Source organism: Pristis pectinata, chromosome 29 (genome assembly GCF_009764475.1).
Source record: "Pristis pectinata isolate sPriPec2 chromosome 29, sPriPec2.1.pri, whole genome shotgun sequence".
Classification (NCBI taxonomy): Eukaryota; Metazoa; Chordata; class Chondrichthyes; order Rhinopristiformes; family Pristidae; genus Pristis; species Pristis pectinata.
In genome coordinates, this window is record NC_067433.1 from 17325911 (window position 1) to 17614268 (window position 288358).

The 288358-nt window shown below is 44.8% G+C and overlaps 2 protein-coding genes across 2 annotated transcripts; one reads left to right on the plus strand and one right to left on the minus strand.

Moving 5' to 3' along the window:
- The first annotated feature begins 32246 nt into the window (after positions 1 to 32246).
- On the plus strand, positions 32247 to 208068 carry LOC127584172 (zinc finger matrin-type protein 4-like). The gene is made up of 8 exons (XM_052040752.1): positions 32247 to 32379; positions 52519 to 52623; positions 75447 to 75536; positions 121499 to 121652; positions 156630 to 156842; positions 177554 to 177650; positions 206857 to 206923; positions 207865 to 208068. Exons 1-8 carry the CDS (start codon positions 32293 to 32295, stop codon positions 208066 to 208068), a joined length of 1017 nt encoding a protein of 338 aa, XP_051896712.1. The 5' UTR covers positions 32247 to 32292.
- A 71047-nt stretch (positions 208069 to 279115) lies between these two features.
- Positions 279116 to 280146, minus strand: LOC127584339 (transcriptional and immune response regulator-like). Its single transcript, XM_052041050.1, has one exon. It carries the CDS (start codon positions 279835 to 279837, stop codon positions 279529 to 279531), a length of 309 nt encoding a protein of 102 aa, XP_051897010.1. The 5' UTR covers positions 279838 to 280146; the 3' UTR covers positions 279116 to 279528.
- Positions 280147 to 288358: the final 8212 nt, after the last annotated feature.

Sequence of the window (288358 nt, forward strand, 5' to 3'; positions counted from 1 at the left end):
TGCGTGTGCGTGTGTGTGTGTTTGTGTGTGTGTGTGTGTGCATGTGTGTGCGTGTGTGCATGTGTGTGTGCATGTGTGTGCGTGTGCGTGTGTGTGTATGTGTGTGTGCATGTGTGTGCGCGTGTGTGTGCGTGTGTGTGCGCGTGTGTGTGCGTGTGTGTGTGTTTGCGTGTGTGTGCATGTGTGTGCGTGTGTGCGTGTGTGTGTGTGCATGTGTGTGCGTGTGCGTGTGTGTGTGCGTGTGTGCGTGTGTGTGCGCGTGTGTGTGCGTGTGTGTGTGTGTGTGTGTGTGTGTGTGTGTGTGTGTGTGTGTGTGTGTGTGTGTGTGTGTGTGCCTGTCATGTAGTTGATAGTCACTGGAGGAACTAGCTGTAATCCTCCTTCCCCATCTCCCTTAGTGATTTTTCCCTCACTATGGAGGACTCTCCACAATCTCCATATCCTTTGCCAGACTCACTTTTAAGAGTGAGCTCCACAACACTTCTGCTCATTATCCAACCTTCTTTGGGAAAAGAAAACATCCAGAAATGCCTTGAGATTGTACTCTGAATGTGCTGCTGAAACCTCAACAGATGGGGAATTACAGAAAACATACCACCACTGCTCCGCAGTGTGTTGGGTTCCTGCTGTGGGACATCAAGCATTTGGTGTCTTATCACACTGATGTTAGTCGATCATTAACAGCTTTCATTTGTGCTGGTTAAAAAATAGTCTTAGAAGCTTCGTCTGAATGCTGCTGTGCACATGAGGTGGTTTGTGCAAGTCTCCACATTTCTCCTTGCAGCATTCTACCTCAGATCCCATCTGTTCTAGAGTGATGTTGTATAAAGCAGAGCTGAAGTCTCCGTCCTTGAAATTCAAAGGGGATGATTACTGCTTGGAAAACCATCTTTGCTTTTCCCTCAGCTTGACAGTATTTCAAATAAAGTGGAATTAGGCTGTTAATCTTGTAAGGAGCCACAGATCCACAGTTTAGCCTTGTTGTTAAAGGAAAATATTCTCCATTTTCTTCTGACAAATGGTTCAAAATCCACTATTCAAATTTTCTGGCAAATCTATTATACTTGAAAAAGTGTAAAGAGAAAGATATTGAATGGACGGTGAGCTGTATTATATTGTTTGCTTTTACAATAGTTGCCTCTTAGAAACAACTCTTCTGAACTATGATTATTGCAACAATACTTGGAAAAATTTTGAAAAATATGCTACGATTCTTCGTCCACCAAAGTTATGATGTGTGGATATCGATTTATGATTTATGCACACTGGATAAGGGTAAGTTTAAAGTTAGTGTGGCCTCTATTAACTTTAGAAGACTTGCCATGTGGTTAACCTGGTGACATGGTACGTACCATGCCTCAATTCAGTTTAGAGGAAATATTGCCACAAACAGGATATGGTCCAAGTGCAAGTCCTACTGCAGTCTAACCACAAGAGGAACTCAATACACTACACCACTGATTAGGAGAGACTCTTCATGTCTAGAGTGTGACTGATGAGTTTGTGACTTAACGAAAGGACTGTAGAACAGAAGGGTGAATCCCTCGATACTGAAGTAAGAAGCTGTAAATGGAAAGATATCAGAAATTTGGTAAATCTGGCACAGCACAGAGTGGATTCAGCACTTACCCTGAATGTTGGATTTGTTGGTCAAAGTCAATAACATTGTAGAAGTTACAGGTGAACATTTTGAAGAAAAAGATAGAGTGTTTGGTGAGCAAAAGAAAACCATCCCATTGGTAGAAGTGGGCTTGAACACCAACACCATCTGAAATGGTGACATCACTCAGATGGAAAGGGGCAAAGAATTTTGCCAGGACTCAAAGGCTTGCGTTTTCAGGAGAGGTTGGGCAGGCTAGGACTTTATTCCTTGGAATATAGGAGACAGAGTGGCAACATTGTAGAGGTGCATAAAATCATGAGGGGCATAGATAGAGTGAATGCTTTTCCCAGGGAAAGAGAACCAAAATCTAGAGAGCATAGGTTTATGGTGAGGGGGAAAGATTTGAAAGGGACCTGAGGGGCAACTTCTTCACACATGGAATGAGCTACCAGAGAAAGTAGTTGAGGCAGGTGCAATAACAACATTTAGAAGACAATTGGATAAGTACATGGATAGAAAAGTTTCAGAGGGATATGGGCCAAATGTGGGCCAATGCGACTAGCTTAAGTGGGCACCATGGTCAGCATGGACGAGTTGGGCCGAAGGGCCTGTTTCCATGCTGTATGACTCTATGAAATATTTCAGAGCTGCAAATTCAGTTAAATGTAATCAGGTGCCAGAGAAGGTGATAGATGATCACATGGTGAAATCTGAGAGACTTTGTGAGATATTGCACTTTGAGAATGTTCTTGGATGGAGTATTGAAGGGCAGATTAATGTGAAAACTAGTTGAAGTGTAAATAAAAGCCAGATCCTGCATTTCAAAGGGCAAGTACCATTGGCAGTGCAATGGACATGGCACTGATAATGTGAGAGTTTTCTGGTCAGCTCAAGATTCAGGTTGAAGGGCAATATTACAGGGGCAGTAAACACTGTCCCTTCCAAATATACTGCAAGGATAAGCAAACCAATATCAGTGTCCTCTGCCAGGCCAACATGCCCAGCATTCATGCTCTAGTTACATTGGGCAGGCCACTTGGTGATGGTAGTATCGTGGTGAGCATAGCTGCCTTCCAAGCCGTTGACCTGGGTTCAATTCCCAGCCATCGCTGGTCATAGAGTTTAGGGCAGCCATAGTAGTGTAGCGGTTAGCATAACACGATTACAGTGCCAGAGACCCGGGTTCAATTCTGGCCACTTGTCTGCAAGGAGTCTGTACATTCTCCGTGTCTGCGTGAGTTTCCTCCGGGTGCTCCGGTTTCCTCCCACATTGCAAAGATGTACGGGTTAGGAAGTTGTGGGCATGCTATGTTGGCGCCGGAAGTGTGGCGACACTTGTGGGCTGCCCCCAGAATACTGTGCGTTTCGATGTACATGTGACTAATGAAGATGTCATAAAACACTGTTTATTTGCCCAACATCAGATTGCCAAACAGACCTTCTATTCTGAGCTCTGTTGTGGGAAGAGGTTATCAGGTGGACAGTGGAAGAGATTCAAGGATGTGCTCCAATTCTCCTTGAAGGAATACAACATCCCCACAACTCTCTGGCCCATGAGAAGAGACGGAACATTCGGGATGATATTGAGAACTTCGAGTCCCTGCGTAACTGGCAGAAGGATTTCACTCCCTCACAAAGTACCCCATCACTCACCCTATCTGTGGAAGAGTCTGGATTTCCCACATTAGTCTCACTAGTCACCTCAGAACCCACAAAACCAGAGTGAAGTAAATCATGCTTGATCCCACGGGCCTGTTGAAGAAAGGTGGCCATATTGCCAGCACTTTAACTAGGACCTGGTCATGCGACAGCCAAGGTTGTTTTCAGAAGGAAAGGTAACAAGCCACATTGACCCAGAAGATGAGAAGCCCATGGGTCACATGATCGCAAAAGGCAGGAGACTCTCCTATTGATGCCAGGAAAATCACATGACCTGGGTTTATCCATCCACCCCAGCCTGCTGTTGCAACCTATCTCCAATAGATAGGATAGTTTGCACAACCTCACAGAAACAGGCTGAATGTAGCAAATACTGGCTTGAGGGGACAAGAGATCACAGATACTGGAATCCACAACAACAGAAAAAGTGCTGGACGAACTTGTATAGGCAGCATCTATGAAGGAAAGTGGACAGTCCATCTCCCTCCAATGGATGCTGCCTAACCAGTGGAGAGGCTTGCAGTGAATTTAGAACTAAAATTAACATAACTTGTAATGCAAATGGTAATGCAAATGAAAACTTATAATGCAACTCCTGCAGATCATTCAGTGAAGGGGCAAAACCTCCTCAGGTACAACTTTATCCAAGTCCTGCTACCTAACAACACTGACCTACTCTGCTGATAGCACAGGGAGGGATGAGGTGCACTGTTGCCTAGCATGATGGGGAAATCAAGCTGCCGATAACTCTGGTACACTGCCCACAGAACCCAATCGTGTTAGACAGGCAGCATGTTCTGCTTCATCTCTGTGCTGGGGTGGGGGAAGGTGGGACCAAGTGGCCATCTCTCCTCCGCTGATGATTCAGTGAGGTGGAGGGAGGGAGACAGGTACCCAGGCAAACCAAGTGAGGATGGAAAGGGCTTTTTGTTTATTCATTCATGGGATGAGGCCATCACCAGCGATGGCAGCAACTGTTGCCCATCTGCAATTGCCCCTGATCAGCCAGATCAGGTAATGACAGTAGATTTGCTTCCCCAAAGGACGTCAGTGAACCAGATAGGATTTTTCACCAATGCAATAGTTTCATGCTAATTGGTTTATTATTGCCACATGTACTGAGATACAGCAAAAAACTTTATTTTGCATGCCATCCAGACAGATCATTCCAAACATTGAGGTAGAAAAAAGGGAAAAGCAATAAAAGAATGCAGAATAAAGTGTTACAGTTACAGAGAAAGCGCAGCGCAGGCAGACAATAAGGTGCAAGGGCCACAATGATAGATTGAGAGATGGTCCACATGGATGGGACCATCCACAGCCTCACTGGTCTGGTCCATTCAGGTCCAGGAGCTGAGATGGTAGATCAGTCACTCCAACAGTTCAGAAGATTGCCAGATCTGTAAGCAGATTTAAAAGAACATTGTCAGTAATTCTTAAAGTCATAGAATTTAGCTTCAAAATAGTAGAACGATTATAATGTAATAAATCAATCTGCTGAGAGCGGCTTGCAGAGTCGCCATGCTCTGGCTCCATCTTGGAAGCCAATCTCCTTTGAATTTCCAGATTTATTTAAACTTAAAGTAACAGGAATCCAATACCCTACAATAATATTCATCTCCTTTCACCTGCTTTGCCTTTCCTTTCTCAAACTCTGATGCTCACTGTGTGCACCACTCAAATTCACAGACTTTGGGATATAATGAACAAAATTGGGGATATATATCTTCCTGTCTGTGCAAAGGCTTTCAAAAACATCTTAGCTGAGAGTAGTTTCTAATAAGAACTCAGTAAAATAATTCTATCATTACACATCAGCCACAGGAAATGCACGACACGTGAATTTATTATTGAAGAAAGGTGTCATAATAGTTTTGTTCTTTGTAAATGTTTCTCACCAGCCAGGAACAGGGAAGTAATTAAAGATTCACTGGACAAGTTGAATGCTTTCTTCCTGCTTGCCAATGTTTTCATGACCTATGCTCCTCAAAGCTGTTGAATCCTTACAGGGCTATGGTTTTATGGGTTCCCATCCATCATACTGACAAGCCGACAACCATCAGGAACATTGGCTAATATTCTCTTCTTGAATCTGAGGTGTTAAATCCCATTACAGTCTCCCAACTACCAAGTGAATTCAGCTATTATTTTATATTCATTCAAGGGATGTGCGCTTTGCAGGCTGAGCCAGCATTTAATCACCCATCCCTAATTGCCCTTGAGAAGGTGGTGGTGAGCTGCTTTCTTGAACCGCTGCAGTCCTTGAGGTGTGGGTATAATGCTGTTAGGGAGGGAGTTCCAGGATCTTGACCCAGCGACAGTAAAGGAATAGGGATATATTTCCAAGTCAGGATTGGGTGTGGCTTGCAAGGAAACTTCCCAGTGGTGGTGGTCCCTGTGCTTTTGCTGCCTTGTCCTTCTAGCTAGTAGACGTGGTGAGTTTGGAAGGTGTTGTCTAAGGAGTCTTGGTAAGTTGTCACAGTGTATCCTCCAGATGGTACAAACTGCTGCTTCTCTGAGTCAGTGGTGGAGAGAGTGATGGGTTGTGAATGGGGTGCCTATCAGGCGGGCTGCTATGTCCTGTGTGACCTTGAGTTTCTTGAGCAACTACATATCCACAGAAAGTGACGTCTAACCTGGGCCTTCCACACCCCAGCCTCTCAGATTTCAGTGTATGAACCTCCAGGAAAATGAAGACCAGCCCTAGATCCATTTATACCTCCACACGTGAGAATCTTCCACTTTATTCATGCACAAACTGTGGGTGCTGCTGGAAAGGCCAGCATTTCTTGCCCTTGAGAAGGTGGTGGTGTGCTTCCTTCTTGAACTGCTGCAGTCCATCTGATGGTGGTTCTCCCACAGTGCTGTTGAGGAAGGGAATTCCAGGACTTCGACCGAGCAGGGTTGAAGGAACAGCAATGTTCTTCAAGGCCAGGCTGACGTTGCAGAGGAACCTGGAGCTGATCACGTTCCCAATGCATCTGCTACTTTCTTCTGGCTGGTGTAGGTTATAGGATCAGGAAGTGCTGTTGAAAGGTAGTTAGTTCCTACATCTCATGGATTGTACAGAGCGCCAATGTGTCGCTGATGGAGTGAATGAGCATTTCAGATAGTGGACGGGTTGTCAGTAAAATGAGTTGCTTTGTTTTGGATGGTGTTGCGCTTCCTAAGTGTTGTTGGAACTGCACTTATTCAGGCAAGTGGAGAGCATGCCATTACACTCCAGACTTGTGTGTTGTAGATGGTGAGGGAGATAATCAGGAGGGAGGTCACTCACACCGGGTGTCCAACTTCAGATCTGCAACATTACTTTGTGTCTGGTCCTATTCAGTTCTTGGTCAACAGTGACCCCAGGGGATGGTAATCCAATGGAAAGTCAAAGGTAGGTGGTTGGACTCTATCTTGTTGGAATTAAACATTGCATAATCATTTCCACTGCTGACCACTTCTTGGAGGGAACATCACCGATGAAGTAGCTGAGGTTGTTTGGGCTTAGGATACTACCCAGAGCAACTATTGCAGTTCCATTCTGAGACTGAGATAATAGACCTCCCACATCCACAACATCATCTTCCTCTGGGCAAGATCGGGCCAGCTAATGAAGATGCCATGGCCAAGAAAGTGCGCTAGCGCCTCAGGAAGCTAAAGAAATTTGACATGTCACCTTTGACCCTCACAAATTTTTATAGATGCATCACAGAAAGCGTCCTATCTGGATGCATCACGGCTTGGTACGGCAACTGCTCTGCCCGTGACCACAAGAAACTGCAGAATTGTGGACACAGCCCAGCACATCACCGAAACCAGCCTCCCCTCCATGGACTCTGTCTATACTTCTCACTGCCTCGGTAAAGCAGCCAGCGTAATCAAAGACCCCACCCACCCTGGACATCCTCTCTTCTCCCCCCTCCCATCAGGCAGATGATACAAATGCCTGAAAGCACGTACCACCAGGCTCAAGGACGGCTTCTATCCAGCTGTTATAAGACTATTGAATGGTCCCCTAACATGAAAAGATGGACTCTTGACCTCACAGTCTACCTTGTTGTAGCCTTGCATGAAATTATCATGAAAACCTGGTTAACTTGATACCCTTCAGGAAAGGAAAGCTGTCACTATTACTCGGGCTGACTGAATGTGACTCCAGGCTCACAAACAGGGTGGATTAGGGATAGACAATAAATGAGGGCATTGCTGTGGATGTCAACATCCAATGAACAAATAAATAAAAACAAAAGCCTGACACATTCTCTATAAAGCTGACTACAGCACTCACAGAGAGGAGGAATAAATGCCTCCTTTTTTAGGTTGGCAGGCTGTTACTCATGGCATGCTCTAAGGAGAATCCCTGTTTATAATCTGTTATTACAAGCTGTTTCTAATTTATTCAAATGACTTAGATAAAGTATTGTGAATCCAAGTTTACCATCATTACAAAGCCCGTAGGGAAAGTGAGCTCAGAGGAGGACACTGTCTCCAAAGAATATAATCCAAGATTTCTGCTGGTAGGGAGAAAAAAGTTATCCTTCTGGTGTGTTGAGGAATCTTGAAGCTCTTGAAACTCAGAAAGTTAACAACCAGGTATGGCAGATGATCAGAAGACAAAAGAGCACCAAGAGACCGTGGTATGTCACGAAGTCTTGCTGCCAGAAGGCTTTAGTGAGTCCACACCTGGACACATGTCCAGTTTTGGGCTCCACTCCTAAAAAAGAGCAACCTGCTTTGAAAGTGTGGATTTTCCATAGTTGGCAGAGGGGGGTGTCCTCAGAAAAGAGCTGAAGAATGGCCTGTACTCACTGAGGTGGTTTCATCAGTATACATAAGCTTCTGAGAAGAACTGACAGAATAAAGCACTGGAGGGCTTTTGTATCTAGCTACAGAGTCTAGAACAAGAAAGGAGAGTCTCAGAGGAAGACTTTGGAGTGGAGAATTTTATCTGAAATTCTCTATATCAGAGGAGCATGGGTGCTCAATTATTGTGCTTTTTGAAGGCTGAGACCAATAGGTTTGTTGAATGCTCAGAAAATCAAGGGATTATACGATGGGATGGACTCTGATCTCACGTTCTACCTTGTGACCTTGCACCTTATTGTCTACCTGCACTGCACTTCCTCTGTAGCTGTGACACTTTACTCTATACTGTTATTGTTTTTACCTGTACTACCTCAACGCACTCTGCACTAACTCAATGTAACTGCACTGTGTAATGAATTGACCTGTATGATTGGTATGCAAGATAAGTTTTTCAGTGTACCTCGGTACAAGTGACAATAATAAACCAATACCAATATATTAATTGGACAGGAAAGATGACAAACTGAATCAGCCATTGTTGAATAGAAACACAAGAGAGTGCAGATGCTGGGATCTAAAACACAAAGTGCTGGAGGAACTCAGCGGTCAGGCAGCATCTGTGGAGGGAAATGGACAGTCGACATGAAGGGGTGAGATGAAGGGTCTCGACCTGAAATGTCAACTATCCATTTCCCTCCATAGATGCTGCCTAACCTGCTGAGTTTCTCCAGCACTTTGTGTTTTGCAGCCGTCGTTGAATGGTGGAGAAAGCTCAAAGTGTCACCTGACTGACCAACTCCTATTTCTTGTTTTTATGTGATGTTGTCCACAGTTGTGGTCCATGGGCATGAGAAAGAAAGAACAGGGAGGAAAATAAAGAGATTCAATGTATTTTTAAAAAATACAGCGAAATAAATGGTTCGCCTAATGCGTTCTCTGAATGATGGATCATGGTGAAATGTGCAGCCATTTTCCACCTGCACAACTGGTCAAGCACGTTAAAGGTTACATTGTTCAATGCCTTCAGAAGCTAAAGAGAGATGGGCAAACAATTCAGAATAAGTGCAATTTATCATTTTCCAAACTAACTTTTCTTACCACAAAGAACACATTTTATCATTATATAAATATTTCCTTGTATTTCTTCTCCACAGGCCTTGGAAATCTCAGATGCTGTATAGAAGTGTGCCGTCACGTTCTGGGAAAAAATGTCATTTATAAAACTAAAGAGTATGAAATGTGAAAACAAAACCTGACACTATATTTCATCAAGTGGTAATAGAAAACTGAGGGGAATAAATTGCAGAGTAAATAACATACACGGCTAGAAATTAACTGGCCAATTTAATTTAGATTTAATGGAAATATCGCATCATCTAATTTACAGGCTATTAGTTTCTCTTGACCATGATGGGTTGAGCATAACATTTTAAAACTGTGCATTCTCCTCTGTGCATGCATTTCATCCTTGTTTGCCCACTCTGTTTATCCTGTCCTATAACTGCTGCATTAAATTCCAATCTGACACATCTCTGGATGTGCTGATGTGGTGTTAAAGGAATGTGAGAGAACAGCAAAACATCTTCCAAAGCATCAAGTTGGGTAATCACAGTGAAGTATTGTTGATAATCACATGTCCCAAACTGAACTAAGGAACTATGGAGCACAGTCAACAAACAACCCAGGTCAAATACAGAACAAGACCTCTGCATAATGAAACCACACAGATATTGTCCTGCTCTGGTATATCCAATATATGATCTGATAGTCATTCAAATTAGTTTCAAGGTGCTCACTTGCTATAAAATAGAAAGCATCCAGCCTGTGTCCTGCTTATTTGTGGAATTTGGCACTTTTTGATAGATAATTTTAAAGTTTTTTTTGGATGATATGTTCTGAACAACAAGGAAAATAACATCAGACTTGAGGGACATAGAGAGTCTCCTGAAATGGGAACATGCATGGTGGATTACATTCAGTGGGGAGAAGGTTGGAATGATTTGGTTTGGTAGGAGGGATGAGGGGAGATAACCAATGCAACTTGAAAGGAGTGCAGGGACAGAGAAAGAGAGTAACAAATCTTGAAGGTGACAGGTAAGTTGAGAAGGCTGCTGAAAATGAGACAGGTTTCTTGCCATAACGTGCAGGAAGTAATGCTAAATAATGACTGAATACTGGTTTGGTTCAGCTGGGGTACTGGCCCAGATTGTGCTTGGTCCATCCTACTGCCTGCAATTGTCCCAGTGGCTGGACTTAACTTGGCTCTATGAGTCCAGTCTACTGTGGCCATCCCACTGCGGCAACTGGTCCTGAGGCACAGGATTCTGAGACACCTCTCTCGGAGTGTCCAGATGGTCATTTGACAGTTCGCTGAAGAAGGCCTTTGAACTGCTTTAAAAGATTCAATAAATCTTTGAAAAAACAGTTCAAAAAAATTTAGGTAAATTTTTTAAAAACTTAAGAACACATTTAACTGATTGAAATTAATTAAAAACATGAAGTAAAATAAAAGAAAAATAAAACAAACTCCTTCCCAGCACTTATCTGTTCTACCAAGATCAGTGACTCATTAAGAATCAGAATCAGGTTTATTATCACTGACATTATGTCGTGAAATTTGTTGTTTTGTGGCAGCAGTACAGTGCAAGACATAAAGACATAAAATTACTATAAGTTACAAAAATAAATAAATAGTGCAAAAGAGGAATAACGAGGTAGTGTTCATGGACTGTTTAGAAATCTGATGGCGGAGGGGAAGAAGCTGTTCCTGAAATGTTGAGTGTGGGTCTTCAGGTTCCTGTACCTCCTCCCCAATGGTAGTAAAGTGAAGAGGGCATGTCCCAGGTGATGAGGGTGCTCAATGATGAATGCTGCCTTCTCGAAGCACCGCCTATTGAAGATGTCCTCGATGGTGGGTAGGGTTGTGCCCGTGATGGAGCTGGCTGAGTCTACAACCCTCTGCAGCCTCTTTCGATCCTGCACATTGGAGCCTCCTTACCAGGTGGTATGAATCAAATGTGTGGGGTTGCACAACAAATGCCAGTGATCCCTGATGAGGGGCTGGCTGTGAAGTGCATCTAAGTCACACAGCTCCTGATTTTTGTGCTCTCCGCTGAGTCTGACCACAGTGGTGCAATGCACAGGTGCAGAAGTCAGGGAAAAGCTGACGCTTGCACTGCAGTTGGCAGATAGTGTGATCCAACCCACTTTCTCCGTTCTACAGAAAGTGCAGGGGAGATTTACCAGTCTGGCGGTGGTTCTGCAGAAACTGGGTTCCTTCACCTTCCAGCCTGAAAGTTTAAGTGGAGATTTCACAGTGTTCAAAATCAAAATGAGTTATGGCAGCGTAAGTATAAAGTGGTAGAAATTTCTATCATCAGTGAACACAGATGTAACTGGAAAAAATAGAGATGATATTAAAATTGGGTGGGATTATGAATGATGAGGAGGCTCAACAATGCTTCATGGTGACTTAGTGGACGTGGCTTAAGCAGTGTGACATGGATAAATGTGAAGTTATCCACGTAACAAAAATGTGGCATGTTATTTAAATAGTGTTTAATTGGGAAGTGTTGATGTGCAGAGAGACTTGGGTGCCCTTGTACGCCAGGCACTGAAACCAAACATTCAGGTGCACCAAGCAGTTCAAAGGGGAAAGGGTATGCAGGCCTTCAGAACAAGAGGATTTGCTTCTTGGTACATTATACAGGGCCTTGGTGAGATCACAAGTGGAGGATTGTGTGATGTTTTGGTTCTCCGCACCTAAGAAAGGAGAGAGGGAGTGCAGCAAAGGTTTTGGTGTGATGGAACTACCAGATGAGGAGAGATGATCCCAATTTGGTTTGTATTCACTAGAGATGAGAAGAATCTGGGGTTCTAACTGAAACTTGCAAAATTCTGACAGGATGACAGACTAGATGTGGGGAAGATGTTTCCCATGGCTGGTGTGTCCAGAGCGAAGTGGGAGGGAGGTCACAGTGTCAGGAGATGGGGTAAGACATCTAGGACTGAGATGAGGAGAAATTTCTTCATTCAGATGGTGGTGAACCTGTAGAATTCGCTACCATGGAGAGCTGTCGAAGCCAAGTCACTGAATATAGTTGAAGATAGATACAGTTCTAGATGCAAAAGGCACCAAGGGATACGGGGAGAGACTGGGAATATGGTATTGAGATAGAGGGTCAGCATGATAGTATTGAATGTCGGAGCAGGTTTGAAGGGCTGAATCATCTACGCCTGCTCTTATTTTCTGTGTTTCTAGGATGTGAAGTGTATTTTGCCACCAGTATAACCTTATTTCTGGTATGTGGGTGTCATGGAAGAGATCACCTCAAGAATTCAGCTCTTTCACCCATGTATGGATTGAAGCATAATGCAGATTGAGTGATCCTGGCAAAATTCAGACTGAGTATTGGTGAGTAAATGCCATTTGATTGCACTGTTCACAATAACTTTGACCACTTCGCTGTCAACAGAGAGGAGGCTGAAGGGGTAGTAATGAGTGGAACTGAATGTGTCCTACTTTTAGTGAATAAGACATACTTGGGCAATCTTCTACATTATTAGGAATTTGCCAGTGTTGCCACTGTACTGGAACAACTTGGAACACTTCTATTACATTTTGTACCCTTGCTGTTGTCAGTGCTTTTGCCAAAGGCTACTAAGCATGGAAGAGCACTGATTCATCAGCTGAGGGAGGACAGGAGATGGTAATCAGGAGGAGGTTTCCTCGCCTGTGTTTGACCTTATGTTAGGGATTCCCACTGCAATCCTTCTTACCTTATCCCTTTATGTAAGCATCTCTGGTGGATAATGGTTATGGGGAAGAGGCAGGAGAATGGGGTTGAAAAAAAATCAGCCCTAATTGAATGGTGGAGCAGATTCAATGGGTCAAATGGCCTAATTCTGCTCATTTTATGGTCTTATGGTCTTATGGACATAACTTTCAGCTTGACCATTTTGGTTTTGCTTTGTTCCACTCGTTTACACACATCTGTTGAAGGGCGCCCAAAATTTCACTACAAGCAGATGAAAACGTTGCCAATGAGACAGGATGCGCCTATGAACAATGATGGAGGATCATGGAATATCAGCAGTAAAGTCTCATTATGTCAGACTTCTTCTTGGTTATTCTGTTGGGACAACTCCCCCAACTCAGGCACAATCCCCAGGTCTTCACAAAGAGACCTTTGCAAAGTTGACTGGACAGGGAGCCTCTCAGCATCCAGTTCTGAGGTCAGTGCCAGGTGATCCATCTAGTTTTATGCTTGTGCTTCAAGACATCAGTTTTGCTTCCAATGTGTGGTTTACTGGCTATTTCAGAGAATTGTTAAAAGTCACCCACATTGCCCTGAGTCTGGAACCTGGAGTCACAGAAAGGCCAACTGTGTAACAACAGCAGATCTCTCCCCTTGAAGGACATAAGTGACCAGATGGGCTTTTACAACAATTTCATGGTCCATTACTGATACTAGTTTTTGTCTTAGAAAGCATCTGGATTGCTCATCCAGGGAGTTAACCAATGCACCATTGATTCCATTGCAAGTAGAGAAGCATTGCATTAACGCTTAAAGTGAAAACATCTTCGGGGCTTTCAGGGACCAACAGGAGAATGGAACTCTCCATTGATAACCCTTTCAGAGAGATAGCACGGAAAAATAGTTCAAATGGCCTCCGTCTTCACTGTATAATTGTATTCTGATTTTTATTGTCTAATTATATTTGTATTCACAAATTCTGAACAGAGTCTATGAGAGGAACTTACTAATTGTTGTTCTTTGAAGAGTCCATGTTCATAAAGTTATTGGAGGTTTATGTTGGGTGACCTGATGATACGTTCCAAGTTGCCGAAACAATTGACACTCCAATGCAACTGGTGGAAGGTAATTTCAATTGGAGTCTAGCTGGAAATAGTCCTCATGAAGAAAATGTAAAAAAAAGTTATAGTTTGGATCACGGTGAAATACTACATGTAAGATAAGATCTCTTTATTAGTCACATGTGCATTGAAACACACAGTGAAATGCACCTTTTACATTGAGTGTTCTGGGGGCAGCCCGCAAGTGTCGCCACGCTTCAGGCACCATCATAGCACGCCCACAACTTCCTAACCTGTATGTCTTTGGAATGCGGGAGGAAACCAGGCACCCGGAGGAAGGCAACACAGACACAGGGAGAACATATAACTTCCTGAGAGACAGTGGCGGGAATTGTACCCGGGTTGCTGGCGCTGTAATAACGTTACACTAACCGCTACCATGAACTGTGATCATCCTGGGTGATAGATTCTGGGGGCCCGGTTTGTATTTGTGTGGTGCTATCTATTGATATATCTACATTTTCCCAACTATGGTCAACTTCATCGATTGTTGTTTTTCTTTTGAAGGTGGCAGCTCATTCTTTGGTAGTTTTGTTGACAGATAAATACTCCATGTTTTTGTTCAAACATTCATTTCCCATCCATTACATTGGACAGTGAATGTCAGTTGATTTTTCAAAAGGCAGTATTTATGTAGCATTTCCAATGTAATGAAAAATCCCAGGGGACCTTCAGTGGAGGAAGTTTGTGGGAGAGAGCTTCAAGCTGACTCTAAATTTGTCCATGTGTCCGCCTTTCCAAGAGGACTCACTGATTAATAACTTGGACTAGTTACCTCGAAGAACTGACTCCCTCGGAGTTTGAGGCTGACTTTAGAATGATATGCAACACCAGCTCAGACCAGTCACTCAACAGAGACCAGGGACAGAATTTGAGATCTTTAGTGGTTTGTGAAGCTCTCAATTATACTCCTCAGTCTATTGGTCCGTCTGACTTAATCTCATGGTTGTTTCAAGAGGAACGGAAATCAAAGTGGAGGAGGCAAGGAATTTTGTTCAGAGTGCTATAGAAGAAGATAAAACATGACAGAAATGGGGAAATAAGCAGCCCACACAAGCGGTGTGATTTCCTATCATCTTGTATGAAACTCCTCCACTTTAGCTTTTTGAAAGGGCTCATAAGTGCCAACAAAAATCTTACTGAGGGACTTCCACAAACCTTGTTGTCAGCACTGGTAATTTTAATCACAATTGATCAACCTTGCATGACAACCAGGGTGAAAGTAACTTTAATTTTGTACTGGGATCACTGTATCTCTAACATTGACAACTTAACTTACTTACATTGATTACATTTACTACTTCTGTAACAATGCTCTGTACCAGTCTGTCAACAACAGATCATTCAAGCAAATTACCTTGGGAATGGGATAACTGTGAAGTTAACGGAACCAAATCTCAGGAACATAGTTCAACATTACTATTACACACACACACACACAACAGAGGAGGAATTTTGGCCTCAGGAAATTTCCCCAAGGCAATCCTTCCACTCAACTATGATTACACTTGCAACAACATGTGAGTTGTACACCATGACCGCCAGTACTAATTATGTGATGCAATTGATGATATTGGTGGCCAAATAACACACACATGATATCCTATTGTTGTTCTGAGAACATAGAACGTAGACATTAGAACAGTACAGCACAGGAACAGGCCCATCAGCCTACTGCGCCTGTGCCAACCATGATGCCAATTTAAATTGCACATCTGCCTGCACATGATCCGGGTGCAGGTAGATGGGACAAAGCAGAAGACTAGGCTAGCATGGACTAGATGGGCCAAAAGGCCTATTTCTGTGCTGTAGTGCTGTATGACTCTATGGTCTATATCCCTCTATTCCCCTGTCTGTTAATGTGTCTGTCTAAATGCCTCTCAAATGTTGCTGTTGTATCTGCTTCCACCACTTCCCCAGCAGTGCATTTCAGGCACCTACCACACTCTTTGTTAAATTCTTGCCTCATAAATCTCCTTTAAACTTTCCCCCTCATGTTAAAACTATGCCCTCTAGTATTTGAGATTTCCACTCTGAGAAAAAGACCCTGATTATCTACCCTGTGTATGCCTCACAATTTTATATACTTCTATCAGGCACCAGCCTGATAGAAGTATCAGGAGGCCTCAGCCTCCAGCGCTCCAGAGAAAACAATCCAAGTCTGTCCAACCTCTCCTTATAGCTGATACTCTCTAATCCAGACAGCATCCTGGTGAACCTTTTCTGCACCTTTTCCAAAGCCTCCATATCCTTCCTGTAATGGGGCAACCAGAACTGCACACAATACTCCAAATGCAGCCTTACCAAAGGTTCACACAGCTGCAGGGTGACTTCCTGACTTTTATACTCAGTTCATGGAATGATGAAGGCAAGTATATGCCTTCTTTACCATCCTATCTACTTGTGATGCCATTTTCAGAGAGATTTGGACTGGCATCCCAAGATTCTTCTGTACATCAATGCTCCTAAGGGTCCTGCCATTTGCTGTAGACGTTTCTCTTATACTTGACCTCCAAAGTGCAACAGCGGATTAAATTCCATCTGCTATTTCTCTGCTCATATTTCAAACTGGTCTATAACTTCCTAGATTCTTTGACAGCCTGACAGCCTTCTTCACTATCCACAACTCTGCCAATTTTCATGTCATTACTGATCAGTCCACCTACATTTTTGTCTAATATATATACACTCTATATACACACACACATCACAAACGACAGAGGTCCCAGCATAAATCCTTGAGGAACACCAATGGTCAAAGATCTTCAGTCAGAATAACACCCCTCCACCACAAACCACTACCCTCAGTCCTCAATAGCCAAGTCATCAGGTCCACAAAAGCATGTTTTAAGGTTAACACTGGATGGAAGAATCTCAAATGAATGCATGGGGCCATCCAACTAAAATCACCAATTGCCCTTTCCATCGTAAATTGCTTCCACATCTATCTTTGCAGAATTTTATTTCCTTCCTGGCTGGCCAAGTTCTTTACTAAGATGTTTTGACTGTAAATGAGATTGTTGTGATTTTGCCATTTTCCTTCAGAGTGAAATGTTAATAAATATAAATGGTCTGGGTACATTGGCTGCTGAACTCCACTAGACCAGCTGTCACCAACAACAAAGGACCAGCAACTGAATAGAATAGCCTCCATCGGTTCTGTATTATTAAAAAAAAATGATAGGTTGAAATTAGTTTAGAATTACAGAACAAACAACACCGAAACTGTTATTTTTTTTGTCTTCGTAGGAGACTGGCTCAGAGATGAGATTCTATCTTGACATAGCTCCCAGTTTTTCAACATTCAATTCCAATAAACAGCTCGCATGATCCAAAAATACCAGCTAATGCATTATGCTGAGCTGGGTGGCATAGCAGTTAATGCTGCTGCCTCACAGCTACAGGGTCCTGGGTTTGATCCTAACCTCTGGTGCTGTCTGTGTGGAGTTTGCACGTTCTTCATGTGACCCCATTGGTTTCTTCTGGGCGCTCCGGTTTCCTCCCACCTCCCTGAGACACTCCGTTGCTAGTTACCTCTTAGCATAGGTTAGTGGCAAAATGCATCAAAGGGGTGTTGACGCACATGTATGCGAGGGGTAGGTGGCAAGGGTACAGGGAAGTAAGTACAGGGGAATAAGACTAATGGTGTTGTTCCCTGGGAAACCAGCATGGATCTGATGGGCTGGATGGCTTCCCTCTGTAGAACATAGAGCAGTGCAGCAAAGAAACAGGCTCTTCAGCCCACAATGTTGTGTCAAACTAATTAAAAGCTGATGACATTGAATTAAACTAATCCCTTCTACGTGCACATGGTCCCTATCCCTCCAATCTCTGCATGTTCATGTGTCTATCTAAGAGCCTCCTAAACACCTCTATTGTATCTGCCTCCACTACACCCCTGGCAGCTCATTCCAAGGACCCACCACTCTCTGTGTAAAAAAACTTGCCCCGCACATCTCCTTTGAACTTTCCCCCTCTCACCTTAAATGCATGCCCTCTGGTATTAGACATTTTGGCCCTGGGAAAATGATACTGTCTATCTACTCTATCTATGCCTTTCATAACTTTATAAACTTCCATCAGGTCTCCCCTCAGCTTCTGCCACTCCAGAGAAAACAACCCAAGTTTGTCCAACCTCTCCTCATAGCACATGCCCTCTAATCCAAGCAGCATCCTGGTAAACCTCTTCTGCACTCCCTCCAAAGCCTCCACATTCTTCTTTCAATGGGGTGTTGTTACAAGTATCATAAAAGTCCATGAAGTTATATCATCATGTAGAATTTTAAACACTGCTTGCTTAAAGTGCAGCTGCTAATCCTAAACTCAAATTGGTTAGTTTAGGGGTGCAGGGGAGGACTCTTGCTAACTGTGTCAGAAGGGTGAAGAGATTTAGAGGGGATATTAGGGAGACCTTTTTCACCCAGGGAGTGGTAAGTATCTGGAATGCACTGTCTGAGAGCAAGGTTGAAGCTGGGTCATTGACAGCTTTTAAGAAGTGTTCAGATGAGCCCTTGAATCGCTTGGGCATAGAGGCCATGGACCAAATGCGGGATGATGGGATTAATATAGAAGGTGCCCACTGGTCGGCATGGACAAGTTGGGCTGTATGGCCTGTTTCCATGTTGTACAATTCCATGATTCTCAGGTTGTGAGTTCAAATCTTAATCTGGAGAGATGGATCAAGAAGTCAAACCCGGAGGGTTGAAGGAGGCTGCACTGTTGGGTAGAGTTTGGACAAGAGATAAACAACCCCATTACACTGCCCTGAACAAAAATCATCCTCAGCCCTCCACGAAATGATGCTGAGTAGCACAGAACTTGTTTAATGCTGGACTTCAGTGAAGTTTCTCAGTGCAATAGTTCATCAGTGGCACCCATCTTCCTATTAATGTGCCTGGTGGCATTAAAGAAATAAAGTCGGGAAACCCTCATGCCTTCAACAACATTATTACTTGAAACATCTTAACTGGTGAATTATTGCATTTTAAGTGGAGTGTGGACTGAACAGCCGTGATGAATACCTTCGAGAGTTGTCATAGTCAGAGACTCACAGAAAAGGTACAGCATGGCCCACGAAGTCCTCAACGACCATCTACCACCCCTTTACCCATCCCAACATTTATCCCATATTTTTATTCTCCCCAGATTATCCCACTCACCTACACACAAGGGATATTTTACCGTGGCCAATGAACCTGCAACCCACCCCTCCGTCTTTGTGATGTGGGAAACCGGAGCCCCTGAGGAATCTCATGCTATTGCAGGGATTATGTGCAAACTCCGCACAGAGAGCACCAGAGGTCAGGATTGAACCCAAGTCACTGGTAAGGCAGCAGTTCTACTCGCTGTGCCACAGTGATGCTCGCATTAATCTAATTGTGAAGCATTTTGTGGACAAAAGAAAAAGTTTTGCAAGGGAGATGGGGAGTGAAAATAAATGAATGAGTGATTCATCCCCATTCAAGCTTTCTGTGAGATATACACAGATCCATTATTATCCATAAACGTAACAACACAAGAAATATGAGCAGGAGTAGCCATCATGTCTCCATTAGCCTTGCACCCCATACCCCTCGATCTCCTTGTAGCTAAACTCCAATGGCACACAGCTGTGATGCAGTGGAAAACCCTCCTGTAACTAAGACAGAGTTTTCTCGGGGTTTAAGTCCTGTTCCAGAGCCTTGCCCTCAAATGTCATGGCTGGGAGTGCAGGACTGCTGTGTTCCTCTGACTGAGGTTGCATGATCCCATCACACTATTAAGAAGCAACAAACAATCTGCTGGAGGAACTCAGCGGGTCTAGCAGCATCTGTGGGAGGAAAGGGATTGTCCATGTTTCAGGTCAAAACGCTGCATCAGGACTCTGACCTGAAGCATTGACAATTCCTTTCCTCCCACAGATGCTGCTCGACCCGCTGAGTTCCTCCAGCAGATTGTTTGTTGCTCCAGATTCCAGCATCTGCAGTCTCTTGTGTCTGCACTATTAAGAAGATCAGGGGAAACATGCACATTATCTGGGCCAATATTTATCCAATATCACCAGTTTTGTGATGTTGAATGGAATAGAGGGGGATTGATGGATCACAAGAACACCCTCGATATCAGTGAATGATGAAGCACCCTCTTGTTTCCTATGTTGCATAAGCACACAGATAATCTGATCACTATTGTGTTGCGTCTTGCAAAATTTGGCTGTGATAATATTGTCTGTTGCATTAGAGTCATAGATACACCACAGAAACCGATCCTTCAGTCCGCCAAGTCTGTGCCGAACATCAGCCATCCCGTTAAAGGAATCCTACATTAATCCCATGTTTTATCCTTCCCACGTTCTCACTCCCAGATTCTACCTCTCACCAACGCTCCGGGGCAATTTACAGTGGCAAATTAACCTACCAATCCACGTGACTTTGAGATATGAGAGGAAACCGAAGCATTTGGAAGAAACCCATTTGATCACAGGAAGAACGTGCAAACTCCACTTGTACAGCACCTAAGGTTGGGATTGAACCTGGGTCTCTGGCACTGTGAGGGAGCAGCTCTGTTAGCTGTGCCACTGTGCTGCCCATGACCTGCACTACAAAAGCCAAAGGTGCTTATTTGATGAAATCATTTGTGTTATGTACATCAACCTCGATGTACTTCTGCAGACATTTAACACTGTATCCAATGGCAAAGAAATCTTTAGCAAACTGTGTAAAATAGGAACTTTTGTGTGGTTTTATGTTTATCAGTTTGAAGGCAAAGGGTCCAATACAAATCTTCCTGCTGTTTTCAGTCTCAGGGTGAAATACTGAGCAGAAAAGCTGGGACAATCTGTTCTCTTCCAAACAACTATCTATGTTGGATGCAATGTCATAAATGGCATGGTTATGGAGCATAGGTTTAATTGGACTCAAATCGGAGGCTGACATTTTCTGCTTAGCCAATAACAGCGAACTACTACCACCTGTGAATTAGAAGCAGTAACATTGGTTACACGGTAAATGGCATTGAAATAGAATTTTTAACTGTTTTCACTACGCACTGTAGGTAAGACAAAAGCAATTATCTTCAAAGGAAGGAGCAGAGGAAAGATTGTTCTGAAATATGCATACAAATTGGAGCCAATATTATAACAAGGAAGAAAAGCTGACAATTCCAGCTGTAAGCAGCAGGTCAGACAGCCTCTGTAATAGGATTGGCATTTCAGAATTCAAGCAGAAATGGTGACTGAAAGATAAACCGACTGGAGAAAAAGGGGTTTGGAGAGAATCAACAGATATTCCAGTCACAGAGAGAGAGAGTGAATAGATTGAACGATCCTGGCAGCTGTTCAATAGAATGTTGTCAGGTGACATGAATAGTGAGTTCATACAGACACAAAATAGTATGCAAAACAGTGAAGACTGAAAAGGCTCAGGACAGGCAACCGCAGACAGAAGATTAGTGAAATATGGATATGGAATAATGGTAAGCTGAAAATTTGGAATGCTGCTCCCTGCTGTACCCCACCCTCAATCTTCAAGGATGTACTTCCCTGTCAGGTCTCCAAACTAGAATTAGGGCTAAACCCCAGCTTTGACTGTACAGAGAACTGTTTTCCTTGGAGCTGTTTGATTATCTTCATGTGTTTAGACACAGAACTAATAATCAAGGAAAGAACTCAATAGCAGAAGTGCATCCCAAAAGCTCTGATTTGTATGTCATGAGACTGACCAGCATAAATTATTTGATCTTTGATTCCAACAGCCTGCATTTGAAGTGGAATTGGAGAAATTGACAAAAATCATGTTTAATCCTTGTGGTTCTTGGAATATGCAAGAGCCTTTAGATCTCCTCGTATGCATATATTATAGATTAATCCTGAAATTCAGCTGCAGTCTTCAATTGACACTAATGGTTTGCAGAGCTTAATGACAAGTGTGACAGTCCTGAGAGGTTTATTTCTCATCCTGCTGTAATAGCTTTCTCTTTGAACAGTACTATTCAAGGAGGGATGTGTTGCTGTTGAGGCTAAAAGCTCTTCACGCAAGAAAGCAGATGCCTCTTCCCCTTCCCTCCCCATCCCACAAGCTTTCTATGTACACCGAGACATTGAAACACTTGCTCCAAGGTGAATTGACTCTGCACTGGTGATTTTGTGTGGTGCTAAAGGCAACAGCCTCATGTGGTTTGCACTACTCTGATTATTAGTTGTACTTTGACCTTTACACTTTTTGCAGAAGGTCAGCCAGTTTTTGCTTGTAAGTGCGCTATCAAATTAAGTTGCAGTGACAATGACAGTGGAACAAAAGAGCCAAAGCTACCAATACAGCAGATTTATGAACTTCAATATTTGTGCAGAGACCTGAGGACAGCTATCTGGTGCAGATTAGCGACAGTAATAATCTTCCCCTTTTACTCTGTGTATATTAGTACAATTATTTCTCTCCATGCTTTGTACTCTTTCTGACCAACAGTCAGTGGATGTTCGTTCCCCACTGTTAATAGTACTGCTTTTTCAAAACAACACCACTATCAGCTGTGGAACAGACCGTTCAACAACCCCAGATTTAATTTCAATGCAATTACCATGTCATTATTACGTGTTTCTCTCGACTTACTGAGCCAACGGCACTGTGGTTGGCCAGCAAGCCTGTGTCATTTTCAGAATCCAACACCGGCTGCAGCAAATTTACTAAAGTGATTTGAGAATTCTGCAGAGACAGGTGGCAAAGGTTTGGTTCATCAAAGCAGAGGGATGAAAGCCCTTTCCAATCCAATTTTTATTAGCAGAGTGAGGGATAATTAATTTTGGAATTGATTGCAAAATTGTAATCTTTTTGGATTTTTTGTATAGTTGTGACATGAATGTGTGTGTGTGTGTGTGTGTGTGTGTGTGTGTGTGTGTGTGTGTGTGTGTGTGTGTGTGTGTGTGTGTGTGTGTGTGTGTGTGTGTGAAGAATGGAAAATAACTTTCAAATTTCAAACACTGGGTTCAGTGCATTTACTGCTAAAACAAGCGTGAATTGACCATCCTGCAATTTCACAGAGATGTTCAGACAATTATCTTAAAGCTCAGGGGAACAGGATAAATGTTTTTTTTAATAATGTCAAATTCTTGAAATTGTATTCGATTGAGTTCAGAGACACTCAATCGTTTCTTGTACGTAATATATGCCGCAGAACTTGTTTACTTTCATTTATGTAAGAAGATGCTTGGTGTGGTATTTAAGAAGCATCAGCAAATTTTTATTTGCACAGTTTTTCCCATTCTGAGACTGCATTCTGTAATACGAGTCGCTTCCAAATTATAAACAGGCAGTGGTTTTCATATATAACGGGATGTTTTATGATGAAGGATCTGGTACGAACGTTGGTTGATGTGCACCTGAGTGACTAAATCTGTTTCATAATCATTCTGCTGATTCATTGCAATCAGAAGGTTAGACAGTCCTGCAACGTGTGACCTGCAGCAGCTGAGTTTAGAAGTCAGACATCAATATCCTCTCCCTCTGCCTACTGACCTGCCAGTAGTTTATAATCTATCTGTTACAGCTTACAGAGTGATCCCACACCACAACGATTCATCATTGCCTTCATAGTGTTTACACTTGATGAAGAATCACAGCCTCGAGATGTGCAGTTTTCAATTTCTAACGGTACATCTGAAAGAGTAATAAAATATTAAACAAAGACTTTAAGGATTTTGGTATCTTGAGAGAAGTGGTCGCTCTCCAAAGCATCCAGTAAATGGCAAAGCCAACTAAATTATCCTACAGCCCACTAAACAAGAGAGGGATTAGAATGTACTGGGGGATGGATTGCTGAAACCATCGTCACAGTGTGAGACAGGAGTAAAGAGAGCAAGTAGGATGTTGGGTTGCACATCCAAAGGATTAGAATGCAAGTCTCAGAGCGGTGCTGAGTTTGCACAGAGTGCTTGCTTAGTTCCAGCCCCTGCACAATTCTAGTCTTCATATTGTATGAAACGAAAGGAAGCAACAGACAAAGTGCAGTTGTTTCAGCAGTCTTCTTCTTCATGCTTTGGACAGGGGCAGCATCTATCACCCTGAACCTATGGGCTTGTGAGGTTATTTGAAAGCCAACCATATTGATGTGGGTCTGGAGTCATATATAGGCCAGACCTCTGAACCAATGAACCAGAGGGATATTTTTACAGCAATCCAGTCGTTCTGTGGTCACCATCATTAATTAGACTAATCATTGTTTTTAAAGGTTCCTAATCTGAATTTAAATTCCTCAGTAGGATTTGAAGACAAGTCTCTTGCTTGTCAGTCCAGGTCTCTGGATTATTAAACCAATAACTGCACCACCACCACATCCATTGCCAACTTGCCTACCAAGGGTCAGTAATCTATTCATTCTGCTCACAAAATGTTCCCCACACTATGGCAGAGTTATGAACTGTTTGTAGTCAAGACCCTAAAGAATATGAGGACCAACATCAGTTGTCACAGGTTCTACAGTAGCAAGCCTTAGCTTCAGGGTAAGGGGAGAGAGGGTGAGAGAAGTGTTTAGCTTTAAAGGCTTTACACAGATAGAATGACACGTGGAATGGACAGCCCAGGGGAAAAGGAAGGCCACACTACGTCAGCAAGTTAGAGAGTTGGGTAAACACCTTGAGAAACTAATGACCAATACCACTACAGGTATTGTGGGGGATGTGACACAGGCTCTGGAAGCTACAGTGGCTTTTTCTAGCTTGCTGTGTTCATACACTGTGATTATCTGAGCAGCCGGAGCACTGCATCGAAAGTAGAGGAGGAAAATTTTGCTGCAGTGGAACTGCCTCCCCACCAGAGATACAAGGGGGTTCTGCAGGAACAAATCGGTGCTGAGGGCGAGTTAGAGTCCTGCTAAAAAGTTAAGGGATCGAATGTCGGGATGGGTGGTAAAACAGCCTGAAACACCTGCAAGGGTGCATTTCCCCAAGTTAAACCATTTCCAACATCACAGCATTGCTTTTTGTTTGAAGTTGTGCAGACAGTTTTTTTTATGGCTTGTTACACCTCCATCTTTTGTCACATGTTCCATTTCTTACCGGGGTTCCCTTTCTCCTTTGTGGCTGTCATCTGGTGTCAGGGAACGGGACGTCCTAGTGGCCCAGAGCTGGGGACTGAGCAGCTAGTCTCGGTCAGCGGAGAATACACATGTTCTTAACCCACTTAACGGCGCTCACTGCATGGTGACACCAAACTACACAGACAGAATGTAGGCAGACCACAGAGAGGTGTAAGAGGAATAGGGCTATAGTGTAGGAGATTTCAGCTTCTCCAATAGTAACTGGGACTGCCTAAGTGTGAAAGGATTAGATGGGGTGAAAACTTTAAGGGGGATCTGGAAGAACCTTTTGTGCCAGTACAACAATGACAGAAGATAGTCCATCAAGGGATGGCACAGTACTGGACCTCATCTTAGGGAAACAAGGTATATAAAATAGCACCTCATTTTCCATCTTGGACCCTTGCAGCCTGAATATTGAATTCTCCCACGTTAGGTAATCCCCACACCCTCCCATTCCCCACAATCACCCCCACCTCACCGCGCTTCTTCTCTTCCTCCCTTTCCCAGCCTCTTTTTTTCCCACTTTTTTTGCCTTTCTCTCCTTACCTTTGACCCATCCCCCGGCGGATCTGCTCTCCCCTCCTCCCCCGCACCTGACCATCACTATCTCTTACCTGCATCTACCTGTCACCACCCTGTGCTCACCCCGCCTCCCCTCTTTTGTCTACCTATCACTGATCTGCTTTTCCCTCCTATATATTGGGCTTCCCCTTTTCCTATCTTCAGTCCTGAAGAAGGGTCCTGACCCGAAACGTTGACCGCCTGCTTTTCTCCACGGATGCTGCCTGGCCTGCTGAGTTCCTCCGGCATCATCGTGTTTTTCATCTGGATTCCAGCATCTGCAGTCCTTTGTTTCTCCTATATACCTGCCATGGGGGGCAGAGATAAGGTGAATGGTCACAGTCTTTTCCCCAGGGAACAGGAGTCTAAAATCAAAGGACATAGACTTAAGATGAGAGGGAAAAGACTTAAAGAGGACCTGAGAGGAAACTTCCCAGAGGGAAAACACGATGATGCTGGAGGAACTCAGCAGGCCAGGCAGCATCCGTGGAGAAAAGCAGGTGGTCAACGTTTCAGGTCAGGAGCCTTCTTCAGGACTGAAGATAGGAAAAGGGGAAGCCCAATATATAGGTGGGTACAGAACAAGTTGCTGGAGGAAGCTGTAGAGATGGGTACGATTACAATGTTCAGAAGACATTTAGACAGATATATAGATAGAAACGATTGAGATGGATATGGACCAAGTGCAGGCAAATGACACTAACTCAGATAGACATCTTGGTTGGCATGGACGAGCCAGGCTGAAGGGCCTGTTTCAGTGCTGTTTAGCTCTATGACTCTATGAAGACAGGTGTATGAAGAGTCAGTGGGTGAGCTCTTTGGAGATAATGGACATAAGTTGGCAGGTTTCAAAGTAGTTATGGAAAGGGATACAAATAGTCCAGAAATTAATTGTCTGAATAGGAGAAGGCTGACTTCTTTATCGTTAGGTGGGAACTGGCAAACGTAGACAGGGAGAAGCCACTTGCAGGTGAATCTTCGCCCGGGAAATGGGAGTCTTTTAAAAGTGAAATAGTGAGAGTTCAGGGTCAATGCGTCGCTGAAAAGGTGAAAAGTAAGGAAGGCACATCCTGGGAACTCTGGATGTCAAGGGATGTCGAGGGTTTGGTGAGGGAAGGAAAGGAGGCATATGGTAGATAGGAAGCATTGAAAATGGGAGGGAGACCCTGGGGGAGTTTAGAATTTAACAGGGCAAAGAGTATCATTGGCAGACAAGATTAGGGACAATCCTGAGGCAGCTTATACAAATATTAAGAGCAAAAGGGTAACCAGAGAAAGAGTAGGAGAGACCAAAGGGGCGATCTGTGCATGGAGTGAGAGGATGAGGGGGAGGTCTTTCAGTTGGGACAGTGAAAATCTCGAGCACGCTAAGATTAAAATGAAGGAGGTATTAGATGTCTTGGCAAGCATAAGAGTGGATAAGTCCCCAGGGCCTAATGAGATGTGTCCCAGGCTGCTGTAGAAGTCAAGGGAGGAGGTTATTGAGGCCCTGACAGAATTATTTAAATCTCTGCTGGCCACAAGTAAGGTGGCAGATGACTGGAAGACAGCCAATGTGCTACCTTTATTCAAGGAGGGCAGCAGGGATAAACCAGGTAATTATAGTCTGTCAATGGAAGGGAAATTATTGGAATAATTCCTAAAGGACAGGATTAATTTACATTTGGATAGGAAGGAATTGATCAGGAATAGTGAGCATGGATTTGTTGGTGAGAGATCCTGTCTAATTAATTTAATTCAGTTTTGTTAAGAGTTAACTAAATGCATTAATTAGGGCAGTGTGGCTGACGCAGTTAACATGCATTTCAGTGAGGCCTATGATGAGGTCCCACATTGAAGACTGATCGAAAAGGGAAGGCCCATGGGATCCAGGGCAAGTGGATCCAAAATTGGCTTCGTATTAGGAGATAGAAAGCGATTGTGGAGAGTCGCTTTTGTGTTTGGAAGCCAGGTTGTACCACAGGGATTGGTGCTGGGATCCCTACAGTTTGTTATGTACATTAATGACTGAGTGGTGAATGTAGGAGATACGATTATTAAGTTGGCAATTGTCACGAAAATTGGTGATGTTGTTGAGAGTGAGCAGGATGATCTTGGGCTACAGAATGACACTGATCAGCTGATAAATTGGGCAGAGCAATGGCAGATGGAATTTAATCCTGACAAGTGAGGTGATGCATTTTGGGGTTCTATGAAGGGGAGGACGGACCATGAATGGTAGGGCCTTAGGGGATAGTGAGGAGCAAAGGAACCTTGGTGCATGTCCAAAAATCCCAGAAGGCACCAGTACAGGTAGATAGGATGGTGAAGAAGGCGCACAGAATGCTTGCCTTTGTTTGCTGGGGCACAAGTTAGAAGTGCAGGGAGGTGTTGGTTCAACTTTATAAAACATTGATTAGGCCACATCTGGAATATAGCATGCAGTTTCTGGTCACCAAACTGTAGGAAGGCCGTGATTGTACGAGAGAGGTTGCAGAGAAAACTCACCAAGGTGTTGCTTGGGATGGAGTGTCTCAGTTATGAGGAGACACTGGCCAGATGGGAGTTTGTTTTCCTTCGGCTGAGGGGGGAGGGTCCTGATAGAGGTGTGCAAAATTAAGAAAGGCATAGATAGGGTAGATAGTAAGAAATTTTTCCCCATGGCAGAGGTCCCTAACATCTAAGGACATAGGTTTAAGGTGAGGAGTAAAAGGTTTAGGAAGGATCTGAGGAAGAATTTTTTTTACTGAGAAAGTGGTTGGAATCTGGAAGGCACCACCTGAGGGGGTGGTGGAGGCAGAGACTCTCACAACATTGAAGAAGTAACCAGATGAACGCTTGCATCATCAAGGCAGAGAAGGCGAAGGACCAAGTGCTGGTAAATGGGATTAGTGTAGATAAGTATTTGATGGTCAGCAGAGACATAGTGGGCCAAAGGGCCTGTTTCTGTGCTTTTTGACTCTTTGACTCCTTGAGAACCTGAATATTTATCCATCAGAACTTAAATATAAACTAAATGCATAATGCCCAGTTTGAGCAGAAGGTTTGCACATATTCATTCAGTATCTGTTAGAGGAATGTTTGGATAATGTTTCTCATCTATAAGTTTACCTTCATTATTTCCTTCAACTGCCATCAATCCTGATGTAAAATGCACAGTAGTGTAGCAGTTAGCTATTACAGCACCAGCGACCTGGGTTCAATTCTGGCTGCTGGCTGTAAGGAGTTTGTACGTTCTCCCCATGTCTGCATGGGTTTCCTCCGGGTGCTCTGGTTTCCTCCCACATTCCAAAGATGTACAGGTTAGGAAGTTGTGGGCATGCTATGTTGGCGCCGGAAGTGTGGCAACACTTGTGGGCTGCCCCCAGAACACTCTACGCAAAAGATGCATTTAACTGTGTGTTTCAATGTACACGTGACTAATAAAGAAATCTTATCTTAGTTGCACTTTTTATTCATTTTTCTATGTTCTATGTTCTCAAGTTTATGTACATAATTTGTACTCCAACCACTGCTCCTGAAGTTACTCTGTTTATTATAGAGGTGGTTGTTTGATGAGATTGGTAAAGTGCTTTGGTGTGTGATGAAAGTCTGTGAAAGATGCTAGAGGAGTGGAAGCCTGCCCTTCCTTCTGGCTGGGGTGTGCACAGTTCTCCAGTATCCAAGCAGCCATACTTCACCAGTGGGTTAGGGAGCATGGTCTCACACATGCATACATGCCTTCACACATAAATATATGTGTGCGCACACACACACACACACACACATGCACGCACACATACACACACACATGCACGCACACAAACACACACGCACACAAACACACATGCACACAAACACACACATACACATGAACACGCACGCACACAAACACACACAAACACGCACACACACACACGAACACGCACACACATACAAAAGCACACACACAAACACATACACACACACACAAACACACACACACAAACATACACAAACACACACACGCACACACAAGCACACATGCAAACACACACACATACAAACACATACAAACATGCATGCACACACAAACACACACACACACGTAAAAACACACACACAAATACATACACACACACAATTTTACACTTCACTTGCTACAGGATGCTGAACCAAATGAAAGAGTCCTACCCTTTCCCTCCTCTTAGTTCTGCTAATTGCACTAATTGCATAGTCAGTAAGTTTCTGTGTTTCTGTGCTGGTTGTCCAGGGACCTAGGCTACTGATCCAGAGAGAGGAGTTCAAACCCTAAAATGGCAGCTGGTCTGGCCTGTACATAATTCCAGCCCGTCACATTGTGATTCACCCTTAACTGCTCTCTGAAATGCCCAGTGAACCATTCAATTCAAGGGAAATTATGAGCACAGGCACCTCACACACTGAATGAATAAACTGAAAAAAATCAGCAGCGCTGTTAGTACAAAGGGAACGTGCAGGAACTAGTTCTTGAAAAGGTCAGATGAAGAGATATCAGCCTGAAGCATTGACTGTGTTCCTCTCTGCACAGATGCTGCCTGACTGCCTGAGAACATACAGCAGTGTCTGATTTCAGTTGCAGAAAATGCCAAAGCCACAATACTTCAGACTTTTAATTAACCTCCCACTGCAAAGCCAGGGTCCTGATCTGCAGCCTGAACTGTAATTAAACTTGGAATTAACACAGCTTGTGTTTAGTTATCATTTGATAGATAACTGTATTTGAGTGGCATTTAAATTGGAGCGTGGGAGGGGAATTGTTACCCATAGTGAGTGGAGTGGTGAAGAGTTAATACCCTATGCCAGCATCACAGGGAGAAGATAGATAATCTCACTAACACATGCAGCACAGGTCATTTAGTATAATTCAGACCCTGATGCAGTATATTGGACAACTGGGTGGCTGCTCACCTTGGGGAAGGAAAGAATCTTCCTCTGTGGGTTTCTGAGCAGTTGGATTTCTCCTTTTGGATCCCACGAGAGAGGTGAGAAGTGGGCCTCTCCTCCCCCAGATGAATATCTTCTTCCTATCCTTCAGGATTCCATCCTTGGGCCCTGAGATTGGTGCCTGCCAAAAGACAGCTAGTGGCCCCACCAGGCAGTCCTGGCTGGAGAGCAGATGGTTAGAGGATCCAGGGTTAAAGAAAAGCAGCACTCATAAACATCATCGAATCTCACAGCAAACAATTGGGCCCACCTCATCCATGCTGTCCATGATGCTGATCTCCGCTGGTCCCATTTGCCTGCATTTGGCCCATATCTCTCTACACCTTTCCTATCCATGTACCTGTCCACATGCCTTTTTAACATTGCAATTACATCTGCCTCCACCACCTCCTCTGGCAGCTCGTTCCACCACCCTCTGTGTAGAAAATCTTACCACTCAGATCTCTTTTAAATTTCGCCCCTCTCATCTTAAACCTGTGTCCTCTAGTTCTAGACCCCCATCCCATGGGAAAAGGATTCTGACTAGTTATACTATCTATGCCCCTCATAGTCTTATAAACCTCTGTAAGGTCACCCCTCAGCCTCCTACGTTGCAGTGAGAACAAACCGAGCCTGTCCAATCTCTCCTTATAACTCCAGCCCTCCTTTCCAGACAGCATCCTGGTGAATCTCTTCTGCACTTTCTCCACTGCTACCACATCCTTCCTGCAGTGTAACGGCCAGAACTATACACAATACTCGAAGTTCGGTGTAAACCACGTTTTGTACAGCTGCAACGTGACGTCCCACCTCTTAAACTTAGTGCCTTGGCCTATGAAAGCAAACGCACCAAATGCCTTCTTCACCACCCTGTCCACTTGCGTCGAAATTTTCAGGGAGCTCAAACTGAAAGGTTTGAAGTTCAGTCAGTATCCCAACCCACCTGAAGCACATTCCCAGTTAACATCCACCCCACCACGTTTTCTCTGTAAGGGTGTTGTCTGGCCCTAAATCTGACTTAATTTTAGGACCAGAACAAGAAATTTCATTGCTCAAGCAAAACCACCTTGGTTTCCTTTGAAGTCCTTGAAGAGCAGCTAAGACTGATATTTAGGTTGCTTCTCTTTTTTTAACTATGATGCCCTACTTTTGTTTTAATTTCTCAAGAGGTTTCACGGCACAACAAAGTTTGGATTCCAGTGTCCAAAATAACTCCTAACCAGCCAACAGCTACAATCAACATGTGACTTTCCAAATGGAAAGGCGATGAGGTTTAATGATGCAAGGAGGCAAAATCAGTTCTGGGCAAAGCCACATGAACACTCCTCTGGGTAAGAAAAAGATCTTTGGCTTCAGGGACAACGGATGCCAAGGACATCCTTTGAAAAGTACAATTCAGAGAATCTTGCCTAAGTCCTAAAGTGAAAGAAAATTGCAAATTATTTCCATTTCCCCTCTGAATCGAGTGCATGGAAAAAGAAAAACACCTGCATTTTAAAATAAACTTGCATTAAATGGGATGGATCCTTCGATTGCATTTAATCCCACTTTAAAGGTCTACCCCCTCATCTCCCCACTCTGTCTCCTGGAGACCAGCTCAAGCCTCGCTGCTCGGTTGCTAGGGAGGCAGGCATCAATGACAGACAGCATCAAGATCCAATAGGAGGCGAGGTCTTGTGGTTATCAGCCAATGAGAAAGCCGAAAAATGCAACGGGCGGGTGTAAGGCGGGCTTCCATGTATTCAGTGTAGCTTTTTTTCAGCATCACATTGTTACAGGGGGAATAAAGGATACGGTGATGGTTTCTGCATCCTCCCTTCTATCATCCTGCGAAGCTTTATGGTGAATGGCTTACAGCGTCTCTGTCAAACTGCAGCACAATTTCTGTGTGGTGCCTTCTGGATATTACCGAGAAGCAAGCTTGCAGTTACAGGTAATGTGCGAGAGGGTTCTTTTAAATGCCACGCACTGCAACTTTCTGATATATCCTGTGTATTTGCAAGGTTTTAAGATGCAATAAGCTGGAAACAGCAGTGCACTTTTTAAAGAGCAAAAGTTGTCCCTTTTTTTGGCATAAGTTTCTGTATTTTAAAACGTGGAACGGTTGCATTGCCATGTCATAGGTGTTTACTCATTGTGCCATATTTTAATACATTGCAGATCTTTGGTTAGGATTTTGTGGGAGACGCTTGAGATAAGGTGGTGGTGGTGTTTAAGCGGGAGAAGTATCATTTTGTCCCAATAAACAGCATGAAGAACTCACCTTTGTTCAAATAATCTAATGCCAATTCTTGGCTTAACAGGTCAATGCGACGTGTTTGTGGAGAAAGGGAGCTCGTGGCAGAATTTAGTGGCGCAAATTTAGCATTGTGATACTTTTGTTCTTATCTCGATTCATCCAGACAGTGTCAAATCCAGGATTGACAACGAACGGTGAAACGCCTCCAGTATAGATAACCACATTTCCAAAACAGTGGTATGGCTTGTGATTTCAAACAAAATGACTATTCAGATTCTGTAAAGTGACACGAGAGGGAACTGCTGGGGCATTGAGCTATTACAGAGGCAGTCAGTCAGCATTAGTCTGCTGTGCCATATGCTGCCACACATTTAAAATTTATGATCTTCTCAAATACAGAAAAAAACTTACTGTTCAAGATAATCTCGGTGATGACACGGGTGATTTTCTTGGCAGAAAGAACAATAAGTGAACAAATGTTGAACTTAATGATTGATCATAATTTCTTTTTCGAAATATAGAGGTCATAAGCAAGATATTATACAACACTATATTGGTTACTGAAAGGACATTCTGGTAATTTTATTACTACTCAAGCAAGTGTGATAAATGTAAGTTAATATTTAACAGCTGGTTTGAATTGACCAAATACAGATGATCTCTTTACAGAACTAACTAGAAATATTTATTATTGCCCCTGGCTTGGTCTTCCTTTCACACTGGATTTGTTATTCATGGAGAAAGAGGGAATACAGTGTGTCTTTCTAATGCATCAGCATTGCAAAGTATCAGGCAAAGTAAACTGCTTGCGAAGCCAGGGAATGAGAATATGGTGCTTGTAGAAGAATAGCCTGTTTCTGGAGACTTCTGCGGGTTTGAAGTCACAATTTGCTTTGCAACAGAAGCCACTTGGTGCTAGATGTGTTAACTGACAGAGCAGTGTGACACTGGATCAGACTCACTCCCATTCTTGGCTGGGTTGTTGGTTGGTAGTCCCTCAAGGGAGAATTTGTACTACAGGTTGCCTGTACAGAGTTCTTAGCATTGGATTAGCGGCACCAGATGTGTCCAGTCCATTGGGAATGGTACAAAATGTGCAACTTAAAAAACAGATTGAAAATTGGGAAAATAAAAATTGACCCGCAGAGCATAAAGTGGGAACAAAGGTCTTTATTGAAAAGAACCAATAAGAATGACTGCTTTGCAATCAAAGAAAATGGGTAAAATAATTTACAAGCACGGGGTTTGCCACAGCATCATTGTTGATCAAAAACTGTGCAAAACAGTGCTACAACTTGCTTCATTGTCTGAGGAAAGAGCATTGGTTGTTGTTTCCCAGCTAAACGTATCCACGCTCTCTGCTAAAATAAATACCAGTCTGACATAACTTTCCCTGAATCTGAAAGTGTGTTTAATTTCTTAGCTTCCTCTTTCATTCTCTTGCCACCAAGAGGATTTTGAAATGAGATCTTGGTGCTTCTAAATCATCAGCTTTATGTTAGTGCTGATTTGTGGAGTGTTTCTCATCATGTAAAAACAGAAAGCACTGGTACAAAAATGCTGTGTGTTTTGCCTGATTAGGGTGATCTGAAATACACTGAGTTAAATAGTCATTCAAGTACCCAGGATTATGGCATTCAACTCTGCAGACAGTGAAAAGCTCCCAAGAAATCATCACTCTCAAATTAATAAGCTTCCAATTGATTATTTTGTTCTTGATCTTTTTTCTCTCAAGGCACTTAACACATCATTTCCAAAGACCAGTACAATAGACGCTGTTCTAGGATTTCTGCAAATGGGGTTCTGGAAATAAAGGCTTCACTTCTGATCGTCCATAGATCCCCATGTTTCTCCATCACCCGTCTCTGGCTGGTAACTGACCATTGCAGAATCATGGAGGGAGGTCAGATCTGTAGCATCAATGGATTGAGCTCTTGGGTCTGGCAATGTGAGCAGGCTGAAAATGACTAGAATATATTTGGCAATGTCGGAACTAATTAAAACAGCAGAAGGAAAGATTTTCAATGAAAATGGCATTATCAAGTTCTGGGGGGAATTTTGAAGCAGACTTGGTTCTTGCAATTGCTTGAGGAACTGGTTGTGCCATTGTGCTGTGTTCAACTCTCTTTGGTGAGTTGATGCAGCATAAAATTACTATATTTAGCACACACTTTTGTTGGCCTTGAAATTAGGCCATGGGTTGGTTGCATATGAACACATTACCTTCCTTCGCTACTTTCAGGGAAATATTAACCTGTTCTGTACCCCGTGCTCGTTAAATTTTCACACACTACTATTTCAGCATTTTAGTTCTTTACCTGTCCCTGTGTCAACTAGGGAGACACAAGAGACTGCAGATGCTGGAATCTGGAGCAACAAACAATCTGCTGGAGGAACTCAGTGGGTCGAGCAGCATCTGTGGGGGGAAAGAAGTTGTCGATGTTACGGGTTAAAACCCTGCAGGTTTTTAACTGGAAGCGTCGACAATTCCTTTCCCCCCACAGATGCTGCTCGACCCGCTGAGTTCCTCCAGCAGATTGTTTGTTGCTCCTATGTTGACTAGTTAGCGAAAGGATGTCTCAGGATGGCACGAGCCCATAAAGACTCAGGTGTGATTTCTGTTTTAATTAGTTAATCTCATTTCACTACCGCAATTGAATTGATATAATTGGAGTTTCATTCCAAAAAAAAATTCATTTGCAAGACTTGGTCATAATGGCAATACTAGCATTTATTGTCCATCCAAATTATTTGACTATTGTAAAGTTAACCACATTGACACTGATGTGGAGTCACACAGACTCCAAGCTTGGAAAGTACATCAGTGGATTTCCTTTCTGATGTGATATTAGCAAACCAGATGACTTTTTTCTCATGAATCTGTTGTAATACTGGATTTTTAATTCCGTATTTACTCTGCTAACTGTTCAGTGACCCAACAGCAATGGTGGGATTCAAACCCATGCTTCTGGATTATTGAGACACAAGATTGTTAAAACATGCAGATGCTGGAATCCAGAGCAAAAAACAAGCTGCTGGAGGAACTCATCGGGTCAGGCAGCATCTGTAGAGGGAAATGGACAGGGTTGACGATCTGGTCAACTGTCCATTTCCCTTTACAGGTGCTGCCTGACCCACTGAGTTCTTCCAGCAGTTCATTATTTGGCTTCTGGGTCATTAGCCTAGGATTCCAGAAGTCTTATCCAGTTACAGTGCCACACCCCCTGGGCGGAGGGTGTCGCTGACTTCCTGCCTGCCTTCCCGGTGGGAATTATTTGTGCCCACAGTTCTGCTAACACCACTGCTTGTGCTACCAGAGGATGAATGTTTTCCCGGCATGTGGACGATGAGGAGAAGGATCCACGGAGAGTCAGGCTGCAAGGCGGCAGAGGAATGGTGAAAATAAAAAAAAGCTGCAGATGTTGGAAACCTGAGGTAAAAACAGAAGATGCTGGAAGCACTTAGCAGGGCAGGCAGCATCTATAGACAGAGAAACAGAGTTAACGTTTCAAGTTGGAGACTGTTTATCAAGGCAGTCTTCAGCCTGAAACATTAAACCTGCTTCTCTTTTCACAGATGCTGCCTGACCTGCTGAGTGTTTCCAGCATTTTTTCTTTTTATTGTAGACACATAGTAGTGAAAAATTACGGGTTGGGATGGGAGAGGGAGGTGGAGGTGGAAGTGTGAATATTTTGTAGGTGCTTAATATCGGCAGCAGAGCTGTGAATGTTGGAGCTTTGCTATTTTGCCTTCTGGGTTAGAGTTGAAGAAAGCAAAGCTTGTAGGAATAAGAGCCTGAATTGGGCTGTAGCAATGTGTGGGTGATAATGCAGATAGCTTCTGCCATGACGTGAGCCTGCAGTGATTGATGAGCATATAGTATTTGGCTCAGGATCAAACAGCATCTGGCCCTAAAGATTGTAGAGTAGCCATTAGGCAAAACATCAGTGACAGTGGAACCATACTGCAAGAGCAGGGATTACTTCAGTAGAGGAAGGCAGTCATATGTGTGTGTGCAGGCAATCACACAAAATGACCTGGATTTCTTTCCATTCGCCGCAAGAGGTTTGAGGACAGAACCCCTGCCTGCCTTTCATGTCCCCGATGGTATTTTCCGTGTGGAGATCAAAGACGGAAGCTGGGCAGTCTCCCTGCGGTCTGGCTGTTTTGAAGAAGCAGTAAAGCTCTGTCAGGGAGGGAGATGCTGTGGCGCTGGAAAGCCCGGCCTTAAAGGAAGGCCGTAGACAGAGATGTGAGCAGAGTGATCCCGTTTGACAAGGATAAGGACATAGATATGAGCAGAGTCTGGAGGGTGGCCCCGTTTGACAAGGATAAGGGAAGGAGACAGTCAGCATCTCCTTCCATGGTTTTCCTGACCCCCTGTACAACAGTGCCTCTGGTCTGGGACTAGCAAGAGTAGAGAAATCCTAGGGCCAGCGTCTTGCAAACGGTTGACAATGTGCCTTACATCCAGGTTGTATCATTGAATCGTAAAACCCAGGAAAAGGGCAGAAGGGAGATCTTTCCAGTGTTGACATGCATGTTGAAATAAAACCAGACATGCTCTTGAATTGATTGGGAAGTTCAAAATTAGGAAGGGTTTAGACAGAGTGGATGAAGAGGGAAGTCAGTCTCCAGCCAGCAGAGACTTAAGGTAACTGGCAGAAGAGATGTTTTGTTTGAAAATCAAAACACTGCAGATGCTGGAAGCCTGAAATAAAAAACATAAAATGCTGGAAACATTCAGCAGGTCAGGCAGTATCTGTGGAGAGATATACAGATAATGTTTCAGGTCTGAGAGTCTTTGTCAGTTCGAGAATTGTTTCTTTGCAGGAATGTACTTGCATCAGGTGTTGGAAATGTGCCACAATAACCATCAGAAAGTGCGTGTTTCTGGGTGTAACTTGCTAAGGGGAGAGTCCATCTGCTGAATGTCATTGTGCATCAACTGTCAGCATCTGGTGGAGATCAGCTGGGTATAACATTGGAGAGTAGCCGGGACCTAACCCGATCACGGTCAGTTCTGCCGTCCTCTCTCTGCATGGCTGCTCTGCACTCTGTCATACACAGACATCATGTGCCTCTCTCTGTGTGCCAGCCAGACTCTAACCCTCCATCTCCCTGTCAGCATCTCTCATTCTCAAACCTGACCTGGACCAGAATGGCCAATGGAGTCATACACCCATGACATGGGTATCCAGGGTCCAGTATCTGGAGAGAGTGTAGAGACCAGCTCCTTCAGGGCATCAGGATGCACGTTTATAAGGATATCACCTCAACTTCTCTTCCCAGTATTCATACAATGATAGTATTGTACAGCATGGAAACTGGCCATTCGGCCCAACTTATCCACACTGAACAGTGGGTGGGCGCCCTTCTGTATTAACCCGTCGCCCAGCACTTGGTCCATAGCTCTCCATGCATAAGTGATTCAAGTGCCCATCTAGACACTTCTTAACTGCTGTCGGTGACCCAGCTTCAGCCACTCTGTCAGGTAGTGCATTCCAGGTACTCACCACTCTCTGAGTGATGAAGGTCCTCCCCATGTCCCCTCTGCACCTCTTCCCCCCCTTACCCTAAACCTATGTCCTCTAGTTTGATCTACCTCTGATGTGGGGAACAGTTTCCTGCAGTCTATGTGACCTATATCCCTCCTTGTTTTATATATATCAGACATGTTCCCACTGAACCTGCTCCACTGCAGGGAGACCAGACCTGGCTTCTCCAGCCTCTCCTCAGAAGTGAGCGGCAAAAGTCAATGGGATGCAATGGGCTGAATTGGATCAAGTTGTGTCATAACGGCTGCATGCAGATTACAGCCAGAATTTAGACACAAAAAATTCTGCAGATGCTGGAATCTGGAGCAATACACAAAAAGTGCTGAAGGAACTCAGCAGGTCAGACAGCATCCATGGAGGGAAATGAACAGTCGACGTTTCAGGCCGAGACCCTTCATCAGGACTGGAAAGGAAGAGGGCAGAAGCCAGAATAAGAAGGTGGGGGGGAGGGGGAGGAGCACACACAGGCAGGTGATGGGTGAGTTCAGATGATCGGCGAGTCCAGGTGAGAGGGGGATGGTAGGTGGGTGGGGGAGGGGGAGGAGCACACACAGGCAGGGGATAGGTGAGTTCAGGTGATAGGTGAGTCCAGGTGAGAGGGGGATGGTAGGTGGGTGGGGAAGGGGGAGGAGCACACACAGGCAGGGGATAGGTGAGTTCAGGTGATAGGTGAGTCCAGGTGAGAGGGGAAAAGTAGGTGGTGGGTAGGTGGACATCTGTTCCCATGATGAGGCTTTCTATTCGAGGACATCCTCCTTTTTCAGTAACCGGGGTTTCACTTCCATCACCGTCAATGCTGCCCTCACCCGTATCTCCTCCACTTCCCACACGTCTGCCCTCACCCCCTCCCCCCGCCGACATAACAGGGACAGTGCTCCCCTTGTCCTCACCTACCACCCAACGAGCCTCCGTATCCAACACATCATTCTCTGCAACTTCCGCCACCTCCAACGGGATCCTACCACCAGGCACATCTTCCCCTCACCCCCTCTCTCCACTTTCTGAAGGGGCGGCTCTCTCCGTGACTCCCTTTCCACTCGTCCCTCCCCACTGATAGCCCCCCGGCACTTATGCCTGCAACCACACCAAGTGCTACACCTGTCCATACACCTCCTCCCCCACCACCATTCAGGGTCCCAGACAATCCTTCCAAGTGAGGCAGCGCTTCACCTGTGAGTCCGAGGGTGTCACTTATTGCATCTGGTGCGGCCTCCTGTACATCGGTGAGACCTGACACAGATTGGGTGACCGCTTCGTCAGGCACCTTTGCTCTGTCTGCCACAACAGCCAGAACCTCCACCGTGACCACCCACTACAATTCCACAGCCCACTCCCATACAGACATGTCTATCCACGACCTCCTCTACTGCCATGTTGAGGCCAGACGCAGGTTGGAGGAGCAACACCTCATATTCCGCCTTGGTAGTCTCCAACCTGACGGCCTCAACATTGATTTCTCCAACTTCCGGTAACCCCTCTCCTTTTTCTTTCCCCCCCCCACTCCTTTGTCTTCCCTTATTCCTGTGGCTTCCTTCCCCCACCTTGACAACCTGCCCATCTCCTCTCCTCCCCTTCCTCTATCCTTTATTCCATGGTCCTCTGCCCACTCCGACCGGATTCCTTCTTCTTCAGCCCTTGGCCTCTTCTACTGATCACCTCTCAGCTTATTACATCTTCTCCCCCTCCCTCACCCACTACCTTCCCCCTCTCACCTGGAGTCGACTATCCCCTGCCTGCGTGTGCTCCTCCCCCTCCCCCCCCATCTTCTTATTCTGGCTTCTGCCCTCTTCCTTTCCAGTCCTGATGAAGGGTCTCGGCCCGAAACGTCGACTGTTTATTTCCCTCCACGGATGCTGCCTGACCTGCTGAGTTCCTCCAGAACATTTTGTGCATTACAGCCAGAATTTGCTCTTGTGCTTCCAGCTATATCTTTTAAACATGTGCAGGAAATCAGAAGAGGTTCAGTCCTAAGGTCAGCTGGTTGTGATGACCCCAGGTATTCAGGAAAAGGTAAACTTGAATTGGCTGAGTGCTCTGCTCCAAATCACTGCACATCCTAAATAGCTGATATTCTGTGTCTGTCATCTCCACAAGGCTACACACTTGTATGAAGCATTTGCAGGTCAATTAATGTTGAACAGGCACCTTTCTGTCAAACATATCTACTTAGAATTAAAAGCTGTACTTATCTTATAAATTACTGAGTGAAATCACTGTGTACACCAGCAAAGAGAAAGCTGCAGATGCTGTAGGATGGGCATGGATACAGGAAACGCCAATAATTCAGGGTCTGATTGTTGGGAAATCTTGATTATTTTGCATCTGTCTCACCGAATGATGTTTCTCGTATTCCCCTTAACTTTAGTGGGGCTCAATGTTCCTTATAAACTCAGTGGCGCCCGCTCCTAGTTCCTTATAAACCAATGGGGTTTATAACTGTTTCCCACACTCCCTTTAAACTCACCAGGGCCCCATACCAACCCTCCTTGTGACCGACCAGGGCCCATTCTCGTGCTCCTTATAAATCCGTGGGGATCCTGTTTCCCACTCTCCCTTTAATCTCCCTGTTTCCTGCTTTCCTTTTAGCCTGGTGCACTGAAAAAATTATTGTTATTCCTGTGCAACATTTTTAAAAAAAGTGAATTAAAAGTGTGTTGGGGTATTAGTGGAAGTAATATCCAACAGTCTGGAAAACCTGCCCAGGTCCAAAGTGTGCCGCATTATTGGAAGTTTACTGTATATACTGGAAAAGGATGAAGATATCCCTTTAAATTCTGATGCACACAATGGATTCCAGTCATGTAGGGGTGATAAGATTCTCAGAGATATTCTCTCCTTATTTCCCTCTCACCCCCATCCCTGCACTCACCCCCATGAGCCTGCTCCCTGAACGTCTAAGCTGTTGGTGGGGTGGATGGATGCTGCGTTACAATCCCTGATCCAAATTGTCCGTTTTGACTGCCAGCCGTCTATAGCATCCCTGAGATGGACTCTGCTGTCCGTACACACTCACGCAGCCAGAAGCAGATCCAATAACTCTCACTACATGCAAGCATTGAACCCAGTTGTAGCATTCCCTGCGTCGTTCCAACACTGATCACCCATCACCACCCATCCATGGGGATCCTCCTACCTGAAGGGCTCAGTGCCACCGGGTAAGCGTTCGAATGAGTTCAGCTTCAGACACGAACCTTGCAACTTAAGAGAGCATTTTTGTCACACCAAAGTATTTTGAGATATTAACTCGCCCCCACCAAAACTGCAGCTGTTACTGATCAGACCTGTTCACTATGCAGAACAGTTCCTGCAGAGTTCAGTGCAGAGATGACCAGCCATATTGACAGAGGATGAAGACCTAGACTTGGGTATACAGGGCACCATTTGAAAGTGTGCTGCTGAGACAACACTCAGAGGTGTAGTTAACAGTGAGGAATGCAGTAACAGGAGGACAGTGATAAACTGGAGACATGGGCAGGCGAAATTCAATGCAGAGAAGTGTGAAGTGATCTATGTTAGATAGGAGAATGCGGAGGGACTACTTAAACTAAATGAAACAATTTCAAAAGGAGCACAGGACCATTGAGTACACACAGTCCTTTGAAAGTGGCAGTGCAATTTGACAAGCCTGTTCAATTGGATTTTTTAACAGGACAAGATTAAGTCATGTTAAAGCTTAACGAAATACTGGTTGGGCCAAGCACTGTGTCCACTTTGGGACCCACATTTTCAGAAGTCCTTTTATCAAGCAGCGGAGATTATTGGAATGGTATAAGGGATGAAACACTTTCGGGTTGGCGAGACTGGGGAATCAGCAGCTGTTCTCCTTTGAGCAGAGAGTTTAAAGAGAGTAAATGTTTCACTGGAACAGGGATCGATAACCAGAAGGAGATTAAAGATAATTGGTGAAAGAATCAAAGGCAACGTGAGGAGAATAATTAATGGGGATAAATGGTCTCAATGAGTGGTAGAAGCAGATTCCTTACTACTGAAGTACCATGGTAGAAAAGGAGGCCATTCAACCCTTTGGGCCTATGCCAACCCCCAGCAGTCTCATTCTCCCTCTGTCTATTTCCCTTTACCCCTGCAACTTACTCTCTTTCACAAGCCCATCAACTCCCCTTTGATTCTCTTGCCATTTCCCTACACTAGGGGCAATTTACAGCGGCCAATTAACCCTCCAGCATGTCTTTGGGATGTAGGGGAAACTGGAACACTGGGGGGGGGGGATCCCACACAGTCACAGGGAGGACGTGCTAACTCCACACAGCCAGCACCAGAGATCAGGATTGAACCCTGGTCTCTGGAGCTGAGAAGGGTGACACTATAATTGTACCATTCTGGCACCCTAAATTGTTTTCAAAGGGATTTGGATAATTAGATACATTGGGAAAATTCGCCATGCTGTGGAGTAAGATTGAGCAATGGGACTGATGAGAGGACTCTTATGGAGGTTGCTTTTGACACATTGGGCGCTTTCAGTCTCCTTCTATGCTGTGGCACAGTGGTACAGTGGGTAGTGCCGCTGCCTCACAGCGTCAGATACCCAAGTTCAATCCCGACCTCTGGTTCTCTCTGTGTGGAGTTTGCACGTCCTCCCTGCGACTGCGTGGGTTTCCCTCGGGTGCTCCAGTTTCCTCCCACATCCCAAAGACGTGCGGCTTGGTAGGTTAATTGGCCGTTGTAAATTGACCCTTGTCTATGGGTGAGAGAGAGAATCTGGGGGAGTCGATGAGAATGTGAGAAGAACAAAAACTGAGATCAATGTAGAATTAATGTAAATGTGTGATTGATAGCAGAGACTCGGTGGGCCGAAGGGCCTGTTTCCATGCTGTATCGCTCTGTGGTTCTGCTTGTGAAGCATGATCTTCCTTTCTGAACTCCATGTTGACTCTGCCCAATTCTGTTATATTTTAATTTCCCTGTTACCAGTTCCTTAACAATAGACACTTGAGGCAATTCACAGTGGCTAATTAACCGACCAACCCACACGTCTTTGGGATGTTGGAGGAAATCAGAGCATCCAGAGGAAAGCCACACAATCACAGAGAACGTGCAAGCTGCACGCTGACAATGCCCGAGGTCAGGATTGAACTCAGGTCTCTGGTGCTGTGAGGCAGCAGCTCTACTTGCTGCAACGCTGTGCTGGTCTTTCAAAGTATGATCAATGCCCTATCAAAATTTTTTGGAATTGTTGCTAACTAGAATTGGTAATTGGCTTATTATTGTCATGTGTGAAAAGCTTTTGCCATCTACACAGATCATTCCATACATAAGTACGTCAAGGTAGCAGAAACAGAGAAAGTGTTACAGTTACAGAGAAAGTGCAGTGCAGGTAGTCAAATCAGGTGCAAGGCTGGTGAGGACGTAAAATGAGAGATCAGGAGTTCTTTATTGTACGAGGGGTCCGCTCAGGAGTCTTATAACAGCGGGATAGAAGCTGTGCTTGAGCCTGGTGGTACATGTTCTCAGGCTTTTGTATCTTCTTCCCCATGGAAGGGGAAGATGAGAGAGTGCCCAGGGTGGGAGGGGTCCTTAATTATGTTGGCTGCTTTCCCGAGGTAGCGGGAAGCATAGACAGAGTCCATGGAGGGGAGGCTGGTTTTTTAGGATCAATAAAGGGGGAAAGTGGTGGATGTGGTCACAGAGTTGTACAGTACATCAATAGGCCTTTGGCCCACTATGTCCATCTATACTATCGCCATTTGCCAGTATCCTGTATTTCAACTTGCAGAAGGCTTTTAATAATTTCCCACGCAAGTGGTCATTAAGCAAAATTAAAGCACGTGGGCTGGGCAGTAGTATATAAATGTGGATTGAGGAGTAGTTAATGGACAGAAAACAGAGTAGAGACATCTTGCTTCAATACAAAGAGCACTGGTGAGACAGCTCCTGGAGTATTGTGAACTGGTGTGTTCTCCCTACCTGAGGAAAGATATATTTGCAATAGAGGGATTGCAAGAAAGGATTGATTCCTGGGATCCAGAGAGTTAGTTGGAGGAGAGGTTGAGCAGACTGGGCCTATACTCTGGAATTTAGAAGAATGAGAGGTAATGTTATTGAAACATGTACATTCTTATTGAGTTTGACAAGATAGTGCGAGGAGGTAGTTGCCCTAGCTGGGGTGTCCAGTACCAGGGTCATAGTCTTGAATTAAAGAGTTGGCTGTTCAGAGTCAGAATCAGATTTATTATCACTGCCTTAAATGACGTGAATTTTTTTTTGTGTGGCAACCGTACAGTGCAAAGACGTAAAACTACTATAAATTACGAAATAAATAAATAGTCCAAAAATAGGAATAATGAGGAAGTGTTCATGGGTTCATGGACCGTTCAGAAATTTGATAGCGGAGGGGAAAAAGCTGTTCCTAAATCATTGAATGTGGGTCTTCAGGCTCCTGTACCTCCTCCCCGATGGTAGTAACATGAACAGGGCATGTCCCGGGTCCTTAGTGATGGATGCGCCGCCTCTTGAAGATGTCCTCGATGGTGGGGAGGGTTGTGTCCGTGATGGAGCTGGCTGAGTCTACAATGGGACTGAGGTGAGAAAAACGTTCTTCACCCAGAAGCATGTGAATCTTTAGAATTCTGCACCGAAGTGGTCATTGATTATATTCAAGACAGAGATCAATAGATTTTAGAAAATTAACATCAAGGGATATGGGGTTACTGCAGGAATGGGAGCTAAGGTATAAGATGAGCTGTGATCTAACTGGGTGTTGGAATAGGCAAAGAGGTTGAATATTCTTCTTCTGCTTCTTATGATCTCCACCCCTGAATAAGATCATTATTTATCTGATCTTGGCTTCAACACACTTCCCCACCTGTTCCCCGTAACCCTTGATTCATATCGTCTAAAAACCTGTCTATCTTGACCTTGTAAACATTCAATGACAGCACCTTCACAGCACTGTGGTGGTAGTTTCTAAAGATTCACAACCTCCCAGAGAAGAAAGTTCTCTTCGTCTCCATTCTAAAGTGTGTCCCTTTATTATGAGAGAATGCCTCCTTACTCTAGATAAAACCCATGAAGGGAAACAATATCTTCCTTGTCAAGCCTGCTCAGAACTGTATGTTTCTTGACTTCCAACCTCTATTGAAGACAGGCCTAACCTACTGAATTCTTCCTCATGAAACAATCACTGTGACCCAGTAATCAACCCAATGAACACTGTCCCCAGTTCAAGTATATCCCTCCTGAAATGTGAACAACTTTGTGGTTGTAAGTGCCCTTCATTTGGGAGTTATTGTATTCTTCTGCGTTCTCTTTCCAACAGTTTGATTCTTGCTGGGGAACCAATCCCTTGACTCCTGCAGCTCTAAATCATGACAGTAATATTTCAGGTCTCACCCAAGAGACAGTTGTAGGGGTTACAACTGAGTCCAGGTCTGTCCTCAAATGTTGTATATCTCATACACTGTTGAGCAAATATAATGAATACTCGTCAAATGCGGGATCCCTGGGCAGTTCTTTTGCATTGATATTATTCTCTGTTGGTGTCACGTGTGGTGAGGTGGCTTAGTTTCATACAAAGCAGGAGTGGAAGCATCTTTGACTCTCAAGATCTCTTTGGCTTACGATGTCCTGTTGGTGCCATTAACTTTTCTATCAAACAAGTAGTCTGAATCAGACTAAATGCTGAGAACTGGAAAGATCAAAGTGCGTATACAAACACTGGTACCGAGAGATCAGTCACACCTGGTGTGTTGCTGCTGTGGGAGCTGACCCGAGACAAAAATTGCACAGTAGACAATGCAGAACAGCCATTGTACTGTTGAACATCTGACAGTGGTGCCATGGAGTTTAACAACCAGCGAGACCACCAGTTGGGCCTTAACTCCTGATTGGTACCAATAATCCAGCATTTCTCACTGCCATGCTGGCACGTTGGTCTGGGTTGTATGCTCAGGATCTATAGCAGGGACTGAAGACGTGGGCTCCTGATGATGATTCCCGAGTCCTGGTAGCAACTGCCTGAGATCAGGTGGACAGACCCAGCCCAGAAATTGTACCACAGAGCACCACACCGTGCCAATCTTCCCCATACACCCTGCAATCTACACACCCACCAATCTACACTGTGCCAACCTCCCCACACAGCCCACTGATCTCCCCACACAACCTGCCAATCTACACACACACCCCGCTGATCTCCTCACACACCCTGCCAATCTACACACACACACCAATCTCTAGATACACTACCTATCTACACACACCCACCAATCTACACACACTGCCAGTCTACATTCACACTGCCGATCTACACACACTCACCAATCTACACACACCCACCAATCTACACACACCCACCAATCTACACACACTCACCAATCTACACACACCCACCAATCTACACACACCCACCAATCTACACACACCCACCAATCTACACTCACACCCACCAATCTATACATACACTGCCTGTCTACACCCACCCACCAATCTACACCCACCCACCAATCTACACAGACACTGCCAATCTACAGAGAGACCCACCAATGTACACACACTGCGCCACTCTCCCCACAAACCCCACCAATCTCCACACACACCCCTCCCCTAAGTTGCTGATCCTCACCCTTTTCCTGAAGGTCAGACTCATTGCCTTTGTCCCTGATTCCCCCACTTCACTGATGCCCTGACCCCCGCTCACCTTCCCCCAGGATCCACTCCCCGAAGAGTGAGCAAAGCTAGGGCTTTCAAACAGCTGCCAGATGACACCTTGGGTTCTGCAGCGACTGAGCCCGGGGGAAGGGATGCATTGTGCAATGCACCACCCATTCACTGTTTCTTTCCACTTTGAAGAATTTCTTCTCTCCTGCATTCAAATCGCATGTTATCTCATCCTTTGGATGTTTTCAGATTGATTCACAGCTAATTAATTGTGTCTGAAGTGGAGTCACTGTTGGCCAATTTGTGTCTATAAAACAATACAAGTGTGATATTCTCGAAAGCTTAAACATGTTTAGGCAATAAGCCTCTGACAGTGTCCAAACCCAGTAAGCATGCAAGGAAGCCATTAACTGTAAATAAATTGACATCAAGGATATTTCAATTCAACGGGTCTCCTGGGGAATATTTTAATGACAGTTGCTTAAGCACAAGTGAAAATACTGTCTTCTCTCATTCTGTTCCCTTCTGCATCCCCTTCTGAAGATAATCAGTGCTCCCTATTGATCCTACAGTGTGTATCTAGCCCACCAAACCACTGGTACTGAAAGCACAGAGATGAAGGCATTAGGTTTAACTTGCTGAGCTGAGGCAGGGCAGAGGTTCATCCTGATGTACCCTCAGCTTGGTCATTGGGGCTCCTAATCTGTAACCCTGAGCCTTGCCAGAAAGGCCAGTAACAGATGGACAAAAATAGCTCCAGGTTTGGATACATTTGAATAGCCTGTCACCGGCTGGCGGGTGTCGGACATCAAGTGCAGCTGGGAGTCAGGGCAACAGAGTAGCTGTCATTGGCAGCACATCACCACGTGAGGCAGTGCTTTGGCAACGGGAGGAGGAGAGGGGCAGGAAAAGTGTCAAATACCATGAAAATTAATTCCCCACACTGGCTTTATAATCATAAGACCATAAGACATAGGAGCAGAATTAGGCCATTCAGCCCATCGAGTCTGCTCTACCATTCAATCCTGGTTGATATTTTTTTTTAACCCATTCCCCCCCCCCCCTTACCAATCAAGAACCTACCAATCTCTGCCTTAACTACACCCAATGACTTGGCCTCCACAGCCCTTTGTGACAATGAATACCACAGATTCACCATCCTCTGGCTGAAGAAATTCCTCATCTCAGATTTAAAGGGACGTCCCTTTATTCTGAGGCTGTGCCCTCGGATCTGAGACTCTCCCACTGATGGAAATGTCCTCTCCACGTCCACTCTATCCAGGCCTTTCTGTATCTCCTAGGTTTCAATGAGATCCTCCCTCACCCTTCTGAACTCGAAGGAAGGGACTGAGAAATTCTGCAGTGCAATGCGAGGTTTGCCACTGTGTAGTGGAAATCTACAGTAACCAAAACCAGGGACAGTAAGTGGGTCTCAACATCCACACTATTCCCTCAGGATCCTCTGAGCATTTTCTGCACTAGTGCATCGAATGCATTGAGCCAGCTACAGGCATGCAGCGGCGACCATCAGCAGGTACCTCACAGGCGGACACCACCTACGTCATTTTCATGTGTGAAAAGCTTCGGGGTGCCGATGCGGGAGCAGCCTGTCACGGCATGTGTGAGACCAGTGACCCGAGCGAGTCCCAGGGAACCTGCCTCCGGTGGAGATTCCGAAAGTTAAAATTCTACCCCTTCGTGAGGGCTTTCCTTCTTGCACCTCAGTCTCACAACCCCTCCTAATTTGATCAGGAGCCCTATCCTCAGTGGGAAGTCTGGTTGCAACGCTGCCCCCGTCCCAAGGAGCTGACTGATCCGCCCCGTGATCCCCAACCCTGGGAGGCAGGCAATCCAGCTCTGAGGTGGGAGGTGTGGCACACACGTTATTGCAGCTGGAGAAACTCTGGAGGCTGTCTCCGCAAGATCCTCCACATTCACTGGAAGGGCAGATGAACGGAGCCAACATTCTCAATGCTGAGGCCCTACCTGGACTCAGTTGGCTGTGGTGGGCAGGCATGACACCTGTCTCCCGAAACAAACACACCATTCTGAGACTACAGGTGGGCAGGGAAAATGATTCAAGGATGTTCTCAACGCCTCCTTGAAGAAACGCAGAATTCTCGCTGAACCCTGGGAGTCTCTGGGCCATGACTGCTCAAAATGGAGAAGGAGCATTCAGGTTCATGGTCAGAGAGAGAAACCGCAGGGAAACAGGCCCTTCAGTCCATTGAGTCCACTCTGACCATCAACCACCTATTTACACTAATCCTACATTAATTATTCTCCCCACATCCCTGTCAATTCCCCCCAGGCTCTTCCACTCACCTACACACCAGGGGCAATTTACAATGGACAATTCACCTTCCAACCCGCATGTCTTTGGGATGTGCGAGGAAACTGGAGCGCCCGAGGGAAATCCACAGGGTCACCCAAACTCCACACAGACTGCACCTGCCAGACTTGAACCGGGGTCACTGGCACCATTTAGAACCTTGAGCCTGTATGTCAGGAGGACAGAGGCCCAGCATAAGCCACAGAAGGAGCACACCACCTCACAAGCTGCTCTGCCAGCGGACACCTCCCGATCTGTGGAACAAAGTGTGTTCCCCACACTGTTCTCATCAGCCAGCTCTGAGCTCACGGAGCAAGACTAGAATCAAGAGTGGAATCTGAGGGACTGCCTCAGAAGAAGGAAACTTCACATAACACACCTCTCAAGATCACCAAGTTATGTGAATTACTAAATAACATTAAAAATTCAATGGAAAAGAAGGAAAATGGAACCTTGCTTTGTTATTCATTCCCAGGATATCCTAATGGCCCATTAGAAGACAGAGCTTAGCGATGGTCCTAAACTGCTCAGAGCAGTGTGCAGGTCTGCTGGGCTGTTTCAGAGTGTTGTTGATGGTCGACACCAGGGGCCGCAGATGCTGGAATCTGGATAAGATAAGATAAGATCTTTTATTAGTCACATATACATCGAAATGCACAGTGAAATACACTTTTGCGTAGTGTTCTGGGGGGCAGCCCGCAAGTGTCGCCACACTTCCGGCACCAACATAGCATGCCCACAACTTCCTAATCTGTACGTCTTTGGAATGTGGGAGGAAACCGGAGCACCCGGAGGAAATCCACGCAGACACGGGGAGAACGTACAAGCTCTTTACAGACAGCAGCGGGAATTGAACCTGGGTCGCTGGCGCTGTAAAGCATTACGCTAACCGCTACACTACCATGCCAAACAAACTGCTGGAGGAACTCAGCGGGTCAGGCAGCACCTATGGGCGTGAAAGGAATTGTCGACATTTTGGATCGAAGCCCTGCGCCAAGACTGGTTAATGGTCACCCAGACTGCTGTGGGTCTGGAGTCACATACAGGCCAGACAGGGCAAGGTGGCAGATTTCTACCTCTGAAGGACATCAGTAGACCAGACGGCTTTCCATCGCAGTCTATTGTTGCCATGTTCACCATCGCCGAGGCAAAACACGATGATGCTGGAGGAACTCAGCAGGCCAGGCAGCATCCGTGGAGAAAAGCAGGCGGTCAATGTTTCGGGTCAGGACCCTTCTTCAGGACTGAAGATAGGAAAAGGAGAAGCCCAATGTGTAGAAGGGAAAAGCAGAGCAGCGATAGGTGGACAAAAGAGGGGAGGGACACAGGGTGGTGATAGGTGGATGCAGGTAAGAGATGGTGATGGGCAGGTGCGGGGGAGGAGGGGAGAGCAGATCCACCGGGGGATGGGCCAGAGGTGAGAAGAGAGAAGAAAAAAAAGTAGAAAGGGAAGAAGAGAAGAAACATGGTGGGGGGAGGAAGGTTTGTGGGGAACAGGGTTGGGGATTACCGAAAGTGGGAGAATTCAGTATTCATGCATATTAACTGAATTTAAATTCCCCAGCTGCCATAGTGGGATTTGAACTTGTCCCTCTGAGTCCAGACCAGTGACCTTCTGGTTCAGTGACATAACCACTGTCCTCTGCAGTTTCACTCACATGAAGCTAGTGCAAGCAGTTCAAGTCTCCATGGTTTTTGGCAAGTCTCGCTATTTTTTTGGTCGATCTCACAGCTCATTAATTTTTTCAGGTCCTGCATTATGAAACGTTCTATTTTTGAGGGTGTACTCAATTTCACTTGTCTTCACAAAGCCCTTGGCAGCAGGTTCAAGTATGCGATCGACTTCTGTACAAATGCTACAAGCATCTATCTCTACAGCACCCCCTGGCCTCATCAGTATGACTTCTGATCCTTTGTCCGGTGCTGGGTTTTGGGAAAGTTTCAAACAGGAGATGATTAGGACCCACATTCAAGTGTAAAGTAAAGGACATCCAATGAACCTTTGGATGAGTAAAAGAATTAAAACTTCCAAAGTGACATACAACTTGCAGCCTCTGCTATTTGATGCGCTTTTGCAAGCAACTGAAGGTGAATTCCGCGCCCATTATCCCTGCAGTTCTGAGATCCCCTCCCATTGAAGCCAGCGTTCTGCCGCTGTGTAATCATAGCGTCATCCAGCATGGCAACGGCCCCTTCAGCCCATGCCGATGAAGATTCCCATCTAAGCTAGCCCCACTTGCCTGTGTTTGGCCCTTATCCCTCTAAACCCTTTCTATCCAAGTAGCTTTTAACTGTTGTTAGTGTACCTGCCTGAATCACTTCCTCTGGCAGCTCGTTCCATATACTGACCACCCTCTCAGATTGATGGAGCAGAAACAGGCCATTTGGCTCATCATTTCCATCCTAGCCACAAATGAGCTGCTTGTATTATTCTTACTTTCCAGTTCTTGATCTGTAGACTTGTAGCCCACTGCTTCAAATGTTCAGTTAGATACGTCCTGAAACGTGATGAGGATTCCTGCCTCCAATAGCCTTTCCGGCATCAAATTCCAGATTGCCACCACTCTCTGAGTAAAAAGGAGACACAAGAGATGGAAGACACTGGGATCTGGAGCAAAACGACTAACTGCTGGAGGAACTCAGTGGGTCAGGCAGCTTCTGTGGAGGTAGGGGGATGGTTGATGTTTCAGGTGCGTCAGGACTGAGAATGTAGAGGGAAGATAGCCAGTAAAAAAGGTGAGAGGGAGGGGTGAGACAGGGGCTGGTAGGTGATAGGTGGAAGCAGGTGAGGTGGGAAATAACGGGCAGATGGAGCCAGGTGGGGAGAGGGTATAGAACCTAGGTAACGGGGGAGTGGAGAGGGAAAAGGTGAACAGAGAGAGAACCTAGGTGGACTGGGAGGAGTGCTGCCTGGACTAACTAGTTTTCTCTCTTTCCGAGTTCTGATGAAGGGTCCCAGATCCAAAACATTAACTGTTTCCCTTTCCCCAGATGCTGCCTGACCTGCTGAGTGTTTCCAGCATTTTGCTGTACTTAAAACTATCGAATCAGTTGCCTGCCACATGGGGTGAATAATGGGCAACTGATCTGCCGTCGTCCTTTATGCTTGGAGCTGGACGTGGTGGAGAGTTCTTGATTGTGGTAGAATTAGGACGGTGAGGATGAATGTATACTGTCGTGTATTTGCAATGTGGGAGGCACAAAAGAAGACAGTTCACCAGGACTTTATCAGTGAATTGCAGCATTGAACGCAATACCAGTGGAAGTGTTGCAGATCTCTTCAGCTGGTCAGCTTCTAATGTTATCCGTCTCTTTTGTTTTTCTGATTAGATGAAGTCTGCTGGCACTGTTGATCAAGATTTGTTCACTGACACCTACTGCAAGGTCTGCAGTGCTCAACTGATCTCCGAGTCTCAGAGAGTTGCCCATTATGAGGTAAGATTCTGACTCAAAATTTGTACACTTCATGTCAGAAAATGCTGGGAACACATAGCAGGCTGGGCAGCACCTGTGGAGAGAGAAGCAGAGTTACTATCTTGGGTATTTCCATGGATAGTGCCTGATTTCCAGCATTTTCTGTTTTCAGATTTTCAGCATCTGCTGTCTTCTGATTTAAATTTCATTTCATTTCACTGATCTGCACTTTACATAACAAAATATATTTTGCCAGCAAGCTTTGGAGGTGGTTGAAAATAATTTTTTTTCATGTTTGAAGATTTCTGCTCAATGCCACAAATGCCATTGCTTCTCCTGTATACCAACCTTGTAGTTCAGGGAAACTTTCAATGCTGAGTTTGTCAGAACAGCTGAACCCATCACCCTCATTCTCATTGCTTTGCAACCAGTAACATAGATGGAAAACATTGCTTGTTCTCCCTTCCTGGGTTTACTGTGCTCATTCACTACCCCAGACCCCCAACAACTGCCCATCACACACTCCACTCGCAAATGCTCCCCATCATCGCTCAGCTGTTGCTTGCAGCTGAACAGGTGTGAGACATTTGTCTGAAGCTCTTTGACACCAGCCACTTGGAATTGCAATTGGAATTAGTTTATTATTGTCGCTTGTACCAAAGTACAGTGAAAAGCTTGTCTTGCGTGCTGTTCATACAGATCAATTCATTACACAGTGCATTGAGGTAGTACAAGGTAAAATAATAACAGAATAACAAGAGGACATGGCTTTAGGGCGAAAGGGGAAAGGTTTAGGGGGAACATTAGAGGGAACTTCTTCACTCAAAGAGTGGTGGGAGTGTGGAATGGGCTGCCATCTGATGTGGTAAATGCGGGCTCGCTCTTAACTTTTAAGAGTAAATTGGATAGATACATGGACGAGAGAGGTCTGGAGGGGTATGGGCTGGGGGCAGGTAAATGGGACTAGCTGAATAATGTTTCGGCACAGACTAGAAGGGCCGAATGGCCTGTTTTCTGTGCTGTAGTTTTTCTATGGTTTCTAAAGTGTCACAGCTACAGTGAAAATGCAGTGCAGGCAGACAATAAGGTGCAAGGTCACAACAAGGTGGATTGTGAGGTCAAGAGTCCATCTTATCATACTAGGGAACCGTTTAATAGTCTTATAACAGCAGGATAGAAGCTGTCCTTGAGCCTGGTGGTACGTGCTTTCTGTTCTTGCAAGACGAAATGATTTTGACTCCTACTGGACCACTCTTATAGTATCCGGGCTCTGTGCCTGCAATGTGACGTGTTGAACACGTTTCAGGAGGTCACAATAAACACAATTGTTCATTCCAGTGGCTCCCTTAGACCCACTCTGGAAGCTTCTACAAACCAGCGTGCTGCTTGTGTGCAGTTTGCATGTTCTCCCTGTGACCACATGGGTTTCCTGCTGGTGCTCTGGTTTCCTCCCACCTTCCAACGACATTCCATAAGTTAAGTTACCCTTGTGTGCAAGTGAATCTGGAATGAATGGGAATGTGGGGAGAATATAATGGGATTAGTCTGGGGTCAGTGGGTGCTTGATGGTTGGTGTGGTATTGGTGTTGGTTTATTATTGTCACTTGTACCGAGGTACAGTGAAAAAATTGTCTTGCACACCGATCGTACAGGTCAATTCATTACACAGTGCAGTTACATTGAATTAATGATTATAGTAAGGGTAATGAGTAGATTTGTAGAGAGTAGCTTGCAACGAGTGCCATCTTTCTTCAAGATTAGTGGGCTGGAGGGGCTTTTCCTGTACATGAAAATTGGTGGAGTCGTAGGTAGTGAAGAAGGTCGTCTAAGGATACAGCAGGACATAGATCAGCTGGAAAGTTGGGGAAGCTGATGGCAGATGGAATTTTATCCAGAGAAGTGTGAGATAATTCTGGAAGGGCATATCGTGTAAATGGCAGGAACCTTAGGAGCATTGATCTACAGAGAGACCTGAGGGTGCAAGTCCATAGCTCCCTGAAAGTGATGACACAGATAGGTAGGGTAGTGAAGAAGGCATTTGATCTGTTTGCCTTTATAGGCTGAGGCATTGGCAGAGTCAGCAGCTTTAAATTCCTGGGCATTAACATATCAGATATCCTGTCCTGGGCCCTGAACATAGATGCACTCACAAGGAAGGTGCGCCACCGTCTTTATCTTCTTAGGAGTTAAGATCTGGGGGGTAAATTTTTCACACAGAGGGTGGCAAATATCTGGAACGAGCTGTCAGAAGAGGAGGTGAAGGCAGGTACAGTTATGAGGTTTAAAAGGCATTAGGACAGATGCTTGGATGGGAAAGGTGCAGAGAGAAAACAGGCCTGATGCAGGAAAATGGGTTAATGTAGATGGACATCATGGTCAGCATGGACAAGGTGGGCTGAAGGGCCCATTTCTGTATGATTCCATAATTCTGTGACACTTTTCTGCCTCACACAGAGAATTGCCTTGTGTACAGCTTTAGCTGTCGCTTCCTCATCACTTCATTCTTGCCAAGAGCTGTCAAAGTGTCGAGAGGTCATTGCCATTCCAAGACACTCCCCATTTCTGTTTCCATGTCTGGACCTCAGGAATGATCCCCTTTCCAATTTTCTGCTCCACGTGCCCTCCTTGCCAATAAATCCCCAGCTGCCCCCATTTGGAACCATAGCAAATGAGTTGCAGGCCAGTAAAATATAACAATAACCGTTTCACTTAAAAGCTGGACCAACCAAGCCTAGGTTTTGCATCGACTATCTGGAATCAATGAAGTCAGGGAGACCTAATGAGGCTGTTTAGTGAATTTTGCATTTACAATGGCTGTGAGTAATTTAACGTCTTCCCAACTTGTGGCTTTTCACAGACTCTGTAACCTCCACAACCTAACAGCAGTGATGATATTAAACCACATAATTATGTGGCAAACAACAGTTGATAACGTTGATTGAGACAGATGAGTATTGTCTCAGATACTCTGTGGAAACAGCTTCCAACATCACAGTGTTAGTTGAGCCATTAAATGTGCTATTACTGTACCAGAAATATCACACAAACTTATAGCTCATCATGGCTGTCTCAAAATGGTGAAGAAAGTACAAAACAAATATTATGTAAAAGCAGGAAGAACCGTTCAGTGCATAACCATCGATAATACAAGCATCTGGCAGTGATCTTAGGCTGCATTTTATTCTCTCAAACCTGCTGATATGCATAAATTTTAATTTCAAATAACAGCTTGATCAAATTCTGCCTCAAGTGTCCACCTATCAGCACATAACAAATACTCTGCAATTCAAAAGATTGTGGCTAATCTTCCCACCTTAGCACCACTTTCTTGTATTTGACCCATATCCCTTGATTCTCTTAGTGCAAATCTCTATCCTGAATATACCCAGTGACTGATCCTCCACAGTCTCTTTGAGTGGAGAATTCCAAGGACTCACTCCCCTATGATTGAAGAAACGTCATCTCAATCCTGACCTGCTGATACCTTATTTTGAGACTATGATCCTTGGTTCTAAACACGCCGGTCAAGGGAAACATTATCTGCTGATGCAAACCTTAGAAAGATTTTATTTTGTTTCACTGAGAACACATCTCAATTTTTTTAATATCAAGAAAGTCGTACACTATTGCATTCTTAAGTGGAAGAAAGAAGTTTAGTTTTGGCTGACAGTCTCAGGAAAAGACTTGCCCATTTCGGACTAAGGTGAGCAGCACAATTGTAAACCTTACCTCAGAGAGCAGTGGAGACTCAGCCACTGAGCATATTCAATATGTACTCAGTGTATTGAGTATACAGAGAGTGGTAGGTGCTTGAAACAGGCTGTCACAGGTAGTAGTGGAAGCAGATATGATAGTGGTGTGTAAGAGGCTTTTAGATAGGCACATGAATATGCAGAAAAGATCAAAGATGATCTAATTGAATGGCAGAGCAAGCATGAGGAACTGCTTGACTTCCTCCTACTTCTATGTCTTATTGTCCAGGATATGCCATGATCTTATTGAATGAGAGATTCGCCTGGGGCCTGTATTCTCTTTGTCCTCTGACTTTTCCAGGATTATTTTATAGAATTGTGGGCTTCACACAGGCGGTCTCTGTCTATGAGGTGAGGGGGGAAGTTAATACTCTGGAAGGCAGAAGCAGTGAGCCCAGAACAAACCTGCAGACTTGTCACACCAATTAGTGTCTCACTCAGTAAGTCTGAAGCTTTCCTTGCTTGCCTTTGCAAAAGATTGCCTGACCTTTTGCAAGAGATTTGTCCAAACAGACCAAAGAGTAAATTGTCCTCATTCTTTCTGTTGTAATTTACCAGAAGTAAAGCCCCTGGGGTTCCTCTCTCTGCGGCAACAGCACTCTGTCAGTGAGGGCATTCAGCGTGGAAGGTGATTTCATCATGAGGCAGTTGACGGGTGTAGTGACAGTGGAAAGGAAAGATAAAGATGGCCAAAAACAGCAGTAACAACATGGTAGATCAGTTCTTCAAACTTTTGGAGAAAATATACTAGTGATTAATGTTTGTCGCTGGTGCAGCAGTTAGTGACAGCTCCAAGGATTTGGGTTCGAACCCAACCTCCAGTGCTGTCTGTGTGGAGTTTGCACGTTCTCCCTGTGTGACTGCGTGGGTTTCCCCCGGGCGCTCCAGTTTCCTCCCACACCCCAAAGACATGGTGCATTCACAGTTAATTGGCTGCTGTAGATTGACCCTCAGGTATAGGGGTGTGTGTAGCTGGAGAATCTGGGAGTGTTGATGGGCTTGGGAGAGAGAATAAGTGGAGGAGTGGGACTGATGGGATTGCCCTGAGGTCATTGAGCTTAATAATGTCAGAAGAAGATATGAATATGAGAATATAAAGTTCAGGAGGTACAGGAGCCTGAAGACCCACACCTCAAGGTTCAACAACAGCTTCTTCCCCACTGCCGTCAGGTTCTTGAACCCACCTGAAAAACCCTAATTCTACCTCGGGCTAGATCTCTTTTGCTCAACATGGACCAATGTTGTGATATTTATTTTGTTGCGTAATTTTTGTAAAAATTTATGTTAATTTATGTTTATGTTAATTTATTTTTGTAATGTACTGGGTTGAGGCTGCAAAAAGCTATATTCATGGCATTTATACCCTGGGTATGTATGCCTATGGCAGTAAACCAAAACTTGAACTTGAAACTTGAACTTTATCTGTTAGCGTATTACTTGAGGAGGAGACGAATAGAAGACAATGAGAGGGACAAATTGAGAAGAATAAAAATAGATTAGTGTTTAACGGAACAGGTAACTCAGAAGCTTTGCCCAGACCCATAAGTAGCAGAAGATAGAGCTGATTAGGGAGCTGAGAAAGTGTTGCTCCTGTGCATTGTGAAGGCAAGCACAAGTAGGAAGGGGTGTTTTGCTTCCGTCTTCTCCAGGGAAGGAGAATACTGCCAGCGCTGTGCTCAAGAAGGCCTTGATGATGATACTGGATAGTTTGTACTCAAAAAGTTGCATCCTCTTTCCTGGAGCATAACAATCCCCACGACTGTCTGAACATTGGTGGCCCTCAACATAGAAACTAGAGTCATAGAGTAATAAGGCACGGAATCAGACCCTTCAGCCCAACTCATCCATGCTGACTAAGATTCCCATCTAAGCTAGTCCCATTTGCCCATGTTTGGCCCACGTCCCTCTAAACCTTTTCTGTCCAAATTTCTTGGATACCTGCCACAACCACTTCCTCTGGCAGCTTGTTCCATATATGTACTACCCTCCGTGAGGAAAAAGTTGCCCCTCATGTTCCTATTAAATCTCACTTTAAACCTATGCCCTCTAGTTCTTGATTCCCCAACCCTGGGAAAAAGGGCATTCACCCTATCTACGCCCCTCATGATTTTATACACCTCTATAAGATCACCCCTCAGTCTCCCATGCTCCAAGGAATAAAGTCCTAGCCTGCCTAACCTCACCCTATAACTCAGTTCCTCAGGTCCTGGCAACATCCTCATAAATCTCCTCTGCACTCTTTCCAGCTCAATCCCAGGTGAGGGAGGGAAGGGCTCAGTCCCAAAGGGTGATTCTGTCACTGCAGAGAAATGCACCTGGATCCAAACATGAGTTGCAGATGGCGACAGTGGGCTCAGTGTGGCCATTAGCTTCCCCCAGGGGGTGGGAGGGGAGCAGAGAAGTGGACCAGGAAAGCTCTGAAGCACCTTGATGTGCCAGTCGGCAGGACATGAGACAGCAGAGGGAAACGTGATGAGTGGTTGACTAGGCGGTACCTCCTGTCTGCCCACTGCCAGAAGTCAGCCCGTGCATCCCTCAGGACCCTGCTGAGGACAGCTCGCGAGTTTACGCCACGGTCATCGACGGAAAGACCTGTGACGTTGGTGAATGGACACGAGAAGGAGAAGAGGATGGAACAAAAAAAAACAAACCACTGGGGGTACTCAACGCGTCGAGTGACTTGTGAAAGGACCAGGGACACCTTGCGTGAACAAAAGACTTGCGTACTGTTACCATCTGGAATCTCCAACCAGAAGCAATGCTGAAAACAGATTTTATAATAAATTTCAAAGGGTAGTTAGATACCTGGCTGAGATGAAAAGAGATTGCTGGCTGTGGTGGGAGAAGAGTCAGAATGTACTAACTCTGACGCACCGCTGGAGTGTGCCCTACTCTCCTGTGGCAACTTGCTGAGAGCACCTTCCAAATGACCATACTTGAGGACGTGTGGGCAGAAATATCCAAAGTTGCTGCCAGTGCAGGCAGTAGTGATGAATTGGGACAGTCGTGTGGTTGTTGGGTGACAACCAGTCATGTGACACAGTGGTGCGGTTGTTGGGCGACACAGTGGTGCGGTTGTCGGGCGACACAGTGGTGCGGTTGTTGGGTGACAACCAGTGGTCGGTTGTCGGATGACACAGTGGTGTGGTTGTCGGATGATGCGGTTGTTGGGAGACACAGTGGTGTGGTTGTTGGGTGACAACCAGTGGTGTGGTTGTTGGGCGACACAATGGTGTGGTTGTTGGGTGACAACCAGTGGTGCGGTTGTTGGGTGACACAGTGGTGCGGTTGTTGGGTGACACAGTGGTGCAGCTAGTGAAGCCACTGCCTCACCGCGCCACTGACCCAGGTCCAGTCCTGACTTTGAGTGCTGTATGTGTGGATTTGCACATACAGTACTCCCCGTGACCAAGCGGTTTATTATTGTTCATTGACCACAGCTCCGCCTTCAACACCATAATTCCAAGCAAACTCAGCATCAAACTCCGGGACCTGGGACTCAACACCTCCCTCTGCAACTGGATCCTTGACTTCCTGACCAACAGACCGCAATCAGTGAGGATAGGCAGCAACACCTCTGGCACGATTATTATCAACACTAGTGCCCCACAAGGCTGCGTCCTCAGCCCTCTACTCCCTATACACTCAAGACTGCGTGGCCAGATTCTGCTCTAACTCCATCTCCAAGTCTGCAGATGATACCACTGTAGTGGGCCGTATCCCAAATAACGATGAGTTGGAAGGAGGTAAGAACTGAGAGACATGTGTCATGACAGCAACCTTTCCCTCAATGTCAGCAAATCAAAAGAGCTGGTTACTAACTTCAGGAAAGGGGACGGTGCACATGCTCCTGTCTACATTAATGGTGCTGAGGTCAAGAAAGTCGAGAGCTTCAAGTTCCTTGGAGTGAACATCAGCAATAGCCTGTCCTGATCCAAAACGCAGACGCCACGGCCAAGAAAGCTCACCAGCGCCTCTACTTCCTCAGGAGGCTAAAAAAATTTGGCATGTCCCCGTCGACCCTCACCAATTTTTATCAATGCACCATAGAAAGCATCCTATCCGGATGCATCATGGCTTGGTGTGGCAACTGCTCCGCCTGTGACCGCAAGAAATTGCAGAGTTGTGGACACAGCTCAGCACATCACGGAAACCAGCCTCTCCTCCATGGACACTGTCTATACTTCTCATTGCCTCAGTAAAGCAGCCAGCATAATCAAAGGCCCCACCCACCTGGGACATTCTCTCTTCTCCCCCCTCCCATTGGGCAGAAGATACAAAAGCCTGAAAGCACGTACCACCAGGCTCAAGGACAGCGTTTATCCCATTGTTATAAGACTATTGAATGGTTTTCTCGTACGATAAGATGGACTCTTGTCCTCAGAATCTACCTCGTTATGACCTTGCACCTTATTGTCTGCCTACACTTTCTCTGTAGCTGTTACACATTATTTTGCATTTGTATTGTTTTACATCGTACTATCTCAATGCACTGTGTAATGAATTGATCTGTATGAATGGTATGGAAGACGAGTTTTTCACTGTATCTCGGTATATGTGACAATACTAAACCAATAAACTGATAATAAACCGGTATTTCCTTTTTCCTCCCATGTCCCCAAGAGTATGGGTTGGTGGGTTAATTGGCTGCTGCAATTGTCCCTAGTGTGTGGATGAGTAGTAGAATTTGGGTGAGTTGATGGGAGTGTGGGGAGAATAAAATACCCTTAATGTATGAGGAGCGTTTGATGTCTCTGGGCCTGTACTTGATGGAATCCAAAAGGATGAGGGGAGATTCATTGAAACCCATCGAATACTGAAAGGCCTGGATAGAGTGGACATGGAGAGGATGTTTCCATCAGTGGGAGAGTCTAGGATCCAAGGGCACAGCTTCAGAATGAAGGGACGTTCCTTTAAAACAGAGATGAAGGGGAATTTCTTCAGCCAGAGGCTGGTGAATTTGTGGAATTCATTGCCACGGAGGGCTGTGGAGGCCAAGTCATTGGGTGTATTTAAAGCAGAGATTGTTAGGTTCTTGATTGGTAAAGTGGTTATGGGTTACAGGGAGAAGAATGGAGATAGGGTTGAAAAAAAATCAACCATGATTGAATGATGGAGCAGATTTGATAGGCTGAATGGCCGAATTCTCCTCCTAAATCCTATTGTCTTATGGTCTAAAATTGGATTCATGTAAATGGGTGCTTGATGGTCGGCATGGATTCAGTGGGCTGAAAGGCCTGTTTCCATCCTGTATGAATCTATGACTCTAAAACTGGAAACATCACTCTTCCACACATGGCACAGAAGCCGGCCTTTTGGTCGACCACATCCACACTGACTGTTGCACCATCTACACTAATCCCATTCAACCATATTAGGTCCTTCTCTGCCTTGGCGTTTCTACTTGTCTGGATGGTTCTTAAATGTTGCAACAGTCTCTGCCTTGCCACCTCTTCAAGCAGTGCCTTCCAGACTGCAACCACCTTTTGTGTGGGGAAAAAACCCTCAGATCCCATCTGAACCTACTTCTTGCCTTAAACCTGTGTCTTAGACACCACCATGGGAAAATGATTCTTACTATCTACCGTATCTATCACTTCCGTAATAGGGGACCGTTCAATAGTAGAACCATAGAACACTACAGCAAAGATAACAGGCCATTCGGCCTTTCTAGTTTGTGCCAAAACGTTATTCCGCTAGTCCCATTTACCTGCACCCAGTCCATAACCCTCCAGACCTCTCCCATCCGTGTATCTATCCAATTTATTCTTACAACTTAAGAGTGAGCCTGCATTTACTACATCAGATGGCAGCCCGTTCCACACTTTCACCACTCTTTGAGTGAAGAAGTTCCCCCTAATGTTCCCCCTAAACCTTTCCCCTTTCACGCTAAAGCCATGTCCTCTCGTACTTATCTCTCCTAATCTAGGTGGAAAGAGCCTACTCGCAATAACTCTGTCTATGCCCCTCATAATTTTGTAAACCTCTGTCAAATCTCCCCTCGTTCTTCTATGCTCCAAGGAATAAAGTCCTGACCTGTTCAATCTTTCCCTGTAACTCAACTCCTGAAGACCCCGCAACATTCTAGTAAATCTCCTCTGCACTCTTATCTATCTTACTGACATCCTTCCTATAGTTAGGTGACCATAACTGCACACAATACTCTAAATTTGGCCTCGCCAATGACTTATACAACCTCACCATAACATCTCAACTCCTATACTCAATACTTTGATTTATGAATGTCAGGATGCCAAAAGCCTTCTTTACAACCCTGTCTACCTGTGATGCCACTTTCAGGGAATTATGTACCTGAACTCCCAGATCCCTTTGTTCCTCCGCACTCCTCAGTGCCCTACCATTTACTGTGTATGTCCTACCTTGATTTGTCCTTCCAAAATGCAACACCTCACATTTGTCTGCATTAAATTCCATCTGCCATTTTCTGGCCCATTTTTCCAGGTGGTTCAGATCCCTCTGCAAGCTTTGAAGGCCTTCCTCGCTGTCCACTATGCCTCCAATGTTAGTGTCATCAGCAAGCTTGCTGATCCAATTTACCACATTATCATCTAGATCATTGATATAGACAACAAACAACAATGACCCCAGCACCGATCCCTGAGGCACACCGCCAGTCACAGGCCTCCAGTCTGAGAAACAATCATTCACTACCACTCTCTGTCTTCTCCCACAGCCAATTTCGAATCCAGTTTACAACCTTTCCATGGATACCTAGTGACTGAACCTTCTGAACTAACCTCCTATGTGGGACCTTGTCAAAGGCTTTACTAAAGTCCATGTAGACAACATCCACAGCCTTTCCTTCATCTACTTTCTTGGTAACCTCCTCAAAAAACTCTACAAGATTCGTTAAACACAATCTACCACACACAAAGCCATGCTGACTATCCTTAATCAGCCCTTAGCTGTCCAAATACTTGTATATCCGATCTCTCAGAACACCTTCCAATAATCTACCTACTACTGATGTCAGGCTCACCGGCCTGTAATTACCTGGTTTACCTTTAGAGCCTTTTTTAAACAATGAGACAACATGAGCTACCCTCCAGTCCTCAGGCACCGCACCCGTGGCTAAGGACATTTTAAATATATCTGCCAGGGCCCCTGCAATTTCTACACTAGTCTCTCTCAAGGTCCGAGGAAATATCTTGTCAGGCCCGGAGGATTTATCTACCTTTATTCGCTGTAAGGCAGCAAGCACCTCCTCCTCTTTAATCACTACTGCTTGTTTCCCTTCCTTCCATATACACTATGCCAGTTTCCTGAGTAAATACTGATGCAAAAAAGCTGTTTAAGATCTCCTCCATCTCCTGAGGTTCCACACATAGACGACCACTCTGATCTTCTAGGGGACCAATTTTGTCCCTTACTATCCTTTTACTCTTCATATACTTGTAGAAACCCTTCGGGTTTACCTTCACATTATCTGCCAAAGCACCCTCATGTCTTCTTTTTGCCTTCCTGATTTCCTTATTTAGTATTTTCTTACATTTTCTATACTCTTCAAGTACCTCATTTGTTCCTAGTTGCCTATACCTGCTATACACCTCTCTCTTTTTCTTAACCAGGCCACCAATATCTTTTGAAAACCAAGGTTCCCTATGCTTGTTAACTTTGCCTTTAATCCTGGCAGGAACATGCAAACTCTGCACTCTCAAAATTTTGCCTTTGAAGGCCTTCCACTTACTGAACACATCCTTGCCAGAAAACACCTTATTCCCAATCCACTCTTCCTTGATCCTTTCTCATTTCCACAGAATTGGCCTTTCTCCAATTTAGAACCTCAGCTCGAGGACCAGACCTATCCTTATCCATAATTAACTTGAAACTAATGACATTATGGTCACTGGACCCAAAATGCTCACCTACGCATACTTCTGTCACCTGACCTGCCTGGTTCCCTAATAGGAGATCAAATATTGCATTCTCTCTTGTTGGTACCTCTATATATTGATTTAGAAAACTTTCCTTAACACATCTGACAAATTCCAAGCCATCCAGCCCTTTCACAGTGTGGGAGTCCCAGTCAATATGTGGAAAGTTAAAATCTCCTGCTATTACAACTTCTGTTTCTTATATCAGTCTGCTATCTCACTACAGATTTGTTCCTCCAATTCTCCCCGACTATTGGGCGATCTATAATACAATCCTATTCCTTTGGTCATACCTTTCCGTTCCTCAGCTCCATCCATATGCCCTCAGTAGACGAGCCCTCCGGGCTGTCCTGTCTACACACAGCTGTGATATTTTCCCTGACTAGTAACGCGACTCCTCCCCCTTTCATCCCTCCCCCTCTGTCACGTCTGAAACAACGGAAGCCCGGAACATTAAGCTGCCAGTCCTGCCCCTCCTGCATCCAAGTCTCACTAATAGCAATAATGTCGTAATCCCACGTGCCAATCCACGCCCTAAGCTCATCTGCCTTACCTACAATACTCCTTGCATTGAAGTAAATGCACCTGAGAACATTTCTATCATGTACAAACCTTTGATTTCTGTCTATACCTGCAGTCCTCGCATGACCATTTTCCTCCTCCACCTCACTATCTGCTCTAACACTCTCCCCCTTTAAATCTAGTTTAAAGCCCCCGGAGCAGCACTAGCAAACCTACCCGCAAGTATGTTAGTCCCCCTCCAGTTCAGGTGTAAACCGTCCCGTTGGAACAGGTCCCACCTTCCCTGGAACAAAGCCCAATTGTCCAGAATCATGAAGCCCTCCCTCCTGCACCATCTCCTTAGCCAGACAATAAGGTGCAAGGTCACAACAAGGTAGATTGTGAGGAAAGAGTCCATCTTATCATACTAGGGAACCGTTCAATAGTCTTATAACAGCAGGATAGAAGCAGTCCTTGAGCCTGGTGGTACGTGCTTTCAGGCTTTTGTGTCTTCTGCCTGATGGGAGAGGGGAGATTACACTGGCTGCTTTACTGAGGCAGCAAGAAGTGTAGACAGAATTCATGGAGGGGAGGCTGGTTTCCACGATGGGCTGAGCTGTGTCGACAACTCTCTGCAGTTTCTTGCGGTCACTGGCAGAGCGATTGCCGTGCCAAGCCGTGATGCATCCGGATAGGATGTTTTCTGTGGTGCATTGATAAAAGTTGGTGAGTTGCAAGGGGGACATGCTAAATTTCTTTAGCCTCCTGAGGAAGTAGAAGCACCGGTGAGCTATTTTTGGCCGTGGCATCTTTGTGGTTGGACCAGGACATTCACTCAAAAGAGTGTGGAAAATAGATGATAGAAACGTGTGTTTCAACCACTTACATGTTCGGTGCTATTGGTTTTCTACATTTTTTAAAATTATGACTATGAAAGAATGTTAGTTATCACCATCCCTTTTATTTCAGTATTAATTTATGTTCAAATTTCACACGAGTAGTTATTTTGAATTGATATTTCTCGAAGATTTAAGCCAAAAACATTTATAGAGTAGAAGTCTGCTGGGCATGCTCTGTGATCCTTCTTTGTCAGGACTCTCAGTCCCAACACCATCACATTTCAAGGATCCTTGCAAGAACACCTGATGAGCCGTAATCTACAGTAGCAAGCCGGGGAGCTAATTAGCTTCAACTACTTTTTAGGCCCATGATGGGCAATGATAAGTCACTCTGTGTGGCAATCTTTGAGGATTCCTTAAAATAACCTTTCTTGACTCAGTAGCACATGTGGTCATGGAATCATAGGTAGTTTACACCATGGAAGGAGACCACTCAGCCCATTGTATCTGTGCTTGTCAAAAAAAGAACTCCACAGTATAATTCCACTATCCACCTCTGGGTCTGTGGCTCTGTAGGTCACAGCTCTTTGAACATCCATCTTCTGTTCAAATGTGATGAGGCTTCCTCCTCATGTTTCCTCCAGACAATCAATTTAATTTATGCCACCATTTAAAGACCCCCCTGGTATAGAAATAGACCCATCCTTCGTACTTTATCCAGCCCCCTCACAATTTTATACGCCTCAGTTAAGTCTCCCTCAGCCTCCTCCATTCCTAGGAAAATAATGCCAGCTTATCCTATCATTCCCTATAGCTGAAATGTTCCAGACCTGGCAACGTTGTCATCAACTTCCCCAACACCCTTTCCAGTGGGACCACATCTTCCCCGTGACATGGTGGTCAGGCAGTGCAAGTAGAAGTGGACACATCATTCGAGGTTACCTTTACCAAAACCCAGCTTCCACACACTGGCCAGGATCTGGACACAGCTCCTCCAATCAAGAGCCCACCGAATGAGGAGGCAGGAAAAAAAATCGCCAAGAAATTTCTCTTGGAGACACAAGAGACGGCAGACACTGGAATCCCGAGCAAAACACAAACTACTGGAGGAACGCAACGGGTCAGGCAGCATCTGTGGAGACAAATGGACACTCGATGTTTTGGGTGGAGACCCTTCATCTGGACTGGAAATTTCTCTTCTCCATTAGTAAATTTCCGGAATACCTTGAGCAGAATAGTTTTGAAAAAAGTCTTTGGCAGCTGGAGGTACAGATGGAGGTCTAATGCAGTGCAGACAGCCTAAATTGTAGCAGTCGGAATCAGTGCTAGAACAGGAATCTCAGCAAATCCCTCGGTGCACGATTATTGGGAAGTGCACCCTTATTTTGTTTGGTTGAAGTTATCTCTTATTTTCCCCTTCGCTCCTAACAAGAGAATTATTTCCCTCAGTTATGCTGAAAAAACAATTTTGCAGTCTCAGCCTCCTTTGCTAAAGCAGTGACTTTGCAGCAAATGCAAAGCACTACAGCCCTGGGATTGCCAGTATTGTACCTGTGCGCGATTCATTCCCCTCCGAGACTCCAGTCATAGCAACCATTGTGGTAGAGTGAAATGCTTTGCTCAGAAACTATCCAACACAGGATCAGGCATGACTGTTCTTGATACAGGCACCAGCCAGCTGATAAATAAACAGCGCTGCCTCTGCAGTGAGAGTATTGTGAACAGACCTCACCTAAGCTGATCTTTTTTGGCAGTGCCCTTTTCCGACTGCAGTGTAGCAAGTCAAGAGTAATTTGTCGGCTACTCAACCATGTGGTCCCTCGGGGAAGCAGAAACAAAGTAAGGAACAACTTCATTCTGTCTTAAATAAACCTCCATAAATCTCTGCAACATTCCTTAAATTGGCACTGTCATTCCACATTCATCAAGTGCCCAGTCAGTTCCCTCCACTATATATTTTGCTGTGTGTCAGGGACGTTATTGGTAACATGCAGTTCATGAAGACGGGAAAGCATGTTGCTCAGATCTGATGGAAAATTCAAGCAGAAGGGATTGACAGTTAAGGAAACAGTCGCTCACTGTCCGCACCAGAGATGGCCGAGAAATTGCATACTCATGATAGTACGTTACAGAGGTCTTTGTGCTGTGGACTTCAGATTGTTGGGGGTGTGCTGTCGCTGCACATTTTAGGGTCAAGAAGGTGCTGGTGTTCTGAAGACTGATTGGGTTTGGGGGATGCTGGGTATAGCTGGCTGGAGTTTGGTGCCTTGGGGTTGGGGAAGGTGGAACCAGGGTGTCGATCGACGAGTTTGGGGAGTTTGGTGGTCAGGCTGTCAGTCGGAGGGGTTGAGGAGTTGAATTTGTGGGTCATTATCTTTAACAATTTGAACTAAAACAATATGTTTTTGCAAAACTTTTGCAGTATAATTTCATGATTGTGGCAGATGGTCAGGGCAACAAATCACTCATTTGAAAGGAAGCATTTGGCAGCCTCCCGATAGTTTGCCATTATAAGTTTTGACTGGGGTAAGTCCTCACTAATTTTAATTTTTGTCAGGAAGCCTTGTAACCTTGTTCTGTGACTGAGAGGACCGAGAATAAACATCTTGGAACATGTATTCCAAATATTCCAACTGAGCTGATACAAGGGAATGCCATTTCAGCCGATGTGGGAGGGCAGAAACATGGTGAAGACCAAATACGAGGCAAGATGTAGGCAGCTGAAATTACAAGAACAGAACTTTCAATCACCACTTAGTCTTACTGCTTACATTTTAACTCCAGTTTGCAAATTAGAGGAGGAAGCTAATTAATTCAGCAATCATTCATTGGCTGATTGATAAATTGATGGTGTATAATGATTGAGGATTGTTTCACTCCTCATTGCCGTGGTTTTGTTGTATCATTCATCAGCAGTATGTTCAATTGGATGTGAAATTGGTCTTCACTGTTGAGTCCACCAGAGGTGACAAGGAAGGCCCGATTTGATTGGAGACAAAGATCAGCTGGCGTGCAGGCAGAGCTGCTCTCTCTTTGCCATAAGGAGCCCCAGGATTTGAGACAGATCATTAAAGACACCAGATTATGTGACTGAGTTTGAAATCTTCCTTGTCCCTCTTAATATTCAATTCCATGTTTCAGACGGGTGCACAAATGAGAATGTGTTACAGCTCTGAAAACTTCAGTACAAATTAAACTCTGATCAGTCATAGGGCAATAACTGCTGGGCCACAGTTATACTGCTGGCTCTGCCTCGTTATTCCAACTAATGGCAAGGCACTTTAACGTTGGCAAAGACTTTGGGTCGCTCCAGCTGTTAGTCAGACAGGGAAATTGAAGTTCAGGAAGTTGCCAAATAGTGTGGCAGGAATATATTGCTTTACACAGGGAGACTGTTTCCTGGAACATGTCCTACATCCCTCAGCTTGGTTTGCTGGGAAGTCAGTTCTATCAACCAGGCTGTCAAATTATGCTGGTGCTTCTGTTTATTTGAACATTAGCCACATCTACAAAAAAAAAGCCACAGTATAACAATAAAGTAAGTCACATTCAACAGCCTGTCATCAATTTTGATTTTCTTAGGGTATGACACAGGGAAAGTCTGTTTGCCACAAAGGTTGTGTGGAACAGTGTCTGTTGGGGGTGACTCATCTGATTTTTGTTTTCTGCTTATGACTCATCCTGCAGCAGCATTGAAGTTTACCAGGAGCACGGTACAGAAAAAAGAGCAAACTGGAGACAAAAGACTGCAAACGCTGGAATCTGGAGCAACACCCAAGATGCTGGAGGAACTCAGCGGGTCAGGCAGCATCTGTGGAGGGAAATGGAGAGTCGACATTTTGGGTCGAGACCCTTCATGTGGTCCAGGTGAAGGGTCTCAACCAGAAACATTGATTGTCCATCTCCCTCCACAGATGCTGCCTGACCCACTGAGTTCCTCCAGCATCTTGTGTGTTGCAATGGCACAGAAGAAGTTACCTTGTAGATTATTTCACACCGACATCTTTAGCCCCTGTTCACAGATGGTGAATAACACACAAGCAGATTTCAATAGCAACTTTCCAAGCCCTGACTTCCAACATGTGCATGGACAAAACAGCAGGTTCTTGTGAAGACCATCCTCTCCAAAAACCACACTGTGATGTACGCCATCCTGACGTGAGCAGATATTACCATTCATTTATTGGTAAAATCCTAAAATGCCCAGCAAACTGCTTTGCAAAGTCCCACTACGGTAGTGTAGCGGTTAGCGCAACGCTATTACAGCGCCAGTGACCTGGGTTCAATTCCTGCTGCTGTCTGTAAGGAGTTTGTACGTTCTCCCCGTGGCTGCGTGGGTTTCCTCTGGGTGCTCCGGTTTCCTCCCACATGTACGGGTTAGGAAGTTGTGGGCATGCTATGTTGGCGCTGGAAGCGTGGTGAAACTTGCGGGCTGCCCCCAGAATATTCTACCCAAAGATGCATTTCACTGTGTGCTTTGATGTACATGTGACTAATAAAGATCTTTAAAAAAAATTGAGACTTTTCAAGAGGGCAACCTCAAGAACAACTGGAGATAGGCAGTATGTTCAGGAGAACATACACCTGAAAAACCCACACCATTTAGAAAAAGGTTATATTGTTTCTTATTCTCAAGAAGGCCTAAATAATCATATTAATGTTGATTTTCTTTCCATTTTAATTCTATAGTTTTAGTTAATGCGAATGCTCATGAATATTTACTACAGGATGACTGACCTTTCTGTCTGCAAATACACAGTTCTATTTCTCATGTTGATGGATCATTACTTTCTATATGTTTAAAAATGGTGTTCTGCTACAATTATTCAGGGCAAGAAACTAATTAGGAATAAGTCCTCCTCCAAGAGAAAGTTTCACTCTGGCTGCTACTTTTTTACTCTTCTGAGGCAGTTCCTTGGGATCAAAGGTGACTTGCTTCTACTCCAGTTCTGTGGGCCCTGAGGTGGTTGAAAAGTTCGATGTGGGATCTGTTGGTGAGGCTTGACTGAGCGGACAGCTGGGTACTTTGGGAGCTGGCATACTTCTCCTGCGTGCTCTCAACAAATGCCACCCTGGAGGCAGTGAGGATTTCTTTTCCAAGGAGTCTCGGACCACAGAAGAATCTACCTTGTGGTTCCTCTGCCTCACAGCACCAGAGACTGTGGTTCAATCCTGATCTTGGGTGCTGTCTATGTGGAGCTTGCACGCTCTCCCTGTGACTGTGTGCATTTTCCCTGGGTGCTCCGGTTTCTTCCCACACCCCAGTGACGTGCAGGTTGGTAGGTTCATTGGCCATTGTAAATTGCCCCTGGTGTGTAGGTGAGGGGTAGAATCTGGGGGGAGAGGATTGGAATATAGGGTTAATGTAGGATGAATGTAAATGGGTGGTTGATGGATTCAGTGGGCTCAAGGGCCTGTTTCTGTGCTGTACCTCTCTGAATCTCTGGCTGTCTTAAAGCACCACCTCTGCCCTCCCTTGTCACCATGGAAGTAGGAATACAGAGCCTTCTTTGGGAGTCTGGCGTGCACCAAGCAACAGTGTGGTTCATCGAAGCTAGCTGTGTTATCGCAGCCTTGATACTGAGGATGTTGGCCAGGGAGCGGTCACACATCCTGGCATGGATTTAGGGAATTTTACAGAGACAGCATTGGCGGCATCTTGTAGTTAAAGGGTGGCTGTGTGTGATTGTAGTAAGCTTTTTGGATGCCCTGGGTTTGGCAAAGGCACTGTGTGTACATTTGGCTCAGAGCACGAATTTCACACAAGTGACTGTCACTTAATCTCAAAGTCTATTCAGCCTGGGCTATGAAAATAAGTAATGCCACTTCTTGTTTTGCAAACAATAACAACTGGAGAAGTGAACAAGATAACTTACGAGGTAAGGATTGGCATAGTTAACTGCATCCTCCATACGGAGCAATGTTATGTGCATTGGCTGTGAAATGAAAGTTGACAAGTCTTCAGTTTGGTTTGAAAGCTTTCTCACTGACCACTGACTGGGAGAAATCACCCCTGTGCTTTATCTGCGAGGTTATTTTCCAGGCAATGAGTGGGTGTCCAAATGGGTTTGGAATTATCAGTGGATTAAATGGTAGCTCCCCCTTCCCCACTGTTCCCATCTGCCCTCCCCACCTCCCTTAATTGGTTCCATGCTCCATTTCCTTTTCCATCAGATCCCACCATCTGCAGCCCTTTGTTGCCTCCACCTATCGCCTCCCAGCCTCTGACACTATCTCCACCCTTCCCTCCCCCATCTGACTCCATCTGCCAATCAATCCCTCCTCACTGGATCCACCAGTGGCTTGCCAGCTCCTGCCCCACCCCCTGGCCTCTTTATACTGGCTATCTCCCCTCTATCTTTCAGTCCAGATGAAGGGTTTTAACCGGAATTGTCGACAGTCCATTCCCCTCCACAGATGCTGCCTGACCCGCTGAGTTCCTCCAGCAGTTTGCTTTTGCCTCCAGATTCCAGCATCTGCAGTCATTTATGTTTCCGGCAGCTTATTGTCATTGACAGCACAGTTCATGTGATAAAGACTGAAGTAAAAGCCAAAAAATCATGAAGATGCTCAACAGGTGAAGCAGCATCTATAGAGGAAGGGACAGAGTTAACATTTCAGGTCAATGACCAAATGAGACTCCATGCTTGTTAATTTTCAGTGACAGGTTGTATGGATTGAAATGAATTAACTTTGTGTGACAAGTTTCCTTCATCTCCACAGACACAGCAAATTCTCATCGTGCATTTACATAGGAAGATAGACAGTGAGATTTCTGCAGAGCTAATGATGCAGTGGCAAATCTCCAACCAAAAGCATTTTAATTTCTGTGCTTAATCTCTCATTTGTTTGTGCTTGAAGTTACCGTGGCAATGAATCCCAGCAAGTGCAATGCATGCTCCTTGATAATTTGACAGAGGATGATGTGCCAAAATAAGTTATCATAATAAATTTATATTAAGATATTTTATAATCTATTCTTGCATTATTCTACAACAGAAGAAGTGCAAACATTTTAAGTTGTCAAATATGAAAGAATATTTGCATTTAATCGGTTATGGTTTCAATTTGCATAATTTGCTTTCATTGTTTCACTGATGTGATTTCTTTCCACATCACTTGAATGAGACTGATTTGTGTTGATAAATCATGCAGAGATTTTTTTGTACAAGATTTAATAAATTTCCATTTATTTCCTTATATTAAGAGGGAACAAAGATGTCAACAATAAAGCAGTACAAAATACCAAAGGAAAATTAGAAACAAGGTGCTTTCTAATCCTTTTTCAGTGATCTTACAAACCAACCAAGATGATTTTCTTGGATTGGGAGGGAGTGGAGACAGTGCTGGTTGATGTGGGAGGGGTGGAGGGAAGGTGTTGGCTTTGAGTATAATTTTATGTGATGTCTGTAAGTGATCTCTTTGTAGAGATGTAATTGCTTTCTACAGTTTATAGCATGCAAACCTTTTTATCGTGATAACGTCTTCTGGCATATTGGCACACTGTTTTACCTAGTCTAGCCCTCAGAACCATAAAAGGCCCAGAAATTTATTTCAGAGCAACCTCTTGAATTCCTGTGTTTGGCACAGAGCAGTGTCGCCGATTGATTGACAAGGTTATTGAGTACACACTGAGTAATTGTGTGAGCCTCAATTTGAAAGACACGTCTTAATGAGAGGATGAAGTCCAGAGAGGTTAAAGGCTCCAGCCATACCAGAGCCAGTGCTCAAAGAAAGGAACCTCTGAATCATCTTCGATGGACCAGAATATTCCATAGTCAAGATAAGACATTGGCGATGGTGTGATCCCAACCATCCCAATGCTTACTCTGTGCAACTGGCTCCACAGCCCTGGTGATTGTTTATTAATCTGAAGCTCCTACACCCATGTCCCATAGCAGCTGGAAGTGGCGTCCCTGACTAAGAGCTCCCTTCATGGTGAGAGTTCACCTGTGTAACTTTGTGCTTCCGGTGCGACATTTGAAATTTCCCGCTTTCCTGATCTTATCAACGGGACAAACTTGAGCAATTTTCCACATTTTCGGGGAGGTGCTAGTGTTGTAAAAACACTGGAGGAGCTTGTCTAGTGGCGTGCCTCGTTCTGGAGCACAGGTTTCAATACCAAGCTGGGACGTTCCCTGCCACGTAGCCTTTGCTGCAGCCAGTGCTGTTGGCTGCTTCTCAATATTACATGGAGTGAATGGACTTGGGTGAAGACTGGTTTCTGTGGTGGTGGGAACTGCAGGAGGAAGCCGAGATGGATCCTCTGTTCCGTACTTCTGGCAGAGCCAGATTGTGAATACTTCAGCCTTGTCTCCAGCGCTCACATGCTGGGCCACACCATTGTTAAGGATGGGGATGTTACATAGAACACTACAGCGCAGTACAGGCCCTTCAGCCCACAATGTTGTGCCGACATTTTATCCTGCTCTAAGATCTATCTAAACCTTCCCTCCCACATAGCCCGCCATTTCTCTATCTTCTTGAAGGATGTTCTTGAAGTCTTCTCCCAATCCCTGTGTGATTGTCCACTCCCATTCATGGCTAGGTGCAGCCAATGGGCAGAGCTGGAAACAGGCCCTTCAGCCCACCAAATCTGTGCTGACCATCAACAACCCATTTACACCAATCCCGTTATTTATTCTCCCCACATTCTCATCAACCCCCACCCCCCCACCCCCCCACCCCCCCCCCCAAATCATTCTACCTCTCAACGACACACGGGGCAATTTCCAGTGGCCCAACCAACCTGCATGTGGTTGGGATGTGGGAGGAAACTGGAGCACCCAGAGGAAGCCCACACAGTCACAGGGAGCAGGTGCAAACTCCACACTGACAGCACCCGAGGTCAGGATTGAACCCGGGTCTCTGGAGCTGTGAGGCAGTGGCTGTACCCGCTGCGCCACTGGGCCACCCATTCCATTGTAACCTGGTCTGCTGGTTGTGAGATCACGTTGCTCTCTCTGTCCATCGCATGCTGCCTTAACTGATTAGCTCACATGTGGCCATGTTGAGCTACACGAGGCTGGCAGCTTATCATATTGAGATATGCCTGACGCTGCTCCAAGCATGTCCTTCTGCATCCCTCATTGACCCGGCAAATTTCTGCTCAGGAAAGATATTCAATTATTGGCTAGTTTGAATGAAGCAGTAAATTTGTGGCAGCAGAGCAATTCCTGTGTAGTCTCAACTGGAATAACAAACAAGAGTACATTCGATCTTAGGATGATATCACAGTACTGTTCACCATGAGGAGTTTAGCACCATCACTACCAATTTAAAAAGCTCAGTCCTTGCCAACGGTTGTAATTAACATTATTGTCCCTCTTTCTGCTTTCTGAAGTTGATGTTGCTAGTCGGGTCCACTGATTTGGAGTGGCTAAACAATTCTTGAAGGACAACCCACAACTAAATGTCTTATAATTGCAGCTGTCATCAAGGTTATGATTTTCACCGAGTCTGTTGTTATCAAAATCTTAAAAGCACTGTGCAAAACAATAAAACGTGAACACCGTGTACAATTAACTCAAATAACAGGAGCAATTTGCATTTCAACTGTACTTTCAGAGCAAAATCTGTCCCATGAGCACCGTGCATTTAAAACTGAGTGCCGGTTCAGTCACCCTTGGGGAATGGATTGAAAGCAATCCATTTTGTGTTGAGATTGTAAGATTTCATTTCTTAAGCAGCCCGCTTTCCAGATATTCTCTCTTTCCAGAGAGAGAAAAGTGTTTTCAGACACAATAATTGATTGGGTTCTTCAACTGAACTGCCCGGAGCTGAAGGAATAGAGCAGAGATGTCAGAGAGGGAGGTTTTTATGTCAGTTCATGCAGTTTATAACTTTCTTTTCTGCAGAGCCGGAAGCACGCGAGTAAGGTCCGCCTGTACTACATGCTTCACCCCATCGACGGAGGATGCCCTGCGAAAAAGCTCCGGTCGGAAAACGTAAGCAGCCTTCCTTTAATCTCCAAGCCGTTGCGAAGGTGCAGCACAGCCACGAGCCATTGGCTCAGTCGGTGAGACATTGGGGAGGAATAAAATGCAAAAAAACAAGCTGCTGGAGGAACTCAGCGGGTTAAGCAGCATCTGTGGAGGCAAAGGGACGGTTGACGTTTCAGGTTGGGACCCTGTATCAGGACTAGGAGTGTAGATGGAAGATAGCCAGGTGAGAGGGAAGGGGCTGGTGGGCCATGGGTGGAACCGGGTGAGGTGGAGAATGATGGATAGATGGAGCCAGGTGAGGGAGAAGGAGGGTGGAGTATTGGGACCAGAGGCTGGTGGACGAAAGGTGGAACCAGTTAAGGAACAAACAGCTGGGCTGATGAAGCCAGGTGGGGAGAGGGGAGGGGGAAGGTAGAGACAGAGGCTGGAATGTGATGTGGAACCAGCTAAGGCAGGTGGAACTGGGTGGGAAGGGAATAGGAAAGGTAAACCAAGGTAGAGAGGAATAAGCTCTGGGAAATGGAACTTGTTGACACATGAAGGAAATTCATCCTTTCCCAGCAATAATCTTCTTGGAAAATTCTGCTCTTTTCTATAAAACTTAAATTATTTCATATTTTGGGGATCAAATATGAATTGAACATATACAGTAAATGGAAGGGTGCTGAGGAACGGTGATGAACAGAGAGTCCAAATCTACAGTCCCCTGAAAGTCACAACACAGGTGGATAGAGTGGTGAAGAAGGCATATGGCAGGCCTACCTTCATAGGCTGGGGCATGTAAGAGTTGGGACGTTATGTTGCGGCTTTACAAAACACTGGTTAGGCTGCACTTGGAGCATTGTGTGCAGTTCTGGTCACCACACTACAGGAAGGATGTGGTTGCTCTGCAGAGAGTACAGAGGAGATTCACCAGGGTGTTGCCTAGATTGGAGGACTTCAGTTATGGGGAGAGATCGGACAGGCTGGGCTTGTGTTCCCTGGGGCGAAGGAGGCCTGATAGAATTATAAAAGGTTATGAGAAGAGTAGGCAGGGTGGATAGTCAAAATCTTTTTCCCATGAAAGAGGTGTCAAAAACAAAAGGACAGACACTTAAGGTTAGAAGAGGTTTTAAAGGGAATCTGAGGGGCAAGACTGGTTGATATCTGGAACATGCTGCCAGAGGAGGTAGTGGAATCAGATTCAATCATGATGTTTAAACAGGCACTTGAATAGGCAAGGGACAGAAGGATATGGTCCTAATGCAGGCAAGCAGGATGGGTGCAGATGGGCCAAAAGGTCAGCATGGACATGGTGGGCTGAAGGGCCTGTTTCTGCACTGTATGACTCTATGATTCTATTCCTAATGCCCCCTGAACTGAGGGCACAGTATTGAGCTGATTACATTGGTGGGTCTGATGTTACATTTAGGCTGTACCAGGTGGGGACAGATTTCCTCCCCAGAAGGACTCACTGAATCACAGGGGATTTTACTAACTTTATGTAAATTCCTGCTTTATTTACTTTCTTGAATTCCCCAGCTGCTGTGGTGAGATTCAAACTGTGATCAGCGGATCTCTTGTTTGGAATTCTGACTGCTGGTCCGGTAACACAACCGTGATGGAACCCTGAAATTTAGAGAGACTATTTTGGTGCAGTGAAACCCGATGATTCAATATCCCATTGTTCAGAAATTGTGATGGCTCGGCAACTGGATCCCAAACTGCAGATTCCTGTTGTCCCTTTAATGTTCCAGGGCCTTGGTTCGTGTGTTCCCAATGACTCACAAAGTCCCTGTTCCTACTCTCCACTTAACGTACTGGGGCCCTATTCCCACCCTCTCTATAACACACCAGAGCCCCAGTTCCCACCCTCTCTATAACACACCAGAGCCCCAGTTCCCACCCTCTCCATATCACACCAGAGCCCCAGTTCCCATCCTCTCTATAACACACCAGAGCCCCAGTTCCCACCCGCTCTATATCACACCAGAGCCCCCGTTCCCACCCTCTCTATAACACACCAGAGCCCCCATTCCCACACTCTTTAAACTCATTGGAACTCCAGTTCCCACATTCACTTTAAGATTACTGGGTTCAATGGAAATTTTATTACAATACTGTGTAGCATTTAAAAATATGAATTAAAAAGTATTGAAGTATTAATTGGAATAATCTCCAATAGTCCCAGAAGATCTGCCAGTCCTGCACTAAGTCTCGAGTGTGTCGAATTATCGGAGATTTACTTTGCACAGACAGCTCCTACAGTTGGAAACCACTGGTTTTTGGTAGAGCCCTGGGCCTCTTGGACCTAGTTGATGCTTTGCCAGCCATAAACAGTAAGCCCCAGAGCAGAGCTCAGTCTGTCTTATCGAACTGTGGGGATCAACTGGGATAGATCTAATTTACTTTCCTCCAAACCATTCATGAAAAGCAGGACTCCTACAGTGCAGACACAAGAGAATGCAGATGCTGGAATCTGGAGTAGAAAATGAACTATGGAGGAATTCAGCACATCGAGCAGCATCTGTCGGGGAAAAGGACTGTCGACATTTCGGCTCAAAGCCCTGCATCAGAACAAAGGAATTCCTTCCCCCCCACAGAATCTGTTCGACCTGCTGAGTTCCTCCAGCAGATTGTTTGTTGCTACAGATTCTAGCATTGCAGTCTCTGGTGTCTGCTGTGTTGCTGGGAACACAGACCCAAAGGCAACCTGTGGTGTCACTACTCCTGGAATATTGCAGCTACAAGTCCGCTTCCTGCAACACTCTTGGGATAGTTGCTTCCAATTCCAGGCTGGAGTTTGCTGCATCCAACCTGCCTCCTTCAATTTCTCCCCACGGCCCCTTCACACTCAGCCCAGACTGATGCCATGGACTGATTGACTGCCCTTCATGCCCTAGAATCAACAACAAGGCCCAGAAACCTATTAGGTCTCAGGCCTTGCAGTGCTGATGCCCCGCCCCCAAATATAATGATAGGCTGTGACAGCTGGCAAAGCTGTCATTGAACTTAAATATCTCTGACACTTGGAGACATCTAAATACTGAAATCTGAAGGAAATAATGTTAAAAATGCAAATTATTGAGGTTATACAAGAAAGCTAGTTAAAAACAAAACATATAGAAATAATTTAAAGAAGGAATGGAAATAAAATAATTATGAGGGGCATAGATAGGGTGGACAAGCAATATCTTTTTCCCATTATTGAACGATCCAATACCAGAGGGCATGCATTTAAGGCAAGAGGGGGTAGGTTCTGAAGAGATGTGAGGGGTAAGTTTTTTACTGAGAGAGTGGTGGATGCCTGGAATGCGTTGCCTGACAGGGGTGCTGGAGGCAAATTCATTGAGGGCTTTTAAGAGGGGCTTAGATGGGCACATGAATGAGAGGAAAATGGAGGGATATTGGGCATTCTGTAGGTAGGGGGGATTAGTTATGTCGGCACATCATTGTGGGCCGAAGGGCCTGTTCTGTACTGTTCTGTGTTCTATGTTTACCTTCACCTTTGGCTCCTAAACCCAGCTCTACAAACCTCACAGAGGTCTGAGCTGGTGTGGGATACAATCAGCAATTCCATGGAATATCCTACCAAGCCCATCAGTTTGCCTTAACTTTGGACTCAAGATTTGTTCCCCTCCCATCCTATGCTCCAAATCCAGCACCTCCCTGGACTCCCAAGCTGTGCGCCTACGTCCAGTATTCTAAGATGTCTTAAAGTAATTTGGCAGAGGGATGGATCACAGTGTAGGTCTACACCGGTCAAGTGTAGGAGACAAACTAGGTTAGTTTGATGGGGATCGTGCTGTGAATGGCCAACCTCTTCCCAGCAAGATTCATCCCAAATTTTAAAAAATACTGCAAGGCCAAATTGTCAGTGATCCAGGACAAAGCAAAATGTTTGCTTGGGACCCCACACACCATTCAAAGCATAAACTCTTTCCTCCACAGTGGCTGCATATGTGCCATCATCTACAAAACGCATTGCACTTGCCCAGACTACTGTGACAGCACCTCCTAAACTTACAGCCCCAAATCTCAAGACAAGGACAGTTATGGACCATCCAACTTGTGCACCATCCAAGTATATCACTGATTTTTCACTGTTGCTTGGTCTAAATCCTGGAACTCTCTCCCCATCAGCAACTTCAACAAACAGGCTGCAGTGGTTCAAGCAGGTGGTTCACCACCACCTTCTCAAGGGCAAGAGGAAAAAGACTATCAGAGTTGTAATAGGGACTCGATTGCCAGGGGAGCAGGCAGCAACAAGTCTCTCAGATGATATGTTCCCTCCTTGGTGCCGAGGAGAGGGATATCTCAGAGCGACTGCAGGGCATTGTGAAGGGAGAGAGTGAACGGCCAGTGGTTGTGGTACACATCGGTACCAATGACATAGAAAGAGAAAGGGTTGAGGTCCTGCAACATGTTTAGGGTGTTAGGTAGCAGATTAAAGGACGTTTAATCTCTGGATTACTTTTGGTGGTATGCTTAGGAGTAGGAAGATAAACCAGATGAACGTGTGGTTGAAGGGATGGTGTAGAAGGAAGGGGTTTAAATTTTTGGATCATTTGGAATATTTCTGGGGTAGCTGGGACTTGTACAAGCTGGATAGGTTGCACCTGAATCAGAAGTGGGCCCAATGTCCTTGCTGGGAGATTTGCCCATGCTGTTGGAGAGATTTTAAACTAATTTGGGTCACAGAACAGGTGTACACTGGGGGTGAGGCTCAGTCAGGTATAGAAGGAGAACTAGTTGAGCCCAGTAGGCAGAGCAGGCATGGGTACGTGGAGGCCGATGGGAGGAGTGGAACGCCAAGTTGCATCTATTTTAATGCAAGGAAGCAGACTGGTAAGACAGGTGAACTTGCTGATCAGCGCGGGGGAATATGTTATTGTTGCAATCACTGAGACATGGTTGAATGAAGGGCAGGACTGGCAACTCAACATCCCAGGGTACAGAATGGGTGGAGAGAGAAAGAGACTGTCTGTGGTCGATTGGGAACTGCATTCCCCCCGACCCTTTCCACCTACTTCCTGCTGAAAATAAAGAAAAACTGCCGATGTTGGAAATCTGAAATAAAAACAGAAAATACTGGAAATGTTGGAAAGACTCAGCAGCTCAGGCAGCACCTGTGGAGAGAGAAACTAATGTTTCAGGTCTGAGACTCGACCTGCTCAACAGAAGAAGAGTCTCAGATCTGAAATGTTAACTCTCTTTTTCCCCCCACAGACACTCTCTGACCTGATGTGCGTTTCCAGCATTTTCTGTTTTAATTATTAGCTTTGTTTCCCTCTCCACAGGTGCTGCCTGATCTGCTGAGTTTTTCTAACATTTCCCATTTATTTCAGGTTTCCAGCATCTGCAGTTTTTTATTGTTTTTTTGATGAACTGGTACAATTGTTCCTCCAATTCCCGAATGCACAGTTCAAAAACATGCTAAAATTTCTCTTCTGCATTTCCTATGCTCGCCAGATTTATATGCTGCTTGCACTATGTAAATTAAGCCACAATCTAAGAGGTATTAATTTTTTTCTCTTAGAATCTGAATATATAAAAGACAATTTCACAGAAAATGTAGGTTTTCTGGCTATCATTGTGCATTGAATGCTTTTTTTTACTGCATATAGCAATTTGTTGTAAATGTCAGAAAACCTGTAAAAAGAAAAAAAAATAAGAAGCATTCACTGGCTTGGCAGTGTAAAATATGCAAACACTGCAACTGCTCTCCAACTGAGCCCGCATTCTGCAAGTTGCTATAATCACCAGGATTTTCTTATTTCACCCATTAATGGGCAAAGACTAAGTTAGCAATTAAGTACCTTGGTCTTACTCCAGTATTACACAGACACAAAGCTACAGAGATCTACCAACTTGCATTCATTTCAAGTATCATTTCAATAATAATTGAAATTCCAAAGGGTATGCTATATTATTAGAAAGTTATGTGCCTCAGAGAATGACAAACTATTATTTTAAGCTATTTTACTATAAAGCAGCCCAAACACTGGAAGGAAATGCTTGTAATAGAGGGAGTGCAGCGGAAGGTTTCAGAATCAGATTATCACTGACATATGGCGTGAAATTTGTTGTTTTCCAGCAGCAGTATAGTGCAAGACATAGAACATAGAACATTACAACACAGTACAGGCCCTTGGCCCACGACGTTGTGCCGACATTTTATCCTGCTCTAAGATCTATCTAACCCTTCCCTCCCACATAGCCCTCCATTTCTCTATCATTCATGTGTCTGTCTAAGAGTCTCTTAAATGTCCCTAATGTATCTGCGTCCACCACCTCTGCAGGTAGTGCGTTCGACGCACCCACCATTCTCTATGTAAAAAACTTACCCCTGACATCCCCCTTATACCTTCTTCCAATCACCTTAAAATTATATCCCCTCATGTTGGCCATTGTTGCCCTGGGAAAAAGTCTCTGACTGTCCACTCGATCTATGCCTCTTATCATAGAAATCTATAAATTACAAAAATAAATAAATAGTGCAAAAAAGAAAGGAATAGTGAGGCAGTGTTCATGGGTTCATGGACTGTTCAGAAATCTGATGACAGAGGGGAAGAAGCTGTTCCTGAATCATTGAGTGTGGGTCTTCAGGCTCCTGTACCTCCTCCCCAGTGGTAGTAACAAGAAGAGGGCATGACCCGGGTGGTGAGTGTCTTTAATGATGGATGCCGCCTTCTTGAGCACCGCCTCTTGAATTTATATATGGGATGGATGGAGATTGAGCAGACTGGGCCCTTACTCTCTGGAGTTTAGGAGAGTGAGAGGTGATCTCATTCAAATGTACAAAATTCTTAGGGGCTTGACAGGACAGCTGCGGGGAGGCTGCATCCCCTGGTGGGGTGTGTAAAATCGGGGATCACAGACTCAGGACTGCGAGGAGGAGCAATTTCTTCATCCAGAGAGAAGTGACTCTTAGGAGCTCTCTATCCAGAAAGATTGTGGAGGTTTAGTCACTGAATGAGGAGGTTTGGGCACGGTGGTGTTGCAGTTAGCGTAACGCTATTACAGCGCCAGCGACCCGGGTTCAATTCCGGCCGCTGTCTGTAAGGAGTTTGTACGTTCTCCCCGTGTCTGCGTGGGTTTCCTCCAGGTGCTTCGGTTTCCTCCCACATTCCAAAGACGTACGGGTTAAGATGTTGTGAACATGCTGTGTTGGCGCCAGAAGTGTGGTGACACTTGCGGCCTGCCCCCAGAACACTCTATGCAAAAGGTGCATTTCACTGTGTGTTTCAATGTACATGTGACTAATAGAGATATCTTATCTTATGTAAGAGACAGAGAGCAGTCGATTTCTGAATATTAAGAGAATCAATGGGTACACATTTAGTGCTGGAAAGTGGTCCTGAATTAAAAGAATGATCTGTGATCTGTGATGTAATCTTTTGGTAGATCAGGAATAAGGGGCCAATGGTTCACTCCTGCTTCAGGTTTTCTTATTCTTATGTTGAGATAATAATAAGACACTGCCAGCATTCGAGGGCTCTGGATATTCAATATTGCATGTACAAATGTTACAGTTTTTTGACTCCAGTCAATGCTGGACTCAGTTGCAGGGTTATAAATATTCCAGCCAATAACCAAAAACAGTTATTACCACAGGTGTAGAGTAAAATGTAGTTCCTGACTGTTAAAGATTGGAACTGTAGTATCTTTTAGAAAGGTTTTTGGATTCTTGGAGCACAACTTCTTCAGAAAGCTAGCCATCTTTTTTAATATCTTGCTTCAAGCAGAGCAGCGGGCAACTTATTCTCCAATTTATATATTTATCAGAGTACAAAGTCTGGAATAAATGCTGACACAACCGCTAGTCTATTGCATAGAACTTCATTCAGCATAGAGCTGTGCAAAGCAAATCAAACAGATAAATAATAATCATTGCATCCATTATCATATCCCTTAGTTACGAGGGAACAAGCTCATCAAATCTAGCTTGATGTTAGGCAGAGATAAGCAGAAAGGGAGTGAGAGATCTTGTGCGGTATTCTTTAGGGGAGAACGAACAAAGCATAATAGAATTCTTCATTAAGGTGGGGAGTGAAGTAGTAGAATCAATAACTAGGGTTCTCAATCTAAACAAAGTATCAGGCATGAATCAGTAATGATGGGGAACTTTACTAAATGCTGGATAGATAAAGAGTAATATTTGAAGAATTCACACCTCCACTGCGACAATTGTTCATTCCTGTCAGCACAGAAATAAATCAGGGCTGAAGCTTGGCTTATGAAGAAATCTATGGATAATATTAAACCCAGTGAGCCAGCATATAACACTGACATAAAAAAAGGCCTGAAGATTAGGAGCAGTTTTGAATTCAGCAAAGGAGGATGACGAGGTTTGTTAAGTGGGGGAGATAGTAAGGGGAGCAGATGGAATGTGAGAGTAAACTAGCAGGGAACATAAAACCTGACGATCGAAGCTTCTGTGAAGATGTGAGAAGAGAAAGGTTAGTGGATCCTCAACAGTCAGAAATGGGAGAACTTAAACTGAGGACAAAGAATTGGCAGAACAGTTGAATATACGAGAATGCAAATCACCTTTTTAGAGAACCAAGTGTCTAGAAAGAGGGAGCACTGAATGAAATCAGTGTTAGCGATGCCAGTGAAATTAATGGGGCTAAAGGCTGACAGATCCCCAGGGCCTGATCTACATCCCAAAGTACATAATGAACTGACCCTGGAAATAGTGGATGCACTGGTGGTCATCATCCAGAATTCTTTAGACTCACGAGCAGTTCTACTTGAACTGTAACATCTTTTAGAAAGTTCATATTTGCCACCCTCTACACATTAGAGGGTGGCAAATATGACCCAACTATTTAGAAAAGGAAGGAGAGAAAAAACAAGGAATTATGGACCAGTGAGAGTCCCAGCAGTGGGGAAAACAATAGAATCTGTCATAAAAGATGCAATAACAGTGTACTCAGAAAACGTTAATGGGATTGGACAAATTCAATATTGGTTGAAACAGAAGTCATGCTTCACAAATCTACTGGAGGTTTTTGAGGGTTTAACAGGTAGAATAGATCAGAGAGGACCAATGGATAAGGTTCCATGAAGGAGGTTAGTGTGCAAATTAAAGTATGGGTGGGTGCTGGGGGTAATACCCTGGCATGGATTGAGGATTGGTTGACAGGCAGGGAATAGACAGGAAGAACTAATGGGTCTTTTCTCAGGGTGGCGGTGGGGGCGGGGGATGGAGGTGGGCTGCAGGGTGCAGTGCTTGGGCCCCAGCTTTCTCCAGTGTATATGAATGATTTGAACGAGGGAATTAAGTGTAACATTTCCAAGTTTGTAGAATACACAAAGTCGGTGGGTGGTTGGGAGGGTGGGGGAAGGGGAGGGGAACGTGACCTGTGAGGAGGATGCAGAGAGGTTCCAATGTGATTTGGACAAGTGGGCAAATGCATGGCAGATGCAGTTTAATGTGGATAAATATGAGGTTATCCACTTTGGTTCACAAACCAGAAAGACATTATGGTGGTAGATTGGGGAAAAGAAACATGCAATAAGACCTGAGTGCCCCTACACATTGATCTCTATGAGTAAACGTTCAGGTGCAGTGGACAATTAAGAAGACAAATGGTATGTTGGCCTTTATTGCAAGAGGATTTGAATGCAGGAGCAAGGGTGTCTTACGGCCATACTTTAGGGCCTTGGTAAGACCACATCTGGAATGTTGCATTTATGCAGTTTTAGTCTCCTTTTCTGAAGCAGGATGTCCTTGTCACAGAAGGAATGCATAAGAGGTTTACTGAACTGATTCCCGGGATAAAAAATGAGGAGAAGTTGGATTGGTTAAGTCTATATTCACTGGAGTTGAGTGGAGATGTTACAGAAACCTATAAACCGTGAATCAGACCAGGCACACCCGCTGTTCCTGATGGCTGGAGAGTCCAAAACGAGGGCTCAGAGCCTCACGATACTGGGCATGTTATTTAGAACCAAGATCAGGCAAAATGCCTTCACCTAGGCGGTGCTGAATCTGTGGAGTTCTCCACCACCAAAGGGAGTGGAGGCCATAAGACCATAAGATATAGAAGCAGAATTAGGCTATTCGGCCTGTCGAGTCTGCCCTGCCATTCAATCATGACTGATTTTTGTTTTCCAACCCCAGTCTCTCAACTTCTCCCTATAAGCCTTAACCCCCTTAACAATCAAGAACCTATCAATCTCTGCCTTAAATGAACCCAATGACTTGGCCTCCACAGCCCTCTGTGGCAACGAATTCCACAGATTCATCACCTTCTGGCTGAAGAAATTCTTCCTCATCTCAGTTTTAAAGGGACGTCCCTTTATTCTGAGGCTGTGCCCTCGGATCCTAGACTCTCCCACTGATGGAAACATCCTCTCCACGTCCACTCTATCCAGGCCTTTCAGTATCCAGTAGCTTTCAATGAGGTCTCCCTTCATCCTTCTGAACTCCATTGATTACAGGTCCATCAGTGTCAAATCCTCTTCATATGTTAAGCCTTTCATTCCTGGTATAATTCTTGTGAACCTCCTCTGGACCCTCTCCGGGGCCAGCACATCCTTCCTTGGATACTGGGCCTAAAATTGCTCACAGTATTCCAAATGCAGTCTGAGCAACGCCTTATAAAGCCTCAGCAGTGCATCCTTGCCTTTATGTTCCAGTCTAAGCCAGGTCATTAAATATATTCGAGAAAAAGCCATGCTTGTGTTGAAGGGTGGAGCAAATGAGCTGCTCCTGCTCCTGTTGTCCATGTTCCGATGGGGAGTTAAGAGAGAGGGAGAAAAATGCAGACAGAGAGGGAAAATTAATGGGGTTGAATGCAAGTGATAGAGGAAGAGAGAGAGAGGGAGAGAGAGAAAAAGAGAAAGTGTGTGAGAGAGAGGGATAGAGAATGAAAGAGAGAGAGAGCTAGTCTAAAACTCTTATATAATGCTGCAGAAAGTGAACTCTAAAGTGCAGAAGGTGCAGGAAACTTCACCGTGCGCTGTTCTGGTCTCCCAGCTATAGAAATGACGTCATTAAGCTGGAAAGAGTACAGAAAAGATTCACGAGGATTTTACCAGGACTGGAGAGCTTGGGAAACTGGAGAGGCTGGGACTTTTTTCCCCTGGAGCTCAGGAGGCTGAGGGGTTTCCTTATAGAGATTTATAAAATTATGTGGGGCATAGATAGGGTGAATAATCACTGTCTTTTTCCCAGGGTAGGGGACTCTGAAACTAGAGGGCACAAGGTTCAGGTGAGAAGGAAAATATTTAAAAGCGACGTGAGGGGCAACTTTTTCCACACTGAAGGTGGTGAGTTTATGGAACGAGCTACCAGAAGACATTTGGACAGGTTTGTGGATAGAAAAGGTTTAGAGAGATATGGGCCAAACACAGGCAAATGGGACTAGCTCAGATAGGCATCTTGGTCGGCATGGACGAGTTGGGCCGAAGGGCCTGTTCTCGTGCTGTATAACTCTATGACTCTTTGAAGAAAGGTAAAGCCAAGCGTCAAGTTGATAGCAGTTTCTTAATATATGTTCTTTACTGGATTTTCTTATTGTTTCTTATCCCAGGGTTCAAATCCTAATTGTGCATTTAAAAAAATTTTCTGACGATTCTCAGCAAAATTAATGTTTAGATCTTGTATCTTCAACCCATTCAAAGCTTAAAAACGTCAACCAAAACTTTATCGTCACCCTCCAAATTCTGCCATCATTTTAAGATATCCAGTGGAAATCTGTGACTTCAGCATCCTTATTTCCTGGTAACTCTGCAGTAGCAAACAATAATTCCGTGGCCAGCTGGAATTCCGGTGAGCATTGCAAACCGTGCAAGTTCATACTGATTTGCTCTTTCGATCATGCTTTATGTAGCTGCAGATTTGGTTTTTCTGTTTGGAGGTTCTTCATTTCCAAACCCAGTCTTGTAAGGACTGAAGACTGAAATGATGCACCAAAATGCCAGCATCTTAAAGCAAACACTGAAAACCACTGTTCCTCGCAATGACGATTCGAAGTGATTTGAAGTCACCATCAACCCTGTGCAACCGACCAATGGAGAGGCTCCCTTATGGTCACTGGAAGTGCTCACTTCTTCAGAGACAAGTCCACCCTCCTTCCTTCTTTTCAGCAGGATATTTGGTCTCAGACCTTTGGTTGCTACAGGCCACCCCCATGTCATGGGGAGGGATGGTTATATTCCTAGAAAACGGGCCTGTAATGAAGCCACGTCACCTGCACATGTCCAGAAACACACGTTGGAAAAAAACATTTTGTGTTGATTTATCTATTTTTTTCATGCAAGTTCCGTGAGAGCGAATTTTATTCTGTTTTGAGTTTTGGGCGGTGACTTGTGAATTCTGTAAGGGCGAATTTCTGTTACCTGAATGGCTGTAATATGGGGGTTGCTTGTATTTTATTCAGAAATTGTGTTTAGATTGTAAAGTAAAAATACTACCTCACAGATTATTGATGTGTCCAAAGAGAACAATTTACAGATGCATTCATTTGTGGAAATTGGTAAATGATATTAACAAGTTTTAATCATGTAACTTTGAGTCATCCAGCGCAGAACAGGCTGTTCAGGGCAAGGGGTCTACGCCTGTGGTTAAAGCTGATGTGAGGCTTCTTCCAATTTAATGAGTGCTCACAACCTGACTCCAAATCCCTTTCCCGCCTTTCTCATACATTTATGTCCTTAATTGATTCAATGCTCAGTGCTTCAGCGATTCAACATCAGGACAAGTTCCACATTCTCACCACACTGTTAAGTTTAAAAGAAATGGAAACAGGAATCAGCCATGTTCTCAGGTTTCCTTGTGACATAGGAGGAGGCAGTTTGGCCCATCAAGTCTATGCTGGCTTCCATCAATCCCATTGCCCAATTTATTTCCCTGTAATCTGTTCCCTTTCCTGCTAATACTCCCACCATCTGCCTACACTAGTGGGAATTTACAGCGGCCAATTAACCTACCAACTCACACATTGTTGGGATGTATTGGTTTATTATTGTCACTTGTACCGAGGTACAGTGAAAAACCTGTCTTGCATACCGATCGTACAGGTCAATTCATTACACAGTGTAGTTACGTTGGGTTAGTACAGAGCGCAATGACGTAGCACAGGTAAAAACAGTAACAGTACATGCCCACACAGTCACGGGGAACTGCGAACTCAAAAACACTGGAGGTCAGAATCGAACCCAGGCCACTAGAGCGTGGAGGCAGCAGCACTACCTGCTGCACCAGACCATTGGCTGGAGCCTGCTCTGCCATTCACTCCGATCATGGCTAATCTAATCTTCACCTTGGCTCCATTTTCCAATGTCTCCCTCAAGGTCCAAAATTCACATCTATCTGGACTTCGGACATTTTCAGTGGCTTCACGTCCACACTTCCCTTGGGCAGGGAATTGCAAAGATTCACAACCCTCAGTGAGGAATTTCCTCCTCTGCTCCATCTTAAGCTGGCGGCCCTTTATTCTGAAGCCCCCTGCCCCCTAGTTTTAGATTCTTGTAGGGATAGAAACATCATCTCCACACCTATACCGTCAGTCCCCCTTAAATCTTACTTTCTTCAGTGGGATCACTTCTTATTCTGCTAAACTCCAATCAATATTGGCCCAGTCTGCTCAATCTCTCCTCACTCGTCAACCCTTCCATCTCCAGAATTACCCAGGTGAACCTTCTTTGCACTGGCTCCAGTGCAAGGATACCTCTCCTTAAATGAGACCCAGATTACACACAGTACTCCATGTGTGGTCTCACCTGTACAGTTTTAGTTAGATATATGCTTTTGTTATTATTTGCTGTAGTTATGATAACCTCCTCTGTTTCATGTATCTGGATCCCAGATGACTCCTTATACACAAGTCATCCCCTCTGTCCCTTTTCTCTCTTCCTGATTACCCTCTTCCACCCTCGCCATCCGCCAATTACCCACATACTCCTCTCACTGGTACTCCTCCTTGACTACTCCCCTCTGCCCTCCCCACCCCTCGGTCCTTTGATTCCACGCTCCACCTTCCTCTCCCATCAGATTTCATCACCTTCAGCCCTTTGTCACTCCTACCTATCACCTCCCGGCTTCTGTTACTATTTCCACATTCCTCTCCCCCATCAGCCTATCACCACCCCCCCCCCCCCCCCCACCCGGATCCACCCTATCACCTGCCGGCTCTTGCTCCACCCCTTCCCTCAACCACTTTTACACTGGCTATCTCCCCTCTATCTTTCAGTCCAGATGAAGGGTCTCGACCCGAAATGCCGACTGTCCATTTCCCTCCGCGGATGCTGCCTGACCTGTTGTGTTCCTCCAGCATTTTGTGTGGTGCTCCAGATTCCAGCATTGACAGCCTCTTGTGTAATCTCCATTCTGTAATCTCCCTCCATTTAAACAATATTCAGCGTTTTTGTTCTTTCTGCCAAAGCAGATAGCCTCACGTTATAAATTCCTCCTGATTTTTTTAATTTGCTCTTGGGGCTATCACACACTTATGACCCCATTCTCTGAGTGCACACAGCTTCTCCTGATCCTTTCTCTCAAAACCCTTCGGGAAACAAAATCAGTTTATATTTCTTGCGACTAACAATGCTATCGTTCTATTTTCAATGATCTACTGATCCGCTTTACGTTTATAGATTTCATTCACCTTCAGTTTTGGCACATTATTGATGTGCCCCATGAGAATAATGTCATGATGTATTCCCCAGTTGAAAATGGAAAATGATATTAATAAGGCAACAATAAATGTGGCCTTTTGTGGCTTTTAATCATGACAACGTCAAGCCATAAAATTTAATTTGGAAGAAATATGGCGCAGAAATGACTATCTGTAACATTACTGTGTGACAACTAATGAATCTAATTCTGATTATACTTTTTAAAAAAAGTCAACAACCTATTTGATATAGGAGGGTTGATGCCTATTTTTGAGGAACTGGTGCTAACAGATCACTATATTGTGTTATGAAAGTACGCAGTGATTTCAAAACTTACTTTAGTGACAGACATACAATAGTTGACAGTACAGGCGATCCTTTCATTACGGGAAGGTTGCGTTCCTAGAAAACGGTCCAAGTCATGATTTTTCCGTAATGCAAAGCTGTGTTGTCTGCACATGCATCAAGAAATGTGAGTTGAAAAAAAATTGTGTTTATTTATATACTTTTCACATAAATTCTGTAGGAGAAAATGTTATTGTGTACCTCAAATTTTAGTGTAGGTCTGAGCTCACCTGCCATGACTAAAAAGCTTTGAGGGAAAATAAAGAGACAGAAAAAGATGAATGAGAATGTATCGTCACCTTACCTTAGTGTTGCTCACCTTCCTCACTGAAGCCCGGTATTCACAGGTTGGTGTTCACTCTCAAAATGGCTGCTCCAAAATGGCCACTGCACTTTTTATTAGCTGCTGATAATTAGCTAATGAGCCAGTCACTTATAAACTAACAATTAAGTGACTTACCTCTTAAATTCCTGCAAGTAAAACTGACAAGCAAGGAGACTCACTTCTTTTCAATTTTCCCGCTCTCACTCCAAGTCGCCAACTCCTTAGCTTCCACCTCTTCTCACCAAAGCCTCAGCTCACCACTCTAACATCGGCCCACCCACACAATGGCCACTTCAAAATGGCCACTCCGCTTGACCTTTACTTCTTCTTATTGGCTGCTGTTAACTGGCCAATGAGCCAATCAACTATTAACAACTTGCAAATGTGCCTCTTTTAGACTCCTGCAAGGTGAAACTCACAAGCACAGAGACTCACCTCTTTTCAAGTCTCCCGCTCCAAATCTCGCTCCAAGTCCCGACTCCTGCAAGCAGAAACTCCCAAGCACAAGCACAGAGGCTCACCTCTTTTCAAATCTCCCGCTCCAAATCGTGAGCCTGAAGACCCACACTCAACGGTTCAGGAACAGCTTCTTCCCCTCCGCCATCAGATTTCTGAGTGGTCCATGAATCCATGAACATTACCTCATTGTTCCTTTCTTTTTTGCACTGTTTATTTATTTTGTAATTTATAGTAATATTATGTCTTTGCACTGTACTGCTGCCGCAAAACAACACATTTCATGTCATAAGACTGATAATAAATCTGATTCTGAATCTGAAGTAATCCCATCTGCCTGCATATGATCCATATCCATTCCCTGCCTGTTCGTGTGTTTGTCTAAACACCTCTCCAACTTTGCTATCGTATCTGCCTCCATGACCTCCCCTGGCAGCACATTCCATGCACCTACCACTCTCTGTATAAAAAACCTACCTTGTAAATCTCCTTTAAACTTTACTTTGAAGCTGTGCTGTCTAGTATTTGACATCTCCACCCTGGGTAAAAGACTGAGTCTCTACCCAATCAAGGCCTCTCATAATTTTATAGACCTATCAGGTCCCCCCTCAGCCTCCTGAGGAAACAATCCAAGTTTGTTTGCCCTCTCCTGATAGCTGCTGCTCTCCAGTTCAGGCAACCTTCAGGTGAACCCCGTCTACACCCTTTCTAAAAGCCTCCACTTCCTTCCTGTAATGGGGCAACCAGAACTGCACACAGTACTCCAGACAAAGGCCTAAACCAAATGGTCGGGAATAGCCCGGCTTTGCAGGAAGCGGGCTGAGTGCAGCACTCTCTCCGGAGTCAGGCTGACTCAAGCAGTTCCAGTTATGAATCCTCCCTGGGATATAATGAAACGGTCTGAGGGCTATATGTGTGGAAGAAGGAAGTGACTGCTGCAACATTGAGACCAGTTGACTAAGACAAATTAATAGGAGTCTGATTTTTTCACAAAGATAATTACTTGTAGTGACGTGGAAGGTAATCAATCATCGTGCAGCTGATTGCTTTTCTGTAAGGAGAACATTAAAACTGAAACCCTCTCTGGCTGTACATAAAAAAACCTGGGTACTAGTGAGATTCTGGTAAGGCTACAATGGCAGAATTAGTTCAATAATTAATTGGTGTATGGGGGCAGAGCAGTCAGAGTTCTGGGCCATTAATCAAGAGACATAAGTTTAAATCCCACTGTGACCGCTGTAGAACTTAAACTGCAGTAATTAAATACATCTGTAGTTAAAGGTAGTCTCACTGATGGTAACCATAAAGCCATTAGATGGTCCTAAAAGCCCATCCAGTTAACCAGTATTGTCCAGGGAAGGAAATCTGCCAGCCTACTCGGTCTACATGTGACTCCAAGTGTACCGATGTGGTTGGCTCTTAACTGACTTGTCAGTTGAGGGGGTACTCAGGGATGGTACTGGTATTGGTTTATTATTGTCACTTGTACCGAGGTACAGTGAAAAACTTGTCTTGCAAATCGATCGTGCAGGTCTATTCATTACACAGTGCAGTTACATTGAGTTAGTACAGAGTGCATTGATGTAGTACAGGTAATAACAATAACCGCACAGAGTAAAGTGTCACAGCTATAGAGAAAGTGCAGTGCAATAAGGTGCAAGGTCACAACAAGGTAGATCGTGAAGTCGTAGTCCATCTCATTGTATAAGGGAACTGTTCAATAGTCTTATCACAGTGGGGTAGAAGCTGTCCTTAAGTCTGGTGGTACGTACCCTCAGGCTCCTGTATCTTCTACCCGATGGAAGAGGAGAGAAGCGAGAATGTCCTGGGTGGGTGGGGTCTTTGATTATGTTGGCTGCTTCACCAAGACAACGAGAGGTAAAGACAGAGTCCAAGGAGCGGAGGCTGGTGTCCGTGATGCGCTGGGCTGTGTCCACAACTCTCTGCAGTTTCTTGCGGTCCTGGGCAGAGCTGCTGCCATACCAAGCTGTGATACATCCAGATAGGATGCTTTCTGTGGTGCATTGGTAAGAGTTGGTGAGAGTCGAAGGGGACAAACCAAATTTCTTTAGCCTCCTGAGGAAGTAGAGGCGCTGGTGAACTTTCTTAGCCGTGGCATCTACGTGATTTGACCAGGACAGGGTGTTGGTGATGTTCACTCCCAGGAACTTGAAGCTGTCAACCCTCTCGACCTCAGCACCGTTGATGTAGATGGGTGCATGTACACTGCCCCCTTCCATGAAGTGATGGGTTATAAATGCTGGTGTTGCCAGTGATGTCCACATCCTGTGTGAATGAATAAAGACGAAATCAAAGACATCATCTCATCAGCTGTCTTTGTATGTCCACGCAGAGTTATTCAGGGTCACTGTCACTTCAGGTGGGAAATCTCATGACTGGTAAAGACTGGTGTGTTCCGGCCCAGTCCTCCACACCATCAGGCAGAATGGGAGCAGAATATCCCGCTTTAGTGAAGCATGATTCTTGAACTTCAAAATCTGCAGGGGCACTAAATCAGAAAAAAGAAACAAAACACTGGAAACACTCAGTGGGTCAGGCAAGATCTGTAGAAAGAGAAATGGAGTTACCTTCGTCAGAGGATTCTTCAACCTGAAATATTAACTCCGTTTCTCTTTCCACAGACGATGCCTAACACACTGAGTGTTTCCAGCATTTTCTGTTTTAATTTTGCTCCTAATAAACGGCTTATTCTCAATTCAGAGAAGGCAACAAGATGTGGAACCTGTAATGACGTAAGTTCTGTGAACTTCCATCTCCAATTACGAAAGAGTGTAATCAAATCAATTACTTCATCCTTCCAGAGAAACTTGATTGAGTAATTGCAGCATCCTTGCCTCCTGATGGGAAAATTACAATTACTGTGCTTGTTGTATTGACAGGTGAGAGTGGCTCTGTGTATGGGTAATCACTGCATCAGGGTGGAGGCTTTAACTCCCCTCCCCTCCCCTCCCCTCCCCTCCCCTCCCCTCCCCTCCCCTCCCCTCCCCTCTCCTCCCCTCCCCAGTCATGTGCACAAACACTGGATTGGGCAGCAAACCTTTTGGTTTGCTCATCAAGGTAAACTAGAAATCTCCAGAGACCCACCTGGGAAATCCTTGGGTGGCTTGGGTTGGAGGTTCCTCTTCCATCATCTCATCCAAAGGAGGTTGAAGGCACGATAAACCAGAAAGGAGAAATGTTGAGAAAATATACACAGACAGAGAAAGGTTTCCTGAAGACACTGTGGTGATGTCGTTTCAGAATACCTCATGTATGTTGGGATGCATGCTGTTTTGCTCCTTAAAATGTAAAAATTAAATCATGGTTTGTTCATGTTGGAAAACATTTTATAAATTTCACTTAGATGTGATTCTTTTTCTCAGTAGCTGTTGTACAGCTTGCAAAAAGCAATAAGTTAAATGTGAGTTATTTGAGGCTGATCATCTTTGAATAAGGTATAAAGCTTCCACGTATAGTTTCATGGTATGATACAGCAGGGAGGAAGGTCATTGTCTGGAGTGTATGCAGCAGCTCCACCAATAGATCCATCCTCTTATTCCCAACGTTGAATTACAGAATTGTACGGGCCGGGAAGGGGCTCTATCAGCCCACTTTGTCCATGCTGACCATGATGTTCGCCTACGTTAATCCCATTTGCCCACCTTATCTGTCTATGCCTCTCCTATCTAACTACCTGAATAAGTGCCTTTTAAACATTGCAATTGTATCTCTCTCCACTATTGGCTGCTTGTTCCAGACAACCACCAATCTCTGTGTGAAAAACTTACCCCTCGGATCTCCAAACTTTCCTCTCATCCTCTTGCTCATTCTCAATGACCCGGCAACTGATTACACATCTGGGATTTTCCCAACTACCTTTGATTAGTTTTCTGTATGCAGCAAAAAGTGATATTAGATAAAGATCAGGGAAACCTGATGGGTTAAAAAATCATCCTGGGTTGTACATACAAAAGATATGATGGTGCATGTGATTTGTCATCTGCCTCTGAGATTAGGACCTGCAAAGTTCATCTGGGAAGAGGGGTGCAATGCAACACCTCCAATTTATTGCAGCCAAGGATAAATGTTCTACCCTAAGGTAACCCATTAGTTGCCACCCATGCATTTCACCTGTGATGTGCAGATGCATCTGTGGTGCCAGGCATTGATGAGGCCGCACTTGGAGTATTGCGTTCAGTGAATGCACATAGTCTTTTTTCCAGGGAAGGGGAACTATAAAATAGAGGGCAGAGGTTTAAGGTGAGAGGTGAAAGCTTTAAAAGGGATCTGAGGAGCAACTTCTTCACACGGAAGGTGGTGTGTATGTGGAATGAGCTGCCAGAGGAAGTGGTTGAGGCAGGTACAATAACAACATTCAGAAGACATTTGGGTAAGTCATGTATAGGAGGGATGTATATGGGCCAAATGCAGGCAAATAGGACCAGCATGGACTAGTTGGGCCGAAGGGCCTGTTTCCATGCTGTATTACTCTTTGAGTCTATCAGCGGTCCCTGTTCAGGAACTGTGATGCAGTCTTCCCAGAATGGACATGGAAAAATACCTTGAGATATCTGGCTGCTCTGTGTGTAGAAGATCGATCACTGTATAATGCACTGCTTCCAAGACTCATTTTTGCCTGCAGAATGAAACCATCTCTGCAAGTACATAATGCTGAACATTATTACACAATCATTTGCAACGTGAAGATATGCATAAGATGCAAACTGAGCCGTTTTAGAATTCCAGTAGCCCTGATTGCAGTCATCACTATGTTTTTATTGAAGCTATTTTTATGTTTGAGTGCTGAAGTCAAGGTTTGATGTCTTTTTCTGTATCAATTATATTGGTTCATCAGATAGAACTTAAACTGCTGTACTAACTCGGGGCTCTCCATGGGTTAATGACAGTATAACTAACCAATACGTCAGCAGAAATTTAGCAGGGGATCAGCAGATGAGTTGCCTCATTTCAAGCACCAATGATCAGCCATGTATCAAAACCAATCTGTTATTTTAAAACCTACTAGCCATTACTTTGCAGATGCCAAACCATGTTGTCTTATATCAACACTGAGTTCCTTGCTAGTCTCTGCTGAACAGTGTGGTTTATTCTTTCTACGAACGTTTAAGGATAGTTCTTCACAAGATCACAAGATAAGGGAGCAGAAGCAGGCCATTCGGCCCATCGAGTCTGCTCCAAGGAAAAGGGAAAAAGAAATGGGGTGGGAAAAAAAGAGAGAGAAAAAAAAACTATTCTAATCCCATTTGCCAGCCTTATCCCCATATCCCTTGATACCCTGACTATTTAGATATCTGTCTATCTCCTCCTTGAATACCCCCACTGATCTGGCCTCCACTGCTGTGCGTGGCAAGGAGTTCCACAATTTCACCACCCTCTGGGTAAAGAAACTTCTCCTCATCTCTGTCTTGAAACTGTACCCTCTAATTCTAAGATTGTGCCCTCTGGTCCTGGACACGCCCACCAAGGGAAACAGCCTAGCCACATCTACTCTATCCTTACCTGTCAACATTTTAAATGTCGCTACGAGGTCCCCTCTCATCCTTCTGTACTCCAGCGAGTACAGTCCAAGAGCCGACAAACGCTCATCATACTTAAGCCCTTTCATTCCTGGAATCATTCTCGTAAATCTCCTCTGAACCCTCTCCAACGTCAGCACATCCTTCCTAAGATGCGGGGCCCAAAACTGCGCACAGTATTCCAAATGAGGCCTCACTAGCGCCCCGTAGAGCCTCATCAACACTTCCTTACTTTTATACACTATACCTCTCGAGATGAATGCCAACATAGCATTCGCTTTCTTAACCACCGATCCAACCTGGTGGTTAACTTTTAAGGTATCTTGTATGAGTACCCCCAAGTCCCTTTGTACTACCGCACTATCAATCTTCTCTCCTTCTAGATAATAATCTACCCGCTTATTTCTACTTCCAAAGTGTACAACTGCACATTTCTCAACATTGAATCTCATCTGCCATTTCCTTGCCCATTCTCCCAAACTGTCTAGGTCCCTCTGCATTCTTTCTATTTCCTCTATGCTCCCTACTCCTCCACTTATCTTGGTGTCATCCGCAAACTTAGCCACACAACCATTTATTCCATCATCCAAATCATTGATGTACAAGGTAAAAAGGAGAGGCCCCAACACCGACCCTTGCGGCACACCACTAGTAACCGGTAACCAACCAGAACGAGATCCTTTTATTTCCACCCTTTGCTTCCTGCCAACCAGCCAATTCTCCACCCATTTTGCTACCCTGCCCATAATTCCATGACCTCTCATCTTATTAATCAGTCTCTTGTGAGGCACCTTATCGAAGGCCTTTTGAAAGTCTAAATACACAACATCTACCGCCTCTCCCTTATCCACCCTACCTGTGATTTCTTCAAAAAACTCCAATAGGTTGGTCAGACAGGACCTCCCCTTCACAAAACCATGTTGACTAGGTCCTATCTTGCCTTGCGCCTCTAGGTATTCGGTAACCTCCTCCTTGAGGATAGACTCCAATAATTTTCCCACCACTGACGTCAGACTAATAGGTCTGTAATTGCCTTTGTGCTGCCTCCCACCTTTCTTATACAACGGAACTACATTCGCTACCCTCCAGTCCTCCGGAACCATGCCAGAATCTATCGATTCCTGAAAAATAATCGCCAACGCCTCCGCTATCTCCACAGCCACCTCCTTCAGAACCCGGGGATGCACCTCATCCGGTCCGGGAGACTTATCAGCCTTAAGCCCCTTTAGTTTTCCAAGCACCTTCTCCCTATTAATCTCAATTGAACTCAGCTCCAATTCGTGAGACTCCTGACTAATGGGCACATTGCTTATGTCCTCCACGGTGAAGACCGATGCAAAATATTCATTCAATTCCCTTGCCATCTCACTATCATCCATTATAATACCTCCTGCACCGTTATATCATTATATAACTGGACAAATATACTGGAGTAGAATATTACAATGTACCTCACTTTTACATCTCTACAGTCGCACAAGATTAACATCTATTCCACCGGCCTCTGTGCAATTCTAACGATTCATTAGATTTAGGATATACTTGCCAGAGGGAGTTCCAGTACTCCAAGGGAGCCTCACAGTGAACAACCACAATCTGTGGACTTAAACGCATCCTAATTCCATGATAAATATTTTGAAACTGCTCAGCATTTCATTAAGCGGCCTGGTGACTGAAAACCTTCTCAGTGAGAAGTAAATCTTCCAGCTGCAGTTTTATTTGTTTATGGGTTGTGGACATCGCTGGCAGTGCTGGTATTTATTGTCCATCCTTTATTGACCTAAAATTGTAAGAGGCCATTTGCCCATCATGTCCATTTTGATTGGAATATAGCTCCCTGCTTCATCCCACCTTCCAGCACTGGGTCTGTAGCCCTGAAGGTGATGGCTTTTCAATCACTTTTCCAATTAGTGTTAAAATGTGTGGAGGGTTTCTGTGAGTTCCAGACCCTGTCACGTTCAAGGTGAAAACAAAAACTTACCTCCTCTCTAATCATTCATTCAATTATTGCAAATCTATGCCCTCTGATTTTTGACCTCTCAGCGAGGGGAAATTTTCTCTACCCTTCATAGTTTTATGCATCTCAAGTAAGTCTCCCCTTAGCCTCTTCTGTTCCAGAGAGAACAACCCCAGCCTATCAAACCTTTCCTCATAAATACAGTTTTCCGGTCTCAACAAGATCTTCATAAATCTGGAGACACAAGAGACTGCAGATGCTGAACAGTCTACTTTTCGGGTCGAGACCCTTCATCTGGGCACGAAACGTTGAAATCCATTTCTCTCCACAGATGTTGCCTGATCCACTGAATTCATCCAGCATTTTGTTTGTTGCTCTTCATAAATCTCCTCAGCACCCATGTCAATGTAATCACATCTTCCCTGTAATGTGGCAACCAGAACCGTACATGAACTTAAAATTGTGCCCTTACTGATGTTGCATACCGAAACAGCATAATCTCTCCTGCTCTTACATTTTGTGCCTTGACGTGTGAAGGAAAGCAGCCATAAGCCTTTATTATCTACCTTATTGATCTTTTGTGCTACCTTTATGGATTTGTGGACAAACACTCCAACCTCTCACTGTTCCTTCTCCCAGTTTGCACCCAATTATTGTATAGTCTCTTGTTGCATTTTCTCCAATGCATTACCTGAGACGTCTCGGGATTAAATGCGGTTTGCCATTTTGGTGCCCAAATATCTTCCTGGTATCTAAAGTTCACTGCTCACTGTGCACAATATCACCATTTTATGTATCATCTGCAGACTTTTTCTCATGTTTACTATATATTACAAAAAGCACTATATGGCAACAGTTTTCCCATCACAAAAACTTCCATCTACTACAAAGCCAATTTTGATTCCAGTTTTTCACTGTTCCTTGAGTCCATGTAGTTTTCATATGGGACCTGGTTAAAAGCCTTGCTAAAACCCATGTAGGCTCAATCTAATGCACCACCCTCATCAACTCTTCATTTTAACTCCTCAAAGAATTCAGCTAAGTTAGTCACACACACCTTCCACATTTATGCTGACTGCCCTTGATTAACCTGTGCTTTTCAAAAGCATTCTAATTTAATTTAACCAGAGATAATGTAGGTTAGTGATCACAGGGATAAAGCATGCAAAATCTTGTTCCTTAGAATGAGTTCCAACACTTTGCCCCTCACCACTTAATCTGACTGGCCGGTGAACACCAGCTTTGTTCCTTCCTCCCCTTTAAAGAACGGTACAACATTAGCAGTCCTTGGATGAACTGGCACTACCCCTGGAGTCAGAGAGAACTGAAAAATTATAGTCCCAGCTTCCACAGTTTCCTCCTTTGCTTCTCTTATTAACTTATTCCATTGAGACCTGGATATATATCCAGTTTTAAATATAGAACATAGAACGTAGAAAACCTACAGCACAATTCAGGCCCTTCGGCCCACAAAGCTGTGCCGAACAAGTCCCTACCTCAGAAATTACAAGGCTTACCTATAGCCCTCTATTTTTCTCAGCTCCATGAACCTATCCAAAAGTTTCTTAAAAGACCCTATCGTTTCCGTTTCCACCACCGTTGCCGGCAGCCCATTCCACGCACTCACCACTCTCTTGAGTAAAAAACTTACCCCTGACATCTCCTCTATACCTACTCCCCAGCACCTTAAACCTGTGTCCTCTTGTGGCCACCATTTCAGCCCTGGGGAAAAGCCTCTGACTATCTACCCGATCAATGCCTCTCATCATCTTATAAACCTCTATCAGGTTCCCCCTCGTCCTCTGTCGCTCCAAGGAGAAAAGGCCTTGATCAGAGGGAAATTAATATTTTAAATTCACTAATAATCAATAGTGACCAACCAAAATGACCAATTGAGTCATATGGAACATTTACAAGAAATATTTGTTCTGAAATTATAATTGGTAATTGTGACTTACATAGAAGGCATGGTGAGTAAAAGCATTACAGCCCCACCAGTTCCTGCTCCTTGCAAGCCTCTTCTCACCATTCCTCTGACCCAACCTGCTGTTTCCAAGTTGGATTTGTCCTTCATCCTATTTTTGAATACGTGAATCAGGGAAACAAGCTTCTGGCATTGGTGCCTTTTGTAAGGTTTTTCCAAACTTGCTGCCAGTGTCTGCACATTAGTCCTATCCAATGTACCTTTCATATTTCATTCCGACACTGACGTAGGCCATTCAGCCTATTGAGTCCATGCTGGTTTACAGAGCAATCCCATCAATCCCATTCTCCCACTAATTTCCTTGAAGTTCATTCCCTCCCATACGCCCACCAATACCTGCTGATTCTCCCAGCCAACCACCTCAGGAATAATTTACAATTAACCTAAAATTTACACATGCTTGGGATGTGGCAGGAAACTGGATGCAGGGAAACCTATCCAGTCACAGGAAGAACTTGCAAACTCCACACAGATAACGGGGTAGATCAGGATCGAACCTGGGTCGCTGGAAGTTAAGGCAGCTGCACTACTTGCAGTGCCACTGTGCCTACTTCTGCCTCGTGATTAACATTTTCCTCACAACTGATTGTACTGCAAGGCATGGCTCCTTGGCCTTCAGACTAGAAACTGCCTAGCATGTAAAATATATATCATTTCCCCAGAATGCTTTGAGCATATCCAAGACCCACAATATTTCTACAACAATATTTCCTTCGTGTTTACCAAGTTCTGTGAACTTCACATTAATATTGATGCTGTGATAGGTTTTAATATTAATGATTTGGATTTTTGATGTTCTGAACAACTTGTGATCTAAATAAAGGAACAAAGCAAATTTTGTTTAATATCCAGGAACATAGCAGCTAAGCTGTAAGCTTTTAGCTTCTTAGATCAGAATGTTCAACAGCCTAAAATGTACAAATTCCACTTTCATGCTCCTACCCATTGTGGATCCAGAGTTATAACAATCCACATCAAGGACAGCAGGTTACTACATTGCTAGGAGTATGTTATTTTCCCCATTTCCCACTAGGTTGAGATACAGTGCCTGTTATAGAGTTATAGAGTTATACAACAAAGAAACAGGCCCTTCAGCCCAACTTGTCCATGCTGACCAAGGTGCCTTCCTGAGTTAGTTCCATTTGCTCACGTTTGGCCCAAATCTCTCTAAACCTTTCCTATCTATGTCCCTGTCCAAATTGCAATTGTACCCACCTCTACCCCTTCCTCTGGCAGCTCATTCCATATATCCACCACCCTCTGTGAAAAACTTGCCTCTCAGATCCCCTTTAAATCTTTCTCACCTTAAACCCGTGCCCTCTAGTTTTAGACTCCCCTACCCTGGGAAAAAGACTGTGGCCATCCACCTTATCCATGCCCCTCATGATTTTACAAACCTCTCAGCCTCCTTCGCTCCAGGGAAAACAGCCCCAGCCTGTCCAGTCTCTCCTTATAAATCAAGTCCTCCAGTCCCAGCAACATCCTTGTGAATTGTAAGGTTCTCATTCGTACAAATGTCTCGCCATTGTACAGTAAACTTTACAAGAAGAGCTGCTCGGGAAATCAATAGTCAACATTTAAAACAGTACTGCACAGGAACAGGCCATTTGGCCCACCATGTCTGTGCCAACCATGATGCCGACCTGAACTAATCCCATCTGCCTGCATATGGCCCATATCCCTCCATTTCCTGCCTGTTCATGCCGCTTAAACATTGCAATCATGTCTGCCTTCACCACTTCCTCTAGCAGCACATTCCAGGCACCCACCACTCTCTGTGTAAAAAAACTTGCCCTGTAAGTATCCTTTAAACCTATGTCCTCTAGAACATAAGACATTACAGCACAGTACAGGCCCTTCAGCCCACGATGTTGTGCTGACCTTTTAAACTACCCTAAGACCAATCTAACCCTTCCCTCCCACAAACCCCTCCATTTTTCTATCATCCATGTGCCTATCTAAGAGTCTCTTAAATGTCCCTAATGTGTCTGCCTCTACCAGCACCCCTGGCAGCGCATTCCACACACCCACCACTCTCTGTGTAAAAAGCTTACCTCTGATATCCCCCCTGTACTTTCCTCCAATCACCTTAAAATTATCCCCCCTTGTGTTAGCCATTTCCACCCTGGGGAAAAGGTGTCTGACTGTCCACTCGATCTATGCCTCTTATCATCTTGTTCACCTCTGTCAGGTCACCTCTCATCCTCCTTCTCTCCAAAGAGAAAAGCCTTAGTTCAGACAACCTACCCTCATAAGGCATGCTCTCCAATCCAGGTAGCATCCTGGTAAATCTCCTCTGCACCCTTTCTAAGGCTTCCACATCCTTCCTATGGTGAGGTGACCAGAACTGAACACAATATTCTAAGTGTGGTCTAACCAGGGTTTTATAGAGCTGCAACATTACTTCGCGGCTCTTGAACTCAATCTCCCAACTAATGAAGGCCAACATGCCATACACCTTCTTAACAACCCTATCAACTTGCATGGCAACTTTGAGGGATCTATAGTCTTGGACCCCAAGATCCCTCTGTTCCTCCACACTGCTAAGAATCCTGCCATAAACCCTGTATTCTGCCTTCAAATTTGACCTTCCAAACTGAATCACCACACACTTTTCCGACTTAAGCTCCATCTGCCACTTCTCAGCCCAGCTTTGCATCCTATCAATGTCCCATTATAACCCTCGACAACCTTCTACACTATCCACAACACCACCAACCTTTGTGTCATCTGCAAACTTACTAACCCACCCCTCCACTTCCTCATTCAAGTCATCTATAAAAATCACAAAGAGCAGGAGCCCCAGAACAGATCCCTGTGGAACACCACTGGTCCCTGACCTCCAGGCAGAATACGCTCCATCAACAACCACCCTCTGTCTTCCATGGGCAAGCCAATTCTGAATCCACACAGCCAAGTTTCCTTGGATCCCATGCCTCCTGACCTTGTGTGTGAGCCTATTATGAGGAGCTCTTATCAAATGCCTTACTAAAGTCCATATACACCACATCCACTGCTCTACCCTCATTAATGTGTTTTGTCACATCCTCAAAGAATTCAGTCAGGTTCGTGAGGCATAATCTGCCCCTCACAAAGCCATGCTGACTGTCCCTAATCATTAGTATTTGGCATTTTCACCCTGAGAAACAGACTCTGACGATCTACTCTATCTAAGCCTCTCATGATTTTATATACTTCCATCAGGTCTTCCCTCAGCCTCATATGCACCAGCAGAAACAATGCAAGTTTATCCAACCTCTCTAATCCAGACAACATCCTGGCGATGATTTTTGAACCATACCGTTTGAATCTGCCCTCTGAGTGGGTGCTGGAGGCAGGTACTCTGATAACACTTAAGGATTTGGACAAGCACATGAATTGCCAACACAAAGGAGACCACGGAGCAGGTGCTGGTAAATGGGATTAGTATAGACGAGTATTTGGTAGTTTGCATGAACATGATGGGCTGGTTGCACAGAGTCATAGGGTCATACAGAACAGAAACAGGCCCTTTGGCCCATCCTGCCCATGCTGACCATTTTGCCCATCTACATCAATCCCTTTTGCCTGCATTCGGACTGTATCCTTCTATACCTTGCCTATTAGTGCCTGTTTAAATGCCTCTTAAATGTAGAGATTGTATCTGATTCCCCCACCTTCTCTGGCAGTGTGTTCCAAATGTCAGCCAGTCTCTGTATAAAAAACTTACCCCTCAGATCCCCTTTAAAACTCAGTCCTCTCACCTTAAACCTCTGCCCACTTGTTTTTGATGCCCCAACCATGGGAAAGAGGTTTTGACTCACCATCCTCTCGTCATCTGTCAGGTCACCCCTCAGCCTCCTTCGCTCCAGGGAAAATCAGCCCTGCCTGTGCAATCTCTTCATGTAACTAAAGACCTCCAATCCAGGCAACATCCTGCTGAATCTCCTGGCTGAGCACTGTACCTTACGTCCCACCAATTTGCTTGATTACAACCCCTCAGCATAGAAATCGAATCATCTGCCTCAAGTATGAGAGAGAGTAGAATCAGTGCTTAGGAGTGCAGAAAGCTGAGACTGTAGAATTGAAATGTATGGGTGGTTAATAAGGGCATTTCAAGGTCGCCATTCAATATTCAACAGCTATCAGTGAAAACGTGAAACAAAAACAGATTCAGTTGCACCATAGATACCAAATTGCAGCAAGTAGAAGTCATAGAGTCATACAGCACAGAAACAACTACCGACCAAGATTCCCATCCAAGTTCATCCCATTTGCCCACATTTGTCCCATATCCTTCTAAACCTTTCCTATCCATGACCTGTCCAAGTTCCTTTTAATAAAAGGCATAGATCGAGTGGACAGTCAGAGACTTTTTCCCAGTGCGACAATAAGGAGACATAATTTTAAGGTGATTGGAGGTAGGTATAGGGGGGATGTCAGGGGTAAGTTTTTTACACAGAGAGTGGAGGGTGCATGGAACACACTGCCTGCAGAGGCTGTGGGGGCAGATACATTAGGGACATTTGAGAGACTCTTAGACACATGAATGATAGAAAAATAGGGGGCTATGTGGGAGGGAAGGGTTAGATAGATCTGAGAGCAGGATAAAATGTCGGGACAACATTGTGGGCTGAAGGGCCTGTACTGTGCTGTAGTGTTCTATGTTCTATAAATGTTGTGAATGTACCTGCCTCAACCACTTCCTCTGGCAACTCATTCCAAATATGGACTACCCCCTGGGTGAAAGAGTTACCTCTCAGATTCCCATTAAATCTCTCCCCTCTCACCCTAAACCTATGGCCTCTAGTTCTTGATTCCCAACCCCGGGAATAAGACTGTGTGCATTCTCCCTAGTTATGCCCCTCATAAATTTATACACCTCTGTAAGATCACCCCTCAGTCTCCTACACTCCATGTCAAACAACGCAGAACCAGGCCCTTTGGCCCACGGAATCTGTGCCAACCATCAGAAGCTCATTTACATTAATCGTACACTAATCCCATTTTGTCTTCCCCACATTCCCATCAACTGCCCCCCCAGACTCTACCACTCACCTACACACTTGGGGCAATTCTCAGCGGCCAATTTTCCTACCAACCCGCACGTCTTTGGGATATAGGAGGAAACCGGAGTACCCAAGGAACCCTTTAAGGAAGAGATGGTTCAGATACAGTTGTGGCATTTTTCCAAGAGGGGAATCGGAAGAACAAGCAAATCCTGAGTTCTCTGGATGACAAAAGAGATACCGAGACAGATAAAGCAAAACAAAAGCCGTATGTGACATATGTCGGGTTGTAAATACCAGCTCAAAGCAGGCTGATTACAACAGAATATAAAGGGAAGAAAAAGTTAAGAGAGGCAGAGAGAATGGATGAGTAAAGATTAGCTGCCGAGATAATAGGAATTCAGAAGTGTTCTGTCAGTGTATAAATAATTAAAAGGTTAGTACATGAAGGAGTGGAGCCCGTTAGGACAAATGGGAAATTCACATGGATGCCGAAAGCAGTGTTAAGGTACTAAATGAGTAGCTTACCAGGGATAAGGGTGCTCCCAAAGTAGTAGTAAAGGAGGAAATAGTTGAGACACATGAAAACTTAAACACTCATAGCATGGGGGTATTCTTAAAGTTGGCTGAACTTCAAATAGATAAGTCACCAGAACCAGATGGGATGTCTCTTAGGATTTTGAGGGAAGTGTAGCATGAAATCCTGGGAGCACTGACCATAACCTTCCAATGCTCCTTAGATTACAGGGCTGGTGCCAGAGGACTGGAGAGCGGCAACTGTTACTCCCATGTTCAAACAAGTCCTGCAACTGCAGGCCAGCCAGCTGAACCTCAGTGGTAGAAAAATCTTCTGGAAACATTGACTTGGGTTGGGGATTAATAGTCACTTGGTAGGAAGCGGATTCATTAAGACAAACCAGCAAGGATTTGTTCGCCAATCTGATAGGGTTTTACGATGAGGGAACAGATGGTGTTGATGAGGGTAATGCAGTTGATGTGGACTTTCAAAAGGCTGTCGATAAGGTGCCACAATAAATTTGAAGCACGTGGCATTACAGAGACATTGATACCATGTAGGCAAAATTGGCTAAATAACAGACAACAGAGGATTGTGGTGAGTAGCTACTGTTAGGAATGTAGGAAGAGTAGTTGTATTTCTCAGCCATTGCTGTTGGGCCCTTTCCTTTCTCTGCGGGTGCAAGTCACAATTTCTAAATTTGAGGGCGACACGAAACTTGGCAGTGTTGTGGTCTGCAAGAAGCATAGTGCTTGATTGCAGCAAGATATCGACACGCTGTTGGAATGGGCAGATCTGTGGCAGATGAAGTTTAAAACAGAGAAATGTGATGTGATTCATTGTAGTAGGAAGAATGACTCTCAGTGTAGAATGGAGGGGACTGTATTAAAGGGGTGCAAGAGCACCTGGGGGATGGGTGCACATCAGTGAAAGTGGCAGGGCAGGTTGGGAAGGCGCTTACTAAGGATACGGGCAGTCCCCGGGTTACGACAGGGTTCTGTTCCCGAGAACTGTCCGTAACCCGAACTGCTTGTAAGTGAACGACAACAGTGTGCGGGAGAGGGTCACAGAAACAGCAGTGACGGGAGAGCGAGCAGGCGCGGGGAGAGCGGCCGCCAGCTGGCCCCACTGACCCAGTGAGCAAGCGAGTGAGTCTGCTCAGTGCTCCCGGCTCTGCTCGGCTCCACCCAGCTGTCGATTGTTGCAGCTCGGATGGGGGTGGGGGGTGTGGTGGTGGGGAGGTGGGGAGAGAAGGCACATAGAAATTGGTATTGGTATTGGTTTATTATTGTCACTTATACCGAGGTACAGTGAAAAAATTGTCTTGCATACCGATCGTACAGGTCAATTCATTACACAGTGCAGTTACATTGGGTTAGTACAGGGTGCATTGAGGTAGTACAGGTAAAAACAATAACAGTACAGAGTAAAGTGTCACAGCTACAGAGAAAGTGCAGTGCAATAAGGTGCAAGGTCACAACAAGGTAGATCGTGAGGTCAAAGTCCATCTCATTGTATAAGGGAACTGTTCAATAGTCTTATCACAGTGGGATAGAAGCTGTCCTTGAGCCTGGTGGTACGTGCCCTCAGGCTCCTGTATCTTCTACCTGATGGAAGAAGAGAGAAGAGAGAATGACCCGGGTGGGTAGGGTCTTTGATTATGCTGGCTGCTTCACCAAGGCAGCGAGAGGTAAAGACAGAGTCCAAGGAGGGGAGGCTGGTTTCCATGACGCGCTGGGCTGTGTCCACAACTCTCTGCAGTTTCTTGCGGTCCTGGGCAGAGCAGTTGCCGTACCAAGCCGTGATATATTCCCACCCGGCAGAAGACGCCTACAGCCCTGAAGCAGCCAACAAATTCATTCCCATCCATCCCGCCAGTCTCCCAAACACTCATTCATGTGTACGGGCATCTGTAAGGCGGGCATTCGCAACCCAAGGAAGATCTGTACACATCTCTGGACTTCATCAATGGAGGCATTGAGTTATGCTGAACCTTTATTAAACTTAGGCGCCAGAGACTGCAGATGCTGGAATCTGGAGCAACAAACAATCTGCTGGAGGACCTCAGCAGGCCGAGCAGCGTCTGTGGGGGGGAAAGAATTGTCGGTTTCATGTCCAAATGCAGGGTTTTGACCCAAAAAATTGAGAGTTCCTTTGGATTCACATATGCTCTGATCTCCTTTGGTTCATCCCCTTTCTGTACATGTATCCCGAAGGCCATTTCTCACAGTGCTGGGCTGAGCAGTGATGAAGGGTGCTCGCTGCTGAGGAATCCTCTGGTTGAAGCAAATGGAGAAGTCAGGAGTGAAACCGCTACTTGCTGCAGTTCGTGAAACTGGAGTAAAAGCAAGAGAACAGAAGAAATAGAAGCAGGAGTAGGCCATTCAGCTCCTCAAGCCTGCTCCACCATTCAGTCATGGTCGATTGCATGCTCCAAATCCTTTATCCATATGCTCTGATTTCCAAAAATCTATCACCCTCAGTCTATTGTACACGCGGTGACTGTCCCTCAATGTAGAGAGTTCCAGTGGGTGGCAAGCTCCTGTACAATGAAATCTTCCTCATCTCAGTGTCCACTCTGGAGACCATGCAGACTTTTCTAAACTCTCCAGCAAGTCAGTCCCTCTCAGCCTCTCTGTTTCTCCACCAGTGGGGGCTTTGGACACCCTGGTGGAAATCCTCAAGCACTGAAGGAAATTCCAGACAAAATACTGCTCCATTGAGTCTGGAGTGAAAGATCGAAGTCCACGGTGTTTGGGAATGAGGGCTGGGGGTTGGTGGAGCACGCACACTAGATGGCTTTTCCAGATGCGGGACAGCTGCAAAAGTCAGATTTATTAACTGGTTGTTTCCTTCAAAGAAAAACTTATTTACTTCCATAATTAAAAAAAACAGAGATCCAGTCACGGAACAAATAAACAGGGAATAAACCTGCAGTCTTTAATAACCATCAACTAATCATGGAACAAAAGGTGAGGGTCACTTCTATCCATCTGTTTGTTTACTTAATTAAAAAAACAGCTACTAACTATGATGATAAATTCTATTTGCCATGAGCAGAATTCGCAAAGTTTCATCTCAGCATTAAGTACAAGATGGGTGCATTTTAGACAAATAAAACAATTAAACATCTGCCTCACTATTCTGCTGTAATTGTGCAATATCGCATTTAATCTAAAGACTTCACTGCCAAAAGAAAATCTGTTTCACATTTCTCAGAGTCTTGTTTTGATGTTTTAAAACTGCTGTTTCTGTTTGCCTGTGGCAGCATGGCAGGTATATAGAGTTCTCCACAGATAGCACCTCGGAATGAAGGGTGACTGCTTTCCACTCAGCGTCTGAGGCTGATACGGCTGAAACAGGTGGACAGGAGTGTCTGAAGAGGCAAGAATGTGCCCCTCCTACAGTTTATGCTGGGGTTCTGTGCAGTCCCAGTAAGGGAACTTGCTCAGTGCCTCTTCCCCATTTTGAGTGGCAGTGGGCTGAGGACTCTCACATGTTGGTGGGATGTTACATTTCGTCACTGTTTGTGTTTGACCTCTACGATGGAGAGCTAAATTGGTAAATTGATTTATTGTTGTCAGTTGTACTGAAGTACAGTGAAAAACATGTCTTGCATATTGTTCACACTGAGCAATTCATTACAACAGTGCATGTAGTAAATTGGTAAATTGGTTTATTATTGTCACTTGTACCGAGGTGCAGTGAAAAACTTGTCTTGCATACCGTTCATACAGATCAATTCATTACAACGGTGCATTGAGGTAGTACAAGGTAAAACAGTGACAAAGTGCAGAATGAAGTGTTACAGTTACAGAGAAAGTGCAGCGCAGGCAGACAATAAGGTGCAAGGTCATAACGAGGTAGATTGTGAGGTCAAAAGTCCATTTTATTGTATGAGGGGGCCGTTCAATAGTCTTGGGTTCTTCATCAGTCTTGAACCGTGGATTCCTTCCTCTTTTCAAGGAGTATTGAGAGCATTCTTGTAATGTTTGCTCTTGGAAATCTCTTGCTTGGAGCAGGGTGCCTGTTTCTGGACTCTGACATTGGACATGCAGATGACGTGGCCTGCCCAACAGAACTGGTTCAGCCAGACCAGAGCTGGGCATGCTGGCCAGGGAGAGAGTTACCCATTCCACCATTGGGAGGATTTAACAGAGGCAGTGTTAGTGCTACAGAGTTAATCGAAAGGCTTCAATGCCAAAATAAGTTCCACGTTTTTCAGTATCTTCTTTTAGGGTTTAAATTTTTATCCAGGTAAGACAACATGATAGGTTTATCATCAAACTAGTACTGAACACCACTGCTGAAGTTCAGAACTGAAGGCAACCAAAGTTTTGAAGCTGAGTTTAATGCAGACACACAAGAGACCGCAGATGCTGCAATCTGGAGCAACAAACAATCTGCTGGAGGAAGTCAAGCAGCATCTGTGGGAGGAAAGGAATTGTCGAAACCCTGAATCAGAACCGCTGAGTTCCTCCGGCGGATTGTTTGCTGCTCTGAGATTAATATGCATGTATTACCGTGCTTAGTACAGACAACAGGGATCGAATTTTTTCCACTGTGCTAATGATCCAGTGTGCCTGAGTTCAGATTAGGTGTGGCTGAGTGAGGTTCTGAAATCGGTTTAAAATATCTGGTTTTAGTAAAAATTAAGCTGTGAAGTTGTTGTAAAACCTCTTTAATGGAGTCCTTGGTGGCCTGAAGCGGAGTTTAGATTAATCCCATTTCCGAGCTCTGGGTCCGTAGAACTCCAGGTTACAGCTCTTTGAATGCACAACCATGTACTTTGTAAACCTGGGGGTGGGGGGGGGGGGGTGGTTCTGCTTTCACCACACTTAGAGGCAGGAAGTTCTAGACCCATGCCACTTGAGTAAATTTTTCTCATCCCCTCTACTTCTTCTGCCAATTAATGTAAATCTACAGCTCCTAGTTACTGACCTCGCTTTTGGGGGAAATAGAACTGAACTGGTCCCCCCATCAAAGAACAAAGGAATAAAGAGCAGGTGTAGGCTATTCAGCCTTTGAAGCTGCTCCTCCATTTGTGAAGGTCATGGCTGATTTTTTACCTCAGTGCCATTTTCCTGCACAGTTGATTCCCCTCATATCCAGAAATCCCTGTCTCTGTGGCTGAGCTCCCACAGACCTCCAGGGCAGAGAATTCCAGAGATTCACAGCCCTCTGAGTGAGGAAATGTCTCTTATTCTAGGACTGTGACCTCTGGTTCTAGAGGCCTAAGCAAGATGAAACATCTTCCCTACATCCATCCTGTCAAGAATTTTACAAGTTTCAGTGAGATCACCTCTCACTTTTCTTAGGCCGAGAGAGTACAAATTTAGTGTGAACAAACTCTCCTTATAAGGCAAACCAGTCATTCCTGGAACCAGTCAACTGAATCTTTGCTCTACTCTCTCGATGACAGGCATATACTTTTCCAGGTAAGGAGCAGAAAGCAGTATACAGTACACCAGATACGGCCTCACCAAGGCTCTGTACAATTGCAGTAAGACCCTCCACAATTTTACTCTCTCTATTAAGTCTCTCCTTCAGATTCCTTCATTCCAAAGGAACCAATCCCAGTTTGTAGTGATACTCCATTCCTTCCCTGGTATTCTTTAAGGAAGGAATCCTGCAGCATTTACCTGGTTTGGCCACGGTGTGGCTACAACCCAACACTGCTGAAGTGCCCTCACTGGAGTGATATCAAATGGCTGCAACAATGTATGAATAAGTCCCACCGCTACCTCTCTGACCTCTTACTCTGAGGCTCTTAGATAGGTACATGAACATGCAAAGAATGGAGGGATGTGGACTTGTGTAGGCAGAAGGGACTAGTTTAGTAGCCTTTTAATTACTAGTTTAATTAGTTTGGGACAACATCGTGGGCCGAAGGGTCTGTTCCTGTGCTGTACTGTTCTATGTTCTACCTCAAGTCAAGTTTATTGTCATATACATAGGTAAGTACCACGATGGGCAATAAGTAGCCATGTCCACCATTCCAATGGACCTATTTCCATTCCCACTGTCCACAATTCATATGGACCCAACCTATTCCCATTCATTCCCATTGACTACAGTTCCAATGGACCTATGCCAGCAATGCTCACGCTAAGGGAATGAATTGTTAAAACGGTTACAATGATTTTAGACATTTTAATGTTTTATAGCTGAGCCATAAAAAGAAATGTTATTGCACTTTGAGCTCGTCTCCGTTTCATGAGCAAAACTGGGTTTTCATTGTGGAATTTCCCCGAAGCAAGAATGAATCATATCCAGAAGGGGAGGTTTGGATACTATATAGGTTTGTTCAATGCGAGGGATGACATGATTCCTATTTACCCCAAGAGAAGTTGGGGCCCAGTGATGGGTCAAGTGAACTTGGGGAAACATTAATGCAGAGTTTATGTCACTTCTGCACTTGACCATGAAAAGGAGCAGCCCCCATTCCCGGCAATGAGGAAGTGCACCTTCTGTGGGCTTGCTTCATCAGACCAATGAGGTGTTGGTTTAGACATCTGTGGGGTAGCTGAGTCTGCACATAGAACAATAACACAAAGAAATTAATTCAGGTAAAGTATTAAGTTTGTGTCTGACTCCCTCTTTTTCCGATCACAATTGTGGGTGGAGTCACAGAGTCATACAGCATGGAAATGGGCCCTTCAGCCCAGCTGGTCCACGCCGACCAAGATTCCCATCTAAGCTGGTCCCATTTGCCCGCGTTTGGCCCATATCCCTCTAAACCTTTCCTATCTATGTAACTGTACAAGTACCTTTCAAATGTTGTTAATGTACCTGCCTAATGTTCCTGTCCTCTGGCAGCTTGTTCCATATACTGAACACCCTCTGGGTGGAAAAGTTGCCCCTTAGGTTCCTATTAAATCTCTCCCCTCTCACCTTAAGCCTATACCCTCTAGTTCCCGGTTCTCCAACCCTGGGAAAAGGTGTGCGCATTGACTCTATCTATGCCCCTCATGATCTTATACACCTTTTTAAGATTACCTCTTTCTCCTATGCTCCAGTGAAGAACTTCCAACCTGCTCAACCTCCCTTAATAACTCAGTCCCTCAAGTCCCAGGACCATCCTGGCAAATCTCCTCTGTACTCTTCCCAGCTTAATGGCATCTTTCCTATAGCAGAGTGACCAAAACTAAACAGAATATTCCAAATGCGGCCTTACCAACGTCTTGTACATCTGTAACATTACGTCCCAACTTCTGTACTCAGTGCCCTGACTGATGAAGGCCAGGGCACCAAAAGCCTTCTTCACCACCATGTCTACCTGCAAAGCCACTTTCAGGGAACCATGTACCTGTACTCCTAGGTCCCTCTGTTCTACAACACTCCCCAGGGCCCTACCATTCACTGTGAAAGTCCTACCCTCATTTGTCTTCCCAAAATGCAACACCTCGCATTTATCTGAAGTAAACTCCATTTGCCATTCCTCGGCCCACTTACCCAGCTGATCAAGATCCCTCTGTAAATCCTGATAACAATCTTCACTGTCAAAGACACCACCTATTTTAGTGTCATCTGCAAACTTACCAAACATACCTTGTACAATCTCATCCAGATCATTGATATGCATTCAGTTGGTATGCAACCAGCTCTCTGGCAGTCAGGAGACGACCAGAGTGTCTGATTCCAGCACTGAAGTTGGGCTGAAGCCTCCAGTAATGTATTGGGAGTGCAGTAGTGGGTGCCCAGCCTTTGGCTCTGTGTGGCATGCACTAGGTGACTATCCATCCAAGATTTGGTGTGAATTCTGTGTTGAGCAAAGGGCTTTCACCAAAGTCACTGATCCTCCAGCAATGGTTGGAACTTCGGATCCACTAAAAGGGAGAGGGTACTTTTCCCTTCTCTACCAGTCCGTCGAGGCTGTGCAAACAATGACACCAATCATCGCTTTCCCAAAGAGCATCATTCAACCCTGCTGACCACATCACCATGGTACACAAACGCCTTGCAAAAAATCCCCAAATTTCTGTTGCAGGGTTAATATAACTGGAAGAGAAGAATAATTGAAGAAAAGCTAAGTTGCTAGTGGGAGAATGAAACAGGTTGCAGGAATCTAAAGTAACTGGGACCTTGTTTATTGTTGCCAGTTTGATTCTTGGCTAGAACCTGGGGATCTGCATCTCACTGTATCCAAGAGATGAAACACAGCAAAGAGAGACTTTTTATTTATTCCAAATACAGATAGTCATCATTTTTAGAGCTGATATGCAGAGCTGAAGTTATTTTTAATGTTCATTTTGCATTTGTCATCTTTAAATTTCACTTTCAAAGTGATATGTTTGGCAGCCAACCGCAATTGAGCGAAGTTGGATGTGCAGTCCTTGGACTGAAAGACTTGGAACCAAGCTCAATAATTTGCTGCCATAGTGATCGGACACATTGAGTTGTATTGTGGTGTATAGGCCATAAAGGTTCAGTCTGACTGCCTGCATCACAGCCTGGTATGGAAACTCCAATGCACAGGAACACAGGAGGCTACAGAGAGTGTTGGGACTCAGCCAGTTCCATTATGGGTACAGCCCTCCCCACCATCAAGGACATCTATGAGAGGCGATGTCTCAGGAAGGCGACATCCATCATCAGGGACCGCCAGCATCCGGGCCATGCCCTCTTCTCGATGCTGCCATCAGGCAAGAGCCTGAAGACCCACACCTCAAGGTTCAACAACAGCTTCTTCCCCACTGCCGTCAGGTTCTTGAACCCACCTGAACAAAGTTAACACTACCTCGGACTGCAATTTACAATCTTGAGCTCGTGTCGTTGTGTTTATTTTGTTATTTTGCACGTGTAAGGTATGTATAATTTATGTTAATTTAAGTTTATGTTAATTTACGTTTGTCCCCATCTTGTAATGCTGCTGCTGCAAAAAAGTTAATTTTTGTACCATTTATACCCTGGGTATGTATGCCTATGACAGCAATAAACTTGAACTTGAACTTGTTTGCCATCCTGCTTTGTGCTGGAACCGTTGAAAATCAGATAACAGTAAAGCTACTTCAATTAACCCCATTCTTAATGGGTTCAGATTAAGGAAGAAGTTCAATTTTCTCATTGATGTCATTCAGTGATTGTTGCAGTAACAGTAAATGCACTTCAGCTGAAACCATCACCTCCCGCAATCCCCCCAACCCCTGAAATACTCCTGATGCCCAAGAGCAGCGCACCGGCGCTGTGTACCATCTGCAAAATGCCCTCTAGTGCTCACCAAGGCTTCTCCCAACCCATCGGGACATGCTCTCTTCTCGTTACCACCATCGGGGAGGAGGTACAGGAGCCTGAAGACCCACACTCAACAATTCAGGAACAGCTTCTTCCCCTCCGCTATCAGATTTCTGAACCCTTGAACACTACCTCATGATTCATTTTTTTGCACTATTTATTTATTTTTGTAATTTATAGATTTTTATGTCTTGCACTGTACTGCTGCTGCAAAACAACAAATTTCACGTCATATAACTCAGTGATAATAATTCTGATTCTGATCCTAATTCTGAATCCCAGACACATAGGAATTCCACACCCTGCCGGATCCCCTCTATGTAGCACACCATCCTGACATGAGAGTATAACAAAATAAGATAAGATATTTATTTATTAGTCATAGGTACATCGAAGCACACAGCGAAATGTGTCTTTTTGCGTTACTGAGAATGTCCTGGGGCAGCCCGCAAGTGTTGCCACACTTCCGGCGCCAACATTACATGCCCACGGCTCCTAACCCGTATGTCTTTGGAATATGGGAGGAAACCGGAGCACCCAGAGGAAACCCACGCAGACACGGGGAGAGCATACAGACTCCTTACAGACAGCAGCAGGAATTGAACCCTTGTCACTGGCGCTGTAATAGCGTTACACTAACCGCTACACTACTGTGCCGCCACAAATGGAGCAACAAACAATCTGTTGGAGGAACTCAGCAGGTCAAGCAGGACCTGTGTAGGGGAAAGGAATCATTGACCCACAGATGCTGCTCGCCCCACTGAGTTCCTCCGGCAGATTGTTTGTTGCTCCAGATTCCAGCATCTGCCGTCTCCTGTGTCTCCATGGGAATATAACCATCCTTCCTTTAACTTGCAACACACTCAGCAGGTCAGACAGCATCTATGGAGGGAAATAGACAGTCGATGTTTCAGGTCGAGACCCTTCATCTGAACTGAACTGTGCTGGGTCTAAAATCCTGGAACGCCCTCCCCAACATCACTGTGGGAGCACCTTCCCCAGAGGACTGCAGTGCGTCGAGAAGGTGGCTCACCACTCCTTTTTCAAGGTGGCAATTAATGTTGGCTTTGACACGGAAAGTTGGCTTTGGCTAATGTTGGGTTTCACAGTAAAGCTCATATGTTAATAAAGTCACCCTCGGAATTATCATCCAGCTGATGAGCAGAAACATTTCAAGGGGGAAATCAGGCATTCTTTTTTATTGTCATCTTGCTGCCAGTGGCACTTTCTACAAGTGAAACAAATTCCTCCTGTGCATTGTTAACAGTGGACAATCCTTGTCCTAGCAAGTGTAAACGTTAACAGAATCAGCAATAATGGAGATTGACAAAACTTGGTTATTTCTGTCCTGATGAAGGTTTCGACCTGAAATGTCGACAATTCTTTCCCCCCCCCCCCACAGATGCTGCTCGACCCGCTGAGTTTGTTGCTGCAGATTCCAACATCTGCACTCTCTTGTGTCTCAATCTTGGTTATTTCTTTTTTTGAATAATGAGCCATTGCACTACCTCTGGGGACATGTGCGCGACGTTATTTCCTTGGGAGAAAGACTGTGAGAGCAATCAGTCTGATGGTTGGTGAAATGTCTTGTTCAAAGTACGAGAATAAACTTATAAGAAAATATGCTAACTCTGCATTGGGATTCTGTGCGTGAGCCAGTTGAATATTTTATACAGGCTGCAGTAGAGAAGAAAGTCCATTGTCTCCTTTCCATGCAGTATCTGCTGCATAATTACAAGGAATTGTTTGTATTGACTCCATTTTAAATGCACCTCAGCAAGCTTACACGCTAATCATTTCGTAGCCTCAGTTTCTTAACCAGACCCTGCTTTGAAAAACATTTACTAATTTTATTATTGTCACATTTTTGTTGATTACCTTTTCCCTGCCTTTATAGAACTATTTATGTTGAAGGCATGTGGATTAAACAGTAGCCTCTACTGCCTCATCCATGTGTCACCGATGTGAATGTCTAATGAGCTCTGTCCAGTAGGAGGGACGTTGCAGCCAAGTCAGATCAGTTAGACACACTGATTGAAAATCAAAGAATTGCAGATGCTGAAATTCAGAATAAAAACAGAAAATGCTGGAAACACTCAGCAGGAAAGGCAGCATCTGTGGAAAAAGAAACAGAATTAAGGTTTCAGGTCTGAAACCCCCTTGTCCGAACTGGTTGGACCTCAGCCGAAGCAATGTGTAGATTACTGGGCACCACTCTTAAGAAGGGCTGTCAGGGCTTTGGAGAGTGTGGGGAGGGTTAACCTCCTCCTCACACTCCTAACATGGAACCAGGGAAGAGGGACTAGAGTTTTGTGGAGAGACTGTAGAAGCAAGGTTCATTCTCTTTAGAACAGATAGGATGAAGTGGAGGTTGGAGAGGGTCTAAAACAATTGGGGCATTTAATGAAGTAAAGCAGAAGGAATCATTATCAAGTTGTCCAATCTGTTCATTACATTTATGGTACAAAATAGCTCATCGTGTCCTCAGTTTACAGAGGAACCGGAAGATCAACAGTGCAAACCAAGTGCTCTCCTGACGCACCATCCATGTGCATTGTTTGCAGCTCTTTACAGGGCATTCAAACCCATTACATGGGGCTTCACCTTTGTTCATCTGAAGGAGGAGGCCATTCGTCCCCTTGCACAGGTTCTCCCTTTCAGCTGAATCATAGCTATTCTGGATCTTAACTCCATCCACCCATTGAGTTTCCATTACCTGTTGATGCTGCAGGAGCACCAATGTTAACGTTACTGTTCGCATTTAGATCTCCATTGTCATTGTACAGTTCTCTATTAGTTATGCCTCATGAGGGAGGGACCACTTTTAGTTTAACAATATAGGTTCAACCCTACATCTTCTTAGCCCTCAGTGTGCACTGTATAATCACATTCTTCATGCAATCCCCTTCTATTTATGAAAAATTTAGTTGTACAGTTTTACAGGCTTCCCTTACTGATATTCTACACTGATGACTGAATTTCTTTTCTAAACACTTATCTCTCAGCTGTTTCCAAATTTCACTGTAATCCTTTGTGAAAGTTTATGACATTCTGGCTCAATGAAGCTCATACCTAAAGCAAGGTATCTCTGTCAGCTCTTGACAATCCAAGGAGAAAAACCAGTTTAGCTATTACATTGTTAGTTCAGTAAAAATAGTTTTCAGTATGAAGCCATTGTGAACCCTTGGATAGAAGGGATTATGTTTTATGTCGGCTCCCACTGATATGGAGGAAAGATTCCTCTGCGTTCGGTGTGTAAATGAAACTATAAATCCCCTCTTTATAAACCATTTTATTATACGGCGCACACAGAGGAAATCATTCCCCCTCATTTCAACTCTGCTTTCCCCTAGTAGGATTATGATGGTGTTCTAAATTCTGTGGCTACACTCATTTGCAAGAATCATCCTGATGTGGGTTTCGTGCAGTCTGATTGTGCAGCCTCATCAGAAAGCACAGTGAGCAGTGCTATAGTGCCCTGGATAGAACAGTTGGCGTGGCTTCACAGAGACAAATCCATTTCCCGCATTCTGGTAACACAGTCATCAACAGCGGTGAATTAATCCTTATCCACTTTCCTCGGAGAAATAAATTGGTAAGAAGCAGATGGAAGATGTTGACACTTCGCTGAGCAGCAAGTGACTGAAGAAGAACACTCACAACAGCTTCCACTGCACAAAATGGTCACTTACTTTTTACTTTACAAGGAAGAGTTGAAATTTGCCCTCTCCTCCACTTCCACATTTGAATTTACTGCTGACTGTGAATAATTGTCTGTTCGCAGTGGTTAATTTTTTGCAACTGCTCTCAGACCTACTGTGCAGAAAGCTGTTCATTTCCGCAGTTTTTATTTTCACGTCTGCTGCATCCTTTATAGATAAGTGGTTTGTAACCAAGAACATATGCTTGGTAATACAGCAGATGCCCCTGCTGTGTGACAAGCAGTTCTAATGAAATTTTTGCCTGTTTAACAAATGTTTAGTGCCACTGACATTAGTTCTGTCTGTTTGTCTTAAGCTTGTCTCTGCTGCCTAATTGGACAACTTCAATAACCGGTGACACAGGTCGATGAGAACCGCTATAAACACCTCTCTGCCCCCTTTTCCCCATATTAGTAACTGCCTATGCATTCCCTCTTCTCCTCAGGCTGACGTGATGCGGAGTTCTAAGGTCAATAGTGGCAACTCTGCAAGCACACGGGATTGGAGCTAGCTACCCTGGCATGGAGTCTTCCTATGCACCACACCTTGCACACTCAGGCCTCATCCAACCATGCACCCATTTACAGTCAAAACTGTAAATAACCCCTCTTGCTATGGTTCAAGTCATATTGGCCTTCTGCTAAAGGAGTTTTCTGCAACCGTACATCATGCCACAGTCTTTGTTTCCATTACTACGTGTTCAGTACTACATCACATTCCCATAACTCATGGTTCCATTTGGCCTGTAACTCTAGGCTCTCTTCCATCTCATGCTCCAGTTCACAGAGGCCAAAGTTTCATTTTGAGGCACCTTCAGAGATAGAAGGACCTAAAAATACTCTTGTGCCTCCTAAAAATGCTGCATGCTAGGATTTTAATGACCCTCCCTTACATAGGCCCATTGAAACAATGCCAAGGCTTTTGAAGCCTTTGAACCTCCCCATGCAATACTGAGCTTGTGTCCCTCCAATACTTATCAGAGGGTTTTTTTATTCATTAGCAGGATTTGGGTGTCACTGGCAAAGCCAGCATTTATTGCCTGTCCATTACTGCCCTTGAGATGATGATGGTGATCTGCCTTCTTGAACCACTACATTCCTTCTGGTGAAGATCGTCACTGGGTCTAACTCCTGGAGTTCTGTCCCTCTGTTGAGGAGAGAGTTCCAAGATTTAGACCCAGCGACGATGAAGGAACGGTGATGTATTTCCAAGGCAGGATGAGATGTAATTTGAAGAGAAGTGAAACTGATGGAGTTCCCATGAATTTGCTGACCTTGAACTCCTTGGTGATAGAACCATCTTTCCTGTGCTGCTTTGACAGAGACGCTTACGTATTTAAAATAGTATGCGAATATACATAGAGAGGAAGTATTGTGCGTTTGTACACAGACACTGCAGAGAGCAACTTTAGGCTTAGGCATCGAATGCTTTCCACTTGCTTTAATGCTGTATTGATTGGACATTGCAGCCACCTTAATCGTAACCTCCTCTCTGATGAGTGCTCCAGAGCTGTTTAAGAGCTGTACCTGGTGTTTCATTAGCCATGGAACCTGCTGTTAATTTCGTTCAGGTGTAAATAGAAGTGAAGTTTGGCACAACTGTATAGCTGTCCTGACTCCCTCCTTTTTAACTTCAAGATGCAATTTGGAAACTCTGCCTCAACCATAACAGGAAAACAAGTGAACCAGCAGAGTTCCCCAGCTATCACCTTACAGTCCACCATGGCAAAGTGTCATGGTCCAGCTAACCCTGCCGCCCCCATCCTTCTTGGTGGTAGAGGTGGTAGATTTGGAAGGTGCACTCAGAGATGCCTGGACAGATATCTGTAGTGCACTGGAACACACAGTAGTCACAATTGACTAACTCAGTGTCGATGGGTTTGGATGAGTATTTGATGAGATGCACATTTAAAACCAATGAATATAAAAGGATGAGGAATATAAAAGATAAAGAACTGGGAGATGGGATTTCAGAACACTGTACTGATTGGGGAGCAGTTTAAAAGTTCATTGGACCCACTGTTCTCTTACAAAATTTTAATTTCTATGGTTCCATGAAGGAGCAATGTAACTTAATCCATTTTTAAACAAATGAGGGTCTATCTTCATGTCTCAGCAATGTTCGGAACATGAAAGTGTGAAACATTCTTCCCCTGAGCTTTACAAGTTGGATAACTGGCCTCCAAGAGGTGCATTTCCACAAGAGGTATGACCCACCACCCCCCCCCCCCCCCCCACCCGGTGACCTTGTTTAGCAGACAAGGGGGAAAGTATTGCACAACTAACATGTTTGTCTTCTTTCCTTTGTGCAGGGAAGTGATGATGGAGATGTGGACAAGAACAAATGCTGCACCCTCTGCAACATGTCCTTTACCTCAGCTGTGGTGGCCCAGTCACATTATCAAGGGAAAATTCACGCCAAAAGGCTGAGACTGTTACTGGGAGAGGAGCCACCTTTGGGAGCAGGTGGGCCCTTTATATTTACTTTGATGTAATGCAGCAAAAGGAACATGTCCACAATTGAGCACCTCACATGGTGAGATGGCAACTTCAAGCAAACCTCATTCAACTGGCACCCTCTCAGGAGTGAGAAATTCCAGCTCTGAGGTTAGAATGAAGAAAGAGGGAGGTTCATGGAGAAAGGAGGTGGAGGAGAGATTTGATAGTGATGCGCGGGAGGACCTGGAGGGAACCAATTTCCAGTGAAAGACAAGGAGAAACACGTTCAAATTATGAGAAAGGGACGCAAAGGAGACATGAGGAAAACCTTTTTAAGGTTTTTCAGAGCATGAATTCAGGGTATGAATCGGTATGAATTCAGAGCTGTAGGGGGTAGAAACAGAATGAATTAAGGTTCTCAGACAAGTCTGGAGGTGGAATAATCAATGGGAAAGGAGCAGATGGATGGGACTGATGGAGTCGCTCTACTGGGAACCGGGAAGGACCTGATGGGCTGAATGGCCTCCTTCTGTGCCAGAATTTGTTTTTCCTGATGATATGATGCAAGGTTTATTTCATGACTTGGTGGGAAATTAAAACTGGATCAAAGAAATAATGGGAAAAGGCATCCAGGATATTAAATCCAAATTAAAACCTGGTCAGCAACTGGAAACTGAAGACACATTGAGAGTCCGGACCAATGGTGTCTTGTAGAGTTGGACACACAAGTTCAATCCCCATGGGCAGTGACCCACTACCTCAGCTCAGCAACACGACAGCAGAATCCAGGTCTTCATCTTCAGGAACAGAGCTCACACCTCCCCATTTTGCAGTGCCTGTCCACACCCCAGTGGTCACCGCGGAATGAAAGGGAGATGCCCGTATTTACGTGGCGGAGACATGCGTTGTAGGTTTGGCAGGTGAACAGTAGACACAGTAGATCCCCGTGATCCTGAAATGCTCCAGGAAAGGCTGTACTTCAGATTCACGGAGATTTTCTGAGTGGGAGATTTGTCCCAGTGTATGAATTACAGTCATAGACTCATACAGCAATGAAACAGGCCCTTCAGCCCACCTAGTCCATGCTGATCAAGATTCCCATCCAAGCTAGTCCCATTTGCCCAGATCTGGCTAAACCTTTCCTATCCGTGTGCCTTTTAAATGTTGTTAATGAACCTCCATCAACCAGCTCATTCCCTATACTGACATTCTGGGTGAAAAAGTTGTCCCTCAGGTTTCTATTAAATCTCTCCCCTCTCACCCTAAACCTAAGCCTTCTAGTTATTGATTCCCCAACACTGGGAAAAAGACTGTGCGCATTCACCTGATCTATGTCCCCCATGATTTCATACACCTCTATAACATCACCCCTCATTCTCCTACGCTGCAATGAGTAGAGTCCCAACCTGCTCAACCTCTCTCCATAACTCAGTCCCTTGAGTGCGGGCAACATCCTTGTAAATCTCCTCCACACTCTTTCCAGCTTAATGGTATCTTTCCTGTAGCAGGGCAACCAAAACTGAACACAATCTTCCAAATGTGGCCTTACCAATGTCTATACAACTGCAACATAATGTCCCAACTTCTATACTCAATGCCCTGACTGATGAAGGCTAGCATGCCAAAAGCCTTCATCACCGCCCTGTCCACCTGCGATGCCACTCTCAGGGAACCATGTACTTGTACTCCCAGGTCCCTCTGTTCTACAACACTCCCCTGGGACTTACCGTTCACTGTGAAAGTCCTACCTTGATTTGTCTTCCCAAAATGCAACACTTTGCACTTGCCCAAATTAAACTCCATTTGCCATTCCATGGTCCGCTTCCCCAGATGATCAAGATCCCTCTGTAATTCCTGATAACCACTATCTACGACACCACCTATTTTCGTGTCATCTGCAAGTTCTGTTTTGTGATGGCTGTACTGCGACCTGCCAAGGCTACAAACCATGTCTCCACTACCTAAACACAGGTATTCCCCTTTCATTTCACTGTGAAGACTGAGCATGGACAGGCATTGCAAAATGGGCAGGTGTGTGCTCCCAGAGCTGAGGACCTGGATTCTTCTCTTGCGTGACAGAGCTGAGGTACCGAGTCACTGCTCATGGGGAAGCAACTTGTGTCCAACTCCACACGATACCATTGGTCAGGACTCTCGTTGTGTGTTCCGGCCTTGTTGTTCCAGCTAAGTGCTCACACTGAACCAGAGAACTCCCTTCGGCCTCACTGCAGACCTTCCTCGACTTCCCAGCCCATGGACTGGGAAACTGCCCCTGACTGTCTGCCGGGAAGACCAGCAGTCCCGTTGGGATCAATGAGAAGAAACAGTTGCCCAAGGAACAGGAAGTAAATATTGAAAGTGAAATAACACATTTGAAAAAGCCATGTCCTTTCAAATATATCAAATAAAAATATTCTTAAGTAATTAAAAACATTAAGCAAAACACCATCAGTTAAGATATCTTTTATTAGTCACATGTACTTCAAAACACACAGTGAAATACATTTATTTTGCATAGAGTGTTCTGGGGGCAGCCCACAAGTGTCGCCACGCTTCCGGCACTAACATAGCATGCCCACAACTTCCTAATCCATACGTCTTTGGAATGTGGGAGGAAACCGGAGCACCCGGAGGAAACCCACGCAGACACGGGGAGAATGTACAAACAGACAGCGGCCGGAATTGAAGCCGGGTCGCTGGTGCTGTAATACTGTGCTTGAGTCTGACGTACGTACAAATGAGCAGCAGAACTGGTTTCCTCTCTCTCCCCACTTTTTGTTCCTTCTTATCAATCTTCCGTGCTTTTAAACACATTTGTTACAAAACTGTTGAGGTGTGGTTACCATATCGAGTGACTTTTTTGTGTATTTCCTGACTTACAAACAAAATTGACTTATGGATGTCTGTAAAAACGAAACTCATTAGTTACCCTGTAGTCTTTAAAGAATACAACTTGCCTCGTTTCTCCCCTTCTAGCCTGCAGCCCCAAGTGATGAGCTCTCTGATCTTGCACCAAGCCAGGGATCAGAGATCCTGCCCCCTTTGACTGGACTCTGCTGGGAATCCAGGAGCAGGGCACAGGCAGCAAATGGCTGGTGGACATTGGCCAGTAACCAGGAGAAGCTCACTTCCGCTCTGCCGGCAGTTCTGTGCAAAATGGCTGTCAAATCACAGCAAGTTCCAGGAATAAGGATCCGAGTATTTTTCCAACTCGACCATTTAAATCAGGGTTTTTTGGATTGATGGTCTACTTCAATCATCATTTTTCACTTAATTTCTGGCAGGATTTGCCATCAGCTGCCTCTGCTCTGCAGCATTCTGGTTCTGTTGTGGGAATGCAGCTTTTCGTTCACTCTCAGTGAGAGTGAGTGCTAACCCTGGAGCAGAAGCCTGTAAGCCACTGCAGCTCTCGAGTTGGTCTGGTGCCTAATTGAGATCGAAATTTTAGCCGGTAATTTGCCACGAGTGCAAGTGTCGTTTTCAAACAGCTCTTGGAGTGCAGCCAGCTGGACACAGCTGTGTGAAACGCCAGTGCGCGCCTCCAGCCAGGAGCTTGGCTGCCGGCAGCATTCATGGGAAGCAACAGATCCGAAACCAAGGAGAGCCAAGTAATTTTTCCGGATGTGCATCCCTAAGGGGATAGGCCTCCCCACCCCCTCCTTTCCCGCGGCATCTGGAACGCTATTTCATGTTGCAGACCCTTCGTCGTCAAAGTCGAGTTCGTTGTCATTTGAACAAGTACATGTGTGCACAGGTGCAATGAAAAACTTACTCATAGGCAAATAGCATGATACACAACATTCACGAGAAAAGCATAGATTAAACATGAATTATACAAGAAAGAACACAACTAGAACAAAAAAAGTCAATATTGTGCAAAGTGGTTATAGTGTTGCTATACTGAGGGAGTGATTAGGGTTGTGCCGGTTGGTTCAAGAACCAAACGGTTGAAGGGAAGTAGCTGTTCTTGAACCTGGTGGTGTGGGACTTCAGGCTTCTGTACCTCCTGCCTGATGGTAGCTGCGAGAAGGTCGCATGGCCCGGATAGTGGGGATCTTTGATGATTGGCGATGATTTGATGGCACACTCAGAGCAGTTCCTGGGCTTTCGAGTTGTTGGGCTCATGTGTAAATAGAAACAAAAAATGGATCTGGCATATTCTGCAGTCAGATGTTAACCCCATTGATGTAAGGATATTTGCTTCCCGATCCTGGATCTTGGTGAACAGGGAAAGGAGGGTAACTCTTGTGCTGAGGGCACGGTGAACTCACAGGGTGGCATGATAGCATAGCCCGTACACTGCTGTCTCATAGCGCCAGAGACCTGGGTTCGATCCTGATCTTAGGAGCTGTCCATGTGGAGTTTGCACGTTCTCCCTCCAGGAGGCTGACACCTGCTTTGATCACCTCTGCCCCTGAGCAGAGGTACGATTGGTGAGGACATTAACCACACATTCAGTGAGGAGGCTCAAAATCTGCCTGAGATATCCGCAAAAAAATTCCAGGCACTAGAACATGTTTGAGGAAAGTTTAGTGGCTGAGATTGTTTATGCTTATCCGCAGTTTGCAAAATTATGCTGTGGTTGTCTCAGTCCCAGTGACCTTTTTAATGCTGAAGCCCCGAATTTGATATTTTTAATAAAAGTAAATATTCCCCACATGCTGTTGATGCACTGGGTGTAAATATTCAAGCAAAAGTTCCAATGTCAGCAAATATAGCTCGACCAAAAGTGTTTCGTTTCTTCCTTTTCAGAGCCTTTGTGTCTGTTTATGTTGTGTTTATCAATGTGCCTGAAAAATTCAAGTGTTGAACAGTCATGACGGGCATCGATATGGTGAATGGTCACAGTCGTTTTCCCCAGGGTTGGGGAGTCTAAAACTAGAGGGCATGGGTTTAAGGTGAGAGGGGAAAGGTTTAAAGGAGACCTGAGGGGCAACTTCTTCACATAGAGGGTGAGGGGTTGTATGGAATGAGCTGCCAGAGGAAGGCATTTGGACAAGTACATGGATCGGAAAGGTTTAAAGGGATAAGGGCCAAACACAGGCAAGTGCGACTCGCTGTGGAAGGCCTCGGTCAGGATGGATGAGTTGTGCCATAAGATGCATCAACCACTGTCTGCAGCTACGTTATTGTTGTGGCTGATCATTTAATGACTTTTCCTGAACACAAGATGCATATGAGCTACAATAGCTACTCCAGCAAGTTACAAGCACTGGGAACAATTGCCATGAGATATTTTGGCTCAAATGGACGAGAGGTTAACATTGGCCACAGACACCGTCTGATCAAAAGTTCAAATAATGCTCAGCGATTTCTTCTTATTCATTCCAGGGATGTGGGTTTTGCAGGCTGAGCCATCCCCAGTTGCCCTTGAGAAGGTGGTGGTGAGCTGCCTACTTGAACTGCCACAGTCCTTGAGGTGTGGGTACACCCACAGTGCTGTTAGGGAGGGAGTTCCAGGATTTTGACCCAGTGACGGTGAAGGAACAGCGATATATTTCCAAGTCCGGATGGGGTGGGGCTTGGAGGGCAACTTCCAGGGGGTGGTTTTCCCCGTGCTTTTGCTGCCATTGTCCTAGCTGGTAGAGGTGGTGGGTTTGGAAGGTGCTGTCTGAGGAGTCTTGGTGAGTTGCTACAGTGCGTCCTGTAGATGGTACAAACTGCTGCTACTGTACATCAGTGGTGGAGTGAGTGAATGGTGGTGGATGGGGTGCCTGTCAAAAGAGAGAGAGAGAGATATCTTTATTAGTCACACGTACATCGAAACACACAGTGAAATGCACCTTTTGCGTAGAGTGTTCTGGGGCAACCCACAAGTGTCACCACGCTTCCAGTGCCAACATAGCATGCCCACAACTTCCTAACCCGTAGGTGTTTGGAATGTGGGAGGAAACCGGAGCACCCGGAGGAAACCCATGCAGACACGGGGAGAACGTACAAACTCCTTACAGACAGTGGCAGGAATTGAACCTGGGTCACTGGTGCTGTAATAGTGTTACACTAACCGCTACACTACCGTGCCTGCCCAAGCAGGCTGCTGTGTCCTGTATTGTCACTGTACAGTGTGCTCATGTGAAGTTATGTACGCTGCTACCTCAGTTAGTTCTGCCCTGCAGAGCACTGATTTGTTATATTTCTCTTGGGCTTCCAATCAAAATACTCACAGGCACACAACAACCACTTCTTTCAAACAGATATCTGCTTGAGCTGTGCACTGAGTGGTGCCATGTGGAGAACCTGGCGTGAATCACTGCTCTCTCCGTTGCTGCCCACTGTTGTACTGACAAACTGGTGTGAACCCCTGCCAGCAATTATTGGCCCCATGACTCAATGTGGGGAGGCTGCCCGCGAGGGCTGATGTAGGACAGGTGGGAGGGGTTAGTAGTGTGGCCGCTCAGCGCACAGCTGTTACCCTGGCTGGCACGTTGAGTGTGGCCACTGCTGGCACTGTCAGTGTGTGACAGACCACCAGTGTCAAAGAGTCATACAGCACGAAAGTAAGGCTCAGCTGGTCCATGCCGACCAAACTTCCCATCTAAGCTCGTCCCTTTTGCCTGCTTTTGGCCCATATCCCTCTAAACCTTTCCTATCCATGTACCTGTCCAAGTGTCTTTTAAATGTTTTCAGTGTTCCTGCCTCAACCACTTCCCCCTGCAGTTCGTTCCGTATATGCACCACCCTCTGTGTGAAAATGTTGCCCTTCAGGTTCCTTTCACATCTTTCCTCTCTCACCTTAAACTTGTGTCTGTCAGTTCTTGATTCCCCATCCCTGGGAAAAAGATTGTGCCCCTCATAATTTTATACACCTCTATGAGAACACCCCTCATTCTTCTACACTCCTATGAATAAAGAACAAACCTGCTCAACTTCTCTCTATAACTCAATCACTCGAGTCCTGGCAACATCCTCGTAAATCTCCTCTGCACTTTTTCCAGCCTAATGGCATCTTTCCAATAGCAGGGTGACCAAAACGGAACACAATATTCCAAATGTGGCCTCACCAACATTATGTACAACTGCTACATAACATCCCAGCTTTTGTACTCAGATGAAGGCCAGCGTGCCAAAAGCCTTCTTCACCACCTTGTTCACCTGTGATGTCACTTTCAGGAAACCATGTAGCTATACTCCTAGGTCCTTCTCCTACAACACTCCCTGGGGCTCTACTGTCCTACCCTGGTTTGACTTCCCAAAATGTAACACCTCGCACTTATCTGAATTAAACTCCATTTGCCACTCCTTGGCCCACTTACCCTGCTGATCAAGATCCCACTGTAATTCTTGACTTCACTGTCTATGACAACCACTTATTTTAGTGTTACCTACAAACTTACCAACCATGGCTTGTACATTCTCATCCAAATTATTGATATGGATGACAAAAAACAATGGGCCCAGCACCAACCCTAGGGAACCCCTAGAGACTCGGTAGGAGTCTCTCATCAACTCCTGTTGAATGTAATAGAAGTTGCTGCCTCCTTCTCTCCATGTTTGGCTGCATTGTTCCCCCCAGTCCGGAGATTTCTCCATGGCAACAAGTTCACTGGCCAGCAACCACTGTTGACCATAGAGTCAAAGTCAAGTTTATTGTCATATGCACGAGTACATGTGTGCACAGGTGCAATGAAAAGCTTACTTGCAGCAGCATCACAGGCACATAGCATCAGATAAGCAGCATTCACAAGAAAAACATACTGTAAATTAAACATAAATAAAATACAATTTTTACAAGAAAGAACACAATTAGAACAAAAAAAAGTCCATCGAGGATGAGAAGGCAAGGACCCACAAGTTCCCCATCACAGAAGCACTGCCGGTTACAACCTTTCGCTACAATGACTCTTTCAGCAATGGTTCCGTCAGCAATCCCTTTCTGGAAGGGTCAGTGGGTCACTTATCGCTAAAGCTCGAACCCTTTGGTCTCTATAATAAAAATAGAAAATGCTAAGCGTACTCAGCAGGCTAGGCAGCATCTGTTGAGAAAGAAACAGAGGTAACGGACTGAATCCATAAGTTGCGATGAAAGGTCATCGACCTGAAACATTACTTCTGTGTTTCTCTCTCCACAAACGCTGCCTGACCTGCTGAATGTTTCTAACTTTTTCTGTTTTCATTTCCAATTTAAAGCATCAGCATTCGTTAGCTTTCGTTTTTTTTTCAGTTCAGAGCGTTTTTTTTATCATCATTGGCAAAATAGAGTATTTTGGTTACAAAAAACTTTAAGCACATGCATCCACATGTTTTTTTGTTAAAAATTGCAACTAAGTTGGTAAGGACAACAATAAATCTATATATTAAATTTACCACTATAACATTGAAAAGCAAAACACTGAAGAAACTTCAAGTAAAGGGCAGGCACGGTGGTGTAGCGGTTAGTGTAACGCCAAAACAGCGCCAGCGACCTGGGTTCAATCCCATCTGCTGTCTGTAAGGAGTTTGTACATTCTCCCTGTGTCTGCATGGGTTTCCTCCGGGTGCTCCGATTTCCTCCCACGTTCCAAAGAGTTAGGAAGTTGTGGGCATGCTACGTTGGCGCCGGAAGCGTGGCGACACTTGCGGGCTGCCCCCAGAACACTCTACACAAAGATGCATTTCACTGTGTGTTTCAATGTACATGTGACTAATAAAGATATCTAAACACAGAAAATGCTTGTAATATTCAGCAAGTCAGGTAGTGTCTGTGGAGAGAGAAACAGAATTAGTGGTTTAGGTTTCATCAGAACTCAGCAACATTTGACATTAAACGAGGAATGGGAAATAAAAAGGAATGTCTGTGATTGGCTGGAGCCCAGGAGTGTAGATGGTGTGATAGTTGAAGGGACCGGTGAAGACTGCTTAATCACAGTTGCTCCGTCTGGAGGAGATGAATGAAACCAGTGGAGGAAACACTGGTGTAGCTATTAGAGCTGCTGCCTCAGAGCTCCAGGGATCCAAGTTCCATCCTCACCTTCGCTGCTGTCTGTGTGGAGTTTGCACGTTCTCCCTGCGACCGCGTGGGTTTCCCCCGGGTGCACACATCCCAAAGGCGTGCGGATAGGTAGGCTAATTGCCTGCTGTAAATTGCCCCTGAAAGTGTAGATGAGTGGGAGAATTTAGAGAGGTTGGTGGGAATGTGGGAAGCACAAACTGGGATGGGTGTGAATGGGTGCTCGATGGTTAGTAGGGATTATGGGCCAAAGGGCCTCTTTCAATGCTGTATCTCTCTGTGACAATGAAACAGATAGCAGCAAGACAGACCATTCAGCCCTTCAAACTTGCTGTACCATTCAGTACAATCATGGCTGAACCTCTATCTCAGTACCATATTCCTGCTCCCGACAAGTTCAAGTTCAAGTTTATTGCCATAGGCATACACACCCAGGGTATAAATGCCATGGAAGTGAGCCTTTTGCAGCAGCAGCTCAGTACGTTACAAAGATGACAAATATAAATTCACATAAACTTACATTAACATAAATTATACATGACAAAATAAATATAATGACACCAGTGCAAGGCTCTCCCCTCACCCCTTGATGCCTTTTGTGTCTATGGATCTAATTATCTCCTTGTTAAATATATTCAGTGACTTGGCCTCCACAGTCTCTGGGTAAAGAATTCCACAGGTTCACCACCTTCTGACTGAAGAAATTTCTCTCCATCTTAGTCAGAGATGTCTTGGCCCAGATCCTGAGACGGGCCCTTGGTTCCAGGTCCTCCTGCCAAGAGGGAACCTCCTTAGATCCCGTATGTCAAGCCCTATCAGAATTTTGTACATTACGATGAGATTCCCTCTCATTCTTCTAAACTCCAGTCAGCAAAGTGGTTACAGTCTGTCCCCATAGACAGTGTCACCATCCCAGATATCAGTCGAGTATACAGCAGTTCTGTCTGCCCAGGAATCAGTCCAAGAATCAGAAATAGAAAAAAGAACACAAGATCGGAACCACAGGAGACACGAGGCTGCAGATGCTGGAAAGGGGAGAGGGGTGTCGGAAGTGGTCCAGGTATAAAGTCCACCTTTCACCTCACCAGCCACGCACCTGCACATCATTCTTCGAAACTTCCACCAGTAACAACGTGATCCCACCCTCAGCCACATCTCCCACTGGTCCCCCTCCTCCACTGTTCCCACCTGCCCTCCCCACCTCCATCTCTTTGATTCCATGCTCCCTTTCCTGTCAGGTTCTATCATCTGCAGCCTTTTGCTGCCTCCACCTATCACCTCCCAGCCTCTGGCACTGTCCCCTCCTCCATCTGCCTATCACCTCTCCTCACCTGGATCCACCTATCACCGGCCGGCTCTTGCTCCACCCCTCCCCCCTCAGCTCTTTACACTGGCTATCTCCCCTCTATCCTTCAGTCCAGATGAAGAGCCTCGACCAGAAATGCCGACTGTCCATTTCCCTCCACAGATGCTGCCTGACCCGCTGAGTTCCTCTGGCAGTGGAACTGTGAGCACAAACTGCGGAAGCAAAATGGTGCAGATGCTGGAAATATGAAATAAATACAGAGAATACTGGAAACACTCAGCAGGTCAGTCAGCATTTGTAGAGAGAGAAACAGTTAATGTTTTAGGTCGATGAGCCTTCATTAGCATTGGCCAGTTGTCATACAGTCATACAACACAGAAGCAGGCCCTTCAGCCCAACTGGTACAGGACAACTAAGATGCCCATCTAATCTAGTCCCATTTGCCCGCAAGTGGCCCATATCCCTCTAAATCTTTCCTATCCATGCACCTGTCCAAGTATCTTTTCAATGTTGTTATTGTACCTGCCTCAGCCACTTCATCTGGCAACTCATTCCCTGTACTGACCACTGGGTGAAAAATTTGCCCCTCAGGTTACTATTAAATCTCTCCCCCCTCATCTTAAACCTATGCCCTCTAGTTCTTGATTCCCCAACCCTGGGAAAAAGACTGTGCGCATTCACCCTTTCTATGCCCCTCATGACTTTATACACCTCTATAAGATCACCCCTCATTCTCCTACGCTCCAATGAATAAAGTCCTAGCCTGCTCAACCTCTCTCTCTATAACCCAGTCCCTCGAGTCCTGGCAACATCCTCAGAGATCTTTTCTGTGCACTTTCCATCTTAATGGCATCTTTCCTATAGCAGGGTGACCAAGCCCTTCATATCAGCTGGGAAAGCTGGCTATGTGAAGTTGCTGAATTCATTGTTATGTCCTGCAGGCTGTAACCTGCCTAATCAGAGGGTGAGGTTCTGTTCCTCAAGCTTATATTGGGCTTCTTTGGAACAGTGTAAGAGGCCACAGACATAGAGATCAGAGTAGGAGAATTAAAAAGACAGACCTCAACCATAAAGTATCCACAAACAACTGCCATGGGTGAGCATTGCAGTACCTGCACATTCACAGCTGCAGTCTTAAAGGAAAGTGCATACTGAAAATATGTTGCTGGCACAGTTTATTGGAGTAAAAAAGTCATATTTTATAAACAAGTCCAAGGGGATTATATTTTTTGGTTATTATCGGATAAAACTGAACGTTTCAGTCCCCACTTATAGCCTGCTGTTTTCATTGAAGGCTTGCCACATAATTCCTTTCTAATTCTGTCTTGGATCAACAAAGCAGTTCTATTATTACAGTCAAACATGAGTTGCACGCCAGTACTTTCCTCCGAGAATTACCAGCAGTTGTGAGGGAGTATCGCCTGAAAAGCAGCCTGCTTCGCTCTCTGCAGATGCAGCCTGCCCTGAACACACCTGGCAGGGTTTACTGTCCCCAAAGCTGGGTGGGATAATGGGACTGCTTTGTGCTTCTGAAGGAAACTTTGAGGCCAGCTTGCACTGCAGTGATTGGGCAATAATTAACCTATTACTGTTCCTTCACCATCGCTTGGTCTAAACCCTGGAAATGTCCGTGCAACAGGACTGTGGGCACACCTGCAACGGCTCGATAAGGTGACTGACCACCAGCCTCACCCTCAAGGTCAAGCAGGAAGTGACGTCCATATCCTGTGAAGCAAAACACTTCACACCGTCAAAGTTTTAAGTCCTTCAGTTCCACCTCGACTGCTCCCTGCACCACATCGGTCATCAGTTCTGTGGAGACCAAAACTCGTGGTTAGTAGGATAACAGGCTGCTGTAAATTGCCCTTAAGTGTGTAGGTGAGTGGTGGGATCTGGGGGGAATGAATGAGAATGTGGGGAGAACAGGTTTCAGGAAAAATTAGTAGGGAATGGGGTTGCTCTGTGAGCAGGGAAAGACTCAATGGACCAAATGGTCTTCTGTGTTATAAGGAAGTGTAAATGTAGTTGGTAAGTTGGGAAGATGATACATATTGCTGGAAATGTCCCACCATTCTGTGCAGCTACATTGCATTTCCTGTCTCCTTATGGGTTTTGGAAACCAAATACAGGCAGTCCCAGGTAATGTAAGGGCTCCGGTCCTGAGTCCTGTCTGTGAGCTGATTTCTCCGTAAGTCAGAGTGGTCCGTTTTCAACAGTAACCCATATCACATCACCCTACACACAATTGCCATAATCATTTCATTGAATATTCACCCCAGCACTACTGTAATTAAAATAATGGAATATATATTGTATCCACTCATGAATGAACACCATGAAGCATTTTATTATTATCACTATCTCGAAAAATCCTTTAAAAATGTATGGGAGAAATTGCTGGATGGATTTCCACAAGCCAGGTCATCCATAACACGGGGAGTCCCTCTACATTTGGGTCTACCAATGGGAGATATGTTTGTAGACAATGGTTGTAAATAGCATTGGCCTTAAAAACATTCAGTGAATTGAACACAATCCTGAACAACCTGCAAAAAGACATTGGCTGATTTATTTTGAAATGTGTGCCGATAGGTTTGGATACCCAGAGAGGGTCTGCACTGCTGTATGATTGAAAATCGGTTCATCTCACTTGCAGCCATCCTCAGGTCAAGTCACATTGCCCAGGAAATTCGACTGGCCCTTCTCGTCATTAGTTATCCTTTGATCCCGAGATAGTGTCTGTGCTGGAAGCCTCGTTCATCTTCCAGGTCCGCTTTGGGAATGTTGGGATCGCATTGGCAGAGGGCTGACTATAATTGGTATCACTCAGGACGTGACCATAGTGCTGAGCTGAGAAACCTGAAGGAGGGTAAAATACTTGGTTTCATTCTATGCTCTGTCCCCACCCCCTCACTCCACTGACCCGCCATTCCCCCAACCTGCTCACCCCCACAAAATGCCCCAGTTCCTTCACCAAACATTCCCCAGCATGCCCTACATGGTTCCATCCCATTCACACCTCGTCCCAATCTTCCCCTCCTCACCTCAAATCACGCTGCTCATTCCATGTCACCAAAAGGCACGGATGGTATCCAGGTGCTCCTAACAAGCCTTCAACCATAGTTCCTCCCCAAGCCTGTGGGTACCGTTCCAAACCAGCCTTGGAGGAGAAGAGGGCTGCACATATTTGAGCATGAAAGTGTCCGGCAACTTCAACCGCAGCTGAATTCCGGTGCGGCGAGATGGCAGCCACACTGGTCTTGGCTCCACTGCATTCACCCGGTCCGATGCAGTGAAATTTGTAGGCAATGCTGTTTTAAACAAACTGTACAGAACATAACTAGAAAAGAAATGAACCAAACTCCTATAAAGCAGCTCCAGACAGTGCATATAATTCGGAAATTAATTTTGCATAACTCCCAGCATATTGCTGCCATCCAGCATAATAATGCAATCTTAAAATCTTGACAGTATTTCCCTGGCTACCCCTGAGACTAATGACTCTTAATAGAGGCAGAGTAAAGTATTGTAGCTTAATGAACATGCAGCTCTGCTTCAGGTCATTTAAAACATGTGTTTTGTTTTGCTTAATAACCTTCTAGGATATTTTATGCAGAAAGAGAAAGGGACACAGGTAATTGCCAGCAGATTTCAGGTTTTCATGATTTCCTAATTGCAGCCACTGAGTCACCCAGGATGGAAACAGGCGCTTCGGCCCATCGGGTCTATGCTGACCATCAAGCACTCATGTACACTAATTCTACACTAATCCTATTTTATTCTTCCCAAATTCCCATCAACTTTCCCCTGATACTACCACTCACCAGGAGCAGTTTACCATGGCCAACTAACCTACCAACCCACGCATCTTTGAGGTTAGGGAAGAAATTCGCGCAGTCACAGGAAAAATGTGCAAGCTCCACACAGCCAGCTGCGGAGGTCAGGATCAAACCTGAGTTGCTGGGGCTGTGAGGTGGCTACTCTAACAGCCACGCCACGGTGCAGTACAAAGGTCTGTTGCTGTTAGCGGCATTATTACACTGCGAACTGACCCAAGATAAATACCTGTCCCGAACTCCAACCTGACCCAATCACACACCCCTTCCTGAGCATCGGGCCGACCTCATCTAACAACTTCACCTGCCTCCAACTTGACCCAATCCAACACCCCATCCCAACCTCTCGCCCATCGACACCCCAACAATTGTCAGACTGCCCTCCTCCAATCACACTGAACACCCCAACCTCTGTCACAAATACCACTCCCCACCCCCAATTACCTAAATTAACAGTGCTCTACTGCCCTATTTCTTGCCCAATCTGACTGATACTCAGGCCTTTCTAGGCTTTCTCTCTGTCACTTTCATTGACCCCACAGCCTCAACAACCCCTTCCCCTACCAGTACCACCTTCCATAGACCTCGACTTATTCCCCTTTGAGTATTCTGAAACACCACAGGAAGGGCATACATTGTGAGCATTCCGATCTTAATTGATAGGGTAAATGCATTACAGCTCCCAAGTACGTATATTAACTCTGTTCCCTGAGATTGAAAGACAGATATATGAAATCAAGATGCTTTTAGGGGGAACAATAAAGCCCATTGCTTCTTTGCAAAGGTAGATCATTTAGAGCCTGAAGCTCTGAGAGGAACAGGCATCACTGAGGAAGGTTGGTCCCAGGTGCTTTGCACTGTAGGGGGGGTGAATGGACTGGACATCGCACGAGTAGCTACGTCCTCCTGCTCAGTTAGTCTTTGGATTAGAATTGAGAAGCAGCATTACCAATTAGCTGGAACCAACTCAGGCATCGCATCCAGTGCTGGCAGTCACGTTCAGCTTCTGTGGCTGCGTGGCTCCCAACATCCAGCCAGCATCACTGTTGTGGACATCACACGAGGTGGTGCAGTCCCTGAACACGACTGGGCGTCAGGTGATGCCGTCTAAGGCTCCGCCCACAGGATCTTGACAGCCTCCTATCAGCTCGTCCCATCCAAGACCTCACCGCTGTTTCTAAATGTCTCTGATGATCAGATGAGTATTTTAAAACATATTGATTTAAAACCACAATCTGCTCATGTAAATGAAAACCAAGACACTGCAGATGCTGGAAACTTGAAATAAAAGCAGAAAGTGCTGGGAAAACACAGCAGGTCAGGCAGCATCTGTGAAAAGGGAAACAGTTAACGTTTCAGGTCAAAGACCCTTCATCAGCAGACAGAATAGTCCTCGGATTGCTGGAATCTAGAACAAAACTGGAACGCTGGAAGAACTCAGTGGGTCGAGCGGCATCTGTGGAGGCAAAAGGTGTTTGTTGACATTTCAGATCCAGACCCTGCCTCAGTCCTTGTTTCTGTATTTAGTTTACCCTTAATCCGAACTCCATTTCTCTTTCCACAGATGCTACCTGACCTGCTGAGTTTTTCCAACACTTTCTGCTTTCATTTAAACTTACGTAGATTCATTTGGAATTAAAGTTTAAAAATACAAGCCACTTCCCTTCGCTCCACCTTTTATCAAAGGTTAGCAGCTCCATTCCAACGTCTGGGGCCTTGCGAGATGTGATGGGATGTTGGCAAACTGTGGCTGGTGTAAAGTTGAGGGGACTGATGCAAAGTGCATCCACCCCCGCCCCCCACCCCACCCCCGAGCTCAGGACGTTAAGCCAGCTCCTGACCTCCAGTGCATTCCGTACTCCTGCGTTGCAGTGCAGACCCAGGATTATGACACACCCTGCAGCAAGCCGAAGTTTCTCCCAACAGAACGGCTAGCCAGTTGTCAGCACCATCCGACCACTGTCACTTTGAGCAAACGGTAAATGGTAATAAGGAAGGTTGAGGCACCCTGCAAATTTAGCCGTGCTTTGAGCTCAGAGCTCCTGAACTGTGAGATGTGTCCTAGCGTGGATACAGATACAAGCCTCAACAACGTTTAATCCTTGGTGTTCAAAGAATACGGATGGAATTGTCACTTTGTAAATCATAAAATGGGCGAAGGCAGCGGAGGCAATCTGAAGAACAGCGTTTCCACCAGATTGGAACCATATTATGCCCAGAGGCAAAATCCAAGGCTACTTCCCAGGAGTTAGCCATAATTCTTTTAGAAATCAAGGTGATATGACGGTTAAGTTACTGATCTCGCCTTCAGAACTCTGGGCTATTGATGCAGAGACATGAGTTCAAATCCCTCAGTGGCACAGAGGAGTCTGAATTCAAGTAATGAAATAAATCCAGAATTTTAAAATCTAGTGACAGTAACGGTGACCGTGGAACAATGCGTTATTGTTAAAACACACCTGCTGACTGTTAGTGGGGGAGTCCTGTGGGTTTACCTGGGCTACCTGTGACCCCAGGCTCACAGCAGCAAGGTGGCCTCTGAAGTGGCCAGAACAGCCAATCAGTTCACTTGTTTAGGGACTCTGGGGGTGGGGGAAAGTGTGGATTGACAGGCAGGTGACCAATCTGCTTTTAGGAATCTTGTCTGAACGTTGGGACATGAGAAATAAATTCAGGAGTAGGACAGTCACCCCACTGTGCCCACTGTAATCTTTTCTCTCAGCAACACTGACCCCACATTCCCCTGACTCCCTGGATTGGTAGATTCAGGAGAGCTTTGCCCCACCGCACATACCATCTGGCCCAACAAGCTAAACTCCATACAGGTCGCGAATGAATTGAATTGGTTTATTATTGTCACATGTACCAGGATACAGTGAAAAACTTTGTTTTGCATGCCATTCATACAGATCATACCATCACAACAGCTTTGAGGCAGTACAAGGGAAAAGCAATAAGAGAATGCAGAATAAAGTGTTACAGTTACAAAGAAAGTGCAGTGCAGGCAGAAAATAAGGTGTAAGGGCCATGATGAGGTAGCTTGTGAGGTCAAGAGTTCATCTTTAACATACAAGAAGTCCATTCAAGAGTTATAACAGCAGGATAGAAACTCACCTTGAGCCCAGTGGTACAACTTCTCAAGCTTTTGTATCTTCTGACTGATGGGAGGGAGGAGGAGAAAGAATGCTTGGGGTGGGTGGGGTCTTTGATTATGTCAGCTGCTTTCCTGAGGCTGCAGGAAGTGTAGGCAGAGTCCATGGAGGGGAGGCTGGTTTTCATGACGGACTGTGCTGTGTCCACAACTCCTTGTAATTTCTTGTGGTCCTGGGCAGAGCAGTTGCCATACCAAGCTGTGATATATCTGGATAGGATGTTTTCTATGGTACATATATAAAAAATTGGTGAGGGTCAATGGGGGTATGCCAAATTTCCTTAGCCTTCTGAGGAAGTAGAGGTGCTGGTGTTTTCTTGGCCGTGGCTTCCACGTGGTTAGACCAGGACAAATCATTGATGATGTTTACACTGAGGAACTTGAAACTCTCAACCATCTCCACCTCAGCACCACTGAGACAGACAGGTTTGTGTACTCTGCCCTGCTTCCTGAAGTCAATAACCAGCACTTTTGTTTTGCTGACATCGAAGGAAAGGTTGTTGTCATGACACCATGCCACGAGGCTCTCTATCTTATCTCCAAATCTGTGACTGCCCCTACCCAACACCTGATTCCCTCCAACCCTTTACCACCATTTCCTCTGCCTTCACCAACTCCCTCAACCTCTTAAACCCTCAGTGAAGTCCAGCTCCACTGTCACCCCCATTTCCAACTCCAACACCTTCCTGTGACCTGCATCTTCCTTCTCCTCTCTGCCCGCACCCTCCTACTCCCCCAACACCCACCATCTTCCTATGATCTCCAAAATGCCCAATCCCACAGTCTCCAAATGAATCTGATACCAGCCCCCAGAACCCCGTCAATCAGCCCAGCATCAGAGGGGAAGTCTGCTATAAAAGTGTACATGGTTAATTTCTACAAGACATTCCCCACCCAGAAATCACTTCTCCCATCCCCACTCTAGTCCCAAGTAAATATTGAATGTAGTAAGGGCTCTAAATTCCCAAATTGGTATCGCTGCCAGTTGAAGCAATCTTGGTTTACCTGCCTCCATTACAGAGTCCCAAGCTGAACTAATGTAAGAACCAGAATGAAGGAACACTGAATTGGAAAATCTTGGTATACAGATTTGTCCTTGTATGCATTGAATTCACAGTGTGGGAATGTATGGGCACTGATCTCTGTTTCTTCAAGCTTAGCTTAAATCACACATGATAGCACATGGGTATTTAATGGATACAACAGAGGATGAATCTGTATCCCTAAATGTTTTTCAAGCTTACAATACCGTATAAAATGTGTTAACGTCCTCATCACTCAATATAAGTTTCCCATTTCCAAATACAAAGGATTGCCTTGAGGTTGTTCATCTACAAGGAAACACTGCCGTTCGTGACTTCAATCAACAATCAACATTTTGGCGTCTTAAGTACTTCAACTTTATGTGAACAAAATCACCAGTTACAAAAAAAGAGTTGCTTTCTATAAATTGCACCTTGTTTGGTGCTGAGGCAGAGGGTTTCGGTCAGTTGCCTTGAAATGGTGCAGTGAAATATTATTTTGGATATCGATGTGCGAATGTTGAACTAAAACATTCATTTTTAAGACAGCCAACAAACTTTTTGTTCCAAAACAGTTTCTTACATTTCTCCTTGGTGACAAAAGAGCATCAAATACACGAAAAGTTGTGATTCCTTACAAAAAAAAGAACAGATGATCTCCAAACAGCATGATTCATTTGGAACACGTTGGATGGATTAGACAGAAATAACTAATCAACAGATTCAAAGGCCTAACATTTTCTCACAAGAAAAATGTGCCTTTTCCCATTCTAGTCAGCTCTTTGCATCACTACTTAATGACATTTCTCTAAGACAGATTTGTTTTAGTCTTTTGTGCCAATCGAATTGTGCCAAGATGCAGAATAATGTATTTAACAAGAAATTCGCATATAAAAAGTAAGCTTGCAATTTATCATTGCACCAAGCAGATGTCATATGGTTTGAAGCTTCACTTCATCATCATCCTGACAGATACCACTCGTTCTGGTTTAACAATACTTTCCATTTTGACATATGTCATTCTTATTTATAAAGGGTTGTTTTTATTTTAATGGTTTTCAATCCCAATCACTCTTACTGATGATAAGTGTCATCTTTAATAGCGAGATGACCCTTTGTTGTTATCCCTGTGATTGGACTTCAGGGGCCAAATGGTGCTCAAATCATCCACAACCTCTCACTCCACACCTGCAGTAACCTGGAACAGCACACAAGCCCCATCATACGGTACCTCTTCATCATGGAGTTTGGAGGTGACACATATCAAGACCCCATTGACAATTAGGCCTCAAGCGATAGAGACCCCAATCCCAAGAGCCTCACCTCGTGCCCAAGTCTCCGAGGTGTAAGCAATTATAACTCTGATATGCAAAGATATTTAAAAACAGTTACAATTTCTCTAAGTAATTAAAGAAATATGAAAAACTATTAAAGCATTTTAAAATAAAATTGATTAAAGCATAAGAAATAGGAGCGGGAGGAGGCCATCTGGCCCATTGAGGCTACTCCGCCATTCAATGAGACCATGGCTGATTTGTCTGTGGACTCAGATCCACCTACCTACCTTTTCCTGATAACTCTGAATTCCACTACTGTGCAGAAATCTATCCAACTGTGTCTTGAATATATTTAATGAGGTAGCCTCTACTGCTTCCCTGTGCAGAAGATTTCATAGTTTCACCACTCTCTGGGAAAAGCAGTTCATCCTCATCTCCATCTTAAATGTACTCCCCAGAATCTTGAGGCTATGTCCCCTAGTTCTAGTCTCACCTACCAATGGAAACAACTTTCCCACCTCTATATTATCTATCCCTTCCATAATTTTATATGTTTCTCTCAGATCCCCTCTCATTCTTCTCAACTCCAGTGGGTATAGTCCCAGGCAACTCAATCTCTCCTAATAGACTAACCCCCTCATCTACAGAATCAACCTGGCAAACCTCCTCTGCACCGCCTACAAAGCCAGTATACTTTTTTCAAGTAAGGAGACCAGAACTGCACGCAGTACTCCAGGTGAGGCCTCACCAGTACCCTGTACAGTTGCATCATAACCTCCCTGCTCTTAAATTCAATCGCTTTACCTAACATTCCATTTGCCTTCTTGATAACCTATTGCACCTGCAAACCAACCTTTTGCAATTCATGCACAAGCGCTCCCAAGTCCCTCTGCACAGCAGCAATCTTTCACCATTTAAATAATAATCTGATCCTCTATTTTTCCTTCCAAAGTGAATGACCTCGGATTTACCAACATTGTACCAACTGCCAGACCCTTACCCACTCACTTACCCTATCTATACCTCTCTGCAGACTCTCCGCATCCTCTGCACAATTTGCTTTTCCGCTCAATTTAGTGTCATCAGCAAACTTAGATACGCTACACTCGGTCCCCTCTTCCAAATCGTTAACGTATATCATGAGCAGTTGCGGGCCCCGCACCGACCCCTCCGGCACCCCGCTCACCACTGATTGCCAACCAGAGAAACACCCATTGATCCCAACTCTCTGCCTTCTGTTGGTTAACCAGTCCTCTATCCATGCTAATACATGACTCCCAACTCCACGTGTCCTTATCTTATGGATAAGTCTTCTATGCGGCACATTATCGAACACCTTCTGGAAATCCAAGTATACAACATCCACCTGTTCCCCTCTATCCACTGCACTCATTATATCTTCAAAGAACTCTAGTAAGTTTGTCAAACAGGACCTCTCCTTCCTGAATCCATGCTGTGTCTGCCTGATGGAACCATTTCTATCCAGATGTCTCACTATTTCTTCCTTAATAATAGCTTCAAGCATTTTCCTGACTACAGACGTTAAGCTAACCAGCCTATATTTACCTGCCTTTTGTCTACACCCTTTTATAACCAGCGGTGTGACATTCACTGTCTTCCAATCCACCGGGACCTGCCCACAGTCCAGAGAATTTTGGTGAATTATCACAAACGCCTCTACTACAACTTCCACCATTTCTTTCAGTACCCTAGGATGCATCCCATCAGGACCAGGGGACTTGTCTACCTTTAGGCCCACTAATTTGCTCATCACTACCTCTTTAGTGACAGCGATTGGGTCCTCACCTCCCATCACATCCATAACATCTCTCTTTGGCATCTTAATTAGAACACATTAACACAAATAACTATTTAAAATATTAAAATAAAGTAAAATAGGTGAAGAGTTAAAGGATTGAACTTGACTTATTCTTAGTTGGGAATCTCCATTAGTCTAAATGGAAATTCCAATGCTTTGTCAGATGTGACTGGTTTAGGATTAACCAGCCTGTTCCAAGGAAAGCCACCCATCGATTCCATGTGGATTCCAGGGCTGGAGTGGAGAGTGACTGAAATCCCAGACATTAGCTGCAAGAGGCTGAACATCAGGAACATCGGCCACAGGCAGTTCAACTCAGCCCAGTACACGCACTGAGAAACTTCAGTATCAGATATATGCTCAGTAACAAATAAGCTTGCCAATTGTAAGCCAGTAACTCAATCTTAGTAAACATTGAGGTTCACGCTTCAACAGCTCAGTCCTGATCATCTCACCGATGTATTGAATGGCCGTCCCTTTCCAGGTGGTTGTCATCCGGCTCTGATTTTCCACAGATCTTCGCAGGAAGCGCGGTTGAGCACAGCCTCAGGTTTCAGCCTCTCACCATTGCTTTCAGGTCCCTCCCTGGTGTCGCTCATTTCCAGAACTCCTACAGTCTTCCAGGATATCTGCACTCCCCTAATCCTGGTCTCTTGGGAATTCCCAAATTTAATCACTGCACCATCATGGAAGATGCCTTCAGTTGCCAGAATCCTGGAGATTACTGCAAAAACTCTGAACCTCTCTTTTCTCCTCTAATATGCTTCTCAGGACTGAGCTGCCTGGTCTCGAAGGCCTGAACTATAGTGAGAGGTTGGGCAAGTTAGGATCATTATTCCTTGAAGTGCAGGAGACAGAGGGGTTATCTTATAGAGGTGTATAAAATCATGTGGGGCATAGATAGGGTGAATACACAGTCTTTTTCCCAGGGACAGGGAATCAAAAGCTAGGGGGCATAGGTTAAAGGTGAGAGGGGAAAGATTTCAAAGGGACCTGAGGAGCAACTTCTTCACGCAAAGGGTGATGCATATGTGGAATGAGCTGCCAGAGAAAGTGTTTGAGGTAGGTACAATACAACATTTGAAAGACACCTGGACAGGTACATGGATAGAAAAGGCTTAGAGGGATATGGGCCAAACACAGACAAATGAGACTAGCTTAGATGGTCAGCATGGACGAGTTGGGCCAAAGGGCCTGTTTCCTTGCTCTATGATTCGATGACCTGCACTAACATTTCCTTTGTGAATCAGAGATGAGTTTTGGCTTGGTTATGTTCTCATGAGACACCTTGGAACACTCTTGCTGCGTTGAAGGTGCTTTACAAAATTAAGTTGTTGTTGTAGACCTCTATTTACTGGGTCTCAGAAGGTTTGACAGGAGAAGCAGAAACACCTAGGGAGATCAGCGCACATAGTGCCGGAGAATGTTGTCGAATTGCCAAACATTTAATGTAAAATATACATCAAAATTATTGTCAGTGCTTTGCGATTGTCATTATAGTGGGCATTCCACAAAGAGCAGAGAAACACAAGTTCTAGGCTACACATGAAACCCAACGCATCACAGTCGTGACATCAGCCAATATTATAGATAAGTGACTCGAGCAAGGAGGAGATTGATGGAGGTTTACAGAGCCATAGAGGCTTTGGACAGAGGTCATAAAGGGAACCGGTTCCGTTTGTCTGAAGATGATTAGCAGTTGGGAAGAGTTGAGGAAGAGGAAAAGAAGCTGTTAGCTTCTGCTCCTGGTCACTATAAATCGCTCCGGGGAAACTGCGCTTGTTAGATCTCCTGGTGTTGCTCCTATCTCGAGGATATGCAACCTGTTCACACGTCAGTGGTGTTAGGATATTGGCCAGGTAAAAATCAGGATGATGGCCTAACATGGCACCCGTGGATTTTGTTTTAGAAATGAATGACTACTCTTGGAACTCTCTCGTAAGTTCACTGATTGTCACCACTTCCCATATTGTTGTTTCCCCCGTTATGGACATCGTTTATGAAGTTAACTCACAGATTGATGGTGCAACCATAGAAAGAGGCCATTCAAAGAGCAATCCATCCATACCTAAGCTCTTCCCCATATCTCCGCAATTCCTTTCTCTTCATTTATCCACTCACCCTTGAAGGTCACCATTGAATCTGTTTCCATTGGCTTATCTGACAGCGCATTCCAAATCCTAATCGTTGCATAGTTTCCCGTCATGTTGCCTTTGGTCCTCCAGCCAATCATCTTAAAGCCACATTCTGTGGTCATCAAATCTTCAGCCAACGGAAATAATTTCTCTTTGGTAACTCGGTCTCCACCCGCCATGGTCTTGAAAATCACCTCTTGGCTTTCTCTATTCCAGGACAAGCAATACCAGCTTCTCCAGTCTGTTCCTGTGGATGTAGCCCCTCTTGGAATCATTCAAGTAGATCTTCTCTATACCGTCTTCCAAAGCATCCACATTCTTCCTGAAACAGGGTTCTCTGAATTGAACCTGATGCCCTGACTGGACTGAAACTAATGCCATGTAGGTTGTGCACACTTATTTCAGTGTCCACAATAAAGTATAGGACTGGGAATCCTCCCCAGGGGAAACTTCCCATTGTACTGCTCAATCCCTCACTAGATCTCTGCCCCTGCCCAGGGCCCCGGATTTACCTTGGGGACCTGAGGAGCTGACCCTCCTCACCCCAGAGGTTCCGAGCATCAACCAGGCCTCAGCTGGTGGATCCTGAGACCCAGTCTGATGGCCTTTGACAGCTTGCCTCTGTTAAAGGCTTTTGAATTGTTTTTAAATGTTACTGATAGAGGTATTAATGAAAGTTCTCATATACCCTTACAACAGTGAAGGAGGCCATTTGGCCCATCAAGTACCTGCCAACTTTCAGGGCAATCCCATCAATCCTATACCCCCAGTTATTTCCCTGTTACCTATTCTCTCACACAAGCCCATTAACTACCCCAGTTCTCCCATATGCACTAGCATTACAGTAGTAATTTACAGTAGCTAACTAACCGAACAACCACCACATCAAAAAGATCTAATTGATTAAAAAATTGCTTTGAAAATTGTAACAAAAAACAACTCTAATTGTTAGTGGCAAATAACTTTAAACAATCACCAATGTAAGGTTTAAAAACTCAAGCATTTGCCCATGCTTGCACCTTCCTGCAGGTTGGCTATGGGATTGCCTAATGCTGAGGTGAGGTGGTGTGCCCGTTAGTGTAGGGTCCAGTGGAAGAGTGCGGAGTGGCACCTCTGATCTCCAGCTCACACACACCTGCTGAATCCTGCAGGCAAGCAGAGCTGAGAGTGACTGACATCCAGCTGATCCCTACAGAACCACCAGCTGCTGGCCAGCACGATACAGACTTGTCATTTCATCTTCTATTAAATTGTTTCTTTAGTATCTTGTGCCCCCCTCCCAACCCACAGTGGGTCGTTCTCAATGTCCCCCAGGTTCTTTGTAGCCCTCCAATTGTCCTTTGGTTTAGTGTTGACAAAATCAGCATATTATGTAGCTATATTGAAAGCACATTTCAAAACCATTCGATGAATTATTCAATGTCATCATTGATGCAGAGGAAGAAAGAGAAACTCCGTTTAATGATATCCCTTCAGACAAAAGAATTAATTTGTCTGACTATTGATTATGCAGAAATATCAGATGAAAGCAGCCTTTTCTAAAACAAAAACAGAATCTGCTGGAGATCTAGTCGGCAGGTCAGGCAGTGGCTGTGGAAGCAAACAGATTTAATGTTAAGGTTAATGATCTTTCATCTGCCTTTCCTGTTAGTTCTGAGAGATGGGTTTCAAATAAATTAGGGATAATTTCCTCTCCCACTCTCCATCTACCAGAATAAAACGGCGTGTACTGAGCTTGTTGGTTACAGGAATGCCCAAATGGTTCAATATCGGGAGTGAGTCATAGAATCATATGTACAGCACAGAAACAGGCCCTTCGTCCCACTGAGTCCATGCCAACTACCAAGCGTACATTGAACATAGAACAGCAACATAGAACAGTACAGCACAGGAACAAGCCCTTCAGCTCACAATGTCATGTGTACATCAAAAAACGCAGTGAAATATATCTTCTGCGTAGAGTGTTCTGGGGGCAGCCCGCAAGTGTCGCCACGCTTCCAGCACCAACATAACATGCCCACAACTTCCTAACCCGTACGTCTTTTGGAATGTGGGAGGAAACCAGAGCACCCGGAGGAAACCCACGCAGACACGGGGAGAACGTACAAACTCCTTAGAGAGAGCGGCCAGAATTGAACCTGGGTCACTGACGCTGTAATAGTGTTACACTAACCACTACACTACCGTGCCTGCCAATCCCATCTGCCTGCACATGATCCATATCTCTCCATTCCCAGCCTCTTCATGTACCTATCTATAAGCCTCTTAAACACCACTGTCATATCTGCTTCCACCACCACCCCCAGCAGCCGGTTCCTGGCACCCTCCTCTCTCTGTGTAAAAGACTTGCCCCACGCATCTCCTTTAAGCTTTCCCCCCCCTCACCTTAAATGCATGTCCTCTAGTATTTGACATTTCTACCCTGGGAGAAAGGTTCTGACTGTCTCCCCTACCTGTGCCTCTCACAACTTTATAAACTTCTATCAGGTCTCCCCTCAGCCTCTGCCGCTCCAGAGAAAACATTGCAAGGTAGTCCAAACCAAAGCAAATTATACCCTCAAATCCAGGCAGCATCCTGGTGAATCACTTTCGCACCCTCTCCAAAGCCTCCGCATACGTCCCATAATGGGTCAGCCAGAACTGCACATTGTACATTTTTACACTAATCCCATCCTAACTCATTTTATTCCTGCCACACGTCCATCAGCTCACCCCAAAATCTACCACACCCCTACATATTAGGGGCAATTTACAGCAGCCAATTAACCTAGCAACCCGCACAATTTCTGATGTAGGAGCAAACCAGAACACCCAGAGGAAACCTACATGGGTCACAGGGAGAAATTGCAAACTCCACACAACAGTACCGGAGCTCGGGATCGAACCCAGGTAACTCAAGCTGTGAGGCAGCAGCTCTATTGCCTGCCCCAAAGTGTAAACAAAATGAGTGTTAAATTTTGATTCAAAGCCAGTTTTACTCTGAAATATTCTACCTAATTGTGCGGGGCAAGCATTTTTACTCAGGGAGTGGTGGGTGCCTGGAGTGGGCTGCCAGGGGTGGTGGTGGAGGCAGATGTTAGGTAGACACATGACTATGGAGGGATACGGATCATGTACAGGCAGAAAAGATGTAGTTTAATTCGGCATCACGTTTGGCGCAGACATTGCCTGTTCCTGTGCTGTATTGTTCTATGTTCTATGTTGGTTGTTGGGTAGGGGTCTGGGGTTAAACCTGGAATCATTAAATTACTCACCCAAAGATCCACCGTTCTGAGATCAGACCCTGCGATACTAGCTGTAGAGTTTCATTTCATTTAATCAGCTAATCTGGAATTGCGACCTCAGTAACTGCAGTCACAAAGCTACTGGATCATGGTTAAAAGCCCATCTGGTTCACTGGTCTCCAGGGGAAATCTGCCGCCCATACCTTGGCCTATATGTGACTCCAGACCCACCAATGTGGATGACCCTTGCTGGTCTCCACACCATTGTATTGTTACTCCCACTGTTCGAGAACGTGACTCACCATTCCCTTCTCTAGGGCGGTAGATACCGGCCTAGTCAAGGATTCTCACATGAGAAAGAAAAATAACCACCTGCCAGATGTTGGCACAACTCCCAGCTCTTCAGGTTCGGAAAGAGGTTCTTTCCTTTCCAAATTGTGAAGGTGGCCAGATGTCACCCCATGAACATGTGCTCCTGTGCAGAGCAAAGATGTGCTGCATTTGCACTTTTGCTGCATTTACATGCACAGGGGCTCCCCGGGTTACGAATGACCCGACTTACGAAAATGAGACTTTATGCAAATTCTCCCGTACGTTTTTAAAGCATTCTTCAAGCCAGTAATAATAATATTAAAATGCTTCATGGTATTCATGAATTGCTGGATACAGTTATATATTCCATTAGTTTAATTATGGGTAGTGTTCAGATGATTACTCAATGAAATGAAAGAATTATAGCAAGTGTATGTGGAGCGATATGTGTGTAGCCATGCGGACAGTACTTGGGAACGGAACACCTATGTAACCTGGGGTATACATTCTCATACAGATGCAGGATATCCTGTCATTCTGCGTTTGTGCCTCTTCTGAGGCAGGTCTTTGTGATTCGGATCAAACCAGATCTGTTCAGTTACCATCACTCAATGAGTAATCACCTTAATTCCCTAACTCTGCATTTTCTGTTGAAAGTGGGAATCTGCCTTCCAACAGGAGTTAAGCAAAACTGTCAAGGCAATCCATATCATTCCTCCCCATTGTGTCAGCTCTGGATCTATGACTGGAGCTGCACACTGCAAATATTGGATGCTTTTACAACTGTGAGCTCAATTAAAGTATGGCACTGCACCAGCATAAAACTTTTAGTGATACCGTAGCACTTATATCCATGTGAATGTGGCTGTCAAAATTAAAAATAGCAAAGTAACCAAGCACCCTGCAAAGATAGCTGATATGGGAATGGAAAATGAAATGAGATTCTTTCCTGGGTTTGTATGGAGGAATAGCTGACCAGGTCAAACTTGCTGAAGCAAACATTTCCATCCCCATTCTGTTCTGTGGAAAAAAACATTCACCAAAAAGTATTCTGCATTAATTGTACACCGTCGCAGCAGAGTTGGCACTGAGATAACACAAGAAAAGACAGCAACTATTTTAACGTCTGTATATCGGTGTTGATACTTGGACTGGTTGAAAGGTATCTCCAGAGACCTTGTTACAGATAGACTGTCTGTGTGTGTGTGTGTGTTGCAGTACCTGGACTGTAATGAAAATGCTACCATTGTCCCCTGTCAGACTTGACGGGCCAGAAACCACTGTGGGCAGCCCAACATTTTTGTGTGCTACACGATAGAATCTTATCAAAAACATTCAGTACATACAAGTGTTCTGCTTTATTTTACAGTGTTTTTTTATTTGCTAGTTGTCACATGCTCATGTTTGATGTAAGTTATCGAAGTCGAAGTCGAGTTTATTGTCATATGCACAAGTCCATGTGTGCACAGGTGCAATGAAAAACTTACTTGCAGCAACATCACAGGCACATAGCATCAGATAAGCAGCATTCACAAGAAAAACATAAATTAAACATAAACTATACACAATTTTCACAAGAAAGAACCCAGTTAGAACAAAAAAGTATCCATTTTAGTGCAAAGTGATCAAAGTGGTCATAGTGCTGCTAAACTCTAGTGATTAGGGTTGTGCCGGTTGGTTCAAGAACTGAATGGTTGAAGGGAAGGAGCTGTTCCTGAACCTGGTGGTGTGGGACTTCAGGCTTCTGTCCCTCCTGCCCAATGGTAGCTTCGAAAAGATGACATGGCCCGGACACTGGGAATCTTTGATGATGGATGTTGCCTTCTTGAGGCAGCACCTCCTGTAGATACCACCAATGTTGGAGAGGGATGTGCCCATGATGTATTGGGGAGAGTCCACTACTCTCTGCAGCTTCTTACATTCCTGTGCATTTGAATTGCCGTACCGGACCATGATGCAACCATATAACTTATGCAAACTGCTTCTGTGTTTTACAAGGTCATTAGGGGTTCTTTCCTTCTTGGATTGTCCAGGAGTCCCTTCAGGACGCATCTCTGCAGATAACTCTGTCTTCAAATACCAATGAATTACTTATACATTGTTCAGGCAAGGCCAGCATTAATTGTCCATCCCACACAGCTCTTGAGAAGCTGGGGGAGAGACACTTCCTCGAATTGCTGTAGTGCTCCTGATGTAGGTGCTCCCATGGTGCTGTTGGGGAGGAAGTTCCAGAACATAGCCCCAGCAATGATGAAGGGCTGGTGATATAATTCCACATTAGGATGGTGTGCGACTTGGAGGGGAACCTGCAGGTGGTGGTGCTCCCCTGCGCCTGGTGCCCTTGACCTTGGCGACAGAAATGGGTAACTGCGGTGGGTTTTGTGGGTGGTACAGAGCACAGCTACTGGAGAGAAGGAATGTTGTGAATGATATTGGGGTACCAACCAACCAGGCAGCTTCATTCTGGACATAGCCAAGTTTCTCGAGTGTTGCCAGGGCATTCATTCAGAGAATTGGAGAGTGTTCCATCACAAACAAGCCTCAATGGTGAAGAGGCTTTGGGGTGTCAGGAGATGAGTCACTCACCGCAGGGTACCCATCCTCTGACCTACTGTCGTAGTCAAGAATTTGTGTATTGGTATTGGTTTATTACTGTCACTTGTACCGAGGTACAGTGAAAAACTTGTCTTGCGTACCGATCGTACAGGTCAATTCATTACACAGTGCAGTTACATTGAGTTAGTACAGGGTGCGTTGAGGTAGTACAGGTAAAAACAATAACAGTACAGAGTAAAGTCTCACAGCTACAGTGAAGTGCATTGCAGGTAAACAATAAGGTGCAAGGACACAACAAGGTAGGTTGCGAGGTCAAGAGTCCATCTCATCGTATAGGGGAACCATTCAATAGTTCTTATCACAGTGGGATAGAAGCTGTCCTTGAGCCTGGTGGTACGTGCTCTCAGGCTCCTGTATCTTCTGCCTAATGGGAGAGGGGAGAAGAGAGAATGACCCGGGTGGGTGGGGTCTTTGATATGCTGGCTGCTTCACCAAGGCAGCGAGAGGTACAGACAGAGTTCATGGAGGGGAGGCTGGTTTCTCAACTCTCTGCAGTTTCTTGCGGTCCTGGGCAGAGCAGTTGCCATACCAAGCCGTGATATATCTAGACAGGATGTGGCTGGTCCAGTTGAGTCTCTGGTGACTGTTAATTCCCAAGATATTGATGGTGGGGACCTCAGTAATGGTAATACCACCAGAAGTCAGGGAAGGTGGTTCGACTCATTCTTGTTGGAGACCACAGATCGAACTGGCCATGGAGACAAATTCCAGGGGGTCAGATCTTGCTGTCCACTACAAGTACCAGTGCCCCTGTGGAGGTAATCCCCCAGCTCCCGGGTCTGGGGGGTGAGGTGGGAACAGAACTGTGGCTGTAGTGAAAGTTCACAGCTGGAACTGGAGACACAAGAGACTGCACACGCTGGAATCTGGAGCAACAACGTCAGACAATCTGCTGAAGGAACTCAGCAGGTCGAGCAGCGTCTGTCAGGGGAAAGGGATCGTCAACGTTTTGGGTCGAAACTCTGCATCAGGACTAGAGGATAAGTGATGTAGTAACAAGTCTTGGTTTGAATGTGGTCGAAGAGCTGGAGGGCAGTAGAAACCTCAGAGCTCCCGTGATGTTCTGATGCGGCTTTCGACCCGAAATGTTAACAATCCTTTCCCCCAACAGATGCTGCTCGACCCACTGAGTTCCTCCAGCAGATTGTTTGTTGTTCCTGCTGAAACTGATGCCCAAGTCCAGAGGTTTGACTGGAGGCAGGGTCAGGAGTAGCTTCCTGCTCAGTTCTGGCTGCTCAGATGTTGAATGGGGGTCAGTCACTGGTGCAGGTTCACCATGTGATCTGACTGTTACATCTGACACGGTGAGTCATGTGATGACACATCCTGGAATAGAGCCAATCACAGCAGCTGACAGTAATGGCTGAGCAGGCATTAACTAGAAGGTCCAACCTACTTCATTCGTGGCTAAAGGGGTCTCCACCCAACCTGGTCTCTACCCAGGCAGGACACAGTGTCCAGCTGCTTCCACTCGGTGTTGCTTACTGATTGAGTTGGACTTTCTAGTTAATGCCTGCTCCCCTTTTACTATTGACTGCTCTGATTGGCTCTGCTCCCAGATCTGTCATCACATGGGCAGACACAGTAGTGTCGCGGTTAGCGTAACGCTATTACAGCACCAGCAACCCGGGTTCAATTCCCGCTGCTGTCTGTAAGGAGTTTGTATGTTCTCCCCGTGTCTGCGTAGGTTTCCTCTGGGTGCTCTGGTTTCCTCCCACATTCCAAAGACGTATGGGTTAGGAAGCTGTGGGCATGCTATGTTGGCGCCGGAAGCGTGGCGACACTTGCGGGCTGCCCCCAGGACACTCTACGCAAAAGATGCATTTCACTGTGTGTTTCAATGTACATGTGACTAATAAAGATATCTTCTCTTATCTTATCTTACATGATGTGTCACATGATGAAACTACAGCAGTGGCTGACGCTCCCATTCCATATCCGAGTAGCTGGAGCTGAGCCAGGAGATAGTCCCTGTCCCCAGTGCCACTGTCCAATCCTTCCTCACCTATTCCAGTCTAACCCCAGCCACATCCGCTCGGCATGGTCCTCCACAGCACAGCCCCGTTCCACAGCCTGTGGCCCCACTGACTTGCTCCACCAGCCCTGTAATGCTTGTTTAAGCATGCACAGTGGGCTTGGGCCCCATTTGAGGCAAGTTGTCACTACATTGGAGCCTCACAGAAAATTCCGTAGTGTGACTTTGAAGTACCATTCCAGACGCTTGCAAAGTCGAGTCCTTCTCTCCCCCAACCCCCCCATTCTAACTTGCTTTTCCTGTTAAAGGCACCATTACATCGCAGCCACACAGAGGCACAGCCTGCAGTCCCATCAAACCCCGTTCACTCCTCCTCAGCATCTTCATCAACCCACCCAAGTCATTATCATCCCCAGAAAGTCATGGAATGCATCAGTACAGCAGGGAACCTCTGACTCAATGCTGCCCCCATCTGGTTATCAAAAGCACCACCTAATTATCCCCACAGTCGTCGAAGCCCAAAAATTTCAACCCGAACAAATTTGTATCCAAGTCCCTTGTGGACATCGTTATTATACCTTCTTCCACCACCCTCTATGGATAACAAAGACCTGCTGTCTGTGTTCTTTTGTTGATTTGTGTTTTCTCTCCACCAATCTTGGAGCAGTTTCTCCACATTCAGTATGAAACCACTTCATGATTTTGACGACCTCTACGCAGTCTGCTCTTGACTTTGCCACCTTCATTGTTTGATTTTTATTTCTCACAATAATAACATTGCTCATTTGTGGTTTCAATTCTATTTTGCTGAAATTTTCTCCGAGGACTCATTGCAATAATTTTACCAAGGTATAAATTCATGGCCAGCATTCACTGGCATCAGTGACCTACAAATCTCACTGAACAATAGGTGCCATCCATTTCTCGAGCTTTATTTCTTTTGCAGTGTTGTGGCCTGTCTTTTACCAATGTTTCATTTACTTTAAAGACACTAATTCCATTTGGATTACCATTAAAATAATATAGTGTAGCGGTTAGCGTAACACTATTACAGCGCCAACGACACGGGTTCAATTCCAGCCGCTGTATGTAAGGAGTTTGTACCTTCTCCCCGTGTCTGTGTGGGTTTCCTCCGGGTGCTCTGGTTCCCTCTCACATTCCAAAGACGTACGGGTTAGGAAGTTGTGGGCGTGCTATGTTGGTGCCGGAAGCGTGGCAACACTTTGCGGGCTGCCCCCAGAACACTCCACGCAAAAGATGCATTTCACTGTGTTTCAATGCACATACGACTAATAAAGAAATCTTATATCTTTCCTTGAGAATACTTGAAAAGTTTGTCATTTTGTTACTAATTCAGCTTCTCCTCAGATTGCCTCCATGTCAGGGTTTTCACTTCTCCTCTGCCTGTTTTACCAATATCACTGAAAGTATTTCTTGCAGGTATGTTTTGTATCCTCAGCCTATCTTTTCCCCAAAACTCAACTTTGATCACCTTCTTTAACATACAGGATATTGGGTGTACCACAGGCTGATTTAATTTTTAACTTATTCACAGGATGTGGGTGTTACTGGCAAAGCCAACGTTTATTATCCTTGATGAGCTTTCTTGACCTCCTGCAGTTCTCCTGCAGTACTCCCACCATGTTGGGGGAGGAGTTCCAGGACGTAGACCCGTGATGACGAAGCAATGGGGAAGGGGAACTTGCAGCTGGGGTTGGTAAAAGGTCTAGCTTATGATATTGCATTCTGCCACCAGATAAATGAACTATTTCCACCCCCCCGTGCCCTTAACAGAAAGGGTTAACTCAGTCCTGGTTCTTGAACGCTATATGGTGATGTTCACTCTGTTCCTCAGTCTGATGAGATTCTACAAGTGTCTGGTTAATGTCATTGGAGTCCCTGGATAAAGCATCCACTCCTAATCCTCCCAGCATTTGTATAGGCTCTCCTAACGGTGGATGTCTCACCTCTTTTGGCCAGCGGATGGTGAGTGCTCACTCATGCCTTTCAGCTGCTTTCCATCCAGCCTTCTCTCTTGCTCACGTCTTGCATCCCACTTTTCCTTTTGGTTGGGATAGAACCCATCTCTCATCATAGCTTTTTACACAAGCCAAAACTTATAAAAATGTTCATATTTCCAGTGGGGATGTGTTAATGTAAAGTGATTTCTGAACCATCCGACTTGCAATGGCCATCTCCATTCATCTTTTTCTATAAAACGTACAGTAAAGCTCCTGATCTGTCAATCCACCTCGTCAAGGCCCTTGCAGCTTATCGTCTGCTTGCACCGCACTTTCTCTGTAACTGCAACACTCTGTTCTGCATTCTGTCTTGTTTTCCTTTTGTGCTTCCTTGATGTACTTATGTACGGCATGATCTGTCTGGATGGCACGCAAAACAAAAGTTTCTCACTGTATCTCGGTACATGTGACAATAATAAACCAATCACCAAGTGCTATCTGACCATTTGGAAATTCCAATGGTTTGGCTTCCAGCTCACCAGGTGATGTATCTGTGCTGCACTGGGCCCCTAGTTCCTGTAGTCCCTTCCTCTTATCAGGGCCCCGGTTCCTAAGTGCCTTTTCCATTTTCTGGGACCACAACTCCCGAGCTCCATTTCTACTCGCCAGAGCCCCATTTCCCACACTTCCTTTAAGCTCGCCTCGTTCACTGGAAAAATTACCCTAATAAGTGAATTCAAACTGCGTTGGGATTTTAATAGAAACAACATCCAATAGTCCGGAAAATCAGCCAGTCCGGCACCACCTAAGTCCTGAACATGCCAGATTATCAAAGCTTTACTGTACATGAACAGTGAATGCTTATTACAACTTATCGGGCCCTTAGTGAATACAGCTAAATGAGCTTTAATGAGTGCTGCAAACCAGTACTCTAAGATCCAGGACTATCTGCAAAGAACATGCTAAAACTAGGTGCAGCCACTGCTAGTGTGCTTTGGAGAGGGACCACGTTTAAGGACCCACCTGTCATTGAGCATAAACTATTTGAAGTCTGAGTCGATGAAATTTTTACCTTAAGGTTGTAAATGAATGATAACTGTTGATGTGCAAATAAAATAAAATGATTTGTGATGAAAATGTTGACTTGGAAGTCCTTCTGAATTTTTTATTAGTATAGGATATGTTGTAATATAAAAATCAGCAATGTTTTACTGATAGAAATGATGAAATGAGAATTGAAAAAAATTCCTTGGCAAACATTATAAATCCCACATGAGATCTGTCAAACAAAACTGAATGTATGCACCCACCAGAGAGTACAATTAATATAATGTTTAATTCAATGTCTGATTGATAGAAATGTGCATCTATTGAGTTGTCAATCATACTCTGCAACACAAGGGACATCTTTCCCCTCTTAATTCCTTTCTTTCCCTTCTTGCAGAACCAAAGCAGATTCCCTCAAGTCGCAGTTCAATAACAAACCCACCAAGACAGAGGAGAGACTCGGGCAGGTTCTGTCAGCTCTGCAATGCTTGGTTTAATAACCCGATGATGGCTCAACAACACTACGATGGTAAAAAACACAAGAAAAATGCAGCGCGAGCGGATTTATTAGAACAGCTTGGTCAGACACTGGACCCTGAGGCACTCAGAGGTAAAGCTTTGAGAGAAGCTCTCATAAAATTCAAGGTCATGACATTTCATCTCTGTTGTCAGCATTGCAATATCCTATGGGCAGGGGACCCACGGAAGGAATTAACAATGTGATCACAGAAGTACAAGTCGCAATCACACAAGCTATCAGGTCCTAGCTTCAGTATTGACTGCCAGATCCCAACTCCTGACCTAAGCCTAAGAGAACCCATTATGAGGATTGGGTTTAGGTCACTCAGGTGTACAGTTTGCTTACATGAACATTTCAACATTTAATTTTGGAATGCCTTTGACAGAATGTCAGTAAGTTGTCTGCTAATCTTCCTGACTCAGTGAGATCATGGAAGAAAAAGGTACTCTACGGCAAACATTTTCTTGAGCTCGCTTTACCCTACCTCCAGCCAGATATCCCTGCCTACGTCTTCCATTCCCCAAGGTTTAGTCGGTTATTCAACCTTTTCACTTGTAACCGTCATTCTCTGGCTTACTTCATTCCTTGTTTCCAACGAACACTTCTTTGTTCAATATAAAACTCTACTCCCCTATTTTCACCCTTCTTTCTGGAGCTCAGCATCCACATCTTTCCCTTCCTCCCAAAAACATGGTGATGAGGTGAGCAGTAGTCTGCACTAGCAAGGTGCACTTGGTACACAAATTGTAAAATCCATGACCTACTGAAAACAAAAGGGTTCATTTTCAAATTAGATCCAGTTTCAGTGCATTAGCCCATTAGACAAAATCCAACAATCAAAGTTCTAATTGAAGTAACCATCCTAAATAATAGCTTTTAGTTTCTTGTAATTCAGATATTCATAACATAATGAAAAATATTATCAGATCCATTTGGATGTATTAAAATAATTGATAGCCTCATTTCATTCTGTTATGAATTCTTTGCTTTTTATCTTTTTCCATTTGTTACATTATCTTCTACTTCCATTCAGTGATTTTTAATAAAGCTGATGTCATTTTTAGATTTTGTCAATTTAGTGCAATGTGCTTTATTTTAATTCATTTTCAACTTCTGCAGATAAATTTTAATTTCAGCCAGAAAATGCCTTTTCTCATTTTCATTGTTTTTGGCGCAGCTTTAATTTTCTGTTTAAATTTAACATGGAACATTTCCCCTGCTTTTATTATTAACACAGTTTTAGTTCATTAATCTCATTTTATTCCATCCCTTTTGGTTTACTCTCTTGGTGTGTTTGAACCTTTTGTTTATTTTTTCCCATTGGCAAAAACATTCGGAAGGCTTACAAATCAAAATTCTTCCACTCCTTTGAGTTTACCTTAGAATTCTTTACTCAGTAAGGTTTCAATTTAAATAATTATTTAAAACTGCCTTAGATACCTCAGCCTTATCTCCACTGTGTGCAAAATTAGATGCCTGTACATCTGAAACACCTTACCTATTATTATAGTCATTCCTACCTGACAGAGAGGGTACAGCAGGCAGTTCTGCTGCCTCACAGTTCAAGCGACCTGGGTTTAGTCATGATCTCCAGTGTTGTCTGTGTGGAGTCCTAGAGTTATATAGCATGGAAGCAGGCCCTTTGGCCCAACTTGTCCATGCCGACCAATGTGTGCTGACCTGAACTAGTCCCATTTGCCTGCATTTGGCCCATATCCCTCAAAACCTTTCCTATCCATGAACCAGTCCAAATGTCGTTCCATCTCTACTGCTTCGGCTGGCAGCTTGTTCCATCATCCTCTGTGTGAAAAAGTTGCCCCTCAGGTCCCGCCCTTAAACTTTTGCCCTCTCACCTTAAACCTAGTTTTTCACGCTCTCCCTTAAGGATGCTATGCAGTAATTCCGTGACTTCCAGGATGCTGGCATCAGGAAAGCAATGTGTCTTCCTGGAATCCCATGACTGTTTGGGTTTCCACCAAAGCTCCACCTCCTCCCACATGCCAAAGGTGTCTGGGTTGATAGGTTAATTGGTTCCAGTAAATTACCCCTAGTGTTGGTGGCTGGTGAGAGAATTATGGGCAGTTGATTGGCATGTTGGAGAGAATAATTGGGGGGATGGGATTACTCTGAGAGGTGATGTAAACTCCATGGTCTGATGGGCTAACTTACATATCAGGCGAAATATGAGAAATTCTTTTTGCAGAGGTGGTCTATCTATTAATACGATCTTCGGGATAAGTCAAAGGTTAGGGTGATGCTGGGGGAGGGACCTCGCTACATAAACAACAGTAGCATTCTTCTGCTATCGGTAATCCAGAGGCTTTGACAAGATGATCGGAATTCAGATCTCACCATGGCAACCAGGAAATTCAAGTTCAGTTACTTAAAGAAAAAATAGCCCCACTAATGGTCACCATATTACTGGGAATAAAAACACAGCAGGTTAATGGAAGGAAATCTTCCCTCCTTAATCTGGCCTGTAGGTGACTCCAGGCCAACCAGTGTTACTGATGTTTAACTAAGCGACGCAGTGACCAAGGGCACCAGGGGACGGGCAATAAATGCTAGTCTTCCCAGGAACACCCACACCCATAAATAAATTAAGAAAACACATTTGGGAGAAAAAAAATCCAGAAACTGCAGGTGCCCAATGCAGTGATGAAGGACCCCATGTTATCCCAATTTAAGTTCCCACTCCTGCCTGCTGCAAAGTCACACAGTGCCACGGATCAATTCTGTTAAACCGTGTTTATTAGCAGTATACTGTAAGGGAGAATTCTCCTCTAACACTCATTCAGAGTCTTTATCAGAGGTCTCCACAATACAAAGGGGCAGACATTAATTTATACAGTCCTTGTCACACACTTAAACAATGAGGCTGCACCAGTTTCGATCGGGGCGCCTAAGATACAAAGACAAACATCACACTCATTGTTTAAGACAAACATCACACTCATTGTTTAGTATAATTGGTTTACAATCAAGTCCTGGACACAGTAATTACCACCTGGTCTTGAGTCAGGGGCTTTGTGTGTGGTATTTTTTTCATTAGTTATATGTACGGTCACAATTTCTTAACCCTTTACTTCCTCACCCAGACCCGGAACTTTAATTGTTCCTCTTTCCACCGAGAGGTACAAGCGACTGCAGATACTGGAATCTGGAGTAACAGGCTGCTGGTGGATCTCAGCAGGGCAGGCAGCACCTATAGAAGGAAATGGACAGTCGACATTTCGGGTCGAGACCCTTCATCTGGACTGAAAGATAGAGGGGAGGTAGCCAGTGTAAAGAAATGAGGGGAAGGGGTTAGATAAGAGCTGGCAAGCGATAGGTGGATCCGGGCGAGGAGGAGTGATGGGCAGATCGGAGGGATAGGAGGGAAGAGTGGGCATAGTGACAGAGACTGCAAGGTGAAAGGTGGAGGTGACAAAGGGCTGCAGGTGGTGCTATCTGGTACAAAAGGGTGGAGCATGGAACCAGATGAAGGGTCTTGACCTGAAATGTCGACTGTCCATCTCTCTCCAAAGGTGTCTCCCTACTCGCTGACTTCCTCCAGCACTGTGTTTGCTTCACTTTCTACAGATGTTGCCTGAGCTGCTGAGAGTGTCCAGAATTTTCTGCTTTTATTTCACATTTGGAAAGAAATTCGTCAGAAATCACGATCCTATATAGGAGTTTAATCAAAGTCAATTATTTTTATATAATCTATGCATGATATGTGGCCTATGAATAGAAATTGGGAGATACTAGTGTGTCTGTTTTGTCCACATCCCAGAGATGAGAAATATCACGGGACGTGCCATTTGAAATGTATTATGCCTGGGCAAACAAGTCCTGACTGCAAAGCAAGGAGAAATCATTTAACACACTTATTTACTTTGCCTTGAGAAAAGATAAAATTGAAGGTAAAAGCTTCTTTGGTATATGCAAGAGGGCTGACCCAGAGTCTCAGAGGAGTTCTGAAAACTATCTCTAATTTGGTAAGTTTGTTCCGATGTTACAGACATTCCTTTGATTTGCTTTATCAAAGGGCTGTAGCTCATAAGGAATAAGAAAGAGATACGAGGTCATGATCTGACAGCGGCTGAATTCTATCATTAAAATTATTTTTGTTCATTATTATTGGTGCATCAAGGTAGTAAAAAGAAAAAGCATAATGCAGAATATAGTGTTGCACTTACAGAGAAAGTGCAGTGCAGGTTTAGAGGCTGGAGCCTTCTATGGTAATGGAGAGCATTTGGTTTGGTTTGGTTTGGTTTGGTGCTGGACACTGCAAATGTTAATTTGCTAAATTAACGATCACTTTAAACCCCAAATAAGTGACACACTTCAGACATTTTTATCCAAAAACAACAGAACAAGTTACTCGCGTTGTTGCTGAAATAGGTTTCCCGGTGACTTTTTCCCTTACTAACATTATATCAATGTGTTTGCGTTGCAGTTCTGAATGGCTAGGTTTAAAATTCACAGTTCAGCCGATCCAGTTTATGCCACATCACGGAGCAATCCCATTCCACACTAATTCCTGCCACATTCCCATCAACTCTGCACAGGATCTACCATTCGCCTAGGGGCAATTTCCAGCACACAATTAATCTTCTGACCCGCACGGCTTTAGGTGTGGGAGGAAACCAGACCACCCAGGGAAATCCCACGTGGTCACAGGGAAAACGTGCAGGCTCCACACAGACAGCACCGGAGGTCAGGATTGAAGCCAGGTCAAAGGCAAAGTTGAGTTTATTGTCATCTGCACAAGTCCATGTATGCACAGGTGCAATGTAAAACTTACTTGCAGCAGCATCACAGGCACATAGCATCAGAGACACAACATTCACAAGAAAAACATAGATTAAGCATTAATTATGAACAATTTTTATGAAAATGAATGCAATTAGAACAGAAAAAATGTCCATTTTAGTGCAAAATGGTCATAGCGTCACTAAACTCTCGTGATTAGGGTTGTGCCGGTTAGTTCAAGAACCAAATGGTTGAAGGGAAGTAACTGTTCTTGAACCTGGTGGTTTGGGACTTAAGGCTTCTGTACCTCCTGCCCGATGGTAGCTGCGAGAAGATGGCATGGCCTGGATGGTGGGGATCTTTGACGATAGATGTTGACTTCTTGATGCAGCCCCTCCTGTAGATACTACTGATGGTGGGGAGGGATGTGCCCGTGATGTATTGGGCAGAGTCCACTACTCTCTGCAGCTTCTTACGATCCTGCGCATTAAATTACTGTACCAGCCCATAATGCAACCAGTCAGGATACTTTCAACAGTACATCAGTTGAAGTTTGGTAGATTATTCGGTGACAAGCCGAACCTCCTAAGAAAGTAAAGACACGGGCGCACCTTCCTTGCGATCACTGCAGCTGGGAGTCAGCAGATCTAGCTGCACCACCCAGTTGTGTTAACCGAGCTGCAGAGTGTTTGGGATGTTTGATTAACGCGTGACAAAATCCCTGTATAACACCACTGATGGAACACTGACGTGACAACAATGGAGGCAGTGTCACTCTTGCTGACACTACTTCGTAGCACGTTTCATGTTACCAGTGAAATAGTAATTCCCAGTATTCACAGCAGGTAATGTTAAAAGTGAAGCTTTAGTCCAGACAATGATTGACACTGCATTTATGAGAGGCTGTTGCAGCTGACAATCTATTGGAGACATTGGAAATAACTTTTACCGTGAAAGATAAACAGACATGTGGCTTCTTTCTACATGTAAGAAACTCAAAAGAAAATCTAAAAATCCTCATAAACATCAAATGATTGGCATTAGTGAAATAACAAAAGAAGATTGAACAGGTGAGAAGCTGGTAACACTTGGAGGAACCATGGTCTTTAGGATGTGTTTATGGACATTGAAATTTCATGCGATCATTAAATGACAAACGGACTTGGTAAGTGGGCAGAACTGTTTCAGAAGGAGTTCAGGAAAAGTTGCTGTGTTTGGACTGAAAATAGGTAGGTTGGGGCACTTTCTAAATAAGGGACAGGCAGGATTGTTGGACATCAACATATCATAGAGCCATTGAGACATATAGAATGGAAACAGGCCCTTGGGCACAACTGGTCAATGCCAACCAAGATTCCCATCTAAGCTAGTCCCATTTGCCCATGTTTGGCCCATATCCCTCTAAACCTTTCCTATCTATATACCTATCCAAGTACCTTTTAAATGTTATTAATGTACCTGCCTCAACCATTTTCTCAGGCAGCTCATTCCATTTACTGACCATCCTCTGGATGAAAATGTTGCCCCTCACATTGCGATTAAACCTCTCCCCTCTCACCTTAAACCTATGCCCTCTAGTTCTTGATTCCCCAACACTGGGGAATTCACCATCGATGAAAAAGTAATGAATCTGTCACAAAGAATAATAAGTTACAGGAAATGCTGGAAGTATTCAGCGGGTCAGGCAGCTTCTGTGATGCTAGAAAGTGTTCAGGTCAATGAAGACAATGAGAACTGATGGTAGATCCCCGACTCAACTGATAAGATATTTTCTTCCTCCACTTATGCTGCTGAAAGGTACAAGCATTTAATTTAATTTTTTAAGTATTCACTAAATTTTATTAAATAAAAAGTCACAGCAGTTAATGGAAAGCTTTTATAACTGAAGCAACAAACAATCTGCTGGAGGAGTTCAGCTGGTCGAGCAGCATCTGTGGGGGTGGAAGGAATTGTCGACATTTGGGATTAAAACCCTGCATCCGGACACACAGACCTTGCTCAACCATCGAGTTCCTCCAGATTGTTTGTTGAATTAGAATCAGAATCAGGTTTATTATCATGGACTTATACGTCATGAAATTTGTTGTTTTGCGGCAGCAGTACATCTGTAGAAATTTGCAACGGATTTTGGTGACGTACCAAATCTCCTCAAACTCCTAATGAAGTAGAGCCGGTGGTGTGCCTTCTTCGTTATTGCATCAATGTGTTGGGCCCAGGATAGATCCTTGATAGACACCCAAAAATTTGCTCACCCTTTCCACCGCTAACCCCTTAATGAGGACTGGTGCGTGTTCTCCCGACTTCCCCTTCCTTAAGTGCTCCAGATTCCAGCATCTACTGTCTCTTGTTTCTCCCCTTTATAACTGAGGTGGATGGAGGAGGGGAGGTCGGGGGCACAGAACATAAAGATGAGTTAGCTGTACAAACCCTCCTAGTTAGACCACAACTGGAGTACCGTGCATGAAAGGATATATTAGCCTTGGAAGGAGTGGAGCACAGCTTCACCCCAAGGCTCCAAACATGAGACACTGAGGAGAGATTATACGTCGCCTAACAAACAAATGTAATCATCTGTTTGAGGTTTTTAGGATAGAGGGAACTTATTTCACCTTTGGGAGAGAGTTAGAAGTGAAAAGGATAAATAACAAAATTTGGGAAAGAATTGGGAAACATTTCTTACTGCAATGGGTGAGAGGAGAGAGGAATCCTCTGCCACAGAATGCTGTACGTGCACACTCAATTAATAGTTTAAACTAGTGACCGGGAGCATTAAGGCATGGATGCTTGTCCTCCATTGTGTGCCAGCCACGTGATATAGTGCTGAACGCACATTGAATAATTGAATTGCACAAATTATAGCCCCAGGGAGCATAGCAGGTGCATAGAGAGAAGGTGAATGGAGAGAGGGTACAGGTGAATGGAGAGGGGGTAAAGGTGAATGGTACAGGTCATTGGAGAGGGTGCAGGTGAATGGAGAGGGGGTACGGGTGGACGGAGAGGGTATAGGTGAATGGTGCAGATGATTGGAGAGGGTACAGGTGAATGGAGAGAGGGTACAGGTGATTGAAGAGGATACAGGTGAATGGGGGGAGGGTACGTGAATTGAGAGGGTATAGGTGAATGGAGAGAGGTTACAAGTGAATGGAGAGGGTACAGGTGAATGGTACAGGTAATTGGAGAGGGTACAGTGATAAGGAGAGGGTATATGAATGGAAAGAGAGTACGTGAATAGAGAGAGGGTACAGGTGATTGGAGAGGGTGCAGGTGAATGGAGAGAAGGTACAGGTGGATGGAGAGGGTACAGGTGAATGGTGCAGATGATTGGAGAGGGTGCAGGTGAATGGAGAGAGAGTGCAGGCGCACAGAGGGAGTGTATAGCCATGCCGTTGAATGGCTAGAGGGGCTGAATGGCCAACATTTGTCCTTTCGACAAGTTTTGGATGAGCTGCTTGGTGCATTTCACAGGACCTGACATGTTTCGGGAGCAGAAAGGGCAGCAGTTATATTTTTAGCAGTACAAGCACATCCAAGCTGCTGCTGACTCTCTGCTTGTGTTCGTCCAACTCTGTTGGAAATCTCACGACTGACTCAGCTTCAGCAACAATCATGCAGGTCACTCGCTAATAACCCTACACCTAAAAATAATTTCAATGTGGTTTGAGCTCATCCTAAGTTTGTGCTCCCTTCTTCTGGGAACAACGTGCAGTATTTTCTATCTCTGTAGATGAATAAAAATAGTCCAATTTTTTAATATGCCAGACATTGATCTTAAACAACTGCCCTGTTTCTTTTGCCTCCCTGTTCGTTGACCACTTGAACCTTTGTCGACCCCACTTTGATCATCAGCCTTCCTTGCTACCTGCCAGAAGCTGGGCCTGGTAGAACTTATGTGCCAATAAGTAAGTTTAAAAATTCAGACCTGACAAGAATGGTGTGAATCACCACCTGCAGTCCGACTTCAGTTAAAGTCAGATGTTGGATTTGGGTGGGGTGTTAAGGGGAGTTGGTACTTTCCGAGTCAGTGCCTTGGGAAAGCAGAATTTATTAAAATAACACAATAGGAAGCTCGTTGTACTGGAAAGCACAGGGCCATGAGATAACTGTAATCATGAGCTATAACACACACATACAGTGCTGTAGATATTCACTCATGTAGTCTGCATGCATTATGTGTTTTACGATTGATTTGAAATAAGGAATCGACTGGGGAATACATTGGCACCTCCAGGCGTGGCCTGACGTGGAGACTCTGCCTGCGTGGCACACCTCTGGGCTGGTAGCAATGGCAGCAACCAACATGCAGTGTGCATCTGACGTCGCTGCTGTGAGGTTAGTGCATGAATTGGCCCTGACGGCACTGAAAGAGGAGACCAAAAATAACAAAGAACTGCAGATGCTGGAAATCTGAAATAAAAACAGGAAATGCTAGAAACACTCAGCAGTTCAAGCAGCGTCTGTGGAGAGAGAAACAGTTCACGTTTCAGGACCTGGATCTGAAACATTAATTCAGTTTCTCTTCCCATGGCTGCTGCCTGACCTGCTGAGTGTTTCCAGTATTTTCTGGTTTTTTTTTAGGGAAGAGGAAGCCCTCACTGTAGAACGCAGTACAAGTAACAGACCCACAGTTCTGTAGACAACTGCCAATTAAGATAAGATAAGATCTTTATTAGTCACATGTACATCGAAACACACAGTGAAATGCATTTTTTGCGTAGCGTTCTGGGGGGCAGCCCGCAAGTGTCGCCACACTTCCGGCGCCACATAGCATGCCCACAATTTCCCAACCTGTACGTCTTTGGAATGTGGGAGGAAACCGGAGCACCCGGAGGAAACCCACACAGACATGGGGAGAACGTACAGACTCCTTACAGACAGCGGCGGGAATTGAACCTGGGTCGCTGGCACTCTAAAGCGTTACGCTAACCGCTACACTACCGTGCCTGCCCCAATCTCCATCAGTGCACCATGGTCAAGGCAAGGCCACCTTCTTTCTTTGGATTTGGGGTTCCCATGGGCATTCACCTCCCAATGCCACCATTCACCATTGTGTCAGAGATGAGAGATGCCCACTCCCTTCCCCAATCCACCTCCACTGAATCCAGTTCAGATCTGCTACCAGTGCAGCAGTTCCCATTGAGGACTGCTGCTTTAAGACCTTACATCATGGTGACAAACTGCGCAGGGATGTTCACGCTCTCAGTGTGACTGTTGAAATTGCCCAAGTTTGCTATGTGCAATTGCAGCGAATTTCAGGAGATGTGCTGCTCAGACACACAAATCCGTGCATGTTGAGTGATAAAGTACAGACCCTGTCAGAGACTGATGGGGTCTAATGGCAATGCTGTCTTAATAAAAATTTCCCACACTGCTTCTGACTGAAAAGTGAATTGAGTTCACTTGGGAAAAAAAAGAGTTAATTGTAACTCAGTACAACAGAAATACTTTTAACTATGATAAGTTCTAATTGGCTGATGTACCAATTTCTACTGAGTACAAATCGCCCTGCTACTTTGATTGTTAAGTATGGCTCTGTTATAATACAGACAGAAATTACTGGAAATACTCAGCAGGTCAGGCAGCATCTGTGAAATGAGAAGTAGAGTTAAAATTTCCAATGACTTTTCATTAGAACTGGTGATGTTAGATCATTGGCCTGAAAAGAGTCCTCAAACCCAAACGTTAACTCTGCACAGATGCTGCATGAAGTGCTGGATAGTTCCTCCATTTCTGGTTTAGTTTCAGATTCCCTGTATTATAAGTTAGTTTGCGATCAGATCACTAGAACACAAGCAAACAGAAGCAGGAGTAGGCCATTTGTCTGCCCCACCAGTCAATATGATCTTGTCTGATCTATGCCAGCCTCAACTCCTTTTCTGTGCCAGTTCCCCATAACACTGAATTCCTCGATCTTTCAAATACTTACCTATCTCTACCTAAAATATATCTAATGATCTGGCTGTGTGAGAGCTTCCTCTTTGAATCGTAGCAAGGCATTAATTTTCAACAGTGCAGAGGTGAGCAGCTAAGGGTTTCTATTTTCCATCTTTTGTCCTTTTCCAATCTGTTTCCATGCATCTTCCCACCTTGGAAATAGATTGATTTCCAGCACTGGTGGTAATGACAAGCACAGATGCCTCTAAAAATCCAGTCAACAGCCCACACTCACTTTTCACCTTGGCTCTGCCCTACCTACTCCAGGAAAAGCAAAATACTGCAGATGTTGCAAATACGAAGGAAAAACAAAATGCTGGAAACACCCAGCAAGGCAACTCAAAGATGACTTCATTTCCATCACCTAGCCCTTCCACACATAAATTGGTCAGGTTTTGGGGGAAAGGAGAGAAGGATGAACACACCCCACATGCAGAAAAGCTGAAAAATTAATAACTGACTATTTCACCTCCCCAGCTCAGCCAGCTTTCAAAGCTGTTAAAATTTATAAATGTTTCTGAATCAAAAATTTTGATACATGTTCAAAATTTTAATAAAAGAAAAAGGACACTCAAAATGTTTAAATAAGCTTTTTTACTTAAAGAAAAAAGAAATTACCTACTTCCCATGCAATCGTTACTCAAGATTCTCTGGAGTCCTAATGCCGGCTATATGGGAGAATGTCCCAATTTAAGTGCAACAGAATTACAGCCCATTGTTGGACTTTCAAAACCCATCAGTTTAAAAATGATATAAATTAAGCCGTTGAAGGGATTTGAAAAGAGATTTGGAAAGATTCTAAATAGACATTTGAAATTCAAAAGTCGTGCTATACAATTTCAAAAGTGTGTTACTTTTAAATTAACCTTGAGAAAAAATTTAAAATATTTGTCTAGAAATTCATTCCCCACCATTAGTGCTGTATAGGAGCAACAGTTTGCTCTACTTCTCCTCTGGATTGACATCAATCAGCACAAGTTCATGTTGTCTCTGTTCACATTCTTCAAGATAGCTGGGGCCCAAACACCAATCTCAGCGGTACCCCACTAGTCACAGCCTGCTAACCAGAGGAAGAGCCGGAAATTCCCACTCTTTGCCATCTGTCCATAATCCAATTCGCAATCCATGCCAATATATTATATCGCAATTTAAATTGATCAACCCTTGACCTATCTGGGACCTTATCTACAGTTTCTGAAAATAAAACACCAAATCCACTGGTTTCGTCCTATTTGTTCTACTGGCTATATCCTTAAATAATTCCAATAGATTAGTTAAACATGATACCCTTTTCATCAATCCAAGTTGACTCTGCCCAATCCTAGTAATCTTTTCTGGACGTTGTTATTACAACCTTCATGATAGATAGCGGTATCAAAAAACAAGAGGGCTTTGGTATAAGGTGAGAGGAAGGAACTTTAAAGGGGATTTGAGAGGAAAGTTTTTTTTTACACAGAAAGTGGTTGATATCTGGAATGCGCTGCCAGAGGTGGTGGTGGACTCAGATACTCACTACATTTAAGAGGCATTTAGGCAGACACTCAAATAGGCAGGGCACAGGAGGATACAGTCCTAATGCGGGCAAATGGGATTAGTGGAGGTGGGCAAAAAGGTCGGCATGGACGTGGTGGGCTGAAGGGCCTGTTTCTGTACTATACTACTCTGAGACTTCAGCAATTTTCCTACTAGTGACAGCCTTACAGCGGGTAGTTCCCTGTTTTCTAACTCCTTAAACACATTTGCCACCTTCCAGTCCACAGGAACCATGCCAGAAGCTATAGAATTATGACAGATGATGACTAATGTGTGTACAAACCCAATGCCAACTCTTCCGAAACTCGCAGATGTCGATCATTGAGTCCTTGGGATTTATCAAATTCCAGTCTTGTCAACTTTTCTAGTACTACTCTTCACCAGTACTAATTTCATTCAGGTGCTGCAAGTAAGTAGGAATACATATTAGAGGGAGGGGATACAAAGGTTGTATTGGTATTGGTTTATTATTGTCACTTGTACTGAGGTACAGTGGAAAACTTGTCTTGCATACCGGCTGGAGTGATAGAGGGGCCTTAGGAGAATGGGAGGGGTCACAGCAGACTTCGGGGTATGGCAGCTCAAAGGGATTGGCTTTAGCGCTGTAAGTACTGTTCACTGAACAAAAAGCAAGAACTATTTGGAAGGAAGAACAATTCATTACACAGTGCATTTACATTGGGTTATACAGAGTGCATTGACATAGTACAGGTAAACACAGGTTAAAAACCTATTTCTTGCTACAATTGACAGGGGCCAAGCAGTGTACACTTTCTGCCTCCTTGTTTAAGGGAGATACTCTTACCATGGAGGCAGTTCAGAAAAAGCTGAGAAGGTTGATTTCTGGAATGAAAACCTTGTTTCACGAAGAAAGGTCAAGCAAGTTGTGTGGTTTTACACAGCCTGGCAGGGAAGATGCTGAGGGGACTTTTCTTGAGGTGGAGGAACCGAGAACTGGGTGACATAGTTTCAGAATAACGGGTCACCCATATAAGATGAAGATGAGGAGGAATTTTTTCTCTCAGCGGGACCAGAATCTTCAGAATCTGTGACCCCAGGGACATGTAGAGTTCTTTATCATCAAGGGTAATGGGGAGAGGGTCTGGGAGTGTAGATGTCAAGGTCAGATCCGCCATGATCTCAGTGAATGGCAGAGCAGGTATACTCCTCCTGTTTCTGATGCTCCGTGGCTGAACCCACTGATTTGAGGCCAACTGATGAAGTTGAAGATGTGGTAGCTTCACACGAGCTGAGTGTAGAAGTTCCTGCTCTGGCCTCAGTAAACTCCAACAGAGGTGACCTTGCTCAACCATGGCAGTACTCTGCAGACATCCAGCAGAAATAAACACCAAACTGAACCAAAAATTACTCTCAAAATGTATTATTTGAAGTTCAAGCTGATCATAACTGACTAGGACGACTGCGTAAGCTGAGCTGCTGATGTTTACGATGGCATCCAAACCTCTGGCCTTGCTTGTCCTCACTACAAGACACCGCTAGAAAGTATACCCCGTTGTCCCTGATGCCTCATTTGTGGGGTAAGAGGCTTTGGAATTTCACTTGGTTCACACATTCTATCAGGTACATGTAATCAGTGGGGCCAGATTTTATTGTCCACCCCTAATAACCACCCCTTGAGCTTAGCAATTAGCCTTTTCAGAGGGTAATTACAAGTCCACATTTCAATGGGTCTGGAGTCACATATAAGTCAGAATAAAATATATTCACAAACCAGATGTACTTTTCCAACAGCCCAGTAATTTCATGCCCATTACCATTGCCAGCTGCTTATACCAGATTTATTTAAATTCAAGCAATTTAGCTACTTGAATATAATTTACCCAGCTGCTGGGGTGGGATGTGAACACAGCTCTGGACCTATAGTCCTGGCCTCCTGATGCTAGTTGGTGATGTAACCACCGCACCACCATACGGTGCAGAACAAAACAGAGGCAGATGGTCATTGTAGGAAATTAATAACAGAAAATCAGAGCAGGGGTAGGCCATTCAGCCCTTCGAGCCTGCTCTGCCATTCAAGCCTCATTCTCTATCTCAATACTACATTCCCACTCTCACCCCATGCCCTTTGATAGCTCTTGTCTAGGGATCTGTCTACTGAAATATATTCAAGGACATGGCCTCCACAGACTAATGTGGTAGGGAATTCCTCAGATTCACCACCCTCTGAGTGAGGAAATCTCTCATCTTAGCCCTAAATGTCTTATTCTGTATCCCGAGATTACCGTCAGGTTCTGAACTTCTCCAGGAAGGGGAGTCATCCTTCTCACATCCAGGCTGAAATTTGTATGTTTCAATGAAATCTCCTCTCATTTTCTGATGAATAAACTCCTGGCCTCTTCATACAACAATCCAGTCTGATGAACTATTAATTTCCTTCCTTATGGTCTGAAACCATTAGGGCTGCAATGTCGGTGCTACCACTGGGGGCAGCATTCCTGATCTAATGCGAGGAGGGATTAAAACAACATTCCTGTTCCTGATTGTTCAATCTTCCTGCTTTAGGAAGCCAGACCCAGGTTTGCCTGGGATACCTCAGTGGTCGAATGGTTTGTTTGACTCCAGTTGGTTGAAAAGAATTTGTTCATCTTCTTTTGGTATTTTGCGCAATCCCATTGGCCCAGATGGACCAATCAATGTCAAATAAACAGCAAAGGCAAACCACGCCCTGTGAACATGTTTACAATTGGATAATTGATGAGTAATGGAATTGTAATGGAAAATGCTGGGAATACTCAGCAGATCAGGCAGCATCTGTGGGAAACAAAAACGTTTTGGGTGCTTGATAGTCAGTGCAGACTCAGTGGGACAACGGGACAACTTCTGTGCTGTGTGACTCCGTGAGCATTCCCTAATAACAGAGCTGCTCTAACCTGAGAGAAATCTTTCACTCAAGCTCTTTTTTGAACCATTTGTGCTCCGAATTTCCTAGGCAGAATTTGTCCCCAGAAGTATGAGTGTGCCTAATGCATGATCGAAGTAGGCTTGACAATAGGGAGTGGCATAACACTTGGTGAGCCCCCTACTGCAACCTTAGCTGGGCCCAAGGACAGAGAGGCATTCCATTGTCTATGACGGAAAATGTACTTCCCGAACTGTGGCTGGATCTGTAGAGTTGGGAATGGGGGGTTGGGGGGGGGGTGGTTGTTGGTGTGAGGGACAGAGGATGAGATTTGACAGGTGCCTGTAGGGTGGGACAGGGGTGTCCTCAAGTATGATCAGGACTGGGGTATGGGGCTGGGTTGGAAGTGGTTGGGGGGGTTTTGTCTGCTGGAAGGAGGGGGGCATGGGCTTTGGGAGGCTGGAGTGATAGAGGGGCCTTGGGAGAATGGGAGGGGTCACGGCAGACATCGGGGTATGGCAGCTCAAAGGGATTGGCTTTAGCGCTGTAAGTACTGTTCACTCTGAACAAAAAGCAAGAACTATTTGGAAAGAAGAACAATTTAAAACACAGAGTTGGAAAAGCTCCGTCAAGTCCCCAGCAGACCTTGCTAAACAGCTATTGTATGGAGTTCTTCTTTAATTAACCTTCTTGGTGTCCTGTGGTGGTTACATGCAGTTTACAGTCTTTTAATTGGATTTTCATTATACCCTTTAATTGAGCATCATCAGCCCTGCTGAAGTGAGGGAGGAAAGTATAAGCAGATGTTAAATCAATGTAGGACAATTAGTTGTTTCAATTAAACCTTCACTATCGCTTTTCTTGGAATTTTTGAGCAGAAACATTTTAACCTCTTCATATAATTTGCTGTTGGGTAAAGGATGATTTAACTGCATCTTTCATGTAAAAATCAAGAGCCTTTACAGATTTGTCAGTGGGAAAGGACATTTACATGTGCGGAGGCAACACAGAAAGTTTTCTTCTTTTATTCTCAAGATGTGTCCTTTTAATTGTAATTGGTAATTTGTTTATTATTGTCACATGTGCCAAGAAACAGCGAAAAGCGTGTGTGCGTGCCATCCAGACAGCTCATTCTATACAGAAGTACATCGAGGCAGTGCAAAAGAAAAACAGTGTCACAGCTACAGAGAAAGTGCAGTGCAGGTAGACAAATAAAGTGCAAGGGCCACGACAAGGTAGATTGGGATATCAAGAGTTCATCTTTATCGTATGAGAGATCCGTTCAAGAGTCTTACAGAAGCTGTTCTTGAGCCTGGTGGTGCATGTTCTCAGGCTTTTGTATCTTCTGCCCAACAAGAGGGGGGAGAAGAGAGAGTGACCGGGGTGGGAGGGGGTCTTTGATTATGTTGGTAGATTCATGTGAAGTACTTCAATTTTTTACAGCCTCCTGAGGTGATTTGCCATCCTTACAACCCTTAGTATGAAAATTATAGACATGCAGAACCATTACAGCTCAGAAGGAGGTCAGTCAGCCCATTGAGTCCAAGCCCGCTCCCTGTGGAAAAGCCCTGTCAGTCCCATTTACCTGGGATGTCCCCTTAGCCCCCTGTATTATTCCCCTCAGGTACCACTCCATTTCCCTTTTGAAAGCCCTGATGCCACCATCCTTGCAGACTGTTTATTCCAGATCATAACCAGAAATATTTCCTCACACTGAGACAAAGGAGACTGCAGATGCTGGAACCTGGAACAAAAAACAGTCCTGATGAAGGGTCTTGGCCCGAAACGTCGACCATCCCTTTGCCTCCACAGATGGTGCCTGACCCACTGAGTTCTTCTAATGTTCTGTGTTTCCTCACATCTCTCTGTACCATTCATTAACTTGTGCCCAGTTTGGGGCCTACACAGTGTGATTCACTCTTGAAACCTCTCCTGCCTCTGAAACTTGTCTTTACCTTGACTTTACATTCCTTAAAACCTTTCTCTTTGAACAAGCCATTTGTTGCTGTTTCCTATTGTGGCTTGCTGCCAAATTTTGTTAAATTACACCCTTAGTAACACACCTCAGGGTGTTTTATAGCATTAAAGATGCTACATAAATGCTCAATGCTGTTGTCGGAGGTATAACATCTCAAGCACAACTGCCAGTCTAAAGGTTGCTCCCACTGATCTGAAGCGTTATTGCACAGGTGGGCGCATTTACAGCCTAAATGTCAGAAGACATTAGCTCTGGGACATTGGTGTTCGCTGGAGCCAAAATGATTTTGTAATATCTAAGAGACACTTATAGTTTGCAGTGAGTAAATTTGAAGCAATATTTCATTTAACACTGCTTTCAAATATTAATTATAACTTCAGTGGACCATCACAAGACAGATAGTATTTCTCAGGGAATAAAATCCACACATAAAATTTAATTAGCATGCATGATGCATTCTCTGTGTTAATGGAACTGTCCTAAGTAGCAGTTGGATTGTCACCTCCCTTTCACTGTGTGTCCTGTTCATTATCTTTCAATTACCAGCTCACAGTTTTGTCCCTCCAGTTACTCCCCTGACCTTGCCAACCCCAAGCCTGCTCGAGACTCTCCAGTCGACTGCTTCTCCACAGTGTTTCTCTGGGCTTCCAAGGCAGCCTGCTTTTGCAGATAAAATGTCCACAGAAGCTCAGCAAAGCACAAAAGCTGCTGTATCCTAGTGTAGCCTGAAGCTCTGTCCCAGAGATGTACTGCTGCATATATTGCACATCCTGATTAGACTCGGTATGAATTTTTGTTTGGTTAACTCTCACCTCGGTGAGGCTGACCTGTTTATAAAGGCAAACCATGACTGTTGATGTGATAATATTTTGTGCATGGAGGCAGCAGCATCCTGAGCGAGATCAACGTGTGTGCAGCCTGCTGATGCTCACGGTGCATTATCTCCACTCGCCCCCGGTGAATTCCCCAGATTCAGCAATACTGAAGCTCATTGCATATACTGACTTGAGAGAGCTTGATAGAGCTTGGCGCAACTTGAAGTAAGATTGTCCGCTTTGGTTTTCCGGCTGGGACTCCCAAAGCAAATGCTTTGCAAGGAGTGCAGGACTGAGGGAAGAAGTTCCATGCTAGCTTGCTCTGGAGGCAGCCGGATGAATACTCCTCCTTTGATAGGGCAGCGTCACGATGCCATTAAGCTGGAAAGAGTGCAGAGGAGGTTTACACAGAGGTGGTAGGTGTTTGGCACGCTGACCTTCATCAGTCAGGGCATTGAGCATAGGATGTTGTGTTGCTGTTGTGCAAGATGTCAGTGAGGCCACATTTGGAATGTTGCATTCAAATTTAGTCTCCCTGTTGTAGGAAAGATGCCATTTAGCTGAAAAGAGTGCAGAGGAGATTTACATGGATGCTGCCAGGACTTGAGGGACTGAGTTGTGGAGAGAGGTTGAGCAGGTTGGGACTTTATTCATTGGAGATAACAGAATGAGGGATGATCTTATGGAGGTGTATAAAATCGTGAGGGGCAGAGATAGGCTGAATGCACACAGTCCTTTTCCCAGGGTTGGGGAATCAAGAACTAGAGGGCACAGGGTTAGAGTGAGAGGGGAGAGATGTAATAGGAACCAGAGGGGCAACTTTTTCACCCAGTGGGTGGTCAGTACATGGAATGAGCTGCCAGAGGAAGTGGTTGAGGCAGGTATATTACCAACATTTAAAAGGCACTTGGACAGGTACACAGGCAGATAGGAAAGGTTCAGAGGGATGTGGGCGAAAGGCGGGCAAATGGGACTAGCTTAGATGGGAATCTTGGTTGGCATGGACCAGTTGGGCTGAAGGGCCTGTTTCCATGCTGTATGGGCCCAGGGCTGGACACAGTCACAATGTCCAACAAGACCAGCTGGCTGTGGTTTCAAGCAACAGTGACAACATGGTGTCAAGTGTAAACCAAAACAGCAGTGTTATAGACTTGCTGTGCCCACAGTACAATTAGCTCAGTGTATCAGCATTCCTAATGCAGGAACATCTCTGGCCACTGGTTCAGCACCAATGTCCTTATTAGGGGTGGCGCAGTGTTTAAGTTACTGGACTTGTAGTCCAGAGGGCGAGCAGTGGAAGGAGCTGAGTTCAAATCCCAACACTGGAGCTTTGGGAATTTATTTTAAAAAACTTGTCAAAGTCAAAATTGAGCTTATTATCTTATGGACAAGTACACGTATGCACGGGTGCAGTGATAAACTTCTTTGTAGCAGTTACACAACATTCACAAGGAAAACATAAATTATACAATATTATATGAGAAAGAACACAATTAGGACAAAAAAATGTCCATTGTAATGCAAAGTGGTCCCAGTGTTGCTGTACTGAGCAGTGATTAAGGTTGTGCTGGTTGGTTCGAGAACCGAATGGTTGAAGGGAAGTAGCTGTTCTTGAACCTGGTGGTGTGGGGACTTCAGGCTTCTGTACTTCCTGCCCGATGGTAGCTGCGAGACTATGGCACAGCCCAGATGGTGGGGATCTTTAATGATAGATGTTGTCTTCTTGAGGCAGCCCCTCCTGTAGATACTGGTAATCATAACTACAAATTGAGTGGATTATTGTAAAATCCCATTTACATGGAACATAGAACAGTACAGGCCCTTCAGCCCAGGATGTCTGTGCCAAGCACAATGCCAAATCAAACTTAATCTCTTCTGCTGGCACACAATCCATACCCCTGCATACCCTGCACGTTCATGTGTCTATCTAAAACACCACTGTCAGAGGAGATTTACAAGGATGCTGCCTGGAATGCGGAGCATGCCTTATGAAAGCAGGTTGAGGGAACTCGGCCTTTTCTCCCTGGAGAGACGGAGGATGAGGGGGGACCTGATAGAGGTGTATAAGATGATGAGAGGTATTGATAGGGTAGATAGAGGCTTTTCCCCAGGGCTGAATTGGTGGCCACAAGAGGACATAGGTTTAAGGTGCTGGGGAGTAGATATAGAGGAGATGTCAGGGGTATGTTTTTCACTCAGAGAGTGGTGAGTGCATGGAATGGGCTGCCGGAAATGGTGGTGGAGGCGGATACGATAGGGTCTTTCAAGAGACTGTTAGATAGGTACATGGAGCTGAGTAAAATAGAGGGCTATGGGTAAGCCTAGTAATTTCTCGGGTAGGGACATGTTCGGCACAGCTTTGTGGGCCAAAGGGCCTGAATTGTGCTGTAGTTTTACTATGTTCTATGTTCTATATCAGTTTCCACGTCTACTATTGTCCTACAGGGGAGGATACCTGCCATCTTTATCCTACCTGAACTGGCCTATAGGTGACTCCAGGCCCACAACCATGCGTATGAATCTTAAATAGCCGAGCAGGTTCAAGGGCAAAGAGGAGTGGGCAATAAATTCTGGGCTTGCAGTAATGCCCAGCTCTTGAAGTATGAATGAGTAAACAAAAGCGATGGATTTCCCACGCAGCGTGGAGAGGGGCTCGAGGAGTTCACAAACAGTTCAGCCCAGGACGGAACTGGTCCATTGGGTCGTTTCGAATGGATGTTCCAACCAGGGATTGGGAAAGATGGGGGTGGTGGAAATCGCTGGCTTGTACTTCTCACTGTACAAAGTTCCACACCAGGAAAATCTCTCCAACATTGCTTCGTTTGTGGAAATATTGGGGTGGCGGATCTTGTGTGATATTCTGGGAAAGCCGAGCGGAAGAAGTGAAAGTTGGAATGTCTCAATCCTCACCTTGGCAATGCTTTGATTCAGCTGTCTTCTCTTACAGCACTAAAACGCAGTTACACCTGTAGTTTGTGTCATGTGGTCCTGAATTCCATAGAACAATACCACGCACATCTCCAGGGGTCCAAACATCAGACCAAGTAAGTAGTATTTTTTATCTTCACTCTTCCTCCCCCAGACCTGTACACATGGTCACTGCTGGCACTGGGGATGGGGCTGTTCCTATGAGGAGATGACGAGGATAGAGCAAGAGGTGGCGCAGCTAGTAAAGCAGCCGCCTCGTAGCGACAGAGACCTGGGTTCAATCCTGACCTCCGGTGTTGTGTGGGTGGAGTGTGCACGCTCTCCCACTGACCCCGTGACCTCCGACCAACAAATCCAGGAACGCACTGCCAGGGGGAAGTTGTAGAAGCAGGTACGACAGCAACATTAAAGAGGTATTTAGACAGACAGATAAACAGGCAGGGGATAGGCATGTTCTCCCTGTGACTGCGTGGGTTTCCCCTGGGTGCTTCAGTTTCCTCCCACATCCCAAAGGCGTGTGGGTTAGCCGGCTAGATTGCCCCCAATGTGTAGGTGAGTGGTAGAATCTGGGGGGAGTTGATGAGAATGTGAGAATTTTAAAAAATGGTATTAATATAAATGTGACATTCAGTGCAGACTCAGTAGGGCGAAGGGCCTGTTTCCGTGCTGTACCTCTCCGTGGTTCTAAGTCATTTTCGGACCAAGGGAATCGGAGGATGTGGATTGGATGGTAAAGTGGATGAGGCATAGGGTCTTCCATGCTTGTGCTTGACTGGGGGAGAAGGCTCAGGGGTTGTAGGGCTGTCTCCTATTTCTGTCACATTCTGTCATTGCCCTATGTTGACCCCAGCCTCAATCACATTAAAAAAAACACTGCCAGGAAAATAACACTGCTTTAAAAATCCCAGGAATAAGATGCACGTTTCTGTGCTCAAGTTCTTTTCCAATCTTTTTATTAAGTTTCAAGTTAATTTCAAATTAATATGCATAAGATTAGTGATTATACACATAGTACGAAGAGATCAGGATAGCAATAATGACAGTTAATATATACACTCACAGGGAGTAAAATATATAATCTGAACCTCCCAATCTCTTACTAAGTGAACATGATACAAAAGAATTTGAAAAGAAATTGTATGAAAAGAGAACCCCCAAATTAGAAAAAATAATAAGAAACAAAAGTAAGCCAAAAACTTCAAAACAAAAAGCTGGACTGATATTTCTTCAGTTAAAAAAAAACACCATTATGTCGTTAGCTCTGCTTCTCTATATTCAAAGGTTATTGAAAGGGATTGTGAAGTTCTAGTTCGTCCAACAACCTTTTCCCTAACTCATTCTTGTGGAAGCTTCGCTGCACTTCATTCTCAGCTGAATGTCCACTAAACTGACCCAGTGACTTTTGAACATTGACATTGGAACCGATAGGTCAGGGGTTCGACACAGAAGGTGGTCTTCTCCTTGGAATAAAGGTGGACAAGATCGCGACTAGTTTAGACAAGGCAAACAAATGCAAGGAAGTTGGTCCCATTTACAGATGGTACCAGGACCAGGAGCCCCAGATTTAAAGTGAGGAGCAATAGATATGACAGGTACATGGGGACAAGCTTCTTTTACACAGAGAGCGGTTGTGATCTGGAACTCATTACCTGTAGGTGAAATCCACTAGAGTTTTCGAAAGGGAATTGGATTGGTACTTGAATAATTTGCTCTACAATGGGGAAAGAGCAAGGGGAGTGGTCTACCAGGAGCCAGCATTGACTCGATGGCCCAAATGGCCTCTTTCTGTATACAACGATTCTATTGTTTTACAGTATATAAAGTTTACCCTGAACAGAAATAGAAATTAACTGTCTCCTTAAGGATCACTAAATGGTTAACAAGAGACTCGTTAAAAGTCATATTGTTGCAAGATAAAGCATATTTTGAATCTTCAGAAATAGAATTTGCATCCTCATAAATCTCTCCGCAAAAAGCTGCTCAGATAAAGTTTGTGTGGCCCAGAATTTTGAATAAAAAAAGAGTAAAGTTAGAAGTTTCCTTTAAAAGGGAAGTGGCAATTTTTAAATTTTAATTCACTGATTAGTATCTCAGAGATGAATGCTATTTGCCATTGGCACAGCTCTTCAGAAACGTTGCCCATTGTTTGAATGTCTATGGTCGCATGAACAGAAGACTTTTATCAAAGACAGCCTCGCTGCTTCAGTGTGCGCGAGTGTACGTGCTGTTAGACTGTGTGTCAATAACACTAACAAAGAGACTATACCAGTGTTTGAAGAAACTGCTTGAGCAAGCAGATATTAATTTGCAAACTTAGTGAACACTGAGGCGGTTTCACAATGGCATCAGTGTGGTGTGGCAACACACCATTAGTTATCACTCCCAGGTCTCATAGTCAAATAGGATGGGCATGAGTCTACAAGCTAATTGATTTTTGAAAGAATTGGAGTTTATGTGTACCGACTTACAGTGAAAAACTTAGTTTTGCATGCCATCCATACAGATCATTTCAAAACATAAGTACATCAAGGTAGTACAAGGGAAAAGCAATAACAGAATGCAGAATATAGTGTTACAGTTACAGAGAAAGTGCAGTGCAGGCAGACAATAAGGTGCAAGGGCCATGATGAGGGAGATTGTGAAGTTAAGAGTTCATCTTTAACATACAAGAGGTCCATCCAGGAGCCTTATAACAGTGGGATAGAAGCTGTCCTTGAGCCTGATCGAGCATGTTCTCAAGATTTTGTATCTTCTGCTCAATGGAAAGGGGGAGAAAAGATTATGTCCAGGGTGGGTGGGGTCTTTGATTATGCTGGCTGCTTTTCCGAGGCAGCAAGAAATATAGACAGAGTCCAGGGAGGGGAGGTGGTTTCTGTGATGTGCTGAGCTGTGTCCACGGCCCTCTGCAATTTCTTGCGGTCACAGACAGAGCAGTTGCCATACCAAGCTGTTACACATTCAGATAGGTTGCTTTCGATGGTGCATCTATAAAAATTGGTGAGGGTCAATGGGGACCTGCCGAACTTAGAATGGGGAATACTATTATATTCACCCACTTCTGTTTACTGTCATTGATTTTACTCTGTGATGTAAATACTCTCCTACTATCAGTGTCTCTTTGCAAGGAGCTGGGTATGTACCAGCAATAGTTTTGTTGTGTGTTGATGGGTTTTACTTCTCTGAATAAGCATTTTTACAAATATAGACACCAGTTTAATTTTTAATAAATTACTGCCTACTATTACAGAGAGATAGCAGATATGGTACAGAGTCCCCAGTGAATATGAACAGAATAAATGGTCCAGCTGCGAGCATCATGAATTCAATGTGGTGAATGTGAGAGGCTCATAAAGGACATGGCCAGTATCAATAAGCATAGGCCAAGATTCCCAACTCCAACACTCTACCGGTGAATATATTAGATTTATAACTTAGTAAGTATAGTTTCAGATAATGAGAATCAGAGAGTGGTGAGTGCATGGAATGGGCTGCCGGAAACGGTGGTGGAGGCTGATACGATAGGGTCTTTCAAGGGACTGTTAGATAGGTACATGGAGCTGAATAAAATAGAGGGCTATGGGTAAGCCTAGTAATTTCTAGGGTAGGGACATGTTCGGCACAGCTTTGTGGGCCAAAGGGCCTGAATTGTGCTGTAATTTTTCTATGTTCTATGTTCTAAATACCTGGTTTGAGTTCAGCCTTAGAGTTTATTAAATATAAAAGAGCAACAATCTTCAAATGATAGGGCAAATCCTATTGGTAAACACAAACAAATATCGGATTTTGACACAAATGGGGAGGTTCCAAACTTGCTGCTGGATTCCATCTTATGATTGGGCAGTGCAGTCCACTGTTAAGGAATCTGCTCATGAATCCTATGCTAGGTTAGTTCAGGCTGTGTGAGCCCAGTCATCTTAAAGGTAAGAATAAGATTATTTACAGTTTTTATATTTGTGCGTTCCTGGGATGCGGACATCACAGGCAATACCAGCATCTGTTGACCATCCCTGATTGCCCCTGAACTGAGGAGACCATTAAAGGTCAACCCACATTGGTCTGGAGTCACATATAGGCCTGACTGGGTAAGGACGGGAGATTTCCTCCCCTGAAGAGCATGAGTGAACCAGTTTCTTGGTCAATGTTACTATGACTAGTTTATTAAGTTCTGGATGAATTTAGTTATCAAATTTCAGTTCCCCAGTGGCCATGGTGGGATTCAAACTCATGTCTCTGGATCACTGGTCCAGACGTCTCGCTGTTAAGTAACTTAATCTCTGCCCTACCCGTTCCTAGTAATTTTTAAAAATTATTTAAAAGGGTTTCAATTCCATTTTTAATGGTTGCTGAGTGTTCAAAAAAACTGCGAAGGCCGTGACCTTGGTGTCCACCAAGGATTACTCAGTGGTTCAACAAACAATCTGCTGGAGGAACTCAGTGGGTCGAGCAGCATCTGTGGGAGGAAAGGAATTGTCGACGTTTCAGGTCGAAACCCTGCATCCAGACAGATGTTGCTCAACCTGCTGAGTTCCTCCAGCAGATTGTTTGTTGCTCCAGATTCCAGCATCTGCAGTCTCTTGTGTGTCCATCGCACAGTGATTTTGTGGTTGGGTCTTGTCCGATTATATCACCAAGTTTTGGTACCCCTCAAGCCATCATCAGCCAGGGCGAGGATGCTTTTACCCATTTCATTCTTTTGTCCATTTTATCAGTTTTTAATTGAATTTCTTTACCCCAGAGAGTTGTGGAAGTAGCTGAAGGCAGTTAAAGAGGAAGTGGATACATTTTTCAAGATCGGGGAATTGAGGTGCTGTAGGGAAATAGCACAGAAGAGGAGATGAGGCCTGGAGCAGATCAGCCATGTTCATAGTGAATAACAGGGCAGGCTTGAGGGGGGGAGTGGCCTACTCCTGCTTCTATTTTCCCATCTTATGATTTAGCCTCTTAGGTTTGATAATTAAAGCTGCAAATGCTGGAAGTGCTCAGCAGGTCAGGCAACATCCATGGAAGGACAAAAAAAAAGAATTAATGTTTCGGATAAAGATCCATTATCAGAACTAAAGAAGGGTTTTCAAACTGAAACTTTTTCTGTTTCTTTGACAAAGAGTTTCTCTCCTTCCCACCAACCCCGTCCCACCCCCCAAAATACCCGACCAGTTTATGTGTGGAAGGGCTTGCTGAAGGAGATGGAGTCACCACTGCCCAGAAATTTCCTGTGGAAAATCCAGACAAGGTAGGGTTTCCAGCATCTGCACTCAACGCAGGACCTTTGACCTGAAATGTTAACCCTTCCTCTTTCCACAGATGCGGCCTGACCTGCTGAGTGTTTTCAGCATTTTCTGTTGTTAAGTTAGATTTCCAGCATCCACAGTTTGGTAATCTTCATTAAATCTGCTGTTTATTAAAACTGCAAGAGATTTGGTACAAATATTGCAGAACAGATGTCTCAGACAAGGTGAGGCGATTATTACTTGTGGACAACCAAGATTACCGATTCTGTACAAGACTGGAAATGAGCATAATTGAGAGACAGGAGGCCAGGTTTAAAATAACTTGGGAAAGGATCCAAGGTGGATGTGAGAAAAACTTTTCTAAACCAGACATAGTTGTGCAAGGGGAGGTGGAGCAGAGACAAACAGGCCCTTCAAGAGAGACATTGATAAACTTTGAAGGGAAAATAATTTGCAGGGTTTGCTTGTTAGGAGCCAGTATAGATTTGATGGTCCAAATGGCCTCCTGTCTCTCAATTCTATACATCAATGGTGATTGGATATACAGGCCGTCCCTGGGTTATGAGTGCCCAATTTGTGGCCACCACGGCATACAAGCGAGCTCCCATACAATTAAATTCAAAAGTCCGACATACGTCAATCCTGACAACATGGATTTCCTCTGAGTGCTCGGCGTGTGGATTGACCGGTTCATTGGCCATTGTGAGTTGCCTTTAGTGTTTAGGTAAGTGGTAGAATCTGGTGGTAGTTGATGAGAATGTTGAGAATAAAAAATGGGATTGATTTAGGATTAGTGTAAATGGGTGGTTGATGGGCAGCATGGACTCAATGGGCCAAAGGGTCTCTTTTCATGCTGTACTTTTCTATAAATATGACTCTATGTACATATGACTAGTTTCCTCTCCCTCTCCACTTTTAGTGATAGTTCTTTCCAATCAGTCTTCTGTGGTTTTGATGCCCCTCATTACAGTACTGTGGAGGTACAGTTACCATATCGAGTGATTTTTGTGTCTTTTCCAACTTATGGACAAAATCCACTTATGGACGTCTGTAAAAACAGAAGCCGTTCATTACAAGGGGCGCCCCTGTACGTGTTATAAATTCACCGTGGGGATACACTTCACAAACTCATCAACCACACCTGGGAAGAGGGAGACTTTGAGAGGAATTCTGACAGCGGAAAGATGTATGGAGACAAATCCAGTTGTGCTCAGTACAAAGGAGTCTCTCTGCTGTTTACCACAAGGAACATCAGAGCCAAGGTCCTCCTCTACTGCCTCCTGCCAGTAGTGAGAGCTGCTTCCAACATTACAGTGTGGATTCCTTCCATCCAGAGACAGTGTGAACACAACCTTCACCGCACGACAACCCCAAGAGCAGGGAGCAGACCCAAACAGTACCTTGGCCTTTCTTGACCTCACCAATGCTTTTGACATTCAAGACAGACTGTCAAGCCGTGATCCTAACCAACGAGTCCACTAAAGATCCAATCTCAGTGCAGGCTGCTGTGAAGCAAGGCTCTGTCTTCACCCCAATTTTCCTCCCAATCTTTCTGGCCACAGGGCTGCACATCACCTCCAACAAACTTTCCGCTGAAGTGAAACTAGTTTACAGGGGAATATTGCAGTAACTCCAACCTCTGCCACCGAGTTGCAGCCTGGAGATGTGCTCATTTGGAGGCTGAGCGCTAAGTCATTGTCAACTTGTTCACTGAAGCATACGAGAGAAAAGGCCTTACACTTAGTGTCCACTAAACAAAGGTCCTCCTGCCCCAATACTGCTGTCTGACTATAAAGGTCCAACAATATGTCCTTGGAAAATGGCTAAAAAAACCAGAAAGTTTTGGAAGTACTCAGGAGGTCAGGCAGCATCTGTGGGGAGAGAAACAGAGTCAATGTTTCAAGTTGGAAACCCTTTCATTTTCGATTTCCAGCAGCTTCAGTTTTTTAGATTTTCACACTGGGAAATGTGGACCATTCCCCATGTTTAGGCATCCACCTCTCACTGAAGGCAGATATCGACGATCAAATTTTTCACCCCCTTCAATGTGCCAGCACATCTTTTGGCCGTCTGAGGAAAAGAATGTTTAAAGATCAAGACCTTAAACCCAGCAGAAAACTCTGGGCATCAGCAGTCCCTGCCCTCCTGTAGGCTTCTGAAACTCAGAGTGCCTACTGCAAGTACCTCAGTACACTGGAGAGATATAGACACTGTCTCCACATGGTCCAACAAGTCCACTGGCAGGATCCAGTGTCCTCTCCCATGCCAGTGTGTCCAGCACTGAGGATTTAATTGCACTCAGCTCCAATGAGCAGACCATATCGTTCACATGCTCAGTGTCAAACTCCTGAAACAGACACGCCATTCAGAGTTCCACCATGGCAAGAGGGTGGAGGGAAAGGTTCAAGGATGTTTACAAAGCTTGCTTGAAAAGCTTTAACACAGTGTCAAAGAGTTATATAGCACAAAAAGAGGCCCTTGAGCCCAACTCGTCCCCGCCAACCGAGGCTCCTTCCTGAGCTTGTCCCATTTACCTGCATTTGGCCCAAATCCCTCTAAACCTTTCCAATCCATGTACCTGTCCAAGTGTCTTTTAAACATTGTAATTTTGTCCGCCTCTACTGCTTGTTCTGGTAGCTCATTCCATACACCCACCATCTGCTGTGACCCTCGGACCCCCTTTAAATCTTTCCGCTCTCACCTTAAACCTTTGCCCTCTTGTTTTAGACTTTCCTACCCTGGAAAAAAGATTTGACCTTTCAACTTATCTATGCCCTCGTAATTTTGTAAACCTCTGTAAGTTCACTCCTCAACCCCACCAAATCATGAGAATCCCCACTCAAAATGGAGCAGAGACACCAGAAGGATCACACTACCTGCCAAACTTTCCACCCACTTGTCCCATCAGACACTTCCTCTACCTTCTGTGGTAAAATGTGTGCCTCCCACATTGACCACATCAAAACCCACAGGACTGGAGTGGAAGCAAATCATCTCTGATCCTGAGGTACTGCTGAAGAAGAAATGGACTGGGGAGACCTGACGCAGATTGGGGATCGCTTCATCAAGCACCTTCACTCTGTCTGCCTAACCATCCAGGATCTCCCGGTGGCCAGCCGTTTTAATTCCACTTCCCATTCCCACACTGACGTGTCTGACCACAGCCTCCTCCACTGCTGAGTTGAGGCCAGCTGCAAATTAGAAGAACAAAACTTCATATTCCACCTGGGCAGTCTTCACCTTGATGGCATGAACATCGATTTCTCTAACTTCCGGTGACCACTCCCCTCAGTCCCCCATTTGTTTCCTAATCCCAATGGGCCCCATCACCCGCTCCTTCCTCTCCCCCGCCCTCTCGATCTGCTCCCTCCCCTTTATTCCATGGCCCTCTCCAATCGGATTCCATCTTCTACAGCCCTTTGTCAAATCCACCTGTCACCTCCCACTCTCCCCCCTCCCTCACCTGCCTGTCATTCTGCCCTCATCTGGATCCACCTATCACCTGCCAGCTCTTGCTCCGCCCCTTCCTCCCACCTTTTTATACTGGCTATCCCCCTGTTTCTTTCCAGTCCTGATGAAGGGTCTCGACCTGAAACATTGACTGTCCATTTCCCTCCATAGACGCTGCCTGACCCACTGAGTTCCTCCAGCTCCTTTGTGTGCAGAGCCAGATTTCCAGCATCTGAGGTCTCTTTTGTCTTGGCTTTTCATAGCAGTGACTTTCTTGAAATGACAGTGGTTATTCTGGTAGATGGATAAGTTGAAAAGGTAAAACACAAGCTTGCCTCATAGAAGCAGGGGCTGCAGACCAAATACTGCTTCCATCATGAAAAATGTGCACCATTATTGACTTTATTGAGTGGTATTTATAACATTATTTATTACTAGACAGAAATAAAACCACTTGCTCAGGGACAGGAGAAGGCCTTTTAGGGCATGGAGTCTGTGCTGGGATTTGGTGATCTTGTAGCCTAATGCCATCTACCTACATTGTGTTCATCTCTTCCAGGGCCCTAGACCATCGAATTCTATCAGTCTCAAGTGCAACAATATGAAGTGTTCTGTGGGAGACAATTCCAGAATCTCCAACGTTCTACATAACCTCTCCCAGGTGGCTTGGCTGTAGATTTAGGGTTATGTCCCCTTTTATTAGATTCCTGGAGAGTGGGAACAGTTTCTTATCATCAATTAAATCACACTGTAAAATGCAGGTTAGGGAGCAGTGAGTGCTTGGCTACATTTCAAAAAGTAAAGTGGTCCAGATATGAAGATGTTGATTGGGGCCCTGAAGGAGATGGTAAAGCCTCCCCCTATTCTGAACCTAACCTGGAGTGATAACCGGTTGTTTCATTGCATCAAAAGTCAAGAGCTCCGGAAAAAAACTGCCCTAAATTCAACATGCTGAGGCCATTTCCCAATTTAATATTCACTGACACCCAGCATCCCATTGGACACAATTTTTATTTTGATCACATGTACATGTGACTAATAAATGTTGTTATAATGTTGTTGTTAATGGCGGCTCTTCTTGCTTATGTCTAACCTGCTACTGTTGATGCTGGGCAGTTTTTCTTTTGTTATAATTTCGACAGAGAAAATCAGTGTTAATTCTTCTGCATTGATTTTGTTTTCTGTTGATTTTGTAATTTCAAGATTTCACTAAATTTGGAGAGTTGGGGCAGACAATTGACCAGTCTCATTACATCACTGTCTGGCATTGAGAACAACCTACAGCTCTCTAGGAAATATGTTGACACAGGACATTATAATATAGCTATGTTGTGGTCCAGGTCAAACAGTTTATAAGGGCCAGCTCTGAGGGCACAGATAACATACATTGCCTCACTGATTGGCAGTCCAACTGACCGCTGTGGGCTGTGTGCTTTGTTTTGATGGTCATTTGAGATGGCCAAATGTGGCCAGGACTCGAGGGACTGAGTTATTGGGAGAGGTTGGGCAGGCTATGACTATATTTCTTGGAGCGTAGGAGACTGAGGGGTGACCTTAGAGAGGTGTATAAAATTATGAGGGGCATAGATCGGGTGAATGCACACAGTCTTTTTTCCCAGGAAGAGGGAATCAAAAACCAAAGGGCATAGGTTTAAGATGAGAGGGGAAAGATTTAAAAGGGACTTGAGGGGCAACTTCTTCATTTAGAGGGTGGTATGTATATTGAACAAGCTGGCAGTGGTTGAAGCAGGTACAATATATTGGTAATTGGTTTATTATTGTCACATGTACGGAGATCCAGTGAAAAACTTAGTTTTGCATGATATACGTACAGATCATTTCAAAACATAAGTACATTGAGGTAGCACAAGGGAAAAGTAATAACAAAATGCAGAATGTTGTGTTACAATTACAGAGAAAGTGCAGTGCAGGCAGATAATAAGGTGCAAGGGCCATGACAAGGTACATTGTGAGATCAAGATTTCATCTTCATTGTACAAGAGGTCTATTCAAGTCTTTTAACAGTGGGATAGAAGCTGTCTTTGAGCCTGGTGGTACATGTTTTGTATCTTCTGCCAATGGCAGGGGGGAGAAGAGAAAATGACCAGGATGGTAGGGGGTCTTTGATTATGTTGGCTATTTTCCTGAAGCAGCAGGAAGTGTAGACAGAGTCAATGGAAGGGAGGCTGGTTTTCGTGATGGACTGAGCTGCTTCCACAACACTCTGCGATTTCTTGCGGTCTTGGAGTTACCACACAAGCAGTCATGCATCCGTATAGGATGCTTCTGATCGTACATCAATAAAAGTTGGTGAGGATCAACGAGGACCTGTCGAACTTCCTTAGCCACCTGACGAAGTAGAGGCACTGGTATGCTCTCTTGGCCATATTGTCTACATAGTTGGAGCAGGACAAGCTATTGGTGATATTTGCACCGAGGAACATGAAGCTCTCCACCTCAGCACAATGATACAGACAGGGAGTGTGCTCCTCCCCGATTCCTGAAGTCAATGACCAGCTCTTTTGTTTTGCTGACATTGAGGAAAAGGTTGTTGTGTTGACGCCATGCTACTAGGTTCTCTGTCTCTTTCCTGTACTCTGTCTCATCAAGGTTTGAGATCCAGCCCACTACAGTGGTGTAATCTGCAAACTTGTAGATGGAACTAGAGCAGAATCTGTCCACACAGTCATGAGTTCAAAACAACGTTTAAAAGACACTTGGACAGATACATTGAATAGGAAAGGTTTAGAGGGATATGGGCCAAACATGGGCAAATGGGACAAGCTAGATTGGCATCTTGGTCAACATGTATGAGATGGCCAAAGAGTCTGTTTCCGTACTGTATTACTCTAAGACTCTATAGCTCTATTTGTTTCTTTTAGAAGAATCAGAGGTGATCTCATTGAAACATACAGCATTCTTACAGTCGGCACACGGATGATGTTTGCCCTGGCTGTGGTGTGTACAGCCGAGGGTCACAGTCTCAAAAAGGCGATCAGCCATTGAGGACAGAGATGAGAAGAAATTTCTTCACCCAGACAGTGATGAATCTTTGGGATTCTCTGCCCAAGGGCTTCAGTGGCTGAATGTATTCAAGATGGAGATCGGTAGACTTTTAGATATCAAGGGAGTCAAGTGATATGGCTTTAAAGCAGGAAAGTGGAGCTGAGACAAAAGGTTACCATGATCTTTTTGACTGGACTACTCCTGCTTCTATCTCTTATGTCCTTTACCTCCATTAGCCCACCCTTTGCTTACTCCACATCTGAAGTTCGATTCCACAGCAAATGGAATGTGAAGGCAGGGTTAACACACCCTCCCATAGAATCTGCTGGCAGATAGGAGGCTTGTCATCGCAGAGATGCAGCCGGCAATAATGGAAACTTGCACACTTCAGGCATTTTATTAAAAATTTAAAAACTAATTACGAGAGACATAATTGGTAACACAAAACCAGCCACAGAAAATTATTCCTGATCCCTGGAGAATATAGGATTTGTGATCTCAATTGCTGACTTCCAAATTAAATCTGACAGAGCCACGCTTACCTTCACAGAAACCCTTTCACAAATAGGAGTGATCATTTAGTTTAAATTTTCTCCATGTAGCAGTTTTTGTGTAGAAGATCATTGGTCTTGATTAACTGCAGTCAGAGAATATCTGTTATTGTAGTTATGATGTAGATGGCATCTGAGATATTAATTTATCTTGCAGACATAACTAGGTATTGAAGAACTTCACATTCAAGAATGCTGTCAAATTTTCTGAATATTTCGTCAGCAATGACAGATATAGTGATACACCGTTTAAAAGACATCAATAAAATATTGATGGACTACTCATGCTTCTGCGCTCTGTCCGCAACCGCCATCTGCATCTCCCCGTTGCCAGTCACTTCAACTCTCCCTCCCACACTATCACTGATATGTCAGTCCTCGGCATCCTCCGCTGCCAGGGGAATTCCAAGCGCAAACTGGAGGAACAGCACCTCATTTTCCACCTTGGAACCTTGCAGCCTAACGGCATGAACATTGAATTCTCCCACTTTAGGTAATCCCCACCCCCCTTCCCCACACCCCCCCCCCACCACCATGCTTCTTCTCTTCTTCTCCAATCCTCTTTTTTTCTACTTTTTTTTCCTTTATCTCCTTACCTTTGACCCATCCCCCGGTGGATCTGCTCTCCCCTCCTCCCCCACACCTGCCCATCACTATCTCTTCCCTGCATCTACCTATCACCACCTTGTGCCAACCCCGCGTCCCCTCTTTTGTCCACCTATCACTGCTCTGCTTTTCCCTCCTATATATTGGGCTTCCCCTTTTCCTATCTTCAGTCCTGAAGGAGGGTCCTGACCCGAAACATTGACCGCCTGCTTTTCTCCACGGATGCTGCCTGGCCTGCTGAGTTCCTCCAGCATCAGAGTGTTTTTCATGTGGATTCCAGTATCTGCAGTCCTTTGTTTCTCAATAAAATATTGATTGCATACACCCGAAGATGTTTTACTTATGAAAAAGATCTTTAGTTTTTTTTATCTTTCTAGGTGTTTTACCTTATTTCATGGTTATGGTAAGCTTGCAAGCACAAGTGCGATTTTGAATAGGCTTCATGAGCACATCTCAACTTCTCTTGTAAGGACTTAAATGCAGTATCTCAACACGTGACCCTTGACCTTCACCTCTTGATGGGATAAACTCAATGAACCAAATGGCCCCCTGTGCTGCAGTGCTTTTGAAATCTGCCTCATTTGGCTTCAAAATAACCAAAGTTTAGAAGTGAAGTCCAGTGCAAATAGGTTGCTACAAAGCATGTTTAACACATATGGTCCCTTGAAAGTGGCGTCACAAGTAGACAGGATGATGAAGAAGGCTTTTGGCACCCTGGCCTTCGTCTGTCAGGGCACTGAGTATGGAAGTTGGGATGTTATGTTGCAGTTGTACGAGACATCAGTGAGGCCACGTTTAGGACATTGTATTCAGTTTTGGTCACCCTGCTATAGGAGAGATGCCATTAGGCTGGAAAGAGCGCAGAGGAGATTTACGAGGCTGTTGCTGGGACTCAAGGGACTGAGTTATGGAGAGAGGTTGGGCAGGCTAGGATTTTATTCATTGGAGCATGGAAGAATGAGGCATGACCTTATGAAGTTGTATAAAATCATGAGGGGCACGGATAGGGTGAATGCGCACAATCTTTTTCCCAGGGTTGGGGAATCAAGAACAAGACACAGGTTTAAGGTGGGAGAGGAGAGGTTTAATAGGAACCTGAGGGGCAACTTTTTCAACCAGAATGGAAGGAACTGCCAGAGGAAGTGGTTGAGGCAGGTACTTTAACAATATTTAAAAGACACTTGGGCAGGTATATGTATAAGAAAGGTTTAGAGGGATATGGGCCAAACTTGGACAAATGGGATGAGCTTAGATGGAAACCTTGGTTGGCATGGATGAGTTGGGCCGAAGGGCCTGTTTCCATGCTCTGTGACATACAACAGGCACTTAATTTCTGTCCCACTTTATCAATGTAATGAACATGACCCAGTTGTGCATTGTATTCTTTTCAACACTATGAGCTTAAACAACTGCTAGTCAGATGTTGCAGCTAAAGTAACAATGGCTTCAATGGTACACGCTGCAGGTAATGTACGGATCAGCATTTGACTTCTATCAAAGGCATTCCCTACAAATTGTGAGTCAACCTAGGTTGCTGACAGCTTGCACTGATCCACCGATAGTCTCACAGGAATGCAAGCTCACTCTCACCCTTTCCATTCTCTTTAAGGACATGTGTCACTTGCATTTTTAACTTGAATCAAAAAAAAACTTAACAGTGTAAAACCTTTTTAACTGTGTGATAGTTGTTCCTATAACGCTAAGCAATTAACCAGGAAAGAACTAACCAACGTTTTTGCAGTCACTGTTAACCAGGAGCTTACTGAAACAGCCATTTGGAGAAGTTATTGAGCATGAAAACTGATAAATCCCAAGCACTTGATCATCAATATCCCAGGGTTTTGAAAAAGGTGGCTACAGAGATAGTAAATGCACTGGACACAATCTTCTGAAATTCTGTAGGTTTGGAAACTGTTCCTACATAGCTTAAAAAAAAGGGACAGAGAAGAGGGAGCTACAAGCTTTTAGCCAGGCATCTGGAAAATGTTGGAATCTACAATAAGGAATGTGGTGCCAAGATGCTTAAAAGATAATAACATGATTGAGCAGAGTCCATCTGGATTTATGAAAAGAAAACCAAGCTTGACTAATTTATTGCAGTTCAAGTAAATTAGAGAGAAGCAGTGGATGGTGTATTTGGATTTTCAGTAGGCTTTCATTAAGGTCTTAAGGAATGCAGGTCATACGCAAGCATGGTTTGAAACCATCCAGGACAAAGCAGTCTGCATAACTGCCTCCCCATCTATCATGTACACATTCATTCCCTCCCTACCAACCAACACACAGTGGCTACAGTGTACATCTGCAAAATGCACTGCAGTTACTTGCCCAGGTTACTCTGTCAGCACCTCACAAACCCACAAGAAGGACAAGGGTGGCAGCTGCAAGTGAATGCCACCACCCACAGATTCCCCTCCAAGTTACACGCCATCCTGTCTTGGAAGTATATCACCGTTCCTTCATTATCGCTGGGTCTGAATCCTCACCTTCTCGAGGGACAATTAGGGCTGGACAGGAAAATCTGACCTTAGCAGCACTGCTCACATAACATGAAAATAAATGAACAAAATTGAACTATTGATTCATCCCTGCATGTTAATTGCAGTTTCAAATTAACAAAAATCTCTCAATCTATTCTATCTGACACAGGAATAACACCATAAAATATAGGAGCAGAATTAGGCCATTCAGCCCATCGAGTCTGCTCCGCCATTCAATCATGGCTGATTGTTTCTCAACCCCATTCTCCCATCTTCTCCCCGTAGCCCTTAACCCCCTTACTGATCAAGAACCTATCAATCTCTGCCTTAACTACACCCAATGACTTGGCCTCCACAGCCCTCCTGTGGCAACGAATTCCACAGATTCACCACCTTCTGGCTGAAGAAATTCCTCCTCATCTCAGTCCTAAAGGGACGTCCCTTTATTCTGAGGCTATGCCCTCGGAGCCTAGACTCCCCTACTGATGGAAACATCCTCTCCACGTCCACTCTATCCAGGTCATTCAGTATCCAGTAGGTTTCAGTGAGATCCCCCCCTCATCTTCCTGAACTCTATCGGGTACAGGTCGATTGGTGCCAGGTTGATGCCAACCTTTTCCTCACAGGATCCCACCTAAATTTTGGAAACTTTTGGGACCCAAGATGCTGCAGTCAGAATGCAGATAACATGTCAGAAGCATGCAACAAAATACCTGCTGACGCTGGAATAAACAGATTAATTTAAAACTTCTGCTGAAGAAATTCTGAAATGTTGGTAGTAAATCAGTTACGCTGCTAAGTGAAAAATCAAACTAATATTATCCTGTCCAGCTACTTTGTGACCCCAAATTGGTTCATGACCCCAAGGTTGGGAACTGTTGATCTAATCGTTGTTTCCCTCTCCTTCTTTATCAGGAGTTGGTTTCACTCTCACTTTCTGCTCTTCCTTTCTGAATGTTGGTCCAGGATATGGAGTATTCAGTCCATTGCTCACCAAGATTCCAGTTAGGCTGATGTCTGATAAGATATCTTTCTTAGTCACATGTACATCAAAACACACAGTGAAATGCATCTTTTGCGTAGCGTGTTCTTGGGGCAGCCCGCAAGTGTCATCATACTTCTGGTGCCAACATAGCATGCCCACAACTTCCTAACTCGTACGTCTTTGGAATATGGGAGGAAACCGGAGCACCCAAAGGAAACCCACGCAGACACAGGGAGCATGTACAAACTCCTTACAGACAGCAGCCAGAATTGAACCTGGATCGCTGGCACTGTAATAGTGTTACACTAACCGCAAATCATGAGGTGTCACATCCAAACAAAATCTGGGCTGGTTTTATCAGTCAATTTGCTGTCATTGTACAGACAGTGTCGAATATTTCGATTGATCTTCCTGATCTACATGTATTTCTTTGCACTTGAGGCATAAGTGGCAAAACAATTGAATCATTCGTAGATTCAAAGGTGCTGGGAATATATTGCCACGTCAACATAACTGCATTCATATTGTGCTGTCAAGAGAGGCTGACAGTTTGGGTCTGTATTCCTTGAAGTTTAGAAGAAGGAGGGATGACCTTATTCAAATGTACAAGATCCTAAGGGGGTTTGACAGAGTGGATGTTGAGATGTTTTCACTGGTGGGAGAGGCACAAACAAGGGGCCAGTCACTTAAAACTGAGGTGTAGAGAAATTTCTTCCCACAGAGGGTGGGGAATCTCTGGAATTCTCTGCCCCGAGGGTGGGGGAGGCCGGATCATTGGATATATTTGAGGTGGAGATGGATAAATATTTGAAGATGGAGGAATTGAGTATTATGGGGAACTGGCACGGAAGAGGTGTTGAGGCCGGCATAGATCAGACATGATCATATTGAATGGTGGGGCAGGCTTGAGGGGCCAAATGGCTTACTCCTGCTATTTTCTTGTGTCCTTGCATTATGTATATTCTAATTTTTAAAAAATATTTATGCCTAAACTTATGACTACATTAATGACTACATTTGTGCCTAAAACTTAACCCCTTCCAACAACACCAAACGTGCTATACAGTAGTGTCTGTCCATTCTTCCCCACTTCCCACGTTTGGTCCCACTGAATCTAATGCAGTGTCTAGCCAGCTGTGGCTATTAGATACCATGTTTAGCTCTAGAAACCAGCAATACATTCCCAAGCAAAAATTTTCTCTTAATCATCAATAAATATGTTACCATGGAAGAGTCTTTCTGTTGATCTGAAAACAGGAATGTTGTAAATTTGTTTGGAATGAAATGTTATTTTCCCTAGAAGTAGCCAGTATCAACCTTAACAGAGGAGTCACATTGGATAAGATTACACTGCACATAATAAGGTCCCTGCAAAATGAGATTTGCAGTCTGGAACAAAAGTACTTGGAGCAAGTTTAGAGAACAAGTTGGAGCATGAATCTGATCAAAGTGTGAGTATAGACTTTGTGGAGTCAAGTCACTCTGAGCCTCATCCAAGACTGAGCTGCCTGTACCTTCTGAGCCCTATTAGGTAACGTTCCCTGCTGTTCTGTACCATAACGGAACCCTAAAATTCCAATTCACTGAGGCCAAGGTTCTGGGTTTACGTACCCCTCTTCCTCCTCACCCCCACCCCCACAGTTCTTTGCCTACCCCTTATTCCAAAGATTTCCTCCAGTCTATATTTTCCAGATCTAACTTAGGCTCCTGTGCACCTTTGAGACCCTGTGCCCTAAAACTCCCTGGATATATTTGTATTGCCGCTCTCCGTGGCTTCAGAAAGTCGCTGAAGAAATTATTTTCTGACCTACCTCTGCAATGATCTCTTCTTGTTTTTTTTCCATTACTCATTAATGAAAAGCTTTTAGACATTCTGCTGAAAGTGCCATACAAGTGCAAGAAAAAGGATCATTACAGCTGTGAAAAATGGCCCCCTCAGTTTTCCCTGTGCAACAACAGCTGGCTTCTATTAAGCACTGACCCACAGTAAAACTAACAGGCTGTTATTTGTTTCAAATAAGGGCACCTTCACAGGCAGTATAAATCATTCAGAACATCAGCACACATAAGCAAGTTGTTGGTTGGAGTGGATTTAATTTATTGTGTACACAACTAGCAGCGCAATTCTTCATTTTAAGGTTCAAGTGACTCAGCGCTATGGAACTCCCAACATGTTTGCTTAAAAATCCAGAAAGCGTGAGTTAACAAGGTTGAAAATAGTGGAAGTAAAAAAGATGAATCACCAACTGTGCCTGTGAGCGGTTAAATGGCCCAGAGGCTAGCAAGAGTAAGGGAGGGCTTCAAGGGATAAGAAGTTCCAGCAAAAACCCAAATTGTAAGCTTACAGGAGAACACAGACTTGTGTGGTGAAAAATTCCACATCAAAACATACTTTTCATTTCCCAAAGGCAAGATATTTCATGATTCAATTAAAAGAAGATGAAAGTGCATTGCCAGTGATCTTGGCCAGCCCAAGGATATAGAAGGCATCACATCTTATTAAGCAGTGCCATTGTGCTTCCATCTATTCTCAGAAGCTGTGTACCTTCTCAAGCTAGAAAGTGTGACAGTGGCAAATCACCACAAGTTTCTCATCAGAGTTGACAGCCTTTTGGAAATGGTTAAAGCACCTATTATATATCCATCTTCATTGTGGTTGATTCATATGGGAGAGCATTTCTTGGCTCTTTCCACATATTATTATTTCTTTTTAACAAAAACAGTTATATAAATCCCTCTTAAGCTTGTGATTGCCTGGGTTTCAATAATACATTCCATATGCCAATAATCCAGTGTACAAAAAGATGTATTTCAACTTCAGCATTTACCATTCTTATGTTAATTTGTTTTCCAAGGCCATTTGGTGAAAGATTCATCCACTAGTAAAAATAAATGTTTCACTATTTATTCTTTCAACCCATTTTGCAAGTTTCAGTGCTTTGTTAGATCCGGTGTAGTGTTTCTCCAAATCTCTGGATGATGCAGAGGCACAGCTGGCAAAGCCACTGCCTCACATTGCCAGGGACCCGGGTTTAATCCTAATCTCGGGTGCTGTCTGTGTGAAGTTTGCATGTTCTCCCTGTGTCCCCCACAGATCTCCTCCGGGTGTTCTGGTTTTCTCCCATGCCCCAAAGACATGCAGGTTAGTAAGATAATTGATCATTGTATATTGTCCCTATTAAGATAAGATACCTTTATTAGTCACGTGTACATCGAAACACACAGTGAAATACATCCTTTTGCGTAGAGTGTTCTGGGGGCAGCCCGCAAGTGTCGCCACGCTTCCAGTGCCAACATAGCATGCCCACCACTTCCTAACCCGTACGTCTTTGGAATGTGGGAAGAAACCGGAGCACCCGGAGGAAACCCACGCAGACACAGGGAGAACGTACAAACTCCTTATTACGTAGGTGAGTGGTAGAATCTTGGGGGAGTTGATTGAGAATGTGAGCCGAATAAAAAATGGGATGAATGAGGGATTGGTGTAGGTTGATGGTCAGTACAGACTTGATGGGCCGAAAGGCCTGTTTCTGTACTGTATCTCTCTATGACTATGACATTTTGACTGTCATCACAGCACTATCATGCTGTTGTGCTGAACAAGCCTTGGAGCCCTCGAGACTACAAGATTTTAGAAGATGATAATCAAGGCAGCTGAAGAGATTTTCAGTAACAACACTCCTCTGTATTTGGTCTGTTGATTTTCCAGGGATGGGAACCACTGGCAGGGCCGGCATTTACACCCATCCCTGACAATGGGGAGCCATCGTCCAGAGTTGCTGCAGTCTGGTGAAGGTACTCCCTGAGTGTTGTTGGGTGCAAGTTTCCAAGATTTAGTCCCAGTGCTGACGGAGGAGGGGTGAATAATGAGGGGTGGTGTATTTTAGGGGAGGTACTGTCCTTCAGGGTCATAGAGGTCGTGGGTTTGGGAGGTGCTGTCGGTGTAGCCTAGGGAACTAATGGCGGTATGTTTGATAGACGGTGCACACTGCAGCCGCTAGATGCCGGTGAATATTTAGGAAGGTAGATGAGGTACCGATCAACCATAGACCAGGATAGTACTGAGCTTCTTGCTGGAATAAAGCAAGTGGAGAGGTAATTCCACGGCTTTGCCAACCTGTAGCCTGTAGACGTTGGGGAGTCTGTCACTGCTGGAGTGACTCAATTGTTTTGACCTCCTGTATCTGCGTAGCTGATCCAGTTAAGTTTTGGCCAATGGTAACCTACAATACCAATGATCCTGTTATAAATGGACATATCCACATGCAACAAAAACAAACTGCAGGAAGAACTCAGCAGGTCAGGCAGCATCTATGGAGGGAAATGGACGGTCAATGTTTCGGGTCGAGACCCTTCATCTGGACTGAAAGAGCAGAGGGGAGGTCGCCAGTATAAAGGGGAAGGGGTGCAGCAAGAGCCAGCAAGTGATGGGTGGATCCAGGTGAAGAGGGGTTGATTGGCAGGTGGGGTTGATTGGCAGATGGGGTTGATTGGCAGATGGAGTTGATTGGCAGATGGGGTTGATTGGTAGATGGAGTCGGTGGGGGAGGGAAGGGCGGAGTTAGCGCCAGAGGCTGGGAGGTGATAGGTGGAGGCAGCCAAGGGCTGCAGATGATGGAACCTGATGGGAAAGGAAGGTAGAGCATGGAACCAAATAAGGGAGGTGGGGAGGGAAAATGGGAAGGGGGGGCAGTGGGAGGAGTGAGTGGGTGATGGGCAGATGTAAGTGGGGGAGGGGAAGGAAACTGGGAGATGGCGGGGGTGGGGAGGTGTTTAGGAAAGAAGTGTGCGTGTGAGAGGACATAGTCACAGCGTGCATACTCCAGGCAATGGATGATGCTTGGTGGTGAATTGATTTCATTGAATTCTCTCAAAGCCCAGTTACTGCCTCACAGTTCCAGCAACCCAGGTTCAATCCTGACCTCCGGTACTGTCTGTGAGGAGTCTGCATGCTCTCCCTCGACCACATAGGGTTCCCCCGATGCTCCAGTTTCCTCCTACATCCCAGATACGTGTGGGTCGGTGGATTAATTGGCTGTTGTGAATTACCCCTTAGTGTAGGTAAGTGGCAAAAGAATCAGAGGGGAGTTGATGGGCATGTGTGAGAGTAAACTGAAAGGGTGCAGGGAAAGGACAAAGAGATGGGACTGATGGGATTCCTCTGCTGGAAGTCAGCATGGATCCGATGGGCCAAATGTCTTCCTTCTATGCCCAGTGGAACTGGGAGAATTCATGCATGTCAATCACAATACCACAGCGGTTTTGATCATGATGAGAACGTGTAGAGGGACTTTCTGGAAAAAAAATCTCCCAACAAAACGCGTCAATTGTCAAAAGTCAATGTGGTTGAAGGAAAATTGCCAGATTAACATTTCAACCAAAGCAAATCTGTTGCAAACTCGGAGGAAATCAAAAGGGGGCCCCATTAAGCTGCATTAGGCTGAAGGGAATTCAAAGGCCTTTTCTCCTTCTCCTGAACCATCAAGGTCATCTGTTACTGCGGGCAACAGTACTCATTCACAACAAGAAAAGGGGATAAATTTCGGTCTGCAAAGCTTGAAAGCGGCAAAGCATTGAGTCCGTCCAGTGAAAGCCCAAGAAATTGACTTTAAATGTCTGTTTGTTAAGGATACTTGTTCGGAATGACTGAGATCTAATTTATTTCCACAGGTGTTTTGACAATTCAGTGTCACATCCACTTTGATGTGTTTGTACATGAAGCCAATTATACTGTCAATTATCAAACTGCCTGCCTGTGCAATACTTCATCTCATTACCTTGTGAATTGTGGCTCTTCCAGTATTAATGTGAGCTCGCTGTATTCCCCTTCACTTCTCCAAAGCTTCCTTATTAACCAGCCCAACAATAACAGAAGAAGCTTCTCCTCCTCAAATCAAGTCTTTTGCATCTGGCTGAAACAATATGTACAGATCGAGTTTTAGGTTCATGAACACTGCATATGCTCTTTGGAGGAAGAGTTTATCTCAAGATATACTCTCGAATTTGTATTGTAGACAGAATGTGATGATGTGGTCTGTTGTTTAAATCAGATTACCACAGACTACTACAGATTTCACTGAAAGTGGCATCACAGGGAGACTGGGTAGTTAACGAGGCATTCGGCACACTGGCCTTCATCAGTCAGGGCACTTGAGTATAGGAGTTGGGACATTATGCTTCAGTTGTACAAGATGTTGGTGAGGCCGCACGGAGCACTGAGCACACTTTGCTTACTCTGCTATAGGAAATACGTCATTAAGCTGGAAAGAGTTCAAAGAAGAATTACGAGAATGTTGCCAGGGCCTGAGTTTTCAGGAGAGGTTGGGCAGGCTCGGTCTTCATATCTTGGAACGTAGGAGACTGAGGGGTGCCCTTATAGAGATGTATAAAGTCATGAGGGGCGTAGACAGGGTGAATGCACAGAGCCTTTTTCCCAGCGAGGGGGAACGAAAAACTAGAGGGCATAGGTTTAAGGTGAGAGGGGAAAGATTTAAGAGGGACCTGAGGGGCAACTTCTTCATGCAGAGGGTAGTGCAGAGATGGAATGAGCTGCCAGGCAAAGTAATTGAGACAGGCACAATAACAACATTTAAAAGACATTTGGATAAGTGCTTAGATGGGAAAGGTTAAAGGGATTGGGCCAAATGTGTACAAATGGGACCAGCTGAGGTGGGCACCTTGGTTAGCGTGGACAAGTTGGGCTGAAGGGCCTGTTTCTGTGCTGATTTACTCTATGACTCCACCACATTCACAGGCAGAGGGGGGTTTTTGTGAGGGTGTGACACACAACAGCTCTGTACGTCTCAGCATCTGGACAGATGTTAGGAAGGACCCTTGGACCGGTCCTGTTGCAGAGCATGAATTACAGGAGCGCTGTACTTCACTTGTCAAACAGGCTTGGAGTCTCCCGTCATAGAGTAATAAAGCACAGAAACTGGCCCTTTGGCCCAACTCATCCATGCCGACCAAGATTCCCATCTAAGAGTCTCATTTGCTCACGCTTGGCCCATATTCCTCTAAACCTTTCCTATCCACGTAACTACTTCCTCTGAGAGCCCATTCCATCCATGCACCACCCTCAGTGTGAAGAAGTTGCTCCCCAGGTCCCTTTTCAATCTTTTCCCTCTCACCTTAAACCTCTGCTGTCTGTTTTTTGATCCCTTTTCCCTGGGAAAAAGCAGAAGTATTGGTTAGTTATATCCTAACATCTCTAGACAGAGATTTTGAGATATTAAAGGAATCAAGGGGTTAATGCAAGAAAGTGAAGCTGAGAGAGAAGGTTGCCCATGATCTTAATGAATGTTGGGTAGGTATCAGGAGTTGAATGACATCCTGCTTCTACTTCTATGCTCATATGTAACTCACACTGCAACAGAATCCTGTGCAGAAATATACTGGAAGATCTGATCATGAATTGATTGTTTTTGGTTAAAGAGAGCAGAAAAAATCAACTTGAACTTCTGGAAGACAAATTATCCTTTCTTTTTGTTTAACTGCTTTTCATGAAAGAAGCAATGGCCAATACTGCATCTGGCAGAATAATTTATTATAATGTAATTAATCGATTTAATTCATAGTTCGGGACCTCATTAGATCCCGAAACGTTACAGCATTTTCAATGACAATAGTTTTGGTGAACTGCAGACTTTTGATGAAGTACAGAAGTTACTTGGAAGCAATAAATGCCAAAGTCTTCAAATTGTCCCATAAAAAGATGTCAAATGTCTGTGTCCTCACAGCCCAGATCTGCCACTGTGTCACCACCATGTTTATGGAACACTTCCCACTTTAAAGACATTATAGTCATGATATTTTGTGAATTATTACCTGCTATTTTAATGTTAGTGCTAATCTTTTTGAAAAATTATCAAGTTAGTGCCTCTGTTAAAATGATCAAGTTATTGTATTACAACAGCAACTGTATTTCCAAAGTAGTTAATTGGCTGTAAAGCACTATGGGACATCCTGAGACTATACCATATAAAATGTAAGGCATTCTTCTTCATATGAAAAGAGCACATGAAGCATTCATATGGCTATATTGCACAGCATAACTTCCGGGCTTGTATCAGCTGGAGTTTCCATCTGATGGTCTTGGTCTAGACTCTGAACCACACACGAGAAGTTGACAAGGTGAGGGCAGCAGGACTAGGAATGGTTCCTGAAAAACCATGTGGCATGTGGGGGTATCACAGAGGTCCTGATGGATTGCTGGGGGTATTTTCCACTGTGGACCACTGTCTTATTATCACATAAAGCCTTCCCACCCTCATCGCCTTTAAGAAAGCTAACAGAAGTAGTTCCTCTCTAGCCCACAATCCTCCGCACCTCACCACTGAAATTAATTCCCCCAGCCTTGTTCACTAATGATCTTACAGGTGCCTCCCCTCCTCCCCACCTCTTGTAATGGTGCCTGTATCACTGGTGACCTCCTGAAATATTCGGTTCCAACCAAGCCCCTCACCTCCCTCCCTTGATTCCCTGATCCACCTTCCTTTCAAATTCCATCATCTTCAGCCCTCCAATTATCACCTCCCAGCCTCTGCCGCTACTTCCACTCTCCCGTCCTCCCTCTGCCCCTCACCCCTCCTCACCTGGATCCACCTATCACCTGCCAGCTCTTGCTCCACACCTTCCCTTCCTTCACCTTTTTATACAGACTATCTCCCCTCTATCTTTCAGTGCAGATGAAGGGTCCCAAAACATCAACTGTCCATTTCCCTCCTGCCTGACCCACTGAGCTCCTCCAGCATCTCGTGTGTTGCCCCAGATTCCAGTGTCTGCTGTCTCTTGTGCCTCCCAGCCCCTCTGTACCTTTACTTCGAGACCGGATACAAACTTCAGTGCGCCAGTTGACTTGTTCATTGCCAAGCACACTTCCGTTGGCTGGTCTTACTCTGTCCATTTCTTCCTCGGCAAGTCATCCTGCTCGTGGAATTGTAGAGAGATCAGAGGGTTAAACAACACAAGTAGAGCATGAATTACAGGAGCAGTGTACTCCACTTGTCTGAGAGGCTTGGACTGCCTCATCAGCAGAATTATTAATTGGTTGTATCATAACATCTCCAGACAGAGATTGACAGATGTTTAGCTATCAAATGAATCAAGGGGTTAGTGTAGGAAGGTGGCAGTGAGCTAAAAGATCACATGATCTGAATGGATAATGGCATTTGTGGACATGTGGGTGGCACAGTCTCACAGCGTCAGAGACTGTGGAGTTTGCATGTGCCCCCTATGACCGTGTGGGTTTCCCCTGCGTATTCCTATTTCCTCTCACATTGCAAAGATGTGGCAGGTTGGTAGGTTAATTGGCCACTGTAAATTGCCCGTCAGTGTCTAGTTGAGTTGTAGAATCTGGGGGGAGGTGTTGAGAACAAGGGGAGAATAAAAAATCCGAATAACGTACGATTAGGGTAAATGGGTGGTTGAGGGTCGGCACAGACTCGGTGGGCTGCAGGACCTGTTTTGGTGCTGTATCTCCCTATGACTATATGATTACCAGTGCTGTATACAGCCCTGAATAAATAAAGACCATGACAGCCATGGTGAATCCAGAGAGCAGCAGAGAGAGAACATCCAACTGCATGCCTTGAGTCTGGCTGAGCTGAATTAGAGCAACCATGTTTACGGGGTCTGCAGAGCGCTCCAGGGCTGAAGAAGGTTAATGAGACCAAGAGCTGGAAGAAAAGTTAATTCACGGATGAAAGAGACCCACTGTTGGTCGGTGAGCCCTGCAGTAGCAGGTGAGTGGAACACCACAAACTTTGGCAGAGTTTTTGGAGAAGAGAGAACGGGTGATGGTCTGGAGGTATCTTGGGATATTTCAACAGCAGACAGATGGCAGAGACAAAAGTCACTGCAGAGTTGGAATTAGAGTAACCCAGCGGCACAGCTGGTAGAACTACTTCCTCACAGCATCGGAGACCAGGGTTCAGTCCTGACCTCCGGTGCTGGCTGTGTGGAGTTTGCACGTTCTCCCTGTGACCACGTGGGTTTCCCCACGTGTTCTTGTTTCCTCCGACATCCCAAATACAGTGCAGGTTGGTAGGTTAAATCGGCCACTGTGTGTTGCCCCCGGTGTGTAGGTGAGTGGTCGGACATGGGAGAAGTTGATGAGAATGTGAGGAGAAAGGAATGGAATTAATGTCGGATCAGTGAAAATGGATGGTTGATGGTCGGTGCAGACTCGATGGGCCAAAGGGCCTTTTTCCATGCTGTTTCTCTCTATAACCATGACTGAATCAGACTGTCAATTAGACTAGTATGTTAGGCTAATGCGCTAGGCAAGAGATACCATTTTGTCACTGGGTAGGAATTTACAGTAAAACCACTTGCCACTTGATGACTGTGCAGTTACACAGCGTTCTGCGTTTGGAATCATGATGGCTAAGACGCTTCTTGAGTGGAGGTGAGTAGTAGACTGGGTCAGCATCTTGCGCAGCCTCTATACTTACGTCACTTAACAGAATTCTCCACCTCATCTGTTACACAACAGTGATGTATCTGGGAGTGAGGAAATTCAGGGCCAACATTTATATCAAATGAAACATTCCTGTGGCTGCTGTTTCATTCTCAAGGCTTGGAAAACACAGTAAAGTATGAGAATGAGCTTTCGGCTTCGATTACAGTTTTATCTCCCTCAGTGACACCAGTCACTAACTGGTTTACTCTGTTAACTCCCATCGCTAATCATTAACTCCCACAGATAACTGGTCATGATATACCCACAGTGGGTTTGTCAAGAAATAATTTTTAACTGATTACAAGAAAATTCCATGACTGTTGAATAATACATATGATATACTTCACCATCAGAACTATCAGTAGGTGCCCTCCCCGATGTTATGTGCACATTCAGATATTTTCAAATCACTGATCTAAAAATTTACAAGCTATGAAACTGTGGCCAGATCCACAAATACTTGAGTTACAAATTATATTCCTCAAACTTCCTAATGTGTAATGTTTAGATCATAATCTGAACATTAATCCATTAAAAAATCTTATTTATCTGGAGCTATGAAATAAATGGTATTAATAGCCTGTCATTTATTTTTATGGCGTGATCCCAGTGTAGCAGGGTTCCCTGCCATTATATGATGTTTCCATAAAATAAGTATTGAGCACTCAAAAAGATTTATACTTCCAAAGATAAGTATGATTTATCATTTCTGAATTTAGATTATCCAGTTTAATATTTTGGCACTTTGTTTTGTTTGTTATTGGATAATTATTTTTTGGCAATGCACAACTTTGATTTATTATTTGACTACAATTGATCATTTCTTAATGAGAATCACTCTAAAATATTGTGGTGAATAATGGTTTTGTTACTGGACTGTAATCCAGGATGCTAGACTAATGAACAGAATTTTAAATCTTGTTCTGGGGCAGCATAGGAATTTAAGTTCAGTTAATTAAATAAAACAAACTGGTGAAACTACCAGCTTGATATAAAAGTCCATTTGGTTCTCACCTGTACTTTAGGAGAGGAAAGTTCCTGTTCTTATCTCATCTGGTCTTCACCTGAAAAAAAGCTGCAGATGCTGGAAATCTGAAATAAAAACAGAAAATGCTGGAAACACTCAGCAGATCAGGCAGCAGCTGTGGAGAGAGAAGCAGAGTTAACATTTCAGATCAAAGGGCCTCCATCATGTGAGTTTAGACCCATGGAAACATGATTGACTCTTAACAGTGCTCCAAAGAGGCCTAGGAAGCCCAGAGCATGAGGAGATGGGTAGAAAGACAAAAGAGACGGCGGATGCTAGAATCTGGAATAAAAAAACAATACTGGAAGAATTCAGTGCATCAAGCAGTATCTGTGGAGGCAAAAGGTGTATGAGGACCTTTTGGGTCAAGGCCCTGCATCAGAACTGGGGGATGGGTAGGTTTTGGATGAGGTGAGTGTGGTCTAAACAAGTTTGATGATGAATAACCAATTTTCTGCTGCCTATCTCAGATGTAAGTATGGAGGTGAGGATCGAACCAAGGGTTGAGTGAGGGTAGTTGTTTTAATGGCTGAGAAGGTGCGACCAGGCAGACCAGTCACTGGAGACTGCCTCAGCATGGTACCGAAGAGTAGACTCTTCGAGAATGCCATTGAAATGGACAACTACTGGCCAGTAGTGGCTTCCTTTCACCGCTGCTGGGGTAGGCTGTCTCCAGGGATGAACACAGAACAAGTGTGGTAAGTGAAATGGCGGGGTGGGAGGAGGTGGTTAGTGGGATGATGAGCGCGGAGAGAGACAAGGAACTGATAATAATTGGTCTCCTCTACGATGGACTAGAGGGGCCACATACGACAGCAAGATCACAGGAGTGGCCAAGGCCATGAGCAGCCCATGAACTTGAAAACAAATGTTAATGAATAAGCTAAGATAGGTAAGATAAGGTATCTTTATCAGTCACATGTACAGCGAAACACACAGTGAAATACATCTTTTTGCATAGTGTTCTGGGGGCAGCCCGCGAGTGTCGCCACGCTTCCGGCGCCAACATAGCATGCCCACAACTTCCTAACCCGTACGTCTTTGGAAAGTGGGAAGAAACCCATGCGGACACAGGGAGAACATACAAACACCGTACAGACAGCAGCCAGAATTGAACCTGGGTCGCTGGCGCTGTAAAGCGTTACGCTAACCGCTACACTACTGTACCTGCCGATTCCGACTTTTAGGATTAACCAAGATATTTTCCTTGGGGATTGCTGAGGCACTTACATTGAATCATATTATGGGTTGGGATCTCCTGTTAGCACCAACAGACATGTGGGTTCCGAGTTAGTTTTTACTGATGCACAAGGCGGTAATGTTAAATAGTGCAGCTTCAAAGCCTGTAGGCCCACGAAGTTCGAAGCAGACAAAGCTGGAACTATTGAAACATGGCAAACCAGGTTTACAAGAAATATTAAAAAAATACAAATAAGAGCAACCTATCTGGACCTTACGGGTCTTATCACTGAGGCTTCGGAGCCAGGGACTGTCTTGTTATCTCTGTGAGGTTTACATTTCCCACAGCTCGTGCTTAGCCATCTTCCTTAGTAAAGCAAGCCAGTTTGTGGTTCATTTATGTGTTGTTGTCCAAGTATGAGGAGGTAGATTGACTGAGCATTTCGAGTTATCTTCCTCGGGAGCTGCTCAGATGCCAGAGGGGAAGGTGACCTCCACAGGAACAGGCTGGCCTGGATTTAAGCCAGGAACTCAGGCGTAAAGGGCAAGTTTGTAATCAGCCATGCCATTCAGACACTCCAATTTCATTACCTGTAATAGGAAACAGTGGTTGAGAGAATCATTACTTCAGGAAGTCATTAACTGTGCACTGTATTTACAAGGTCTGAACAGTGTTGCTGCAGATCGCAGACATTGCAAACAGTTTGTGCAGAGACACTGAACGACAACACAACCAAGACCGATCATAAATCATTAGACTGGTTCTCATCACACGCTCTAATTGAGGTTCAGCATGATAATTTGCTCCTCTGTGCTCCAACAGCACAAAGCAAAGAAGCCTGAAGACTTAATGAGTGCCTTCTCTTTCCAGATCTCATTAAACTAACAACGTTGACTCTCTCCGCACTTAAATACCAGTAAAGTTTATCAAATGAAACCCAGGATAAATTGCTGTTTTAAAAACTCCTGGTGCTCCGATCTGTTTGGAAGTTCTCCGCTTGCCAGTTTTTTGCTCACATTAACTCATGAAGTAGCAATGTAGACACAACACCCTGATTTGTCCCTTCAGAGGTGTGTCTTTGCATTGTAGCACCACAGTCATTCAGCCTGAAACTAGCTTGCATCTTCTATCTGAACTACAAAAAAATGAAGGAAGAGCAAATAGCCAAGGCACAGGAGAGTGAGAGTCAATTTTCCTGGGCCTTGCATCTGAGGTTGGGAGTTCAGTGGGCCAAAGGGGCAATATCCCACAGTATTCCCCCTTAACACTGCCAAGTACCCTGGGGTGCATGCAGCCTGCTCAGGCACACAGAGCTAAGTGTGGCACTAATGCCGAAGATTAGAATGCTTCCATAGGTGCAGCTGAGAGCAGTCAAAGGGTCCTCAGGCAACCTCTGCTCCGATTACTGGCAGTCCCCAGATTACAACAGGGCTCCGTTCCTGAGAACTGTTCGTAAGTCGGAAGTGAACAACAGCAGTGTGCGGGAGAGGGTCACAGAGATAGCGGCGATGGGAGAGCGAGCAGGCGCGAGGAGAGCAGCCGACAGCCAGCCTCAGTGACCCGGTGAGTGAGTGAGTGAGTCTGCTCAGCGCTCCCGGCTCAGCTCAGCTCCACCCAGGCCCCAATTGTTGCATCTCGGAGGCGGCGTAAAGAAAGCATGTGGAAATGCTCCATTCTGGCCAAGCAGAAGATGCCTGCAGCCCCACAACAGCTGGCAAACCCACCCCCATACAGACCTCCAGTTGGTATGTATGGGGTGTCTGCAAGTTGAGTGTTTGTAACCCGGAAAGGATCTGTAATTATATTCAACAATACAGCAACCAATCACATTGAACGTGCTATAGGACTCCCAAAACAGTGACAGATCGATTTTTAGATAGTAAGGGAATTAAGGGAATCACTCTTTGGCAGGTTGGATGACTTCTTTTCCATCATCTGGTTCCTAAGCTATTGTCTGATTCAAGATGAGTTCAGGAACTGCCTGCCACACACGCCCAGCCTATGTTTACTAATTCAATCTCCTATGGAGTGTCTGACATTTGCTGTGACCAAGATGAATTGTCAGGAGGAACAGATGGGGGTGCATAATGAAAAACCTGTCAAAATGTGAAAATGATGAATGTTCTCCCAGACCACACTGCCCTGGGTTGTTCTGCACTCTCGCTGTTTGCCTCAGACCAGCCCGGAGAGAACAGGACCCCCTTGCCTTGCCAGAACTCAAATGATAACAGTCAGTTGAACACGTTGATTGGACAATAATCCAACTTCCACATGGAGGCACATTGTGCCCAAGGTCAGCACCGGTGGAATATTAAATCCACAGCCAGGTGCTGGTGTGAGCTCGATCTCACACCACTCACAGCTGCACAGAGCCAGGGCAGCTCCCAGAATTAGAGACAGAGCCTCAGTGAGAGTGAACGTACTCTGATGCATATAATAGGGCAGAAATTACGCACTGTGGGGTTTCAGAGCCAATGGATAAAAGTGCTAGTTTATCCCTTCATTTTAAATTAGTGCACCATTAATAGCATTTTCTCTAAATTGCTCAAAACATTGTTTTAAGTATTCTCTGAGGAGGCCTTTGGAAGCAAAATCTAAAAGGTCTGAATTTCTCATTGCTGGTTTCAAGTTCGGAGCCCCTTCCCTTTTTAACATTCACGCAGTGCATTTGCATTGAATTAAACTCAGGAGCCATCAGTGGTATCAGCTCCTTAGGTGGTCCCTAGGGGTCAGGGCTGACCTACTTCCAGCACACTGAGGCGCTGAACATGTCTCTGTGATTTCTGAGTGTATGAGGGGTGACCATCTCACACCAGCTCCAACACGGGTCGGGCAGAGCGAGGCCCAAGAGGATTGGGCACCACGGTCTGCTGCATAGACATGTGTGTGTGACACATGTACACACACGCACACACACACAGATGCACACACACGCACATATACGCACACACATACACAGATGCACAAGCAGACACACACACAAACACACAGATGCACACACACACACACATACACACATACAGATGCACACACAAGCACACACATACATACGCACGCACATGTACTCTCACACACACACACACAAACACACATTCACACACACATGCGCGCACACACACAAACACCGTGCTTGCCCAGATCCACTTTCTCAGCCCCTCACCTGGAATTAGAGTGCAGAGTGTCAGTGAGAGTGAGCATACTCTGATGCATGTACTAAATCCCCTCCACTTCTCTCCTCCCCAAACACTCCCCTCCCTTCTCAGCCTAGCTGCCTCCGTCCCCCTTTTCACTTTCTTTTCCCACCCAAGCACTGCTTTACCCCAACCCCTCACCACACACAAACCCCAGGGTCCCTTAGGCCTCTCTCCCTCTCCCAATATAAGGCCGCTCCTGCAACATCAAGTACTGCCTGTCTCCAGGGCAGATCAGCAAACACCCTCCCTGCCTATCCCAGGCCAGGCCAGAGAACCTCGGGGACACCTTCAGCCACAGCAAGGTGGCATTGCCATCCGGACAGGCTGAAGCACTGTAAGCAAGACACAGCTAGTCCGTGCCTCTTCACTCCTTCCCCGTGCTTTGTTGATAAATGATTCTGCCTGATGGATAGCCAACAGTGATTACAATCTAAATTGAGAAGACCAGATAGCAAGAAGAAAGCTCGATTACTTTATCAACTCCAGGATTAGATTACACACAATTACATTAGATTTACAAGACAGAAGCAAGCTATTCATCATGGCCCTCCCTGCCACTGCTTCCACTCCACATGAGCTCCCTGCACTCTATTTACTTCATCCATTCCCGCTGAGATATGTTTCTACAGGAAACTCCTTTACTCTGGTGCTCCTGGGTGATGTCAGACTAGCGGGTTTTCCAGACTGTTGGATGTTACTCCTATTGATAATCCAACACACTTTTAATTCAGCTTTTTTAGATGTTACACAGTAGAATAATGCACTTTCTACTGAACCAGGTAAATTTGAAGGGAGAGTGGGATCTGGAGTCCCAGGGTGTGAAAGAGAGCGCGCGTTCAGCACCCAGTGAACCAAATGCCAAACCATTGGGAATTCCGATTAGTCGGGTAGCAGATTATTGGAATTTTACTGTATTCCTTTCTCACTCATAGACTTAGCTCAAATGCATCAATGATGGATGCCTCCATCACTTGACAAAGGAATGAATGCCACATTTCGCCCAGTGAGTGAAGAGGGCTTGCCTTGAATTCTTTACCGGATTTATCACCGACTGTCTCATATTTCAGTTCCCTAATTTGGTATTGGTTTAGTCATACAGTGAAAAGCTTTTGCTTACATGCCATCCAGACAGATCATTCCATACATGAGTACATTGAGTTAGTAAGAAGAAAACAGAATGCAGAATATAGTGTTAGAGTTACAGAGAAAGTGCAGTGCAGGCAGACAAATCAAGTGCAAGAGCCAAGACTAGGAAAAGTCAAAAAGTCGAGTTTATTGTCATATGCACAAGTCCATGTGTGCACAGGTGCAATGAAAACCTTAATTGCAGCAGCATCACAGGCACAGAGCATCAGATAAGCAGCATTCACAAGAAAAATATAAATTTAACATAAATTAAACAATTTTTACAAGAGAGAACACAATTAGAACAAAAAAAAAATTATTTTAGTGCAAAGTGATCTAAGTGATTGGGAGATCAGCGTTCATAGGAGGTTCACATGAATGATCCCAGGAGTGAAAGACTTAACATACTGTATGAGCAGTGTCTGATGTCTCCGAGCCTCTACTCGATGGAGTTCGGAAGGATGAGGGGGATCTCACTGAAAGCTACCAGTATCGAAAGGCCTGGATAGAGTGGACTTGGAGAGGACGTTTCGAATCGGAAAAGAGTTTAGGATCTGAGGGCACAGCCTCAGAATAAAGGGACATCTCTTTAAAATTGAGATGAGGAGGAATTTCTTCAGCCAGAGGGCGGTGAATCTGTGGACTTTGTTGCTGTGGAGGCCAAGTCATTGGGGATAGTTAAGGCAGAGGTTGATAGGTTCTTGATTGGTGAGGGGGTTAAGGGTTATAGGGAGAAGGTGGGAGAATGGGGTTGAAAAAAAATCAGCCATGACTGAATTGTGCAGCAGATTCAATGGGAAAATGGCTTAATTCTGCTCCTATATCTTATCGTCTAATAGCTGGGCCCTTGGGGGAGAGGATTTCAGTCATTTCCACCCCTGCTCAGCACAGCCCTAAGGGTAGCAATGTATCCTTAGAACGTGCCCCTGTTAGGATGAAAGACCTCAAACAATGAAATAAAAGAGAAGATGAGGTGGGATTGGAGGTTGGGCAGGTTAATCAGAAGGGAAAAATTAAAATTACTGTTCAAGAGAGACAGGAATCCTGTGGCAGCCTGTAGTGGAAATGGGATTTTCTTTATAAGGGGAGGTAAAGCAGCATATGCCAAAATAAGACAATAACAGGGAGGGTATGGAAGAGTACCAGACAGCCTGGGAGTTGTCAGTCAGCAGCCTCTGGCGACTGAGAGCTTACAGAAGAAGATACAACTGCCCGGTTCAGCTGGGATGATCTGTCCTTTCGTGCTTCAGCGATAACACATTTACTGTGACCTTTTGCAACCATGAGGATATCTTTGATGTCACTGTTATGTCTGACGCACTGAAGTTCATCAGATGTGAAAGGAGTTTCCTGTGCTAAGGGAAGTACATTGCAGCTGGGTCTTCCTATTATCATTCAGCCTCCCTTCCTTTACATTTACTTTCAACTGTGCTGTTAGTCGGTCGCTGGCACCAGTGTGGGTGCTGATAACTGCCAGGGAGTCAGAGATACAGCACAGAAATCAGAATCAGATTTCAGAATCAGATTTATTATCACTGACTTTTATGATGTGAAATTTGTTGTTTTGCAGCAGCAGTACAGTGCAAGACATAAAGTTACTATAAATTACAAATATAAACAGATAGTGCGACAAAAAAAGAATAACCAGGCAGTGTTCATGGGTTCATGGACGGTTCAGGAATCTGATAGCGGAGGGGAAGAAGCTCCTTGAGAGTGGGTCTTCAGGCTCCTGTACCTCCTCCCCAACGGTAGTAACGAGAAGAGGGCATCTCCTGGATAGTGAGGGTCTTCAGTGATGGATGCCGCCTTCTTGAGACACTACCTCTTGAAGATGTACTTGATGGTGCTCTTCGACCCACTGAGTCCACACTGATCAATTTACACCCATCCGACATTAATCCGATTTTTTAAAATTCTCCTTCCATTATCATCAACTCCCCCAGGTTCTCCCACTCACCTACACACTAGCAGCAATTTAGAGCGGCCAATTAACCTTTCAACCTGTACATCTTTGTGGGAGGAAACTGGAGCACCCAGAGTAAACCCACACAGTCAGAGGGAGAACATGCAAACTCCACATAGACAACACTCAAGGTCAGGATTGAACCTGGTCTTTGGCGCTGTGAGGCAGCGGATCTACTAGCTGCGCCACAGTTCTGCACTGCACTGTAGGCTGCCTTTAGCCAGTGATTGACTTGTGAGTCAAGTAAAGGCCACATGTTTAGGGAAAGTATTTTGTTTTAAAGAAATGATCCCTGTGCCTAATTTGAATTTGAGGCCAGGGATTGAAAGAAGAGTCACCGACCTTTCATTCTGTGGCTGTGTGAAATTTCTGAAACAAGTTGCTGCACACTTATGGTCTACTGCAGAATGCAGCTGGTTAATGGCCAGTTATTCCCAAAGTTAGGTTCGACTCTCTGTCATTCTTTGGAAATCAGGCATGGATGCCCCCAAAAGTGACTGTTACACTGGAGGAAGAGTGGTAGCGGTGTTTGCCACCAGTAGTCACTGTGTCCTGGCTCTTACCTGCCCAGTCAGTGCAACACTATTGCAAAAACAAATTGCCAGAGGAACTCAGCAGGTCAGGCAGCATCTGTGGAGGGAAATGGACAGTCGACATTTTGGGTCAAGACCCTTCATCTGGTTAATGGAGTCCTCATCCGTATCTCCTCTGTTTCTTGTAGTTCTGCTCTCACCCATCTCCCCCACAAGACAGAACAGATAGAAGTTTCCTTCGTCCTCACTTTTCACCCCACCAGCCTACGCATCCAGCACATTCCAGTCCAGGTGAATAGTCTCAACACAAAACATTGACTGTCCCCCACCATCAACATTCCAGGGTCAACACTGACCAGAAGCTTAACCGGACCAACCACTGAACACTGTGCCGACAACAGCAGGTCATAGGGTGGATTCTCTGCAGTGAGTGACTCATTTCCCAAAGCTCCAGAACATTTCTACGAGTTACACGGCACAAGTCAGGAATGTGACAGAATACTCACCGCGTCTCGATAGGGACAGGCCCGAAAAGAGGTCTCACTATCCACCAGGACAAAGCAGCCTGTGAATCGACACTGTATTCACCACCAGGAACATTCACTCCCTTCACCAGCAGCGGACCTTGGCCACAGTGTGTATCACCTACAAACTGTCCTGCAGTTACTCCCCTTGGGTCCACCAATGGCTAGCTAATGTTGTTCCTGTAAGAAGGGCAGCAGGTAACTACAGGCAGGTCGGTGATAGGGAGATTATTGGAGAAAATCCTAAGGGACAGGGTTTATGTATGTTTGGAAAGGCAGGTGCTGACTAGGGAGCAAAAATCAAACTGCTGGAGGAACTCAGTGGGTCAAGCAGCATCTGTGGAGGCAGAGGGATGGTTAGCATTTCGGGTTGAGACCCTGCATCAGGACAGAGTGTAGAGGGGAGATAGTATAAAGAGGTGAGGAGGAGGGGTGAGGCAGGGGCTGGCTGACAGTGGGTGGAACCAGATGAGGAAGGGGGAGTGGTGAAATCGGGAGACAGTGGCTGGTGGATGATAGGTAGAAACAAACAAGGAGAGAGAAGAAAGGGGGCAGATGAAGTCAACTGCAGGGCAGCGAGGGAGGAGATGCCGTTTTCAGCAACTGCAGTCTCTTGTCTCTCCAAGGACTGATTAAGGATAGCACGGCCTTGTGCAGGAGAAATCCTGTCTCACTAATTTGATTGAGTTTATCCGAGCAGATAACAAAAAAAGATTAATGAAGGCAGGGTGGTAGATGTTGTCCGTATGGATTTCAGTAAGGGCTTTGATGAGGTCCCACATGATAAGTTGGTTCAGAAGGTTAAGGCACATGGAAAGCGAGATGAACTGGCTAATTGAATTTAAAATTAATTTGACGATAAGAAGTAGAGGGTTGTAGTGGAAAGACTTTCTTCTTCTTGGAAGTCAGTGACCAGTGGTGTACCACAGGGATCAGCACTGCAACCTTTGCTGATTGTAGTGCATATTGCTGAATGTAACTGCTCAATGTAACTTAATGTAACTGCACTGTGTAATGAATTGACCTGTACGATCAGTTTGTAAGACAAGCTTTTCACTGTACCTCGGTACAAGTGACTATAATAAACCAATACCAATATTAATGACTTAGCTGTGAAGTTACAGGGGTTAGCAGGTAGGGGGTATGACAGGTAAGGGGTGTGACAGGTAAGGGGTGTGACAGGTAAGGGGTGTGACAAGTAAGGGGGTGTGACAGGTAGGAGGTATGACAGGTACGTCTGTGAATGACTCAAGAGTTGGTAGTGTTGTGGATAGTGAGGAAGGTTGTCTAAGGCTACAGCAAGGTATAGGTTAGATGGGAATTTGGGCAGAGTGTTGATAGATGAAACTTAGTCCCGACATGTGCCAGGTGATGTGTTTGAAAAGCCAAATAGAGGGAGGACATAGACAGTAAATGGTAGAGTTGATGAACAGAGACACCTAGGTGTCAAGTCCATCGCTCCCTGAAAGTGGCTCCACAGGGCTGGAGGATGGTGAAGAAGGCACAGGTTGGGGCATGGAATATAAGAGATGAGCCATTTTGTTGCAACTTTACAAAACACTGGTTAGGCCACACTTGGAGACTTGTGTGTCATTTTGGTCACCACAGTATAACAATGCACTAGAGAGGGTGCAGTGGAGATTCACCAGGATGTTGCCTGGATTAGAGGACTTCAGTTATGGGGAGAGATTAGAGAGGCTGGGCTTGTTTTCCCTGGGGTGAAGGAAGCTGAGCAGTGATTTGAAAGAAGTATATAAGATTATGAGAGGCATAGATAGGGTAGAGAGTCAAAGTCCTTTTCCCATAGCAGGGATATTAAACACAAGAGGGCACAGGTTTAAGGTGTGAGGAAAGAGTTTTAAAGGGGATCTGAGGGCTAAATTTTTTCCACAGAGACTGGTTGATATCTGGAATGCGCTGCCAGAGGAGATGGTGGAGTCAGATACAATCACTGTGTTTAAGAGGCATTTAGATGGGCATTTAAATAGGCAAGGCGTAGAAGGACATAGTCCTAATGCAGCAAATGGATGGGCACAAAAAGTTGGCATAGACAGGGTGTCCTGGCCGACTCTGTGACTCTGTAACAACATCTCCCATACTGTGACCTCTCCCACCAAGGACAGCAGGTACAAGAAAACATCTCCACCTGCAGATTCCCTTCCAAGTTGCACACCATCCTGATTTGAAAATGTATTTCCAGTCCTTACCTAGGTTGAATCCTGACCATGGGCTGCGGTCTATGTGGAGTTTGTACGTTCTCCCTGTGACCGGGGGAGTTTCACCCAGGTGCTCCTGTAGCCTCCCACATCCCAAAGACGTGCGGGTCGGTGGGTTATTTGGCTGCTGTATGTTACCCCTGGTGTGTAGGTGAGTGGTAGAATCTGAGGGGAGTTGATGGGAACGTGGGGAGGACAAAAAATAGAATTAACGTAAATGGGTGTTTGATGTTCAGTGCGGACTCAGTGGGTTAAAGAGCCTGTTTCCATGCCGTACCTCCCTGTGGCTCCTTCATCACTGGATCTAAATTCTGGAACTCCCTCCCCAATTGCAGTGGTGAAGCTCCTTCATCACACAAACTGCAGCAGTTCAAGAAGATGACCCTTCTTTGCCTTCTCGAGAGCGGTTAGAAATGGGGAATAAAAGCTAGCCTCACCCCCACATTATGTTCAAAAATATGTTACTTCAAGCAAACAGCTATAGACCACTTCTATTAAGCCAAAACTCTGTGTAATAGCTGGCAACTTAGATCAAAGCTCTGTAAAGAATGACTTGCTGGCCTCTGCCCTCCTATCTTTATTCCATTAGGATAGAGGTATATAAAATATTAAGAGGAATAGATAGAGCAGACAGCCAGTGCCTCTTTCCCAGGGTGCCAATGCTCAATACAAGAGGGCATGGCTTTAAAGTAATGGGTGGGATGTTCAAGGGAGATATCAGAGGAAGGTTTTTTATCCAGAGAGTGGTTGGGGCATGGAGTGCGCTGCCTGGGGCTGTGGTGGAGGCAGGTACATTGGTCAAATTCAAGAGATTACTAGATAAGCATATGGAGGAACTTAAAATAGAGAGATATGTGGGAGGAAGGGGTTAGATAGTCTTAGGTGAGGTTTAAAGGTTGGCACAACATTGTGGGCCGAAGGGCCTGTATTGTGCTGTACTGTTCTATGATTCTATGATTATCCCAGCGAATTCCAACAGTACCCCTATGTGACACCATCTGGTTCCTTCAGTATTTCCCATTCCTTCACCAAATCTCCCTGAAGGAGGAAGTTGCAAAGAGTGAGTAAAACACAGCTTCTAACACCTGCGCTTCTCAACCACAACATATCAATCCAGTGCTCCTCCTCTGAATCTTTTCCAGATGTTCTAAATCACCCTTCCCCCAGCACCAAATCTAATTACAGTTGCTTAGAAACTCATCTCACTTCAACTCTTTGCTAAGTGTGCTATATGGCACAGTCAGCACATCATACCATACCTATGAAGTTTCATTGGAATGAGATTCAGAAACAGGGCAACTTCTTGTAAATATTTTAAATGATGCCCAACCAATGGCCTTGAACAAAGTCCCTGTAATACTTCACCTGATGCTGATACTTTCATCCTAATGTTCTACGTCATTTGTTGTGACCTCTTAGTATTTTGCATGACTTCTCAAGGCTCGTGCGCACTTGGGTCTCTTTCATCGGTACTTAGTTCTTCAAAGTTGTTGTTAACATACTTTGGATATTCGCGCCATGTGCAGAACAATTATATGTTGTATTATTACATTACAATGCATGTTATCCACATTAAACATTATCTGCTACATCTGAGCTCTTTGCATTTAGATCAGGTTGACCTAGACTTTTCCTTGCAGTTCTAACAAGACCAGAAGATCTTGAGCCGTTGACGTAGTTGCAGACAGTTCCCCCATGTCCTCATTTATATACTGATGTAGATGGTAAAGAAGTACAATTCCAATGTCCACTCATAACCAGTCTCCTCTGTCATTATTAATAATCCTCTGATTGCAAAACTGCAACTGTCTTTATCCAGCTAAGGATCCCACTTGATAAAGAGATAAATGCCAAACTGATTAGTACTAACTTGCACAAAATCTCAGCCCCATATTTCCGCAGAGTCGCAATACTTTGTATTTACTAAATATGACCTTTGGTGCGCATTCTCGAAGACTTGGCATTTACAGAAAGTCTGAGGTTTAAACTGGGACCTGCGGCAGAATTTTGTAGATTCAACAGTGTAAATGGCATTGCAAGTGCTCCAGTGATGAAAGGTTATCTTGATTTGTGGTTTGGGTGTCAAACAAATGATATACATTATAAGGAAAGGAATTAACTGAAATTGCTAGAATTTATCCACAAGTCAAACAACACACACACAGAGAAAGAGTTAACCTTTCATTGGAACTGGAGGTATTTATGTAACAAGGGAGTGAAGGTCCAGCTGATGGGGTCACATGTCAGCCATTGAATGGGGATTTAAGCTCGAGGTACCAAATGCTCTGACCCTTCTCCTTAGTTCTTTAACATGTGAATTTTAGATTACCAACTCCAAATTACAGATTTATGGGTTTTATGAGACAAGGTTTCTAATCTCTTTGGAATGTAACCTTTTGTATACTGCCAGAAATAACAATGAACAGGAGCTGTTGGTCTGACTAATTCGGTGATGAGGAGATGGAAAATGATCTGTTTCTGGTGTGTAACATGATCCAGATTGCAATCATTTCTGGTCTGGATCACGCCATTTGGAAAGTGGATCAGGCACCTCCATCCCAAATCACAAGGACAGCTTCTATCCCACCATGATAAGACTATTGAATGGTTCCCTAAAATGATGAGATGGACTCTTGACTTCACGATCTACCTTGTTGTGACCTTGCACCTTATTGCACTGCGCTTTCTCTGTAGCTGTGACACTTTACTCTGCACTGTTATTGTTTTTACCTGTACTACCTCAATGCACTCTCTACTAACTCAATGTAACTGCACTGTGTAATGAATTGACCTGTACGATCGGTATGCAGGACAAGTTTTTCACTGTATCTCGGTACAAGTGACAATAATAAATCAATACCAATACCAATATGATCTCCATATCAGTCACAGAAGTGACGTAATCATTTCCTGCATGACGCTCCTTGGACAGGAAATTGAGTTATATTGATTTGAGAAGTACCCATCATTGGGAGCAACCTCAGATCAGCCAGTTTTTCAGCACTATACAAGGGGGGAGCCTCACAGAGCAGGTCCAGCCTATTACTGGGAACCTGGCACAAGGTTAGACTCCTACTGGAGATGGACCACTTTTGTGGCACCATTGTTACTTGCCACTTACCAACCCATGCCTGAATGTTGTCCAGGTCTTGCTGCTGAGTTACGAGTGAAATTGAACATTGTGTCATCAGCAGCAGCTAATCATCATCCTGCTTGGACACCACTGAATATTGCAAAGATGGGATGGCAATTGAAGAAGCTGTGAGCTTGCAGTGCAGTGACCCTTGGACACAGATGTCAAAGCACTGATCAGTTCCTCAGCCTTTGTATTTTCATTGTCCATGACGTTATTAGCAGGCCATGTGACTTTGCAGCCCAACCGTGCAGACACAGTCATTGTTTTTACAATGTGCACCCAGTTAAATGTGGAAAATTCTCATTACTGTGTAAAAGAAACTTCCTGCCCAGAAAGTAAAACAGCTTTTTGCTGAACTGTTGCAGAAGACAGCAGTAACTTACCAAAAATTATTGCTTTTGAGCAGTGTTGTTGCTGTCAGCTGCAGAATGCACATCGTGCTAAATGCCTGGGCTGGCTCATGACAGAAATAATTATAAATTGCTGAATCCTCTCTGATTGGGAACGCATGAGGTGGTAGTTTCAGGTCTGTTCTGGTCCTACGCCTCAGATGGCCTGTCCTTCCGTGCACTTGGAGAGGAAAAATTGTACAAATTAGCAGCCCCGTAGCCTGAAGCATTTCTATTCCATAACTCTCGTGGTACAAAGGCTTTGTTAATGGCCCTGTTAGCAGAAACGTATTAATGTCTGGAATAGAGCTGTCATTTAAGGCAATAAAAGTACCATCAGCATTTCATCTCACAACTATTCATTAACTGGTTGAGTTAATTAGCTGCAAAAAAAATAAATAACAATTTAATTAAAAGAAACACAGGTATGCCGTAATCATCAAATCATATTAGCTGGACTATCAGTAACTTCCAATTAGTGGTAATAGACTCTTTTGTATTACTGGAAGAAAGATCACATCTAAATTAAAGTGGCATTGATGATAATGTTCCCATGTTTTACAAATCTGGGGATCTTTTCAACAGGCCATTTATCTGTCAGGATTTCAGTGGCAGGATTTTATGAACCGACAGTTGAGGCTTTGTCGGGGGAAGGTGGTATTCCAAAATAGTTAAAAAAAATTGGACTCAGTGAGCTTCCATAGCAGGCCACACCACTCGCTTGCCCGATGCGGAGGGATTTCATCAGCTGCCTGCTTGCCCCATCAAGCACCTCCTGCCCCACTTGTAGCAAAGTCATAGAGTCATACAGCACAGCAACAGGCCCTTCAGCCCAACTCATCCATGCCAGCCTTGTTGCCTACCTGAGCTAGTCCCATTTGCCTGCGTTGTGCCCATACCCCACTAAACCTTTCCTCTCCATGTACCTGTCCAAATATCTTTTAAACATTGTAATTGCATCCGTCTCTACCACTTCCTCTGCCAGCTTGTTCCACATACCTACTGCGCTCTGTGTGAAAAACTTGCTCCTCAAGCTCCCTGTAAATATTTTTCCTCTCATCTTATCCCATGCCCTCTGGTTTTAGACTCCCCTACCCTGGGAAAAAGACCGTGACCATTCACCTAATCTGTGCCCCTCATGATTTCATATACCTCTATAACATAGAACAGTACAGCACAGTACAGGCCCTTCGGCCCACGATGTAGTGCCGATCTATATAAACCTTATCCACATTCTATCTACCCCCCTCTCTCCTTCGCCTCCCATAACCCTCTATTTCTCTTTCGTCTATGTGCCTATCTAAGGGTCTTAAATGATCCTATTGTATCGGCCTCTACCACCTCCCCCGCCCCCGGCAGTGCATTCCAGGCACCCACCACCCTCTGTGTAAAAAACCTACCTCTGACATCCCCCCTGAACTTTCCTCCATGCACCTTAAACAGGTGAGCTCTAGTATTGGCCATTACCGCCCTGGGGAAAAGGTGCCGGCTGTCCACTCTATCTATGCCTCTCATAATCTTATACACCTCTATCAAGTCCCCTCTCATCCTCGGCCGCTCCAAAGAGAAAAGCCCTAACTTGTTCAGCCTCTCTTCATAAGAGATGTTCTCCAATCCAGGCAGCATTCTTGTAAATCTCCTCTGTACCCTCTCCAGAGCTTCCACATCCTTCCTATAATGTGGTGACCAGAACTGAACACAATATTCCACATGTGGTCTAACCAGGGTCTTATAGAGCTGCAACATTACCTCCCTGTTCTTGAACTCCATCCCCCGGCTAATGAAGGCCAGCACACCATATGCCTTTTTAACCACCCAATCAACTTGCATGGCAACTTTGAGGGATCCATGTACTAGAACCCCAAGGTCTCTCTGTTTCTCCACAGTGCTAGGAATCCTGTCATTAACCGTCTACTCTGCCTTCAAGTTAGATCTTCCAAAGTGTATCACTTTACACTTCTCCGGATTGAACTCCACCTGCCACTTCTCTGCCTAGCTCTGCATTCTGTCAATATCCTGTTGCAACCTACGACAACCTTCTGCACTATCCACAACACCACCAACCTTCGTGTCATCTGCAAACTTACCAACCCACCCTTCCACCTCTTCATCCAAGTCATTTATAAAAATCACACAGAGCAGGGCTCACAGAACAGATCCCTGTGGAACTCCAGGTTGAATACTCCCCTTCAACAACAATCCTCTGCCTTCTGTGGGCAAGCCAATTTCGAATCCACACAGCCAATTTTCCATGGATCCCATACCTCATGACCTTCTGGATGAGGCTACCATGGGGAACCTTGTCAAATGCCCAGCTGAAATCCATATATACCACATCCACTGCTCTACCTTCATCAATCTGTCTTGTCACTTCCTTGAAAAACTCTTAGGCTTGTGGGGCACGACCTGCCCTTCACAAAGCCATGTTGACTATCCCTTATAAGACTATGCATCTCAAAGTGCTCATAAATCTTGTCCCTAAGGATCATCTCCAATAGTTGACCCACCACTGACGTAAAACTAACTGGTCTATAATCCCCAGGATTATCCCTTTTACCTTTCTTAAACAATAGAACAACATTTCCCATCCTCCAATCTTCCGGTACCACTCCTGTGGCCAGGGAGGACTCAAAAATTAAAGACTATAAGGTCATCATTCTTACGCTCCAGAGATAAAAGCTCCTGCTCATCCAGTGTCTCCTTATAACTCAGGCCCTGCAGTCCTGGTGATATCCATGTGAATCTTTTCTGCACCATTTCCAGCTTAATGACATCCTCCCTATAGTTAGGCAACCAGAACCGTGCACAGTACTCCAGGTATGCTCTCACCACTGTCTTGTACAGATGTAACAAAACATCCAAACTCTTGTACTTAAAGGCCTGACTGATAAAGGCAAGCATGCCTGATGCATTCTTTACCACCGTGTCTACCTGTGTCACCACTTTCAGGGAACTATGTACTTGTATCTCTGTTCTACAACACTCTCCAATGCCCTGCTATTTACTGTGTAAGTTCTGCCCTAGTTTAACTTACCAAAATACAACACTTTGCACTTGTCTGAGTTAAATTCCGTCTTCCATTCCTTGGCCCACTTGCCTATTTAATCTAGATCCTGTTGTAATCTTAGATAATCTTCTTCACTGTCTACCACACCACTAATTTCGGTGTCATCCACAAACCTATTAACCATGCTAACTCCATTCTCATCCAAATCATTAATATAGGTGACGAACAACAGCGGACCCAGTAGCAATCTTTGTGGCACACCACTGATCACAGGTCTCCGATGAGAGAAACAACCCACCCCTACCAACCTCTTGACTCCTTCCACCAAACCCATTTTGGGATTCCATGTCAGCCTATTCAGTGACCCCCCCTAGAACTGGAGAACCCTGAGGGACTGGCTGAGAAGAAGGAGAGAATGTGGAAGGATCATCGAATCTCATGTAGTTAGGGTTATTAACAGGGGCAGAGGTTTAAATGTGATGTCTTTTGAAGAGGCACTTTGAACCCACATATTTACAAACACACGTAGATTTATGTCTTTAACATGCTTAACGATTACAATGGAAGAGAGTGCACCTGCTGGTAGCTCCACCCCAAGCCTTACACAACCTCTGAGTCTACCTACTCTGAATCATGGGTATGGATGTGGCTCAAGATACAAGTCACACGCCTCGGAATGTCTACCGGCTATTGGGGAAGAAGGAAGGAGAAATGGGAAAATACAGAATGAATGGGAATGAGGAGACACGAGAGGCTGCTGATACCAGAATCTGGAGCAACAAACAAGGAGGAACTCAGCGGGTCAGGCAGCATCTGTGGAAGGAAACGGATAGTCGACGTTTTGGGTTGAGACCCTTCATCTGGACTGAAAGGGCAGAGGGGAGATGGTTTAAAAAGGTGAGGGGAAAGGGTGGAGCAAGAGCTGGCGGGTGATGGGTGGATCCAGGTGAGGAAGGTGATAGGCAGATGGAGGAGGGAAGGGCGGAGTTAACGCCAGAGGCTGGGAGGTGATAGGTGGAGGCAACGCAGATGGTGGGATCTGATAGGAGAGGAAGGTGGAGCCTGGAACTGGAGGTGGGGAGAGCAGATGGGAACAGTGGGGGGGGGGACCCAGTGGGAGGAGTATGTAGGTGATGGGCAGATGGAGGGGTTGGAAGAGGGGAAGGAAACAGGGTGATAGGGGCTGGGGTGGGTGTAGGAGGATTTGGGTAGATCAGGAGGAGAGAGAAAAAAGACAGAGGGGGAGCAGTTTACCTGAAACTGGAGAATTCATTGTTCATGCCGTCGGGTCGTAGACTCCCCAGGCAGAATGTGAGGCACTGTTCCTCTAGTTTGTGTTTAGCCTCACCCTGGCAGTGGAGGATGCTGAGGACAGATAGGTCGGTGTGGGAATTGGGAGGGGAATCGAAATGGACGGCAACCAGGAGCTCCAGATTGCCATGGCGATGGAGGGCAGTTGCTCGTCAAAGCAGTCGCTTGGTCCCACCGATGTAGAGGAGGCCACATCAAGAGCACCAGATGCAATAACAGTGTTGGAGCAGGTGCACATGAATCTTTCCCTCACCTGGAAGGGGTGCTTAGCTCCCTGGAAGTTGGTGAGGGAAGAGGTGTAGGGACAAGTGTTACACCTCCTACAGTAGCAGAGGAAAGTGCCAGGGGAGGCGGAGGGATGAGTGAACCAGGGAGTCACGGAGAGACTGGTTCCTGTGGAAAGGAAATGGGGGTGGGGAGGAGGAGACGTGGCTGGTGGTGGGATCACATTGTAGCTGGCGGAAGTTTCAAAGAGCGACGTGCTAGATGCGTAGGGAGTGAGGAGAGTTGTTATCTTGTTCCTGACGGGCAGCATCTCACAGAACCTCCTCACACTGCAGGGAATATGGCAGCCAACTTGTGCACAGCAAGGTCAGTTCTGAGTAGGTTGAACTTCACTTCTCAACAAGGGTGAGAGGGAAACCCTACCTTATGTTGATGTTCCACTTACGCCCACTGGAAAAGCATTTACAACACCAGTTTAATGTCGTGTTGGACCTCCAGCAACCCTGACAGCGGAGCACTGCTTCAGTATAATGAATCAAACTTGACACTGTGCTCACTGAATAAAAATTCTTCCATTATTGCTGACCCATTGATTCAGGAGCTGAAACAGCACTAACGCAGAGAACAGACTCTGGACCCAAAGTGTATGAGCAGTAATCTGGGAGAGCACACAGTTAAACTGCTGAAGTCAAGGAAGATGAAAGTCCAGAGAGCTTGTATCGAGAGCAACCCCAAAGTCAATATAACCCCAGACTGAGCAATTAAGTAGAGGACCACAGTCACAAGTCTTACCCTCTGCTTGGTTTGGCTACAAGTGTCAGGTTGGCTATTACGGCTTTCTATATACAAGCACCAAGCCATAGCTGACGCTTCAGGTGACTGTCAACTTAATGGAATCAAATCCCAATAGAATTTTAAAGACTTCAGTGATATTACCTTGAAGCTTACTCACTGGCCTTCTGTAGAGTAGGGCAGGCACGGTAGTATAGCGTTTAGCGTAACGCTATTACAGGGCCAGCAAGCCAGGTTCAATTCCGGCTGCTGTCTGTAAGGAGTTTGTAAGATCTCCCAGTGTCTGTGTGGGTTTCCTCCGGGTGCTCGCGTTTCCTTCCAAATTCCAAAGACACAGGTTAGGAAGTTGTGGGCATGCTGTGTTGGCACTGGAGGCGTGGCGAGACTTGCAGGCTGCCCCCAAAACACTCAATGCAAAAGATGTATTTCACTGTGTGTTTCGATGTACATGTGACTAATAAAGATATCTCTCTAAGAATTCTGAGAACCAGTGAGGTGCTCTTCCTCTGGGCATATGCAGGGCTTCATTCATTCCCTGCCCTGGGAAATGTATTTAATGCACGGCCAAACCAAGTTAAGACTTGTAGTTATGGTTAGTACATGGATCAGAGGGGTTTAGAGAGATATGGGCAAAATGCAGGCAAATGGGACTGGCTCAGGAAAGAACTATGGTTGGCATGAACTAATTGGGCAGAAGGGCCTGTTTCGGTGCTGTATTACTCTGTGACCCTGTCATCTTCTGCTTAATTGCTCAGGCTGGGGTTATTTTGACTTTAGGGGAAGCTCATTATATGAACCTCAGGATTTTTATTTCTTTTACTTCAACCTCAACAGTTTAAGCTTGTACGTGATTGTGTACTATTCCAGTTTACTGCTGCTACATTTTGGGTTGGGATTCTGTTCCCGTTAAAGGGGGCTACTGGGAGATTGGAGGGGGAATATTTAAATTAAGCACATGTGTCTCAGCACAGAATTACCTGAAAATCAAAGAAAAACCGCAGATCTAGGAAATCTGAAATAAAAAGAAAAAGTGCTGGAAACACTCAGCAGGTCAGACAGCATCTGTGGAGAGAAAATCAGTGTTTCAGGTCCGGGACTCTTCATCAAATGGTCTCACGCCTGAAATATTAACTTTGTCTCTCTCCACAGATGCTGACTGACCTGCTGAGTTCTTCCAGCTTCAAACCGTGTGACCTGCTTTATTAGAAAGTGCTAAGCCGTGTTCAGTGTGCCCCAGCAATCTTAACGAAGCACTCAGGTGTGCTAAAATAATTAAAGCTGTCCCCCTTATGGGATTTATTCATTTGTTCATCTGGAATAAATATTGCAGTCTGCTGTGTTTAAGAGTGAAATCTACAATTTAATTTGTGGCTGTTATCTGGCATTAAGATAAGATTTCTTTATTAGTCACATGTACATCGAAACACACAGTGAAATGCATCTTTTGCGTAGAGTGTTCTGGGGGCAGCCCGCAAGTGTCGCCACGCTTCCGGCGCCAACATAGCACGCCCACAACTTCCTAACCCGTACATCTTGGAATTTGGGAGGAAACCGGAGCATGCGGAAGAAACCCACGCAGGCACAGGGAGAACGTACAAACTCCTTACAGACAGTGGCCAGAATTGAACCTGGGTCACTGGCGCTGTAATAGTGTTACACTAACCATTACACTACCCTAATATAACCTACTTTGGCTGTTGCATCACCCATTACCAAAGAAACTCTGAATTTGGAAGGAGAAATGCAATTACAGAGACACTTCAATAATCCATTATCTCACGATCCGGAAATCCCCATGACTTGGCATCTGGGTCACCGGATGCGGATTCCTCCCTTTAACACACTGAAGCTCCAGTTCCCGTGCCCTCTTTAACTCACCCAGTTCTGTTACCCAAGTTCCCTTAAAACTTATCGGGACCTTTCTTCCTGCACCCTCTTTAAACTTACCGGGTTCACTGGAAAATTTACTATTCTGTTTGGTTTCATCTAAAACAAGTGAATTCAAAGTGTGTTGGAGTATTAATAGGAATAACACAGCTAGCACAGTGGTGCAGCTAGTAAAGCTGCTGTCTCATAGGTCCGACAGGTTCTGTCTGTGTGGAGTCGGCATGCTCTCCCTGCGATCGCATGGAATTCCCCTGGATGCTCCAGTTTCCTCCCACATACTAAAGACATGTGGGTCAGTAGGTTAAGTGACCACTGTACAGTGTGTAGGTGAGTGGTAGAATCTGGGATAAGCTGGTGAGAGGATAACTGATGGGAGCATCTGGACAGTAAAGCCACCTCCGTTAGAATTTTGTTTATTGACTGCAGCTCCGCCTTCAATACCATAATTCCAAGCAAACTCAGAACCAAACTCCGAGACCTGGGACTCAACACCTCCCTCTACAACTGGATCCTTGACTTTCTGACCAACAGACCGCAATCAGTGAGGATAGGCAGCAACACCTCCAGCACGATTATTCTCAGCACTAGTGCCCCACAAGGCTGCGTCCTCAGCCCTCTACTCTGCTCCCTATATACTCATGACTGCGTGGCCAGATTCTGCTCTAACTCCACCTAGAAGTTTGCAGATGATACCACTGTTGTAGGACGTATCTCAAATAATAATGAGTCAGAATACAGGAAGGAGATAGAGAGCTTTGTGGCATTGTGTCAAGAGGGTTAAGAGCTTCAAGTTCCTAGGAGTGAACATCACCAATAGCTTGTCCTGGTCCAACCACGTAGACGCCAAAGCCAAGAAGGCTCACCGGCGTCTCTTCTTCCTCAGGAGGCTAAAGAAATTTGGCATGTCCCTTTTGACACTCACCAACTTTCATCGACGCACCATAGAAAGCATCCTATCTGAATGCATCGCGGCTTAGTGTGGCAACTCCTCTGCCCAGGACTGCAAGAAACTGCAGAGAGTTGTGGACACAGACCAGCACATCACGGAAACCAGCCTCCCCTCCATGGACTCTGTCTGTACCTCTCGATGCCTTGGTGAAGCAGCCAGCATAATCAAAGACCCCACCCACCCAGGTCATTCTCTCTTCTCTCCTCTCCCATCAGGCAGAAGATACAGGAGCCTGGGGGCACATACCACCAAGCTCAAGGACAGCTTCTATCCCACTGTGATAAGACTATTGAACGGTTCCCTTATACGATGAGATGGACTCTGACCTCACAATCTACTTTGTGTTGTGACCTTGCACCTTATTGTCTACCTGCACTGCACTTCCCTGTAGCTGTGACACTTTATTCTATTATTGTTTTTACCCTGTAGTACCTCAATGCACTGTGTAATGAATTGACCTGTACAAATAGTATGCAAGACAAGTTTTTCACTGTACCTCGGTACAAGTGACAATAATAAACCAATACCAATACCAAAATGGGTTAGGGTAGGATTAGTGTAAGAGAGTGTGCTTAATAATCAGGGTGGACTCAATGTGCCGAAGGGCCTGTTTCCATGCTGTGTCTCTCTCTGTGATTCAATAATGTCCAGTTATCCAGAACATCAGCTAGTCTGGCACCACTGAAATCCCAGGAATGCTGGATTAGCAGAGTTTTACTGTACATAGATCCCCAACACATCCTGGGCACTGATCCGATCCAGGCTTGAGAGGCGATAGTGATAAGCAGCTGGGTAACCAAACTCCACTTATCTCTAAGGCACATTAGCTCCACCTGGTACTTCACTAGCCATGAAAGCATCCTTCACACAAAAGCAGTACTGCCTGCCTCTGTCAGTCTCCCTACTGTATATCATGGTGCTAAAGTGAGACAAGTAGAAATGAATCAACTCCACCTTCTCAACAACTGCTTGTCCACCTCCAGTACCATTGGATCATTCACTTTCCTAGAACCATGCAGCACAGATATGGGTCCTTCGGCCCACCTTGTCCATACCGACCCTGATGCCTACCTCCACTAATCCCATTTGCCCACATTAAGCCTGTACCCCTCTACACCTTACCTATCCAAGTACTTGTCCACATGCCTTTTAAACATTGTAAATGTACCTGCCTCCACCACCTCGTCTGGGAGCCTGTTCCAGATAACCACCGCTCTCTGTGTGAAAACCTTACCCCTCACATCTCCTTTAAATTTCTCCCCTCTCACCTTCAAGCTGTGCCCTCTAGTTCTAGACTCCCTGACCTTGGGATAAGGTTGGCCCACACCTATGAGCGGTTTAATGATAAAGCAGAATGTGACCTTGGCAATCTGTGCGTTGCTTAGAGTAACTATAATGCGGAACTTGGCACCATTCCGGCAGTCAACCAGCATCTGAAAATCTCTGCATCATTGTCATCCGCACAGCTGGGTGGATGTACAATTGCCCTAGAAAATAAGGCAAAAGCAAAATAATTGGAGGAAGAGTTACACTGTCCACCTAAGGGTGATGCAGTGCACCAATTGTCACACAACATAAAGGTATTGAAGTAAGTTACTCACCTGCATTCACTCGGTAAGTTTGCTATTCTAAGCCTTAAAGGTTAAAAAGTTAAGGAGGTTCAACATGTCACCAAACACTCAAATAAACTTCTACAGATGCAGGTATCTTGACAGGTTACATTATGGTCTGATACAGCAATTCAAATGTTCAGGAACATAAGAAGCTGCAGAGAGTAGTGGACTCTGCCCAATACATCACGGGCACATCCCTCCACACCATCGGTAGTATCTACATGAGGCTCTGCCTCAAGAAGGCAGCATCTATCATCAAAGATCCCCACCATCCAAACCATGCCATCTTCTCGCAGCTACCATCAGGCAGGAGGTACAGAAGCCTGAAGTCCCACACCACCAGGTTCAAGAACAGTTACTTCCCTTCAACCATTCGGTTCTTGAACCAACCTTCACAACCCTAATCACTACCTCAGTATGACAACACTACGCCCACTTTGCAGTACAATGGACTTTTTTTGTGCTACTTGTGTTTATTCTTGTACCATTTTGTATAATTTTAGTATAATCTGCCTATCAGGCAGAAGATACAAAAGTCTGAAAGCATGTACCACCAGGCTCAGAACAGCTTCTGTCCCACTGTTACAAGATATTGAATGGTTCCCTAGTCTGATAAAATGGACTCTTGACCTCACAATCTACCTCATTATGACCTTGCACCTTATTGTCTGCCTGCACTTCATTTTCTGTGTAGCTGTTACATTTTATTCTGCATTCTGTATTGTTTTACCTTGTGCTACCTCAATAGACTGTGTAATGAATTGATCTATACGAAAGGTATGCAAGACAAGTTTTTCACTGTACCTCAGTACAAGTGACAATAATAAACCAAATCCAATTCCAATATAATTTATGTTTTCCTTGTGAATGCTATGTGCCTGTGATGCTGTTGCAAGTTAAGTTTTTCATTGCATCTGTGCACACACGTACTTGTGCATTTGACAATAAGCTCGATTTTGACTTTTGACTCTTCAAAGAAAGTTAGAGAAAGCTGATTAACTTTGATTGGGCATAAGTCCTGGTGAACAAAGGATTACAAGAGGACATGCTTTTTTCCACTACTTGTTGAAATGTTTGAAGGTTTGGCCCAAGTTCTGAGGTGCACTTCATTGTGGGGTATATCAGGCCCTTCGGAGGGGAACTCAATGGAGATTTGAGGGAGACGAATGTGTTGGGCTTTGGTGAAGAAGTGGGGGAATGGGACTGATAGGATTGCTCCACAAGGAGGTGGCACAGCCAGGATGGGCCAAATGGCCACACTCGGTACCAGAACAATCGTATGATCGTATGTATCCGACCCCACACCACTGGGTTCAGGAACAGCTACCTTCCTACAACTCTCAGGTTCTTGAACTGACCTGCACAACCCTAACCCTACCTCAGCAACTGAACACTATGGACGACCTCTTTCTCTACCATAGACTTGTTTCTATTTCTATTTTCGCTCTAATGTCTTGTTTTGCACACTTTCTCTTTACTGTCTTGTATAATTTTATAACTCACATTCTGTGTGTCGTCTGAATCTATGTGTCTGTGATGCTGCTGCAAGCAAGCTTTTCGTTGTACCTGTACCTCACCGTACTTGTGCACATGACAATAAACTCGACTCGACTCGCTTAATGCTACATCTTGTCTTTCAGCCTGAAAAACCGATTGTGAGATTCAAGAACAAAGCTGCGAGTGAAGCCCTACTTCAAGCAGTTCTGTGTTCCTTGCCGGACATTCACATTTTATGTCATGCAGAGATGGGCATCTTCCTCAAAAGGCATTTGTCACATTTGAATGTTTTACTTTCTGAAAACAGAGGCAACTCACAGTGATGCCCGTCACTCAGAAGAAATCCAAATGGCCGTCCCATGGGCACATGAGTGAGTACTTTGACGACAAGATAAAATTTGTTTTTTCCATCCCGCTCATCACAGGAACACAGTTGTGATGACACCTCTTAGCTGGTATTTTGTCCCAGGCCGGTAGGTAAAAGAGGCTGTATTCCTGCAAAAAAAAAATCCAAAACTATTTCTGGAAGTTTTGAAACTTTTTGAAGAAAGAACTTGCATTTATATATAACCAGTCACAATATAACAAGTCCCAAAATATCTCAGTATCTATTAAGTACTTTTGAAGTGTAATCATTTTTGCAAACCTAGTGATCGAGTACTGCCCACAAACAGCAGGAGAATTGGTCTAAATCTATCATGGACTGTTTTATATCCAACTGAGCCGATGCAGGGGAGGTTGGTTTAATCCAAATGACAGGACCTCCAGTGGTGCAACATTTACGTCATTGGGATGTCAGCCTCAATTATACGCTTAAGGCTCTGAAGCAGAGCTTGAACCCAGGGGAGCGCGATGAAGAAACTGGTGATTCAGTAGGTTGGAATCCTGTTTATTTATCGGTGAAGCTTGGATTGCAATCTGGTTGAGTCCTCCAGTAGGAAGATCCCCCTTTGAATGAATAATCTGTTCAAAGTGAAATTTCCCTGCTTTTACAAATCCAAAACTTAAAAGTTCTCCTTTTCTTGAAGGTATTCAGAGGGAGGAAGCAATGCACTTAACACTCTGTGGTCACTTTTAAACAAATTGTTACTGTTGTGAGATAATTACAATCTTTTGACTACCCCTTATACTCAGGACATTGCAAATTAATCACATTAAAGAGGATGGTCAAATTTGTAACGAAGACTGGTGGTGCCAATGGATCACATGTTTTACTGAGTCTTGCCCTGCAACATCAGCACTGGACAGTATATAGATTTATAGAGCTGACTGCAGATAAAACGCAACCCTAATCTCAGAAGAATAGCTCAAACTGAGGGAAGATAAATTTTTCTAAACTGCCTCGCTGAGGGAAGTGAAAAATTTAGTGGCAAGTTATATTTTTCTTTCTACTGACGCGCCCACCATTAACTGAGTGATTTTATATGGGAGCTTGCAGTCAGCTGACAGATGAACATTCTCGCTCAGATGACTGGCAATATGCAAACTGCTTGCCTCAGTGCAAGGTAACTAGAGAGGACACAGGCTTGCGAATCAGATCTCCATTTTATGCCCACAAGAGCAATGATCCTCAGTGTTTGCATATTTGATGAATCCACGGATTTTGTTTGATGGAAAGACAGGTTGTAACATGCCAGGCAGCTGATTAATTCCAATAAGCCACAGCAAACCCCACTGGCTTCTGAAAACTGCAAAATGACTTCAAAAGGCAAGTATGAATTTAGGATATAACTCAGTAAGCAAAAAAAACAAAATGCTGGAGGAACTCGGTGGGTCGAGCAGCAAAGGAATTGTCAACGTTTCAGGTCAAAACCCTGCATCAGATCCCACGTAACTTTGACAACATGGAATGTAATTTAACTTATTGAAATCTATGTGTGTTGTTGCAATTTTCTGTTGAAAATAGTTTTACACTTATTTCACAGAATAAAAAACAGTGTAATACACTTTAATTCCCAGCAACAAAAAACTTCATTCTAACTACATTTTTAAAGACTGCAAACCTACAGCCTATAGATGGAAAAATGTGGTCAGTTTAAATGTTTGTAATAATATAACTTCCAGTCGTTGGGGTAGAGACACTGAAGAGCTGATTGACTCTGACAACTGAGTATGTAATGCTGAGAAAATGACATGGGTGCCAGTGGATGGTAGGTTGCCTGAACTGTGGGAACATCGGACAAACAGTTAAAAGGTGCACTGAGGGGAGGGGATTGCAGTCAGTCTTGTCATGCAACACTTGTGATCATCGTTACCTCAGCCCCTTGCAGAGGCGATACGAAGAATGGTCACTGTACTTTCTCCAATGAAAACACACAAGCACAGTCCAAAATTAGAAATTGGACGAGGTCAGTTGTGGAAGCAAAGCACGGCATTACACCACAAGGTATAGGAAGAGAATTAGGCCATTCAGCCCATCGAGTCTGCTCCACCATTCAATCGTGGCTGATTCTTTTTTCTCAACCCCATCGTCCCGTCTTCTCCCCATAACCCTTAACCCCCTTACTGATCACCTATCAATCTCTGCTTTAAATACACCCAGTGACTTGGCCTCCACAGCCCTCTGTGGCAACAAATTCCACAGATTCACCATCCTCTGGCTGAAGAAATTCCTCCTCGTCTCAGATTTAAAGGGACGTCCCTTTATTCTGAGGCTGTGCCCTTGGATCCAAGACTCTCCTACTGATGGGAACATCCTCCCCACACGTCCACTCTATCCGGGCCGTTCAGCATGTTCAAATTGAACCTAAACTTTGGAGAGGAGGTCTTGTACAGGCTGGATAATGGGAGCAACGTCATGAGTCCACCAGTGAGTTCGACCAGCAGCAATCTCCCCTCTGTGGCATTTACAGATCCATGTAAAACTACTGCTTCTTTCCTGGTGCTGGAGAAAGGTTTTGAAACACATGTAGATTGGCTCCTTGGGGAAACAAGTTTATGTTCTGCCTGTGTATTAGCGACAAAGTCCTCAAATATTATCAATAAAGTGTATTTAGTCCACTTGCTGACCTCTACATTTCCTGTGTGCAATAAAACATTGACTAAGCAAGTTGTGTGGATCTTTATTGGAATAAAAGAATTCAAACCTGTGTGAAGTAACATTAAAATTTTCATTTTATTTCACAAGGATGGAAGTCAGCTGAAGATAAGTTACTATCCAGTATTCAAGCTGAGCTTGTTTGGATGTTTCCTGATCTCAACAGGTTAAGTTCAATCTCCCATTGCACGGGAACCCTCAACCTCTCTCTTACCCAAGCCTTCAGGGTCAAACAAGACTCCAGTTCTGTGGGTTTGGAAGCAACTGATGAGCCCAATTTGGGAACTGCACTCTGCCACTGGCAGGGAAGAAGAGACACAAGGGTAGTTTGGAGGTGGCCCATTCCTTTTTGATTGGCCTTCTGTGTAATCCTGATAAGATATCTTTTAGTCACATGGACATCAAAACACACAGTGAAATGCAACACAGAGTGTTCTGGGGGCAGCCCACAAGTGTCACCACGTTTCCGGCGCCAACATAGTATGCCCACAACTTCCTAACCTGTGCGTCTTTAGAATGTGGGAGGAAACCGGAGCACCCAGAGGAAAACCACGCAGACACGGGGAGAACGTACAAACTCCTTGCAGATAGCGGCAGGGATTGAAGCCGGGTCGCTGGCGCTGTAATAGTGTTACGCTAACCGCTACAGAGGTTGCAGTAGCTTCCAGGATGCTCTATCAATTCAACCATTTGGATTGGTCAGTGCCCTGATGTTACCTTTTCATGTTATCAGTGAGGATGTCATCTTTTCTTCAAGAAGGCTTTGAAGAATTTTCTGTCATCCTGGCATATTTTGTCGTATTTCCCTGTCAGAGAAGGAGGCCACTTGGCCCATCTCCTCATTCTTCCACATTTCCCGGTAACTTACTTCCTTTCACCTGCTCATATGCTCTCCCCAGATTCTACCACTCACCTTCACACTCGGGACAATTTAATGTGGCCAATTAACCTCCCAACCCGCATGTCTTTGGGATGTGGGAGGAAACCGGAGCACCCGGGGGAAACCCACATGCTCACAGGGAGAACATGCAAACCACTCAGACAACACCCGAGGTCAGGATTGAACCTGGGTCACCGGCGCTGTAAGGCAGCAGCTCTACTACCTGCGCCATTGTGACAGAGCGCGGAGTAGAGTGCCTGTTTTGGGAGTTTGGTGTTGAGCAGGTAGGACCATGTGGCTCAGTCACTGGAGCAGGCTGAGTGGAGTTACAGTCTTGACACTGGGTGCGTTGGCCTGAGAGAGGAAGCTGATATTCACCATTGGAGCAAAGAGTAAGAAAAGGAAGAATGCAAGTCAATTCACAAGGTGTTGCATTAAGTGAGTTATGAAAACCTGTAATTGTAGTCAGTAAAAACAAAGTTAAAAACAGAAATGGCAGGAAAATACACTGAAAGGTCATCGACTCGTTTCTGTCTCCACAGATGCTGCCTGACCTGCTGAGTGTTCTCAGCATTTTCTGACTTGTTTCAGATTTTCGGCGTCCGTGCTGTCTTGCTGTTGACCCACTGAGTCTGGGAGTAGAAGGCAGTGTGTTTACTCGTGGACTGAATGCAGAGAGGAAGATGCTGAGGTTGGTAGGTGAAACTCTGGAAGGGGAGAGAGTAGAAACCAAAGAAGGGAGCAATAATATTGATCAAATAAAATAAATGAAAAACATTTTCCTGTTCAGATAGGTGCAGGAGGCCATTCGCCTTTTGTGCCTGCTCTGCCTTTCAATAAGATCATGGCTGGACTCATCCTCGCCTCTACTTCACTCTCCTGCCTGTTCCCCAGAAACCTTGATCCCTCTACAAGCCAAAAATCAGTCTCAGCCTTGAATGTGATTCCATTCAGTTCTCAGGGTAGAAGAATCAGAACCTCAAGAACATAGAACAGTACAGAACATGGAACAGGCCCTTAAGCCCACAATGTCTGTTCCAAACATGATGCCAATTAGATCCTTTTTTTGTTTGCACAGGATCCAGATCCTTCCATTCCCTGCATACTCATGCGTCTATCTAAAAGCCATCTGCCTCCACCACCACCCCTGGCAGCCCGTTCCATGCACCCACCACTCTCTGTAAAAAGACTAGCCCTGCACATCCCCTTTAAACTTTCCCACCTCTCACTTAAATACATGTCCTCTAGTATTTGACCGTTCCCATCCTGGGAAAAAAGATCCTGACTGTCTACCCTATCAATGCCTTACATAAATTTTATAAACTTCTTTCAGGTCTGTCCTCAGCCTCTGATGCTCCTGAGAAACAATCTAAGTTTGTCCAACCTCTCCTTATAGCTCTAATCCAGGCAACATCCTGGTAAACCTCTTCTGTACCCTTACCAAAGCCTCCACATCTTTCCTGTAATGGGGCAACCAGAATTGCACGGAAATTCAGCCTCATCATCTTAAATGGGTGACACCTTATCCTGAGATTATGCCCCCTGGCTGCTGCATTAGAGGAAGGATGTGGAGGCTTTGGAGAGGGTGCAGGAGAGGTTCACCAGGATGGTGCCTGGTTTAGAGAGTATTAGTGGAAGGAGAGGTTGGACAAACTTAGATTGTTTCCCCGGAGCATCGGAGGCTGAGGGGAGACTTGATAGAAGTGTATAATTCATAAGAGACATGAATGGGGTAGATAGAGTCTCTTTCCCAGGGTGGAGATCTCAAATACTAGAGGGCATGGGTTTAGTGTGAGAGGGGGAAAGTTTGAAGGAGATTTGCGAGGCAAGTTTTGTTTTACACAGCGAGTCGGTAGGTGCCTGGAATGCACTGCCGGGGAAGTGGTGGAAGCAGATATGCCAGCAACATTTAAGAGGCATTTAGACTCATGAACAGGTAGGGAAAGGAGGGATATGGACCACGTGCAGCTTAAACTGGCCTCATGTTGGGCAGAGACATAATGGGCCAAAGGTCCAGTTTCTGTGCTGTGGTTCTAGGTTACCCGAATGGAAAACAACCTCCCAGCATCCAACCTCAGAAACGTTTCAGTGAAGTAACCCGCATCAGCCTTGTCCTTGTGAGTTGTCCAGAAATGTTAACAGAGTCACTGCGTCACTTCCTTGGAATGGGGCCAGTGCTCAGCTATAGCGGCAACTTCGGATTTTATTCACAAATTAAAAGCTTGGGCGGTTAAAGAAAACCCTCCCATGGAAGAGGAAATAGCTATGCAAAGATACCTCTGCTAGTGGAGGAGGTATTCTTTGTACTCACGAACCTATCCTTTATTTTAGGTTAGTTCTCAGGATGTGGTGTGGCTAGCACTCTGTCTATGTGGCCTTGGGACAATGGTAGAAATCCAACAGGAAGGCTTGTGATGCTGTTCCCACAGCACAGCTTTCAACTGCTGAAGCAACGATGATGAGACTGTCAATCCAATCACTCTCCTTCCTTTCCAACCAAACCTTGCACCACACACCCAAGGTAGCACTTACCGTAAAATGTAGTATATAGCTCAACACTTGTATACAAGCACCCGCACAGGAACACACACTTTCAGGGACTTCCACTATAGGAAAGGAAATCTTCCTTGAAAAATCCCCAGCTCCCTTTCATGAGCTGTTCTCTGCTCAGTGACTGATAGCTGCTCATGTTAGAAACAGTTTGCTGTTCGTCACTCGTTCTCTCGTAAGACCATGACATCTAGTCTACAGAATCAAAATCAGGTTTATTATCACGGACTTATATGTCGTGAAATTTGTTGTTTTGAGGCAGCAGTACAGTGCAAAGCATAAAATTACTATAAATTACAAAATAAATAAATAGTGCAAAGAAAAGGAATAATGAAATAGTTCTGTAATGTCAGTGGTTCTTGATTTCTGAGATTCTCTTTTCCTCTTTGCTTCCTCTAGTTGACCTGCCTCATACAAACGAGCACTGCCTCTTATGTAGGTAGTCCAATAGGACAATCCAGTGCTCGTTGTTCCCAGTGGTACGTATCAATGTTGAAACTCTTCACAGATGTTCCAAGGGAGTCTTTGAATCTCTTTCTCTGCCCACCACCTGATTGTTTGCCCTTATTTTGCAAGCCATATGCAGTAAAGGAAAACTCCTTGCCCAGATGGCAAGCCTTGAAGCTTGCACCCTCTCCTGAGGTCCCTGGGTGAGGGCAAAGTAGGAGAGTACTGTGGGACAGTGGGAGTGGAGAGACCAGGGATCTTGGGGTCCAAGTCCATAGCTCCCTGAAAGTGGCTGCAAGGGTTGATAAGGTGGTAAAGATGGCGTATGGCACGCTTGCCTTTATTAGTCAAGGCATTGAGTTCAAGAGTCTGGAAGTTAGGTTGCAGCCTTATAAAACTCCAGTTAGGCCGCATCAATTCTGGTCGCCCCATTACAGGAAGGATGTGGAAGCTATGGAGAAGGTGCAAAGGAGGTTTGCCAGGATGCTGCCTGGATTAGAGGGCTGCCAGGGGTGGTAGTGGATGCAAATACAATAGAAGTGTTTAAGAAGCTCTTAGATAGGTACATGGATGTGCAGAGAATGGAGGGATATGGACATTGTGTAGGCAGAAGGGAGTAGTTTGGTTTGGCATTTAATTACCAGTTTAATTAGTTCAACACAACATCATGGGCCTGTTCCTATGCTGTACTGTTCTATGTAGTAGTGAGGAATATGTGAGTGGGAACAACCAGGTCAGGCCAAGCAGATGAGACTGACATCCAAGGAAACATGATGAACCAGCATATGTCACCGTCCATGGTTTGGGAAAGCTTCCTGATATAAGTTGCCACCTTTTGGCTGCTGCACATAAAATATCGATATATACACCAGATCTTATGGTAATTATCTCTCTTGGAGCAACTGTCTGCTCCTGTGCTGGAGTCAATGTTAAATGATCCTCCAACATACAATTACTGAATGCCTGACACACAGTTTGAGTCCTGTTTCCTGGATGTTCTCTCGTAAACCTGTGGTTATATTAATACAAATCCCTGAATCTCTGTTAAAGTCAAGTTGCCCTCCTGCCCATGAATCGCCCATTTTAATCATAGAATGCCCCACACTCGTTCTGAATTTTCAGCAGCTTCCCAAGACACTGCTTGCAAAAGAATTTCAATGTGCGAATGACCAGGTTTTGAAGTGACCCTTAATTAATCAAAACAGAAAATGTTGGAAATACTTAGCTGGTCAGGCAGCATTGGTGGAGAGAGAAACTGAGTCAACTTGATCAGACTTGTTTCCCTTTGCACCACACAGCAACGGTCTTCGGGCACTGCCACCTCTGGGTAACCTCTAGCTGACTCACTAACAAACCTGCAAGTGATTGATGATCCCATTAACTAATTCAGGGTTTCTCATTAATTTGCTGACCCATGTGTTTGCTACACTGAGTGCTGATTGGCCATCAGGTGGGAAATGATATCATCATGACCTGCTCTTTGCCTTTCATGCTGTGCACTCATTGGTGGGACATGCCTGATCAAAAGTCACATCGCACTTATTGTTGCAACATAGAAGGTGGCCATTCAGCCCATCGAATGGAATGGTATGCTATATCAATCCTGGCCCTCTAATCACATTCATTCAATTATCCCTCACTGTGCACTGAAGAAATGTTTGGCTTCAATGCCCTTAGAAATCTCCATCTCCATCTCCAAATTCCATCTCCAACCTCCCACTCTCCCTCCACCTAACTGAACATGCATAAATCAGTGACCAACTTTTCCAGAATTCTATGTTCTCTTCCCTCCAACCAGTTGGTAAAGGTATTAAGACAGCCCTGACTGAAAGGTGTAAGGTGATGTGTCCCCCATCTCTGCAGCATTGAACGTGAGGGACCTTCCTCAATCACCCAGCCAGTTGGAGGGGCCTCACCTGGTTCCTTTCTTGGTTACCAGCTGTGGTCAGGGCAACACCTACCAGCTGTGGTCAGGGCAACACCTGCCAGCTGTGGTCAGGGAAACACCTACCAGCTGTGGTCAGAGAAACACCTGCCAGCTGTGGTCAGGGAAACACCTACCAGCTGTGGTCAGAGAAACACCTGCCAGCTGTGGTCAGAGAAACACCTACCAGCTGTGGTCAGGGAAACACCTACCAGCTGTGGTCAGGGAAACACCTACCAGCTGTGGTCAGAGAAACACCTACCAGCTGTGGTCAGGGAAACACCTACCAGCTGTGGTTAGGAAACACTACCAGTTGTGATCAGAGAAACACCTGCGAGCTGTGGTCAGGGAGCACTGCCAGCTGTGATCAGGGAAACATCTGCCAGCTGTGGCCAGGGAATCACTTACAACATGAAAAGGTTGAATAAGCTCCGGGCCCATCATTTCTGTGCCAGCTGTTCGGAGGACCATCAGTAGGTTTCACTCTGTTCCATCTCCAGGGCCCTGCACAGTTTGTAAGTTTAACATGCGGTTGGACAAACTACTCAGACCATGGCAGCTTGCTAGTTAAAGGCAGCCCTTCAGAGTCTTTCCAGTTCTCTTGTCACTGAGTCCATCCAACTCCTCTATTTACTGCACTGGAATCAATTGATTTACTCAATTCACAGAATGGTTGCCTTATTTTACCTGTACCTCCCTCACCCATCGACTGCTCCCCCAACCCCTGTAATAGTGCCCCCCACCCTCTCTCAGCCTAGTTGCTGCTGCAACCCTCATCTAAATCTCCATTCCTTTGAGACACCACTTCTACAATGCAGCCCCTTGACAGATCTGCAGTAAACCTGATGCCTTCTAAAACCCCAGTGCCCTTCCCCTCACACACACCCAGTCAGGTTAACTCTCACTCCTGTGGTCGCTGACTTACACTGGTTCCTGCTTCAACAATGCTTGGTTTTAAGATTCTCATCCTTATTTTTAGATCACGTCATGGATCAATGCCCCCCCCCCGATCTTTGTGGCTTCTTCCAACATCACAAACCTCCGGGAACTCTGTGCTCTTCCAATACTGGTGTCTTGCAGACATCCAATTTCTGCAGACACCATCGTGCCTCCATCTGGTTGGGTATCAAGCTCTGGTATTCTCTCCCTAAACCCTCTCCATCTCTTTCTTGTCCTTTCAAGCACTCCTTAAAACCCAGTCCTTTCACCGAACTCTGCTGCTGGTGCTGACATCTCTATAAATGATCCAATTAGAGTTTACATGAGCAGACAGGAGTCTTGAAGCCTGCCCTACCGTTCATTAAAATCACCTCTACCTCATCTTCTACCTCAGATCCATTTTCCTGCTCTTGTCCCCATATCCTTCGGTTCTCTCAAGATCCAGAAATCTAACAGCCTTTGCTTTGAGTGATTGAGCCCTCTGGGTTAGAGAGTTCCCAAGGTCTACAACCCTGTGAGTGAAGAAATTTCCCCTTATCTCCAACTTAAACAGCCTACCCCTTATTCCAAGAGTGTGATCTGTGATCCTAGACTCCCCTGCCAGGGGAAACATTCTCCAAGCATCCACCCTGTCAAGCCTGGCAAGAATTTTGTCTGTTTGAATGAGTTTATTAGATAAAACTCAGATGCTGGGTCTTGGGATGTTATAAAACACTATATAAATGGAAGCTATTACATTACAAGCTGTTTCACATTAGCAGTATAGAGTCATTGGCAACTCCTCATCCAGACATTGCCAGCACGGAACAAAACATCCCTTTAAATTGCACGGAATTAATGATATCAAGTAACACATACTCTGAGGTGCTTTCAAGTCTACAATCTCATTACATGGTTCGCAGTGCTGCCTTTACCCACAAAAGGGACGATATTCCTGGGTTGTCCCTAATGCTCACAGATGTTGATGGAGAGAAAACTCGTGTGAATCTCAAACAAAAGTAATATAAAGGAATAAAAGCTTTGGAATACAAGTGTGATTGGTTTCATCTCAGTGTGTTGGAACATCTAGTTCGCTGCACCATTTGGTATTGTAGGTTGAATGAGTCATGTTGACACAAGCAAAATACTAAGGAATGATCAGTCGGAGTAATATCCCCAAAGTTACTGTAATTCATCACTGGACTGAATTTTGTACCAGAAATAATTCATGTAATCCAATACATGGAATTTCAATCCCAAAACTATATCTTGAATCTCCTTGAGCTGAAGTCCTAAAGAAATAAAGTTAATCTTAGCTGGAAATGGAGCCCATTTATTAATCATAAATTATCCACGTCTTTCTCTGCCATGTTCCTGTGGATTTTAAATTGATAAATTGGTTTATTATTGTCACATGTACTGAGATACAGTGAAAAACTTTGTTTTGCATGCCATCCATACAAATTATTTCATTACAACACTGCATTGAGGTAGTACAAGGGAAAACAAAACAGAATGCAGAATAAAGTGTTACAGTTACAGAGAAAGTGCAGTGCAGGCAGTCTGAAATGTCCTTAACTATTACTGAATCATTTAAAATAACAAGTGGCCCAAAACTTTGTTGGGTCCAAAGTTATACTGCTTGTAGCTTTGGAATTAATGTTATGCAGTTTAAAGAAGAAACAAAGAATATCTTAATGTGCAGTTTTAATGAAAACCATGTTTTATTGATTGTACACAAATAATGCTTTCCACAACATTGATATACGTGGTTCCAAAACAATGATATAAAATAAATCTGCCAAGTTGAATTTTTGCATTTATATAAAAGAAGGCTCTGCAAAGTGGTAATGTTATTTGCAGCCAGAATGGGGATGATTGAGTTAATCCCTGTGGATCAATCCTGGCACCCACACCGCAATAAGAAGCTGAGATAGATTTTATGTAGATAACTTATATGCAACTATTGTCCACTCTGCATTTTTCTGGAGAGATTAATCTGCTGTTATTGGGAGAAACTTCCGTAGTTTCTGCCATGTTCAATCTCCTCCTCTGTCTAAATAGACCGGCCCAGATGTTCAACCTGGGTCAGCAGTGCTAAACACAAAATGCTGAAAATACTCCACAGGTCGTGGAGGATCTGTGAACAGAGAAATAGTTAAATTTCAGGTTGATGATCTTTCATTGGAACCCATGCAATTGACCTGAAACGTTAACTCTCTTACTCTTTCGTCACAGATGCTGCCTGATCTGCTGAGTATTTCCAGCATTTTCTGTTTTTATTGGGAATTGGGAATTGGTTTATTATTGTCACATTTACTGAGATACAGTGAACAATTTTTGTTTGCTTGCCATCCAGATTGGTCATGCCTACATAAGTACCTCAAGGTAGTGAAAAGAAAACTGAATGCAGGTATAGTGTTTCAGTTACAGAGAAAGTGCAGGACAGGTAGACAAATAAAGTGCAAGGGCCACAACAGGGTAGATTGGGAGATCAAGAGCTCCATCTTTTTGCATATGAGATATCCATTCAAGAATCTGGAAATGGCGGGATAGAAGCTGTCCTTGAGTCTGGTGGCACGTGCTTTTGAGCTTTTGTAACTTCTGCCCGATGGGAGGGGGGAGAAGAGAGAATGACCGGAATGGGAGGGGTCCTTGCTTACGTTGGCTGCTTTCCCAAGGCAGCAGGAAGTGTAGACGGAGTCACTGGAGGGGGGGTTGGTTTGCGTGATGGTCTGGGCTGTGCTCACAACTCTCTGCAATTTCTTGTGGTCTTGGTCCGAGCAGTTCCCGTACTGAGCTGTGATGCATCTGGATGGGATAATGTCTGTGGTGCATCTATAAACATTGGTAAGAGTCATCAGAGACATGCCGAATTTCCTTAGCCTTCTGAGGACGTAGAGGCATTGGTGTGCTTTCTTGGCCATAGCGTCCATTTCCACCAAGTGGATTTTTATTTTGCTTTTCAATTGCTATAAAATCATGACAATAAGGTTAATAGAATAATGTTTTGAGGCAGAACATAATGCAGTGCATTCACTGCTATTGAACAGAGGTCACCCTGTTTTCTTAACTTACGCGAGAATATCCTGCACTGAATGTCACAAAATCAGTCATGTCCCTTGTCCACCATGGTGTCAATGGAAACTCCAGCTCAGAAAACAATTTTCTGAATATATGGGAAAAATAACATGACAGGAACTTCAACAACTTCACCCAGTAAAAGCAGGACATATTCTCCAGAAAAATGCAGTAAGTGGAGGATATTTGCATACAAATTACCTTCGTGAACTCAATTCCTGTCACTCACTGTAGAGATCACTAGCTATAGATATACTTAAAGTGGAAGATAGATAAATATTTGAAAGATCGAGGAATTGAGGGTAATGGGGAACTGGCACAGAGAGGAGTTGAGGCCGACATAATCATACTGAATGGCGAGATGTACTTGAGGGGCTGAGCGGCCTACTCCTTTTCCTGCCTTCTTGTGTTCTAGTGTGCTCGTCAAGCTTGATTAGCGGGGGAGTTATCCAATCACCTCCACTCTTCTTGAGGGACAGCCTCAGCACACCATGCAACCCAAAAGATGAAGCAACCAGATGAAGGCAAGCATTTAACACTTCAGAGGGCAGCTTCGAGTCAAGCTCACTGATGGGTCTGGAGTCACAGATAAGACCGAGCAGCTTTAGTTGTGAACAAGACAGATTTTTATGAAAATCTGTCATCTTCATGGTTACCATTACCAAAAGTAGCTTTTTATTCCTGATCTTTCATGCAATTACATGTATTTAAATTCCCCACTTGCTGCACTGGGATTTAGGACCAATAGCCAAGGTTTCTGACTAGCTCAGGTCCCCCCCAGCTTACGAACACCCGAATTATGTACAGCCCATTCATGAACGAGCATTTGGGAGACTGGCGGGATGGATTTGCCGGCTGCTGTGGGGGCTACAGACATCTTCTGTCGTGTTGGAACTCGGTTCGCGACGGCATTTCCGACTAGCAAACGGCTCGGGCTACAAACAGTTCACAGGAACAGAACCCTGCTGTAACCTGGGATGGACCTGTAGTCCAGTGACTACACCACCACTACAGTCCCAGAGCTACACTAAATTCTCAGTTTGGCAGTAAAAACAGGATTGAATGTCAATTTAGATTTCAGATTATTAATTCCTTCTCTCCTTCTGGATAATTTCCTGAATACCTTCCCTCGGTAAAATCTCATTCTTTATGGCTCTTCTATCTGTATAGGAAAAAGTTGACTTCTGCTCTGCATAACTTCTGAAATATATCCCTGCCCTTGATCCCAGGATTAAATGGTCAAAAGACCATAAGAATTATTGCTGAGAAATCAAATTTCTCCTTTATGTGACAGTCTAAATATAGCGCATCTCCAAAAATTATCACAAAACTGGGACATACTCATTTAAAAAAAATTATCAAGGGCTTTCCCCTTTAAGAGATGTTGAAATGTGACCTGCACAATCAGAGGCGCCAGCTACCTGCGGAGCTCACAACTGCAATGAGATTCACAGGCTGCGCGTTGCATCTCCATGGTACCACACCACAGAAGCAAAAGGCTGTCATGCTGATGAGTGGGAACAGTGATGCAGAATTCCTGCTGGAAACACCCCAATACTATAGAATGCCAGTGCTGTAGGTGGCCCTGGGGCTCTGTCAGAGTCAGAGTGCTCACTTAGACATGCTGTAGCCTTCAAGCATGTTGCCTGTGGCCAAGACAGCAGCACGTACATCAAAATGAATGTGGGGTAGTCAGTGTTCAGAAATGCAAATCAGAGACCCTTTAAATTGTCCTTAGTTATTGACCTTCCACACAGGGCATGTTCCTAGTTTGAAAGGGAGAGAAAACCAAAAGCAACAGGCAACCAGGTACATCCCACAAGCACGCCAACACCTCCAGTTCCTCAAAAGGTGAAGGAAGTTAAGCATTCCCAGATGACTGTCAACAATTTTTACAGATGCACCATAGAAAGCATCCTACTCAGATGCATCACAACGCAGTATGGCAACTGCCCTGCCCAAGACCTGAAGAAATTGCAGAGAGTTATGAATGCAGCCCAGTCCATCACACAAACCAGCTTCTTCTCCATTGACTCTGTTAGAAAGCAGCCAATGTAGTCAAGGACCTCTCCCACTCCGGACATTCTCTCTTCTCCCCCCTCCCATCGGGCAGAAGATACAAAAGCCTGAGAGCATGTACCACCAGGCTCAAGGACAGCTCCTATCCTACTGTTATCAAACTCTTGAACGTACCTGTCATACACTAAAAGATGAACTCTTGATCTCCCAATCTACATCATCATGGCCCTTGCACTTTATTTGTCTTACCTGCACTGCACATTCTCTGTAACTGTAACACTACATTCTGCATTCTGTTTTGTTTTCCTTTCATACTACCTTGATGTACTTATGCATGGAATGATCTGTCTGGGTGGCACGCAAACAAAAACTTTTCACTGTATCTCGGTACATGTGCCAATAATAAACCGATTACCAAACTGGTATTAAATTCAAAATAACTTGGAGACTAAGAAATTGCAAAGCACAAAGCTGTATGTAGCACAGTTCCAGCCAGGTATGTACACAGTATAAACACATAATTCTGAGTCCCCTTTCTGTCATGGACGCTGATTACATCATCACAAATAACAACTGGAAAATGACCGACAAACTAGTGCCGACAGCAAGCCAAAGTGCCCAGACTAATTCCCTGGTTTGGCAGAAATTCTACCGGAAATTGATGCAAACCCTTCAGGACATGAGCAGCCCTACTTTTCTGCATACACGAAGGTAGGCATGGACCCAATTTCTGCAAACTTAAAGAAGGGTCATCTAAAACCATAGTCCTTACACCATCTTACTTTCTGATCTCCCAGTTACTTGGTTAAACAGTTTAATGGTGATCTCTACCAAAATGGAACTACTAAGTTATTATAGTAAAAATCTTGTTCTGTACTACCTAAAACCACTGAATGAAATAAAAGTGCATGCAGAATCGGGCCATACACAAGGCATTAATATAGTACACAAGAGAATAATCTGCTCAATCTGATGTAAGGACAAGGCCAGGGTGCTGATGGACTGCAGATACTGGTAACTTGATGATTGGCTCTTACATATCATAAGACCATAAGTTATAGCAGCACAATTAGGTCATTCGGCCCGTCGAGTCTGCTCCGCCATTCAATCATGGCTGATTTTTTTCTTTCAACCCCACTACCCTGCCTTCTCTCTGTAACCCTTAACCCCTTTGCCAATCAAGAACCTATCAATTTCTGCTTATATACACCCAGCGACTTGGCCTCCACAGTCCTGTGTGCCAAGAGATTCCACAGATTCACCACCCTCTGGCTGAAGAAATTCCTCCTCATCTCAATCTTAAAAGGACATCCCTTTATTCTGAGGGTGTGCCCTCAGATCCTAGACTCTCCCACTATTGGAAACATCCTCTCCACGTCCACTCTATCCAGGCCTTTCAGTACCCGATAGGTTTCAATGAAATCTCCCCCTTATCCTTCTGAACTCCTTCTGGAGGAGTTACTCTTAAGGAACTCTTTCCGATGCAGATAATCATCCTTCGCAATATCAGCTTGACTCCAAAGATTAGGAATCGTATCAGTACTGGGCGGGCAGATTTAGAGTGGAGTGTGCTTTTAAAATCAGAATGCTGTCTGTGTGGAGTTTACACGTTCACCCTTTGACCACATGGGCTTCCACTGGATGCTCCAGTTTCCTCCCAAATCCCAAAGTCTTGCAGGATGGTAGGTTGATTGGCCAGTGTAAATTGCTCCTAGTGTGTGGGTGAGTGCGAGAATCCAGCGGGAGTTGATGGGAACGTGAGGAGAAGAAAATAGGATTAGTGTAGAATTGGTGTAAATGGATAATAAAAACAGATAATGCTGGAAAAACTCGTCAGGACGGGCAGCATCTGTGGAAAGAGAAACAGTTAACATTTCAGGTCAAAGACCCTTCATCTGCACCGAGAAAGAGAGAAAGTGAGTTTGTCTGGGAACAGAGATGATGGGGAGGCCAATGGGTGTAATAAGGGGGAATATATGTAATATGTAGCCATTAAGCAGGCAGTTAATCTCCTTTGTCTGCTAATGTTGTGAAGTCTGTAATTGTGTATAGTCTGACCTACTGGAATGTGTCCTGAAGACCAGAATATACAAATGAAAGGAAAAAAAGAGAGCATGGCAAATAAAATTGGTCAGGCCTGATACAAGCAGAAAGAAAGAGCAGATCAGAAGCTGGAGAACTAGACGTGCAGGCTTCAATGTGCCCGGGTGAAAGATGAGGTGCTTTGAGCCCATTTGTAACAGCAAAGGAGGCCACAGATGGAGAGGTCAGAGTGGGAGTGGGACGGGGTATTAAAATGGCAGGGAAAGAGGAAGCTCGGGGTCGTTACTGCAAACTGAACACCGGCGTTCCACAACTTGATCACCTGCGTGTTTGACTTCTCCGGTGTTAGAGGAGGGCACATTGTGAACACCAGATACAGTACAGTACGTTGGAAGAATTGCAACTGGGGTCCCTGGGTGGTGGGAAGGGAAGAGTTGTTGCCCTTCCTGTGGCTTCAGTGGGAAAGTGCCTTTGGACAGGGAATGGTGGGTAGGGACAGAGGAGTGGACCAGGGGCTCACGAAGGGAGTGATCCCTTGGAAGTGAGGAAAGGGAAGAGGAGAGGTGCCTGGTTCTGGAGTCTTGCTGGAGCTAGTGGAAATTATGAAGGATGATCCACTGAAGCAAAGGCTGGGGAGGGAGAAGTTGAGGAACGGGGAAACTCTGTTCTCGCTTTGCCCAGAAGAAGAAAGGGTGAGAGCAGAGGCATGGGAACGGAATTCTATTTCTGAATTCCAGCACCTGGAGTTTCTTGTGTAAAGGGTCAGCACAGACTCAGTGGGCTGAAGGGCCTGTTTCGTGTTGTATGACTCTAGTTAGATTCTGTCGAGTTAGGGTGGGTACGAGAGATCAGCAGACACATAATATCCTCAAGAGAAGTGTTAGAAACCAGAAACATTTTTTTACATTGGACGTCAACATCCTCAGAGCAAATAAGAAGAATATACATGGTCTAAATTCACAGAAAACATTAAAGCATAGCTTGGCACATTCTCAGGTGGGGTACACACGTTCAAATATGATATTAGTTATTCCTATGACATATGTTGGTCCACAAATCTTCAGCTATCTTGTTTGATTGAGTGAAATGTTCATGGACAAATTTCCCTAAGTGTTTCCTGAAATTAGCTCAATTCCTTTGTTTTTGCCAGCGACCCGGGTTCAATTCCGGCCGCTGTCTGTGAGGAGTTTGTACGTCCTCCCCAGTGTCTGCGTGGGTTTCCTCCAGGTGCTCTGGTTTCCCCCCACATTCCAAGACGTACGGGTTAGGAAGTTGTGGGCATGCTATGTTGGCGCCGGAAGCGTGGCGACACTTGCGGGCTGCCCCCAGAACACTCTACGCAAAAGATGCATCTCACTGTGTGTTTCGATGTCCATGTGACTAATAAGAAATCTTATATTAATTGTTGAGGGATAGGGTAAAAGGGCTTGGAATGGGTGGAATTTGTGAAATGTGTCCAAGAAGGCTTCCTTAATCAATATATTGAGGGAACTACTAGAGAGTGTGCAACGGTGGACCTCCTGCTGGGAAATCAGGTAGGGCACGTGGCGGAAGTGTCTGTCAGTGAGCACTTTGAGTCCAGTGACCATAGTTCTATTAGTTTTAAAATAGTTATGGCGAAGGATATGTCCAGTTCACAGGTTAAGGTCCTGAACTGGGGCAGAGAAAAATTTGGAGCCATCAGGTGGGATCTTGCAGAGGTTAATTGGACGAGATTGTTTGCAGGGAAAGGAGCGTCTGCCAAGTGGGTGGCCTTTAAAAGTGTGATGTTAAGAGTTCAGGGCCTGCTTGTTCCTGTTAGGGTAAAGGGCAAGGCTGGCAGGTTTCGGGAACACTGGTTGATGAGAGATATTGAAGGTCTGGTTAAGAAAAAGAGGGATTCCTCTTTTGCATAATTTATTTATTTTTGTAACTTATAGTCATTTTTGTCTTTATGTCTTGCCGAAAAACAACAAATTTTACGGCATATGTCAGTGATAACAAACCTGATTGATTCTGGAAGCATACACTGTGCATAAGCAGTTGGGAACTAGTGAATCTCTTGATGACAACAAGAAGTGTAGGAGTGCACTTAAAAGTGAATTTAGGAGGGCAAAATGAGAATGTGAGAAGAGTTTGGCAGGCAAGGTGGGGCAAAATCCCAAGAGATTCTGTAGGTATATTGAAAGGAGGCTATGGAGAGAATAGGTCCCCTTAAAGATCAGCATGGCTGTCTGTGTGTGGAACCAAAGGAAATGGGTGAGATTTTTAATGAATATTTCTCTTCAGTTTTTACTGTGGAAAAAAATTATGGAAGCTAAGGAAATGGGGGAAATGAGCGGTGGTGTCTTGGACCACATATGAATTAGCTGGAGGAGGTACTGGAGGCCTTAAAGTGCATTAAGGTGGATAAATCCCCAGGGCCTGACCCGGTGCATTCTCGGACTTTGCGGAGGCTAGAGAAGAACTTGCAGAGGCCCTTGCAGAGATTTTTGCTTCATCTCTGACCACAGTTGAGGTTCTGGAGAACTGGAGAGTGGCTAATGTAGTACCGTTGTTTAAAACAGGTAGCAAAAACAAGGCAGGAAACTACAAGCCAGTGAGTCTGATATTGGTGGTGGGTAAATTGCTGGAGGGGATTCTGAGGGACAGGAGCTACCAATATTTGGAGAAACAGAGTTTGATTCGGGACAGTCAGCACAGCTTTGTGCACGGGAAGCGGTGTCTGACAAATCACTTGGAGTTCTTTGAGGAGGTAATCAAGAGGGCAGATGAGGGTGGGGCAGTGGATGTTATATAGACTTTAGCAAGGCCTTTGACAAGGTCCCTCATGGCAGGCTGGTCTGGAAGGTTAGATCACATGGGATCCAGGGAGAAATAGTGGATTGGATTCATAACTGTCTCAGTGGTAGGAAGCAGAGGCTGATGGTCGAGGGTTGTTTCTCAGACTGGAGACCTGTGTCTATGTGGTGGCCACAGGGGTTGGAGCTAGGACCTTATCATTTGTAATTTATATAAACGATTTGGATGTGAATGTACAAGGCATGGTTGGTAAGGTTTGCAGATGATACTAAAATAGTGGTGTTGTTGACAGTGTAGAAGGTTATGAAAAATTACAGAGGGATCTTGATCAGCTCATTATGTGGGCTGAGGACTGGCAAACAGCTTTCAATCCAGAGAAATGTGACATATTGGATTTTGGGAGATCAAACCAGGGTAGGACTTATACAGTGAACGGTAGGGCCCTGGGGAGTGTTATGGAATGGAGGGACCTAGGAGTGCAAGTGCATAGTTCACTGAAAGTAACATCACAGGGAGATAGGGTGGCGAAGAAGGTGTTTGTCACGCTGGCCTTCATCGGTCAGGGCATTGAGTATAGGAGTTCGGAATTGTGTTGCAGTTATATAAGGCATTGGTGAGGCTGCACTTGGAGTGTTGTGTACAGTTCTGGTCACCCTGTTACAGGAAAGATATTATTAAACTAGAAAGAGTACAGAAAAGATTTACCAGGATGTTGCCTGAACTTGGGGGCCTGAGTTACAAGGAGGGGTTGCGTAGACTAGAACATTATTCCCTGGAACGTAGGAGATTGAGGGGTGACCTGATAGAGGTGTATAAGTTCATGAGGGGCATAGACAGGGTGAAAGCACATAGTCTTCTTCCCAGGGAGGGGGTGCTAAAAACAAGAGGGCATAGGTTTAAGATCAAAGGCGAGAGATTTAAAAGGGACACCAGGGGCAGCTTCTTCCCGCAGAGGGTGGTGCGTATTTGGAATGAGCTGCCAGAAATAGTGGTTGAGATGGGCACATTAACAATGTTTAAAAGCCATCTAGATAAGCACATGGATAGAAGAGGTTTGGAGGGCTATGGTCCAAATGCAGGCAGATGGGACGAGCTCGCTGGGCGACACAGTTGGCATGGACGAGTTGGGCCGAAGGGCCTGTTTCCACACTGTGTGACCCTATGATGCTATGATTTTGAAGAATCATGTTAAGCATCTGGATCAATCTAATGGTCCCTTTTAATTGTGCTTTAACTTCAACTGCAACAAAAATCATAGTCTATTTTCGTAAAGTGCTATCTGCATTTGGCCTGAACATTCTGTCAATGAGTCGCTTCACATGACGTAACCAACAGTTGCGGAGAACTCCAGAGCAACACTTAAAAAGCTGGAGGAACTCAATGGGTCAGGCAGTCAGGAGGGAAATGGACTGTCGACATTTTGCGCCGAGACCCTTCATCTGGACTGAAAGATAGAGGGGAGATGGCCGGTATAAAGAGGCAAAGGGAAGGGATGGACCAAGAACCGGCAGGTGATAAGTAGATCCAGGTGAGGAGTGGTGATAGGCAGACAGGGTAGGGGAGAGTGGGAATAGAGCCAGAAGCTGGCAGGTGAGAGGTGGAGGCGACAGAGGGCTGAAGGTGATGGAATCTGAGAGGAGAGGGAGGAGGAGCCTGGAATAAAGGGAGGGCAGAGGGGGGTAGTGGGGGGAGGGGAACCAGTGGGAGGAGTGTGTGGGTGATACGCAGATGGAGAGGCTAAAGGAGGGGAAAAACAGGGTGATGGGGGCTGGGTAGATCAGGAGGAGAGAGAAAAGGGACAAAGGGGGAGCGATCAGTTTTTTCCAATTCTCCAACTGGAAGTTGGAGAATTGCAAAAAACTGATCGCAACAATATTCATGACAGGATTCAAATTGTTTAAACTTTAAAAGTGAAATGTATTGTAGTGCGTCTCTTGTAAGAAATTCAAAGGCTTTAATTGTTCACAGTAGTTTCCAGTCACAGATGTGATATTACATTTACATTGTTTCAGCTTGTCACAGTTGGCATCAGAACAGGCAACAGAATCTAAATTGACAGTGACAATATTATATTTACACACTGCTGGAGCTATACAACACTGCAATGAAACAACATTACATTGTTCTTAGTCTCGCTCTTTAAGTAAGATTAACATCTATCACTGGCAATAAAAAAGGTAACTCACAAAGCCTTCTTATTGCAGTAATAATATCATCAGCAGAAATGTTCAGTAATGGTAGACTTGGGAAATAGAAACAAAATTTTATTGAAGACTACAAAAGATTAGAAACATTGTGATCTGATAAAGGAGGTTTTGCTCTGTTTGGATGTCATCACAAAAAATTACATCAAAAATCAGCCAAGACTCAGAGGTTAATTAATGCATTAAAGGTATCAAAATGGTGTGTGTCACAATTAGTATAAAATTGCTTTTGTAAATGTCAATGAACTATAAGCATCTCTCAAAGTAGCAAGACAGCCTGAAGATCATAATTAACAATCATCTTAACCCATCTCTTCCCTGCTATATACCACAAACACATACATAGAAATACCACACACCTACACACACACAAATGCACACATACAAATGCAGATGCACACACATAGAACATAGAACAGTACAGCACAATACAGGCCCTTCGGCCCACAATGTTGTGTCGACCTTTAAACCTCGCCTAATACTATCTAACCCCTTCCTCCCACATATCCCTCTATTTTAAATTCCTCCATATGCTTACCTAGTAATCTCTTGAATTTGACCAATGTACCTGCCTCCACCACCGTCCTAGGCAGCACATTCCATGCCTCAGCCACTCACTGGGTAAAAGACCTTCCTCTGATATCTCCCTTGAACTTCCCACCCATTACTTTAAAGCCATGCCCTCTTGTATTGAGCATTGGTGTCCTGGGAAAGAGGCGCTGGCTGTCCACTCTATATATTCCTCTTAATATCCTGTACACCTCTATCATGTCTCCTCTCATCCTCCTTCTCTCCAAAGAATAAAGCCTTAGCTCCCTTAGTCTCTCCTCATAATACATACTCTCTAAACCAGGCAGCATCCTGGTAAATCTCCTCTGCACCCTTTCCAACACCTCCATATCCTTCCTATAATGAGGTGACCAGAACTGGACACAGTACTCTAAGTGTGGTCTAACCAGAATTTTACAGAGCTGCATCATTACCTTATGGCTCTTAAACTCGATCCCTCGACTTATGAAAGCTAACACCCCATAAGCTTTCTTAACTACCCTATCCACCTGTGAGGCAACTTTCAGGGATCTGTAGATATGGACCCCCAAATCCCTCTGCTCCTCCACACTACCAAGAGTCCTGCCATTAACTTTGTATTCTGCCTTGGAGCTTGTCCTTCCAAAATGTACCACCTCACACTTCTCCGGATTGAACTCCATCTGCCACTTGTCAGCCCAGCTCTGCATCCTATCAATGTCCCTCTGCAATATTCGACAATCCTCTACACTATCCACAACACCATCAACCTTTGTGTCATCTGCAAACTTGCCAACCCACCCTTCTACCCCCTCATCCAAGTCAATAATAAAAATCACGAAAAGCAGAGGTCCCAGAACCGATCCTTGTGGGACACCACTAGTCACAGCCCTCCAATCTGAATGCACTCCCTCCACCACTACCCTCTGCTTTCTACAAGCAAGCCAATTCTGAATCCACACGGCCAAGCTTCCCTAGATCCTATGCCCTCTGACCTTCTGAAGAAGCCCACCATGTGGACCCTTGTCAAATGCCTTACTAAAATCCATGTAGACCACATCTACTGCACTACCCTCATCGATCTGCCTGGTCACCTCCTCAAAGAACCCTATCAGCCTTGTGAGACATGATATGCCCTTCACAAAGCCATGCTGGCTGTTCCTGATCAGATCATAATTCTCTAAATGCTCATAGATCCTATCTCTAAGAATCCTTTCCAACGGCTTGCCCACTACAGACATAAGGCTCACTGGTCTATAATTCCCTGAACTATCCCTACTACCTTTTTTGAATAAGGGGACAACATTTGCCACCCTCCAATCCTCCGGTACCATTCCTGTAGACAACAAGGACTCAAAGATCCTAGCCAAAGGCTCAGCAATCTCCTCCCTCGCCTCACAGAGCAGCCTGGGGAATATTCTGTCAGGCCCCGGGGACTTATCTGTCCTAATATTTTCTAACAGCTCCAACACATCCTCTCTCTTGAGATCAACATGCTCTAGAACATTAACCTTACCAACACTGTCCTCAGCATCATCAAGGCCCCTCTCCTTGGTGAATACCGAAGAAAAGTATTCATTGAGGACCTCACCCACTTCCACAGCTTCCAGGCACATCTTCCCACCTTTATCCCTAATCTGTCCTACTTTTACTCCGATCATCCTTATGTGAAGAGTGCCTTGGGGTTTTCCTTAACCCTTCTCACCAAGGCCTTTTCATGTCCCCTTCTTGCTCTCCTCAGCCCCTTCTTAAGTTCCTTCCTTGCTACCCTATATTCCACAAGACACCTATCTGATCCTTGCTGCCTAAACCTTATGTATGCTGCCTTCTTCCTCCTAACTAGATGTTCCACCTCTCTTGTCACCCATGGTTCCTTCACCCTGCCGTTCTTTTTCTGCCTCACTGGGACAAATTTATCCCTAACATCCTGCAAGAGATCCCTGAACAATGACCACATCTCTATAGTACATTTCCCTTCAAAAATGTCATCCCAATTCACACTCACAAGTTCTAGCCTTGTAGCCTCATAATTTGCCTTTCCCCAATTAAATATTTTCCTGCCCTCTTTGCTCCTATCCTTGTCCATGGCAATGCTAAATGTTAGGGAGCGGTGGTCACTGTCCCCCAAATGCTCACCCACCGAGATCTGTCACCTGACCTGGTTCATTACCTAATACTAGATCTAATATGGCATTCCCTCTAGTCAGCCTGTCAACATACTGTGACGGGTATCTGTCCTGGACACACTTAACACACTCCGCCCCATCTAAACCTTTGGTACTAAGCAGGTGCCAATCAACATTTGGGAGGTTGAAGTCTCCCATGATAACAACTATGTTATTTTTGCACCTTTCCAAAATCTGCCTCCCGATCTGCTCCTCAGTATCCTTGCTGCTACCAGAGGGCCTATAGAATACTCCCAGTAGAGTAACTGCTCCTTTCTTGTTCCTAACTTCCACCCATACTGACTCTAGAGAGGATCCTGCTTCATTATCCACCCTTTCTGCAGCTGTAATAGTATCCCCGACCAGTAACGCCACCCCTCCTCCTCTTCTCCCCCCCCTCCCTATCCCTTTTAAAACACTGAAATCCAGGAATATTCAGTATCCACTCCTGCCCTGGTGACTGCCAAGTCTCTGCAAGAGCCACAATATCATAATTCCATGCATTTATCCAATCTCTCAGTTCATCATCCTTATTCCTGATGCTTCTTGCATTTAAGTAAAGGCACTTTAACCCGTCCACCTTACTACTTTTATACCCTATGCTCTGCTTCTCCTTCCTCAAAGCCTCTCTATATGTTAGATCTGGCTTTACTCCATGCACTTCTTCCACTGACCTATCCTCCCGGTTCCCATCCCCCTTGCAAACTAGTTTAAACCCTCCCTAACCACACTAACAAACCTACCTACAAGGATATTGGTCCCCCTCACACTCAGGTGTAACCCATCCAATCTGCACAGGTCCCACCTTCCCCAGAAGAGATCCCAATGATCCAAAAATCTAAAACCTTGCCCCCCGCACGAACTCCTCAGCCACACATTCATCTGCCATCTCCTCCCATTCTTACCTTCACTATCACATGGCACTGGCAGCAGTCCTGAGATTGCTACCCTTGAGGTCCTGTTCTTCAGCCTTCTGCCTCGCTCCTTAAACTCACTTTTCAGGACCTCATCCCTCTTTCTACCTATGTCGTTGGTACCAACATGTACCACGACTTCTGGCTGCTTTCCCTCCCGCACAAGAATGCTGTGGACCTGATCAGAGACATCCTGGACCTTGGCACCTGGGAGGCAACATACCATCTGGGATTCTCGCTCATGTCTACAGAACCTCCTGTCTGTTCCCCTGACTATTGAGTCCCCTATCACTATTGCCCTCCTGTTCTCCTCCCTTCCCTTCTGAGCGCAGGACCAGTCCCAATGCCAGAGACCTGGCTACTGCCGTTTGATCCCTGTAGGTCATCCCCCTCAACAGCATCCAAAGCGGAATACCTGTTTTTGAGGGGAACAGCCTCCGGTGTCCTCTGCTCTGTCTGTCTGTTCCCTTTCTCTTTCTCTCCCCTGACAGTCACCCGTCTATCTGTATGCCTCCTGGACCCTAGACGTACCTGAACTAAGTGGGGTGACTTCCTCCCGGAGCACAGCTTCTACATAACTCTCTCCTTCCTTAATGCTTCGCAGTGTTTGAAGCTGTGACTCCAGCTCATCAATTCTGAGCTGAAGTTCCTCCAGCCTCAAGCACTTGCTGCAGGTGTGGTCACTGTGCACCACAGCAGGGTTCACTAGCTCCCACATCATGCAGCTGCAGCACATCGCCTTGCCGTCCATCTGAACTATTTTTTTTCCCTATCTAGCTGTAGTCTACTTAAAAGTTATAACAGTAACAGTAAACCTTACCCTTACTTACCAGCTACTCACCAGTGTTGTTGTAGATGTCTTCCGCCTCTTGATGCCGAAGCCTGTTGTGCCAAAGCCACTCACTCTGACTCTGCCCACTCCGACGATGGGCGCTCCAAGATGGCCGCTCCACTTGACACAACCTCCTTTTTATTGGCCCTTCTAAATTAGCCAGGACCTGTGAGGGACCCGCTGCTCCTTGGTCTCTCAGCTCCTGTTTCTCTCCTAAGGAAACAAATACAAATGCACACACATAAATGCTCACATAGAACTGCACACACATGGAAATGCACATATACAACCACACACACGCAAATACACGCACACACACACAAACACACACATATGCAGTCATATACATAAGATACAGATACATACAGAGGCACACAAAGATAGATTTACACACCCTCCCTGTAAGCACTCACATACACACACACACACGCACGCACGCACGCACGCACGCACACACACACACACACACACACACACACACACGTAAATGTATGGCCTCTTCTGGGCTCTATCCTCCTGGTGCCATGGTGCCATGGAGCTGACAATACAGTGATGAGGTCCCACTGGGAGTTTCAGAGTGAGGTGGGCCATGGCTTGTCTCCAGCAGGAGCCTGGTTGGTGGGTTGCTGGCATAATGGTGGCTGGGAAGGGGACGTCTTCAAGATACTTCAAGATTATAACCAGCTGTTTACTGCCCATTTACTGGTTTAGGTTAGAGGCCTACTGCCACTTTTGCCTAATACGGTCTGACATGCCAGAGGAGCATAAATCTCCTCCGACGCCATTCCCTTTAACATGGAGCCAATTTGCAAAGACAGAAAAGCTCAGATCTATAGACACCCCAGTTAATGAGGGAGATATAGAGGTGCTTGTTTATGGTGAGAGCCATGATATGGTACAGTATCCTTGTGGTTTAGTTATTGGACTAGAATCCAGAGACTAGAACAATTATTCTGGAGACATGAGTTCAAATCCCACCACGGTTGCGGGGGATATAAATTCAGGTAATCAAGGAAATATGGCAATTGTGGTCATGAAACGATGGAGTTGTTGCATAAATCCCTCTACTTCATGAATGCCCTTCAGAACAGGAATTCTCTCCTAACTGCCTGTACACAAACCCTCAACCACAAGAATGTGGTTGACTCATATGTACCCTCAAATAGTCTTACAAACAACTTCTTTCAGGGTAATTAGGGATGAACAATAAATGCTTGCCTTGTCAAGAACGTAAAAAAGAAAAACATATCAAAAATTTGCAGAACCTGGTGTGAAGCCTGAGAAATTGGCACAGTTACGCTGTGAACAATTAGAGTGAAGGGTATCTAACTGAGAGCATCAGGATGTGGATATGAAGCAGTCAATGTATGATGGATGAGATCCCATTACAGTCAGCAGCATTAAGCTCTCATTTGGAAAGCAGAAAGTTTACCAGCACTTCCTACAACAGTCTTAGTTTAAAAGAGAGCGTGTCACCTTGGTTCATTTTTAATTCAAAAGAAACCAGAGCATTGTTTAAATGCAAAAGGGATGAGCTCAAAATTATGAATCAGATGAAATAACTTCTATTGGGAGTTATCCATGGATTATCATTTAAAATGCCTCCAAATTGCTCTCAAATCAGTTCAATGCAAAGTTCCCTTTGGGCAAAACTATTTCAAGTTTTTATTTTAGCTTTTAATAACTTGATCTGTGCTTTGAAGATTACCCACACAAACTTCCACTCTCTTTTGTGTTGTGGTTGAGATTCAGCAGCAATTCTGAAGACTGCACAGAGATACTGAATTGCAAATGCAACCAGATTTTATCAGACTTTCAAGTGACAATGCCAATAGAACTCCATCATAACCTTAAAGATCATTGTTAAAGAGTCACAGAGTCGTACAGCAAAGAAAATGGCCCTTCAGCCCACCACGTCTATGCTGACCATTGATACTAATCCCATTTACCAGCACTTGCTCCATAGCCTTCTATGTCTTGACAATTCAAGGGCTCATCTATATACTTATATATTGTGAGAGTATCCACTTCCCTCACTCAGGCAGTGCATTCTGCATTTCAACCATTCTCTGGATGAAGAAATTCTTTCACAGCCTCTACAAATCTTTTTCCCCCTTACCCTAAATCCATGCCTTCTGGTTTTTCACGCCTCTATTTTGGGGAAATCTTTCATATTATCTGTGCCTCACATAAATTTGTATACCTCCATCAGGTATCCCCCTCAGCCTCCCCTGCTCCAAAGAAACCAAGCCCAGGCTATCCAGTCTCTGCTCATAACTGAAACACTGCATCCCAGGCAACCCTGATGAATCTCCTCTGCACCCTCTCCAGTGCAATCACATCCTTTCTATAACGTGGTGACCAGAAATTCACACAATATTCCATCGTTTATATGATAAAGGTGAACTCTTGATCCCTCGATCTACCTTGTCATGGCCCTTGCACTTTATTTGTCTACTGCAATGCACTTTCTCTGTAACTTCCTCTGTGACACTATATTCTGCATTCTGTTTTCTTTTCCTTTTGTACTACCTCGATGTACTTATATACAGAATGAGCTGTCTGGATGGTATGCAAAACAAAGCTTTTCACTGTATCTCGGTACATGTGACAATAATGAATCAGCTACCAATTACCAGTTACCAAGCTGTGGCCTAATCAATGTTTTATGAAGCTGCACCATAACTTTCCTGTTTCCTATACCCCGACAAATGAAGACTAGTATCCCCTATGCCTTCTTCCTCACCTTATCTACTTATACTTCCATTTTCAGAGATGCTTGGGCTTGTACACCAAAGTCCCCCTGTTCCTCAATACTCCCTAGGGCTCTACTATACATAATGTAAATGTTATGGAATATTCTTCAGGACTGCCAACATGCTTCAGAATATTATAGGCTCTTGAAGACATCATAAAGTCAAGAGAATTCCTCGCAAAATTGGTTAGTTTGTTTCAAAACCACGAAATAACACAATGACCATTGGCCCCAAGGTGTGACAAGAAGGAATTGCCTCTTGCTTGCTTAAATAAGCTTCAGGATGACACAGTCTAAGTACCACACTTGGAATATTGTGTTCAGTTCTGGTCACCTCATTATAGGAAGGATGTGGAAGCTTTAGAGAGGGTGCAGAGGAGATTTACCAGGATGTTGCTTGGATTGGAGAGCGTGACTTATGAGGATAGGTTGAGCGAGCTAGGGTTTTTCTCTTTGGATAGAAGGAGGATGAGAGGTGACTTGATAGAGGTGTACAAGATGATAAGAGGCATAGATCGAGTGGACAGTCAGAGACTTTTTCCCAGGGTGACAATGGCTAACACAAGGGGACATAATTTTAAGGTGATTGGAGGAAGGTATAAGGGGTAAGTTTTTTACACAGAAAGTGGTGGGTGCGTGGAACACGCTACCTGCAGAGGTTGTAGGGACAGATAAATTAGGGACATTTAAGAGGCTCTTAGATAGCCACATGAATGATAGAGAAATGGGGAGCTATGTGGGAGGGGAGGGTTAGATAGATCTTAGAGCAGGATAAAATGTCAGCACAACATTGTGGGCTGAAGGGCCTGTACTGTGCTGTAGTGTTCTATTTTCTATATTCTATGAATGAGCAAGGACAGGGAAGATGCAATTTTATGTGGAAAAATTGGAAAGTTATCCATTTTGGCAGAAAGTAGAAAAGTGGAGTATTTTTTATAAATGGTGAGAGATTGAGAAGTGTTGGTGATCCACAGGTATCCTTGTACGCAAATCTTTGGAAGTTAATATGCAGGTACAGCAAGTAATTAAGAAAGCAAACAGTCTGCTGGCCTTCATTGCAGAGGATTTGAGTTCAAGAGCGAAGGTATCTTACTACAGTTACATGGATCCCTGTTGAGACTGAAGCTGGAATACTGTGCATAGGTCTCATTGTCCTTACATAAGGAATGGTGTACTCGGGATAGAGGGAGTGTATTGAAGGATTCCTGGGATGGGAGGATTGTCCGTGAAGGAATAATTAAGCAGACTAGACCAATATTCTCAGTTAAGGAGAAGTTCACTGAGACAAACAAAATCTTTAAATGATACATTGGTGTATCTTAAATTAGAAATGTCTCTCACCGTCACACTAAACTTTAACCAGCGGTTATCACAGAAAGTGTTAGTAAACCGTCAACTTTCTAAAACAGGATTTAATGCAATCCACTGTACTATCCTCATCCTGAAGCCCTGATATATCCTCCTATCCCTGACCCCCATTCATACCACGTCTGTCCAATCCCTTTCTCCCTCCAACCAGAAAGTGGCCTCCAATTCGTGTCTGTCCCTCCTCCCCGTCCCCTCCTTCCCCCATCCCCCACATCCTCATCCCTCCTCCAACCTTAGAACATAAAACATTGAACAGGACAGCACAGGAACAGGCCCTTCAGTCCACGATGTTCTTCTGAATTAATTAAGCCAATGACACCTAACTCCTTTTGCCTGCACATGGCCCGCATCCCTCCATTCTCTGCTTATTCATGTGCTTATCTAAGAGCCTCTTAAACGCCTCTATCGTATCTGCATCCACCACCACCCCTGGCAGCGCATTCCAGACACCCACCACTCTCTGTGTAAAAAATCTGCCCCTCACATCTCCTTTGAACTTTCCCCTTGGTGAAGCAGCCAGCATAATCAAAGACCCCATCCACCCGGGTCATTCTCTCTTCTCTCCTCTTCCATCAGGTAGAAGATACAGGAGCCTGAGGGCACGTACCACCAGGCTCAAGGACAGCTTCTATCCCACGGTGATACGACTATTGAACAGTTCCCTTATACGATGAGATGGACTCTTGACCTCACAATCTACCTTGTTTGATCTTGCAACTTATTATCTACCTGCAATGCAGTTCCCTGTAGCTGTGACACTTTACTCTGTCTTCTGTTACTGTTTTTACCCTGTACTACCTCAATGCTCTCTGTACTACCTCAATGCACTGTGTAATGAATTGATCTGAACAAATGGTATGCAAGACAAGTCTTACTTTGTACTTCGGTACAAGTGACAATAATAAACCAATACCAATACCCTCTCACCTTAAATGCATGCCCTCTGGTATTAGACTCAAGACCTTGCCTCAAGCCTTAGCACAAGTGAATTTTTCAGCAAAGGACCGAGACTCCTGCATTGAAATTGGACAACGCAGCTTAAATCTGCTTCAATGCCAGTAACTCTTCAATTAACGTGCCCCTTTCGTATTAATAAGAGGCTGAATCTTCTTTCAATTGGGTGTTAGGGCTGCCACTCAATCGGCTTTCTAGGAATATTTTTACTGAATTGATGAACTCAGAATAACCCAACACTGCCACTGCCCAGAAGATGATTTTCTCCCGACCCTGATAGACTTTGGATAAATCCCACCCTGTGATCACAGAAGAAGGGAGTCACACAGAACTCCAGGCAGCCTGATCAATAGTAGTGGATAGCACCGCCATCTGAAGTATTGCTGGGCTCACTCAATGCATCCTGAGAGGTGAGTCATAGATTCAAGACATTACTTTGACCTTGAGCCTGTTGAATGGACTGCTGCATAAGATTCAAACAGAGACAAGCCGGGTTTGAAGTGCTGATACGTTTAAACTCCAGTTTCGGACACAGGAAGATTTTGATAGACCAGTTAACGAAGAAGTGTTCTCCCAGATGCAACCGCACCTTCTACCAATGGGAATAAAATGTCATCAGGGTAAATTCATAGCTCTGATGAGAAAAGCACTGGTCCCAGTTGTTACTTAGCTGATCGAGGCTGTTATTTCACGGTAGGAATGCAGTTTTTGGGTCATAGAGAAACCACCATCGGTCTGAGAGCGAGCAGTTAGTGGGGACAGCTGCCAACCCACTCCTTGGACACAGAGGAAGAAACTAGAGAGCACAGGTTTAAGGTGAGAGGGGGGAAACTTAAAAGAGATGTGAGGAGGGAGTTTTTCATTCAGAGGGTGGTTGCCTGGAACGAGCTATCAGAGGAGGTGGTAGTAGCAGATACAATGACAATGCTTCAAAGGCTTTTGGACAGGTTTGGATATGAAAGGCATAGAGAGATACGGGCCTAATGCAGGCAAATGGTGTTGGCGTAGATAGGCATCAGGGCTGGCATGGACAAGGGGCCCTTTCTGTGCAGTAGGATTCTATTGTCTGATTCTAAGGAAGATCTGTCTGGGCTGAGTTACAGTCAGAGACTCCATTCCTGTTAAACACCACAAACCTGCACCTGTACTGAAGGCGGGTAACAGCTTAAAACTGTTTGCGTCAGCAGTTACTTCTTTAATTAACCTTCTACGCTGACATTTCGAGCAGCTGAAACCTTTGTACTGGGGGAACTACAGAATGGCTGCACCTGAAGGGACTTCCTTTCTAATAATGTTTTTGCTGCATTGATTAACTCAGAGTTGTCCATCGCCACCACTGTCCACAAGATGATCTTCTCCTAACCCTGATAGACAGGCGTTGGGTAAAGTCCACCCAGCGATGACGAAGGTAGGGAGTCACACAGGACTTCAGAGCAACAAGCGATCTGCTGGAGGAATTCAAGCGGGTTGAACAGCATCTGGGGGTGGGGGGTGGGGGGGGAAGAGGAATTGTCGATGTTTCGGTTCGAAACCCTGCATCAGGACTGAGAGTGGAGAGGCGAGATGGCCAGGATAAAGAGGAGACGGGGAGTGGTGAGACAGGAGTCTGAGGTGATTGGTCAGAGAGTTGGAGAGTAATGGAAACCACAGAGTAGGAGCGTGAGACTCCAAGCAGGTTGCTGAGGGAAGTGCGTGGAAATTAGTAAATTGGTAAATCAGTTATTATTGTCACATATACCGAGGTACAGTGAAAAGCTTTGTTTTGCATGCCGTCCATACAGATCATTTCATCACATCAGTGCATTGAGGTAGTACAAGGGAAAAAGATAACAGAATGCAGAATAAAGTGTTACAGCTACAGAGAAAGTGCAGTGCAGGCAGACAATAAAGTGCAAGGCCATGATGAGGTAGATTATGAGGTCAAGAGTCCATCTTAGCATACAAGAGGGCTATTCAATGGTCTTATAACAGCGGGATAGAAGCCGTCCTTGAGCCTGGTGGTAGGTGCTTTCAGACTTTTGTATCTTTTGCCCAGTGGGAGGGGGGAGAAGAGTGAATGTCCGGGGGGTGGGGGGGGGGGTGGTGGGGTCTTTGGCTATGCTGCTTTACCGAGGCAGCGAGAAGCATAGACAGAGCAATGGGTGGTAGTGGACAAAAATAATTAGCTAGAAATTGGATTCGGCTGTAGCCAAATACGTGCTGCTTTGACATGAATGCCCATCTGGATCTCCTGCAAGGATCTGTGAAACTGGGGAAAATCCCAGTGTGGCAATTTGCACACAGAATCCTTCGCTACAACGGTTGCCGGCAGTTCTCCTCAGAGGTTGCTTGAAGAGCTGGTGCCCGTCACACCATTGCTCAGGGGACCACTGGGCTGTACTTCAGATTTAAAGGGACTTCTCCTCTGGCCCACTTCTGAGAACCATTCCACCAATGGCCCCAAGCTGCTGCGAAGTCAGAGGTGGTCAGGAAGGCAGCGGGATTCTCTGATGCAGATGGCATGAACAGGCTGTGAGCTAAGATGGAGCTGTTTCTATTATCCTGAGTAATCAAAGTGGCTGGTATGTGTCATCAATGCAGTCACACTGCAGTCTCTTCTGCCTGTGAAGTGATGCATTTTGGGAAGTTAAACCAGGGCAGGGCATACGCAGTGAATGACAAGGTCCTGGAGAGACCGAGGGGTACAAGTACATGGTTCCCTGAAAGTGGCAACATAGGTAGACAAGGTTGTGAACAAGGCACATGGCGTACTTGCGTTAATCAGATGGAGCATCAAGTCCAAGAGTTGGGACGTCATATGTTACAATTGGACAAGACGTTGGTGAGACTGCAGCTGGAATATTGTGTGCAGTTCTGATCGCTGTACTATAGGAAGGATGTGATTAAGCTAGAGAGGGTAAAGGAAAGACTCACAAGGATATTCCCAGGACTGGAGGGCTTGAGTTATAAGGAGAGACTGGATAGGCTAGGACTGTTTCCTCTGGATTGAAGATTGAGAGGTGACCTTGTAAAGGTTTATAAAATCATGAGGGGTACAGATAAAGTGGATGGTTGCAGTCTTTTTCCCAGGGTAGGGGAGTCTAAAACCAGAGGGCATAGGTTTAAGGTAAGAGGGGAAAGATTTAAAGGGAACTGAGGGGCAAGTTTTTCACACAGAGGGTGGTGGGTAAATGTAACGGGCCGCCAAAGGAAGTGGTAGAGGTGGGTATAGTAACAATGTTCACAGACGTTTAAACAGGTTCATGGATAGGAAAGGTTTAGAGGGACATGGGCCAAATGCAGGCAAATGCGACTGGCTCAGGAAGACACCTATGTCGGTATAGACTTGCTGGGCTGAAGAGCCTGTCTCCATCCGGTATAAGTCTCAGACTCTCTGACTCATAGGCAATGAAGTGCAATATTCTCCCAGTTTGTTGTCAGTGAAGTGCACAGGCTGTTGGTAAGGGGGTGACTGTGAATCCATCAACTGTGCAACTGACAATCCGAGAGCATCAAGTGAACAAGGGTGAATTGCGCACAGAATTTCCCAGGCTAATTCCTGGTGGTGTGCTTGCCCGGAAGAGGTCACTAGTGCGATCTAACCCAAGCATAATTGCCTGTATACACAACTTGCTCATATAAAACCATCCATGGATGGGTCCAATTTTTAGGCTAAGCTGTATTTGACCAGTGAGTGTGATATAAAACACTCTGAAACCTGGGTGCAAAAGACACATAGCAGGTTATTGGCAACTGTAAATTATCCTTTGTGTCGATGGGAGAATTGGGGGAAGTTGATGGGCTTGTGAGAGAGAATAGTTTACAGGGAAATAAGTGGGGGAATGGGAATGATCTGAAAGCTGGCATAGACTTGATGGGCTGATTGGCCTCTTCCACTGGAAATCAAGGATGAATTATCCATGGCCATGAAGGAGCCCAGATGGGAAATCAGATAGGCTCTGATTCCAGGAGGCAGCAGTTCCTGGCCACATTTAATTAATCCTTTCCAACCAATGACAGATGAATCCACCCCACGATTGAAAACGATTAGAAATATTCTGCTGCCATGGTCTTAGTGGTATCTGACTGATTAAACAACCTCCAGGCATACCTCAGCTTGGCTGCCAGACCGTGTAATATCTGCTGTCAAGGATTATCTGAAAATTCCCCCGTCTCCTCTCACACCAGTGCACTTTAAGTTTCACAGGGAGCTTAATATTTATTAAATTGGCATGTTCCACAGGGGAAAACAAAGGCATCCATTCCAGGAAAAGTCTTTTTTTGATAAAGATATTTTTGATACCAATTAATCAACACAGATTCCTATTAATCTGTTCAGGAATGCATTGAGAGAGAGCAAAGATGCAAGAGACACTGTTAATTTACAAGGCAACATACTGTTTACAGGTTAAGTCTTTAAGCTGCTGGTGCAGACTGAATGTCCCAGACTATCTCCGACAAGGTAACATTATTGCAAAGCAACACACTTGTTTCCTCTCCGATGGCCCGCACATTGAATAGTCCAGCTTCAGAAAACTCGCTCCCCTGTCTTCCTTTCCCACTCCCACCAGTCCGCCCAGGGTCTCTCTCCCTTTGTTACCTTTCTCCATCCTTCCTCCCGCCCCACGTTACCCAGGCTCGTCGCCCTCCCCAGCTGGTTCCATCTGTCCATCATGCACATACCCACCTACCTGGGTTTCATTCACCTCTTCTATCCCCTCCCCCACCTAGCTCCACTTGTCTAATTTATCCACCAGCCTCTGTCTCACACTCGCCCCTCCCTTCCCTCCCTTCCTCTACCTGCTTCAATCTACCAGTCATTCTATGACACCCCCCGGTCTAGTTCCACCTGTCCCTTACCTCCTTCCCTCTCACTTCTATATACCAGCTATCTCCCCTCTCCACTCTCAGCCCTGATGCAGGGTCTTGACCCGAAACATCGACAATTCCTCCTCCTCCACCCCAAACGATGCTGCTTGACCCGTTGAGTCCCTGCTTTCATGCCTTTTCCTTCTATTGCCCTGTACCAATACAACGTTCTCTCTCACACCCCCATCGACTTCCTATTTGATTCTTTTGCTGCTCACCTTACTACGTTGGAGAAACGGACCCGTCTGATATCTTAATGGATGGACAGGAGGTTCAACAGTCGGTCAGCGGTGCTTGGCACTGGAGCAAGGGCAAGGATCCGTGTGGGACATACACACATCCGAGTCGGGAGCAGGAGTAGGCCGATCGGCCCTTCGAGCCTGCTCTGCCGTTCAATAAGATCCTGGCCTATCTTAATTCTTCTTTCCCACCTACCTCCAGTAACATTTGACCCCCTCTCTTATCAAGAACCTATCTCCCTCCAGCTTAAGAGTGTTCAAAGACTCTGCTATGACTGCCCTCTGGGGAAGAGAGTTCCAAAGACTCATAATCCTCTGAGAGAAGTAATGTTGCCTCATCCATATTCCAAATCGGGCTTGCCCTTTTTCTCAACTCTCCACAAGAGGAAGGATTCCCTCCACACCCATCCTGCCAAGACCTCCTAGGATCATGTACGTTTCAGTCAGGGTCCCTTGTCACTCTTCCACAGCCCAGCCTGGCCTTTCCAACCTTTCCTCAGAGGGCAACCGGCCCTTTCCAGGCAAACTTTCCGAAAGTGGCCAGTCGCACTCTGCTTCCTGAGGCCCCCAGTCTGGGCTGGCCCACACTGACTGTTGGGGAGCAGTTGTTCTGGGCAGCCTGTTGGTCAGTGAACTGCTCGAGCCATAGCGCCATGCAGCATGGAAGCAGGCCCTTCAGCCCACTGAGTCCATCGCATGCTAATCCTACACTAATCCTATACAAATCCCATTATATTTCCCTACATTCCCATCAATGCACCCCCATGCTTCAGATTCTACCACAAGGGGCAACTCATACTGGCCAATAAACCCACCAACCCACGGCTTTAGGGCGTGGGAGGAAACTGGAGCATCCGGATCAAACCCACACGGTCACAGGGAAAACATGCAAACTCCACGCAGACAGGATCGGGATCGAGCCTGAAGCTCCGGGGCTGCAAGGCAACAGCTCCACCAGCTACACAACTGTGGCACAACACTGTGCTTGGGACCTGTATATATAAATTGCTAACTCTAGAGGCAGATTTCCCCTCACAAATAGAGTTCATGTTATTGTATAAAAACTGCATTCAGGGAACTGGTGAACGCTGCATCCAAGTCCCTATTTCACCCTCTGCCACATCGCTTTTGATCAGCCTAGACCGCCACCTTAAGGAAGCTTTTATATAAACAGCTGCACAGAGAACTAAATATGTCAACTGGTCAATAGTTTCCAACCAGGGCTGAGAAGGTAAGGAGAAGCTATGATTACAGGGATCCTGCCAGGCTTTAATAATATTGAGGTGTTTTAGTTAGAATGCTCAGAAAAACAAGTAAAATTAAATTAAAATCTGCTTGACACACGAGCTGCTCCAGGCGTGGGATGCTTTCTGATCCCACAAATCCCCGACTCCTTAAAAGGAGTCACTGGTGATATCATCAGGCCTCCAGTGGGGGTGGAAGGGGTGACATATTTTACCGACTGGGAAGAGGAAGGTTGGGAGCGGTTGGATGATAGGATGTTGATCCTGTCCTCAACTGAATTCCACACACACTAATCCCAATGAAATAAAAAGCATACTTGTACAAATATTGCATTTTTACTTACTTACTAAAGGAGGCCACTTGGCCCATCAGGTCCTTGCTGGCTCCTGATAGAACAATCCCATTCATCTCATTCCCTCGTTTCCCTGGAGCCTGCAACTTACTGTCTCTCACATGTCCATCAACTCCCTTGTCGTTCTCCTGCCACTCACCTTCACTAAGGGGTAAGTTACAGTAACAAATTAACCTCCAATCAGTATGTCCGATGACTCTTACCGATTTTTATAGATGCACCACAGAAAGCATCCTATCCGGATGCATCGCAGCTTGGTATGGCAACTGCTCTGCCCAAGACCGCAAGAAATTGCAGAGTTGTGGACACAAAAGGGCAGCAAGATCACAGGGAGCACCCCCACAGGGAAGTTGTCCTCCCGGCCACGTTGCATCCTGACTTGGAAATATATCGCCGTTCCTTCACCGTCACTGGGTCAAAATCCTGAAACTCTCTCCCTAACAGCACTGTGGGTGTACCCGCACCTCAAGGATTGCGGCGGTTCAAGTAGGCAGCTCACCACCACCTTCTCAAGGGCAACTAGGGATGGGCAATTACATGCTGGCTCAGCCTGGGAAGCCCACATCCCTGGAATGAATAAGAAGAAATCGCTGAGCATTATTTGAACCTTTGATCAGATGGTGTCTGTGGCCAATGTTACCCTTTTGTCCATTTGAGCCAAAATATCTCATGGCAATTGTTCCCAGTGTTTGTAACTTGCTGGAGTAGCTATTGTAGCTCACATGCATCTTGTGTTCAGGAAAAGTCATTAAATGATCAGCCACAACAATAACGTAGCTGCAGACAGTGGTTGATGCATCTTATGGCACAACTCGTCCATCCTGACTGAGGCCTTCTTGAGCGAGTCGCCTGTGTTTGACCTGTATCCCTCTAAACCTTTCTGATCCATGTACTTGTCCAAATGCCTTCCTCTGGCAGCTCGTTCCATACAGCCCCTCACCCTGCATGTGAAGAAGTTGCCCCTCAGGTCTCCTTTAAACCTTTCCCCTCTCACCTTAAACCGTGCCCTCTAGTTTTAGACTCCCCAACCCTGGGGAAAACAACTGTGACCATTCACCATATCGATGCCCGTCATGATTGTTCAACACTTGAATTTTTCAGGCACATTGATAAACATGACATAAACAGACACAAAGGCTCTGAGAAGGAAGAAACGAAACACTTTTGGTCGAGCTATATTTGCTGACATTGGAACTTTTGCTTGAATATTTACACCCAGTGCATCAACAGCATGTGGGGAATATTTACTTTTATTAAAAATGTCAATTTTGGGGCTTCAGCATTAAAAAGATCACCGGGACTAAGACAACCATGGCATAATTTCCCAAACTGTGGATAAGCATAAACAATCTCAGCGAGTAAACTTTCCTCAAACGTGTTTTAGTGACTAGAATTTTTTTGTGGATATTTTAGGCAGATTTTGAGCTTCCTCAGTGAATGTGTGATTAATGTCCTCACCAACCGTACCTCTGCTCAGGGACAGAGGTGATCAAAGCAGGCGTCAGCCTCCTGGAGGGAGAACGTGCAAACTCCACATGGACAGCTCCCGAGATCAGGATCGAACCCAGGTCTCTGGCGCTGTGAGACAGCAGTGTACGGGCTATGCTATCATGCCACCCTGTGAGTTCATCGTGCCCTCAGCACAAGAGTTACCCTCCTTTCACTGTTCACCAAGATCCAGAATCAGGAAGCAAATATCCTTACATCAATGGTGTTAACACCTGACAGCAGAATATGCTAGATCCATTTTTTGTTTCTATTTACACACGAGCCCAACAACTCGAAAGCCTAGGAACTGCTCTGAGTGCGCCATCAAATCATCGCCAATCATCAAAGATCTCCACCATCTGGGCCATGCCATCTTCTCGCAGCTACCATCAGGCAGGAGGTACAGAAGCCTGAAGTCCCACACCACCAGGTTCAGGAACAGCTACTTCCCTTCAACCATTCGGTTCTTGAACCAGCCAGCACAACCCTAATCACAAGAGTTTAGCAACTTTGATCACTTTGCACTAAAGTGGACTTTTTTTTGTTCTAATTATGTTCCTTCTCGTAAAATTTGTTCATGTTTTTCCTGTGATGCTGCTGTAAGTTTTTCATTGCACCTGTGCATACATGTACTTGTGCATATGACAATAAACTTGAGTTTGACATTGACTTTGCTCTGCATTCCTCATGTGATGCAGCTCCAAGCTTTATAACCAAGCATTCTTAATGCGCGTTAGGAGGTATAATATCAAATTGACAAAATAAGAAAGCAAAAAACTGCAGATGCTGCAAGTCTGAAATAAAAACAGGAAGGGTTGGAAATCTTCAGCAAGTCGGGCAGCTTCTGTGGAGAGAGAAACAGAACTAATATTTCAGATCAATGGCCTGTGTTTAGGCCATTTCAAAGAAAGGTCATCAGTCCAAAATATTGTCTCTCTCTCTCTCTAGATGCTGCCTGACCTGCTGAGTATTTCCAACATTTTATGTTTTTTAATCTTAGGGCAAATATGAGGGGGTTAATCTGGCATCCTTCCTAAAACCAGTGAAGTCATTCCTCATTCTAAACCTTCGTCGCAGATGACACACCTGTTCCTATTGTAATATGTGGGGTTACAGGCAAAGCTGGAGTTCGGTCCCAGAACCGAGGCGAGTTAAACTGAAGTCTTTATTCGGCCTCATCCTATTTCAGAGATCTTCAGGTATCCCAGTGAAGGCTACAGAGTCAAATCTGGTCTAGGAAACAGTCCCAGACCAATGTCTGCCCTAATTTCTCAGTACATACTTCATTATGAACCCCAGTGGGTTTTTCTCTTCAAGACACTATTTGCAGCTTCACCTGATTTGTCATGGGAAAAATGCACAGTGCACACCTGTACTTACTTGTTGCTTTCAGGATGAGACACAGAGAACAAGCACCCGGTCACTGCAGTGGATGTTCCAGTCAATACACAGGCAAACAGCAAGGATTAATTTAGTCCAGGGTGTTTGGGACTTCTGCCTGATGGAAAACCACAACACTACAAACATTTACATTTATTTACTGATTGATAATCATTTTTCTCACAGACTAAGCATTATCTCTGTTCTTCTTTAATATTTATTTTTATTCGTTTACTGGATGTCAGTGTCATTGACAAGGCCATCATTTATTGCCCTTGCCAAAATGCCCCTGAGACAGTGGCAATGAGCAACGAGTGAGGGTGCTCGCACAGTGCTGCTCACAAGATCACAAGGTCACAAGACAAAGGAGCAGAAGTAGGCCATTCGGCCCATTGAGTCTGCTCTGCTACCTAACCATTGGCTAAACTATTCTCCCATCTCGCCCCAATTCCCGGCCTTTTCCCCATATCCCTTGATAACTTGACTAATTAGATACCTATCAATCTTCTCCTTAAACACCCCCAGTGATCAGGCCTCCATAGCTGTATGTGGCAATGAATTTCATAAATCCACGACCATCTGGCTAAAGAAATTTCTCCTCATTTCTGTTCTAAATGGATACCCTCTTATTCTCAGACTGTGCCCGCTAGTCTTGGACTCACTCACCAAGGGAAACAACTTAGCCACATCTACTCTGTCCAGTCCTTTCCAATGAGTACAGTCCAAGAGCCGACAATTGCTCATCGTATGTAAGCCCTTTCGTTCCAGGAATCATCCTCGTAAATCTTCTCTGAACCCTTGGGGAGGGAGTTTTGACCCAGTGATGAAGAAGGACGGCTGATACAGGAGGGGGAAGCCGTAGGTGGCAGTGTTCCCATACCCTGAAGCCCTTGTCCTTCTTGATGATCAAGTCTGCAGGCTTGGGAGGTGCTGTTGGGTTACCCTGGGCAAGTGATTGCAGTGCATTTGTCGAGAATACACTCTGGAACCAGTGGTAGAGGGACTGAGTATTTAGGGTAGTGGATGGGGTTCTGATCAAGTGGGCTGTTCTGTCTTGGGTGGTGTAGAACTGGGGTAGTATAGGATGTTTAGAGTTGTACTCATCCAGACAAATGTACCCATGAAATTAGGATAGATCTAAATCTGTTGAATAGGGACTCCTGACCCTATCCTTGGAAGATGAGATAAAATAAAATATCCTTATCAGTCACATGTACATCGAAACACACAGTGAAATGCATCTTTTGCGTTGAGTGTTCTGGGGGCAGCCCGCAAGTGTCACCACGCTTCCGGCGGCAACATAGCACACCCACAACTTCCTAACCCGTACGTCTTTGGAATGTGAGAGGAAACCGGAGCACCCGGAGGAAACCCACGCAGACACGGGGTGAACGTACAAACTCCTCACAGACAGCGGCCAGAATTGAACCCGGGTTGCTGGCGCTGTAATAGTGTTACACTAACCACTACACTACTGGGTGTAGATCTGTCTTGGTATTAAACAACACAGCAGAGCTTCGGTCCCCACACAGATTCAGCCAACTCCCCTCCACCCCCATCGAAAAGGTATTATCTGTTTAGTAGTTTCCAAAGACTATTGTTAACCTATTCCTGTTCATATTAAGGTGTTATTGGCTTTCATTATTGAAATTTTATTCTGATAACATCACCAAATCTAATTTAATGAGTGTTTAAAATGATGTTTTAATGAGGATTTAATCTGAAAGCACATACCACCAGGCTTAAGGACAGCTTCTATCCCACTCTTATAAGACTATTGAACGGTCCCTTGGTACAATAAAATGGAGTCTTGACCTCACCATCTACCTCGTTATGGCCTTGCACCTTATTGCCTACCTGCACTGCATTTTATCTGTAACTGTAACACTATATTCTGCATTCTGTTATTGTTTTCCCTTGTACGACCTCAATGCACTGACGTGATGTAATGATCTGTATGGATGGCAGGCAAAACAAGGTTTTTCACTGTACCTCAGTACACGTGACAACAATGAACCAATAAGAACTATGGTCCTTACGGCTGGACAACAATGATAACCTGTAGGGCAGATATCAATAGGACAGTAATGTTATTTACAGACTACCTGCAATGCAGTCCCCTGTAGCTGTGACACTTTACTCTGCATTCTGTTATTGTTTTTACCCTGTACTACCTCAATGCACTGTGTAATGAATTGATCTGTATGAACAGTATGCAAGACAAGTTTTTCACTGTACCTCGGTACAAGTGACAATATTAGACCAGTACCACCTTATTGAGTGATAGTATGGAACTTGGTTGGCTGAAGGTCCATACTATCACTAATAAGGTGGTACTAACCAAAAGAAAATATTTAAATTAAATATCCAGTGACAGAGGAATTACAGCAATGGAATTATGCATTCCCATAAACTTGGATCTGCAATTCAAACTGGCTGCTTCATTAACAATGAACCTCAAGTAATATGTTTATTATACAAAACACCTATTGGCATCTATTTAAAAAATATTCTGTCACTTCCAACACGCACTAACTTGACGTAGAATTCTCTCATCCATAGCTGATTGCACTGCACAGTCCCTCAGCATGGTGTACACAGCCTCTGGAAATCATTCTGTAGAATTGGTATTGGTGTTGGTTTATTATTGTCACATGTACCGAGATACAGTAAAAAGCAGCTTTTGTTTATGTGATTGGCTGAAGCAGTCATGCAGTGATGCAGCAATGAAACACGTTTGGTGCTGCCTATCATAGGTGAGTGTCTAGGCAACTGTCTTTTGGATTGAACTGAGGCAATCCACCCTTGCCTCAGGATGTGAAAGGTCCCAATGTGGGAGCTTACTGTGCACAAATTTGCTGCCATGTTTCCATTACAACAGTGGCTCCACATCAAAAATACCAAATCTGCTTTGAACCACCCTGAAAGGGATGAGAAGGACATTATATAATTGCAAGACCTTTCTTTAAATGGGCCAGTGAAACTTTGGAGACCAGGGACTTGCACATTGCTACTGCTGTAGTTTGCATGTTGTACACCAGAGCTGCCTCCCTGTGTTTAGACAAAATCCATCTCCTGCATTCCATTGACAGATTTGTGAAGCACTTTCTAAAAATGATTAGCACCTCTATGTGCTGGAAATGTGTTCAAGGATGCCGCCTTTCCAAGATCTATCAAAACAGTCAGTAAAAGAGGCTTCATTGATGCTGTAGAGGCTGTTTTGGGAAACATGAGGGGAGGAGTGGTTGGGCAGGATGGGGCAATATGCCAGGCCAGGAATATTGGAGACTCTTGGATTTTTCACGGATAGCACACTTGAGAAGGAGAGCCTGGGGAGGAGAGATGGGAGTCTTTCATATAAACTGTTGAATGGTGGTAGCATTAAGGGAAACCAGATGCCATTGTCATTGAGCCGGGAATGGTTATTGTTTCTAAAGGCAAACTATGCAGAATAAACACAGATGATCACAGCGGCGGGCAGCCGAGGGTTCTGGCCGGTCGGCCTGCCTGCCCATCTTCCGTGCTTACATCCGCGTGTGGGTGTCCTTGGAGACAGAGCACACGGTCTCCGTAGGCACCCTGGTCGAGTTCCGCGCTCGGTGGGCCCCTCGGGATCGCATGTGTCGTGGACGGTGAGAATGCGATTCTTCTCTGAAGTGTTGCGTGGTGCGTTTAGCGGGTGTTTTTCTCTGCTGTGCTGCGTGGTACGTCTCGCGGGTGTTTAGTTTGCTTCATTTTGCTGTAGTTATGTAAATGCTTGGTTTATTTTCTTCTTTTTCTGTATTAGTTGTAGTGTTTTGGCACTGGTTGTCCTTTTGTAGTGCTTTTAGCTAATAAACCTTTATATTTAAAAAAATAAACACAGATGCTCAAAACTTCTCAACCAAATATTGGGTGGACTACCCTGACTCCTCGGTAAAGGGAACACACTCTTTATTCCAATTTTTTCCATCAAAGAAATAAAACTGCAATGTCTAGCTTTAACCTGAAAGAGTTCTCAGTGCAGGTAAGAGATGGTGATGGGCAGGTGCGGGGGAGGAGGGGAGAGCAGATCCGCCGGGGGATGGGTCAAAGGTAAGGAGAGAAAGGAAAAAAAGGCTAGCAAAGAGAAGAAGAGAAGAGGCATGGTGGTGGGGGGAGTGTGGGGAAGGGGATGTGGGGATTAACTAAAGTGGGAGAATTCAGTATACGTGCCATTAAGCTGCAAGGTTCCAAGACGGAAAATGAGGTGCTGTTCCTCCAGTTTGCGCTTGGAATTCTCCTGGCAGTGGCGGATGCCGAGGACCGACATATCAGTGATAGTGTGGGAGGGGAGTTGAAGTGACTGGTAACGGGAAGATGCAGATCGCGGTTACGGACAGAGCGCAGGTGTTCTGCGAAACAGTCACCTAGTCTGTGTTTTGTCTCGCCAGTGTAGAGGAGGCCACACTTGGAGCACCGAATGCAGTCGATGATATTAAGGGAGGTGCAGATGAATCTCTGTCTCACCTGAAAGGACTGTTTGGGTCCCTGGATGGAGGTGATGGAGGTGGTGTAGGGGCAGGTGTTGCACCTATGGCGGGGGCAGTGGAAAGTTCCCAGGGTGGGAGCAGGATGGGTGGGTGGGGGGAGGAGTGAACGAGGGAGTCGCGGAGAGAGTGGTCCCTGCAAAAGGCAGAAAGGGGTGGGGAGAGGAAGGTATGCTTGGTAGTGGGGTCCCATTGGAGATGGGGGAAGTGACAGAGAATGATGCGTTGGATATGTAGGCTGGTAGGATGAAGTGTGAGGACAAGAGGGACCCAATCCCTGTTGGGTCTGGGAGGGGTGGGGGTGAGCGCAGAGGTGCGGGAAATGGCAGAGGTGCGGGTGTGAGCTCATTCAACCACAGTCAGGGATAAGCCCCAGTTAGAAAAGAAATTGGACATCTTGGATGCTCCGGGGCGTCCTTGCAAGAGACAGGGTGGGAGGAGCTGTAATCGAGGTAGCTGTGGGCGTCAGTGGGTTTGTAGAAGATGTCGGTGGATAAGTAATCTCCTGAGATGGAGACAGAAAGATCGAGAAAGGAGAGAGGGATGTCAGAGATAGTCCAAGTGAATTGGAGAACTGGGTGAAAATTACAGCTCCTCCCACCCTGTCTCTTGCAAGGACGCTATCCCTTTTTCTCAATTTCTCTGCCTCCACCGCATCTGCTCCCGTGATGAGGCTTTCCACCCCAGGACACCCGAGATGTCCAATTTCTTTTCTACCTGCACCTCCCTTAATATCATCTACTGCACGTACGGCAGGCACAGTAGTGTAGCGGTTAGCGTAACGCTACTACAGCACCAGCAACCCAGGTTCAATTCCGGTCACTGTCTGTAAGGAGTTTGAATGTTTTCCCCATGTCTGTGTGGGTTTCCTCCGGGTGCCCTGGTTTCCTGCCACATTCCAAAGACGTACGGGTTAGAAAGTTGTGGGCATGCTATGTTGGCGCCAGAAGTGTGGCGACACTTGCAGACTGCCCCCAGAACACTCTATGCAAAAGGTGCATTTCACTGTGTGTTTCGATGTACATATGACTAATAAAGCCACCTTATCTTATGTTGCTGCATTCGGTGCTCCAAGTGTGGTCTCCTCTACACTGGTGAGACCAAACGCAGACTAGGTGACCGTTTCGCAGAACACCTGCGCTCCATCCGTGACCACAATCAGCATCTCCCCATTGCCGGTCACTTCAAATCCCCCTCCCACTCCATCATTAATATGTCAGTCCTCGGCCTCCTCCACTGCTAGGAGAATTCCAAGTGCAAACTGGAGGAACAGCACCTTGTTTTCCGTCTTGGAACCCTGCAGCCTAACGGCATGTATACTGAATTCTCCTACTTTAGGTAATCCCCAACCCCCCTTCTCCACACTCCCATCCCCCCCCCCACCATGCTTTTCTCTTCTTCTCTTTGCTAGCCTTTTTTTCCTCTCTCTCCTTACCTCTGACCCATCCCCCAGTGGATCTGCTCTCCCCTCCTCCCCCGCACCTGCCCATCACTATCTCTTCCCTGCATCTACCTATCACCACCCTGTGCCCACCCCCCTCCCCTCTTTTGTTCACCTATCACTGCTCTGCTTTTCCCTCCTATATATTGGGCTTCCCCTTTTCCTATCTTCAGTCCTGAAGAAGGGTCCTGACTGGAAACGTTGACCGCCTGCTTTTCTCCACGGATGCTGCCTGGCCTGCTGAGTTCCTCCAGCATCATCGTGTTTTTCAAGCAATACCCTCAAGTTGCAGCAATCAATTCTCTAAGCTTCACTGAAGTGCATGTTACATCAGAATGCTGTGTGCACTGCAGCTGCCGCGTGAAGTTCACTCCTCTCCTCCTTTGGTTAACAGCTTTTTGGCACCTTGCAATTTTCTCAACTACATAGAACAGTGCAACACAGGAACAGGCCCTTCCGCCCATCCAGTCTGTGCTAACCACAATGCCAATCTAAACGAGTCCCATCTGCCTGCATTAATTCCATATCGTTCTATGCCTTGCTCATTCAAGTACCGGTCCAGACGGCTCCATTCCCTGTCTGTTCATGAGCCTGTCTAAATACCTCTGGGACATTGCTACTGTATCTGATTCCACCACCCCCAGCAGCGTGTTGCGGGCACCTCCCTCCCTGTGTAAAAAACTTGCCTCACGCATCTCCTTTAAACACGAAAAGAGATGTCTCTCCTTCCATACCATTTCACTATTAACCCTTTGCCCATATTCTCTCTCTTGCAACCATGCCCTTGGAAACCAAGTGTGGCTTTGGAATGTTCCAGAATCTGGGGGGAAAAAATCTCTACAATGTTTCTCGATAATGGAATCATTCTGCCACAGTTCTAGAGGTAGCCACTTTCATTAATTAACATGCCCAGTTATATATTGAAAGCCAACAACCAAACCCAAATTCAATATATTGGTTTTCAATATTTAACTATTAAGATTCAAATTAGTTTGTAAAAGTGCATAAATGTGAGAATCTTAAACACTCCTTAAGGGGCATTAATGACTTAATTAGAGCAAAAATCTTTCTGGAGGAACTCAGCGGGTCAGACAGCATCCGTATCTAGATGAAGGGTCCCGACTCGAAACGTCGACAGTCCATCTCCCTCCATAGAAGCTGCCTGACCCGCTGAGTTCCTCCAACAGTTTATTTGTTGCTCCAGATTCCAGCATCTGCAGTCTTGTGTCTCCAAATCAGACGCATTATTAACTTTTTTAAAAAATATAAAGGGAGCTCACTATGACTCTGAAAAGTGCACTCGGTGGCTTAAGAAACAACCAAAGCGTCTATACAGTTTTCAATGTTTATTAAATTACGGGATCACAGCATCGTTCACAAAACAATTGGCTGTATCGCCAGCCTCAACAATAAATAGACTGTACATTTTGTTCTTCCTGAGTTTATTTTTGTTTCAGAAGTCCTTTAAAAGTCCTCCAGCTGCTCCTGAAAAGGACTTTTGTCCTTATTTTCACATGGCCATCAATACAGTCCCTTGACGGGGCTTCTGTCAGAGTCTGTACGGCGGGTGAGATCACGCACCTATGAGATGCAAGTGTCCATTCCATTTTGGAACATTTTTTCATTTCTTCTTCGTCAAGCCACCTCGCGATCCGAACTTTTGCAACGAAGGAAGTTCCTTGTCTCCCGACGTTTTGCAAAGTGTTTCGCAGGCTGGGCAGATCGTGCGCGGTGCAAAACGGCCACGAACCCCCGCTCTACGAGAAGATTTTCACCGACTTCCAACCCATGCGGAACAACTGCATGAGCTTCACCCTCCTGCGGACTCTGAGGGCCACCAAGGCTCGGCTGATCTCCTCGCTGCTCTGGTTGGAGCAGATGATCCGCGCCCTCTCCTCCGCTTTCTTGTCGCCGGATCTCTCGAAGAGCCTCTGCATCGCCGTGTGGTTGACGGACTGGAAGATGTCAGGCAGTGCTGCCTTGCGGAGATGTGTGTCGAACCGCTGGCCATAAACCAGAGGGCTCACCAGCTGAGAGTAGGGTCCGCACTCTTCGGCTGAGCTCATGATTAGATCTCCGAGTCAGCTCTACCAAGGCTGCAAGTCAGGAGTTGCTCAGAGCCACGGACCGCCCGGTATTTATAGGCGAAGAGAGCCCGACACCACTGACCCCAGGGCCGTCTGCACGGATAACATCAGCCCAACCCTGGCGCCTTCTAAAGCTCCACCTTCAGAGACTTTTTTTCCCCCAACGCAAACTGTTCCAACGGATAGAACATCTGCACGGACACCTATTGCAACTTCTCCCCGCCGCAAAATTAAATATTTTATTTCATGGAAGCTACTTTCCAAAATATAAAGTAGTCATGCACAGTTCATGTCAACACAACCAGGCAGTGCTGTAGATTTTCATCGCGAATAGAAAAACAGGGGGCTATGTGGGAGGGAAGGGTTAGATAGATCTTACAGCAGGGTAAAATGACGGCACAACATTGTGGGCCGAAGGGCCTGTACTGTGCTGCGATGTTCTGTGTTCTATATATTCTCAAATACCTGTGCAGCGCTTTGGAAGTGCAGGGTTTACAGTTATGGACAATTTGAGAAAAGGATACTGTGGTAAAGTACTTGTGTGTCTGGAATTTTAGAAACATTTATCACACCCCTTGCAGCTGGCAAACTTAAATTCGTGTAATTAACCAAATACATATTTTCTGTCAGTAATAGCTGTTGTGGTACATTTGCATTCTTTTCCTGTGGTTTGAGCCTGTCTGCCTCATTTCTGATGACACACAGGAGGAGGACATTTAGCATAAATTGGCATCAAGATCGGCACAACATAGTGGGCCGAGTGGCCTGTCCAGTGCTGTACTGTTCTATGTTCTATGTATGATGTTTACATGATTATTAAAAACTAGGGAAGTACTAACAACAAACAATCTACTGGAGGAAATCAGCAGGTCGAGCAGCATCTGTGGGGGTGGGGGGGGGGGAAGGAATCGTTGGCGTTGCGGGTCAAATCCCTGCATCAGAAAACATCGACAATTCCTTTCTCCTCACAGATGCTGCTTGACCCGCTGAGTTCCTCCAGCAGGTTGTGTGTTGCTCCAGTCTCCAGCATCTCCAGTCTCTGGTGTCTCCTGTGAAAGCACTAATCTCATCGGGTTCAATCGGGGCTGTATGTGACTCCAGACCTACGATGTGCGTAACTCTTGCCTGCCTCCAGGGGACGTTGTCAGTGACATCTCCTTCCCATGAACAAATAAATAAGTAAAAGAACTGTATGCTTTTGCAATTGATCCCTCTGATTGGATCCACTAACAATCCACAGTTGCTTTTCTTTTCACTGGGTTATTATATTTTGTTGTGCCTGCATTCCAACCAATCATAACAGAATGCATGAGTTTTATAACGTGTGAAAATCAGTGGCCAGTGGATTGAACCTCAGCAAACACGTCTCAAAGGGAAATAACACAGCAGGTGGGTGGAATTACCCAGTAAGTCAGTCAACGAGAAAGGACACAGAAGCAAATGTAACTATTCAGGCCGATGAGGTCAGGATTGAACCCAGGTCCCTGGACGGTGCCCCTGTACCACAAATGTGGATCTCTCTCACATCTGTATGTTCCTGTCGGATTATTTGTGCATTTCGATCGTCTTTGCCTCTCACCTTTCTTTGTGTAGTCCCCAGTGTTAATATCCTCTGTACCTTGCTGGCCAACATTTCCATTGTTAGCTGCTCTCTATATGTCCCTGCACCCTCTGTAGGGGCCGGAGTTGGTTTTGAATGCTGTTGTTTTCCATATTTCACATATGATACAGGAAGTGGCCTCTTTGGCCACTATGCCAGCTCACAGAGCAATCCATTCAGTATAACCTATCCTCCCCACATTCCCATCAACTACCTCCCAGAGACTACCACCTACCTACACACTAGGGGCAATTTACAATGGCCAATTAACTTCCGAACTCACTCATCTTTGGGATGTGTGGGAGGAAACAGGGGAAACCCATGAAGTCACTGGGAGAACATGCAAACTCTACACAGACAGCACCAGAGGTCAGGATCGACCCTGGATCACTGTCGACATGAGGCAGTGGCTCGACTAGCTGCGCATCATGCTACACCATGGCTTCGTCATACAAGCAGCGAAGAGTTATCTTCATTAGGTCATCAGAGCTATAAGCAGATTGATTGAAGGAAGGGAGAAGATAAATAAAGAAGGAAACTCTTCCCATTGGCAGATACCTCAAGGACTAGAGGGTGAAGATTTAAAATCTGGGACGAAAGATACGCAGGGGGATGCGAGGAAATTTTTCTTTACGCTGAGATTGGTTATGATGTGGAACTCACTGCCTTGATGGAGATGGAAACTGAAAGGGAGGTGGATCAGCCAATGAGGGAAATTTTCAGGGCCATGAGGGGAGATCAAGGTAATGGGACTGATGGAATTACTCTACTAGAAGTCAGCACAGCCTTAATGAACCAAATGACCCTTTTTATCCCAGAACAATTCTATGATTCTATAGTTATATATCTTATGTACTGATCTTTGATATCACAGATATAATTGAACAATCATTTACTAAACATACTACAAAGCTGGATTAAAATGTAAGAAGCTAACTTTGTTTCTCCTCGTTCAGAGCTGCAAGTCTCAATTGTTTGCATTGTAATATAGCTGTTGGGGTACATTTGCATTCTTTTCCTGAGGTTTGAGCCTGTCTGCCTCATTTCTGATATTTACATGATTATTAAAAATGTATTTGCTGCCTGACTTCAGGGTTTCTTGCTGCCAGTGAAGCTTGGTTTACTGCAATATCGCGGCATAGAATATTAAATGACCGTCTCCTTCTGAAATTCTGGTTGCAGCCTCATCTAAGTTCAACATCAAAGGGGCCCAGAAAAATCCCCCATGGTCACAGTGCAAACATCCGTCTCCCCTGACTATACAAAGCAAACCCCCGCCAGATACTCCTGCCTTTAATATTTAACGTTTCCTGAAACACAGGGGAAAAATGTACATCTTTTTCATTTTTGATTTTCCTTTACTGCTCAAGCTTCACTGGTGGATTCTATCGGATTTTCCTCCCGATGGTACCCGGTGTGCATTGTGGATGTTCATAGAATGATAGTAGAATCTACAATTCAATTTCATAAATGAAGCCCATTCAAAGCTTCCCATCGCACAGATGCCAGACACCCTCCTTTCTGGCCAAACCTGATGCAAATTAGAATTTACTGCTCTATTAGCAGCCATTTTAAAGTTTATAAATGTTAACTTGCTTACTTTTTATTCCTGTTTATAAAATTGCACTGTTATAAATAAAACATTTCAAAAATTGCATCTTTCTGCAGCTTTGCAGAATACCGATAACAAGAACAGAATCAGGACACCAGGTTCAAAGGACCTTCTTTGCATCATAACAAATTTGGCACTTTCTCTGTGAAAGCCAACTGAAAATAAGAAATTACAAACGAGATTTTAAAAATTGCGAAAATTTGAGAGAGAGAAAGTGAGGAATAAATTGGTGTGGCTTTCGTGCTAGTGTAAAGAATACACAGAACCAGCTCCACCCTCAGTACTTTGAGCTTGGGATCATCCTCGGAGAATGTACGTTATCTGTGCTGTAACAGTGTTATCACTGCCCGATATAATGTGATGGTAAAGCTGCTGGCTTGGATAATCAGTGTGGTTAGAACTCTGGGGTTCAGGGGTTGGAGGTCTGGAGGGGTCAGCCATTTAAGACTGGACTGAGAGGGAAGTTCTTCTCTCAGGGAGTTTTGTACATTTGGGGTTAAATATCCTAAAGAGCTGTGGAGGCCAAGTCATTAAGTGTAGTAAAGACTAAGATAGATTTTTGATCTACAGGGGAATCAAGCGTTATGCGGGAAATTGGATGGTATTGCAGGCTCAAAGGCTCACTACTATTTCTATTTTTTAATGATAGGATCAAATATAGCTATTGAGTTACACAGCACGGAACAGGCCCTTTGGCCCAACTTGTCCATGCTGACCAAGCTGGTTCCATTTGCCTCATTTGATCATTTATTGCAGATACAACAACAGCACTTGTCACTTGTTATCCCATGGATGGTAGCAAAATACACCAATGACATTTGACTTTAGCTTTTGGAACTTAGCTCTTGGCACAGTTTTGCACTGCCCATGACCGCCTCTTCCAGAAAGTTTTCTAATGGCACACTTCAATTTGTCCATTTCTTTCTCACCGTACTCTTGATGATCAGTAAACCTCGCTGCACTGTGTCTTTGTAATGGCCATGCAATATTGCTGACTTCTTCACGAGCCAACATCAGGTCAATACTATTGTGTAGGCTCACAGTAAGCAAGGGATCAGGATTGTTGGTACCTGTGAATTGGACTGCAGCAATGATAGCTCTGTCACTTAGATGCCCCACCCCCCAGGAAAGATCCTTGCATCATTTATTGATGATGAGCAAATAAACGTTTTTGTACATGAGCCACGGCCACAGTTAAATGGAGGTGTTGGCTTATAACCGGGCTCAGTGCAGTAAAGGACACTCAGGGTTTTTCAATGTTTTCAGGGAAGCTATGACTTTAAATGGCCAAAGCAACTGCTATAAGACCCCAAATATTTAATTTACCTTCATTTCTGGACTTGCTGCCTTGATGGCTTGGTTACTTAATTAATAAGGAGAGATCAATATTGTGATTGACATCATAAAGCAACTGGAAGCACAGAAACTATTTCTGCAGTTCCCCAGCCTACACATGTGCAATGACCAAACACAGTGCATGGTAGGAGGTCAGATTTGAGATCAGCTCCACATTTCAATGAGCCAGAGGATTTGGGTGTAATTTGATTTGTTCTCGAGGTGAATCATTCCCACTTCTGACTGTCCTCCGTCCTGCTGGAATTCACCTTTCCACTGTTCATGTTAGCGCACTAACTCTGCGCTTTCTTGGCATTATAATGGCACAGAATTTTTATCCCCACTGTTCAGGGATCCACATGCGGCAGGAATGCAAAGTCAGTAGAAGTGAAATACCACCATTTGCCAATCTTAGCAAAACAGAAACAGACAGCATAAAAATAGGAACCGTGCTCATGCCAATTTTCGAGAAAAGTTGGACAGAGAGGTCTTTGTTCTCATCAAATGTTGACAGCAGAATTTCAAAATAAATATTTTTATTGAAGCATAGAATTGAAGCAGCATTACAGGTCAGAGGAGGCCATTCGTCCATCAAGTCTGTGCTAGCTTTCTGAAGAACTATCCAGTCCCTCCCATTCTCCAGAGCTCTGCAAAACTTTTACCTTAATATATGCATCCAAATCTCTATTGAAAGCTAGAATTAAAGCTCCATCTGCCACTGTTTCAGGCAGCACATCCCAGGTCATAACTAATCACCATGTAGAAAATGTTTTCTTCTCATCACCTCCGGATATTTTGTCAATCATTTTAAATCTGTTATGCTCTTGATGGGAACAGTATTTTTCTATTTATCCTGTCTAAACCCATCATGATTCTCCTCCATCTTCTCTGTTCTAGGATGAACAATCCTGATTCTTCGTACCTCTATAACGGAATCACTTCAGCCATTGTTTGGACACTGTTATTTCATAATGTCACACTGAATTATCAACGGCACATTTTAGTATCTTTTTATATTCCCAGATATTATGGCCTTCCAGGTCCTTCGCTCCTTCCACCACCCCTCCCTCTAGCGGCCGTCCTGATGCCCCTGTTGAACACTTAGATGCATATGGTCTCCAGGTCACACACAGCCCATCATTCTGCACTGCCCCAATAAAATATCTTGAACCCCAGCCCTGGAAGCACAATAGTGTCAAAAAAGAAGACACTTCCAACATTATGCAATCTTACACAATCTTTTTTACAACTTCTCTGACTAACTTTGCCAGTTGATTGTTGTACTAGGGACAACATACTTTGGTGAGACTGTATTCACAGCCATTTTAAGAGGGAGCAAGAAACAAAATGTTGAGGAACTCAACGGGTCAGGCAACATCTGTGACAGTGCTGAGTTCCTGCAGCATTTTGTTTGTTGCTCCAGATTCCAGCATCGGCAGTCTCTTGTGTCTCCATTTCAAGAAGGGCTTTTCCACAGTGGTCCAGTAAGGATCACTGGATGGTGATCGGCAGCTAGAAGTATTGATTAATTTCCTTGACTGATTCCCAGCATTGAGTAGCACAGTGGCAATGTTACTGGACAAGCAACTTCAAGCCCCAGCTTAATGCTGCATGTGTTGTGAATTCAAATCTCGCCTCAACTATTGGGGATTTTTTATTTATTCATTCACGGGATGTGGACATCACTGACAGTGTCAGCATTTACTGTATTGTCCATCCCTAATTCCCCCTGTACTGAGGAGGCAATTAGACATTGGTGGGTCACTTAGAGAGCAGAACATGCAAGGAAGCTATTTTCCCCCTGAAGCACATTAGTGAACCAGATGTGTATTTACAATAATGCAGTAGTTTCACAGTTACCATGCGTGAGACTGGTTATTTTCTGTAATTCCAGATGTTTTCATTAACTTCCTTGAATTGTAATGCCCCCATCAGCTGTGGGGGGATTTGAGCTCATATCATTGGATTAATAGTTCAGAACTTTGGCTGTTCCAGTAACTTAACCACTGTACTACTTCACCACATAATTTAAATGAAATTTGAAAATAAACTTAGCTGATTAAATAAAAATCACAAATTTAAAACATGTTCTTAGCAATGTGAAATTACTTCTCGGATATATTAAAACCAAGCTATTTCACTAATGTCATGGAGTCACAGAGAGATAAAGTACACAAACAGGCCCTTCAGCCCATCTGCACTGACCATTTAGTATTGGTTTATTATTGTCACTTGTATCAAGGTACAGTGAAAAGCTTGCCTTACAAACCGTACAGGTCAATTCATTACACAGCGCAGTTACGTCGAGTTAGTACAGAGTGCATTGATGTAGTGCAGGTAAAAACAATAACAGTACAGAGTAAAGTGTCACAGCTACAGAGAAAGTGCAGTGCAATAAGGTGCAAGGTCAGAACAAGGTAGATCGTGAGGTCATAGTCCATCTACCACCTGTTTACACTAATCCTACATTAATCCCGCTTTTTACTTTCCCCAAATTCTCATCAACTCCCCCCTCCAGATTCTATCACTTATTTACACACTAGGTTCAATTACAGTGGCCAGTTGACCAGACGTCTTTGGAATGTGGGAGGAAACTGGAGCTCCCAGCGGAAACCCACGTGGCCACAGGGAGAACATGCAAACTCCACACAAACAGTACCCGAGGTCATGATTGAATCTGGATCACTGGCTCTGTGAGGAAGTTAATCAAATGTATATTTAACTCTAGTACAATCTGCTGACCCTTAAATGCTTTCTCAAATGGCCTCTGCATGGTGATAAATGTTGGTTTTGTCAGGAACATTCACATTCTATTTAGGATTCATTTTTCAGCTCTGAAACATGTCAACAGTAGCCTCTGGACTAATTCCACTAAAATAAGCAAGACATTAATAATCAGAGAAATGTGCTTAACATTAGATGTCAAGGCATTGTCAGTCAATTCTATGGATTTTTGGGAAATACATCACCACACACAGAAGTAAAACAATGGGAGATTAGTGCTGGGTACGTTATGTGCTGGATTTTTTCTTCCAATGCTTCACACCTTTTAAAGTCAAAGTCAAGTTTATTGTCATATGCACAAGTACATGTATGCGCAGGTGCAATGAAAATCTTAGTTGCAGCAGCAACACAGGCACAAGGAATCAGATACACCAATAGCCTTTCCTGGTCCAACCACATAGACTCCACGGCTATCAGCCTCTGCTGGTGAGAAAGCTCACCAGCACCTCTACTTCCTCAGGAGGCTAAAGAAATTTGGCATGTCCCCTTTGACACTCACCAACTTTTATCGATGCACCATAGATATCATCCTATCTGGATTCATCACGGCTTGGTATGGCAACTGCTCTGCCCGGGATTGCAAGAAACTGCAGGGGGTTGTGGACACAGCCCAGCGCGTCATGGAAACCAGCCTCCCCACCGTGGACTCTGTCTATACCTCTCGTTGCCTTGGTGAAGCAGCCAGCATAATCAGAGACCCCACCCACCCGGGTCATTCTCTCTTCTCTCCTCTCTCAACAGGTAGAAGATACAGCAGCCTGAGGGCAGTTACCACCAGACTCAAGGGCAGCTTCTATCCCACGGTGATAAGACTATTGAACGGTTCCCTTATACGATGAGATGGACTCTTGACCTCACAATCTACCTTGCTGTGACCTTGCACCTTATTGTCTACCTGCAATGCAGTTCCCTGTAGCTGTGACACTTTACTCTGTATTCTGTTATTGTCTTTACCCTGTACTACATCAGTGCACTGTGTAATGAATTGATCTGTACAAACGGTATGCAAGACAAGTTTTTCACTGTACCTCAGTACAAGTGACAAGAATAAACCAATACCAATACCAATACACTATATACACAAGAAAAACATAAATTAAACATAAATTATACCCAACTTTTACAAGAAAGAACACAATTAGAACAAAACAAAATACAAACTCCATTGT

Coding starts and splice junctions, on each gene's coding strand:
- LOC127584172 (XM_052040752.1), top strand. CDS start 32,293: ATGGCTTACAGCGTCTCTGTCAAACTGCAGCACAATTTCTGTGTGGTG. Junction 156,843..177,553: donor GGACCCTGAGGCACTCAGAG/GTAAAGCTTTGA, acceptor CTTCTCTTACAG/CACTAAAACGCAGTTACACC. Junction 177,651..206,856: donor GGGTCCAAACATCAGACCAA/GTAAGTAGTATT, acceptor CATTTCCCACAG/CTCGTGCTTAGCCATCTTCC.
- LOC127584339 (XM_052041050.1), bottom strand. CDS start 279,837: ATGAGCTCAGCCGAAGAGTGCGGACCCTACTCTCAGCTGGTGAGCCCT.